The sequence below is a fragment of the Leptinotarsa decemlineata genome, unplaced genomic scaffold (assembly GCF_025532065.1).
Source record: "Leptinotarsa decemlineata unplaced genomic scaffold, Ldec_3_MD MMD2_tig00001719_RagTag_RagTag, whole genome shotgun sequence".
NCBI lineage: Eukaryota > Metazoa > Arthropoda > Insecta > Coleoptera > Chrysomelidae > Leptinotarsa > Leptinotarsa decemlineata.
In genome coordinates this window covers 11,868,731-12,157,088 of record NW_027412569.1, presented here as the reverse complement: position 1 = coordinate 12,157,088, position 288,358 = coordinate 11,868,731, and the positions used below count along the sequence as shown (strand labels likewise).

At 36.1% G+C, this 288,358-nt stretch overlaps 7 protein-coding genes and 1 long non-coding RNA gene across 10 annotated transcripts; 4 read left to right on the top strand and 4 right to left on the bottom strand.

Moving 5' to 3' along the window:
* The first annotated feature begins 49,370 nt into the window (after positions 1-49,370).
* Positions 49,371-109,826, top strand: Galk (N-acetylgalactosamine kinase). The gene is made up of 7 exons (XM_074176526.1): positions 49,371-49,653; positions 52,697-52,864; positions 53,578-53,779; positions 67,477-67,585; positions 90,449-90,606; positions 102,874-103,129; positions 109,360-109,826. Exons 1-7 carry the CDS (start codon positions 49,523-49,525, stop codon positions 109,713-109,715), a joined length of 1,380 nt encoding a protein of 459 aa, XP_074032627.1. The 5' UTR covers positions 49,371-49,522; the 3' UTR covers positions 109,716-109,826.
* LOC141482737 (uncharacterized) lies at positions 69,127-80,631 on the bottom strand. 3 transcript variants are annotated; one of them, XM_074176527.1, is made up of 4 exons: positions 78,474-80,631; positions 73,991-74,108; positions 73,799-73,869; positions 69,127-69,322 (listed from the first exon to the last, which is right to left on the bottom strand). In XM_074176527.1, the coding sequence occupies exons 2-4, from the start codon at positions 74,086-74,088 to the stop codon at positions 69,189-69,191; spliced, it is 303 nt and encodes a 100-aa protein (XP_074032628.1). In that variant the 5' UTR covers positions 74,089-74,108; positions 78,474-80,631; the 3' UTR covers positions 69,127-69,188. The 3 variants fall into 3 exon arrangements, 2 of the variants coding, with proteins under 2 accessions (XP_074032628.1, XP_074032629.1); XM_074176528.1 differs by lacking the exon at positions 78,474-80,631 and having other exon boundaries at positions 73,991-74,900; XR_012465694.1 differs by lacking the exons at positions 73,799-73,869; positions 73,991-74,108; positions 78,474-80,631 and adding an exon at positions 72,108-72,707.
* Positions 82,926-84,930, top strand: LOC141482738 (tenecin-1-like). The gene is made up of 2 exons (XM_074176530.1): positions 82,926-83,141; positions 84,715-84,930. Exons 1-2 carry the CDS (start codon positions 83,039-83,041, stop codon positions 84,882-84,884), a joined length of 273 nt encoding a protein of 90 aa, XP_074032631.1. The 5' UTR covers positions 82,926-83,038; the 3' UTR covers positions 84,885-84,930.
* A 9,822-nt stretch (positions 109,827-119,648) lies between the features above and the next one.
* LOC111515154 (uncharacterized) lies at positions 119,649-254,498 on the top strand. Its single transcript, XM_074176525.1, has 10 exons — positions 119,649-119,807; positions 140,992-141,162; positions 142,480-142,718; positions 238,476-238,593; positions 241,523-241,608; positions 241,751-241,846; positions 248,630-248,692; positions 248,797-248,880; positions 249,147-249,261; positions 250,804-254,498. The coding sequence occupies exons 3-10, from the start codon at positions 142,644-142,646 to the stop codon at positions 251,040-251,042; spliced, it is 876 nt and encodes a 291-aa protein (XP_074032626.1). The 5' UTR covers positions 119,649-119,807; positions 140,992-141,162; positions 142,480-142,643; the 3' UTR covers positions 251,043-254,498.
* Positions 227,486-228,663, bottom strand: LOC141482736 (uncharacterized). The gene is made up of 3 exons (XR_012465693.1): positions 228,332-228,663; positions 228,149-228,229; positions 227,486-228,034 (listed from the first exon to the last, which is right to left on the bottom strand). It is a non-coding gene; the product is annotated as an uncharacterized lncRNA (long non-coding RNA).
* LOC111515165 (protein twisted gastrulation) lies at positions 253,935-260,044 on the bottom strand. Its single transcript, XM_023171403.2, has 4 exons — positions 259,691-260,044; positions 257,299-257,478; positions 256,368-256,560; positions 253,935-254,729 (listed from the first exon to the last, which is right to left on the bottom strand). The coding sequence occupies exons 1-4, from the start codon at positions 259,896-259,898 to the stop codon at positions 254,645-254,647; spliced, it is 666 nt and encodes a 221-aa protein (XP_023027171.1). The 5' UTR covers positions 259,899-260,044; the 3' UTR covers positions 253,935-254,644.
* A 4,129-nt stretch (positions 260,045-264,173) lies between these two features.
* On the bottom strand, positions 264,174-287,796 carry LOC111515202 (uncharacterized). The gene is made up of 6 exons (XM_023171435.2): positions 287,549-287,796; positions 287,120-287,320; positions 286,560-286,862; positions 267,510-267,656; positions 265,856-266,056; positions 264,174-264,508 (listed from the first exon to the last, which is right to left on the bottom strand). The coding sequence occupies exons 1-6, from the start codon at positions 287,687-287,689 to the stop codon at positions 264,197-264,199; spliced, it is 1,305 nt and encodes a 434-aa protein (XP_023027203.2). The 5' UTR covers positions 287,690-287,796; the 3' UTR covers positions 264,174-264,196.
* LOC111515176 (glutathione S-transferase D7) lies at positions 275,943-283,284 on the top strand. The gene is made up of 4 exons (XM_023171412.2): positions 275,943-276,173; positions 276,885-277,085; positions 278,982-279,285; positions 283,107-283,284. The coding sequence occupies exons 1-4, from the start codon at positions 275,964-275,966 to the stop codon at positions 283,133-283,135; spliced, it is 744 nt and encodes a 247-aa protein (XP_023027180.1). The 5' UTR covers positions 275,943-275,963; the 3' UTR covers positions 283,136-283,284.
* Positions 287,797-288,358: the final 562 nt, after the last annotated feature.

Sequence of the window (288,358 nt, the reverse complement as noted above, 5' to 3'; positions counted from 1 at the left end):
CATTTTATTCAGGTGTCCTCTGAGCGGAAAATGACCGGTAATTATTCTGAGCCGATCCCTATTATATTGAAATAGTTCTTCAGTTCTTTTCTCGGACGGTTCCCTAATGAAGGTTCTAGTGTGTTTGTTGCCAGTTACTTTTGTCCAGTACTCTGTGTGCTTCTATTGGTCCATGCCCTAATCTGGTTTCGTACCAATGATTTCGGTACCCCCAGAGCTGGTTCAGGACCTATTTATGAAGTTGATGAACCGTGTCTAGCGCATTCATCAGCTTTATCATTACCTGTGATTCCTGAATACCATGGTACCCAGTACAAAGTTAATTTGTTTCAGTTTGCAAGTTCATTCAGTTATTCATGGCATTCCCAGACCAGTTTTGATGTCACCTTCGGGTTCGTCAGAGCCCCTTTTTGCCTGAAAGACGGATATGTATAGTCCTAGCGGATAGCTCCGCATTGACCTACTGAAGCAACCTCATTATAAAGGGATTGATAAGTGCCCTTCAATTAGTCATCACTCTATTACCTTCTTTATCAAGAAATTTCTCCAAAGTCTACACCATGAATAGTCAATCATCCATCAAACTCATATTAGTCCATCTCAAACTGCAAACAATGGTGATGAACTGGGAGTTTCATGGCCTAGAAAGCTCTCACGAATCTCTTTACCGCTGTGGAGTCGAAAGCAATCCACACATTTATGAAAACAATATCACCAACAACTGGCAGTCTCAATTGAACTGATCTCCTTCCAAACTTACTGAATTGGCAAAATTGGCCACACTCAGGTGATATATAGACCACATCAAGAGCAGGAACCGGACTGATCACATGGTGCTCATTCCTGAATGTTTATTCTGTTGCAGATTTCTTTTAATGCGACGGAATTCTCCATTATGACTCCTATAAATATCGCATGAATTGAAAACCAGATCAACCAAGGTCCCCTACATTTCTGTCTTAGTCGACTGATGAATATGTGATCCATAATTCAAGCCCTGATTGGTGAGAGTTTATTTCTTGTAGATCGGACCAGAAACAACGAAACATTCTCAATTTCTCCTCCTATTGATTTCTGTTCAAAATTTTAAGCTGTTATAGGAAGGCATCTAGTTCCAAAGTATATACGTAGTTGTTGAACTATATCTCGTGTGTTTTAGTTATTAGAAATTCAGAGTGGATTATTTTTTCTGTGATATTGCAGTATATTGAACGATATATTTCGATCATTTTATAATTGAAATACACATTAAATTCTGTAAGGTTTTCAGAGAGAAAAATGGTGTTGATCGAGTATCTTTTTTGCTTAGAAGATTGGAGCAAAAATGAGAACCGAATATCAAACTTCTTCTTGAAGAAACATCAATCACTTCTTTGATACAATCATGTCCGGCCATTTCTCAAATTTCTAAACTTTGCTGATAATCGTGCCTGGACTAATATGCGCCATTTCGTATCACAAAAACGTTGAACAGCACTAAATGTTCCGACAGAGTGTATACAAATTTCGAGGATCTTATGTTAGGAACAACCTGAGCATGTTGCTGAACTCCCTCAAAGAGTGCCTCGTTAATATACAACCGTAGGCTATTTGTTACAGCGAAGCCCTTGATGCTTCTCTTTAACGTCGTTAGCGTTTTGTTCATGGGTGGATTAGAATTGATATTGTTGAACTTATTCTAGAGACTCATTGTGAAAACTGTGCGTTAATTGCTCGGGATCGGGGATCTGAATGAACTCTCATTCGCATATACAGACTTTTGGAGGGAAATGTTGGTAAATAACATATTCTCCGAATGTGATGTTCTTCTGATCGCATATTTCACACTGTTCCATAGTTACGTACAAAGTCTATAATGAGATAAATGTTCAAATTCCGCAGGTTACGTACACTAGATTACCGATTTTATATGTTGATACACTCGTCTCGACCATATGTTCATAGTTTCAGCTGATTAGCATGCTCAGTTTGTTGGTGAGAGGCATAAAAGCTAGAAGTTTTTTGCATGCTCATCGATTTTTCGAAATCAAAAAATGGATTGAATAGTTTTCATTGAATTTTGTGTAGAAAATTAAATTGGATGATCAAAAACACTCGAAATTTTGACAGTGGCATATAGTGATTGTACTCTGAAGATGTGGATGACCCCGACTTTTCTCGTCCGGTCCCACCTCGTCCCGTTTTGTCCCGCCCGGTCCCGTCTCGACCATTCCCATCCCATCCCGTTCCTACCTGTCTCGTCCGTTCCCATCCAGTCCTGTTTCGACCCGCCTCGTCCTGACTCGTCCCATAGCATCTTTTCCCATTCCTTCCCATCACGTCTCGTCAGATCTCGTCTCATGTCATCTCGTCCGATCCCGTCCCACTTCATGTCGTTCCGTTCCGTCCCGTCCTGTCTCGTCCAACTCCATCTCCATCTCGTCCGATAATGCCCCGTACAGACCCGTCCAGTCCTGGCCCATCCTCTTCCTTAACGTTCTGTCCAGTCCCGTCCCGTTTCTTCCTGTCTCATCCCATCCCATCCCATCCCTTTCCATCCCATCCCTCTACTCTACTCTACTCTACTCTACTCTACTCTTCCATCCTCTACTCCACTCTACTCTACTCTACTCTACTCTACTCTACTCTACTCTACTCTACTCTACTCTACTCTACTCTACTCTACTCTACTCTACTCTACTCTACTCTACTCTACTCTACTCTACTCTACTCTACTCTACTCTACTCTACTCTACTCTACTCTACTCTACTCTACTCTACTCTACTCTACTCTACTCTACTCTACTCTACTCCACTCCACTCCACTCCACTCCACTCCACTCCACTCCACTCCACTCCACTCCACTCCACTCCACTCCACTCCACTCCACTCCACTCCACTCCACTCCACTCCACTCCACTCCACTCCACTCCACTCCACTCCACTCCACTCCACTCCACTCCACTCCACTCCACTCCACTCCACTCCACTCCACTCCACTCCACTCCACTCCACTCCACTCCACTCCACTCCACTCCACTCCACTCCACTCCACTCCACTCCACTCCACTCCACTCCACTCCACTCCACTCCACTCCACTCCACTCCACTCCACTCCACTCCACTCCACTCCACTCCACTCCACTCCACTCCACTCCACTCCACTCCACTCCACTCCACTCCACTCCACTCCACTCCACTCCACTCCACTCCACTCCACTCCACTCCACTCCACTCTTCTCTACTCTACTCTACTCTACTCTACTCTACTCTACTCTACTCTACTCTACTCTACTCTACTCTACTCTACTCTTATATACTCCACTCTATTCTACTCTACTCTACTCTACTCTACTCTTATATACTCCACTCTATTCTATTCTATTAGACATAATCGTTTTCCGAATGTAGTAGCATCACACTTCACACCACAAAGATCCGTCATAAAATATCCAGTTGCACATTTTCCCATCATATAGTGAGTATCTTGAATATTTCCATTAAACTTGATCGCCAACTTCTATCTAATTATGCACCTGTCCAGTTTCTTCGACATATAAATAATTATCTAAAACCGGTAGCGAAACATATTTTTATCCTAAATTAGCAAATTATTTAAATCAACCAACTAATTGGCTGTGTCTTTCTTGTAATTTTTCCATTCTCTTAACTTTATCATAATTTATTGACATATGAAATATATTTTGATGGAAGTCGGTTCATTAGGCCTCATTTATTTTATTAGTGTTTTCAGTTCTGTTACGGGCAGTGGTGAACTCACCTGGTTAATTGAATAAAAAATAATGTGGATATCTGGGCAATAAGAGCAGTTTTAATAAGAACGTCGTCAGGTTGATACCGTCCACTACAGTTTCAATACAGTAAAAATATCATGAAAATCAATATTTATATGTAAGGTTAATGATTAATCACTATTACTCTTCAATTATCAAATTGGTACTGATAATAGTTACATAGCTTTTGTTTCAACAATATTGGTCACGAGATATCGGAAAATATTTTGAAATACTACCTCTGGCCTTACAGAAAATGCACTAAAGATGTCAACCGCAGTATCAGACGAAATATTTGGCGAGTTATCTGAGTAAACTACGACGATTTTTTTTTCAAACCGATTATTTACTTTTTCACTAATTTCAGTCACAGAAAATGTTCGATTTCATGAAAAATATATTGATAGGAAATTCAACTCAGCTGCGGCTACTTGTGAAATTATTAAATTATGATTCAGTAGAAGACACGGATATATTATAACAGTTGGCCTGGAAAAATAGATGGAATGCGATTCAATTATTCAATTTATTTGCCTTCAAGGGCGATACAATGATAATAACGGTTATACAATTTTTTGATGCCATTTTTATAGTACGATTTGCTTTCACCCTCAAAATAAGCCTCATTTTCGACTAAAACCTCTTCATCGGAGCCAAGTTTTTTTCCAGCGGGCATTCTCTTGAGGTCTGAGAACAGGAAAAGTCGATGGGGACAAATCTGGAGAATATGGTGGATGCAGAGAAATCCGAAGCCCAGCTCATGCAATTTTGCCATCGTTTTCATTGATTTGAGACCCTCATTTCTCAAATGGGTCCTTTTTTATGCGTTTCGTCCTTCAAACGCCCCAATGATGCCATGTAACAGTCGCTGTTGATGCTTCTTCTTTTTTCAACAATAGTTGCTACATTCAGATTGTTCTATCTCATAAAATGAGCTGAGAAATTCGTACACATATCTTTTGAAGATTATGGTTAATTATTATTGCATTTTTCGACGTTTAGGAAGTTGAAATTCTCAACTTGCTTCTTGATTAATATAACTTTTTTGGACCATGCTTTTCCAAAAACTCCTCGCTTTTACTAACCCAAAAGTGATGAACCTCTCTATCTCATTCGTGGTTCAATCGAATGTGAAATTGAGGCTAGTTAACGATGTCCGACATCAGGCAGACTGACTTGCAGGAACAGTTGTGTAAAACTAATTGGGTGGCAGGAGAAATACAACTTTTTATCGGAGATAAATGCTTCGTAAAGAATACAATTAAAGCAGTTAGTGATGAAAACACACTCAACATAATTTAAACTGTTTTGGTATGCGGGCAAATGAATAAAACAATCATTTTACAGCTACTCATGTTTCAAGAGATTTTTCTTATGTTACAGCTATTGGCACATGTATCTGATTGTCCTTATATAACGACAATCATTGACACTCTGAAACATCTACGAGGCCAACGAAAATGTTGCGAGTTATATTCGTGGAAAATAACCATATTTTCTATATTATGTCTGATGAGGTATTGACTCTACATCCTCACTTGCAAAACCAATAACTCGACTTTTCAGTAACAAATTTGGAAAACCGAATAATTGCAAAAAATTGATAAGCATCCAGTTGAAGAGTTTATTGCATTATATCATGAATATTTCCATCAGACTTTCGAATAACTGATTTCTGTTTTTACCTCAACAGAGTAACGTCTAAATTGATAGCAAATTACCAAAAACGACTCTCCTCAATAGGAAGCCTGCTCCAAAGCGTTCAAATGCTTTGGAGCAGGCTAACCCTGGTGACTTCCCTCCGGAATTTCTTGTGGCAGTACAGGTATTCAGTGATTCTTCAATGATTGTTTGGCAAAACCCAAGGCGGTGCCAATGACAGATTCTGGTCTGATGAATCTGTTTGAAGCACCTTTCCTGCGAAAGAGTCAGCAGTATCGTTCATATCACTTTGTGGAGGAATCCAAACCACAGACAGTTCCTTAGATCTTTCTAATGGGGGGAACTTTTAAGCGGTTTGAAATAAACTTTGACTTTGGTCATTGAGAGCTGACTTCTTCAGAGCCGCTTGGCTACTCGATAATATTTTTATTGACCTATGTTTTAGGTTGGTTTTTGCCAGTCTCTCGACGATTAAATTCATAGCGTGTTTGCCCCAAATTCGTTAGCATTGGAGCTTAGACACGTTGATATCTCTGTCCTGAGTCTGCGGTTGAATACACCTCCACCAGAATATGAAGGTGATTTGATACATCTATCAACCAAAAGCTACGTGCAATCTCAGACTGAGATATGATGGGTGCATTTGGAATCTTTCTCCTAGCTGCTCTGATATCTTTAATGCACAAAAAACTGATTCCAATTATTAGTAGCACAAGTCTCCATTTTGACTGTTGACTTGTGGTTGTCTGTTTTTGAGAATTGTATTCGTTTTTGGTAATTGTAAATAAGTGTGAACATAATATCGATACAAGGCGAAAAATAATGTTTTTGTGCCATTTGCATAAACCAAATTAGCTTTTGAATCACCCAGATGCCTATAATTTGCTGCCAGATTTGATAAAAAATTCAAAAAACATGCATATCTTCAGAAATAAACTCAAAGATTTTTTGTTGATAACTGGTAATTACCGTTATGAAGAATTCCTGTGTATGAGTAGATAGTTTTCAATATCTTCCTTCAGGAGCATCTAGTCTCCGATTTCTTTTTTTGACGATTCCTATACAAAAAGGAAAATAAAGAATTATTATCAGTGTTACCTCCTGTAGAACGATGCAGTCCTCTTCACTTTGGATTAGGTGGAAATTCAGTCTGAGGTCATCCCCAGAATTAAATGACTTTCAAAGTCATCGAATAGTCCGCTATATGCTCCACAGAGATCTGTTTTTTGCAATCGACAGTGTGCACAATCCTGTTTGTTTCCCATCCAGCCTCTCTTTCCAGAAAGATATGCAGAGTAGGTAGGTCTAGAAGCGTTTCTATGGCTGCTGACGGTGTGATACAGATGACACAAGAAAAAATCCTTCTCAAGAAGCTTAGCTTATCAGCTATTAACGCTGTTTTTAAAGTGGAATAATTTTTAAAAGTATAGTTTGAGGTATATTGTTCAACTTTGAAGTTATGAGCAACATTTTTTGTCACATAGGTGTTTCACCTAATCAAGGTTGCTTGTGATGGATCTCCAGTAGATTCTAGCTCTCCAGGATATGCCTGGCAACAAACTTAGCTACTGATAGTTGTGGAACTATGGACAGCTGCTTCCGGTTCCTGAGAAGGATTCGAACGAAGATGATGTGACAAATCATATAATCAAAATTCAATAAATGCAACAGCTCCAAACTCTCTTTGTTTTTATAAACTGCTGTTTCAAATGTGAACTCTCCAGTTCATCTTTTCGGTACTTCTTCTTCTGGAGAAAAGGAGTTTCATTACTGCCATATCACAAAAACATCTCACCCAACGAAAGTTTCCTCCACTGCTTGGTTTGTTCCCAATTCCTCAAACCCTACTGGCAAATTATCAAGTCGCTCCTCGAGCGGTGCCTATACGGAAGTAAGGATTTACATTGGATCTGAATCGCTAGCGATAAAATCTATTTGGGAAAACTTTCTCAAGGCGTTTATTCCACATAAAAGCAGTTCTACAAATCACCGGAATCTTCAAACTTGATGAAATTTTTGATTTACTTTTGAATTTTACTGATTCATAACATAGATGTGAAGCTATTTTGTCAGGTATTTCTTTGAACTTGACGTGCTCTGCAAATTTTTCCTTCAGAGATGGAATGGAATGGTATGGGATAGGATTGTTCCTTTTCCACAGCTTTTAAATATGTTGATCACAACACTGTAGTTGTGATAAATATTTGGGACAAGGTATTTTCCAATCTTGATCTGTTCTTCAATCTCTACATGCCACAAAAAATCGCAAATACTTTTCAGGGTGAATTCCTGATTTCAGTCACGTCTGCAGTTGCTGAAGGGAAAGAAAATCCTCTTGCAAACACTGAGTTTCGGGAATAAGGCAGAAATATTAGGCCAGTCAATTTCGTTCATCATACATTTCAAGGGAGGTCATGAGACAGAGCCTTATTCCAATTGTAACGTCATATAAAGTCATAGAAAGAAACTGATGTGGATATATTTCTGAAAGACTGAAGCAGAAATGGCCAGCCATGGAATTTCAGACACTCGCATATAAGCTTTGCCTGTTATTGTCAACCATAATGAAAGGGATTGACAAATAATGCGTCTTCCCTCATCCATTGGCTTCATCGTGACAAAAAATAATCGCCAACATTATTGGAAATGAACGTAGGTAGTGAAACCAAGCTTTGTAGCACAATATACTGTATTAGAAGAAGATCACAAACACTACTCAGTATGTTTGGGTTGGTTTCCATGTTTTGCCGTAGTTTTCTATGATTACAATCTCCAAGCGATATAACTGTAACTGCGTCATTTATCTTTCAGTTGATACATCAAGAAGAGTTGACTACGCTACTGAAGATGATCGCCGCAGTTGCAGTTGAAACGTTTGAAGATTGTAACTGAAGAAGACCACAAACCAGAAAACAACCGAAACATTGACACCAGCAGTGAAAGCCAACATTCGTCTACTAGTAACTGCCTATAAAGCTTGCTTCGGCAGAATGTCGTTGGTAGGCAGTTGGTAGCGGTAGATGCTGATGCACGAAATAATTCACGTCGCTTGGAGCTATGAAAAGAATCGGGATAACAAATATTTAAGCTCCCCTGCAGTCACCCAGCGTTTATCAAGGTGACCTGCTGAAGCCAATGGTTTTTGGCGAGAGTGAAATCTTAACATCGGAATTGTTTGAAAACATTTCGTTCGTAGGTATTCATCATCCGTAGAGTACCAATGATCGCGTCAAGATGATTCACAAACAAAATGAATAGAATTGGACCCAAGATCGATCCCTGTGGACCGCCTATTTTCAGCTCACCATCGATCTATGGAAGGAAGATTCACGAAACTACAAAAAAGCTGGTTGAACAACTAGGAAAGGAATTATATGATTCTAGGTCAAGAAGATACTTGATAATATCTGTTTCCTGTTTTTTGATCGTCATCAACGATATTTCATCCATTTGAATATGCTACAAATCCTCATAGCAGAATATTTACCAGATCCACAATGTCTTCAAGCAACACTGCCACGACAAAGAAGAGCATATACACTTGAAAACTCAATTCCGCTTTTCGAAAACAGGAGCCAACGGTAGAGTAGTAGTGAAAAAGGATTTGGAATCTGTAAACATTCCTCCTACGATAATTTTGGAAGCTCTAGTTGTATCTATACCAGCTCCGATGAATTGAAATAAATGTTTGATTTGGAAACCTGGATGAGAAAAAAGTATCATCTCTGAATTTACAAACACCATCTTCACGTGTTATATCAGGTGATCTAAATACTCATATTCATTTGTTTATTTGTTTATTTGTTTAATTTATTCATTATCATAATGCATCTAACAGGCTGAGGCCCAATAAAAGGAGTATACTTTAATAGAGCGGGTAACTATTTCTAGATAAATGTAAGTGTGAATGAACATTTTGGTATTCAGTTAGGAACTGATCTTCACAAACTATTTCTAACTATTTCTTTGGCACATAGAGGTTACTAGACTGTAGAAATGCTGCTGAGAATTAGGTACATTAATGCGGGATGTAATATTTGATCTGAACGGCTATCAAGGGACATTAAACTTGATTTGGGACAATACAGTTGGTGAGTCTATAACATCATAAGCGGGTTGGCTATCTCCGTTCATCTTTTACTGCCTGATCCACTGTGCATGCTGTTTTTGACGAGTGCATTGGCTTGGGATATGGGAATTGAGCAAACCGGTCATTGGATGCCTGCGTCCACGTGGCAGAACAAACCTCCCATGAGCAGGTTAGCAAACGTTTGCTCAAGTCATGATTCATCAAAACTAGAGGCGGAAAAGCCCTACACGGTTGAATCTAAGGCATCGTCAGGTTTAGCTGACGTGCAAAAACCCTCACATGGGAAGGTTGTCGTGGGTATCAAGGTGAGAATCTTGCACCTTGACTATCCGACTACTTCATTAACGATGAAACAGCGGAGCATATACCTTGTGCTTGCCCCGCTGGGGACCACCTGTTAAAGCACTCACCATACAAACTAATCGGCTTTGTTAAGAAGCTGTGTTTATTTGGTCGAGTGTAAATAGGTGTGAGCCACAATAAACCCTTGCGAGTTGCGGTGGAGGGTCGAATAGACCCACTAGTTTTAGACCTAACCTAACCTAACCTAGTCATAACACCATTGATCAGTTTATAGATGAAAATAAGATCTGCAATTTCTCGTTTTTTTTTCTCAATGTTACGTAATGAAATTCATTAAGGGGACAAGTGTATTCATAATTTCTAACCGGATAGTTTCCATGTTTCCTGTAATGAATTAACTTGAGGAATTTCTTCTGAACACCTTCCAAAGCAATAATGTTTTTTATTTAGATATATAGATAGACATATACTTACTTTATTGTCCAAAAAAATACAATCTTATTGACGAAGCTTGTTGAAAAAACTAGTATATATAGAACTTCAAAGAATGAAAGAAAAGAAACAATTCAAAAACACAAATACACAGAAACACAATTTGAGCAAAACTAAGTTCACATATCTAATAGATGAAATATAACAATAGAAAATAAAATTTTACAAAATGTAGACAAAATAGTTTGTATAGTCCCTTTCAAAAGATGGAATGGGAATGATATACCATTTTTATTGTGGATAAACTCAGTTCATTTGAAAATATTCGAATTGCATAACATCCTGATGCCAATTTTTTATTCAAAGCTGAAATATGTTGATCAAATTTCAATTTGTTATCCATGAAGATTCCCAGAAATTTGGATTGCTTTTTATTCTCAAGAATTTGTCTTTTCATGTATAAATTGTTAATATTACAGCTGAAGGTGAGTAGGTTTGTTTTTTTAATATTAAAGCACACGTAGTTTGCGTTACACCATTTTTTCACAACTTCTAAATCACAAGAGATAGTTTCTTTCATATTAGAAGTATTTTTTCCATGCCAAAGGAGCGTGGAGTCATCCGCAAAGATCTTAAAAATTCCTTGACTTGAGAGAGTAACAAGGTCATTTACATAAATGAGGAGAAGAATCGGGCCTAGTACTGATCCTTGTGGTACGCCCCATAAGATAGCCTTAGTGTGTGATAGTTTTTCGTTTGATTTCACAAACTGTTTTCTATCACTCAAGTAAGACCTGAACCAGGATTCCAGGCAGAACTACAATTCTCTAGTTCCTAGTTTCCTACATGGTGATCCACGGAACCCTGGGGTTCCCTAGAAGGGTATAACAGGGGTTACGCGGGCTCTGTCATAGATTTAGCAGTTCTGCTTCCATTTGTGATGACTTACCAATGCATGCCGTTGTGATGAACTTCGAAAATTAAAAATTGATGACATGGAAGATCATGGATCATGGACTACCCGATACTAAAACCAAGGTTCCTAGAAATTTCACAGTTACAGAAGAATTCTACCAAATTTACAAAAAATGTGAAGCTTCGACCATGCACAAATGAAACACGTTTTTTTTTCATTTACAAAAATAGCAAATGTACGAAACAGCCTGTAGGGATAAATGAATTTGGCACCATGACGAAATAAACAGCGAAATTTTTGTAATTGCCAAACCCTGAATTATATACTGGCCACTGTTTCCGAAGGTCAATGTGACTATTTCAGTTAATACAGAGGCAGATCTTTCAACTTCAAAACGCCCTGAGGTTCCCTAGAAGGGTTTAACAGGGGTTACGCCTGCTCTGTCATAGATTTAGCAGTTCTGCTTCCATTTGTGATGACTTACCAATGCAAGACTGGATTTCAGCCTACGCTTTCGTAAAAAATAAATATAAAAAAATAGATGTAGCTTCGGATATCCGGATATAAAGCCTGATTTTAGTTCTGTTATAAGAAAATATGTGAACCAATCATTATTCATATTGAATACCTAGTTGTTACATTATAAAATTCATTTTTTATTCATAATTTTTCCTTTTTTTCAGTTGTAACATGAGAATATTCAAACTACTACTTCAGTTATCGAAATAACCAACTGGGTTTCCGTCAAAAAATGTATGCTCGATTAGGATTTTATGGCCAATTGAAATCGGGAAACTCTGCTCTAGTTTACAACGTAGCAAACTATAGTAAACCTACCTAATACTTTCGAACAAACTGAATTCTCTACAGTTTTTTATCTTTCATATGTGGGGCTCAGGCATAACCAACCAAAGGGATTGCTATCAAAGTACATTTCGCTCTATTATAGCCAAAATCGAATTGATTGGCCTATCGCCTCCTTTTCGAGAACCGTACCCAGCAGGAGAGTATTGAGAAGCAACCACTTCATCCTGAGAACGGCGAGAGCTGTTACTTACATGCAGATGCTGATGTCCGTAGGCCTCGCTGGAAGGGTTCTCTTCTCCTAATGTGCTTTCCGTGTCGCAGCGACACCTCAACACGTGTCGCACCCCCGCCCCCTGCTGGGCCGTGTATTCCTGCTAGGGCCGTGTATTATCGATGTATCGCCGTGTTCTACGACGAGCTCTTTCGTAGGACGTGGGGATTTGCAGCAGCCAACCGCGAAGTGTGACATGGCGTTCCTTTCAGAGAATTTTCATTCGGTGTGGATGCGATGTAGCCCTTTTGTAGGAACTAAGTGTGTGGCGGCGGGGTCTTAAGTTCACGAGAAAGAGGGTGAAGGATTTTTATATCTTTGATTCAAATTCTGCGATGTACGCTGGTCGGATGAATGCCTCAGCTGACTGTTTTTTTTCTGTGAATTGAGCACAGAGTACTTACAATTGAATGATTATGATTTTTCCTGGAATACAAAGTTGATATTCAGAATGGTAGAGTGGAATGTATGATCCTGAGCCCACTCTCTGTCATTAATGGGACCTTGGAGCATAGCATAGCCCATCTTCCTCTCACATACACCAAAATCCTCCGAAGACCACTCAGTCTTGTGAGAATGCGTAGATTACGAATCCGAAAGAAAAAAGCGGCGCCCTTCTTTATTTACAAAGTTACGGCCCTTCAAAGTTCAGAATAGGGGGACTATTCAGCCTTCTTTTTCACAAAACAAACTATTTTAAAACACAAGCATTCATTCACTAGGTCACCTTTACCCCTTATTCCTCCTTTTTTGACACTTTTCACTTCGATAATCAACATTTTTCCAATAAAAGTTTTAAAAAATGTACGGAGCTGCTTTTTGGTTACATATCTCTGTATTTTACATTTTTAAGGTTCAAATTATCAAAGAACAATTCGTTCAGGCCAGTCTCAACTCCCTACACAGTAGTTTAATGGAATGACACTTATCAGAAAACAACTACTCCCCTGGCTAATACCACGAAGGGCGTTGGATTATATCCGATAAGTGTCAGTGCAGGATTCTTCAGAGAAGTTATTCCTGCATATGCTGTTGGCCATACAACTGTCGCATTAGATTTTCAATTATTGGAACACACTTGCAGACCGGTTTCGAGCTGTTTGGCCACTCGTCAGTGCAAGGTAGTGTATATCATCAACATAAAGTCGATGATTTCCGATAATTGAAAATCGAATTCCGTCAGAGTATCATTCCTCGAAGTGAGGATTTTTCCAGCAAAAGATTTACAAACACAAGACAAGATGGGCTGTACGGAATCATTCAGTCCAGAGCGGTCAGGAGTATTGATTTTGCTATTGTTTTGCTCACGAAGAGTATTCAACAAGAACCCCAGGAAATGGGTTGGAGGAACTGCAGCTGCATGAACAGGTGTTCGATTTGGTAAATAAGTAGGGAATATTCTCGTTCTCGTTCATCATTTAAACTTCGTTCTTGAAATTCTTCGTCGTGAACAACACTTGTGAAATGCTATGCATGTAGCAAGTGTTTCCTAAAGTATCCAATCCAATTTTCTTCTTTTCAGGACAACTCTCAAGCTGCGATCGATCCTTCCAAGTGAAGAAGAGAGATCGATTCCACTCTTGCTTCATGAAGCTTTTCCACTGAAAGGAAACCAGTTCTACGAGGACTGCAACTCATATTTGGGGGGGCAAGAATGACCTGAGTCCACTGACCGTAATAAAAAAGAAGAAGGTGGATCAATTACTTGTGAATTAACCTTGATAGGAGACTGATGAATATCCACAAATCTCGGCTTGTTTCGAAGAGGTTTCAGTTCCGTACTGAAATTAGAGCAATGCATAATCTCATCAAAATTATGTGGAGGAGGAATAGTTCCAAAGACTGAAGCAGCATTGCCACGTTGAATAGCAATACTAATTGTTTCCATCAAAAAAAGAGGTAGAACTGTGATCTTTCGTTGCTTGACCTATTCTCCTTCCGAGTTCCTGAACGAATAACAGAGACTCCGGGTCATAAACACCAAAAGTTTCAACCGCTACTGGATGAAACAGATAGTTGTTTCCAAGATTTTGGTATTATTGATGTTTCTGTATCAACGACGATGACTTGTCGTTTCAGTAAATCCCTCCGCGGTTAATATCGATCAGCGGGGTTGTTTTTTCGGGGCAGCAAGAAATGCATTAGCCAATTTCGGCGAAAGGGCGCAACAAATGAAGTCGCCACGCGTCCAAAAAGTAAACCTAACGCCCTCCCATTCACTTCACCGCTCGCAGCTATATTCATTACTGTCACGTGCTGCCGACTCCGCTCAACACTATTATTGTTTGTTGTGTCACGAACGAAATTTTATTGCATCCTTAATCCTCGACACTTGTCCCATATTTTGTTAAGTATGCCTTTCTCGCTGGATGCTTTTAATGAATGTCATGGTTTTACTGGGTTGTCGTGGGATGTTTGATTCTCCATTATAGCTGCGCTTTTTTTTCTATCCGCTAGATCGATACAAACCTTAGGGAGTATTATACTACATCCTTGTAGCAGCCCCAATTTTTTAAAAATTGTGTTACGGTTCCATGTAAAATACCAACAAACGTTTATTATTCCACTAAATTTATTCTAATATTCCACAAAATATTAAACAATAAATGAAGTGTATTCAATACTAGAAATAAATACGATATCTCTGTACAATAAATTCATAGCCACCACCCTGTATAATTACTCATTGCTTCAGTTGATCAATTCTTGTTGTCACATTCCATGTCCTTCAGGGTAATCAGATAAGCTCGACCCTGGAACAAAAAACCAAATCTTCAAAGGATAAAAAGAAATTCACGTTTGATTCTTACCAAGCAGAAGTTTTGGTTATCTTTTCCTGAGCGGAACAGATTTCTGGACCTGAATAAAACACACAGAAATGAATATACCTAAACAGACAAAATAACACACTGGGCATTGTTACTATAAAAATGTGACCGAACCAATCATCGAACAACTAACATACAAATGGTTCAACTCCAAGACAACTCCACCCAGAGAAAAAAGGATTGACAACAAGACCAAATCATTGCTACTATCACCAACAAAAACACGATCATAGACTCAACCATTACTTCAAATGATTGTAGAAGATATCATAGAGCATATATGAAACGGATGTGAAGGTTAAGCCTGAACAGATTACACAGAAAGACATTACAGCGTATCAAAAATTATACACCCGGAAATAGCAATGAATCACAATATAATGATAGAAGAATAACCTTTCAAAAATATTACACGCAGCAACTTCAAGAAGATGGAGAAATGGAACTTTGCTGGGACAGAACACTCCACAAAGACGAAACAATAGCACACAACAGACAAGAATTTACATACATACACAAACAACAGAAAATCACATAGCTATTCCAGAAAGAACAAAAAAGCCATAGAGATGAGAGATATATGGATACAAGAACGAGTAGCAATAATACCAATCATCATGTCACCCACAGAAATTACAACTCAATAGTTTACTATCAACCTACAAAAAGTAAACATCTACTCATCTATACATATACAAAAGGCAGTGATAATTGAAAATTGTAACACAATCCGTAAATTTTCAGAACCCCCAACATAAAAAACAATAACCCTTCCTTCTCCTTGGATCATCACGATGATAAAGAGAACTAGCAGTTTGTAACATTACCATTTGGGTTGTGTAATTCCCCAGATACTTTACAAAGGCTAATGGACATCTGAGAATCCTGATGAAGTAATCACGAAGATAAGTATTTCCCAGTTCTCAATGTACTCTAAGAAAGCAACATATAAAATCACTCATGAAATTCTTCTGCTGATACTGATTTAGTTATTGCTAGAATTAGGAGAATCGGTTCACCATTTGCACATTTAGCTTATTTTTCCTGGCACACCGCTTATGATGTGATCTTCCTCCCTGCAATAACTTCGATCTTGCTTATCTGACCATCAGAGTGTGTCAATTACGCAGCGAACACGTTTCAGCAAGTTACAACAAGAATTCGGAATATATCAGGTATTCCTATAAATCGCCGGACAAAGTGCACTTGAATATTATCTGATAAGGAGGCATTGTACGTTTTCCGCAGATATGCATTCCAGAAGAGAGAATCCCGCGAATAAGATGTAACACAGTGCCGGTTACACGCAGATCTTGGAAGGATAGGAGTTCACATACCGGTGTTGATTTATACCGGATTGATAATGCATCTGCGACACTACAATGTGAATTACAATAGGTCGCTGCTGTAAATATGGGTTGCTGATGGTCCCCAATGTTCCTGCGGCGGAGGCTTATGGATTCCAGGTGCGAACTTGATTTTTCACTTCTTACATGGTGGCTCAAATAAAGTCATATGGTTTGGGTGTTCTCAACAGATTACGTTCAACACTGCCTTGTATACGAAAAGCATAATACTGCGTGCATCCACTTAAGATGATCTGAAAACAGAGATTTCCCGAGTATAGTGATGTATGTCTTCCAGATCGCCGTAGACTATATTCTTTTAGAAAAACGTTCCGAAGAATAGTATTCCACCAGAGTCTCCTTTCTCCAAAAATGAAAAAGTTTTCAGAAGTAGTCAGGATCTCCAACACTAATCGTAATAGATATATCTGTAGACGAGGGACATTTTTGATATTCAATACTATCAAGATTTTTTGTGATTTTGGAGTTTTCAATCAAGTGGATGAATCTTTCCTTGATCAAAAATAGCATCATTCAGAGAATATTTGGAGACAGTCTTGCAACAGTCAGGAAAAACTTTTGAAGGACATGTTGAAGACCTTCAAATCTGGTGCAAGTTTATTGAAGCACAATGATGAGTACTCCGTTTAAAGCGGAAGATTTGCGATATTCAAACATGAGATACTTTCGAAAAGTTATTTTCATAATTATGAATTGCTAAGTGTTAATAAACTAACTCTGGATAGAAATGCAAAGTATTCACCAAATGAATGAACTCGCATTTTTGCTGTTGGAGTTATCAAACCAAATGGTCTTGAGTGGTGAAATTTTAGACTCTGTCTGGAAATGAAAGTCACAACTTCAGCCACTGACCAGAAAAATCTTGAATCTTTGCCACTGGCAATGTTCGGCGTATGTGGATATGATATTTACAGGTAATCGACTCTGTTGAATCTCAGTAAGTATATATAATTGATTTTTCACAAACCCATCGGTCTAAGCAAGTTTCCAGGTCTGCCTTAGAGGTTATCCATTTTTTGGGTGTTTCTCTGAAACATAACCGAAGTATGGGATTCTCAGATCTCAATTTTTTTTTGCTGATGATCGGAACACCTTTCTTCATTGGACACATTATAACGTAAGTATTTTATCTTTCATTAACGCCTTATTTCAAAATGTCACTGAAATATTCGCTGGACGTTAACGTTCACTACTTTTGCTGATGCTTCCAGATCAGAGAGCGTCATAAGCTATGATATGTTGCTCAGCAAGTCCTCACCATCTCTTCCACATCTCTGTTTAGTGGTGATTCTGAAATATAAAATTTTATCATTAAGAAAATTAACATATTCTTGAGCTTTTGAATCAAGAGTTATAAATTAACTTTCCAGGATCTATATCAGTAGCATGACCTTTCCTCTGGAAATGAATGGAGATTGAATTACATTACTCTCATTATGTTTCAAAGGGTACATGAGAAAAATTTGTTTAGTTCCGTTTATAACTATGGCCCAATGAATTCCTACGAGTTTGAGAAAGTCATTGTCCAAATCTATGGAGCCTCCTGAGCTGATCACTCTGTTATCCAAATGGCTTCAATAACACTATCTGATAAGGCCAATTTTTCGTCAGTTTGATCTCCAAGGCTCCCTTCCAGGAATTCCATTTGTGATTTATCCTGGAGTTGAGTGTGAATACAATCAATTACAATTCTATTATATCCAAATTGTGCTGTTTATTTACCCTCAAAACGTCTTCATCACCTATTAACATGTGTTACAAACTTTCTTAATTGCAATTTTTTCTACCTGGAAAGAGTAACTACACCAATGGCTGTCCAAGACATTGTTTCGTGAATCAAGCCAGTGAATATACCTCTGAAACCTTCTATTTTGACGTTACGTGTACTAATGCTTTGCCATACTAGCCATACTGGCTTGGAAAGCAATGAGGCTGCTGACTTCTTTGCAAAAGGGGTTGCTGCAAGTAGCTTCATCGAACCAGAACCTGTCATTGGCATCGCTTTAGGCTTTGCCAAACAAAGATGGCACCTGGATGGCAAGAAGATTCAAGGACTCCTGGCAGAATCTTCTAGGAATGACTCACCCCAAGGCGTTTCAAAGCTTGATACCAAACAGTTGTTGGACTACAGTGGGGATGTACTAAGATGTCTAACAAGCCTTCCTACAGGTCACTGTCGAGGTCATATGCAGAGACTCGGACTGTCAGAGGACAGTGTGTGTTGCCTCTGTTTGGAAAATGATGAAACAGCAGAGCACATACTTCATGCCTGACCCGCTGGGGACCGAATCAGGTTTTTAGAGTTCGGCAGAGCCGTACTCTCAATATCTGATGTGAAAGACCACTCACCATTCAAACTAATCGGCTTCGTTAGGAAACTGGGTTTATTTGGTCGAGTGTGAATAGGTGCGAGCCACAATAAACCTATGCGGGTTGCGGTGGAGATCGAATAGACCCACTCACTTTGCACCTAACTTAACCTTATTTACTAATGCTTATGCTTTCTTCTTCATGTGAAGTGTTTGATAGTTTAATCCAAAGAAAATTTGTCCCGAAAAATACGGGCCTGCTGCCTGGTATTTATTCGGTCGAATTTGCAGCACCGCGTGTTATTAGTAGTTGTACACTGTATCGTCATCGGCCAGCCTTTGTGAACTTTCTTCTTCCCTTTTTTGCGATCTCCGATAAGCGTTCAGCTGAAGTCTGGAAATAAATGAGCAGACATCTAATAAATATTGAAACCGCCAAGTAAGGTTTGAAGAACCATGTCAATGTGACAGTCTGTGACATTGAGTGGACCACCCGTACGATACTTTTGCTATATATAGGCAGCACGATCGGAAAAAATAATGATTCATTGTGATTACGTACCAATGCGATCGGAATTCGCTTCTTGAGGAATTTATTCTAATGCTCGTAACGGGGCACCGAATAAACTGCATTGGTTGTCAGTGAGGCCGTTGAGCTCATCTCCCCTTGTATTTCATATGAAATTTCTTTCAGTTAATGGAGTAGTTTTCAAAATTGTCATATTTTTCAACGATGTAACTATGAAAAGTGTAGCAGTATGAAATTAGTAACCAAATTTCTGCGGCGGCTCGTCAGAGGAGGCAAGGGAGGCTTAGTCTCTCCATGAAATTTGAGGCTATTCATCGCAATAAATCGAAAGATATTGACAGATAATTACGATTATTTTTTTCCAAAAATGCTTGAGTGTCATTACTTTACCATTAATTTTCAATATAAATATATAATATGCCCGAAAAAACACTATCGCTCACTACGTAGTACGTACCACACTATATCCTGCATCAACAACCCTCAAATGCACCGCTCATGAACGAATAACGAATGAACCATTAACCCGAAATAATAAAGGCCATACGTTGCAAGGGAGCCAAGCCTCCGACCGTTTTGCAAAACACAAGCTTCGCGAGGCCGACCCGCCCAGCGACATACATACAGATTTGTACATTTAGTTGCAGGAATTATAGCGTCAGAGGAGGCTAGCCACCAGTTGATCTCCGTTAGTGTACAACTGCGTTTGTTTTTTATTCAATTATTCGGACGGGATGCCGTGACGGACCAGAACTGATAAATATTTCGGTAAATCGTTTTAGTGTTTCTTGATAATATTTGTTATTTGTGTATAAAACAGGCAGTATAATATTATAGCAGTGCTTTTTGGTAATAGTTTTAATGTGTTTTTGAAGTGTTTTCTTTTAATTTCAAGGTGTTTTCAGGTTTTCACTTTTCGGTAAGTTTTTTTTCATTTATTATGGATAAGTTGGACGGAATTGAAAAATCTGACGATATAGTCGATTTAGTTGCTGACAAATGATTTTAGGTCTTTATCTTATGATAATGAATTTTACATTATTAAAACTCTGGGAAGGCTTCAACCAAATTTGATTTCAATTAAAGCGTCAGATAAACGACAAAATCAGGATTTAATATTAGTTGGTACAATAAATGCGATTGATTAACCGGCTCCATTGAATGAGAAAAACTTTTCAGTTGGCCCTGTGTTTTAGTTTCCGTACAAATCGAATACCAAACGTGGTCTAAAATAGGATACTCCGATTTAAAAAAAAATCACCTCGTTCTATAGAAAAACATTTTGAATCCGAGGAGCATATATTTTCGTCTTGTAAATTAAAATTGTTTACCAAATAAAATATAGAAACAGCTTTAGACACAGCTCAATAAGAGGCCATAATTTCTTTTAATAATCAGGTTCGGGAAAATCGGTCGAATTCAAAAAGGCTTATCGATATTACGATTTATTTGGCTTCCACAAAATTAGCTTTTCGCGGACACGATGAAACCGACGATTCGATTAATCGCGACAATTACAAGGAACTTTTAATGATATGGGGCAAATATAATTAACAATATGGCACTTTTTTGAACGGTAGCGTTTTTTCAGGCACCTCAAAAAGCCATCCAAAATGAGCTTATAGACAGTGTGGCATACATTATTGAGGAAAATATAAGCAAGGAGATTGAAAGTGTTTCTTTTTTTGCAAGGGAAATTGATGAAACTACCGATATTACATGTACTTCTCAATTTTCAATCGTTTTTAGATATGTCAAAGATAAGCATAATCAAGTACTTGTCCTTATAAAATATTTGTAGCAATTTTCAACAAAACTGTTATATTAGAAGAGAGAAGTATTATTATTTATTGACTGAGAAGAGTTCATTTATATTGAATAACTCAAAGACCACCCTTTTTCCTTGTTTGTGTTTTTTAATGGTCAGTTTTATACGTTTAATTTTCCGCAATACATAATTGTTTGCATTTATGCAAATATTACGTATTTTGCTCCAAATAGGTGCGGTACCCCAAAAAAATTTCGCGCCTCCGGCGGGCTTTTCTGTGTATATATAGTCTTTATGTCTTTATGACAGCTCGTGCATTGATCTCCAATGCACGAGCCGTCACTGCCAAATTTGAATAAATTGTTGTATCGAGGAAGATATCAGTACTTTTTTGAGATGTTGCCCGTATATTTGAAAAAATACTCATGTCGCGACTATCGAGTGAGGCACAGCAACTTTTCTTATTGTAGTGTCAAAATTTCATCCACACAAAGAATTGATTTCAGTTTAGAACGCAGACGATATTACCACTTACTGTATCAGGCCCTTCAAACATATATAGTATCGGATAGATAAGGAGTTCATAAGTTGACTTGTGGTTCTTGATAAAAAATTTATATTGGACAAACAGGAAAATTTTTTTCACAAAGAATGAAAGATTCCATCTGAAAAACAAAACGTCTCACTGAAAGTTCAAATCATCCAAGTCATGGATGAAATACATAAATTGGTTGAAAAATCACAAGAGAAAAAAAGAGGATGTATTATTTTTTGGTCAAACGAAACTTTGCGAGAACATTATATTGAAACTGAGTAATATCCTATGGATAAAATAAAAAATATAAATTTTTTCTCCACTTCTTCTTTCGATGATAGAATTTTTTTTATTTCTGCTGATAAATTGACCATACAGTTTTCACAACAGTCTTCAAGATAACATCTTGATTTTCAGTTTTGAAAGTTTTCCACAAGTATTCTTGTCACACCCATCCACGGTATGGATATAACTTTAGATTTTCTACAATAAGCACTAGATTTTCAACACGACAAGAAGAAACGAGAAACATTGGTTTGCGTTTGTTTGAATATTTCACCAATGAATACAATTTCAAAAGCTTGCATTTCTCTAATTCGTAGTTGCCAGCTTTGTGGAAATTGATGTAATATCTATGTCGCCCTGTTCTACAAATGGAATAACATGGTCCAGCCACCAAACAACTTGGAAGAAAATGACCGGAATACACGGGTCATCAGACCTGTGGCGACAAATAAGAAATATACGCTTTGTCCCTTCGAGCGCCCCATTATCCAGCATCCGCCAGAAATCATCGGGGTAAAAGCGTTTCCTTCGCTTTCGAACATTTTAAATCGGAAGTAGCCATTTGCGGCCTGCTCTGACAAGTGTCACAGGCCGGAACCGCAATTTTGAATTATGTAATTTTTAATGTTATTCGCGAGTGGTTTAGGGCGTGTTTTCTACTTTTTGCGGCTGTAACTTATCGGCCTCCCTGATGAAAACCGTTGGTTTGGCAGCCAGCCAAGCGGAACGCAGGAGAAAAGAGCGTTCTGAGGTTTGAATTATAGTCTGGGAAAAGTGGACTCGAACTATTCGATTACTTTTTCTATAATACTATTCCAGAGTTGACAATGATCTAACAGCACATGGAAATATTATCTTTTGAAAACAATTTCCCACACCAGAACAAAAATACTATATTTGACAGTATTTGATGGGGCCTTCGATTGTGTGAACCATCAGAAATTGATGAAGATTTTGGAGAGTTATGGAATAAGAGCTATACTATTAAATTGGATTTCATCATTTTCAACAAAGAGAAAACAAATAGTAACACTCCAGTTTCAACATAATGGTCAAAATGAAACCATACGCTTGGACAGTAGGGAAATCAAAATGGGCGTTCCACAGAGATCGATCTGGGGTCCAACTCTATTCATTTTGTATGTGAGTTATCTTGATGCAATAATTGGTACCTACTGCTGATTATACTGCGTATGCTGACAACTTTTCATTGTTTCTGTTCTCTTCGAATAATGAATACCCACGAACGAAATGTTTTGGAACAATCCATAGTTTCATCTGTTTTCAATAGTAGGAAACTATTTTTCAACATTCAAAAAACTCAGATATTAAAATGTCACTGTCGCCAAAAAAATATTGATGATTTTGAAGTCAAAACTGGTGAAATTACAATGCAGAATGTTTTTGAAAAACACTTTTATTCGCAATTCGGATATTCATGGTTATGGAACAAGAAAAATGCAACATTTCCATGTGAATTTTGCAGAAAGAAAAATAAATTCATGTGCTCCCGATCATTTTGGTCTCAAAATATTCAACAATCTTCCGGAAGAATTAAAGTATATAAATAAATTGTCTTGATTTCTTGATTTAAACATTAGTTGAAGAACTTTTTGATGGAAAAATGTTTTTATAGTATATGTGATTACATGTGACATAATATGTGAAAACTATTACAGTGTTAGTGTAATTTCAACCTTTTCATTTTTATTGTTAGCCATATTAGCCATGTCAGTTCCTGGGTCAGTTGAATTTTGTACAGGTGCAGGCCCAAGTCACGACGCGAAATTCGCCAAGTTGTGGTCTGCGAAAAGACGAGTGAAATAGACCGCCTCGGATTTTCCTGCACACTCTCACAGACGGGGACAGCGGATCTTACGTTTCGTGTTGGTCAAATGTTTACTGTACCAGTGAACTCAAATTGCAACTGTTGTTGAATGATATATCCATCCATGGTGATTTTGCGAAATAGACTGAATATGAGACAATTGAATGTGGCCTCAATAAATGACTGACATCAATTGTCAAAGTACGAAAGCACCTGTCCCTGAAATGATGAAAATTTGTCATTGATTTTTTAATTTTCCCCTGGGTTAATTTACCCCTCAGAAGGCGTTAGAGCTCAACTTCATTTGGGATATTTCATAATAATAGGATCTACACAAAAAATTTCCCATGACGTTTCGTTTTGTGACAGTTTTGAAGCCTGTAACCATGGAATAGTTTTTTATTGGGCTGCAGTGGAGACACATTCTTTCCAAGTTTTCCTTCCAATCTGTATTCTATAAATGTGTCCCATATTCCTTGTTTTTTTTCTGCCTGACTTTGTCTATCGATTTGATTTCCAAGTATTTCCCGAATCTTGTCCTTTCTCCGCTTCCAATTCTTCTCAGCAAACGCATATCTGCAGCCTTGATTCTGCTTTTATCTCTTTCATGAAGTCATATGTTAATAATCTGACTTTTCTTCCACATCTACTTCCACAATCTTCGGTAATTTCATATTTCAATACATCGTGGCTCTGATAGAATTCAAAAGTTTTTCGACTTCTCCAATTCGGTTATTTATGGCTCTATCCAATTCTACTACTTCATATTATTGTTCTCAAGTAAATGTGAAGCGAATTCCCCTAAATTCTACATTCTATATATATTGTACATTCTACATAGTTGCTGTTTTGCTGATATCCTCGTTCTGTCTTGTCTGTAAGTATTTTTACTGTTATGTAGCATCCATCTCCATTCCTGGATAGTATTATTTTGGATCCTCACCGGCACATGTACCAAATGAGTAATCCAGATCTCAGCCAAGAATACTTCACATGTAAAGCTGACATTACAGGCATGGCAAAGGTCTCGAACCAGGACTCAAACCATACCTAGAAAATCCTTTTTTTCATTGACCGAGATATCTGAGGACTGCGTTTCTGACGTCCTACAGAACCATTTCCAAAAAAGTTTGGGCTATGGAGGGTGGAAGTTAGAGGAACCATCTCTGTTTATCAAAAAGTTTAACTCCAAAGCTACTAATTTTGGAGACTTCACTGTAGCAAGAGTGAATTTTCAGCTCTTTTCTCACGTAGTTTTCCCGGACTACAGGGGAAAGACTTGCTACCCCACGAATTACCCACAAAGTATCCTCATAGATCACAATATTACGCGCCACGATGATTTTTGGCACTATGCTATTTGCTTTCCCACCCTACTGATTTACAATCTAGTTAGGGATGCCCTGATGCTCTATTAACTGAGATAATTCATTGCAGTAACATAATCGTAAGGAAATTGCTGGTTTGTCTATTTATTGCAGGAATTTCCTATACAAGCGTCGTGGACTTGGACACCATTCTGGAAGTCTCCTAAAAACGATTAATCGATTTTATCCGAAAACCGTCGGGGAAGTACACACTTTCCGGATGATTTTTCTTCTAGGAAGCATATGTTAAGAAAATGTCTCTCATTGAAATGACATTGTACACGGTTGGCAAAAAAACAGTGTAAGCAAAACGTCTGAAAACAGTTTTCTTCAAAGTCAATATCCACTTCCTTGAAGTGGACACTACAAGACAAAAGTCTATGCTCTGAGAACGTGTATTCCAATCGAAATTTAAACGGAAAGTTTGCGTGTGCTCAAGCGAGAGAAGTGATTGCTAATGATTTTTTTTTGTGCAACAAGAAGCTGATAGTGGCATCCCAAACAGCAAAGTTGTTTTATAATTCCATGGTGTTGCAACAGTTTCATTGTATTAGTATTTTATAATTACTTCCAAAATGCTAATTGATTATATTAGAAGATCGGTGAACACAATACAGTTGTAGGCAATAAACGTGTTTTATAAATTTGTCATAGAAACGTTTATGAAATAAAATCAAAGAACCATTATAAAATAGTCAGGAAATTATCACAGAAACGTTTTTGCAACTAACTTATTAAACCCTTTTTTCCTATAAAAGTAAATTGTTATGAAACAGTTTTATAACACTTTTCTGCGAGATTTATATAATAGTTATAACACTATTTCAAGCTTATTTTATAACTGTTTCCTGTAGCTTTAATGAAATTATCTTATTAGAATGTTTTCAGATACTATTTTATTTTCATTGCCATATTGTCACTTCAATGATAATTTCCCAACTATTTTATAGTATGGTATATTAACTACAATTCAAAAACACTAATATAACTGTTATAAAATCAAATTGCTTTTGCTAATATATATTTGCTGCCACCAAGAATAAAATGCAGCATTTAAGAACAACCAGCTGACATCGATTTCTAATCACAGCTATGAAAAATTTTTCAAAATTTTAGTTATGTTTAGTAAGAATATTTTTGTTTAGTTATTCAAGTGGGACACCATCGATATCGTGGTGGGAATTAGTTCTCCAGCAACTTCTAAATATTTGATTTTTATTGAGTATAGGTACCCCATAAGTAAATTCAATATTTCCAATTCATCCCTAATTTTAGACAATATGATATGCATATATATGTGTATATATATGTTATACTTTCAATTTGATAATAATTCCATTGTGTGAATACTGTAGTGGATTTTTTAGTTCGTATCCCGAATATATAAATGAATATAAATAATAACTCAATGGCGGCCATTTTGAACATTTATTGGGGGGTATATAATAGTTTTAGATTCAGTTCAAGGTGCTTCAAATAGACGAAGAAATGACATGGTATTCCATAAAAAAACTTTCTGGAAGCTTTGAGTCGATCTATATATTGGAAATACTAAAAAAAACACTTTAAACTATCCCACCTAACCTAGTGCTTCAATTTTTTTGCGAAAAACAGAAAAAGGCTCTTCATTCAGCAATAGACAAAATTATTTAAAATATTCAAGTTGATAATATCAGTGATGATAGTGATAACTCTACAAGCGATTCTGATCTGTCTGTAGTTGATCCTCGGTGATTTTTTGATAATAACTTCAATTTTATTTTTATTTGGATTCATCCATCTCAATAAATATAATGTTTCCCAAGGAAATTTCATTCTGAAATTATTCCCCAACTCAAATGAATTACATTCTCAGAATAATTCTTCCTACCTTTCCTTAATAAACTCGGAATCAAATGCAATACAGACTGCTGAAAAACAAACTCATTTAAATTCAATTACGTAAATACCGCATTATCATACTGAACCAATAATTAACCATCGATTGAAAATGATCAAAACCATCATTCTTTGTTGCTACTTGCGGCGATAAATATCCTCTCAGGTCACTGCAGAACCCAAATAGGCGCACCAAATCGCACAGTAGATTTCATCCTTTTCTATTCTGATATGTACGTAAGTGGTGATATACAGTGTGTAACAACCAAAACTTAACAGAGCCGTTTTTGAATATAAAAAGTGAGATTTTTAAAAAAAGCTCGGACACGTCGATTTCAAATTAAAGGGGGACACCTTTCAGACTAATCAGATTTTTTGTAGTACGCACCCCCTCTGAGGGGTGCGTCTGACGACCCTTATTTAGATAGGGAAAGTAGGTCGAGTGGCACCTTGTTTTAAAGGTCTTTCGAATACCTTTGAAACTCTGTTGAAAGAGAATTTATTTAACGATTAGATTTTGAGATAATTTAAAGATTTAAAGGTATTTTTATTGAGTTCATCTCTTTTTAAAATAAATCAAATTGTTTTTAAGGTACAATTTACGTTCAGAACTTTCATAAAAAAAATAAATTTTTGCTTTTTATGACAACCTGCTAATACGTGTCCATTTGATATCTTAAAAAAGTAAAAATTATTTGTTTATTACGAGGAGATTTTTTCGGGGGATGGGGTTGGTTCCACCCTCACAGTTTAGGTAAATTGAGTAGCACCTCCTTATGAAGATTGCCTTTTGACGTGGATATTTTATGCTTCTGATACTAAAAACTTACCTACACAACGAATACAACCTGCTGATTTCCTTGAATGCTGATGACACAGAAAAGTTTAAAAAACTGTTTTAGGGTTGATAAATCCCAATAATTGTTTTTAAAGCACACACACAAAAAAGTAATACCTAATAAGGGTAACTCATATAGAAAATTTAGAGTAAATGTTCAAAATGTGCGCCATTTTGCTCCATGCAACAATAAATATTTCATTCGAATTTTGCTCTTACATTATTCAACATCTCAGGAGTTATAGCTCGGCATTCATCAATAATTCTAGGAAGTAATTCATCCAAATTGGCTGGCTGTGTAGCATAAACTTCAGACTTCAAATATCCCCACAAAAAGTAGTCCAGTGGTGTTGAATCTGGTGATCGTGCTGGCCATTCAAATGGACCTCTTCTGCCAATCCACTGTCCTTCAAAATGATTATTCAAAAAATTTCGAACCTGTTGGGCATAATGGGGTGGTGCACCGTCTTGTTGAAAATCGATAAATTCATCTTGACATCTTGGATCCTGTTCAATTATTTCAACTATACGAGGTTGTATTGCCTCTTCAAGAAGTTGTAAATAAGAATCACCGGTTAAATTTCCATCAATGAAAAATGGACATATATTATGACTGCCTAATATTCCGGCCCAGACATTCAACTACTGGGGATGTTGGGTATGTATTTCTGCGTATTGTCTTGGGTTTTCATCCGACCAATAACGGCAATTGTGACGGTTCACGCAACCATTTAAATAAAATGAGCTGTCGTCCAGATGTTATAAAGCAGCTCGGGATTTTGCATTAATCTCATACCCTCACAAAACTCCTATCTTCGGTGAAAATCATCCTCATTAAATTCATGAACAACTTTGATTTTGTAAGGATGTGATTTGTGGTTTTTAAGGATTCTCCATGCGCTCATATGGCTTATTCCGGCCATTGCTGATAAACCTCTGGTACTCAACCTGGGATTGGCGATGACTGGATCAATCACTCCAATCGCATTATCGTCATTCAATACTCCTCTCTGAACATTTCTTTTCTTAAACCGAACCTGTCTCCCTGAATTTTGTGACCATATCCAGAACGTGATTTCTGCTTAGGTGTTTACCAGGGTTTCGCTCGTTAAATAAAATTGATGTACTATGTACGATGTACTAATGAAAACTGGAAGAAGAGAAGTGGGTATTGATTTCAAAAAAGGAATTGTATTCAACAAAAAACTGATAAGAAGAACTGCTCGAAATTTTTTTTATTTAGGCATACAAGTTACCAAGTGGTCTGTTTAATGTATTATTAACATGGCAATTTTAACTTCAAATTATCTCGAAAACTAATGGTTACAAAAATTTTCTTTTAACAGAGTTGTAAAGGTATTCGAAAGACCTTTAAAACAAGGTGCTACTCGACCTACTTTCCCTATCTGAATAAGGGTCGTCGGACGCACCCCTCCAAAAGGGTGCGTACTACAAAAAATCTGATTAGTCTGAAAGGTGTCCCCCTTCAATTAGAAATCGACTTGTCCGAGCTTTTTTTTTAAATCTTACTTTTTATATTCAAAAACGGCTCTGTTAAGTTTTCGTTGTTACACACTGTATTACAAATCGCTTTCTAGATTTGACAAGCTAAAGCAAGTCAGTTACTTTATGTTCTGCATTTTCTCAAATGCAGAACCGTCAACAATTACCTTGACCACAAGTAAGCCCAACAATCTAGTCAACTCTTAGAACAATAACATTCTGATATCTCTATCCTCATCTCCTGCAAATTACACTTTTTAATCTTTTCCGTGCCTCTTGAGACATTCCCAGCAAGGATTAAAAGTATCGATTCGACTCCAACAAAATCCGAACAACTCTAAAACTCCGTAGTACTTTTAATTACTCCCGGAAAAACTCGAGCTGACAGAAGTATTAAAATTCAAATCCCTCCGAATAATTTTTATATCAAGCATCAAGAAACTGATAAAAGATTTGTTTGAGTTGTAGGAGTTAGACTGCTCGAAAACGACGATGGGTAATGTAAAATATCCATTAAAATTCTCTACAATTAACCAAATCCAATTAAAATTTGAGTGCTTTTTCATTTCGCACTTCTGGGAGATTGGAACCGCCATGATTTCGCTAATTAATGCAGCCGGCTTTGATATCTTGCCATTAATACGACTGTCCCATGAGTTATTCATGAAGAGTATGCAGGAAAAACCACACAAAATCAAATGGAAATGTTTCCGAATCCCAATAGAACAACCACAATATTAATTATCGGAACGGCTGCAATTCTATCTCTAAACGCATCACTCATATTGGTGGGAGAGAGCGGACGTATCGCGGTCTTTCTCATTTACGGAGATGGGAAAAGTCCATTTTGTACACCTTTTTACATTTATTATATTGTGTGAATGCCTGCCTCAGTTTTATATACAGTGCATTTCTTTAATATCCCCCCCCTTTTATTTTTTGAACGGCTCAACTCAAAAAATTTAAATTTGGGATAATGAAATTGATGAAGATGGCGAACTATCAATAATTGCCTGAGTACATTGACATTCGACTACACAATATGAGGTGATAAGTTTGAAGTCAGTTCAGAAGATGCTTGAAATGGTTGCCTTGAACTTCTTGACATAAAAACAGGCTATCCGATATTTCACGCCGAACATTTTCGAAGACAGTAACGTCAATATCTCTACAAACATTTATTTTTCTCTGCCGTTTATCCAATATTGAAACAGATTCAGTTTCGTACGCCTTCTGCTTAAGAAAGCCCCAACAAAAAGGTCCAAAGATGTCAAATCTGGCGAGCTGGCTGGGCATTCTGTAGGGCCTCGACGGCCAATCCAACGAACGGGAAAAGTAGTATCCAAATAGTTTCTTGCTCATCTGGGGTGATGTGGTGGTGCTCCATCTTGTTGGAATACAATATATACAGGGTGTAACTGAATAAGTGTAAAACATTCAAGGAGGTGATTCCTCATCGAAAATACGATAGGATCTCTCATATAAAGAAACTTTAGTGAAACATCCCTTGTTAAGATACAGCCCCTTAAAGGGGGTACATAAAATTTGTATAACAATTTTTTTCACAAGCACTGAAAAAGTTACAATATTAAAATTAACCTGACGTTTTGTACTACCAAAAAGACACTTAGCCAGTAATTTATTTGGTTTACCCCATGGTTGTAAGGGGTGGAAAACGCAACCTCTAAAATTATTTCCAATGTAACATTTTGTCTTATTATTTGTTTACCATTTAAAAATTTATTTCCGATAGCCTGTTTCATTCTAAACACAAAATGTCTCTTGGGTTTTTTGCCCAAAATGAACCAGTTCGCAGCAAAAAATTATTTTACGAACAACTACGGAGATACATCGTCATAAATGCGAACTGGAGTTATTGTTATTTTGTAGTTGATACCTGCATTAAACGATTGAAGGGTAATGAACAAAACTAATTGATTGATAACAAAACACACAACATGTACGAATCATAGTAAATGTTCACGTATTCGCTCAAATATTCCTGGAGTCTCTCTGATTATCCTGCACGCATCGATGATGCGGTTTCTCAAGTCCTCTACATCGCAAACAGGAGTATGACAAACCAAATGCTGTAAATGGCGCCAAATAGAGAAATCGAGGGGATTGAGATCCAAGGATCGAGCGGGCCAGTTCTGTGGTCCTCCTCGACCTATCCACTGATTTGCATGTGTTTCAGTTAAATGCTGACGTGCTACTTGACTAAAATGGGCGGGAGCCCCATCATTCATAAAAAACATATCCCTCCTGACACCCAAACGAATTTCCTCCAGCAGTACTGGATGCACTTCTCCCAAAAATTGAACGTATGCCTCACCCTTTAATCGAGGAGGTAGAAAATGAGGCCCTATTAAATCATCCCCAATAACGTTAGGAGAAAACTGTTCTTGATGGTTAGTTTCGACAATAGCGTGAGGGTTTTCATCAGTTTTGGGATCTGGATTATAGGTCCAGATCCCAAAACCGACATTATATTAAAAGTTTTGTTATGTTCATGGATTTTACAGGTATATGAAACGCAGGTACCGGGTATCAGGTATATCAAATCATTTATGATAGAATAAGCAAAATAGGTATAAATTATTCAGATTTAAATGTAATCAGTTAGTTTTGAAAATGATGTAATAGCCGAAACCGGTCAACAATAAAGAAATATAGTGGAAAATAGACAAAAGTGTGTTTTTTAGTGTATCCTCAGTGAACATGAATTTCCACAAAATAAACAAGTCGTCAATCGGGGAAGACAAAACGTCAGGTTAATTTCAATATTATAACTTTTTTAGTGCTTGTGAAAAAAATTGTTATATAAATTTTATGTACCCCCTTCAAGGGATGCTCCAATGAAATTTCTTTATATGAAAGATCCTATCTTCTTTTTGATATGGAATCACATCCCTGAATGTTTTACATTTATTTAGTCACACCCTGTATATCGAATTCATTAGGATTCGCTTCGAAGATTTCAGTGATGAGATAGTCAACAGTAGTTTCCAGCATATTCAAATACATTTTCCCTGTTGAATTTTGATCAATAAATAGAGGTCCTACAATATGGTTTCCCATGCAATATTTCTGCCCAAACGTTAATTTTTTCTGGATATTGGGTATGTGTTTCCAGGAAAACGTGAGGGTTGGTGTCACTCCAATAACGGCAATTTTGTCTGTGAACATTTAAAATTTAAATTCATCACTGAAACAAATATTGTGGTGATAGGTAGGATGCCTTGCAATGATTTCCGTCATGATTTCGCAGAATTCTGTTCTTCGATCAGGGTCATCTTCATTTAAGTAGTGTACCATTTTAATTTTGTTTGGGTAATACCTATTCCCCCTCAAAAGTCTCCACACAGCGTTTCATTTACGAATTATAGCAGAATTTCGTCAATTCTGCACCAATGATTTGACATTCATTAGTAGAGAAATTTATCAAGTTGTCTGGGAAGTAATGTCAAAAAAACAGCATAGTTTCTTCAGTTTTATTTCAAAAATGGTATAAATCTGAAACATCTCCACATAAACGTTTCTCATGCAGTCATAATTTTGGTTCAATTAGTTTTTATTGAAATCATCACTTTGACTAATACAAAACGACAGTTGACGATATCCAAAATTGAAATATCTGATGAATACTTTCATAATGCAGAATAGTGATATATTATTTATAATATGAATATTCAAACACGGACCACTCAACCCAACTTATAGAATTTTAATAATTATTTAATTAAATATAAATATGATAATGATTCTGAATGAGTTTCAAAATGAGACATGAATATTCATCAGAAAATCAGCATTTTGCTGGATGTAACAAAAGTAATGAAATGGTTATCCAAACCCACCATTACCGAAGCATTTGATATAGATATTGGATTTTAATAGGAAATTGTAATTATGTGATTAATACTACTTATCCACTGAGCATTCTCGTCAATCTAGGAATTTATGTCATCTGTTTATTGGCAATTATATCAAGTAAATATTACTATCGACTGTTACTTCGAAGATATTTGAATTCTTCAATAATTTCCGCTCTACTATTCAGGTTGAAGTAACAACAACAACAACTGGAATTCAAGCTGACATTAACTCATTCTCATTCACTCATTCACAATCTATCATCTGGTGAGCCAACGAAATGGCTGATTTGATCACAACAATTTAAGATAAATTTTGATTCAATCAGGACCCATATTTGTTACTTCTATGTTCTGAAAAAAATAGCATCTCGAAGATATCATCGAAAGGAAAAAAAGATGTTTCCTTGAACGACAAGAAATAATTTAAATCCTTTGTCCTTGCAGGACGAAACTGTAGTGACGTCAGTTACAAATACAGGTGGTATAAAAATAGGAAGTTACATTTTTCAATTTGAATCTTCTGAATCAAACTATAATTATTCATTCCTTCTGAAAAACATGAAACAATTGTAAACAACTCATAGAAATAATCAGTCGTAAAGCTGCGACACGAGAAAGCACATTGTGCGAAAGCTCCCAATTTACTGCCCAAGTTATGGTGTAAAGGCGGCACAGATATCTTATCAGTTAGCTGAACATGGCGTCGCCACGCCCAGGAAATGAGCTGCCTGACGAAAAACCTTCTACACGAAATATTATGTAGTAAAACTTCATTTCGCGTTGGTACTAATAATCGGGGCTCAAGAAAAGAGAGATAAGTTTTAGAATGTTTAAGTAGTTGACCCACTTCAGAGGTGACAGAGCTGGACTCCCTTGTTTTGAATGAACTTGTCTTGAGAATGAAAAAAAGAGAATTGAAACTCTCTTTATTTTTATCACTTCCATTTGTAACCAACTGTACTGCAGTTTCATCCTATAAGGACAATTTTAAACTTATTCATTAAACTTACAATGGTTGAATGAATGAAAATCGTATATTACAAATTATTTACAATTTTTACAATTTTTGTGTGTGTATGTGTTTGTGTAGGGCCCTGCTATAGGCTTATGCCTCTTCAGGGTGAGTGAGTTGTGTGTGTGTTTTGTGTTTTATGTTGGTGTTTCTGTTGTGTTGTTTTGTGTTCCAGTTTTCTTCGTTGGTTTTTATGTTGATCCATGTGGTAGTCCGGGTTCGTTGCGGTGGTCGGTGGTCCAGATGTTGTGATTCAGTACGGGTTTTTGGGCCGGGGTTGTGCGTGTTTTAGGATATCGGTACTTTCCGTGGCGCTGCTGTCAGGTATCCGCTATCTGTATCCCAGTGGAAAATCCTCTAGGATGTCCTGAATCGGCTCCGGTGGGTCTTCCATCGCTCCCAGGAGTCTGGCTGGGGGAAAGGGGAGCTTTTTCCTAGGTTTCCTTCGGGATCCTCCACGGGGGATCCATGGTGATGTGAGCGTGTGAGCATATCGTCCTCGGAGTTCCTGAAATCTTTGGTTGATTGGTGTAGTATTTATGAGGTTGTATAAGTGTAGGAAAGGGTATCGGTAGTGTAGGTTATGTATGTTGCGTACTATCCTTCTTTCGGTCGTAAGGATGCGGTGGGACAGTCTCGGAGGAAGCGTACAGTATATCATTGCTTTGTAGTCGAGGACTGGTCTTATAAAGGTATTATAGGTATGAAGCAGAGTTCTACTGTCGCATCCCCCAAGTTTTCCTCTCAGAGCTTTTAGAAGGTTAGCTTTCTTCCGGACTTTGTCCAGTGTCTCTCTCAGGTCGATTTCCCAGTTGAGGGTCCTCGTGAAGGTGACCCCCAAGTAGGAAACCAAGTCCTGGAGTATGAGGTTTTCCCCCAAAAGTCTGAGATTCAAGTTGTCCGGGTTTAGTTTGGGACGGGTAGAGGTGTTAGGATGTCGGAAGAGAATTGTTTGGGTTTTTATGGGGTTGATTTTGATACGCCATTTGTTGCACCACTGCTCGAAATGGTCGATCATATTTTGGGCTTGAATTTGCAAGCGGCGGGTGTTGGGGGCGGAGGAGTATAGGATGGTGTCGTCGGCGTATTGGAGGATTTTGTGGGTTGTGGGAACATCATGTGCATAGATGAGGAATAGGGAAGGGGCGAGGACTGATCCCAGGGGGACTCCGGCTTTTGGGGAGAAAGGGGTGGATAAAGCTTCACCGACTTTGACGCGGATAAGTCGGTTGGATAAATAGGATGCTACTAGTCGGATAAAGTGATGAGGCAGATTGATTTGGATAAGCTTCCAGATCAGGCCCGCGTGCCAGACCTTGTCGAAAGCCTTTTGAATGTCTAGGGAGATTGCAATGGTGCAAAAAGAAGCGTTGATCTTTTGGGATATGTGCGTGTAAAGTTCAACTAGTGCGTTCTGGGTAGAATGTTCGGTCCTGAAACCATGTTGATAGGGAGGGATAATGTTGTGGAGTGTGAGGAAGTCGTTCAAACGGTTAGTCATCAATCGTTCCAGCAGTTTTCCAAGGCAGCTGAGCAAGCTGATGGGTCTGTAGGAGTCGGGATTAGTAGGATCCTTGTGGGGTTTAGGGATTAGGATTGTGTTAGCCTGTTTCCAGGCGTTTGGAAAGTAGGCGTGTGCGAGACACGCATCTAGGATGTGTTTGATGAATGGGATTGCTGAGGCGGGGAGGTTTTTCAGAACACGGCGGTTAACCGAGTCTGGTCCAGGAGCGGTATTTCTACCACTGTGGATGGAGTTGAGGATGTCTTCCTCGCTGAATGGGGATCTTAAGGGACAGTTGGCGTCGAGGGGGGTTTGACCTGGGTGCCTGCCCAACTGCGCCGGCACCTGCTGGTGAATGAGGTTAAGAAATAGGTTATCGAAGTGTGGGTCTTTAGGAAGACGGAAGGTTTTTTCGAGATTTTCACGAAAGGCTTCGGCTTTGTCGGGAGGGGTGGAAATGATGTTTCCGTCAATTACAATGGTTGATTATATTAGCCCTTATATAGTACCAGTGTAGGTAATAATAGAGGTACATAGCTTGATTGAGTACCTGAATTTTGTTTACTAGTGACGATGTGGTTATGCTAATTTGAATACCAATGAATGAACTGAATCGATTTGATCACTTAACAGGTTGCATACGCAATGTTTATAGCAGGGGAGCCCACGATGCAAAATGGGGATTTACTCGAGCGTCATTGAGACATATTAGGTTGCAAAGCTTAGATGATAAGAAGAAAAAAATGTTGTATGACATATACCTTTTCATCGGTGGGGGAAGTAGATTTTTAAATATGTAAAAAATTACTGTTGCATACCGCATACTCGCGGCCATTATTATAATGTGCAAAAAAATTCGCGATATTGGAATACTCAAGCGCGTCAGATTAAGATATATATGGTTCATCTTTATGTTTTAGGACATGCTGTCTCATAATCTGACGATTATCTAGAGGGATTCGCTTAATCTGACAAAAACAATTTTTTTTTTAATTTTTCAATTCATTAAACTTAATCAATTGAAAAGCTCAGGAAATAGCATGCAAATAAATAAGGGCACGTTTTTCAACTAAAATACTTGTATTTGTAGGAAAATTATTTTAAAAAATGTTCAAAATATTCAATTTTTCATAATCAATTAATTAATTATTGAAAAAAAGAGAAATGAAACTTTCTATTATACATGTAATGACTCACCCTACCTTAATCTGACGCGCTCGAGGATGGATTTCTTATGTTCAATTTTTTTTTACTAATCTGATCCTACAAGGGTACAAGGTATCCCCCTGTATATTAATCTGCTGCGCTTTAGTAAATCCCGAAATCCCCTCTTGGGCTCCCCTATTATTATACTTCCTTGCTTAGTGCAAAATTTCCGTATCATCCAGATTCAGGAACTTGTGGTTACATGCTAAGGAATGGTTTGAAACCGTCGAATCATTTTTTCCTAGTCTGAAGGACCTTTCATGTTCAGCATACCGTTTTTGGAAATCTCGACGACATTGTTCCACATAAACACTATTACACTCCGGACACTTAAGCTTATAAACTCCAGATTTCTCCAACTTGTCCACTTCATCTTTAGCATTAAAAAGGACACCAGATAACCTGGCATATGTTCTGAATGCCAATTCCACATTGTTTTTTCGAAAGAAACCCGTTCTTTCACCAAAATATATTAGAGTTGCCCATTTCTTGATTAGTGATTGTTTGATCTGGATGTATATCAATCTGCAAGTGAATGTACGGCTTTGTGACTAACTTCTGGATTGTATCTGCGTTGAAACCATTATTATGGCCTGTCTGTGTAATTATATCAATTTCCCTAGCTAGATTGTTAGCAGAAAAAGGCAGTGAGAACGCTCTGTGCAACATTGAATTGTAGGCTGCTAATTTATGACTGTCTGGATCAAGAATCACTTGGGATAGTAGTCTCGTATAGCTAAGTTTTCTGAAAACATTGAACTCAAATTGAACTCAAGATTTAAATACAGAGAAGCAATTGGAAGCCTGCTTTACTTACCTTGCAAGACACGTCAAGATCTTAGTTTTGCAGTTAATTTTGAAAGCCGTTCCATGGAAAAACCAAAGAAACAAGATTACACAAACGTGAAGAGAACTATGAGATACTTTAAAGGAACGCCAGATGCTGGAATTTTTTACACCAGTGAACAACAATCTGCAGAGAACTAACATCTATATGCATTTTGTGATTTAGATTTTGCAGCAGATGTAAATCTAAGAGGGACAGATCAGACTAGATCTGGATTTAGAATCACTTGAGATAGTGATTCCGTATAGCTAGGTTTTCTGAAACATTGAATTCAAATTTATCTGATTTTGTGTAATGGTCAGGTCTAGGAAATTTATCTGTTTCTCGATCTCTGTTTCGATCTCTGAATGTTGCTATTGAGATTATTCATGAATGTCATAAATTGGTTCAACTGTCGTGTAGTACCTCTGAAACAGGCTGTTCATAAATATGTCTGCTAAAAGTGGACTGAGGGAAAACATAAGAAACCAAACCACGCCACATAATTCAATTTCAGTTTCATTCGATGTAAAGAGTATGTTCTCCAACATACCGTACACCGAATGTAAGTTCCTCATTTTAGATATATTAGACCAAGCCAAAGTAGAACATGTCACTTCCTTTGAAGTTTTAACAGCTTTCGATGTGTGCCTAAGTCAGAGTTACCTACAGTTCAATAACGAATTTTATAAACAGGATTCAGGTTTACCAATGGGCTCACCCCTTAGTACACTTTTAGCAGATATATTTATGAACAGATTGGAGACCACTACAGAAAATTCCGATCTGGGTGAAAAAATATTAATTTTTACTACAGATATGTAGAAGATATTCTCGCCTGTTCCACAAACCATTGACCATGTAGAAGAAAGCTCGAATTAGAGCAAAAATTCCAATTCATAGCCTACGAAGTAGGCTAGCCCAGGTACTTCTCAGTTGCCTGAAGAAACCCAGATACCTGCCTGAGAACCCCAAGCCCCTCAGAAAGACTACCGAGACACAGAGTGAGAACCTTGCCAGGAATCAACTACTACACAGGTACCTTGAAACAGGCTGTCAATTTCTCCGCCTATATCAGTTAGGCAGAAGGACAGTTGGACTGAGTTTCGACAGTTGTCAGCCCGGGAGAACGCTCGTTTTTCTAAAGCATACCGCAGATGGTATGAAAGTATTTACAACCAACCGATATCCTAAACTACAAGAAACTGTTTGCATTACTGGAATCGATGAAAACACATCACTATATGTAGAATATGGCAGAGGAAAGGACATTAGGAGTCGTGTTCCGTGGTGTTCCAGATTTCCTAGAAACGAAAGACATGAAAGATGACTTGACAGCAAGAGGTGACAATATCGCGCATGAAGAAAGCGAATAGCGAAGAGCGTCCTGTAGTGCTAGATTTATGAGGTGAAAGACATTCTGAACATCTAGGAAAATACCGTTGGATGAAGCCGAAAACAGTAATGAAAGACCGGCGTAAAAACTTTGCCAATCAGGGAAAACAAAGTGGCAATATTACGTTTATCTAGGAATCATTGACGATTGACGATTAGAACACAGTTTCAATCTCAGGATCAACCAATTCGATGGACGTCAGTTCATCCGGCAAAGTTTAGAGAAACATCATATAAAATACCAATTGTCTCTTTCATGGGATGTAGTTTTGGGAACTGAAATATAATGTTTGTCTTCAAATTGATATTCAAGTGATGATTCCAATGTAGCTGGGCTTCCATCAATGCAATGGCCAGTTGTTGGTCCAAATTTGAATCCCATTGATTATCTTTATATTCTTTGCCGGCCCTCACTAACTATGATTGACCGAAAAATCAGTTATTGAAAGAAACGACTGCAATAATGATATGCAGAGTAGGACATATCTGTCAGAACCTGACAACTTTGGTTTATTCAACTGCTGTGTTGATTTTTCAGACGATTATACAACAATTCTGTCAGAGCTATATTTTCTGTGATTTTTTTTCAGTTTTGTTCAATAACATTGTTCATGATTTATGTCAAACTTTGTTAGCAGTTTTTCCAAAAAGCTGATAAGGTCGTACAATCAACATAAAATACCAAATTAACATTAAAGAAGATATGAATTGTGTTGTCTGTTTTGCGAATACTAATTCTTCAACTCACAGATGAAGGAAAAAGTTTTTAACTTCCAAATGGAAAATTTGTATATCACACAGTGATTTTTGTCAGATACATACTGAAAAAAAAAGTTAGTTTAGAAATACTTGTCTTCAACTACTTTTCTGACAACTTTGGAGACATGAAAACAGTGAAGCGTTATTCTCCAGTGGGAAAAAGGGATAAATATGAAGGTACAAGTGGCTTGAATGTTTTATAAATTTTATACTCTTCCACATATTTGGAAAGGACGAAAACATATCAGGAAAATTGCATTTCTCAAATTTTTTTTTTTGGTTTCTTTCATCCCACGCATCCAATAAAAGTATTGCTTTGCTGACGAGAGCACACTTGTTTCGTCATTCCATCTAGATTCCATCTCGTCGATGAACGAATCACAAAATTTCTTTCCTCTGAGGAAGATTCAGTATATTTTTAGATCGAAATTTGAATCAAAAAACCCCAACCTCATCAATGTCTTCCAAAGATTTCAGGTAATTCGTAGTTCAAACGATTTGAACGATTTTTTCTAAATCAGAATAGCGTTCAGTGTGACAAACAGAAAACTTTCATTTCACAACTAGTTTCGAAAGAGTGAAATCACTGACTGCCTATAAATCTCAATACTTTTCGACACGGTGAATTCCTATTCCTGAATATCGACTCACCCCTAGCAACAAATATTTGTGTGCCTAGCCAAATTAATTCTTCCAGTGAGCTCTCTGGAAGAGGCGAACAATATAACTTCCAGCGGGTGAAACTTTTTAATTAAAACTAAGCCCAATATCGAGCTGCAAAAGTCCCAAAATTAAAACATCGATAGTAATTCCATTAACATCAATTTTTATCTTCGGAAGTAATCTACGGAATCAGCTAATAAAAAAGTTGTCTTCAATGCAATCCCGTCTGGGATCGTCTTGTTTAATGCGATTGAATTAAAGATTGAGTCTTAAATAGGCTTTTAATCAATGTCTCTAGTTCATTACGCTTTCGGATTGTCGATAAACTGGGAACTCTTTTCCGCTGTTTTCTTTAAGGGGTCCCCAAAGGCGGGGCCCTGCAGAATGAGATTCATTATCTACTGAATACAATATACAATATGATAAGTCACCAATTTCAAAGGTCAATCAAACGGTTTATTGGTATCAAAAAAAACATCGGGAAACCAAAACTATTGATAGTTGTTTTCTTGATTCAGAGCTCTCATTCATCAAAATGAAAAAATCATGTCTCTAACTGTTCCACAGACATTTTCAATTATTGTCATGAAATTTTTGAAAGGACGTTTCGTTCACAAATGGTCACTCTCAACTAATGGACTCGTTTGTTTGACGATAAGGGAAACGCCAGTGTTGTGATGTATACTGATCTCTACGAACACAAGATCGAAGAGGTGCTTCAGAAAAAAAAATACACGAAGATTGTGAAGGGACCCTACTGCATCAATTGAAAGGAGCAGGTGCAGAAAATGATACTAAGAGAAAATGATACGGTGAGACTAAGAGACCATTGAAAGTTCGCATTGCAGAGCACAAGAAACACACACAGCGAGGAGAAACCAGCAAATAAAGAATAGCAGAGCATCATAACATCAAGTGGGCTCAAGCAGAAATCATCCACAAGGAAGGACAGTGGTACACTTGGCTAAATACGCTTTCGATTGGATCTCTCATGACGTCCTCCTGGAAAAACTGAAATTTTATGGAATGAGAGGTCCTGCACTTTCTTTTATTCGTTTATATTTGACCGATATGTATCATCAAAGAGCGGCAAATCGGACATACAGGAAAATCCACATGGTGTCCCACGAGGATCTGTTTTGGGACAGGCTTCAAATCCTTCTTCTGAAATTTAATATTGAAATATATAAATATACATATATATATATATATATATAACTATCTATATCTATCTATCTATATCTATCTATCTATATCTATCTATATATCTATCTATGTTGTCCAACAACGCTTTTAGTCAAGCTACGCAAAATAGAGATACGCAAAATATGGACCTGATTTTGACTTCCATGCTTTGAATGTCGATGGTTTTCAGCAATGTGTAACAGATGGGCTGAAAAACCCGAGCCTGAAAAAACAAGCGTTTTTTTTTTTTTGGTAAAAAATTCATTCATCAACGTAATCTTCATCAAGAGCCACACTGTCAATCGAGACAATTCAATACCCCTTTTGGAAAACGATTCCTCTTTTGTCTCAAAATAGGCCTCAGTTCCAGCAATAACCTCTTCTGCGAACAGCCAGTGGTTGCTAGGAGCCAAATCTGGCGGATACGGTGGATGTACGAGCAATTTGATGTTCAATTCATGTAGTTTTACCATTGTTCCAAGGTCTAACCTTCAAATGTATGATCCTCAGCCCGTGGTTTCATAGTAAAAGTGTCCCGTTTCAATTAAAGACGTAGATATTTTTTCGTTACCATAAAATGGTGACTCAGTTAAAAATAATCGCCACTGTTGACTTTGTTCATCATAAAATCAGTAAATTTTACGTTTCAGTTGAGAAATGTTGATAATTAGTCAGACAAAAGCCTTTTTCGGTGATCATTTCATTCATAGGAAATATAATAATTTGTGTGGGAAACGAAAGCTCTTGGTAATTCTCGGAACTAAATGTGGCTATTATAAAATGCCAAGAATCAAAATGTGGCGTAACGAAGTTATAGTCATAATAAAAATGCGATTCCTGCATTACAGCGGTTCAAACCCCCCTTACACTGATAAAACCAGACCGAGGATTTGGAAAAGCCACTCGAAATCGGTTACACATTACCATAGGCGTAGGTACGTAGAATTAGGTACCTGATTTGTAATTTTCTGCAATAATTTGTATACCGTGGAAAATCAACCAACGATTGAAACTATTGAGGCAAAATTAATTCATTACACATCTCAAAAACTTTCATGAACCGATTTCAGTATAACCGAGCTCAGAATGAGGCCCAGTGTACAAAAATTATCACAACAAATTAATTAATGATAAAGTATGTAGTCAATTTCTACTTGTCCAACCCAAACAATACGTTCCGGACAAACTTTGAATGTAAAAAATATAGTTTTCTCCTGATTGCCATTGAACGGTAATTTCATTGACATATATCCATCATAGAAGTGACATTTCCAATGCGTAGGCATCAAAAATGATTTTTTCATTGCCTAGGCGTTGAAAAATAACTTTTTTTTTAAATCTTGCTCTGCATAAGCATCCGACAAAAATACTACAAAACAGAGCTACTATGAATATATTTTTGTGAAGATGATAATCGAAGGCAGATAATTATAAAAAGAACGACAAAATTCAGAATTTTATTATGATTTCAACTCTCACACTAATGATCAAATCAAAGCACAGAACATAACAAACATAACACAGAACATAACGAACATAAGACATAACATAACATCAATAAATTGATCGATGTAGCCATTACTACGTGGTAGGAAATCATAATGAAGAAAAGAGAATTGAAACTCTCTATGTTTTTTACCACTTTTATTTATAACTAACGTTACAATTCTCTTTTCTTCATTGACATAACATCAATATAAATAGAGGAAAGTCTACTATATTGATGATTGTTGTGGATATTTTGCAATGTGCAAACATTACTGAACTGAGTTCATGATTCTTTTTGCCATTCAGTCCGCCATTTTTGTGGATCCGCCATATTGGACTTGATTTTTTGTGATTCGTTGAGCTAAACGTACCAAAATCATGAGGGTGCATAAAAAACCAGTCCCCATCTTACCGCCATATTGGATTCAGAGTGACGTTATTCAATTTTTCACATTAGTCCCAGCAAATACTTTCATCTGATCTGTATCTGTAGAGTAGGGAGGGTAAATGTAAGCCCACAGCACTGAGGCCACATGTGACCCATCCTACATCCTCCCGAGAAGTTGTCCTCCTAGGTCACCGTCCATCCTGTCCTTTTCAGGAAGGTGGACAGATCAGTGGGAGACATCTCCTTTATATCGGCAGGTGTAGGCCAGGACTCGCCGAACACACACTCTCTTATTGACGATAACTCCGGGCACTCGCAAAGGTCATGCCTGACAGTCTCATCTTCCTGTTCACACATCCTGCATAAAGGTGTGTCCACCAGCCCCACATCATGGAGGTGTTTTCTTAGTTGAGAGTGGCTAGTCAGGAATCCTACTGTTAAGCGTCGATTTTTCCTGGTCATCTCCAGATATTTCTTCGGCACAAGCTTCCCAGGGTCACCCAAGGTGATCCTGGCAAGATGGCATCCTTTGAATCCATCCCATATCTCTAGAGATTGAGCATGGGTCTAACATTTGGCTAGTTCCGCAATTGTCGACGTCATCAGGCCGTAGGTCCTGAAATTCTTAGTCCAGCTGCTTCCTTGGCTAAAGAGTCAGCAATGCGAATACTTTTACTCCTGCCATGCCCTTTAACCCACCTCAGGATAATGTTATTATCTACCAAGGCTATGGCTAAATCTTGGTGACACTCAAGTACTAGCCCTGAGGTTATACGTTGTCTGTTCAAAGCTAATAGGGCTTGTCTGCTGCCAGTGCAGATTGTTATGTTTTTGCCAGAAATTCCTTTCCTGGTTTTTTCTTTTGTGGCGATTGAGATACCAGCCAGTTCTTCCCATTCCCCACGTAATCCTTAGGCTCAGTGATCTGGAGTACACTCCACATCCTGAGCCATCTTTGGTTTTTGAGCCGTCTGTATATATGCGTGACTCTGTGTTCTGTTCAATTTGTATTTTGTAGGGTTTATTGAACACAAACCTGGGTCCAATTGCATCACTGGTTGCCTGTAGCTTCCCGCCATAGGCCCAGCCTCAATAGACCCATTCCCACTTCGAGGTTTACACCAGCCGTGCGCAATCGTACCAAGGTCATTAACGCATCTGATATCATGAAGAGTATGAAAATAACTAGACCGCCATCTTGGGTGGACCACCATATTGGCTTCACAGTGATCTTATTATATATTCAGTATCGTGTTCGTAAAACCCTTTCATTTGCCAGAAATATCATGAAAATTCACAAAAAATACCTAGTCCACATTTTGGAAGGTCCGCCATATTGAAAAGTTAGTGACATTAATCTATTTTTCTCATTGTGTTCAACAAATCCTTTTATTCAATACCCATGTCATGAGAGTTCATAAAAAATGACTGGTCAGGCATTTTGGATTTTGACAGATGTCATTTCCTTTTTGCGTAATTTCTCAGCAAAGACTTTCTTTTGATGACCATATAGTGGAAGGGCATGAAAATTAATGTTCAGCTATCTTGGAAGCAGAATGACGTCACTCAGCTAACCCATACATTTTTTTACAAAATGAACGTTGAGGAACAACCATCACAAGATGAATATAGGTTTGCAACACATTCAGATATATTTTTCAACTAGTTGTTGCCCACAGGTGTAAAAGAGCCACAAACATTCATACATACGTCATCAGAAACTTTCTCATTCATAATATTGGTATAGATTCATCACTTGGTTTGAGTATTTAAGATGAATGGGCAGGGCATCTGAAAAGTTGATCATAGGAAGTTGAAATTTTTCAGTACCCCTGTTAATTACAGAACTGTTACGCCCCTGTACTGGATAGAGAAACAAGCGACCGAGCCGCTATATTTTCCGCGTGGCTACACGTTAATTTGCTTGCGATGTCATGGTCGTTTCGACCTTTCGTCCATCATCATTCACATGGAAGATGTAGGGATTTGGGCCGTACGCAGTTTAAAATTGGATTCAGCGACTGTACAAGGTAGGCGGCGGGAATGGCTGATTTTAAATGTGTGTTTGGGTTGGAATAAGCTCATTCCAGGAAGCTTTGGTTCGTTTTGAAGGTTCTAAAGAGAACTGGTGGATAGCACTTGAGTGGAATGGTAGAATTTCGTACTTTCATTGTCTGATTTGAAGTAAGAAGAGCAAAATCACCGGAATATTTGGGGTGACTTAGGAGTATTCGTACACCAAATGTAAAATTCCGATTATTATCATTAAAACCCGACTCTGAACTCCAAATTTCGTTGAATCCTACATCAAATTCGGAATATCGATAAACTCCAACTTCAAAAACCTAAAATTTTTACTTCTTCATCGTCTCAAACTATATACAAACAAAAACTGGATGTTTCTTGATGTTGTTCATTTTTATTACACGTTTTATATTAGCTTCTTCTGTATGTATGTATGTTTGTATGTATGTTTGTTTGTTTGTAACTCTCAAGCTCGGGATCTGTATAGACAGAATTATCGACATTATTGCTTGATCTATTCGCAGGCAAATGGCGCTCTACGTAACTATCGACGTTATTGCTTGATCTATTCTAGGGCAGATGGCGCTGTGCGCTCCTTAGATATTTAAATATTTTCAATTACCCATTATTTAGTACAGAAAAAAGTTTTTAACGAAACGAAAGATACATTTTAAAATCTACCTCGATTATTTGAAAGCAAACCAAAATACGGATTACAACAATACAGCGTGACTCACGGTCGATGGTAGGTTAGACGTTTCTGGAAAACGCAAAGCATGATTTTTCTGAAAATTTCACCTCTCATATTTCCTCACCTATTCTATCGATCTAAAATATTTTCAGCGTTGCGGCGTTGCCACTTCCATCAAAAAGTCCTAGCAATTATATTTTTTTAAATGGGACACCCCGTATATTAATACATTTTTGGAATCGCTTTAGTATTTTAATACTTTTTTGTTGATAATGTCCTATATCTATCTCTATCTGTTTTCGAGATAAAAAATAAATTGTGCTAAATATGGTCCAAAAGATAGCCTTAATTGAAATTAAGTACATCAGTACTCTCAATTCATGAAAAGTTGATATTTTGATGATAGTTTGGACAAACTCGAAATATTCAAATAACACCAAGAAATCGACTCCATATCATACAGGGCGTGCTAAAACTACTATTATTTACATTGTGCATAAAAGTAGTCAAAAGTTCATTTTTTTGAATGAAACCCCCTGTATATTACTCGGTAAATTGAAAGATGGTAAAAAATGCTTCAAGATGATATACCATGTCCATATACCTAAATCGTCAAGTTTTCTCAATAAAGTCGCTACTAGAAACATTATATTTTTTTAGAATTTGGATTTGGGTAGCAGTGGAATTATCAACCTTATAGCAGTTCGGTTACTTTTATAAGTAATTTACAAAGAGTTATCGACGGTGTTTCGAATCATCTTCCAAAATGAATGCAAATATCGATTATTCAAACGAAGTTCTTATGAAATTATTTATTATACACATGAACCAAGTGATCAAATCATTGTCAGAATGTGTAAAAAATTCAACCAAATGTATCCTGAATCAACACCAATGAACGAGTTTGTGAGGTTACAAAATAATTTCCTTAACTATGGCTCAAAGTTTCCAGGGATCAACTGCACCACTGTAAATGTATTAATATACGGAGTGTTCCATTTAAAAAAATTAAGTTGCTAGGACTTTTTGATGGAAGTAGCAACGCCGCAATGCTGAAAATATTTTAGATCGATAGAACAGGTAAGGAAATTTTCAAAAAAATCATGCTTTGCGTTTTCCAGAAACGTCTAACCTACCATCGACCGTGAGTCACGCTGTATAAACGTTATCGTAAATTGTACACCTAAAAAATTCAGTTGCTTAAATATTTCAAAAAATTGAAAAATTAAAGTAAGGTGTTCGAATATACATATCAAATCAAAAGATTGATTCAAAAAATAAAATTATTCACTGAAAAAATATTTCATGTCCATTAATATTTTGAATGAAACTTCAAATCGAAACATCAAGACTGAATTGTTTTTTGAAATTATTACTGCAATTTTTTCCTCACTTCGAAATAAATTTTACAACTGGCCGCCCTCTGTTGGAGACTTACTATACTACCTGCATCTCAGTATTACTATAGACCTCAAACTTCATTATGTTGTTTGAGAGGATTTTACATTCGTGCGCCGTTTGTTGAAGATTCATAATACTATTGACTACAACTTAAAAAATTATTTTTGACAATAAATCGGACTGAAAAGTGAAAAATAAATATTGTTTGAAAAAACTAAAAAAACGCTTTTATAGCGTGATATTGTTCGTAATTAATAATTCAGATACTCTCTTTGGACCTGTATGAGCCTCAGTTATGGCCAGAGTATTCGCGAAACTAAACTCTTATTTCGTTTCATAGACCAGAGGAGTCTATTGTCGCTCAACAGGCCTTAGAGAAAGCCACAGAAAAAGTGAGGAAAATTATAGAAGAAGATCTATGAACAGCGACACATACTCTCGTAGGTGATAATTACAGGTGAAGAATGCCGGAAGATTGGGTATCATGACAGGTGTAAAAGTAAACATTGGGAACAATACACGATAATAAGTTATTCTAAAAATCAATGTTTCGATAGCAATGCACCTATAAAGAGTCAATATTTTGGTGCGTTGATTTTATCGGACCTTGATGATTACTACAGCAACTACAGTGGCTTAAATTGGCCAAGAAAATAGCAGAAAACCAAAAAGGTCACTTTTTACTCAATATTTTGAGTTAAATTTGAGTCCTACAGTTGTATTTGTAGGGGCTTGTTAAAGTAGCTCACCCTGCCATCTAGATGTGAGAGACCAAACTATAAAAGCATTAGTAAATTTCGACAGAATACTACACTTGTTTCATGATAGTAACAAAAGATGTCACAAAGTAAATTTTCAGAATATTTGAATCTGTGAGGTAATGGGTAAATGTTTGGAATTTTTCTGATCTGAAATTTTCAAATTCTTCATTTTTTCAACTCATTGTTTCCTCTGGGATGTAGAGTATATCAGGCTGAACATTTTCTTATATATATATATACTTACATACATAAATGGAATTATAAGTAGTCAGAATGAATTACACTTTTTCCAAGTGTCTACAAACATATTGATTTTTTTTCCTGTCCAAATGAAACAAATTTTGTAAATAACTATTTGATACACTTCGTTTCCCGTTTCGGAATTCAAAGAAAGCTGTGAGTTTGCTTGCAAATGTTTTCTGTTCCGAAACTATCCCATAGTCTCACTGAATGTAACATGCATTATGATTTTAACATCTTTCGTTACCGAATATTGTAATAGATGAAAGGAGCAATCAATATGTTCTAGACTTTGACGTTCAAATCATTAGACCTAGACACTCCGCGTTCTTGACTTTTGATATTGGCCAAATCAATGAACAATATAGTCATCGTCTAACTAAATATTGATTGATCTGAACGTGAAACTCAAAGAATACATTGATTTTTGGTATAATGCTCACGCTTAACGTTTGTACTGTAAAATATAGATGTCACAAATACATATTTTCTATTTCGCCTTCTATTGTTCAGTATGTGAAGTTTTCCATAATCGTTTATAGAGTTGAGGATTGATTTTGAGAAGAATCCTATAATGCGATTCAATGTTAGATCCCACCATTAATATCAGCCTCCCGTCAACAGATGGCGAAAGCTACACCAGATCAAACATGTTCCAAAGCTAATCACACAGGTTTCGTAAATGTCGACGTGTGTAAACAACCGCCAAATAATCAGTGAAACATCTACAGGTATTTTCATTCATTAATCTAATCGTATATCGCACAGTTTCGTTGATCAGATCGCGTGTAGTCGAGTTTCGTGAATGAAATGTCGTCTTTGGAAACGGACTACATTCCTATCCGCAGTCTACCGGAAAATGACCGAACACGGAAACTACGTGAAGTGTTTGCCGCTCGCTATTCGAAGAAACCGGACTTCTATATTCGGGTACCTGGAAGGTAAGTGCCTCAAGGATCTGTTGCTGCCCCACCCAAATTATTTTCAGTTGCAAGAAATTTAAAAACAGGAAGTCGATGCGCGATAAAAGTTGAAGAGCTATTTTTCTATTAATTGATAATCCGATGTTTATCAGCACTCGGTGGCAGTGTTGCCGATTACCAGGAACACGCTTCTTCGTTGTTATTCTCTAACAAAAATGTTGGGTTCTGACAAAAATCTATTAATTTCAATCTGAGGGTGATTTGACAATGCATCATCAGCAACACTGCTTGGAAGTCTTCTTCTCTATCGCTGCATCCGGTAAAAACAAGTCATGAATTTTTTTTTGGGGTTATTAGCCCAGAAAATGGGTTGTATGAAAGTCGATTTGACTTTTCATCTCCCGGCACAAGCACTGCCAGACAATCTTTGAGACATTTCCAGAGCGGTGCCTATGTAGAAATGGCGATTTACATTGTAATGTTACTTTATCCCACAAAATCTCTGTTCTCCGAATGAGGCATGTCTTGGCATATAGTGTTAAACCTCTAAGCTCATTAGCAATACTCCTCTTTAAGTCAATTTAGCGAACTAGACATATGCAAGTGATATAGTTGTTTGATAGTCTTCAATGTGTATGCATTTTTTGTTTTCGTTTTTATATCGCTTCTTTAATGTATCTGAAGAATGTATCAATCATTCACTGTTTTCAAGTATCCCTCCAGAGACTTCTCTGGCAATTTGGACTACATCATACAGACATACATGTGGAGCTGAACGACCTTGGTATCTACCGTATAACCAAAGGGTATCAGACAGAATTGGAACACTCTTGGGGAAACACAACATAAAAACGGGTTTCAAACCTACCAACAAGATACAACTGGTCGGCCAAAGATGAAAGTGATCCACTATCAGCCATTATGAAAAGGTATACATCGCAACCACCAAAGGGTCCATAGGAATGAGACTGGAGGAGCATGGAAGAAACTCCAACCAGGGATATCATAGCCGACTGGCAATGAGATCCACAAAAACACGTATAAATTCAACAGAAAAAAAGGACCTGTGACCCTCAACTGAATCCTATTCTAAGAAGTTCAAGAACAGCAAACAGCATGAGGACAGGTAGAAAAGGATCGACCAATATCGACAATTCACCTAGTAAGGGTACAGGTATTATCACACTAGACTACCTGGGTCAACATAAACACGCTTCACGCAATTTCCCTAACCCAGGTACAGGTATTAGCACACCAAACTACCTGAGCCAACATAAAAACGCTTTATGCAGTCGTAATACCCAGTCATCAGAGATTTACTCAGGATTTCTGAACCTCTGAAGAAGCTAGTCACTCCCGTCACGTCAGAAAGGCATTTCAAAAATCTAAGGCTTTCAAACCTGAAAATAATAACACTGAAAACCTTAGCCATGAAAGTTTCAACCATTTTGTCACAGACATAAATTTGATACATACTTTGCAGTTGAAGTCTTAAAACGCGAAGAGTGGAAACACCTGGTATATGGAACGAAATCTGGCAATAACTGTGTTGGGCAATACTCATTCTCTCGCTCATTACATGCACAAGGAACATTGATTCGGGGTCTCAACGGAATGAGAAGGTCAATGTTTTCACAGACAGCCAGGGCTGCATTTAGGGCAATGATGGACCCAAAAATGTAGTCGGGACTGGTAGGCGAATGCCGTGAAGGAATGAAGAACCTGGCGGTCGGAAGTTGATTGACCCCAAACTGGTCACCAGGATTCCTGAGCTTGAGTGCTTCCTGATACAGATCATGAACCCATATACTGGCCTTAAGCCAGCTGTCGGGGTTAGGTTAGGTTAGAGTACAGTGTATTCGAGAGCAACAAAGCCATGAAACTGAAGGAGGAGGCGGCTCAGATGGTTACACACACCATAAAGCCATAGGGTCACAGATAGAATCGGAAAACTATTGGGGAAACACAACATGAAAACGGGTTTCAAACCTACCAAGAAGATACAACTGAGCCTCAGGTCGGCTGAAGATAAAAGAGACCTACTATCAGCCCTTATGGAAAGGTATACATCGCAACTACCAAAGGGTCCTTGGGAACAAGACTGGAGGAGCATGGAAGAAGCTCCAAACAGGGATATCATAGCCGACTGATGCGGGAGGCAATAGAAATCCACAAAAACACGTATAAATTCAATAGAAAAGAAGGACCTGTAGGTAGAAAAGGATCGACCAATGTCGACAATTCACCTAGTAAGGGTACAGGTATTATCACACTAGACTACCTGAGTGAACATAAACACGCTTCACGCAATTTTCCTAACCGAGGTACAGGTATTAGCTCACCAAACTACCTGAGCCAACATAAAAACGCTTTATGCAGAAAGACAAATCGTCTAAGAAAAAAAAAACTGCTTCAACAAAGCGGAGATCTGCTTGGGAGGATTATGAGGCTACTTTCTGGAAGAATAATCATTAGCCTACTTTCTGGTAACTATTAATTGTGAGGATACCTGTACAAAACGAGGGCAGCTCAACTGCAGGCAATGTAGGGGAAGAGGCAGCTTTTTATATTTTGTGTGAATGCGAGGTACTGGATCACACCTAAACAATTGATGAATAACACAAATTATCTTCTGCAAAACATGACAAACATCCAATAGAGGACCTGTACAAACCAGGGCAAGACGACAGTTGGAATTAGTGTAATTTTCCAGAGTTTCCGGAGAAATTGACAAGTCAGGCGGCTCTCAAGTAGCAGTAAAACAGTTTGGAACTGACTCCGAGACCTATGCTCAAGATTCAGCTGGAAAAGGTTTGGAAATGGTCTGGTAAATGTGTTCGTCTAGCAGATTTCTAGTGCCAAAATTATTTGATTCAATGTTGTTATTAGTAATGAGGCAATCAGTGTTGTTAGGGTTAGATGTTTACTGGAGCTGAATTGTTCATAGTTTTGTTACATTGCAATTCAAATTTTCTGGAAATCCAATGATTTGCTGATAGTTTTTTGACAGCTTTCTATCAACTTCTCTGATCTTTCATGAGAATTTGTTGAATTGTTGCAGAGTGAACCTTATTGGAGAACATGTGGATTACTGCGGATACTCGGTATGTCCAATGGCTTTGGAACAAGATATACTTTTAGCCGTGTCCATCGAAGATGATAAAATGCTGCACCTACAGAATTTGGATATGAAGTACAAAGATTTCTGTTGCGACATCAGCACCTTTGAGTAAGTATGAACATTTGATGATTCATTAGTTTCAGTAACAAGCCTATGGACAAGAGAGTCCATAGGCTTTTTAATCTGTTTTTTATTTCATACAGGGATATAGTCTATGAGGAATATATCTGAAACTACTTAAGCAATACACCACATTTTTTTACTTTGTTGGTGTGAACATTTTCCAGTCCTCTTACTCTCAGATGTTGTAAATGCTAAAATAATCTTAGATATGTACCTACTTGAAAATATTATTCATCTGGTCAATCATTATTCTTATTTGGAGAAGTTCTAGATTGTAGGTATTGATTCCAAGTTCCACAGTTTGATGAATCCCATAGAATATCAAATGAAATTATCTCAGCCATTGGTATTTACGTCGTTTTTTGTTTGGTACGCTACTGTGATCTGAAACAATTCCCAACTGCGAGTTAGTAAAGTGGCGTCATTAACTTGAACTTTTCAATTAATCCCTTGAATAAAATTGAGTTTAAATCTGCGATTGATCTCGCTTTCAAGAAATAGAAGACGACTCCATTAAATTTAAATGAAAATTGAAGCGTTTTGATTGCCCATTTCTTTAATGAATCGGGAAATGTTTGGACATTGTCAATCACCTTGAAAAAAACATTCATGTTGAATTCATAGCTGGATGTATAGACTAGATATATTCCACATCCCAAATTCACCCTTTGTATTCAAGTCAATTATTTCTCTTGCAGGATAACGTCTGGCGAAGGAGCTCCTCAATGGCATCAGTATTTCGTATGCGGTGTCAAAGGCGTTCTTGAGGTCCTTCCGAAGGACGTTCCACTGAAAGGCATGAGAATAGTCGTCAGCGGCACAATTCCCCAAAGCGCCGGTTTGTCGAGTAGCAGTGCTCTCGTCAGTGCTGCAGCTTTAGCCACTTCACACGCACACAAGGTAAGAAGCTTTTGAATCACGGAAAGCCATTAGTGCCAAGAGGTCTCAACATAACCCCGATTTAATTTACACGGCATGACGTAGACTCGTGTGAAACCACTTACGCGATGACGGGTCTTTCCATAGGTTCACAGTTGGATAGATGTATCATTAGAACTGGCAATTATCCTAAGTGAGATAGACTGATACGTCGTTAGGATTACGAAGTGTAAATGAGAAAAAATTCGAACCCAGAAGAGAACTCATCAGTTCCTACACATACAGTGTCATCCAGTTTGAACCAACAATACTGAAAAACTCAACTCCAGTTAGAGGGTAGCCCCTGCCCACTTTGTCTGTTCGTTCGTTCAATCTTTCTTTTCATTCCCAAATGTTCTGATAGTCATTCTGCTATGATATACAGTATACAGTGTTATCCACTTCAAATATTCTGATAGTCATTCTGCTGTGATATACAGTATACAGTCTCATCCAGTTTGAACCACCCAAACTGAAAAACTCAACTCCAGTTAGAGGTTAGCCCCTGCCCACTTTGTCTGTTCGTTCGTTCAATCTTTCTTTTCATTCCCAAATGTTCTGATAGTCATTCTGCTATGATATACAGTATACAGTGTTATCCACTTCGAATATTTTGATGGTCATTCTGCTGTGATATACAGTATACAGTCTCATCCAGTTTGAACCACCCAAACTGAAAAACTCAACTCCAGTTAGAGGTTAGCCCCTGCCCACTTTGTCTGTTCGTTCGTTCAATCTTTCTTTTCATTCCCAAATGTTCTGATAGTCATTCTGCTATGATATACAGTATACAGTGTCATCCACTTCGAATATTCTGATAGTCATTCTGCTGTGATATACAGTATACAGTCTCATCCAGTTTGAACCACCCAAACTGAAAAACTCAACTCCAGTTAGAGGTTAGCCCCTGCCCACTTTGTCTGTTCGTTCGTTCAATCTTTCTTTTCGTTCCCAAATGTTCTGATAGTCATTCTGCTATGATATACAGTATACAGTGTTATCCACTTCGAATATTCTGATAGTCATTCTGCTGTGATATACAGTATACAGTCTCATCCAGTTTGAACCACCCAAACTGAAAAACTCAACTCCAGTTAGAGGTTAGCCCCTGCCCACTTTGTCTGTTCGTTCGTTCAATCTTTCTTTTCATTCCCAAATGTTCTGATAGTCATTCTGCTATGATATACAGTATACAGTGTTATCCACTTCAAATATTCTGATAGTCATTCTGCTGTGATATACAGTATACAGTCTCATCCAGTTTGAACCAGCCAAACTGAAAAACTCAACTCCAGTTATAGGTTAGCCCCTGCCCACTTTGTCTGTTCGTTTGTTCAATCTTTCTTTTCATTCCCAAATGTTTTGATAGTCATTTTGCTGTGTTGGTTTGACCCGGTTGCAGAAAGTTTTAGTTAATCAGTACAGCCGCTGACCACCATAAAGTAACCATGGTCTTTTTTTGGTGGGTTTTCGCCTTTGGGAAGTACCTGTGAGGTCTATCGGTGACCAAGCACGGTTCTGAACGTCTCCTATTGGTAGAGGTTCCACTTTCCACCACACGTGACGGTTCTGTCCAAGAAAAGATCGTTTTGGTTGCGCAAAACCAAGGAAGAAAAGACCTCGAAACGTGACACTTTATTTCTATCGTTCTAATCGTGGGGCACTCACTTTTTAAGCTTTTCGACCTTTCCGATACGTTTCAAACAGACATCATTTGTGATGAGTTAGTCTCCACCAGGGTCCTCAAAACCTCGCTCTGGATTACTGGAGGTCGACTACTCCGTGGCTCAATTTCGAAGCTGAAATTTCCAGAACGAAATTTCGCAAATCAACGTTGAACAGTGCGTTCATCAACACTATCATTACCAATTGCCTGGTTGGTTCTTTCGGGCTGCTTCTGCAGCGCTTTGTTTCAATTTGAATTCGCAGAGGAAACTCGGCTAAATGAATAGCATAACTATGAAGAGTATAGTCATGTTACGATGACGAATAGAAATCGAAAATGCGGGGATGATTATCGTCGTCGTGTTCAGATCAGGAACTGTTTGCGATTTGAGTATTGAAGTTCGATATTGTTGCAGTTATAATTACTTAAAATTTTTGTTATATGTTCAAAATGTGGTGTCCTTAGCCAAATACTAATAGTAATAACGAATGTGATAACAACGCAGACTTTTTCCAGTGTAGTGATTCCAATAGCGATGGTGAACAATGCGAAAAAGAGATACCAGTGAATAAGATTCAGATGCATTTGAATATTGAAACACAGACAGTATGTTTTAATGTATATAAGAATCTACTTCTCAAGTTTGGTTTCGAGAGAAACAAACTATTACAAGCAACATCAGATTTGAGCGGAATCCCTTTCTCAACTGTACGTAAAATAGTCAAAAACAAACCTTATGAACGCAAGACGCGATGTGATACAGGATTACCAAAACATTTAGATATTCACCTAATAAAATCACTGAAAAATATACGACTGTTACAGAAGCAATGAGATTCCTCGTCCAAATTTTCTATTTGGACGAAACTTGGTATGACAATCACGACACAGTTACGAAAGGGTGGACTGATGGTTCCAGGATGTGTACGCCTAACATGCCTAATCATTGTGCATTGCGGAAGAAGTAAAGGAAGGGTTCCGAATTCTTTGAAATTATTTGGGAAAAACTTGAGGACTGCAATGTTGACTATCATGAGAATATAAAAGCTAATATTTTCTAGTAATGGTTTAAAAACACATTGATCCCAAATTTGGATGCAAATAGTGTGATAGTTCTTGACAACGCTTCCTATCATTCGCGACAGCTCATCAAAGTTACGAATAAAAATTCGAGGAAAGATGAAATGCAAAGTTTTCAATGGATAACAATTTGTATTTTAAAGATTAATATACCAAAAACCAACTACTAGAAGTTTAACAGACAAACATTTGCCACTTAATAGTAGCACGCTCATCAAGAATCACCATGTATAAGTGTTCATAGCCTCAAAACATTATCTTCGAGTAATATCCTGTTTGAAACATCTCATTACAACAATTCACAGGTGAATCCAATTTCGCACTGCAGCTCGTGCTCTTGTAGCAAAATTAGTTTCCGTTCAACCTACATTAGTTCTGTTTGCCATCAGACAGGACTCGTTAAACCATCTTGAATCTCATTATAACAGTAATCTGTGTGTTAAAACTCTGTTTTCCGTTAAACAGCTGTGGCTCCCTTCGAACGACAAGTCTCAAAAGTTGAAACTCCTGCGAGCTGAGGTCTAACGAGGTCTTAGCTTTTAACGTGTGATTCCTAACACGACATGGCTTGCCAGAAATTACGTTACAGTTAATTGAAATACCTCATATAGATTTTATCGACCTTCTGTGGATATTTTCAGCATCCACTCCGAAAATTTTCGATTTTCGATCGGCATGTTTTCTAGCTTTTATACTTTGATTGTTGTATCTCCTCATAGTTTCATCGTTTCTATTCTGCAGCATTTTCAGTCCAATTATACTACTTTAGTTCATTTCCTCTTGAGATCTCTAGTCTCGCCATTTTTCTTCCTTATTCTAGTTTTGGTTTCTATATTCTACGTTTTGGTCTCATCCTTTATGACATGTTCTATGTATGGGACTCAAACATGTTTCTATCTGTGCTATAGTTTGTTGCACTTTCTTCTTCGTGTTGATTTTCCATGATATAACTCATGTCTCTTCTTTTTTCTCTCTTCATCAGCTTTTTTCAAGAATTTTGAATTATTCTCCACCCAAAAACAATCTGAATTGTTGTCAGCCTCAGAGATGATACTATTAGTAGGTGCTAAGTTACTGATCTACTGCAAAATCAGTTCAGTAATTCCCTCGTGACTTGCACTTTCGAATGAAATATATTGAGCAATTTTTATATTCCGCAGTGAAGAGTGTTGCTCGCAAGTAAATAATATGTGAGTTAATTTGACTACTCTATTTTCAGAGGAACTATTCCATTTTTAGTTTCAAGAAGAAATTAAAAGTTCATTTGAGATTTTCTTAAACTGGAGAAACTTTTTTTTTATTCTCCTTACTGGTTATTGATTTCCTTTTAATATGACTCTTAGTCGAATGTTTTTTGTACACTATCTAATCAATGATTTTCATTCACTGTGATGTATTATACAGAGTGATCCAACGAAAAGTATGCACCTTGCTTTTCTCTTTTTTTCGTAACTTAACAAAAATGATCGGAAAGGTCAATTTTGCTTTTGAGGGGGACACATTTTAGATTATTCTTCTACCTGTGCCTTCAACCCCCTAGCGAGGGTGAGTAACAACCCTAAAATTTTAAATGAAAAGTGGGGTCGAGTGATATATCATTTGAAAGGGCACAAAATTATCTTTCCAATGATACCCAATTTGTTGTATTTCACTCAAACATGTAGGTATTATGAAGAAAAACAACTACAACCCAGTACTTTGAAATGTGTAATTGACTTAGTAGAATCCTACTTTAGCAAGTGCTGAAAATGCATTTGCTTCCATACAATAATACAGATTTTGTTCAAATCTATTCCTAACATTCTGTAGCATATCAGGTGTTATACTTCTGCACTCTGCTGTAATTCGTTGGCGAAGATCTTCTATGGACTCGGGCTGCGTAGCAAAACATTTATTTTTCAAGTGTCCCCAAAGGAAAAAGTCTAAAGGCGATAAATCAGGTGACCTGGCAGGCCATTCGATGGGGCCTCTCCTTCCAATCCACCGTCCAGGAAACCGGTCATCTAAAAACTCTCTTACTGGAGCAACATAGTGAGGAGGTGCTCCATCTTGCTGGAAATGAAGCCGATCATCATTATGATTTTGGTCATTTTCAATTATTTTTGTTATGAGAGAATCAATTGTATCTTCAAGCATGTTCACATGTTGTTCACATGTTCACCAGTTAAATTCCTAGGAATAAAAAGTGGCCCTACGATATGACTACCTAATATGCCACACCAGACATTGATTTTTTGAGGGTACTGGGTATAGACCTCTCGGAATAAGAGTGGGTTACTGTCATCCCAGTAACGGCAATTATGCCTATTCACAGCTCCATTAAAAAAAATGTACTCTAATCGGAAAAGCACGTGTTGAATGATAGGTGCGGATCATCAATTAGTAGCTAGCTCAGTTGTTCACAAAATTGTAGCCATCCATCAGGATCATCTTCACTGAGTTCCTGTACTGATTTGATTTTGTACGGATGAAATTTATAGGCTTTTAATATCCGTATTATGGACGAACGGGAGACACCTGAGGCTGCAGCAAGCTAACGGGTACTTTGAGTATGATTCAATTGAACATGTCCCAAAACAGCGACTTCCACTACTTAATTTCTGATCGGTTTCCGTGGCTGGTGTTTCACATTACAGACAGATCCGATATCGACAAACTTTTGTACTAACTTGGCAACGTACGAATCATTCACATTTTTCCCGGGATGACTGTTATTAAAGAGGCTAGCAGTAAGTCTAGCACAACTATTATGTTGATGATGAAGTTTAACAGTTTCAACTCGTTCAGGAATGGAATAAACCATTTTTCCAGTAAAGTTGAAATAATTTCAAAAGCAACCGAACTGAATCAATGAACGTTTGCCCAAATTCTTTTTGTACACTTATCTGCTGTTGTTATTTGAACCAAAAAACACACGAGAGAAATTGAGGAATGTAGTAGTCATGAAAATGCCGTTTTTCCGCATTTTCATTAACACCAAAAATATCGAGTAAATGTTCTTGCTTTTTTTATAACTATTCAAGTAAATACAACAAATTAGGTATCATTGGAAAGACAATTTTGTGCCCTTTCAAATGATATATCACTCGACCTCACTTTCCATTTAAAATTTTAGGGTTGTTACTCACCCTCTCTAGGGGGTTGAAGGTACAGGTAGAAAAATACATCTAAAATGTGTCCCCCTCAAAAGCAAAATTGACCTGTCCGAGCATTTTTGCGTTAAGTTACAAAGAAAGGAGAAAAGCAAGGTGCATACTTTTCGTTGGATATAGCAATATCCTTCAGAGCTAACTTCGCTTTTCATCGGCAATCGTGTAACTTGTTTACGGTGAATAAAAACCATTCATTATTAATGTTATTAACTTCATGAATTTCCATCAACCAACTGAAACCTAGATGTTCAATAATTGAAACAATACTACATGGGCTAAAAAGTCACATAGATAGCGCTAGTTACATACAGCGCCATCTGCCCGCGAATAGCAATAATGTCGATAATTCTGTCAAATACAAATCCCGAGCATTCAAACGAAAATGAATATGAAATGAAAAGGAGAGTTAACAAACAAACAAAAAAACATAAACGTGAAGTTAATAAAAGCGTGATAAAATAATGATAAAAATATACTTTGTTCAAATGAAAAAATACATGTGAAGTGAGTTCGAATTCTATCAAGGATGTTACTTACGGCGCCATCTGCCCGCGGATAGATCAAGCAATAATGTCGATAATTCTGGAGTTACAAACATACATACATACAGGTGACGCTGATAAAAGCGTGATAAAAACGCGTTTTCTCTCTCAGGCCCGGGACTTTCAGCCTAGGATAATTATATCTAGAATATCCCATCGATACATTCAATATGAATGACTCCACCATGAAGACAATCTAGCCCTCTACGATGACGCATCTCTAGTCTCCTGTTGGTGGCCATCATGCGTTTAATTAATTTTGTTCTTGATCCAATCAGTATTGATTATGAACGGATTGTTGCCTCGTCAATGCTTGCTATGACACGAGCATTCGTGACAGGCCCCTGAATAATATAGGCGATGTTATCTGTAGAATGGTGACCATACGGGGTCAAGACAAGGTCAGCTCACATGCATAAATTAATATTTTTTCATAACTCAAGGTTTTCCTGAAAATAAATTGTTGGAAATGTACCCAGTGTCAATCCCTGAATCAAAATAATATTGATGCTGAGGAGAAACTTCGTGCAATAGTACTTTTCTTGTGAAATGAGATGAAAAGTTATACAGTGAATTTCTTTAGGTTCCCCCCTTTTTATTTTTTGGACTGGTCAACTCAAAAAATTGAAATTTGGGACAATGGAATTAATGCATGAATACTGTATTTTGATGCGAAATTGACAGACGAAACTTTCAAGATGGCGACAGGGCGCCATCTGGAAAAAGAAATGAAATGGAAAGGGGGGTCTTGTGATACATCATTTTGAAGCTGCCGACGAATACTTCTCAACCCTAGAATTTGAAGACAATATCTTGACCTACTACGAAATGGCGGAACATTCAATAATTTCATGAAGACAAACACATCAATATCGATATTTCCTGAAATATTTCTTTGTATCTGCCATATGGCAATTCCAACAACCCGATAAGGTTTGTTAAGTTATTCTTTGTTAATGAAAACGACAAAAAATGTAAGTATGACAATGAACGTCATTGTTCAGTTAGAATATTCTCATTTAGTTTTTGGTTTCACTAGTAGAAAGGTACCACGTCAACAATCTTTAAAATGGTCAATTCTCGTCCATTGGAAGAAAAAATTGAAGCGGTTTTTATTTACGTAACGTAACTATATAAAACATCGGACAAACTGGAAGAACGTTTAAAACCCGCATAAAGGAACACAAATATAGTTTTCAGAACGGAAAAATAGATTCCACATATGCCAGTCATCTAATCTTGTAACGGTCTAAATTTACTTGTAAATATTGTAGATATTGTTCGTTTATTTACTATGGAATCGACAGAATTGTCATTTATTGATGACGAACTTTTCGTCACAGCTAGGGACACATCTGGTTTGTCAGTGTGCCCAACCTACATTTTCAAAGAAGTTGTTACGTTTCAATTTAGCACTAGATCAAACTGCTCTTATGTGACCTTTCAAAAACACTACCTTACCTTTTAAGATCTTTATTCAGAGGATATTAACAATGTAATTCAGTTACAAGTTGATTTTATTCATTTAACATCATATTAATGGGAATCTTCCGTTCCATAGAAAACCATACCTGAAATGTATAAGAATAAATGTATGCTCCCTGACTAACTGCTTTGACCAGTACTTACGCATTCTCCTATTGCCAATCGACGTTGGAGATCCGAAATTCCTCGCTAGGTTGAAATAGTTGTTATTGTTTGTTTCTCAGTTTACTTCGCCTATCATTTTTCAGCCGTTGCCTGCCTTATTCTCTATACCTTTCCGAGAATATTTCTTGCATAGATTGTTATTCATCACTTCCAGAAGGTTTACTGACATATTAGAGCCATATCGCCTGGAAAACAATATTAGTTAACTCTGGTTTCTGAATACTGTTTGATATTTTCGGTAAATAATCTGAATAATACGAATGCTCTAATATTTGTACTGAAAGGGAAGGATGTGGCGACTTACCTTGTATGTTTCTATTCCATCGCATGAATAAGGATTGGTAAATAGTTGAAAATAGGTTGGAACAATATATTTTGTAAATATTCGTAAACAAGGTTAAGAGACAGCTGTTGGTTGACATCTGCCGAACTTTCGTAGTATCGTTCCGTCGACTTACACCGAACTAGTTCTACAGTTGTTCACGGGTGGAGGATTTATCGGTTACTCAAGTTGTCAAGGGTTGTTTTAGGGTTGCATTGCTTTGAGAAGGAGTTTTGATGGGTTATGGACTTGTTGATATTGTCTCAAGTGGCTGTGGAGGAATTGATAGATGTATGATGTTGTGCACAGCGCCCCCTTGGTGCTTGTAGTGTAGATTGGATGCACTGTGGCAACAACTGGTTAGCTGTCAGATGTGGCAGTCGCTTAGTATTTGGAAGTTAGCCTTCGGTGAGCTTGGTTCGGAGTTCAAAGGGTACCATCAGACTGATTGTAGGATATATTTGGTTGTATTTGTGCCATCCTTCACGGGGATTATTTCTACAAGTCAGGATTGTATAGTGGAAGACTGATTGGTCATTTTGGTGTGGATATTTGCAGTCTGAAACTTAAGCTCTTTTGAGGATTTATGGTGGTTACCGAACTCGTGCCAGGTGGAAGGATTTCCGAAATTAGGTATATCTGAATCACTGTCGCATCTCTCATGTGATCTTAGCTATGATATCATTTCTTCAATTCTACAACCTTCGTTTCTCGTCTCTAGATTCATAAGAAACAGAAGGCCCTCAGTCACTCATCAAGTCCCAGTAGGACTTCCGTGCAGAGCACCGCACACGAAGAAACGTATAGAAAACCCCTTGGCCAGGGTAAGAATTTTACCATTAAATGTGTTTTTGATGATTTTAGTAATTTCTGGTTCCATCGTTATATCTCAACTGAATATTAGTATTGAAGAGAGGTTTCAACACTCATTCAATTTTCTTGATTTTTACGGGTCATATGGTTATACAGGGCACCCAAAAATATACTCTTGTTATCTTGCTACTTTGCTTAAATGAAAATATACCAGGGGTATTGATTAGTCAAATAGTCCTATTGAATGGGGGTTGAATCTCACCTTGTTTTTATCTGATTCTGATTGAGAATTTTCTTCCGTAGGGTTTTTCTTCCTGCTTTTTTTTGTCTTCGTTAAGGGTTCCTGTTTTCCTTTTTTTTTCCCCTATTTTCTTCTTGGGTCTTATTTGGTGATCCATTACTGGTCCAGCTTGTCGTGCCCTACAGGGTGATCTATCTTGGTGGTGCTACAGGGTGATCCATCTCCGCCGTACTACAGGGTGATCCACCGGTGCTACAGGGTGATCTATCTTGGTGGTGCTACAGGGTGATCCATCTCCGGTGCTACAGGGTGATCCATCTCCGCCATACTACAGGGTAGCCTAACACCATATACCGGGTGGCCCAAAAGGAGCACGCAAGTTATAATTGATTTAATTGAATATTTGTGATATACTGAGTTATTTGAATAATTGTTGCCCTTCTGTTTATTGATACCTGTTTGATATAGTGTTTGTTTATCGTTTATTGATTAAGAGTTTATTTATTGATACCTGATTGACATAGATATTTGTGAAACGGAAATTGAGGTATATTCTTCCTTTCACGATTGCTGATTGACACCGATGCGCCTACGCCTGAGCTCACGCGACGCAAACGAGTTTGTCTTACCATCCGATACTAGTATTTACGATTTCACCTACTCAATTTTCGTGGTAGTTTTACTCGACGTATTGTAGTTTTTTTGAGCGTCGTTACTACCGTAATTTATGGCTGATTGAATTCGTGGTTAGATACACCGCGCTCTGGTATGGACATTTGAACATCGCGTAGTAGTGTGAATATTGCATTGTTGTCTTAGAAGCGTTGTTGGTTAATCCATGTAAGTTAGGATTACTGAATAAATCATATTGGGGATTTTTATCTTTTATTTCCAATATTAATTGGTAAGTTATTGATATTGTGAGTTACTTAGGGTATCTGGAGGATTAAATTTACCTGGCGCCCATTAAGATCTATTTGAAATCTGCTAAGTTGTTTAACCCACTCCCGTCTCCACTGTTTAGCTTAGCCGCGGATACCCATCTGTCTTATTTGTTACCGACAGATGATTTAGTCCCCTCTTGTGGTTTGTGAGGTGACAATCTCAGAGGGACATGAGTTCGACAATGAATGAATACAAACCCCTCCATTTCCAGAAGAAAGGTTTGAAACTTAACCTGTTGGAGAGTATAGAAATAAATGGTTTCTTAAAAAATTTTCTTTGTTGTTGAAAAATGCGTTTGTTAATTAACAATCGTTTTTTGCAACTAAATATTAAAATTAAGGAACCGTTTTTTTTTAATCATAAATTATATTCTTTAAGGTTTTGAAAAAATTTTTTTTATTCTTTTTTTGATTGTTTATTTAAAAAAAATTGGACAGGGCTGAAAAATGTTACAAAACAAGTACATATGAACTAGACTAACCATTGCCAGGCATCCTACCTATCTGCACAATATTTGTTTTAGTGATGAATGTACTTTTTCTCAAACGGAAATGTTTACAGACAAAATTACCGTTATTGGAGTGACATCAACCCTCACGTTTCCCGGAAACACATCCCAATATCCAGAAAAAATCAACGTTTAGGCAGGACTATTGGGAAACCATATTGTAGGATCTCTATTTATCTGTTCTCTATCCTCTGTCCTCATCAAAATTTAACAGAGGAACTGTATTTGAATAAACTGGAAACTACTGTTGACCCTCTCATCACTGATGAAGCACCACCACATTACTCCAGACAACTAAGAAACTATTTGGATACTATTTTTCCCGTTCGTTGGATTCGCCGTCGAGGTCCTACAGAATGGCCAGCTCGCTCGCCAGATTTGACACCTTTGGACTTTTTTTATAGGGCTACTTGAATCAAAAGGTGTACGAAACTGAACCTGCCTCAATAATGAATATACGACAGAGAATAATAAATATTTGTAGAGATATTGACGTTACGGTGTTCGAAAATATTCGGCGTGAAATATCCGAAAGGCTGTTTATATGTCAAAAAGTTCAAGGCAACCATTTCGAGCTTCTTCTGAACTGATCTCAAGCTTATTATCTCATATTATGTAGTTAAATGTCAATGTATGCAGGCAATCATTAAAAGTTCCACCATTTAGTAGTAGTTGAAGATATTGACATTACTTTTATTCTAGGGTTGTGAAGCATTTGTCAGGAGCTTCAAAAAGATGGGTCACAAAATCCCCCTCTCCATTTATTTTTCTCCAGATGACGACCAGTCGCCATTTTGAAACTTTCATCTGTCAATTTCACTTCAAAATAAAGAACTCGTTTATTAATTTCATTATCACAAATTTCAATTCAAAAATCTCGAAATTTATTCATAAACATTCCAAAAGATTGAGTTTGAACTCTCACTTTTCTAATAGCAATAATTCATAGTCGTAGTTGAACAATGTGAATTATTACTTTCGCACAGGATCCTCTCTAAGAGCGGCTCAAGAACATCTTATAGTGCTTGTGTTTTGGTCTTAAATGATGCCCCTTTGTCGAAAGATGGTTCATAAATGTGGAAATGGTCTACATATTCAAGAAACCACCTCAATGTTCTTTTATGCTTTGAGAAAAGATTCTTCCTGTTTGACCAATATAAAGCTTTGGACAAGAACCACAAGTCAACCTATATGCCACTATACATATAGTTAGCTGAACGCCTCCAACCACCACCGACTGGTTGAACAGAAACGTCACATGATAATGATATAAATAATGTAAACCTAGAAATTTCACTGTATCCATTCAGGCAACTTTATACATAACCAACAGAATTACATTAATATTCCATTAATTTCAATCCTGCTCCATTATGGCGTCCTTTATCTTTTGTGGCTCGGAATTTCTAATTGTATTTCGTTGCGCCCATTTTCGGCATCTAAAAGCCAACCCGCTTCAAGTGTAAATAGACACTGCCAGGATCAGTGATTGAATGTACGAGGAGGATCCCAGGTGAGAGATAATGTCGAAAATAAAACCATTTCGTTGTTTCGTGTTCGAGCTTGGAGACAAAGGTGTCATCTTGTGGCTGTCCCAGTAATTGTTTTTCAAGTGGTGTTCAGTCAAGAGAAGATATAATTGGATGTTAATGAGGAAAATTATAAAACCGTTGTCGTAAAATATCATCTGCTCGCAAATTTTGGGAGACAAACAACAACGTGAATACACCTAATTTTTGAAGTGATACCACAACACCGTATCATAGACATATCTTTCCTGGAGACCATCTGGGGTATTTCATTCCAGAATCGGCAGTAAACATTTAAAAGAACTGCTTGAGAAGCGTGTTATAGACATATCTTAACTGGAGATCTTCTGGGGTCTTTCGATTTAGGACTCCGGTGTTACATATGTGATTTCTGACCCAATAAAGTTCTCCTATAGTTTCTTCTTCTGTTTCTATGCTAATAATCCTTTATGTCATACATTCGAATTGTGTACATCAGCTTGAAATGTAATCCTGTCATATAGTCTCATGATAAATACACTCAGAAGGTACCAACTTCCGGTTAACCACATTGAACCATTAAGTTCCTTACAACTTGTGTGTCTTTTATGCACTCCATGAATAAGACTGAGGTAGGAGTTCTGAATCTTTTGCAGTTTTTTATTGTTCCTACTTGTGAGACATTATCCGTAAAGTGTCTTTGCCTAGTTCAAAGATGAAAGAACTATCACTATTGCTATTGGCATCAAGTGCCAATAGCAAAATGTGGACAGTTTTTCAATATGTCTGCGAATGAAGAAGATATAGGCAAAAAAATAATTTGGGATTATTTGGTTTTTCCTGTAATCTCCAGAACCAAAAGAGCTAATTTCGATTCCTTTACATCATTGAATAGGTCTCTAAAATACACAACTTTGCCAAAATTTAACCGATATTCTATCTCTTATCTTTTACGAGATCCCCATGTACAGAAACGAATTTGAATAGCCCTGTATATAGTGCAAATTTGATAATGAAAGTTGGCGATTAATTCTATCAATCTATTTCAATCATTGATTTCTATCGTTTGTCAACTTATCAACTTATCGTTGATACACCCTGTATATAATTGTTTCCTGTCAAACTCGGTTTCGAATCCCCAAAAAATGCGAAAGAAATCAACTAACTTGAACCGGGAATGTAGATCGTCGAATTTTGAGCCGTTTCACATAAAACAATAAAAGTTATTCATAATCTCCTTCATCATTTGCAGAATCCGATGTCAAAGGAGAGGATGGCGAATTTGTGCGCAGGATGTGAACGCTACATTGGCACCCAAGGAGGCGGAATGGACCAAGCCATCGCTTTTTTGGCCAATGAGGGTGAGTATGTTCTTCTTACAGTAGCGAAATAATTACGGGGTATATTTTGGGTAGGAAAGGTGTGGGTGTTGTTGACGGAATCACAAATCTACTAGGATAATGTGATTGATAATGGAACAACGCCCATCTTTCATAGTTATCGTATAGATAAAACCAAATGGACCTGCAGATTTTTATTTTGAATGAAAACCCTGCCATTTCTAACATTGAAACCTCAATGTGAAATTGATGAAGATTTCAATCGAATGGTTTCAAAAAACATGATCTTGTTATCAATATATCTGAATTTTCCTGTTGTCTTGTTTGGTTTGGTACATAAAACATAAAAATGAAGGTAAATGCCAATAGATCTTTACAGTTGCTGCAAAAACAAACTATTAAATCAATATTACTCGTTAGTTCTATAAAAAATGTTGCATGCATCAAGAAGCAACACCTAAACTTTTCCATTTCGGAGGAAAATCGAAGTTTCAACAGTCAGAACAACAGGAATTCAGGAAAAAGAAGAGAATCCAATTATTGCCACGTTTATATCAAATGTTAGTGATGTCATGATCATCGTTTTCGATCGATTTTGAAAGAAGTACTGATGAAAAAATTTTATAATCATAAAACGGGAACTGTTATACATGTAATGTCTATCTATGCGGTTATCCCAATATCAGTGTGAAAATCTATTGGATGCATTAGAACTTTCTTATGTCAACTATTGTGATTATGTCTATGATATTTGGTGTTGGAGCATTTGATTAATTTCTAAGAATCCAATATAGGTGATAGATACGGATAAATTTTGCTTCAAAAAGATTCAGGTGGTAAAATTAACACAATTTCAAAACATAGTCTCTATTACATAGTATTATCTTCAATTGAACTTTTTCTTTTGTCGAAAATAATGATACAAAAAAAAATCAGAAGAGTTTTATCTTCTCGATCAACAGTGTACTATTTTGAGTTCCTGGTATACAAATATGTATGCTTGTTGGTATTCCGAAGTTACATGGGAATGTAAACAACTCAAAATTACGGTCTGTGTTATGTTAACTGTGTCTGTGTTTATTCTGATTATGCACCAAAACTGCGTATAATTTCTAATACGAATGGATAACAATAAGTTTCCATTATATATGATAAGTTTTACTGAAAATTACAAATCCAATTCGACTTCGTATAGTCTATACGAAGTCAATTCGAACCGGTAAATGGAATACTAATGTACCGGGTCTGATAAATTTACTAGTTAATACCATATAAAACCTCCCAAATGAAAATAATGATCAGATTTAGTATGAGGTCCACGCCGCCCATACCGTACAAAGAAACTGCCGCCATTCGGTAACTATTTAGTTTTCATGCCGTTCGACATGACTTGGTATATACTATATGAGTTCTCAGATGAAGTTCAATGAGTTTTTCTACAGACATTCGAGGTTTCGAGGAATAGGAGAATTATTATTATTATTATTATTATCATCATTAGATACTACTGCTTTCATTTTTGATCTTTGGTAGTCCAACCATGAATGAGAAGAAACTGAAGATTTCAATCATTGAGAATTTATATATTTTATCACTTAACAATATCATTTCCAATAATAGTGAATTAATGTGGTTTGCAGACACATATTCGTCTATGATTGCAGTGCCCCTTTCTTTTTCCTTGAATTCGACACAGGGTGTGGCATGTCGCGTCGCCAAATAAAGTTTCGCACGCCAAAGTCTTTGTTTGTGATTGACCTGAAAATAGAAATATACCTTGTGAGAAAAAAACAAGTAGTTCGATAGTTGGAAGGGGTATATTTTCAATAGGGATTAATCATTTGGAAAAAAGATTTTGGATTTCTACTTCTCCATCTTTATACAAGAGGCAATAAGGCGTGTTTTATTCCGAAACATCGATGTCCGCCATTGAGGATGACAGTTACTCAGCTATATGGCCTAGTTGTTCATGGCGACTGTGTGTGTCAAGATTGAGTTTTCACGTGGGAAATACCATGAGCTGAATTCTAGCCGGGCTTATTACGAGGCCATTTTGCCAGTTCAAAACAGAGATGTTGCATACATCGAGCTGGGTAGACATATGTTTTTTATCATTCGAATTTGCTAGCATGAATAATCCATGTGAATGATTGATAGAAGTGGTCCCAAGATAGTTCCCTGAGGAACTTCAATGGATGTGAATTGTGTTTCTGATGAATATGAGACGTAATATCTTTACATGCTAAAGCAGATTATGATTTATAGTATCAAACATCTCTCTGACATCATAGACACTTGCATATGTGAAGTTCGAATTGGAAATAATACACTAAACTTCCACTGTAACACCCTTATATTTGAATATTTGAAACAGCAACCGACTAATGCAACAAACATTCATGAAAGAATATTCATTTCTATTTTCCTATCGCTACCCCTCATACCTTACATAACTCATAAATACTCAAACTATCGAAAGAAACAATGTGTCATCGAATTCCTTTTCACAGCCATCATTTGCCTCCATCATTGCCGTCGATAATTACGGAGTGGTCCATCCACTTCTTGAAGCAAATGAGGATATTGTGAAAATATTGTGTTGTTCACACACACAGAGACTATCTAAAGTGGAGTCCAGGTTATTTGAGTCAATCAATGCAGTTGAAGAATTTCTATTCTGAAAATGGATGGCTCAGCATTCAGAACGGTGATAGGACCTTGTCCTGATAAAAGAATAATGTGATGGACCTTGTTCTATACCGATACTATTTACTATATACCTATACTATACATCGGAAAAGTCTAGGGATATTTTTAAAAATGGCAATAATTTTTTTTTTAGATCGCTTTAGGGAAAAAAAAGTTGACGGGTGATTATTAAACGAATGTAACTCACAACAAAATTTATTAAATGGTCAAAAATACTGAGTGCGCATATAAGCAAAACTAAAAAAAAATATGGCTCTTCTTTGGCACCCCGAAAAAAATCATAATACAAAAACAATTGGAATCAGTACAAAGTATGCCCTCCACGCTGGTTAATTACGGCCCTACATCTATCGTGCATCGACAAAATGAGATTGTCAATGTCTTGTTGAGGTACATTTGCCTATTCAGCGATTAAAAGCTCTCTCAATTGAAACGTTGTGTGAATGTTCCCCATATGCGGAGTAATTCTTCGTTGAAGCATGTCCCACACATGCTCGATGGGATTCAGGTCCGGTGATTGTGCTGGCCATGGCAATACATCAACTCCTTCGTTGGTGAGCCAGTCAGTCACTACACGCGCGACATGTGGACGAGCATTATCGTGCATTAGGTGGAAGTTTTCACCAACAGCACCAGCAAACGGACGGACGATAGGTAGAAGAATGGTGTCGAGGTACTGTCGAGCTGTGAGGGAGCGATTTGGAAAAACGAGATCGGTTCTGCCGCCAATCATGATTCCGCCCCATAGCATTACTGTATCACCTCTGTATGTGTGGACTTCCTGGACGTGTCTCAAACGTTCATTATTTCCAGGTCGTCTCCACAGTCTTACTCGACGAGAATCTGGATGAAATCCAAATCTGGATTCGTCTGTAAACAAAACTGTGGCCCAATCATTTGCATCCCAGTTTTGATGTTCTTGACACCACTCTAATCTTCTACCGCGATTGCCTCTCGACAAAGGTGGACATCTAAGTGGCCTTCTGTTGTGGAGATCTGCTTCATGCAGTCGATTTCTGACAGTATCACGACCAATGGTTACCTGGTGCGTCTGCTGCAACACGTTAACCAACTCAGGTGCTGTGATTGTCGGTTGTCTTCTTGCGGTTAAGACCAAAAATCGGTCTCGAACTGCAGTTGTAGCGCGTCCTCGCCCTGGATGTTGTTCGACTGGACTGCCAGTTTCATGGAAACGCCGCCACAATCGACTGATAACACTTTGGGAGACCCCCAAACGAAGAGCTACATCATTTTGTCGCATGCCACCTTGAAGAAGCCAATGGTAAGTAATGGCGTTCCATGTTAAAGCACAATATTTCCAGTTCAATTGCTGAGCAAGAACTGCATAGAATGTACAAACTCGACACTTTCAGATTATTCATTTCAGCCGAAAACCTACAGTTTGTAAAAAACTTGATAAAAGATTAGTTACCGTTTTTGCAGGCTTTGTTCAACCCATAGAAATCTACAGGGTGGTCGAGTGTACTAATTTAATCGAAATTAAACGACCTCGTGCATATATTTTTATGATATTTAGTATGTTATAAAAATATCCCTAGACTTTTCCGATGTGTGTATATATCTATACCTATACTATGTATCTATACACTGTCCTATACCTTGTCCTATGCCTTGTCCTGCTGAAAGAACAATGTCCTGCTAAAATAATAATGCCTCTCATCTCACTTTTCCTGAATGGATTCGAAATTATCGAATGATTATGGGAGACACTGACAAGATGAATGATTTTTTTTCTTATGTATACGATGGAAGCCCGGAATAATTAATTATTTTCGAATGTGGAAATAATACCGGATATTTGATCAATACTAACCCTCCGCTATCTGGATATCTTCTGCTTCGTCTTTTTCACTCTCTGGTTTGCAGATAACTTTCACTAAGAAGCAGCATATTATTAAACAACATACAGTAGCGAATTTCATGATTTACGAGACACAATTTGCATACACTTTCGAATCAACTACTCTCACGAGAGTTATATACTTGAATGATCGGGCATTTCAGAGAAAACGAAGGAAATTCAGGTATTCCTTCATCTCATATTGGGACATCGCATAATTTGTTATAGACCAGTCGACGAGCTTTGGTTTTCGTATTCGAATAATTCATAACAAGAAAAAGTTGACACTATGAAATGAAAAATACGCAAGATGTTACTGTGGAAACAACAATCCTTTCATCTACAGTAGAGGGTGTCTATTTGAAAACGTACTTTCTTCTATATTTCGTGATGTAAAAATAATCAAAAACACGTCAAATTCATTTTCAAGGAGACATTTTTAGGAATGACAATCTCACTAAATGTTGGAAATGTTATTCGTTTTTCTTAAACCTTGTCAAAATCCCCCTTAACATTCAAACCAACTTCTGCCCGAAGTTCTCTGCACGCAGCTGTCAATCTTACCTTCGAATCTTCCAAATCGGGAGATCCTGTTGGCCATTCTATTGCCCTTCTTGGACCAATCCATCTGCCATAAAAACTGTTGTAAATGGGATGAATTCTCATTATTCAATCGTTTTAAAAATAGGTTTTGACTTTTCTCGTAATGACTTTTATTGATATTTCAACAACTGAACAACTGGATACTTGCAGTAAATGCTTTTCGCCAGAGGCTCAGCCTCAGGTCCAATAAAAGTATTCCCAAGAATACCAGCCCAAACGTTCACTTCTTCTCGATACTTTTCACGACTTTCCCTGAAAAGTCGCGGGTTTTTGTCACTCCAGTAGCGACAATTTTGTTTGTTAACTTGCCACTTGAGTGAAAACGTACATTCATCCGTAAATCGTTTATGAAATCCATCATTGTGTCACAAAATTTGAAAGAGCCGTTGAAGAATGTTCACTGTACACGGTCGGAATTAATTCAACGTTGGTTCTTTCCCTACTGATTCGTGAGACATTGCTATTTGGCGTGCTACAGTGCGAAGGGACAGTAAAGGTGCTTGAAACTTCCATTGGCACTGTTTCATCCAAAACACAAAATCTGTTGGTTTATTCAACACAGACCATCGAAAAATGCATTGACCTCCTAATTTATCACATTAAAAAAATCGTAAATTTGGTCTTGGAAGCTGGTGTATTTCCAGAAATATTGAAAATCGCTGTGGTGAAACGAATATTAGTAAAATAATAGAAGAAATTATAAAAAAACGAATTTTCAGTTTTGTACAAAAGTACAATTTAATTTCTGATAGTCAATTTGGTTTTATGGAGGGTAAATCAACACTAGATGCAATGGCCGATTTAATCAAAAAGATGTACGCAGCGGTACACTAAGGAACCGGCCATCTGTGTCTTCATTGATTTGGCAAAAGCCTTCGATAACATAGGATTTAGGGAAAAATCATTGGATTCAATAAATAGCTATTTGAATAATCGGCAACAATGTGTACAAATAGATAACACCCGGAGTAACAATAAAGCTATTCGTTATGGAGTTCCACAGGGCACTGTTTCAGGACCTATTCTTTTCATACTTCATATCAATGAGATGTTTAACCTACCCATTCCTGGAGATATAACTGGCTTTGCTGATGATACGGTTGTTTTTTTCAAAGATCGAGACTGGAACACTCTGAAAGAGAAAATCCAAAATGCACTACCAGTTTTATTCAAGTTCTTCAATAGTAAACTTCTGACAGTAAATGTTGGAAAAATAGTATACTTACCACTGACCAATTATGAACCAAACTTACCCGATTTCGACCGAATTGAAGTTATAATTGAAAACCAATCTATGCTTCAGATGGAGAACAGAACTGTTAAATATCTCGGTATCACAGTAGATAGTCATTTGAGATGGGATGCTCACATCTGTAACATGATAAAAAAACTCCGATTCTTTTTGAGTAAATTCAAATATTTAATTTTTTTTTGATATACATCACCTTCACATCATGTATTATACACTTGTTCAAACACACATCAATTATGGAATTATTGCTTGGGGTGGAGTAACTAACAACTACCTGAAAAATCTCGAAACACTACAGAAATGAATTGAAGGGGTTATATTTTTAGGAGTGATTAATTTTTGGGAAAGAAAGTTTTTGGCTTTCTACTACTCCATCTGATACAGAAATGGCTCATAAAAATTATACTCAGTAAAAAACGTGACCGTTCTAGTAATGATCTTTATAGGAAATCAGGGTTTCTTGATATTCACCAAACTTTTTTACTCACACTCTTAGTATACCAAAGAAAACGTATTTCATCAAGCAAACACGTACATCATATATACAACACCCGATATATGAAAGAAGCCTTGAAAGTACCTCAGATGACTAAAACTATTGGACAGAGATGTTATGTTTTTCTTGCTCCCAAACTATTCAATAAAATTCCAACTGAAATTAAGAATCTCAATTTACTGTCCCTATTTAAGCGGGAAGCCAAGAAATGGATCAAAATGAAACCAAGAAATGAGATAACACTGTTTGATAGACCTCAAAAATGCAAATTGAAATGTATCCATGTTCTAAAATCGTATCTACTTGTGTATCATTTGATAAATTATAAATTCCATTCAGCATATCAATTATATATATGTATGTAATTAGTATTATCGATTTTCTTCATTATTTCCTCATTAGTATTTTGATATTATGTGATTGTGTTTGTGTTTGTTTACTATCGTGAAATTATTTCATATATTTTATTTATTTATTTAATTGCTTTCCGATTTTTTAACCAATATTTTATAAATTTACTATACAGGGTGTCCCTGGACTTCCTCTTTTCCTCTCGGGAATGTATAGATGGGGTCAAAATATCACCAGTACTTCATATAACTTTTTTTCCTAAAAGTCTTCGTAACCAAGTTACGGGCCCTCGAAGTTACAAAATGAAAAATGTTTTTCTTTGATAACTTTTCAAGTGAATATTCAAAATCATCCAAATTTTGGTAATTGACTAAACAAATGAATTCCTTCGATGAGCTTTCATGCAGGAGTCAGTTGTTTTGCTACAAAGTCAGGAACGGACTACCCCCGATGGTCCACACCCCAAAACTTTGAAATGACAGATATTTTTCAATATTTTTCAACAAAATAAGGTTACTTGGACAATTTTATGAATAAAAGTACTCGTGTGGAAAGTCGATCGGAGCAACGAGTCTTGATAAAAATGTAGTTCTACTCGACGACATCAAACCCGCTCGTCCACCATTATTTGAAATGAATAATTATCAAAGCAGAAATAATAATGATAAGGTAAATTCAACAACATTTATAACAGGAATAATACAAAGTATGCTAAAATGAAGTCGTAAACAAAAAGTACAGTACCTATATGGAAGTTTAAGTCACAATTGTGATAGCAGATATTTTTTCAAAAGAAATATCAAGTTCTGTAGATTCGTGGTGTTTTTAAACTAACAAGCTACTCTACTATGAAATATCGAATTCATTCCATATTTTGTATGTACATAATACGTGTGGAATAATCACGTTTCGTGTTGATCAGTTATCTGAATCTCATGAAACTCAACATTCGAATGTTTCAAATTCTTCTTCACAGCTAAACTGTTGAGAAGTTTCACTGATAATTATAATTTTATGGGAGAAATTCTTTAACACGAATCTAAATTTAGCTGAAAAAACGCACATCGGAAAAAATATTTACTATACTAATAAAAAGCAAACGAATGAAATACAAAAACGGCTGCACATGATCAGGTGAAAAATATCCAGGGAATAATTATGTTCCATTTCTTTCACAGATGTTGACAAAAAAACCTTTTAGAAAGTTTTGATAAAAAATGAGAAACTGGAATGCGATTTTGTTTTGTTGAGTGGTGCGTTGTCATATGACTATCATTGTATTGTCAATATTCTATAGGATATTTTGAATTTTTTTGATATGGCCGAACAGTTTACATTCAATGAATATGCAGATATGCATGTATTTTATGGACGAACATTTTGTAATGCTGCAGAAGCTCGTCGTCTGTATTCCGAGCATTTTCCCAATCGAACGGTACCGTCAAGAGAAACATTCGAGCGTGTCGATCGCAGCTTGAGGGAGACAGGTATGTAATAATTGATAATTAATTTGAGCACGTTGTTTTATTTCGATATTATTGTAGGTACAGTTTTGCCAAAACGAGGTGGTGAGGGCGCTCCTAGGACTGTACGCACCGTTGTATTGGAGGAAAATATTTTGGAAGCCGTCGCTGATGATCTTTCAATGAGCATCAGAAATCTATCAGAACAGTTCCATACATCCAAGTCCACTATTCATAGAATAATTAGGGAACAACTGCTCCACCCATTTCACATCCAGAAGGTACATGCCATGACACCTCAAGATTTTCCAGCACGACTGGAATATGCCAATTGGTTCATGGATAGGCAAAGAGAGGATATGACTTTTATTAATCGAGTTTTATTCACTGATGAAGTGGGTTTCAGTAGAGATGGAGTTATCAACTCTCATAATCTCCATATATGGGCCGAAGAAAATCCCCATGGGATATTGCAAACCAAACACCAACGGAAATTCAACGTGAATGTTTGGGCTGGTATCATAGGAAACCATCTTAAAGGACCATTTGTTCTACAGGACCGATTGAATGGAGAACGTTATTTGGAGTTCATTCAGAACGATTTGAATGGACTTTTGGAACATGTTCCATTGCAAACCCGAAGAGATATGTGGTTTATGCATGATGGCACTCCTCCTCATTTTAGTTTGATTGTGCGTGACCATCTGAACCATATTTTCCACAATAGATGGATTGGTAGAGGTGGGCCATATTCATGGCCATCGCGGTCTCCGGATTTAAATCCATTGGATTTCTTTCTGTGGGGGCATCTAGAAAGCCTTGTTTACGCCACACCTATTCACACAAGAGATGCATTGTTGAATAGAATAACATTACATTGTGAAGCCATACGAAACGACCCTGGAATGCTATTTCAAGTACAGAGAGGGTGTCTTCGCAGACTAAGAAAATGTATAGAGAGAGAAGGTGGTCATATCGAGCAGTTTCTGTAGCGGATTTTTCATTTCTGTTTGCTCTTGAGGCTCTTGAGTTTCGTTAGTTAAACGTGTTTGCATTATAAAAATTCGTTATGAACATTTTACCTATCATTTCCATTTTCCTCAAAAACTAATATTTTCGAATAATGGTAGACATCTTAGGATAAATGTTGTTGAATTAACGTTATCATTATTATTTCTGCTTTGATAATTATTCATTTCAAATAATGGTGGACGAGCGGGTTTGATGTCGTCGAGTGAAACTACATTTTTATCAAGACTCGTTGCTCCGATCGACTTTCCACACGAGTACTTTTATTCATAAAATTGTCCAAGTAACCTTAATTTGTTGAAAAATATTGAAAAATATCTGTCATTTCAAAGTTTTGGGGTGTGGACCATCGGGGGTAGTCCGTTCCTGACTTTGTAGCAAAACAACTGACTCCTGCATGAAAGCTCATCGAAGGAATTCATTTGTTTAGTCAATTACCAAAATTTGGATGATTTTGAATATTCACTTGAAAAGTTATCAAAGAAAAACATTTTTCATTTTGTAACTTCGAGGGCCCGTTACTTGGTAACGAAGGATTTTAGGAAAAAAAGTTATATGAAGTACTGGTGATATTTTGACCCCATCTATACAGTCCCGAGAGGAAAAGAGGAAGTCCAGGGACACCCTGTATATTTAAAAATAACTAGTTACTTATTTTAGAATTCATTGTATAATAACCTCAGTGATCCACGCGCAGGTTAGCCTTTGTGAATTTTCTCTGTATTTGTTTACTTGCATTCTTCAATAATGAATAGAAAGTGTAAGTTTTGATTCTTTGGCAAATAAATATTATTATTATAATTATTATATTTCAATTACTGTTGGGATACCTGTCATTGAACATTGTTGCCGTTCTTCTTACGCATCTTTGACAGTCCCTATAAATGAGTTTTGTGTTGGAGTCTGAACACTATTGTTGAAAACAATTCAATGAAAACTGTAACTTGAATAAGTCATTGATTATCATCAAAATTCAGTAAGCTCCATCGAGAATGAGGTTGATGTGCCCCTCATAATAGATCACACTGTATGAACAATCTCATTTTGCAATTGAAAAGTCATTCATCACTCATTCACAATGTTTGTTTAACAATTCTCCATTATCTAATGAGTGCCAGATAATATTTTGAATAACTTATACTTACCGATTGTGTAAACACTTTTTCGAAATGCAATATAGCCCAATAGTTCAGGGAAAATTGTGTTGCGACAATTGATTTCATGTCAAATTCAATACATCCATCTGTTATAGAAACGGAACTAATTTTTTTCATATCGCGAACTGGGCCAGTTAATTTTTGACAACCAGGTCAATATTATTAAGGGAAACGTAGTAAATGTTACAGGTTATCCGGCAACTGCTTTCGAGCTATAAATATATTTATGAAAGGTCAAGGAAAGATTCTGATTGCTAATAAAAATAAGAGTGTCCGCTTGGTTCAAAAGTTCATTGCATCTTGATGGTAAATTGACTGGAAGTTTCAGATTGTTCTAAAATTTTTGTTCGTTTTTATGAATAAATTCCGTCAGCATAAAAATTGTGCGCTCGAGAGAAGGCTCTACCGGTGAAAAAGTCATGGCAGTGCTTGAAAATATGATGGTCGATTGGAGAGGAGAAGAACATACTTCCAAACGTGACAATTTCTGTCGATGACTCAAATCGTGAGATACCAACATTTCGAATTTTTTTACCTTTCCAATACGTTTTGAACTATCAAAAACCGCATGGGAGCTGACGCCCAGTCCTTCCGTCATCCCACACACCATACATGTGTTTTCTATGCCGATGACACAATTATTGTCTGCTCAGACAAAAATTGCAACAATTGACTGAAAATCTCTGAACTTGCTGAAATCCAAGCTGAAAAATGGTTCAATGCGAATCTTCTCAAATTTAATATGGAAAAAACCCAGAGACTGATATTTTCTTCCAATAACCTACTTTTGGAAGGATAATTTCTAATGCGGAATATCGGGACACATGTCGTCCGTTGTTCAAAAAATTGGGAATCATGACTCTTCCATCGATTTTCATTTTTCAGTCACTGCTGGAGGTACCTGAAATTAAGGGCCATCTTTTAACTAACTCCCACTTTCATAACTATGAAACACGTGGTGCTAATGTTATACGACCTGCTAAATTCAATCTATAGAAATCTTTCAAGAATTCCTTAGATGTTACCTTTACAATATCTTGTCAAGAACTTATCACAGACACGTTTTAAAAAGGGCATGAAAAAATTTCTCATTGATCAAGGCATTTATAGTATAGATGAATATATGACTGCTTCCATGGTAATGGAACGGATTCATCTTAAACGAGAGTGCGTGTAATAATTTCTTTCAAAAATGTTATTGTATTTTGTTATACAGTGCTGCTTGTAATAATGTATTTTAAAAGTTATTGTATCCCTTTGGGGTGCCTTGTGTTTTCATCATACTGTAGTGTTAATGTTTTCATTTTATTTAGGTAGTAGTCAATTTTAAATGTTTGATTCATCACCTGACTTGCTACAAATGTTTCATACATATACGTAGTCAAATAAACTATCTATCTATCACAGAATGACAGCCTTTTGCATCTGTCCGGCTAGGCTTTCTGCCTTAGTGCGGCAGAACGGTATGATTTTAAGTTTCGAGAGTATAGAGGGCACCATTCCACCAAGGACTCCAATCATCAGAACAACCATCTTGACAGAGAGTGGTTTGGATAGAGTCTGCGGAGTTCGAAGAGAAAATCTCGATATTTTATCCGTTTTTCCTCCTCTTTTCGGACGATATTCGTCTCGCCAGGAGCTGAAAACTACACGACGAAAATCGTCTTGCTCTGGTGGTCGAGAAGGACTACATCAGGCTTATTAGCTTGTATGAGCCAGAGGGTGGGGAACGAATAGTTCCAATAAATTTGGTACTTCTCGTTAACTTTTGAAATTTTAAATTTCAGTTTCAATTATTGAAATTGAGGTTTCCTTTGTATTATTGAGGAAAAAAGACCTTGAAAATCTAGGAACATTTTATTGATAAACTATATCTGATAACCGTGATAGTTAGCTTTGAAAGTCAAACCTGTTTTCTGGTTATGATAGTTATTTGACTTCCTTTTCAGTCGGGTGGCAATTTGAAAGTTAATTTATTCAATTGAAACTATTCGTCTTAGGTATTGCATTACCAGTCATCTACAGTCGTACAATGCCATTGGCAAACAAAAAATCAGTAAGTTATCGGTCATAGATAAACGTAACGAAAATTTGTATCATCATCAATTGAATTATAACATATCAACAACAACTGAGGCGAATCATTTTCTACAATTGCAAACTCTTCGATTATCGCACCATCCCCCTCGTTTCCCCAAAAACAGACAGTGGATCCCACAAGCAGCATCATTCAGTTTGACTCCTTTAGCTTCTACGCTCAACACGTCACAAGTAAATCTTTTCACCCTCACATGTTCTGAAAAAAAAAACAAATTTAGGTTTTTACTTTGAAAATAGAGTAACTGAAAAAATATGCCAACTGCATTACGTAATGAATAGCTTCGAGAATTGGATTATGTTCGCAAAACTATCACAACCGTCAACGACATCTGCCCTCACGCGTCTGCCCGCGTTCGGGTCGCTTTTCGGCGACGGCGCTTCATTGCTTAGCCCTTCTAATCCGCGCATCGTCCCCCGTCGTCTTACAGTAGAAGCGACGCGTAATGGCTTACTGCGTTGCGTCAAATTAATATTATCGCGATAACTTTTAAATGATTCGTCCAAATTACTCAGTGTACAAGACAGACTTCATCTACATGAAATACTTAAAACGACAATTATATTAATTTTTACAGAATTAATGTTCTGCATTTTTTTATTTTCATCTCATTTATCGGTTGGAATAATATTAGGAAGAACCAATACTGTTGTTTATTTCAAAATCAATCAGAGTTTTCATGAATCTTAGAGAATTTTCACCTTTCTCAATCTGAAATAAATAAAAAGTGATGATGAACTTTTCACAGGTGTCAAAAAAACAATTCTAGTTCACCCTGGTAAGTTACTGGCTACATTCAATAGACTTTTCGGAAAGGAAAATATGCCCAAGGGAGCTAGAAATTCCTTAGATAACTCATCTTAAAGTCTCGGGTCCAAAAACTCGAATCCAGATTTGAGAAACTAATTATATCTTGCCTTTTTTCTGTCCAGAATTCAAATCAGTTCCAAGTCTCTTTGAGAGATAAAATATGTCAGAGTTGTTAACTTCATTGAATCTCAGTTATCTTCCGCTGATCTCGATCAAATTTATTGAGTATCAAGTGAGATATTACAGTTCAAAGTAGACTCGTAGAAACGGACAGAACTTTTGAAACAACTTAATACAAAGTAAAAAAATCTCACCTTCTTGCGGTTGGCTATATTCAACATCCTCTGTCGGAACTGGATTACAAAATGTAGTAGCAATAATAGTCACTAAGAAAAAACAAATGATAACTGCACCCTTCATTGTGTTTGTAAAGCACGTCCGCTCGTCGAAAGTTCAAATGAGATGTTTAGTGAGCTATTAACTTTTCGGTCGTTATATATATTAGTTTGACTGATAATTCCTATGAAATGGGGATTTACTTTTGACCAGTACAGATGTGAAGAACAGTTGTCATTAATTTTGACCTCGGAAATGACCACATTTACTTTTATACAGGGCGTTCCAACAAAAACTTGACCCCCTGTATGTCAGAAACGGACGTGAAATAGAAAATTTCAAAGAACACGTCAATTTTCATTTCTACGGAGACTAATTCTGATATGGAAACAAAAAATCTTTCAATATTATACAACTCCCTGGTCGAATCAGTTATTAGATATTGCATAACTTTAACGGCTGTCCGTTGCATAGAGGAGATATTGGAACCTCATGTCGTCCAATTTGCCCAAAATATGTTGGGTTCATTTTACAACAAGATAATGCCAGGCCAAACTTAGCCAGGGTCGTGAGAAATTTCCTACAGGAGCACAATATTAATATCATGAGATGGCCAGCTAATAGTCCGGATTTAAATCCTATTGAGCAGCTCTGGGAAGAACTGGAAAGACGGTTGAAGGATCATCAACCCTTCCAAAATCTGAACCAAGTTGCAGATGCTCTTTTGACGATTTACGAGCAGTTACCACAACAAATAATTAGAAATTCAGTGGAAAGCATGCCTCGTCGTTGTGTAGTTTAATTATCTACAGTATGTTCAAATCAGGAAATTATTGAAATGAATATTGAAAACTGCTGCCCATTACTAACTGTTCATCTAACTAACTGTTCATCATCCAGCGTTCTGTTGAAATGAGCTTTTACGACTTTTGCGTTTTTCATCATCAACCAATATAGATGTTGAACGGTCTGTCTCGGTATGAAGTGCAGGAAGGGCCTTCCTTCTATATATGAATAAGTATGAGGATTGAAAGATTTATGGCAATTGGGTTGACTGATTTCTTGTTTGTGAAACGATAAATGAACTTTAACAACGAGATAACATATTTGCGACTCAATATAATAATGTGATGAATAATTTCCAATATTGGAACACAAAATGAAATATTTATCAGTTAGTTATGAGCAAGAGTTTATGTTCTACGAAATTGAATAATCCCCATTGGAGTGCTATATAAACAACGCAATATTCTTCAAAGACAATTTGTGTTTATTGTGTCTGTGGAGATTCTGCATTTTCCGAAACAACATGACGAGTATTGCAATTTTTGGTTTGATCTTCTCCTGCTTAGTGTTTGGATCTTTCTGTTTGCCCATCACCCCTGATGGAGTTGAGAACCCTGATCATCATGGTAAGTTATATTAAATACCTTTTTTTTTTTGTTTTCTTTTCCAAATGATGGAAACAGGTTGTTCTTCACGTTGCATTACTAAATAGATTTCAATTTATTCAAAATAGATCACATTTGTGTAGCAGATATTGTTATTGTTTTGTAAATAACATAATGGAGGAGAAAAACAACGAATTTTCAAAAATCCATTCTCAAACTCAGAATACCGCAGGAAAAAATTGTAGAAATAAATAAACGAAATAATGTACACAAAAAAATGCGGATTAGTTCTAAGAAACCTTCAACAGATTGAAAAAACTGGTATTGCTTCAAAAAACGATTCCTGGTTTTTTATAATTATGAAAAAACTCATATATCAATGACAATCGATCGTCAAAAACTACATTCTTAGTAAATTTTTCATCGTCAGTCATGTTTCTTCAAAGCAAACCATATTTTCGAATTGAAACTAGTTAGTTTTATTAATTAAAATTCAGATCTAAAAAAGATTCACAACAGAAAAATTTGTCACGAAAATAGCTGAAAAAAATATAGTTGAATAGTTATCAATCGAAATTATAACTTTTTTTTTGATATTTTCTGTCGTGAAAGGAACGTGAAAGGGACAAAAATATTGGTTCTATCTACATGAAAATTTGAAATCACGATTATAGAGGTCATACAATTGTTCTATTCCTCAAAATAATAGTCCTACGACTGTGAAATTTGTATACGTGTCTTTTTAAGGTTAGGTTTAACTAAAAATCATATGGATTCAATACTAGTAGCTCCACCTGTGACGTAAGCCTATGAACTTCTGATTCCATAAGTAAAACCAAAAATCTACTGAATATTTGATTGAAACACAATTATCCTTGTCGTTCTCAATTATCTAACCTGAACATATATTTGAATGTATGTAATTGAAAACTTTTAAAAAATTAGGTCGAAATAACAAAATTCTACCCGTTTTTCTAATTTTTATTGAGCAAATTAATATCATTTTTTGTGTAATCACAACTAAATATAATACAAAAATACAAAGTGACTTGTGAAAAACCAAATTTTAGTGGGATGAAAAGAATTACATAAATAATACTTAATTTCGAGTAGACACGGTTTACATACTTTCTGTGACCAAAAGCGAATCCTCGATTTTGAATATATGCGGTACTTTTCCGTTTCAGTTGGTCTCAACTAAATTTTGTTATGATGATTTCAAAAACACCTTTATGAAGAAAAATCTAATACGTTCCTTAATAGTCAAATGAAAAATTTCTGAATTACAAATACTCGGTCAGCGTAATCATAATCCAATTTGAATATTTCAGTTGATCCCTGTTATCAATTCAGAATGTGTCTTTGAATTCAAAAGCCTGAAGTTTCCAAAAGAATCGTAGCTACTTTGACGAATGGAGTGCATTTTCAGAATTATCAGTTCTCGATTGCTATAGTAACAAGTAAACTAATATTGATAGAAGCAACATAATCAGTAAACTTTTCTTCGAACAACCAGCGACAGCTGACTGATATGAATGTGGCACTGATCATTAGTAGTTCGTCATCTAATAGTGATAATTAATTTTTTTTGCAGAGAATGTTCGTGTGAAGAGATTCATTTGCGATACATTAAGCGTCGACATTGATGGAATTAACGATGCTGCTTGCTCTTCCCATTGTCTTATGCTGTTGAAACCTGGAGGATATTGTAACAGTCATCAGGTCTGCGTCTGCAAAGAATGGAAGAAAATAAGCATTTTTTGACTGTAGTGAGAAAAGAAATTTATCAGAATAAATTATTTTGTATTTATTCACCGTATTATTGTTTACTATTCTTGAAGTCATTCAAATCAGCTCTAATTACGATTTGTTTTGTAATGGTATGGAGGATAAGTAATCAATAGTAGTCACAATTTCGTTTTTTTTTACGCAACAATGGTTGAAAATATGAAATTTGAATAATCATTACCTGTACTTAAGTATATTTATTTTGTAGTAGAAATACTCGCAATGACCAGTTATTTCTGTCTACGACAGAACAAAGATTATGAAAACCCTGCGCTTCATCCCTCGTACAAAGCACTGGTGTAATCCAAGCAAAATGCGAAAGGTAAAGGTGGTCCAATTTGTATGTGTGCCACATTCAACCCTTCTAAGCACGCAGAATCCACACAAAGCCAGCATACGAGCGAACCGCAGACGAAACATACTAATTGAAACGTCCCGTAATTTTTCGTAATTAAAACAGTATGGTATCAAGCGTGATAAGCATTCAGATCAACCCTTTTCCGTTTGAAGACATTGAAATTGAGACTCTCCAAGGGTGGAATTTATCTAATTTTTATTTTGTGAACTGAATCAATTTGTTTAAAAATACGGTGAAAAGACAATAACAAGTGGAGGGGTTCTCTAAGTCACATATTGACGGAAATTTGGAGGTTGACACCTCCAAATTTCCGTCAATATTGTATAAAATATTCTTCAGAACACAGAAGGATTTAAATAAATAGTTGTAGGGTATTCTATTGAAAATTCAGATTTGGGATTGAGGTTATAATGGGTAATTGTTTTAGTAATAAAGTCTTCTATGGTAACAAACCAGTGGTTCATTTCTTTTGCTGATTTTATCTATAAACACATTTCTATTTATTTTGATTTCTTTAATTATTGTATTGTCAAATCTAGTAGCTTTGTTACGTAAGCAATAACTGATATACTGATAATATATTATTCCATATTTGTTTTAGAATCACTACCACCACGAGTGTATAAATTTTTCTCTTGCAAGTTTTTTTTAATTATTGACCTGATTCTTTGTTGATTTATAATTTTGCAGAGCATTTTCATCATCAATATGATGTTTTTAGAACAGAAGATATGGTTGTACATTCCACAATAATTTCAAGATCACTGAAATTTTTGCAATATTAGGATTTTGTTGTTGAAACTATCATTTCCAGAAAAACTTTTTTCAGATTGAAACAACGATAATGAAACTGAAATATATATTTTAAACTTGAAAATAAATTATTAAAATTCTATAAAACACTCTGATTCAAGATAACACAAGAAAATAAAACACTATAAAATAAAATATCTAAATGAAATTACTTCAGTTTATGGGCCATCGAACAGGTGAACCAGGAGTTCAGACAGAGAAGACTTCTAGCTGATTCAGCATTCAGTCTGTTTCTATGTTTCCTTATAGTAAGGCCAGCTTTTGAGAAAAGTCTCTCTGCAGGCACACTTGTTGCTGGAATTGCCAGTAAGTCTCTAGCCATTTTTGCCAGTCGTGGATATTCAATCTCATGTTCTTTCCACCAGTGCAAAAGATTGGTTTTTTGTGGTGATCGTGACAAATCTAAATATCTATTAATTTCCGTTCTCTCTCCCTCTCTTTGAGACTGTTGTCAATGGAGCCATAAAATGAGTTCAGATCCTGAAAGTCTCCATTTTCCGAAGGCTCTTCTAAATTTTCCTCAGAAACGACTATTTCCGGTGGCTGAGCATTTTTATGCGCAAGATAGTTGCCTTTGAAAATTCTTTCAAAATTCTCAACAGAACTTTCTTTCATTTCTCTCCCCCAGCTTGTTCTAGAAAATGTAGCTACTTTGTGCCGGGGATCCAATATTAACGCAGCACAATAAATCCAGTTAGTATTTTTGTAATGTTTGAGCATCTTATCCCTACTTGATTTGAATGCACAAATAATTAATTCATCTGATTCTGTTCTATTTTGTTTCGAATCGAGTTCAAACATAAGTTTTTCTATATTATCTATCAGAATATTGAAGCCAACAATTACCGATGGTAGAGTTGGATAATGATCTCCACATAAGATGGTTGAAAGATCTTCGAAATATCTCAGAAAACTATTTACGAAGGTAAGAGTGTTCCATTCGTCATCTCGAATTTTGAAATTTTTCAAACATTCATTGTGGTCGCATAAAGGGTTGATGGCATTTTTCATTGAGAGCAAGTGAAATCATGTTAGAGGTTGAATAATCAAGTATCCGAAACTGTTTTGTCAGAAAGTTTTCGATTAAATAATGCCTGATATACTTATACCAGAATAATTCGAAGTTATTCACAATTAGTATACAACTGACATCACTGTTAAACGGACGAATCCAGTGCAGCGTTCAAGTACCCAAATAACCACTAAGTTTCCGTTTACTGCAAATTCTGAATACCAAGGACGTTCTCTCGCCAAGAGAAGTCGAGACAAGACAAGACAAGACAAGAGAGTGCCTGAAAAACAGGTCTCTTGTCAAGACGAGAGACCATTTTCTCTCGACTTAGTCAAGACAAGACGAGAGAAATCATTTTCTTGTCTTGTCTCGACAAGAGGCATCACTACCACTCCTGATATTAAATTCCTCTCGCAGAAGTCCACTGTTTAATAACTCAGATAGTTATTGCGAAGAACGAATGGCCAACAATTTGTCATTGTGGTGTTACGTCAGCTACGCTACTCAGAGACCAATTAATCAAATGGGTATTTCAATTTTTTCTTCATCGAATTGATGGGCAGAAATTAATGATGATCAGTGAAGGTCATAGAGGAAAGATCGATCGCTAGTGGAAATGAAAAAAATTCTGCTGAAAATCACTGTAGTTTCTTTTGGTTGATTTCTGGTCATCTCACACGATCTGAGGACAGTTTCACATGGATCTTTCTGGAAATCGTCACTTTCCACAATCTGAAAATGATAAAAACTGTGATCAAGAACTTAAAACAGGTGTAAGAAAGCAAAACTTACACAATAAACTCCAGCCAGTTTATTGTATAAGTTTGAGAATGTCCATATAGAGGGCATTTGAAACTGTTAACCGCTCTTTACTTATTAGAAAACTAGAAAGCTTTGGTATTATTGGTGATGCTTTAAAATGGATGATGGAATATTTAGATAATAGAAAACAGAAATTAAAATTAAATAACATTTTATCTTCAGAAATTATAAACGAGTGTGGTGTACCGCAAGGTAGCGTGTTAGGTCCTCTTCTATTTTTATTGTATATCGATGATATTTCATTTATAATTGATAGATGCTTTGTTCATCTGTTTGTAGATGATACTTTAATATATTATGCATCAAATGATCTGCTTGATATAATTAATGTAATAAATGAGACACTAAAATCTGTATATAACTGGTGCTGCTTCAACTCGTTAAAAATTAATAAAAATAAAACAAAATTCATGATTATAGGAAATGACAAGCAGTACCATGACTTCAAAAAATATAATTACAATATTAAAATATCAAATGATAAAATTGAGTTAGTAAGAAAAATTAAATATTTGGGTGTAATTGTAGATAATAGAATGTTTTTTAAGGAACATGCTTCATATATTATTAAAACAATAACATTCAAAATTAATTACTTAAGTAGGCAATCTAAGCACTTAAACCAATGGTCGCTTTTACTTTTGTATAATAGCTTGATTTTACCTCATTTTACTTATTGTGGAACCATCTTGTACTTACCAAACCAAAATGAAATTGGAAGACTTCAGAAACTTCAAAATAGAGGAATGAGAGTAATATTATCTTGTGATAGAAGAACACATATAACATTAATGTTGAATACATTAAAATGGTTATCAGTAAAAAATTACTTTCGTTATTTAGCATTAATATTTATTTTTAAAATTAAAACTGGTGATGTTCCTGTATATCTACATGACAAATTAAAGTATAACTTTGAACATCATGAATACAATACAAGAAGTCGCAATAACTTTCATATACGTCAGACTAGTATTGTCAATTCAAATAATACAGTTTTCATTAAAGGAGTTCAAGCATTCAACGAACTACCGGAGGATATTAAGAATGCTACCTCTCTAAATATATTTAAAAGAAAATTAAAAGTGCACCTTTTAGACCTACAAAGTGTTTAGTATAGGAACCTGCTAATACAGTTTTTTTTCTTCTTTTTATTTTATTTATTGTGCTGTTTTTATTTATATGTTTCAATTCACATGATTTTAAATTTCAAATTTTAATTGTGACATTTGAATTTTTAACCTAGATTAAGACTAATATTGTAACTGCATTAGCTTGTGCTAAATAAACGATACATATATATAGGACGAAACTGCAGTAACTGCAGAAATATTATCGTCCATTTTTATGCTTAATTCGTGGATTCGAGCAATCTTATTATTTTATATTTATTTGTTTGCTGCCTTTATTCTTAAAATAATGGATGACGAATTACAGAAAATTTCAATTGATTGTTCATTTTCTCAGGAAAATGGAGGACCCATATCACAATTTATTGGTTTATTCAGCACTGAAAATGTATGTCATATCGGATCCATTCTGCTTATTTTTGCAACATTGCGTTTCATCTTTTTCTTAGCTGACAGCTAAGTGTACTGATTTTAGATATATAACTTATTTTCAAATATGATATTTCGTGTACATTTTATTCCATGTGGAGAATTTTTCATTAATTGAAACGTTGACGGGTTTATATACACTTTCATAATTAAATTGATAATTATAGGCTCAGTAAATTTTACGATTTGGTAATGTTGATTATTTCTATTGTTCCTAATGATCAATCAATCAACAAGAAGCGAGAATGGGGCCGTGTCGTCACCACCCTACCACATTCGATTTTTTAATAATTAATTACAGGAAAACTACGGTATTTAGAGAGATGAAACAAAGTGCACTGTTTTTCAATTTAAAATTTCTATCAAGTGAACTATAAACCAGAAATCATGAAACAAGCCCAATAAACCCGGTCATTTTCACCCCAAGTGTGCTGTCGTCTGCAAAGCAATATATTGGATTCTTGTTTTTTCCCATATACAATAGAAAGGAAGTTGGAGATGGATAACTGGGGAATTCCAGCGTTGACGGTAGAAGTATCCGAAAGATATCCATCTTGATGGATATAAGCAGGCCCCAGTGGGAGGAAATTTGTCATAATACGAGAAACAATCTGACCGAAATTATTATAACGCTGATTTGTGAAGGAAAAACATAATTGTAGTCACAATTTTTTGACCACAATACTTCCATCGGACTTGAGTATTTCCAAAAATATTTTCTTTCATAAGTTTTTGAATAGATTACAAATCTCTTCAAATGAACGTCCAAACTTTCAACATTCTTCAATGAACAATGTTAACCAATTACAAACACCCTATATAACGCTGATACTGATCGCAGATCAAATACTCTTTACGTTACTCCGCTTCAAATACGTCTCATTGTTGATATAAATCATTTCCCACCGCTGAGCAAATTCAACAAAACAGTTCCAATTCAATTTCCGCTGTAACATCATTTTCCGCCTTTTTTCAGGTTGCGCCAAACTCATCGAGTTTTCTCCCTTGAGATCCACCGACATCAACCTTCCCTCGGGGGCGGTTTTCGTCATAGCCCACAGCTTGACGAATTTGAACAAGGCCGCCACCACCGATTTCAACTGCAGGGTGATCGAATGCCGTCTAGCAGCGCAGGTGAGAGTTAATTTTTTTCGAAAATCGATTCCAAAACTACGTTTTTCTCTGTGGTCAGGAGAATAATGATGGAGTGCTCCGTTATAGATTCGGTCCCGGAAAATTAATTTGTTTGGTCCTTCGAGCCGGATCCAAATAATCTTTGATATGAAGTATTTCTAATATTTGAAGCAGGCTTTTTTTGAAAAAATACTCGAAATGAAAATATGTCCTGAAGGTTTTGATTTTCCTACTGTGATGAAATAACAAGCCTGAAATAATGATACACTGATGATAGTGAATTTCTTTCTTGAAAATCGGTAAATCAGGAGCTGTGTAAATTTAGGAGTCTCTCACCCAAAAGTTTACGACTCGAGAAACTATGATTATTGCTTTCATTTGTGACGAAATGAAAGATATAGTAGACCATAATAAATAATTGCATTGGACCTCGTACATAACCTCAATTTCTTTATACAGTATAAATACTCAATTGTAATGTCTTCTAGTGGATAATTACTTGTTTCGCTGTGCAATAGCTTCCTCAGGCATATTTAAACCAACTGAAGTCTACCAAATTGTGCTTTATATGACAACAATTTGAAAACCAACAAAAATAGCAACTCATTGAAAGTACCTACATGTTATAAACTAATTCCAATTTTCACATTAGAAAATAGATTTAAGAGGGGGGAAGATCATAATTCTATTTGGTCATGAAGTTCTCAAATTTATTAATTGACGGGCACACCAAAAGATTGAGTTTCGAAAAGTCCACGTTCGAAAAAGTACTCCTATGGTCTTTCATTCTTTGGGAAAAGGCTCTTTCAGTTTGACCAATGTAAATTTTGGGCAATAACGACAAGTTAACGTATACACTCCTGATTTATCCGACACTGAAGTTTGCCCAAATTATTTTCTGTTTGGTTAGAACAAAAACGAACGATGTTATTGGTGGGTTCACATTTTTGTAGTTGGCGAATTTGAGGAAATAATTCATTCTGAAATTTCCAACCTATATCATCTTCATTCATATTATAAATGATTAAAATAAGTAAATGTGTGCACTATCACTGTAGAATACTTAAATAAAGTAAATAATCATATTCAACGTTCCCAAACTGAAATTATCATCATTTTCTCAACTTTTTTTTCATTTTCTCAAACACGAAAGTACCAACAGTAATATTCGTGTTGAATCCCACTGCGCTCATGTACATTTCAAAAGACTAATATCGTTTTATCAGCGGAATCATGGAAATATGTGCCATCCTCATTCGTTTTTAAAGTTAATTGGCAATTTCGTGCATATGGCTTTTTTTTCAGCGACTTCTATATTCATATTGTACTGGCGAACACTCGACTGTGGAATATTTTCCCTTGAGGAAATCGTATACAGTGTGTAACAACAAAAACTTAACAGAGCCGTTTTTGAATATAAAAAGTAAGATTTTTGAAAAAGCTCGGACACGTCGATTTCTAATTAAAGGGGGACACCTTTCAGACTAATCAGATTTTTTTTAGTACGCACCCCCCTCGGAGGGGTGCGTACTAATTGTTTATTTTTAAAAATTTGTTATAAACAAATACTTTGTTCTATAATAAAAGTAACTATGTGTTTTCAATATGTTTTTTTTAATAGATAGCGATCAATAATCAAATAAATAATAGGACTACAACTTTAGTAAAAGGCTTAAATTGTTAATAAATTCATAATGAACAAAAAATACTTGAAGCATATTTATCATAACTGAAAGTTATTATAATGAGCGAATGAAAAAGACAAGTATCAAGGTATCACAATATTAAAAGTTTTATAAAAAATAGAATAAATTAAAAAAAAAAACAAATAGTTACTTTTATTATAGAACAAAGTATTGAAAAAAAATGTTTATAACAAAAATTTGTTTAAATAAACAATTAAAAAAAAATAAAAAAAAAGTTTTTTCAAAACCTTAGAGAACAATAGAATTTATGATTTAAAAAAAAACGGTTCCTTAATTTTAATATTCAGTTGCAAAAAACGATTGTTAATTAACAAACGCATTTTTTAGCAACAAAGAATTTTTTTAAGAAACCATTTTTTCACTAAAAATCATGATTTTTCTCAATTAACATAATGCAAAAAAAAAATTTTGAATTGCTTATAAACAATGTATTTGTTTATAATAAATTCATTATCAATAGCTGTTTAAAAAAATTAAAAAAATTAATAATTAGTTTTTAGCCATGAGACATTGAATCAATAAAAAATTTTCAATTGTCAATAAAAAAATAGAAAATAACAATTTTTTCATTTTGGCAACGGTAATCTATTTTTTTGCTTATTAAGGATAACTTCACCAAAGGAAAAAAATGCCAGGGTTTCAGTTTAATAATTATAGGGAGTTTTATATTAACTTTCAATTCAGAAAAAGTTATTAATTAACAAATTTACAATTAACGTTAAATTGGGATAAACATTTTTTGACTGCGGATTATTATTTATTGATGTATCCCAACATCACATGAATTTTTTCATTCCTTAGTATTTACATTTAATATGTTTAAATGATTTTTTTTGTTTTTATGTCTCTATTTTCAGGGCTCTGTAAAAATTATAAATAATCGAGATACAGTTTCGGGAGTCGGGACTTTTTTTACGCATATTCAATGATCTTTTCAATTTTTTTTTAATTTCCAAAATTTCGAAAATCTACCGAGATATTGAGAAAAAACTAAAACCTAATTTTTTTCTTCACTTAATTGTTTATAACTTTTGTAATTTTCATCGGCGCGTTTTCGGACCTTTCCTTAAACTTTCTAGGCAAAAATACGAATCGAATGACACCTTGGTCGTAATTTTTCCACAGGGCTGAAAAATGTTACAAAAAAAGTACATGTGAACTAGACTATACAATCTCCTCGCTGATCGAGAAAAGACTTAGTGTTAGTTCCTTGAGGTTACCCTGTAATTTTCTTTCCCGTGTTTTGTTTGTCATTGTGTCAATAAATTTTATCGTGAATACGCTGTATAATAATTCACCTATCCCCAGTCTCGACATTTTTCATAAAATATATATTTTTTCATCAATTTCTCTTAGCGATTCGGTTTTAATCTCCTTAATCATCGCCGTCCTTTCATGGATCTCTTCAATCTTGAGAACAGGAAAAAGTCGCAAGGGCAAAATCTGGTGAATACGGTGACTATAGCATGATTACGGTGGTGTTTTTGGTCAGAAAATTATGAAAAAGCAATGATGGGTGAGCAGGTGCATACGTTATGAATTGTTTTTTCACAATACTGGGCGTTTTTTTTTCGTAAGGCTTCTCGCAAGTGGGACATCGTTTGTTGTCCATACGACCATGTTTCATGAATTTTTGATGCACTATGCAACGGTAATTGGAAAAACAGTCAACTTGATATTTAATGGAACTTGGCGTGCTTTTTTTGTCTTGGATCTCTTGGGCTCTCCCATTGGAAAGATGTCATACCCATGTACTTGTACCCTGTACGATACACTTATCATTCCGAATAATTTATACTCAGGGTGAATACTTTCTGTTTTTGGGGGTTTTCCACATTTTTATAAAATGATGTAGAAGTGAAGAGCCAACAATCTTTCCAGTGTTTTCGAACTTGATAATAATAATAATAAAAGTTGTTTTTATTGATAGGTAAAAAAAATAAATGAAATACAACGTATGGAATACAATATATAGAATCCACCCACGTACCTATCAAAAGGCAATATTCATTTTCTGATCTTGTCACTGAAGACCCAATCAAAAGTTGCTCTTCCATTCAACCTCGAAAATAAAAATAAATAAATAAAAAATATTGTACATGCACAACATACGTGAATCCTAGATATATTTCAGAGCCAAATGCACCACAATCATTTCTGTTAGTACTGACAACAACAAAAAACAATGAAAATCAAACTGTATGAAATGCTCATTTCCATAAAAATTATTTTATTGACAGAGGAGTTGAGGCAATTTGTGTTCCAGTAAGTAAATATTGAGTTTATTTCTATAATCTAGCACGAAGACTGATTTTAGTGAATTGGGAATTCGATTTTAAAAAGCCAGAATTATATGATGGAATCGGCCGATACTTGATGAAAATCCATAACTAACGTATTCCAAAAACACTTTATTGTGAGATTTTCACTAAATTGTTTTACAAAAACGCAACACGTGTTTCGCCATACAATGGCTTCATCTGGCGTGTCTTTCAACCGAGTTGAAAGACACGCCAGATGAAGCCATTGTATGGCGAAACACGTGTTGCGTTTTTGTAAAACAATTTAGTGAAAATCTCACAATAAAGTGTTTTTGGAATACGTTAAAGCCAGAATTGGTTCTGTGGCGGGGTGTAGTTAGTTGATTTATGAATCTCAGACTCAAATTAATGTCTGTTCTATATCTATATAATCATTCAAATAAAACAACGATAAAAATAAAAACAACAATGGAAATTAATTGGCGCTCTGGGGCGACTTCATTGATTCCAGTGGCGCATTTGATTTTTCAGCTGCAGGAAAACCCGGAAAATTCTGCAGCACAACATCATCTGAAGATCTTGATCTACCGATGTCCTCTCTCTTATAAAACAAAATGTAGGGTGTCTCCAGAGGCTCCAATAGATTCAATGCTCCACCAGAACATTTCGTGACACGACTATCGTCAAACTTAAACCAGTCCGTTTCGTCTTTGACCAAGGCGTAATAATGACCAAATTCAATGCCAGAACCGCAGTGAACAATGACTGCATGAATATTATAATAGTGGTCTGCTAGGTTGAAATGTTCATCTATTTCGAACCTACCAAAGAGTTTCTTGCGTCCGTCAGGAGTTAAGCCTTGTTTGGATACAAGCATAAAATATGCGTCGAGCTTCCATTTTCAGCCATCCTAGTCTATCCAAATGATGAGACACGTGTTGTCCCCTCCTGGTTCCTGTAATGAGTCTGAGATATGTGTTTTGTAGGGTCTGTATTTTTTTCATCGGATAAACGTTTTATAATTTGGGAGACATGAGAGTTGAGCTCAAGGGATTAGTCAATTATGAGACCAAGTTTTTTCGTAGATTCTGTCAAATGCAATTGATGCTCGTCCAATCAATATTTCTCTCTCATCTTTTTCTCATTGCTGTTCGACCAAATAGCTTTACTACTGTTTTGGAGGGATTGATTGTCAGGCAGTACTTCTTTGAGGTTGTGAGTGTGGATTTCAAATCTGCTTTCATTTGCTCACAAGCAAGTGCTACAGAAGATTCTGAAAATCGATTGTATCATCTGCGTAGCTATAAATTTCGATGTGATGGAGACACTTTGGAAATTGGGATGCGTAGATTTCGAAAAGCGTAGGACCTAGAATTGAACCTTGAAGTACACCTGCAGATATATTCAAGACATAGTTTCATCCAAAGTTACGCTTCGAAACCTTCCATTCAAATAGTTCAGTCAGTGTACACTCTCAGAAAAAATGATCTTTCTCTGGATCTAAAATGTAGGGACGATAAAATTAGTTGTTTGTTCCAATTGGTACTTCGATGTGTGAAATTGATTCCATTGTAAATCGTCTATAATGTTTTATGTAATTATTGAAATATACGGTATGTAATAATAAGTGAAAGATTCCTATGCTGAATTTTTGGATCTCATGCATCGACTGCTTTGACTATAATCCCCGTATTGTGTATGGATTTTCTTGCTGAATTCGTGAATTAAACTAGCATTAGTTTATCTATTCCAGTGCCAGAATCAATCTTGGATTCGAATCTTCTTCAAATCACCTAACGCGTCTATTTTTCCACCATCTCCCTGACTCCAACCTTGATCAAGAAACTGGTGTTACGGAAATTCTTGCTGAATCCAGGGCGGATGTGGCATCTTCCAGTAGAATATTTCCTCTCTGTTCGAATTGTCTATTTTCATCAACTTCATAAAATTACTGAATTCTGTTCAAAGTGAAACGTCAGGCGAATATTCATTAAAGAAGACGTCGGTTTTGCTCCTTCGTCTCGTTTTCTGTCTGTAGGCTGATTGTTTGTCGTTCACGCTTCGAATCGTTCCTCAACTCGTTTATTGCTTTGTGTTTATATTGACGCCAGTCCACTTGATATTGAAATGGGGAATCTGTAATGATTGAATGGTCCCATTATTTACATCGTTTCGTAATTGGGAGACGATACTATAAATATCCACGGTAGAACATTGAAGATTGGTGGGAGTAGAAATGGTGTCCTAGAATGAAACAAGTTCATCTACTCTAATCAACTGAAAGAACAATCTGTTCAGGCCAGTCTCGACTTACCTGCACTGTTGGTTGATGGACTGACACCTATCATAAAACAACTATTCCGCTGGCTAATACTCCTACTATCATTTATAAAAAGACTATTACAAGTTTTCCGCAATTGTTTGTATGGAAAATAAATCAAAAAAGCATTTTCCACCCAAAAACTGATCCGCCCTTAAAATATACTGCTTTCAATTTGGATGATGATTTTCTCGACTATATTGCAGAATTCATTAATTTTCATCATTCGTCGTTTTGACGATGTGTTGGCGTATTTCTCATGCTTGATCAATCTATCGACATTTTTCCAGGTGTTGAATGATCTACACGTTTCCAGCCAATAGTTTTCTCAGTGCGGAAAAAAACACCAATATTCATCTTTGATTTACGATAATTTCATTTCTACTTATCGAATTTCCAAAATATCAACATTCCAAAGAAGAGATGTTTATTTTCATGGGTTCATTAGCTTTATTCATGGAACAATAATTGACCATAACCCATTCTTGAATTTGGTAAGATATTCAAGATTGTGCCAAATAACAAAACATACCAAGATATTTTTTGTTCAGAAAATCTCTGAAATAGTTAATTCACTATAACTTATCGTATTGAATGTTTCATTCATAGCTCTTACTTTAAATTTCGACCCAAGATATTTTAAATTTCTGCGTTTAGTATTCTATTCGAAAACATTTTGGAAATCAAGCTCGGTTTCTTGTTTGAGATTTTTCCAAGAACCGTGTCATCTGCAAAACTGACCTTCACAATTCGTATCTAGAGAAAAGAATGAAAGTACTGCCCCAAACTGATCCTTGAGATGTTCTATATGACGCAGTTCTAGCAGTTGTCTCAAACAATTTGACAATAACTCAATCACTTTTTTCCATTGGCCAACGCGAGTGATATCCCTCTCTTGCTCACAAGAACTCCTAAAGGCAGTTAATACGATAAAACGTATAACACTGGAAGTTGCTTCAAATATGGACACGCAGTCCACAAGCACACAATTCAGCAGCCTTGCGAAAACTAAATCAGTAAACTCCAATTTCTACTCCAAAAACTGCATTTTTCGAATGCCTTGTGAATGCGTCAACTTCTTTATTTTTCACATGTGAATGCGTCAAGTTCAATATCTTCAACTTGTGAATGCGTCAAGTTTCATCTCTTCAAGATATAGATGCGCCAAATCAAATATCTTTAACTTGTGAATACTTCAAATTCCATATCTTCATGTGAATGCGTTAAGTCCTATATATTCAATTCGTGAATGAGTCAAGTCCTATATCTTCAACTTGTGAATGCGTCAAGTTCTATATCTTCAACTTGTGAAGGCGTCTAGTTCTATATCTTCAACATTTGAATGTGACGAGTTCTATATCTCCAGCATATGTATGCGTTAAGTCATATATCTTCAACTTGTGAATGCGTCAACTTCCATATATTCAAAATGTTAATGCGTCAGGTACTATATTTTCAACATGTTAATGCGTCAAGTCCTACTTATTCAACATGTGAACGCTTCAAGTCATATATCTTCAGCATTTGAATGCGTCAAGTCCTACATGTTTACATGTGTATGCGTCAAGTTTCATAACTTCACATTTGAATGCGTCAAGTTTCATATCTTCAACGTGTGAATGCGTCAAATTCTATATCTTCAAGATTTTAATGCGTCAAGTGTTATTGTTTCGATTCCTACATCATCAACATCCAAGAATTACTGAAGGTTGCGGAAATGGAGATAAGTAAGCTAACCCTGAGATTATTCAGGGTGAGAAACAATGGTTCGAAAGTGTTGGGATAACAAGGATGAAAGACCAGTCAAGACTAGTTCACTCGTACATACAATGATATATTTGTAGTCGGAAACTGAAGTGAGTTATGAAAGAGAATTGCATGTATGGAGACCGAATAAAAACTGTTTTTTCGAATCATTTCTCTTCTGCGCATTCTAATTTTCCATCCTACTCATGAATTTTGAATCTGTACTCCTCCATTTGGATTATCATAGCGTCGGATCATTTTCATCTGACCACAGAAACGTTTTTACTTACTCAATTTGGAATCATTTTCTCCTTTTTTTATATTACTTACTCTTCCTCTCCGAATATTATCAGTTTCTTAATCGTCAATGACATTCATATGTTCAAAATAATTTTTTCTCTTCTCAAATCCATTGGTTTCGTTGATTTCTTGACACACCGCGTACTGTCCCTTGATGATAGATACGTTCAGCCCTTCCAATATCGAAACTGTTCAAATATTTGTTTTGGGAAAGATTATTAGTTTCCTCGGGCGTTCGTGGAAATCGGAACATTAGAATTTATTGGTTCATTACTTTTTCATTTCGGAAGTAGAAGAATCCAACGACATTAAATTACACCATCAACGCAATCTCGAATAATGAAATTTCAATGTTATGCCCCGTTTAACTCCTCCAACAACGCTGTGCCAAATATCCAATGAGTTGTAAACTGAAAATATCGGACTTTGGAAAGGCCATTATAGTATAGTACAGTCTGGCTGAAGTGAGAACTTCAGCAAGAGAAATTCCTAGTGTTCCATTTATTCGAGGTTGTGCTGCAAATGATGTAGTAGAAATCTCTCTGAAGCATTCGACAGTATTCATTGCTTATAAAACACAAAGTAGGTCTTACTGAAGAACTATGTGAGATTTCCCAAAAGTGATTTGAAGTGAAAACGAGGATGATCTATGCACTGGCATAATTTGGTATAACTAAAATGATTTAAACACATCGAGTCAACTTCAAGGCAGTAACTTTCTTATCACGTGTAAATTAAAACCCTGTTCGCCATTGACCTGATGATTCACCTCAATAACCTCACAAAATTTCATATGGTTACATTCATTAGGTTTCATATGATACAAATTTTATTGATGAAGCTCCTCATGAATTCCGCAAAATCCCTATCAACAAGTGGAAACATAGGCAAAGAAAAATCATCTAATGTTAAATGTGAGTGGGAAAGCTGTAATAAGACTCAGTTTGAGTGGTATCCAAGAGAATTTCACTATATATGAGAATGCAAAATCATATGCCGAATTTGGTACTACAAGCAAAGCCGTGCAGTGAGTTGAGAAATGATTCTATTGAATAGAGATGCATGGCAAGTGACTGTGATAGGAAATCTCTGTTGATTCTGTGCTACGCTACTTCACAAGTGGACTCAGCTAGGCTGGAGGCAGTCATGCAGAGATGCATTTGAAAAATTTGGATTACGCACTGTAGCCAGTCTTCATTTTCATAAACTGTGTGTCCACTTGCATGAAAACAGAAGCATACTCTTCTTCAGTCAGTCTGTTCGATGTTTCTTTCTCAGTTTTGGAACTTCGTTCACAAGATGTCCCTTCAGTGGTCCTATCAACTCATGTTCCTGTCATGTATTTCCGTCATGTCCATGTCATGTCCCTATCATGTCATGTATTGTCATGACATGTCACGTTCCTCTCATGTTCGGATCATATCCATGTCATTTCCCTAAAATGTCGTGTCATGTCCTGTCATGACATGTCATGTCCCTGTTATGTTCCAGTTATATCCATGAAACTTCCTAGTCATGTCTATGTCATGTCCCCCTCATGTCATGTCATGTCCCTACCATGTCATGTCCCTGTCATTTTCTATCATGATACGCCATATCCTTAGAACTGGTTGGTATCTCAATCGCCACAAAAGAAATGACCAGGAAAGGAATTCCTGGCAAAAACAACAATCTGCATTGACAGCAGACAAGCCCTATCAACCTTGAACAGACAACGTGTAACCTCAGGGCTAGTGCTAGAGTTCCACCAAGAATTTGGCAAAGCCTTGGTAGATAATAACATTACCCTGAGATGGGTTAAAGGGCACGACAGGAGTAAAGGTAATCGCATTGCCGACTCTTTAGCCAAGGAATCGGCTGGACCCAGTGGCATCTACGTCCTGATGACTTCGGCAATTGCGGAACTAGCCAAATGTTACACCCATGCTCCATCCCTAAAGAGATGGAATGGAATCAAAGGATGAAATCTTGCCAGAATCTCCTTGGGCGATCCTGGGTAGCTGGCGCCAAAGAAATAACTGGCGATGACCACGAAAACTCTACGCTCAACAGTAGAATTCCTAACTGACCACTGTCAACTAAGAAAACACCTCCATAATATGGGGCTCCACAGATACAGGTGCCATAACCTTCAACCAGCTCAAATATTCTGCATTTCCCAACCCGTCAATAAACGTCCAAATACAATAACATGTTCTGACATGTTTCTACATGTTCTGTCATTTCCTACTACGTTCTCTCATTTCCTACCATGTCTTGTCACTTCCTACAATGTCCTGTCATGTCCCTTCAATGTCCCTATTATGTCATATCATGTTCTGTCATGACATGTTATGTCCCTGTCATGTCTTGGTCATGTCCCTATCATGTTATGTTCCTGTCATATCCTGATCATGTCCATATCATTTCCTGTCATGATATGTCATATCATTGAACCAGGTCAAATAGTCTGCATTTCTCAATTCGTTATCATACGTCGGAATACACATAACATGACATGACATATTCTGTCATGTTCCTGAAAGTTCTGTCATTTTCTGCCATGTCCTGTCATGTCCCTTCAATGTCCTTATCATGTCATGTCCTCTTTTGTCATGTTTCTCTCATATCCCTGTCATGTCTTGCTCATGTCCCTATTATGTCCTGTCATGTCCCTGTCATGTCCCAATCACGACCGTGCAATAAACTTCTGTGAAAAGTGTTTTCACCAGCGTTTTCACCAGCCAAGTTGACTAGTTTGTGGTGGCTGTTTTTGTTTTGGATTTGTGAAATAATTGAAATATGCTCAACTTCTTCAGAGTCAGTTAAGGCTGTTGAAAAAATGTCATCTTCAATATATGAAATGGACATATTTGGTATTCTTGGACTAACTCTATAAATTGGTTTTTATACAGGTTGATTCAAAAGTACCTTGACAAGTAACTTGACAAACTTCGGTTGCTTATAGCGACTAGTAACAAGGGTAGCTTATTTACGTAGATATGATAGAGAAATCGATTTTTTCACTGAAAAATGTGCTAGAAGTAGGCCCAAAAAAGTTATGAATCTTTAAAAAAGAAAAAGACGTGTAGGTGGCGCCCCCTACGAGTAAGAGCAAAAAGAACATCAGGTTCGAATTCGACACCTCAAAAACCTCCTATTACAAAGTTTCGTTCAATTAAGTTCAGTATTTCAAAAGTTATTTGAAAAAATCGAAAATAAAAATAAAACTTCAACATCCTGTATCTTGGAAACGAAACGTTTCCGGACATTTATTTATTTGAACAATTCATATTAAAATATTGTGAGGAATCACCTCCTGAAGTTTGTCAAAGTATTTTTGAATCACCCTGTACAAGACGTATACAAAAATTTCTTTGAATTGGCAGCTTGCGCGAGAAACCCATCAAAATGTATCAGTGTCATGGATCACAAAAAGGTAAGACCTCGTTATTCCTTAGCTCGGACAAGTTTCGACTTCTGAGGGTTGTCATTCGTAGGGGTGCGACAGCTGGTTAGAAAAAACATATTTTAACACAGACATAATTCAAGAACCTTTTCAAATTTGAAGTTTATTCAGTTCTTCACCGAAAAACTGATTGCAAAATTTAAAATTTAATATAAATACAGATTCCTCTGAATGAATAATCAGAATCCATCAGTTTAAGTTAATGGTTTATATTTTTCTGATGACGAAATACATATGTTTTCTTTTTCTCCAGTAATCATCTATTATATGACCAGGTTGATACCATCCGAAACCAATCAATTGATATTGAACCAGTGTGTAATAGATAATTTGTTTGATAAATTCAATGTAATGAATGGAAGGAAATATAGTTCTTCTTGGAATCATTCTGCTGATATAAAATTGCGTTGTGTCTGACAAAGAAATATGTTCAGTCATTACTATCATTTCTGCTGCTCAGTAACCCATTTCTATTGTACAATCTAGGTAATGGCCAAGAAAAGAGGACTGGAATGGGCAAAAATAAAGCGATTAGGAGAACTACAAAAAGCTCTTCGCGTCGATCTACAGGCTATGATTTCGCTAGTAGAGGAAACTTTGCACGATCCGCCTTACATGAAAGAGGAAGTCATAAAGGAACTGGAAACTACCTCTGAATGCTTGGCAGAAACTTCACTGACGCAGAATACGAAACACATCCAGAGCTTCAAACTGAAACAACGTGCCCTACATGTGTTTCGAGGTTAGTATCCGTATTTTATCGATAGTGTGGGTGGAATATAAAGGACAGAGAGAGAGAGAGAGAGGCGGAGATTTACTGTATTTTTTCGAGGGTAGGAATTCAAGATTAATAGTGGAATACGAAATAATTATTCTTTCATTGCAGTGCTATTTCGTTGTACGAGGTCAACATTGTTTGGGGTCCAATATTATTTTGAAGGCATTTTTTGTCAAGTTCACAATGTCAAAGGAACACTAATGAAAATATAGTTGAATTTCCATATTTCCGGAACCTTTTTACAATTTTCTCCATTTTTTTCAATGAAAAGAGATACTTAATCCTGACTCTTGGCTGATTTTGATATTGTACATTGTTCAAGAGATATCTGAAGTAAAATACTTCAAATGTTACAAAAATGGCCCCAAATGAAGCCAGTTGTTCAAAATATCTGAGTTGGATTTATACAATTTAATGTACTCAGGACATAAGAATGTTTTTTGATATGTCAAATCTTATATAGCATATGAAGCTATATCATAGCATATTATGCAATGTCCTGTCAGGTCTCTGTCATGTCCATATCATGTTCCTATCATGCCGTGTCCTGTCATGTACCTATCATGTCAGGACATGTCATGTCCTATCATATCCTTGTTATAGCCTTGTCATGTTCTGTTATTTCCTGTCATCTCAAGCCAAGTCCTTACCATATCCCTGTCACGTCTCATATCGCTGTTAAATCCTGTCATGTCCATGCCATATCTCTGTCATGTCCTTGTCATATCCTGTCATGCTCTGTCATATCCTGTCATGCCCTGTCATTTCATGTCCCTGTCATGTCATGTCATGCCTTGTTATTCTCTACCCCCATATTTCTGCTGTGTCCTTGTGTTGTCATGTTATATTTTGTCCAGACCTGTCATTTCTTGTCATGTCCATGTCATGTCATCGCATGTTATATCCCAATCCTTTTCCCCCAATAACTCAGTGTGATATGAATATTCACTAAATTACTACCCTGTAGGAAGCAAAGCTACTGTTTGTACCAATTAACATCGGTTTGGCACAGTTTCGAAATTTTTTCTCACATCAAGCATGTCTGTATTATCAGCTCAGAATTGGATTAGTCCAATTTGATGTATTCAGGACATATAAACGTTTTTGACATGCCATGCCATGTCATGACACGACATACTCGTATGGTATGTTTTGTTCTTATGTCATGTCGTGTTATATCGTGTCATGTCGTGGCATAATGCATCATATCGTGTCGTGCTATGTCGTGTCGTATCATACCGTGTCGGGTCATGCCGTGTTGTCATATCCTGTCGAGTCGTATCATGTCATATGATGTCGTGTCAGGACGTGTCATGTCAGGCTGTGTTATGTCGTGTCGTGTCATATCGTGACATTTTGTATCATATAGTGTCGTCATGTGTAACGTCTTATCTTATCGTATCATGTCGTGTCATGTCATGTTGTATCATGTCATGTGTTACGTCTGTAATGTCTTGTTGTGTCATGTCGTGTCATATCCTGTCGAGTCGTATCATGTCATGTGATATCGTGTCAGGACGTGTCATGTCAGGCTGTATTGTCGTGTCGTGTCATATCGTGGCATGTTGTATCATATAATGTCGTCATGTGTAACGTCTTATCTTATCGAAGCATGTCGTGTCATGTCATGTTGTATCATGCCATGTGTTACGTCTGGCATGTCTTGTTGTGTCTTGTCTTGTCATGTCGTGTCATGAAGTGTTATGTCATAATATGTCGTGACATGTCTTATTTATCATGTCATGTCATGTCATGATATAAACTTCCGGAGATTCCATGAATCACAGTCATATTGGGTGGTGAAGTCATCACAACTTCAATTCAAATCACACCTTTGTTCAACTTAAATGCAACACGAATGGAAATAATCAAAACTTTTTCAAAACTCCCGGACTATTTCAAAAGTCTACGGCGACCTGAAGCTTTTCACTTTCACGGACGAGTATTATGAGCCCTCACCGTGTTCAACCCCCCACCGTCCTCTTGCCGTATCATCCAAAGGGTTAATAGGAATTTCCTTTCGTGTTGGAGAGTTTTACCTGCCGAGTTATGGAACACGACAAAAAATGTGATCAGACGAAAAAGAATTTCCTCTGGTACACTCCCTTATATCGACAACTAGCGTGTCTGGGGCTAGAAAGTTCGGGATTGTGAGTCTGAAAAGGTCAGGACCTGGATTTCAAGGGTTGTTTTTTTCGTTTCTCTGAATATCTGAATAATTCATTAATTCATTCCGTACCTATATACAGTGTGTAACAACGAAAACCTAACAGAGCCGTTTTTGAATATAAAAAGTAAGATTTTTAAAAAAAGCTCAGACACGTCGATTTCTAATTAAAGGGGGACACCTTTCAGACTCATCAGATTTTTTATAGTACGCACCCCCTCGGAGGGGTACGTCCGACGACCCTTATTTAGATAGGGAAAGTAGGTCGAGTGGCACCTTGTTTTAAAGGTCTCTCGAATACCTTTACATCTCTGTTAAAAGAAAATTTTTGTACCGATTAGTTTTCGAGATAATTTGAAGATTTAAAGGTATTTTTATTGAGTTCAACTCTTTTTAAAATAAATCAAATTGTTTTTAAGGTACAATTTATGTTCAGAACTTTCATAAAAAAATTAATTTTTGCTTTTTATGACAACCTGCTAATACGTGTCCATTTGATTTCGTAAAAAAGTAAGAATCATTTGTTTATTACGAGATTTTTTCGGGGGATGGGGTTGGTTACCACCCTTACATTTTAGGTGAATTGAGTGGCACCTCCTCATGAAGGTTGCCTTTTGACGTGGATATTTTATGCTTCTAATAAAAAAGTGAATCATACTATAAACTTACCCACACAACGAATACAACCTGCTGATTTCCTTGAATGCTGATGACACAGAAAAGTTTAAAAAACTGTTTTAGGGTTGATAAATCCCAATAAATGTTTTTAAAGCACACACAAAAAAAGTAACACCTAATAAGGGTAACGCACATAGGAAATTTAGAGTACCTAAATGTTCAAAATGTGCGCCATTTTGCTCAATGCAACAATAAAGATTTTGTTCGAATTTTGCTCTTACATTATTCAACATCTCAGGAGTTATAGCTCGGCATTCATCAATATACCTACGACGTAATTCATCCAAATTGGCTGGCTGTGTAGCATGAACTTTAGAATTTAAATATCTCCACAAAAAGTAGTCCAGTGGTGTTAAATCTGGTGATCGTGCTGGCCATTCAATTGGACCTCTTCTGCCAATCCATTGTCCTTCAAAATGATTATTCAAAAAATTTTGAACCTTCTGGGCATAATGGAGTGGTGCATAGTCTTGTTGAAAATGTATAAATCCATCTTGACATCTTGGATCCTGTTCAATTATTTCAACTATACGAGGTTGTATTGCCTCTTCAAGAAGTTGTAAATAAGAATCACCGGTTAAATTTCCATTAATGAAAAATGGACCTATAATATTCCGGCCCAGACATTCAACTTTTGGGGATGTTGGGTATGTATTTCTGCGTATTGTCTTGGGTTTTCATCCAACCAATAACGGCAATTGTGACGGTTCACGCAACCATTTAAATAAAATGAGCTTTCGTCCGAAACACAGATGTTATAAAGCAGCTCGGGATTTTGCATTAATCTCTCACTCATGCCCTCACAAAACTCCTGTCTTCGGTCAAAATCATCCTCAATGAGTTCATCAACAAGTTTAATTTTGTAAGGATGGAATTTGTGGTTTTTAAGGATTCTCCATGCGCTCATATGGCTAATTCCGGCCATTGCTGATAAACCTCTGGTACTTAACCTGGGATTGATGATGACTTGATCAATCATTACCCTTCTCTGAACATTTCTTTTCTTATTTGAAACCGAACCTGTCTCCCTGAATTTTGTGACCAAATCCAGAACGTGATTTCTGCTTAGGTTAAATAAAATTGATGTTCTATTAGCATTTTGGTCGTTGCCAAAAAATAAAGCAATAACTGAAACCCTTTCAGCAGTAGTATAAGGCATTTTTAAACAAATAACAATACACGACCCGTTTAAACAAAACAATCGAACGATGTACTAATGACAACTGGAAGAAAAGGAGTGGGTATTGATTTTAAAAAAGAGATTTCATTTAACAAAAAACTGATAAGAAGAACTGCTCAAAATTTTTTTTATTTAGGCATACAAGTTACCGAGTGGTCTGTCTAATGTATTATTAACATGACAATTTTGACTTCAAATTATCTCGAAAACTAATCTTTACAAAAATTTTCTTTTAACATACTTGTAAAGGTTTTCGAAAGGCCTTTAAAACACGGTGCCACTCGACCTACTTTCCGTATCTAAATAAGGGTTTTTTGTAGTACGCACCCCCCTCCGAGGGGGTGCGTACTACAAAAAATCAGATTAGTCTGAAAGGTGTCCCCCTTTGATTAGAAATCGACGTGTCCGAGCTTTTTTTAAAAATCTGACTTTTTATATTCAAAAACGGCTCTGTTGAGTTTTCGTTGTTACACACTATATTCAAAGTTGAACATTCACATTCGAAGGAGGCGATATTTTGGATGAGGGAATGTAAATTTGTGATGAATAACTACCAGGAGCGTTCGGATGTTGTGATATTACAAATTTATTGATCATATATTCTGTATTCATTGATACATTTCCTTCAAGAATATTGATATTTGAAATAAAGTTTCTAGCAATTTTCAAGATAATTCTAATGTATGTCTTCGAGTTTCAGATACTTGTGAACCTTACCATTTCCCAGATATCATTAATGGGATAACCTAAAACATGGTCTGTCTGAAATTGTACAAATATTGTTTATCAAATTGAGTAGTAGCCATCATGATCAAAGCCGACAGTCTTGATTTCTAAAACATCAAACACCGGAGATCTGCGATGAAGAGGCGTATATTAAGGAAACTTATTTTCTGCCCGTAATCCATTAGACGGTTATTTCAATAATCGTGCTTGCTGAAATATTTACACTTCAGATCCTGGATCTACTTTCTATCTGAAAACTAAGACGATGTCTGTTGGCGAGGGTCTTAATAGAGCACCCAAAGCAATTCAATAAAACTAACCCATCTCCGGCTTTCGCATGAAAATTATAGTCGCTTTTGCTCGAGATTAGATTATCATTGTGTTATACGAGTTCACGACGGAACTCGTGGAAACTGCGGTTTCTTTGAGTTGCGAAAAATACTTTATCCATGATAGTAATTACAGAATTTTCACAATAATAATAATGATTGGTTTCATTGATGGTTTCATGAAATTACAACCAATGAAATGGCAGGGTTCAATATCTACGCATAAATCATTGCAGAGATTGCTCTTCCATCCAACCGTGAGAAGGAAAGAAAAAAAAAGTTTGTTATCATGAACAGTGCAAACAGTATATACAGCGAAGCAAAAAAAAATAGATTAGACACCTAATTCTATATGCTGATGATACCACTTTAGCAACGGAAGTAGAAACGTCTGAAGAGCATATGATGAATGATGATGAATATACTGGCAAAGGAATTCACCAAGTGGTGTGACAGAAATACTCTGACGGTAAATTCTGCTAAAACAGACCCTCGAAACTCATTAGGCCTCCTAAACATGGAACTACTCTGTATGAGAGAAGCCCAATATACAGAGAAATTCAATTTCTAAATCATCTGCCTGCCTGTGTAAGACTGAAAGACAACGTCAATGCTTTCAAAAGGAAACTTGAAAACTTTATATTTAACGAATGTTACTATGACATATCAGAATTCATGAGCAAAAAGATAAAGTGAGATTGACACTCGGATGCCCAGGTTATTATTATAAACTTCAAAACTTTCAATATTGTCATTTCATCTGATCTATGTCTGTGACTCTTCCAATATCATGTAAATATGACCTGACTGGAATAAAAATTATTATTGTACCTATCGGTTGAAATCGTAGGAAACAATTTTCCACCCTCAATATTACACCATTTCAACGCCCATACTCTGGGTCGATTTCGATTCATTTCTTCATAATATTCGTTCACGCTTTCATTTATTCCTTCTTCTTCAAAAATTGTTTCGCTTCATCCAATGACGAAACAGATTTTTCATAAAGAACAGATACTATACGATTTTCTTCTAATTTCCCAATAAATCTCCATCTCTCCCATTCGCATTCATTGTCACTTCCCCATCATCAAACGATCGTTTTCTCTTTCAGAGGCACTCAGAGTGGAAAAGTTCGTCGAAGCATGTTCCGGGCCTCCCGGGACCAAAACTTTGGACATTCTAGGCCAACTTATGAACGAGAGCCATGAGAGCCTACGAGACCTCTACGAATGTAGCCACCCCCAGCTAGACAGGTTAGTCGAAATATCTGGAGGTTACACGCTGGGCACGAGATTAACGGGGGCGGGGTGGGGCGGCTGCACGGTGTCCCTTTTGTCGCCAGAGAAAGTGGGGGAGTATGTTGACTTTCTCAAAGAGCAGTTTTACAAACCACTCGGAGTTTCCGACGGCTTCGAATCCGTTGTGTTTGCTACTTCACCCAGAGGGGGTGCTTGTATCTATGTTTGATTTATTTTTCTGTTAATGGTGTTTGCTTGGCGACTGTTCGCTTTTCTCGTGAGAAAATGTCGCGTAGACGTAACAGTTTTGGAGAAGTTTGTAATAAATTGGAAAAGCAGATGATTTTTTTTCTTTTTCCCGCATCACTTGCTGTGAAATAAACGAAATAATGTAGAAAGTTGTTTGTTTTTATGGCTAAAAAGATGTTTCTACCGAGGAGCACAAAACAATTCTCTTGAAAAGTCTAATGAAAAATGTATCGTCAAGTTACAAAGATACATTCAGCACTACTGATAGTGAATACGATAAACAGAACCCGTCACATGTGCAGTTTCAACTAATCCAAGCTTTATTTCGTTATAGAAAATTGACCTGAAAAGCTCAAAAGAGGCAGAAACTTTAAATTTTGAAAAAAAATTAATAGCACCAATGTATGAGGTACAAAATTCACACAAAACACATGACAAAACTCTCGAACAACCTAATAAAATGAGCTGTCCAGTGATCTCAAAAGCGAGAAAACAATCTAAAAGAATTTTGAAAAAAGTTGAGGTTCCTAAAAGTTCCTAAAAGGTTTCTGTATTATTATCATCTGAAAATAAATTAAAAAGATTAACCGAAAATAACAACTTTATTCAACAAAAAACTGCAATTACAAAGAAATAACATACAAGCAACAACCAAAAAAATTGAATATTGAAATATTAATAAAAGCTGAAAATAAAAAAATTGAAAATATTATAAATAAAACTAGGATGCTGTGTACGAAACCTCTACTTCCAACTGAAGGACAAATTTTTTACGCAAGATGAGGGACTGTCAATGGTATATATATATATATATATATATATATATATATATATATATATATATATATATATATATATATATATATATATATATATATATATATTAATATATGGAGTGGTTTGAAACTCTGGCCGTTGAAGAAGCCCACAAGAAGCCTCGAGTGTGGTTGAGCTACGTAGACGACACCTTCATAATATGGAAGCATGGGAATGCAGAACTAGACACTTTCCTGAAGCACATCAACAACGTAAGTCCTTCCATCACTTTCACAATGGAGAAGGAAGTCCACAACGAATTGCATTTCTTAGACGTTTTGGTGAAGAGGACCGACACTGAATTGGAAACATCTGTATATCGAAAACCCAGTCACACAGGACAGTATTTGAACCAGAAATCCAACCACCATCAATCGACTAACAGAGGAACCATCAAGACCCTACTAGACCGTGTTTTCGAGCTTTGTAATACAAAGGAAGGTCTCGAAAAGGAACTGGGCATCATCAAAAATGACCTCCAACGAAATGGTTACTCCAGCGTGATGGTAGAACAGGCTTTAGCTAAAAAACAGCAAGAGCTCCACAAGAAAGAGAAGCCGCCACAACCAGTACTTGTACTTCCCTACATCAGAGGATTATCGGAAAGGATAAGAAGGATTGGGTCCAAGTATAACATCAAGTGCTTCAGATCTGGGAACACTATACGTAGCAGCCTCATGAAAACCAGGCCACCAAACGCGGACTGCGAATCCAAGAATTGCATTTACCGGACACCCTGCGAGTGCGGAGAATCATACTTCGGTGAAACTAAAAGACCATTGAAAGTTCTCACTAAAAGGCCATTTAAAGTTCGCATTGCTGAGCACAAGAAACACACACAGCGAGTAGAAACCAGCAAATCCGGAATAGCAGAGCATGTTTGGACTTATCAACATAACATCAAGTGGGCTCAAGCTGAAATCATCCACAAAGAGGAACACTGGTTTAGGAGAAAATCCAAAGAAGCTGCGTATATGTTGTCCAACAACGCATTTAGTCAAGCTAGCGTAGAGACACGTAACATATGGAAACCTCTAATCAAGCGAAAAACGACCAACTCCCGCAAAACGGTCATCTCCTGTTGAAACCAATTAAGTCAGATTTCGGAGGAGTAAGTCCAGTTATCACTCGATGACGATTGTGGATACTAACAATCGAAACGTCGTGACTTAACTTGGTTTGAAATCTTTTTAATTTTAATTTTTCATTTTTTGGTAATACTTTTTTTTTTATTTTTTCATTTCCAGCTAAAAGGTTGTCTAGATTTCCGAGGTGAAAATCAATAATGAAAAATATATTCACACAAATGAATTCAAGAGATGTGCAGGCTGTTTACAGTTTTCAGCAACACGTAATCTCAGTCTGATTCTAGAACATTTCCCTACAATTATCAGTGTGAAAAATCTCCTCAAAGCTCTACACTTTCTTTCTTTCATATTTTCTGTAGAAGCGGGAGAGATTTCATACTCAATCCGTCAAACGTATCTCCATAGAAAAAACTCGCAAACTCTTCAAAAGCATTCATTGCAATAATTTTTCAGGTGTTTTCACTGGGAGCAATAATGGGTTCCTTTATTCGTGGCTGAAATGATCGCTTCTCTCCGTACAACTATTCTCTGCAAATGACCGCTTGCAGGATATAATACAGAACATCGTTTGTGATAATCTGATCTAGACACGGAATGGAAACAATCGTGAAGAACAAGTACAAATACAAAATGAAATCGATACACACGATACACATTTAAGTGCTTCTTCGAATTGGCTCTGCTTTCAGTTAATTGAAACTTCCAAAAGATAGATCACATGTCTGTAAACTAGCAGTTTATTTCTAAAGCATGTCTGGATGTGTTCTTGGTGTTGTTTCTCACGTGAAACTACCCTTGAATTGGGATATAAAACACAATGTGGGGGACATACAACAAAGTTATGTCTTTAGTGGGGTCATGCGGTATATAAAGGTCGGGCAGAATGTTCAATCTGAAAATAAAAGACTGCCACTTGTAATTTGACTACATGGTGGCCGAACTGAACCGAAACAGAGGAAGGGTCCTTTTCTACGGTAGTTTTGACTGCGTCACTTCCATCCCCAAGCGAGTAGGACAGTCACCTCAAAATAGGTCACTCAAATAGCATAGGCGTTGGGTAATGTATCAATTCAAAACTCTTCAAATTTTCTCAATGAGATGAATGTTCGAATTCCACCCGACAGGTAAGTAAAATTTACATTTGGAAATTTGAATTTGTTCAGGTGGTCAATTGGATACACAACACAACAAAAAAATATTTTTTGAATGTTTCCTACACTAAATTAGTCAATTTCTACTAATTTTGGGGTGATAAAAACGAAAATAACAATGGAAAATTTTTATTAGCTCTGGTTTTTGAGATACACAGTACTTAATCTTAAAGAGTAGTTATACTATACGTGAAAAGTGAAAGTACATAAAACAATATTGTTATGTTTCTTTTAGAATATTTTAAGAACAAAATTAATAAAAAAAACATTATTCTCAGTGTTTTGACAAATAAAAGAAGTTTGTACCACCAAATTTCAATTAAGTCCATCCGATTCATTGTAAGATCGCTGTCGTTTAGCTTGTCTTTTATAAAACACTTCTGGAGCATCCCTACACACAGACCAGCAGTAGTCTGCAAGCATTGCTTCATTCCAACGGCCCTGATATCTCTGTTCCATTAAGGCAATGTCTTGATGGAATCTTTCTCCATGTTCGTCACTCACAGCTCCACAGTTTTGTGGGAAGAAATTAAGATGAGAGTGAAGAAAATGAATTTTTAAGGACATGTTGCATCCAAGTTGTTGGTAAGCTTGAAGAAGCTCTTTAACCAATGCTGTGAAGTTATCATCTCTTTTGTTACCTAAAAACCCATGTACAACCCCCTTAAAGGCTTCCCAGGCTCTTTTTTCATTTCCTGTTAAAATCATGTCAAAAGCAGGATCATTTACGATTTCACGGATTTGAGGCCCAATAAAGATGCCTTCCTTGACTTCAGCATCACTCAACCTGGGAAACTTTGCTCTCAAGTACTTAAACGCTTGTCCTTCCTGGTCCATGGCCTTCACAAAGTTTTTCATCAGTCCCAACTTAATATGTAATGGGGGAAGGAGGACATCCTCAGGATCTACAAGAGGCTCGTAAACTACATTTTTCTCATTAGGGTTTAGGTCTCGTGTAGGCCAGTTCATTTTTTTATAGTGAGATTTTCTATCCCGACTGTCCCACAGACACAAAAAACAACAGTACTTGGTGAACCCTAATTGCATTCCTAGGAGTATAGCAATGACTTTCAGATCACCACAGATGTGCCACTTGTGTTGTTCATATTTGATTGATTGGAGAAGTGTTTTCATATTTATATACGTTTCCTTCATGTGAACAGCATGACCTATAGGAATAGAGGGTAGCTGATTTCCATTATGCAGAAGTACAGCTTTTAAGCTTAGTTTTGAAGAGTCTATAAACAGTCTCCATTCAGATGGAGTGTGATCCAAATTCAAGCAGTCCATCAAACCATTAACATCAGAACAAACCACGAGGTTTTCTTTTTTCTCAAAAAAAGGAAGCAAATCTTTTTGACGCTGTCTGTACTGAGATATTTTCACATCATGTTTTAGAAGATTCCACTGTTGTAGTCTTGACCCTAACAGCTCAGCCTTTTCCTTAGACAAGTGAAGATCTCTTATAAGGTCACTCAACTCTGCTTGACTAATTCTGTGCGGATCACTAGACCTATCGCTTACCTCAAAATCAGGGTCATAGGATGTAGATGGGTTGCTCCTTCTAAACAGTCTTCATCACCTTCCTCTAAAATTTCATAGTTTTGGGGTGGAGAAGGGACTGGAAAATTGTCTGAGTGTGGTACAGGCCGAAGAGCAGATGGGAGATTAGGGTATTTAACCGTTCCTCTTTTCTTCATAGATAAACCTTGCTTAATGGGAGGAGTTAAGCAGAAGTAACAGTCGTCTGTATGATTGGTAGGCTCACGCCAAACCATAGGTACTGCAAAAGCCATTGCCCGGTTTTTATTTTTCAGCCACTCTCGCAATATGATGGAACAAGAATTACAACAAATATGAGGAGCCCATGATTTATCTTGGTCCCCAACTTTCACACCAAAATAATGTTCATAGGCTGTCTTAACGATAGGTGTCATTTTACGTTTCTGAGCCTTAAATGTTATTTCACCACATATATAGCAAAAGCTATCGACAGAATTCACACACTTTCGAGGCATTTCAGATCAGCACTTAAATTAATTTAAAAATCAACTTCACACGATAATTTCAATAGCAACCACGTGCGTACAATTGACAAACTCACATAGGTTATGTTTACTACTTAAGAACAGCTGATGAGAGGGGTGTTATGTAAACAAACATGTGTACCAACTGTTGGTGATGAAATATTTCATTTGTTGAAAACTCAATATACATATATATAATATAATGATACTATATCTTGAAAACAAGAGCTAATATATAATTGTTATGGTCACTTTCGGTTTTAACACGTGGAAATATATTAAAATCATCTAATTTCAACCCCGAAACAAAAACTTTGTTGTGTTGTGAAGCTTCACTTCACACTTAGACAGTGTCCAAGCACTGAGTGATTCTTCAAACAACTCTGATTGTTCACTTCTCGAGTGAGTTTTGAAGCTATTGGATCACCTAGAAAAGGTATATACTGGATCTATGCCATGCTGGTAAACAGAACTGCAACTACGACTCTTCAAGCCGAGGACATTAGGTTCTGGGTCACCAGGGGCTACTCTCAAGGTGGGGCTACTCTATCTCTTCTTCTGTGGTCGCTCCTGATGAATAGTCTGCTTGATGCCCTCGACAGAAAAAAGTAGATCTGCAAGCTTATACAGATTACCTTGTCATCTTCGCAAGGTCCACATCGGAAAGGGTAGCTTGTAATATCCTCCAAAAGTTGTTCACAGTTGTTGCTTGAGGAAGCAGATGTCTGTCAATCCCAGCAATCAATTCCCTTCACCAGGAGAAGAACATTGGAAGATCTAACGCCACTTTACCTCAATGGTGAGGTCATTCCATTTGGAACGGAGGTGGAATATCTTGGCTTGTCCTTGAATAAAGACTCACTTGGAACGCTCACTTGAAAAAAGTTTTATACAAAGCCAGACTGTCCCTATGGACATGTCGAAGGATATGTGGTGAAACTTGGGGTTTAGGTCGAAAATAAATTCATTGGGTTTATGTGATGATTGTCAGGCCAATGATCACTTATGGTGCAATTGCCTAATGGCCGAAATGTTCACAGAAAACGGCCCAGGTGAAGCGCTCTGGCCTACAGAGACAGGCTTGTCTGGCATTCAGTGGTGTCATCAGTACTACACCGTCAGCGGCCATGAAGATCCTTCTAGATCTACCTTCTTTCGACATTTTTCTGGAGAGAGAGGCTAGATGGACTGCATATAGCCTTGTACACATTGCCAATTACATAAATCAATTCAATGCAGACGGTTGTGGTGGAGCGTCTAATAGACCTACTCACTTTGGAACTAACTTAACCACCTGAGTTTTGAAGAAATGAAGAACCTGGTAACTTTGGAAGCCACTTATGTCACCTGTTCCTCCAATCCAGAAATGCAGACGAAGATTTGAAGCATAATGCACCGTCCTGTTGAAACATCGAATGACCTTGATGATATTCTTGATTCAGTTCAACTAGAGAAAAGGCAGCTCCAAACGGTCTCTGTAGCCATCAGATCTGTTGCCACTTGATTTCTTGGTGTGGATTCCTGAAGGGTGAAATCTGTTGTGGATTTGGACTGAAGAAAAGATCCCAAAGAATTTATATCCATATGTAAATGACATAATCGATGTTTTCGATACAAACGAGAGTGATTTGTAACTAATATAGTGTGTAATAAATAAACCAACCTTCCTGCTGTGGAGGTGAAAGATTGCTATTCACTTGTGGATGACAGATCTGACAAGCAGATTCTGTAATAGAGTCTCCGCATACCTGAACATCACGTGAATAGTAATAGAATTATTGGAGTATACATAACGAAGACTTGGGACGTGGCTATCACTTCAATTATTCAAATTGAGTTTATACCGTCTGGATTTCCACTTGAAATGGATGTGATGGTTATGAGAAAAGAATCCAAAGATTTCAATTGCATTACCAGACGTCTGGATCCCACATTAAATCTGATTGGAAATTTAATAAATTAAGAGAAGGTGAAATACTTGGAATATTTCGTCGTTTTACAAAAATGATATTACTCATGTCAGTTGCTTTTCTTTATGAGGGTTAACATCATCATTTACATCATCAATTATTGTTTTGGTGAAAATATTATCAAATGCATTTGAATAGACTTCAATATTATATTTCAACGCAATTTTTCACAAAAACTACCAAATCAACTAATATATCAATCAACATTTCACCCGTCACTATTTTTTTAAATAATTTCTTGATATCGTGAATGAATTTGAATGTAGAAGGATACATATTTAAACTTGCAACCTAATATTTCGTACTCATTACTCACAAAGCTAAATTAATTCGAGAATCCTGCGTTCTCCAATATGGCGCAAAACTTGGTCCAGCCGAACCGCGTTTCAAAGTTTTTCTTTCCGAATCTAGATGACTGATTATTATTCCATAAGCAGATTATTACCAATCCGACCAATGGCTATCATTCGCCCTAATCATAGACAACTGAAACTCATCAGGAGTTCATAGAACCCAACTCATTTTGAACGATAATACATGTTTTGTTAATCAGTTCTAGTTTATTTATTTAGAATAAGAAGCTTAATGGTCATCAAGCTAATAGGTGCATTCCAATCCTTATTGAATGTTTTGTAGTGGAGGAAATCCCGAAATTATCCTGATGATGAGCTTCCCAAAATCAGTTGGTATATGAGAGTCTGACTGAATTGCTACAGGGGTCTGAAAATGGAATAAACGTAATATTCAATATAATTCAGAATTATGAATGTTTTGTAGATATTTTGGTTTAGTTTAATGACCTTTGATGAAATACTCCACTGTATAATATTCAAGGAAAAATAGTTTCAGGAAACATCAGATTTTTCGAAATTGAACTGTTCCATCATTCGTGTAATGAAAGTTTTCCAAAACTAATGTCTAGCTTTGGGGGTTTGTGGAGAGGTTAGAGCTTTTTCTCCAAAGTCAACTGTAGAAGTGAATGGGAATGTCCATCGCTGATATTGTTATTGATCTATACTCTTGCGTTGATGGTAAAATTGTGACCTTTGTCTTCAGTTGGTAATCACCAAGATCTAGAGTTACTGAAACTAGAGAAGAAAGTATACCCTTCCTAGTGTATACAACAAAATCAAACTGAATGACTTGAACATAAAGGTGAATAAGTGTTTTCTCTATTAGCCGGCATACACAAAGCCAGATCTCATTCTTATCATTCCTGACTTTTTGCCTTCCAGCTGCAGTCTAAAGAGACAGATAACTAGCTCTTTTGAAATGAAACGATACTCAAATAAAAATATTCATTATCGTTTCGTTAGTAGAAAGGAAAAAAATGTATTAATCAGGTAGTCTAACATCTGTATGGTAACTTGGAATGCCTTGGAATGGTCAATTCCAATAGATTTTGCCAGAAGTCTGGAACTCTTTCCACAGTCCAGGTGATCAGTTTTTGTTTACCACTCCCTAAAGCGAAGTCAATGATAGTTTCTGGTCTGAAGAGATTGCTTGTAGCTACCTTCTCACCGTCTAGGCCAGTATGGCCGGGAATCCAAACCATATATTTAATGAGGAGAGTAGCAGTTCACTATAAAATAGCAACCTTCTGTACTTCTTTGGCCAACATTAGTACAATTTTGGGATAAGATGGTGGTTTGAGGTTTAAGAGTAGGAAATATCAGAACCATCAGAACACAGACTGTGATATCATTCGATTTTCGTCCGCTTTTTGAGAGATATTCGCTCCTCCTGGAGTGGAAAATTCTACGACAAATATCATCTTACTTTGATATTATGTAGGAGAACTAAATCAGGATGAGAAATTGCTAGTTGCAACGAATTCGACAAGACTCCTCAAATGATATCAATCTAGCAGACCACTATTATAATATTCATGCAGTCATTGTTCACTGTGGTTCTGGCGTTGAATTTGGTCATTATTGCGCCTTGATCAAAGACGAAACGGACTGGTTCAAGTTTGACGATAGTCGTGTCACGAAGTGTTTTGGCGATGCATTGAATTTATTGGAGCCTCTGGAGATACCCTAGAATTTGTTTTATAAAAGAGAGGACATTGTTAGATCAAGATCTTCAGATGATGTGGTACTGCAGGTTTTTCCGGGTTTTCCTGCAGCTGAAAAAGCAAATGCGCCATTGAAATCAATGAAGTATTGTTGTTTTTATATAATTTAATGTCAATGTCAATGTCCCCCTTTCCATTTAATTTTTTTTCCAGATGGCGCCCAGTCACTATCTTGAAAGTTCCATCTATCAATTTCACTCCAAAATAAAGTATTCTTTCATGCATTAATTTTATTATCCCAAATTTCAGTTTTTTGAGTTGACTCATTCAAAAAATAAAAGAGGAGGGGCATTGAAGAAATGTGTCTTCGACAACCAGATGATGTAGGATGGGGTACATTCTCCCCGTAACTGAAATGAAAACTCCATAGCGTTTAGCATAGCATATGTTTCTAAACATAACAGAAGCAGAAACAAGAAATAAAATCCACGTTTTTCTCTGTAGAAGCGAACGTGATACATTTTATGCATTTCCACAGATAGTAAATTCCCCTGAGTTTGTAATTTCCTTTAAATTCAACTGGTTTCATACCTCCAATAGCTCAGTATCTCTTAAAAAAACCCAACCTCTCTTACTTTCACAAATACACCCATTGACACTGAGTCAAATATTTCAATTATTTCCTCCGATAGCCGCACAACAATTAGTGCGGCTGCCTCAAATTCGAAACCAGTAATTTTCTCCTGAGAACGATGAGGGATGAAGCGTTTTCCAACCACCTGAAGCCGGAGCATGCGCCACATATGCCTATCCCCAAAGATCCGATGCCTTTGGAAGTTTCAACAGACAGTCGCTCACGCAAAGCTTTTCTGCTGAAGTTTCTGGCATCGAGTAAGTTGAATCACGTGCGAAAACACACGCTCGGGATCTGTAGGTCGCGTTTTTTTTTCTCGGTGTTGACTGAAAAAAGTTCGTTCGCGATGGTGTGAAGAGATTTTGCCATGTAAGATTTTTTGTTGTCTATTGCTGGTTAGATTGAATCTCAGAAAAAAAACTATTGTATTCATTAGTTATGTTGATTGATTATTTTCAAGATAGAAATATCTGAATTTGTTTGAACTGAGGATCAAAGAGATTTGATGAACTCATTTCAATAATATTAATAATAATATCGTTTATTATGCATAAAAATACATTCATACATAAAAATAAAAGGGGAAAGGGAAAAGGGTTAGCCAAAGGCTATCTTCCTCCCCTCCCGAAAATCATACAGTGAGTATAAGAAAATAACTATTAACATACTCATTTACTATTATAACAATGAATATTACTGTTTCGACGCGCGTTTCGCCAACAAAGTTAGCATCCTCAAGAGAAGAAAATTCATCCATTTTCTTCTCCTAAGGATGCTAACTTTGTTGGCGAAACGCGCGTCGAGTCCAAAAATATCAGTTTGGTGTTAGGGCAATTGATCTCGAAAAAAGTTATTCTAAAGAAATCATCTTGATATTTATATTGTCAATACCTGAAGCATTAGATTTTATGTCTTTGATAGCAGTCAAAATATCATCATCACATATATGTATATATTGAAAATTCAGAAAGCTACTGAAATTTGCTTTCTTTCTATGTATATCATACCTTTACCTAACTAGTCAAGTTTCGGACTTATGAACATTTATTTGTGAAAATGTCCCTTCAGAATGGTATTTCCATTCGGTATTTGGTAAGCAGGCCATGATTACTATTTGACAGTAGCGTTGTGACATTCTCCTAATAATATCGACATTTTCGTCACTTCAGAAGTTGCAAATACCTTCAAAACGATGGAACAAAACTATTCAAATGAAGTTCTTATGAATTTGTTTATTATTTTTGGACAGTGTGACAGAATTATCAGCAGAACATGTAGAAAGTTCAATGAAATGTATCCGAATCTACCGCCAATGAACCTCAAGAAATTTATACGAATTCAGAACAATTTCAATGCATTTGGATTAACTTCAAAAGCACCAAGAAACTTGCCTCGGCCCGTAACTTTCGAAGACAACCAGATTAATGTCTTAGCATATTTTCATGCATTTCCCGAGTCATCGATAAGAAGTGCTGAAGAAGATTTGGGTATAAAATATTCATCGGTTCAAAGAATCTTGCGAAGACATAAAATGCATGATTATAAATTCACCAAAATTCAAGCAATGAAGCCTCAAGATCCTCAACAGAGAGTAGAGTTTTGTGAAATGTTGTTGACACGCATTCAAGAAGATCCACTTTTTTTAAATAAAATTATTTGGACTGATGAATGGAAATTTTCGAGAAAAGGGATTTTCAATAGAAAAAATCGTCATTATTGGTCCGGTGAAAATCCTCACGTCACAAAAGAAGCCGGATTTCAAGAAAAATTTAGTTTTAATGTCTTCAGCATGTTGATGGACAACAAATTGAGGTACGTGATATACGAGGAGTCATTAACATCCAGAAGCTACCTGAATATTTTGGAGAATACTGTAGACAGTTTCGTGGATAATCTGCCACTCGAAGATTATCGAAACTGTTGGTACCAACTAGACGGAGCTCCTGCACATTGCACAAGAGAAGTGAGCGCAGAACTGGATAGACTATTTGACGATCGGTGGATGAGGCGCTTGGGACCATGGAATTGGCCAGCGAGATCACCCGATCTTAATCCATTAGATTTTTATTTGTGGGGAATGTTTGAAGAAAAAGTTTACAAAATACCCGTGCGTTCGAGAGATGAATTGTTAGAAAGGATTGCCCAAACATTTGAAGATTTGGATCCCAATGAAATCAGATCTGCCACCACGAAAGCAGTCATCACCCACATTTTAAAGTGCTTGGAAATGAACGGCCAGCGATTCGAACATATTTTGAAATATTCCACATGATTGTTTCACTTTTTTATAATTATTCATATCAATATTTCCAATTTCAAGTTTCTTGGTGCTTTTTTAAAGTTTATCCAAACATATTGAAATTGTTCTGAATTCGTATAAATTTCTTGAGGTTCATTGGCGGTAGATTCGGATACATTTCATTGAACTTTCTACATGTTCTGCTGATAATTTTGTCACACTGTCCAAAAATAATAAACAAATTTATAAGAACTTCGTTTGAATAGTTTTGTTCCATCGTTTTGAAGGTATTTGCAACTTCTGAAGTGACGAAAATGTCGATATTATTAGGAGAATGTCACAACGCTACTGTCAAATAGTAATCATGGCCTGCTTACCAAATACCGAATGGAAATACCATTCTGAAGAGACATTTTCACAAATAAATGTTCATAAGTCCGAAACTTGACTAGTTAGGTATAGGTATGATATGCATAGAAAGAAAGCAAATGTCAGCAGCTTTCCGAATTTTCAATAATATACAGGGTGTTCCATTTAAAATAATCAAATTTCATCAACTTTTTCAAGCAAACGAAAAAACTGTATTTTTTTACCACCCTGTATTGAAGTAACGGAGATTAGGCTGACGTGTGGGAAGTGTCCAAGTATCGCCTAACTCCAAACGAAATTTCGATATCATAGTACTTCTTAACTAAAAGATATCGGCATTTTTCGAAGTCATGATATTCGAAGAAAAAAATTGAAATTAATTTTTATTTCGAAAACGGTAACAGATAGGTATAGGGAAATATCAAGAAAAGTTGTCGGGCAATTGTTGGAGATTCCAAAAATAATATTATATACAGAGTGTTCCATTTGAAAAATCAAAGTTTCTACTGCTTTCTAATAGAAGCGGCAACACCGCATTGTCGAAAATTTTTTAGTTGGCTAGAGAATGTCCGAATATGCCCTCCATTAAATTTTCAAAGTGATCCGTTGTCTGGTTCACCAGAAACGTCTAATGTGCCATCCACCGTGAATCAGCCTGTATGCTGTTTTTTCACGTTTTACTACGTCATTGACGTAGTTGCGTAAAGTTACATAGTACTGTCTAGCGGCTGCTGTCTTTTCTTTAAGATATTTGGCATGATCTCTATCACGGGTTTCCATCATCAATTTGATATAAGTTATATATGGGGATGCTTTATGTTTCTGTTTACAGTGCAAGTTGGATCATATTTGTCAAAAAGCATAATAATGCATTTACTTTGTAATTATTATCTTGCATAGTCACAATATCACCCCATGGTGAGTTAGCAGCAGCTTGAGAAAAAATTTCATGATTGAAATTCTTGAAATTTCTATAAAAAATCAAGTTATCATAAGTATCTCCGCTTTCGAAATCAATAACGCAAAATACCATCAGTTGCTCAGTTATACCATTCATATCAAGTGTATTAGAATTTCCTACCATTACTTCCTTACTAATGCAAATGACATCAATCAGAGATTCAGAAGTTGTTGTTATCCGAGTAGAATTTTCCAGAGAAAATTTGGAAATTGATAATTAATACAAAAATTCAACTACACATTTCAGTTACTGCGAAGTAACGGTTACCCTACAACATTTTTGAATGGAATGGTATTTGTGATCTAGTTGGTTTCAAAGTTATTTTCCATATCAAGATGCTCAGTTCAGTCACCCAGAAAATTGAACACAATGTTCAAAAAGATATGCTAGCTAGTGAAATCTGATATGCCGTGAAAATTATGTGATTTTGAATGTTTTGTTGAATTTATATCAGTTATAATAGGTCACTATCACACTTCATGGTCTCTTTTTATACCCTTTTTTGGAGTTTTCCTCATTGTTGGCCTGTATTGGAGAATTTCGAAATGTAAGATAAATGAAAAATCAAAGTGATCATATTATCTATCTCAAAAAGCATTTGTTTTCTTGCCAAAGTTTCGAATTCAATTAAAGTCTTCATCAGGGCTCGAAAAGTAATTTCTTCGTGTTGATAATGTTACTATTTTGACAACCATCAGGCAAATTAGATACATATTGAAAAAAGTATAAAAACATTGCAACAATTAACGATTCATTCAATCTCCTGGTAATTAAACCTTGACCATTATCAAGTGGAGTCTAATCGGAAGAACAAGCTGGCCACTCTATTGTACTGTTTCTGTCAATTCACTTAATAAATGTAGTTTTCTCAGAAAAACCAGATTGAGATCACTATAACTCCCAATGATTTGGTTATCAACAATTTCTGTCCAAACATTGGTATTGAGCATAGGTGTATATCATCCAATGAGAATGACTGATGACTCATGATTAATAATGTGGAATTGCATATATTATATGCATTGATCAATATAAATAACCTACAAGTGTCCCTGAAAGAACAACTTTTCATTATTATTTTTCTAGATGCAAATTTATTTTTTTATTTCAAATTGCAATTTATTCGTGATTCCAAAAATCCACACAGAATAATTGAACATAGTTCATCATCGGCTTTTTTGTTGATTTGACTTTGTTAGATAATTCCAAAGCATTTGACGTGATGCATCGTACGGATTTGAATGCTGGTACATTTTCTAAGGTTTGGTGAAGCATTCACAATCATGCTTTTTTCATATCTCAATAAGAAGCCACAATTTGTTGAAATTGGCATCCCCACCATGGCAAGTGAAATCTGGAGTACCTCAGGAAAGTATCCTAGGTCCTTCATTATGTACCCTTCATCCTTTTGATTTCACTGATTTTTTGCAATTTTGCAAACATCACTTTGATGCAGACAATACACAGTTGTATATTCCATCCTGCTTTAGTATTATTTATGATCCGGAGTACCCTAGGAAAGTTCCTTAGGTCCTTCATTACGTACACCTTATACTTTGAGCTTCACTGATGTATTGCCATTTTGCGAACATTATTTTCATGCAGACAATACACAGTTGTATATTTCATGCAGCTTCAGTAATAATGATGATCTGGAGTATCTCAGGGAAGTATCTTAGGACCTTCATTATGTACACTTTATACTTTCGACTTCACTGATTTTTGCAATGGTGCAAACATCATTTATATGCAGACAATAGACAGTTTTATATTCCCTTCAGCTTCAGGATTGATAATGATCTTAATGCATTACTCAATACGACAGTACGATCTTTCGTTTCAAGAGACCAATTACTTGATGTTATACATATATTTACATATAAAATTATCCAATGAGAAATTAACTTCAAATCTGAATGTAAGAACGTTATGTGGCTTCTTTATCCCCTCACATTACACTCTGTGATCTAGTATATAGTCGTTACTTGGATAATATGAATTGCAAGTGTATATATACAGTGAAAACATGTTGCGGCGGACGTAGAAAACGACAAACATTGAAGATCGAAGAGATGTACTATTTGAACATAAATAATCGTCGCACTCTCCATAAGGCGTCTTTCTCATGAAATAATTATTTTTAAAATACCTTGCTATATATAATCCGTAAGCTTTATTCTAGCATTATTTGTAGGGATGAACTACGATGTCACTGTCATTTGAATCATCAGATACCCCGGCTGTCGGAAGACAATGTGTGTCGCCTCTGTTTCGATAATAATGAAACAGCAGAGCACATACTTTATGCCTGCCCCGCTGGGAACCGAATCAGGTTTTTAGAGTTCGGCAGAGCCGTACTCTTACCAAGTGACCTGAAGCTAATCAGCTTCATCAAGAAGCTTGGTTCATTTTATCGAGTGTGAATAGGCGTGAGCCACAATAAATCCTTGCGGGTTGCAGTGGAGGGTCGAATAGAGCCACTCACTTTAGACCCAATCTTACCTACTCTATCTGTATCTGCCTTCAATTTTCTTCATGTCTCCCCCTTTTCCTTCCTATTTCCTATCGTATTTCAATCGTTTGTGGACTCTGGCGAATGAAGAAAATGAAATTGCATTTCACTTCTGAACCAACAGCCGTTCATTGGTCCTGGTAAATTGATAAAAGTTTCGTTATTATTTCAAGTTGGAAAGTAAAAATTTGCAGAAAAGTCTATAAAAAATCTCATTTTCTCCACAAAATAACCTTATAATTTACATCATGAATTTAAGCTACGTCACGTCTGAATTTTCTGTAAACCTGTGTTTCAATTTTCCCAGGAGGCATTTTGATATGGTGCAGAACAAAGTCTATGCAGATCCTTATTTAGTAGGTATTGCCGCACTTAACGCAAACACCCAATTAGCCTTGTATATTTCATAAAATAAGGAAGAGCTTAAAAGCTGAAGCCGGTTTACATATCATAAATTTGGCGGTTTCACGTGGAAGCATCTGGACTGTTTTCCTCGGAAAATCTGAGTACAATGCAATGTATCATGCAGAATTAATGTTCCTTGCTGTGAGGGAATAATAAAGTCAGTAACACACGAGGTCTGTTGAAAAATTATAGTGCAATTCAATTTTTCTCGAAAAGTATAAATTTATTCATCACTATCTATTTTGTCCCCTCCAAAGTTGTCCCCCTCAGATGTAATATATTTGTGACAGTTTTTTCTTCAATCTTCAAAGCAGTTCCGACACGCACTTCCTGTATGTCCTTGTCCTTGAGCTCCTCAATCGTCGCAGTACGCCGTCCTTTTGTGGGTCTCTCCAATCTTGGTAACAGGAAAAGTCGCAAGTGGCCAAATCTGGTAAATACAATGGCTGAGGGGTGATTACAGGTCTTGGTTTGGTAAAAAAATTACGAACAAGCAATGACGAGTGAGCAGGTGAATAATCGTGATGCGAAAGCCATGAATTGTTTTTCCACAATACCGCACGTTTTCTTTGTATTGTTTTTTGCAAGCGGCGCATAGTTTTTAAATAATACTCCTTATTGGCAGTAGATATAGATATAAATATAGATACAGATATAGATACAAAAAATAGGGGCAAACCGCGGACACGTGTTTCTGGCTATTGGCCTCATCAGCGCGGTACAGCCAAGTGTAAAGATGGGCAACGCTTGTTTGCCGAAAGCAGGAAACAACACATTCCCACGGAGTCAACAACAGAAGCCAACCGCACATTTGTGGTTCCAGTTAAAAGACCTAGAATTCCTAGGCTACATCTAACATGACCACGTAGGCAGCTATAGCTAGCTGCGTGACATCCGGGTCCAGGATATAAATACAGATAGAGATTTTATCGAATGTGTATGATACAAATCAAGAATGAAATAATTCGTGGACACAACACTCAAAAAATAGGGGCAAACCGCGGACACGTGTTTCTGGCTATTCTAACTGGAACCACAAATGTGCGGTTGGCTTCTGTTGTTGACTCCGTGCGTATGTGTTGTTTCCTGCTTTCGGCAAACAAGTGTTGCCCATCTTTACACTTGGCTGCACCGCGCTGATGAGGCCAATAGCCAGAAACACGAATTATTTCATTCTTGATTTATATATATATATATATATATATATATATATATATATATATATATATATATATAGATGTGGATGTAGATGTAAATGTAGATGTAGATATAGATATAGTAATAGATATATTTTATTGGTCCTTTGAAATAACTTTTCCAAGTTATGGTCACGAAGTCACCAAGTCACGAAACAACTCATATAAGTAAAAAGAAACAAATTTGTCGCTTTAACAGATTCAAAACATAATAAATACACACATATATACATATACACACATATATTGCACACTTAAGAATTTGAACACATCAAAACGACTCTGTTTAAAAAAAATTGTGAGCTCATCAATATTGTATGGACTCATATCTAACATAAGCACCTTGATGTTATATTCAAAATCTTCCAACTTGGTACATCTTTCATATTCATCAGGTGATATATTATACAGCCTAAGGCCCATTATTCAATAAGATTTTTGACACTATGTTGTACGATTTCTTGGAATATGTAGATCATTGTTTATTCATGTATTGTAATGATGTACCGATTAATTTTTCATGAACTTTTCTAAATATTTGTGTATATACAATATCAATAGTTCAACGATAAATAAACCATAAACCGTAAGAATATTATACTCTCTGAATAATCTCCGACAGGAAGTTCTTGAAGATACGTTAACAATGTTTCTCATTATTCTTTTTTGTGTAATGAAAATAGCTTTCATAGTTACACCAAATCAAAATGCCATATATCAATCTTGACTGAATTTTACCAAAAAATAATAATATTGATGCTTGTTTATCCAGAACATTTCTCAAAACTCTAATTTGATAACACTTGCTATTCAGATATTTCATGAGATTTACGCAATGAGTGGTGAAAGAGAGATTAGAATCAATATCTATTCCTAAAAGTTTCACACATTTTGTTTGTTCTACTGATTTATTATTTATATTTATATCTATTTCGGTGGTACTATTACGATGACGATTTTGGAAAGAAATATTGAGTTTTACATGGGTTTAGGAATAAAGAATTGCTGGATAACCTGACATGTATCCTGTAGAATACACTCACGAAACAAAATTGTTGTGTCGTCAGCATATAAACAATAGAAGGCTTTTGGTGCAATCACAGGTAAATCATTAATATAAAGCACAAACAAAATCGGACCCAGAACAGAGCCCTGGGGTACTTCCGTTTCATTGGTGTCGATACAAACTGATTTTGTATGTTTTCTATTTTATGATTCATTTTGACACTTTGAGTACGACAGTGCCCTGTCACTGTCATTTGAATCATCATTCCTACTGTAGTCCAAACAACTGTTTGGTATCAACTTCGAAGGGTGAATAAATAGGACGCTGATAACAGATATTTTGTATCTTATATATTTTTCAGTGATTTCATAAAATGATACAACTAATTCCATTTCTAAATTGTCAAATGTAACAGTTTTTGTTGAATGAAAAGTCAATTATTTACCGTCCTCACTTATTTTGTGTAGCGATCATTACGGTAATTGAAGTTGAAACGAATCAACAAACTTTGCTCAAATGTGTAGATTGGGCTGAATATCAGTCAGATTTACAATACAAATATTTGTAGCAAGTCAAAACATAAAAATTTATAAATATGACGTCATATATACAAATAAAACTATCACAATTAATGCCTGTATAACAGAACAGTGTACATAAAATAATAAAAACAATCAATCAACTAATGTTGAATATGAAAACAATTGTTAGTCACTCAAAGTCACATGAATTATCTATGTTGTATAATATGTATTCATCTGTAGAATAAAAACAGTGATTAAAAAAATTATTTCAGTTTTTGCTTGAAAAGTTGTCTTATGTGACATGCTAACTTATTATAGAATTTCAAATTCAATGAATTATATTGTGAGGTGCTCAGTCTGAATCTCTCAGTTCTTATGAGATTTCCTGATCTTGTAGGATATTCATGTTGTTGCGATTGTTAAATGTATTTTGATTCATTTTTATGAATTTCAATCAATGTTTCATATACAAAAGCTGTAGGAAACGGCATGATTTTGAGATAAATAAAGAGTGGGCGACAATGATTTTTCAAGTTGGCATTAGATATTATTCGTATAACTCTTTTTTGCAATATATTTTTTTTTTGGAATGACAAGAATCCCCTCTCAACACTATGCCATATACCATGTGACTATGAGAGAGTCCGAAGTACGGAATTGACCGCTCTGATACCGGCGAATTCTTTCAGTCTACGAATCATAAATATTACACTTGATAATTTCTTGGCCAGTTTGTCAACATGACATGACCAGTTCAATCTGTCGTCTATATGAACCTCCAGTAGCTTAACACTTTCATCCGAGGTTATAAAAGTATTTGTGGAAATTATAAGTAATGCATTACTTCATTATTGAATCATAGTTTCCTAAATCTAATAGGATAATTGCATGATCTACACATTCATGTATAGAGTTATTGATTTTCAAATTGATTATTTCCTTCCTTTCTTTGGAAGATTCCCTCATTCTTTTTTTATCAAGATGGACTAGTAGAAAGCCAAAAACTTTCTTTTCCAAAAATTAGTCTCTCCTAAAAATATAAACCCTTCAATTCAAATATATTATTCATCTAATACTGATTATGTATCCGAGAATTTTATTAGAAAAACAGTGAATTTGGCAATGTGGGCATTCATTCAACATACTGAATATGGCTGTGAAATAATCCAACAAAGAATCGGAAACCTCTCATCATCGCCAGAATTTCTAACATTTACTGCGGCAGATTCACATTACCAGTTCCGCAAGTCCGTACAAAAGTTTTGTGCACAGAGTATCCCTGCTATTCCATTGGATACAAAGAAGTTGGAAAGTTTCAAACGCTTCCTCTGCTCTGCGCTACATTGAAAATATATTCATTTCTACGTACCTCAAATTATTAAAAGTCTATTGAACTGAAAATTAAAAGCCTTTTCATGCTTGTATTAGAAACGGTCCATTGAAATGCTGGGATTCTTTCAAAGTTGTTAAAATATTTCTCAAAAGAATATTGAACTTTCAATAGAACAGCTTTATGTGGAGAACATTCTGAAGGAGAAGAGAAAGGGTTTTTTATTTGCGCTCCTTAGTGAAGGATGTTCCTTTGAACCAGGGCGTTTATTAATACAACGTACACAGAAAAACAACAATTTTCCTCAAGCAAACTTAAATAATTACCAAATCTATAGTACAATATTTGTCTCAATTCAAGTATATCTCATGGCAGCAGCATAGTCAGAGACATTCTCGCTATACAGTCGAATTCTGTGGGACAAAAAAAGGAATGCAAAATATTAATTCTCAATTGCCTCCCATGCCATAAAATTAATGAATCAGTTATCTGGAGAGTACTTAGGTAGATGTTGGACGCTGCTTCTAACATTTTGATGTTTGAGTATTGAAGATGAAAGGCAGTCGTCTAAAAAAAAAAGAGAATATTCCGATATACATTGTGTCCGCAAATTATGGAATAAATTCTATATTTCCAAAACCAAAGGTCGTTTTACAAAAACCCGAAACACGTCGATTTTTAATTTCAATACTTGACAACAAAATTTTATCACACAGGGTGATCCATATTAATGTGATGACGTAATCTGTAATTTTTTTAAATGCAACACCCTGTATTGGGTGTCAGTTTTAGATAATCCGTAACGAGCTGATTCCGAAAAGGTATGATACTTGGGGTCTAACGGAAAGAATTTGAAAGATGTGCACTCAGAAAATAAATTTTATTGATATCTAATAAAAGTAGAAATTAATTATTTCATATTTATTTCTGATGATCAATTTAACAATGGGAAAGTAATCCAGTAATAAATACATGACTTTATTAAAAATGTTCGAACTGTAGTCCATATTGTATTTGACAGTAACCTAAACGTTGAATAAATTCTTATTGAACCTTGTTTATGGTTTCTTGAGAAATATTGTTTATTTCTGTTCGAATTCTCTCTTTTAATTCTTGAATATTTGCTGATTTCGTTTTATAAACAACTTTCTTCAGATTGCCCCACAAAGTAATCCAACGAATTTAAGTCTGGTGATCTCGCTAGCCATTCAATATGTCCACGTCTACCAATCCATCGGTTCGTAAACATTTGGTCGAGATACCTTCGAACCTCTGCAGCATAATGTGGAGGCTCACCATCCTATTGAAACCATAAATTATGATCAAAACTTACAGGATTAATTCTACTGGTGAATAAATTAATTAAAGTAGGTACAAGATATCCCCTTAAAAACTGAAGGTATGTTGGCCCGTCTGAAGTATCGTCGAAAAAGTAGGGTCCGATGATCCTGTTTCTTACAATGTCAGCCCATACATTTACTTTTTGCGGGTATTGTGAATGATGCTCACGCATCCAGTTGAGGTTTTCTTTGGCCCAGTATCTACAATTCTGACGGTTGACCACACCATTTGATGTTGAAGTGGCTTCATCAGAAAAAATTATATTTTTTACGAGGAGACGGTCTCGGTGACAGTTATCCATCATGGCTTCACAAAATTATATTCTTCTACCTGAATAATCCCCGTTTGATTCCTGTAGAAGATTTTAAAAGGTTGCCACTTTTCCAATTTTAATACTTTGTATACAGTTTTTTTACTGACATCGAAATCATGACTAACCTTACGGACAGAAGTGTGCACATCTTCTTCAAAAGCAAGTAGAATATGTAGTTTTGTATCATCATTTACAGAAGGACGACCTGATGTTCGTGCATTTTCAACTGTACCAGTTGTTCGAAATTTCTTTTCAATCTTACTTACTGCTGACTGCGTTATGCGTCTTTCTGGATATTTTTCATTGAGTAAGTTACACACTTCCATGTGAGTTCGCGATCTGTCTCCATAGCCAGTCATCATAAGTATTTCAATTCTTTGCATTACTACTTGAAATTAATTCGAAGCAATACTACAGAAAATTCACGAATTAATATAACAACTACTGTCCTATTTAACAGTTACTGAACGTCAAACGAAATGATGACATTCCGCAATAAAAAAAAACTAGCCGCCTAGTTTTTTGAAATTAATAAGAAATACTTGTTACCACGGTTACTGTCAACTACAGCAAAGACTACAGTTCGAACATTTAAAATGAAGTCATGTATTTATTACTGGATTATTTTCCCATTGTTGAATTGATCATTATAAAAAAATATAAATTGATTAATTAATTTCTACTTTCATTAGATATCAATGAAATTTATTTTCTAAGCGGACATCTTTTAATCCTGTCCGTTAGACACCAAGTATCATACCTTTTCGGAATCAGCTCGTTACGGACCATCTAAAAGTGACACCAAATACAGGGTGTTGCATTTAAAAAAATTACCGATGACGTCATCACATTAATATGGATTACCCTGTATAATGAAATGTTTTTGTAAAATGTAGAATATTGAAATTAAAATCAACGTGTTTCAGGTTTTTGGAAAATGACCTTTGATTTTGGAAATATCGAATTTATTCCATACTTTGCTTGATACCGAAATTCTCATTTGATCTGGGAATAATTTTAGACAGCAATGCTATTTATCGATTTTAATTGCAAGAGAAACATAATTTTATAAATATAACGTTTTACAAAAACCTATATAAACTGGTACACAAAATGACAATTCAAAGAATGAAATTTTGGGTTTCAATTAGGTACTTTTCGAAAAAACTTCGCAACTCCAAAATCTTAAACAATTTTGGTAAATGTGGACATACGCTATCTGTTATAAAAATGAGGAGAATTTAAATTTTCCTCGAAAACTATTCATTTATCATTTCGACCCCTTCTGCAGCGTTTTTTGGCATCCTCGAAGCAGGTATCATATGCATTTTTGGGTATGTCTTTGAGCTCTCGTAACGTATCGATTTGTATCTCCTTAATCGTCGCAAAACGCCGTCCTATCATGGGTATCTTCAATTTCGGAAACAGGAAAAAGTCACAGGGGGCGAATTCTGGTAAATACAGTGGCTGCTTGGCATGATAAAGGTGTTGTTTTTGAGCAAAAAGCAGTGAACACTGAACAGGTGCTTTATCCTGATACAAAAGACATGACTTGTTTCCCCACAATACTGGACATTTTTTTCATATAGCTTTCCACAGGCGGCGCATAACTTCAAGATAAAACTCCTCAACAATCATGTGGCAAGAACTCCTGATGCACTACTCCATAGAAATCGAAGGAAACAGTGAACAAAACATTGACGTTCGATCGTACTTGGCGTGCTCTTTTGGTTCTTGGCTTTCTTGGGCTCTTCAACTGGGACGATTGGACTTTTCTTTCGATGTCATAAACATATACCTATGATCGTTACCAGTTATGACCCTTTTGAGCAAATCTGGAACGCTGTTGAGGTTATTCAACAACTCCTGGATGATACTCATGATACGGTTTTCTGTTGAAAATTCAGAAATTTTGGAACGGCCTTCAGGGGGCGTCCATAAATTACGTGAGGTGTATAATGGGGGTAGGGGGTCGAGTCAAATCTCATCTAATCTTACGTTAGAGAGAGGGGGGTCCCGGCGAATATCACGTATTTTTTTTCTGATTGAAACAAAAAAAATTATACTATTTTGGTCCAGTTAATCCAGATTGTACATGCTTAAGATTGGCTAGATCAGAACGAAATTGAAGGAGCAGATGATTTTACTGAAAATCATATGGACATGTTGGTTCCAATAGTCTCTGTTGAGACCGCGCATGATTCTCCATGGACTGAATTAGAGTAGATATTCTTTTTTTAATCACAGTAGTTACGATTTGAGTATTCTATTGTTCATAATTAAACTCTCAGCAATATTGATTACTAGTCTTAACTAGTCGTAAATAAAAGCACGAAGCAATTTTTTTCTTTCTACAATAACCATCCAACGTGTTTATGTAAGAAACCCACATTTTGAAAAATATCACGTGAGATTGGGGGATGGCGGAGGGGGTTGAGTAAAATATCTCACGATATCTCACCAGGGGGAGGATAGAGGGACAGAAAATTAAAAAAAACACCTCACGTAATTTATGGACGCCCCTTCACTGCCACACATTTCATGTCCAAAACATGTTAAACAGCTGAAACTGTAAATATATATTCGAGACGAGTGTATCAACATGAAGAAATTAAAAAATCGCTAATGGAATGTACGGAGCACGCAAAATTCGAACATTAACCTTATTTTTTGAACAGTCCCGAGGTATTTTTACCTCAGCAACAAAGTTGTATTGAAGGAAAAGCCGTTTTCGTGGTAGAGAGAAACGTTGAGCGTAAACAAGCCTTTGATATTGGAGATTCCACGAGAACGCTTGAACATCAAAGAGTAATCAGTAACAGTTACACCAGTCAATCAAAGCGGTTGTTGAATATCACATGCATTCCAACATGATTATGCAAGTTTACTTCAAAGTCATTTCCATGAATATTATTTCATTCGAAATGATACTGTTTATGGAATCCCAGAATTCATGTAATAAATGATTATGGAGAGAACTATTAATCCTCTGCAAAATATAGTTTTATTCTATGCAAGACTTGGTGTATTTCATTAATTCAGACTTCCATTATCTAATTTGATATGAATTGATTTGAAATCCCTGAAACAATCTGTAAAAATTAAAAAGATTCACCGGAAAATAACTGACTGAAATCACAAATAAATAACATACAAGCAACAAACAAAAAATAATAAAAATTGAAATATTAATACAAGCTGAAAATTAAAAAATTAAAAATAGTATCAACAAGAAATGAAAAATTAAAAATCAAAAGTTACGTCACGACGTTTCGATTTTAGTATCCACAATCGTCTTCACAATCTGACTATTGATCATTCGAGTGCTTTAACCTATCCCCTCTTCCCTCCCCCCGCTTCATTGGTTTTAGCGGGAGATGACCGTTTGACAGGAGTTGGTCGTTTTTCTCTTGATTAGAGGTTTCCATATGTAACATATGGAAACCTCTCCTGCCCAACGGTCATCTCCCACCAAAACCAATGGAGCGGAAAGAGGGGATGGGTGAAAGCACTCGAATGACCTATAAATAGTCAGATCTCGGAGGAGTAAGTCCAGTTATCACCCGAAGACGATTGTGGATATTAACAATCGAAACGTTGTGACATAACTTGGTTTTCTTTCATTTTTTGTTTATGATATTTTTAATTTTTTCAATTTTTTCAGCTTTAATAATTCAATTTTTATTCGTTTGGTTATTGTTGTATGTTATTTCTTTGTAGTTTCAGTTTTTTGTTTATTAAAATTATTATTTACGGTTAATCTTTTTAATTTTTTTCAGGGTTATCAGATCAATTTACATTATATTAGACAATGGAAGTCCGAACAGATGAAATGAATTTAACCTCTAGCAATTGAATCCAACGTAAATCGCTACTTTCGCATAGGCACCGATCTCAAAGTGCCTTGAGGTGTTTTTGTTTTGCCCTTGAAAAATACAGAGTTTACCACGAACTCAAGACAAACTGGTAACTCAAATCATGGACTGATTCAACGTAAATGCTTCATTCTCGGTACTAGCTTGAATTTCGGAAAAGAGGTTGCTTTCATATCAACTGCAAGCTAAATAATGATCAGCAACTCACCAAGTAAGCAAACTGCCTCAACTGGTTCCAAATGACCTGGGCTAGATGCATTTTGTTGAGTACTAGTTTCCAAAATTGGATCACATTTGGAGAAATTATTTTATAAAGGGTCATCTTTTCACTTTGAAGTTTTCGGAAAAGATCTATCATACATGCTTTTGAGTAAACAGATTTTCCTTCACTCACATTTTGGATCAACGGATTGACAAAAAATTTCGACTACAACCGGTATATCAATACTAAGTTCACTCCATTTTTCATCAACAAAATTTTTCAAGTTGCTCAATTTCCATTTCAGTTGCTGGATATAAATGAATACTTTGATGAGCAGATGACATATAATTGATATTTTCAGTGTCCGGTTTGGATATGGTACTACTGACAGTTGAAAAATAATCACTGAAAAGGATGCATGTAGCAAAATTATCAGAAAGAATGTCATCACCTTCAGCATTGATATACATATAGCAAAAAGACAAGTGGTTGCCTTGAGAGACACCTAGGTTCATGCCATACATATATGTTAACCAAGAGCAGTCCAAGAACTGTTCCATGTGGAACACCATCAGTACCAATTTGTGAAAATTGCTCTCAGTTTGACTATTCGTTTTCTGATTGTTGAGTAGCTCGTAATTAACTGATGACATCATATAAATGTGTATCGTATCAAAGGCTTTAAATAAAAAACTGATCCAATATCGGCGTCAGCATATTGCAACATAACTCTTTTTATTCATTGGACTACCAAGCTGTTGTCGGTGTTTTTACAGGTTCAATAGCCACCGGCAGTTTTATTTCCATTCCATGGGATATGAAAACGCGATTAACTCGAATTTTTGGCACGCCTGACAATAAAAGTCGTTTGTTCGCAGCCATTGCCGCTGATGAAGTTTACGGCGTGTATACATTATGACCGCGGGAGATGTATACCAACCCATACACATTCCCCCACGTACATTCAATTAACTTTTTGTTCATTTAGGGTGATCGATTAGTTCGTTACATGAAAGGAAAATATTTTTCAGTGTCTGTTTTCTCTACATGTCTGTTTTTGCATTAACAATTGCAGTAATTGGTTATTCGTTATTGGTTATTTAAAAAAAGGTTGTTAATTTTGTCATTTATAAGGTTATTCAGAACCTCAAATGAACTCAAGGGCCTTCAAATAACTTTCCAATTCAATTCAGAAATCAGGAAACGTGAAATTTAGTGTCACTGAAGTATAATGAAATGAAGAATATGAAATTGATGAACTTTTTATAAAAAATCTCCATAACTGTTATGAAATTTTATGGCCACATTTTGAAAATTTGTTAACTACAAATGTCAATCACAAATGAATCTAATAGTGAAATTAAATTTATTGATTTATTTAGAGTATCATCTGTTTTTTTTTTTGGTTCACCTATGAAATATTTCATCTGAATTATCGTTAGGAATAGCGAACTATAATAATAACGTCATAATAATAACGTAAGACAGTCTAGAAAATTACCGACCAATATGCATCCCTCCCAGTTTTTCAAAATAATTCGAACTAGCAATGCCAAAGAGAATTATATACTTTATGAGTCAATGCAACTTATTTAGTAGGCTTCAACATAAATACTTACAGGGTAGGTCAACATAAACGGCCATATATTAATTTACACAAAATATAACGAACATGATGGAAGAAAATTTGATAGCTGTCGGGATATTTTCAGATCTATTCAAAGCATATGACTGCTTGAATCATCAATCAATGTTAATACAATTAGAAATTATATGGAATAAGAGGGTAATCGCTAAAGTGGGTTGAATCCCACCTGTCAGATCAGCTTCAATCCGTAGAAATAAAACGAAATAGAAGAGTCTATACATCCAAAACCCTTCCCACCGCCATGGGAATTCCGCAGGGAAGCATTGCCGGCCCTCTTGTTCATCATTTATTTGAACGACTTATGTAATTTGAACCTGTTACCGACTTTTTGCAATAAAAGTTTGTAATCTACTCTGAAATAATGCTGTTTATTACTATTATTATTATTATTTTGACCGAACTGAGTGCTTTATATTATATTGTTCTACGGATTGGTGCTGATGAGGCAATAAGGCAAGTCTCTCATACTGAAACATCGGATTTTTGCCATTGAGGATGACAGTGTTCCATGTAAGTGAAATTTGTCCTCTTTCATGTAATATATTTTGTAGCAATCCTGTGAATGATATCTGATTCAATTCCGTCACAAATGTTTGGAGTAAAAACTGAATAGAAAAGAGTGTTTTTGTGTTCATATGAAAGAAGTTGTTTTTCGAAAGTTTTTTTGTCTAATTGTTTGGAAAAGCTTTTTCCATCCAGTTTTCTTCCAGTTTCAAATTTCCAAATTTTTGATAAAACTTTTCGCAATTTGCATTGTTATCAGAGAGCTGATTATTTCACAAAGGGGAAAACATATCAAAAGACTTTCATTAATTGATACTTGATGGAAATCCATATTGAAAAACTAATCGATAGAGTTTATTGTATGATTTTCACTATAAGGGTTTTACAAAAACCGCGACACGTGTTTCGCTATACAATAGTTTTTTTCAAGCAGTTATGCTTGTAAGAATATATTTATTGGAATACACCATATGATATAAAACATATTACTAACATTATAGAAACTGTAAATGGGTATGAAAAATAAAAATGTAGATGATTTGAAAGGGTTATATTTTTAGGAGTGATTAATTTTTGGGAAAGAAAGTTTTTGGCTTTCTACTACTCCATCTGATACAAAAAAATGGATGAGAGAATCTTCCAAAGAAAGGAAGGAAGTAATCAATTTGAAAATTGAATAATCCATTTTTTTGTATCAGATGGAGTAGTAGAAAGCCAAAAACTTTCATTCCCAAAAAAAAAATGTAGATATAGTTCAATATTTAAAATTGAAAATTTATAATTTTTAGTTTGGAAAATGCCGACAGATTTATTGAAATAGGTAACTCTAATATACCACATGATATAAAACATATCATTAACATTATAGAAATAGTAAATAATCTTGAGAAATGAAAATGTAGATGTAGTTCAATATGAAAAATTCATAATTTCCAGATTGGAAAATCAAATTTATTTAAATAGGTAACTCTAATATACCATGTGATATGAAACATATAACTAACGTTATAGAAATTGAATATGATTATAAAAAATAAAAATGTAGATATAGTTCAATAATAAAAATAAAAAAATTAAAAAAATTATATTTTTTGATTGGAAAATTACGACCGACACACATATACTATTGAAAAATACATTACAATATAGGTGCAGCTCCAATACAATGATAAATAGAAGAAAATGACATATAAATACCATATTTATTGATATTATCTTGCTAAGTATTATTTTGCTAGCATTTTGGATGGATTCCAGTGAAAATTTTTCGAAAATATTTAATGATGGACTAGATTCAACAATGTTTGGCAATTTATTGTATGCATCAAATGCTTTGGAAAAAAAACAGATTCATGGCACTTCTGGAACATAGCAAGTCTCAGTTTGAATGATCAGTAATGTAAATCGAAATCTCCTCTTTTGCACTGCTTTGTCTCACTTGAACTCCAGACTCAACTCCATCAAACTTCATTATAGTACCATGTCAATAGTAAAACCTATCAAAGTCAGCTATTGATAGCTGAGTTATTCGCAATTATGAGAGACAACTTTGAGTCAAAGTAGAAATAATAATACAAGCTGAAAATTAAAAAATTAAAAATATTATCAACAAGAAATGGAGCACATCAACAACATAAGTCCTTCCATCACTTTCACAATGGGGAGGTAAGACCACAACGAATTGCCATTCTTAGACTTATTGATGAAGAGGACCGACGCTTAAGTGGCAAACATCTGTATAACGAAAACTCACTCACCAGGAACAGTTTCTGAATCAAGAATCCAACCACCATCATTCTACCAAAAAAAGAATCATCAAGACTCTAGTAGATCGTGCCTTCGGGCTCTATAATACGAAGGAAGGTTTCGAAAAAGAACTAGTCATCATCAAAAATGACCTTCAACGGAATGGTTACTCCAGAGCGATGGAAGAACATGCTTTAGTTAGAAGACAGCAAGAGCTCCACAAGGAAGAGAAACGCCACAACCAGTACTTGTACTTCCCTACATTAGAGGATTATCGGAAAGGATAAGAAGTATTGGGTCCAAATATAACAGATTGGACCCAATCTGTCTTATCCTTTCCGATAATCCTCTGATGTAGTAGTACTGTAGTAGTAGTACTGTAGTAGTAGTACTGGTTGTGGCAGCTTCTATTCCTTGTGGAGTTCTTGCTGTCTTCTAGCTGAGACCTGTTCTACCATCACTTTGGAGTAACCATTCCGTTGAAGGTAATTTTTGATGATGCTACAGGTAAAGATGTACATCTACAGCCGATGTCTTGGAATCTAAATGGAATGACGAGACAAGTGTGCTGTCGTCAGCAAAGAAATACATCGAATTCTCGTTTTTTCCAATGAATCCAATGAGGAAGCCATACACAAAAATGATCTGATAAGACATAGCACCGAAGTTTAGCCAGCATACGGTCAAACGCCTCAGAAATATCAAGCGCGACAGCTCTCGACTCTACGTTTCTCGATTTCATTATTAATACTTTGGATAAGCACAAGTCTATTTTCTGTTTCAAGTCACCAATATCTTCAAAAAACTGAAATGAATAAGTTCATTTGTGGAAAATTTCACAACAAAAATTCAACGTCTCTGCATTTCATCAATTAGTTTCAGATATTTTCTTTTCCAGCTCAGCTGATTATTTTCCACACTTTCGAAGATATTTTTACGGAAATATTTTTATAAGTGTTGTTTCTACATCATCGATGTAAGATCCTGAGAGCCAATTTTATCTTTGACTTGAGGAGTTGAAGATTGAGAAGAAAAAGTTTGAGGATCAAAAATTATATATCTTTTTCGATTTATGAATTAGTTGCCTACTCTTCGATCCTCATGGAAAGGTGAAAATATGAATCGAAAACAGAAAAATTCATGTTTATCCAGAAATCGGTTCCTTCGGGAAGACACTTTCATCAGATTTGGAAATAATTGATTCTCAGTCAATGATTTCATCAATAATTCTGCCCTAAATTATTTATTCTTGTACTTACTGATCTTTTAAGACCTAATACCAGGCACGCATTTAAATGATTATATTTCCCAATATTTTCAAATAAAACTAATCAGTTCAAAAACTAATTGGATATTTCCTCATTATTCTTTTCTCGTTCCAGGGCTTCATCTCACACAGACGTGCCGTAGAATCTGCGTTATAAGACAAACGGAAAAAAAGGAAATCCGTAAATCAGCACTCTTGAGGATAAATGCCTGCAATTATTCTCACTCCTTAATGAGGACATCAGCGAGCTCCAAAAGTCCACACTGGTGGGAGTGACTATTGCTGGGTATATTCGGTTTTCTTGCATACAGGGCGTGCCTGAAGGCTACGTTTTCTTAACCCTTTTATATATTGAAAGGAGTATATGTTTAGGAGAAATCAATTTTTGAGAAAGGAAGGTTTTGGCTTTCTAGAATGTCGTGGAATGCTTCGAAATGCTCCCCAACATTCTGAACTCAGACTAAGAAATGCGTTATTATCATAAAAGTTTAGGTTTTGTTGACAAAGCAGGCTTGAGAACGAAAACAATCTGAAACATTAACATAAAGGTCAAGAATCAAAACAAGTGTGCTCAAGCACACTTCAAAAAATCTATGCTGAAAGTTATGATAAAAAATTTCATGAGTTGCAGTTATAAGTTGCGAAGTCATCCGAAAGAAATTTCTCAATACTATAATAAGCTTTACATAGCAGAAGTTTTTAACTGTTTTTTCGAAACTGCTAGTACCATGTTAACTTTCTGATTGAAAAGGGGAGATATTTTTTGCTAGTATAAAGGATCGAATTTTCAATTTGTGCTGTTGACGGAATAGGAAGAGGAATATTGAAAGTGAGACGAGTGGCATAAATTTGAGTTGAGTTCGAGATGTTATTTTTGTGATTTTTGTGCATTAGGCAGACTGTTAAAGACACAGTAGACTGTTAAGATGGTATGAGTTAAAAAAAGGGGCTTACAGGAATCTTGGACTCTAGCTCTGGTAATGAATTGTGAAATCATGACTCATTGAGTTTTGACAGCTGCTCCCCCAGAAACAAACTCCGTACCGCAAATGGGATTCGAAAAGTGCAAAGTATGCTTTTCTAGCAGAGTCATAGTCCAAAGAGTTAAAGATAGACCTTATAACAACTCAAGGATGCAACTTATAACAACTCATTTTGCATAGTATACTACTATGCGTTCCAAATTTAAAATTGTTGTCTATATTGAGGCCTAAAAATGTGTTCTCTAGTTTATGATCAATGATGTGTCCTTCAAGAATTATATAGTCCAGGTTACATTTGAAGGACATTATATTAGTCTTTGATATATTGAAAGATAATAAATGGCATCACACCATTGTTTAACTTTGCCTATATCATGCTCTTCCCTAATTTTTAGTGTATCAGTGCTTTTTCCATGCCAAATTATAGACGTGTCATCAGCAAAACTTGTGAATTTGCCTTATGACAGATCATTTATATATAATAAACAGCAAAGGGCCTAGGACAGATCCTTGAGGTACTGTTCTAGAAGTTTCTAGAGTACAAAACTTCCAGCTATTATATCTTTGAAAGCACTTCCTCAAGATGAAAAAACTAATGCCATTTTTGTGTTTTTCGACAGTCCCGAATTTTTTCCCATCAGTAAGACGAACAATGCCTATTCCAGTGAGGCAAATATTGGGTATACACATGCTTAGAGCAATAGTCACTCTCATGAGTAATAAATGAGGAGATGTTCTGAAGATGGTTTTCGAAACTCATGAAATCGATAGACAGGTGTGAAAAATGACTATTCTACATTCTTGCTGCTGTTGGAGATCGGTGCGGAAAGGGAGTTACGCTTGCGGAATCTATACAGCGGTGAGTTTTCCGTTTTCATTGTTAACACATTTATTCTGACACTATTTCATGGTTTTCAATTGGCAACATTCGCGAGAGGATACACTCAAATTTTCTATATATTTTTGAAATACGTTTTCTTCAATCCTATTGATCAAATTATCAAAAACAATTCTCGGATCTGAGAAAAACTGTCAAAACTGAAATAAAAGCAGCATATTGTCACTTCACAAACTTAGCTGAAAATTATTTTTTATCTGACAGTTCGACTTTCTAGTCTTTCATACACAGTAAAAAAGGTCATTCGCATATACCGAGTATAATGAAACTTTCTCTAAAATCGATATTGTTACTGCTTCAAAAGAATTAAGGAATAAACACCGCAGGCGTTGACAATGTTCCTAGTCTTGTGATAAAGGACTGTGTCGACGTTCTCTCTAAACCTCTAATATGCATATTCAACTCAATTTTATCAACTTGTACTTTTTCTGAGCAGTGGGAAGCGGCTCGAATTTGTCCGATATTAAAAAAAAGCGACTCTAGCGATATCACAAACTACAGGGCAATTTCAATTTAATGTAACTTTTCTAAACTGAATTGAAGGGGTTATATTTTAAGGAGTGATTAATTTTTCGGAAAGACAGTTTTTGACTTTCTACTACTCCATCTGTTGTAGACGATTATTATTACACCAAAGATTGATTACATCTAATTCATTTCACTAGTTCGGACTTCCATTGTCTACTATATAAAATGATTTGAAATCCCTGAAACAAGTAAAAAAGAATAGTTGAAAATAACAATTATATTAAGCACCAATAAACCTGAAATGAAATGATAGTGAAATAACCTACAAGTAAAAATATAATAATTGAATAAATAAAAATTAAAGGAATGCAAAAAAGAAAATAATAAAAAATAAAAAAGTGTAGAGATTCCAAGTCGCGTTAGTTCACGACGTTTCGATTGTTCGATTGTTGGTATCTACAATCGTCTTCGGGTGATGACGATGATCACCCGAAACAACCCGAAACATTGTCAATCACCTTCAAACATCTAATTCATGTTGCACACGTTGGCAGTCAGTAATGTCGTCGATTTTATAATATAGTGGTCTGCATCTAGTAGGCTAGGAATATTCAAAGAGGTTGCCAAATCATAATCAAAAATTAGAAATAAAAAAGGTACAAGATTAGAACCCTGTGGCAGTCAGTAATGTCGTCGATTTTATAATATAGTCGCCTGCATGTAGTAGGCTAGGAATATTCAGAGACGTTGCCAAATCATAATCAAAAATTAGAAATAAAAAAGGTACAAGATTGGAACCCTGTGGTACCTCAGATGTAACTACGTGCATTTTGCACACGTATCTCGAAGAGATACGTGTGCAAAATGTTATGTACTCCCATATTCAAGGAGCTATTTCTCCCACTCAGCATGGTTTCATACAACAAATATCATGTATGACAAATCTTCCACGCTTGAATCAAAGTCTCTGTACGTACCTGGACAAGCAAAAACAAGTCGATGTTGTTTATTTAGACTTTCAAAACGCCTTCGATCAAATAGATCAATATACCAATGTACCAAGTGTGGCTTCTGTGAGACAAACAGTGCGATCCTCAACGTCTTATGCCATATGGGCAAGTGACATTTCCGCTCCACATTACAGCCAGTTGAAGAACACTAGCTTTCTCAGCTGGACTACAGCCTCCGTTCTTGTTGAACTGTATATCTGCCTTTTCTAGGAAAAATAGTAGGGGTTTCAATTAAGCACAACAAAGTGAGACAACATCAAAGATGATTGTCAATTAGTATTCCCAAGTCGATCCCTAACACTCCTCTCTTGTACCGTCTCCTGATTGGTCAGTTTCCATTTTAAATAAATTTGCAATCCACCTGTTCAAATATGGTCAGATTTCGCGGCAACAAAGCTAATTACAAAAACTCGTAGCTTGAATTTTCGCGTTTCCAGTATTATAACTCATCAACAGGATATGCACACATTTTGCACATTTTGCACACGTATCTCTTCGAGATACGTGTGCAAAATGTTATGTACTCCCATATCCAAAAAGTTATTTCTCCCACTCAGCATGGTTTCGTACAACAAATATCATGTATGACAAATCTTGCATGCTTGAATCAAAGTCTCTGTATGTACCTGGACAAGCAAAAACAAGTCGATGTTGTTTATTTAGACTTTCAAAACGCCTTCGATCAAATAGATCAATATACCAATGTACCAAGTGTGGCTTCTGTGAGACAAACAGTGCGATCCTCAACGTCTAATGCCATATGGGCAAGTGACATTTCCGCTCCACATTACAGCCAGTTGGAGAACACTAGCTTTCTCAGCTGGACTACAGCCTCCGTTCTTGTTGAACTGTATATCTGCCTTTTCTAGGAAAAAGAGTAGGGGTTTCAATCAAGCACAACAAAGTGAGACAACATCAAAGATGATTGTCAATTAGTATTCCCAAGTCGATCCCTAACACTCCTCTCTTGATAGATAAATATACTTTATTGTCCAAGAATAAATTCTCATTGACAAAGTGTGATGAAAATATAAATATATGTGTATATATATACATATAAAAATATAAATAAATAAAACAGCAAATTAAAAAGTATGCAAAACATATTTGTCAAAACAAAACAAACCTTGCATTTTCATTATAAATGCAATTGTATCACAATTCAATTTACACATACACATATTAATGTGGAATAAAACAAGACTATATGTATAATAGTAATAATGATAATGATAAAAACTTGATCGTTAATACATAATATTGTTTAGCTTATCTTGGCAGAACACTGAGAATATTTACAATTTGTCATCATAATATTCCTGCAGGCTATAATAAGCTTTCATGAGCAGTATATTTTTGACCGACTCCCTGAAACGTCTCTGCTCTACTATATCCCTAACTACCTGTGGTAAATGGTTGAACATTTTTTTCCCTTCGTACATGTTAGAGTGTTTTGTTAGAGTCAATCTGGGTATTGGCAGATGTAAATTATTACTACTGTTCTGTCTTGTGTTGTGGATTCTATGTGTATCTGGAGAATCAGTGTTATATCTTTTATGAATCAGGCAAACAACTTCAAGAATGAAGATGCTGAATAGAGAGAGGATTCTGTATTTAACGAAAAGTTGTCTACAACTATCCCTATGGTTTGCCCCACATAAAAACCGCAAAGATCTCTTTTACATCACGAAGACCTGGTTCAATAGTTGTTTACTACAGAATCCCCAAAATGCAATGCCATACCTTAGATGAGACTCTACTAGGGCAAAGTAAGTCGATCTAGCAGTGAATATATCAAGTTCATTGGAGACAATTCTGACAGCAAATGATCCTGAAGCCAATTTTGTGCATAAAGATGTGATATGTTCTTTAAATTTTAATTTATTGACAATATGCAGACCAAGAAATTTTGTGCAAGTCGTTTCTTCTATCTTCCTACCATCTAATAGCAAGTTGTCATAGCTAAATTTGAAGTTTAAAATTTTGGTCTTGTCTACGTTGAAGGAGAGTAAATTAGAATCACACCACTGTTTGACTTTTTCTAAATCTAATGATATCATTTGCTTCAAATTGTTAGTATTTTTTTCATGCCATAACAATGTGGTGTCATCGGCAAAAACTGTGAATGACCCTTCAATATCAACTGTAGCAAGATCGTTGATGTATAATAGGAATAAAATGGGCCCTGGAACAGATCCTTGAGGTACCCCGCAATCAATAGCCGAAATGTCCGAATACACATTATTGACTTTCGTCAGCTGGGATCTACCTTTTAGGTACGATTTGAACCATTCAAGACTTCTTCCTCTTATGCCATAACAGTACATTTTTTTTATAAGTATATCATGATTGACACAGTCGAAGGCTTTCGAAAAATCGCAGAAAACTGCCGAAATTGCTTCTCCCTCATTCATATTCAAGTATATTTTTTCCAAAAATGAGAAGATTGCATCATTAGTGTTTTTACAGCTTTGGAAGCCAAATTGACATTCATTCAATATTTTTCCATTTGATAAAAATCTCAACAATCTTTTCTTCACTAGCTTTTCGATTAATTTCGAGATAGTTGATAATAACGAGATGGGTCTGAAGTTTGAGGGGTTGGTGACCTCTCCACCTTTATAGAGAGGTAGAACAACTGATGTCTTCAACCCTGAGGGAAATACTCCTGTCACAAAAGATTTGTTAATCACCTCGGTTAGTGCAAATAGAGCTTCTATCGGTAGGTTCTCAAGGAGTCTTCTAGTTATGCCATCCAACCCCGCGGACTTATCATTTTTTATTTCCTTGAGAGTTTGTTTCATCTCGTAAACATTTGTAGGTGTTAAGTTGAAATTATCATGACATTGAAATTGATCAAGATAACTTAAAGGGTTGATTTGAGGTACTATAGTGGATGTTATTTGTTCGGCAATAGAGCAGTAAAAATTATTCAAAGAATTCGGGTCAATGTTGATCACTGTTGATGAGATACGTGTGCGAAATGTTATGTACTCCCATATTCAAAAAGTTATTTCCCCCACTCAGCATGGTTTCGTACAACAAATATTATGTATGACAAATCTTGCATGCTTGAATCAAAGTCTCTGTACGTACCTGGACAAGCAAAAACAAGTCGATGTTGTTTATTTAGACTTTCGAAACGCCTTCGATCAAATAGATCAATATGATCTTCTCAGCAAATTGACAAAACTGGGACTCTCTAACCAACTGCTTACTATAATTGAATCATATCTTAGTTAACAGAAAACAATTCGTCGAATATGAATCTTTCAAATCGGCTCAGCACGTAGTTACATCTGAGGTACCACAGGGTTCTACTCTTGTACCTTTTTATTTTTAATTTTTATTAATGATTTGGCAACCTCTTTGAATATTCCTAGCCTACTATTTGCAGACGACAATATTATAAAATCGACGACATTGACTGCCAACATGTGCAACATGAATTAGATGTAATCAATCTTTGGTGTGATAATAATCGTCTACAACAGACCGTATCCAAATGTAAAATAATATCATTTACAACAAAAAAACGAACTTTGATGTACGATTATTTAATCAACCATACTACAATCAACCGCGTATATAAAATAAAGATAAAAGATCTTGGTATAACATACGATAGTAAATTAACATTGACAACACATATAAGGAATATGACTGCTGGTGCAAATAGGATGCTTGAATTCATTTACAGAAATGGGAAAAACTTCAAAAGTATTGCCACCTTGAAATTGCTATATTTTACGTATGCCAGATCTAAGTTACAGTATGGCTCTGTGTTATGCAATCCACTTTACGACTACCAAAAAACATCAATTAAGAGTGTGCAAAGGAAGTTCCTGAAATACTAATGTCTAAAAGTTGATTGACAATACCCCATGAGAGGCATCGATCATAACATTTTGTTGACACGATTTTATATGACATCTTCGGCAAATAGGAGAGTTATCCTTGGTATAAAATTCCTGCATAAATTACTAAATAACAATATTGACAGTACGGTTTTTTTCCACAAAATCAATTTCTTAGTACCAAGAAGTGAAGGTCGACATGTTCTGAAATTCTATTGCGAAGCATCACGCACAAATGTTATGCTACAATTACCATCTCCTCTGTAGACTCAGCGTCAGAAAAAAAATTAAGTTTACTCTGTTCATAAAAGTCCCACGAGTAGCTAGGGAAAGAATGTCAATCATGGCAGAGCCCCGCATTACCGTGACAAGGCGATGCTACGACGAGAATCTCATTGAATAAACCGAGTAAATGGATTTGACTAAGATCTGTTGGTATTTCCAAGAATATCATTTTGTGAAACATCCGTTCAGTTAGTTGCTTCCACTTCTTGGATGATCCGCATCATCCACGGGCTCGACAAAGGACCGCTCATTTTAATTGGTCGCCCTATCACACGCTGGGACAGATCCACAGCGCTGACCATCGGTTCTTTGTGAACCAGGCCTCATTGTGTTGATAATTTTGTTTTTATCAGGTTTTCCAAAAATTTCCAATCACTCTTTACGACATTCTCCATCATTTTTCTTGGAAATGACCTCGTAAAAAGTGACATAAAACCCAGTACGCACCAACTTGAATATTGCAGGAATAAAAGCAGGAATAAATATCTGATTTCACAAACTACACTTAAACGATTTGATCTCCACTAACTTTATTGAAAATAATCATAACATGTTTCGCTAAAACATTAGCTTTTTCAAATGATTAATCATTTGAAAAAGCTAATGTTTTAGCGAAACATGTTATGATTATTTTCAATAAAGTTAGTGGAGATCAAATCGTTTAAGTGTAGTTTGTGAAATTACTATGGATCTTCATCAAGTAACGGCCGAATCAATCAGAAAATAAATATCTGATTTCTCTCACGTCGATCAAAGTGAAATGAAACACCACTCCGGGGAACTAGCCCGATATCGAGAAAAAGCTATAAAGCTTATTTTCACCCCGTAAACTACCCGGAGAAGTTATTGTTCAGGGTTTCTGACCGTAATTGAAAACAGAAGAAAACTGTTCGGGTTTGTAGCTTTTCCTCTCCAACAGCAACGCTTGAGTAATTGATAGTTATCCTCGGGTTGGATTCAACAAAGGGATCTTTTCCACCAGAGACAATTTAGATTTATGTCTGGAATGCATCTGCATCTATTACGTAGATATTGCGAGATAGAGAGCTAATGAAAATATACAGGAAGATTCATTTCATTCACTCGACATACTTTCAAACATCCTTCATGTACAAGAATTTGATACGTACAGGATAACATCACAAACTTCAACCTTATCCCCTTTAATATACCCTCCTTCACTCTTCCACTGTATCAAACCTGATTCTTTCAAAGCTTCTTTCGGGGAACATAAAGAAGTCACACTGTTCTAGATCTGGTGAGTAAAGTAGATGTTCCAGTGAAGGTGTTATAACTGCCATTGCGATAGTAACGTAACGTATTATTTTATTCATAAAGATTGAACTCGGTTATCCAGTTTTGGGTATCGATACTTTTCCAACAGATTAAGCGTTGTTTTCAATTTATGACCGTTGAACTTTGGCGGCATCATGGAGGATATGTTACGTTCACACTAGACTAAACAAACATATCCTGTTGATGAGTTATAATACTGGGAACGCGAAAATGCAAGCTACGAGTTTTTGTAAATCAGCTACGTTGACGCGAAATCTGACCATATTTGAACAAGTGGACCGAAAATTTATTTAAAATGAAAACTGACCAATGACTTCGATGAAAAGAAGATATGGGTCTTGAGGAGAAAGGATTATGAAAAAAATCAGGAATAATAAACATATCAGATCAATCAGGGGACGGTACAAGGAAGGAGTGTTAGGGATCGACTTGGGAATACTAATTGAGGATCATCTTTGATGTTGTCTCACTTCGTTGTGCTCAATTGAAACCCCTACTATTTTTCCTACAAAAGGCAGATATATAGTTCAAAAAGAGCGGAAGCTGTGGTCCAGCTGAGGAAGCTAGTGTTCTTCAACTGGCTGTAATGTGGAGCAGAAATGCCACTTGCCCATATGGCATTAGAAGTTGAGGGTCGCACTATTTGTCTCACAGAAGCTTCTAGAGTCGAAAAACGCTTCAAACAAAATCTATCAGTACTGTGTTGAAGCACAACACACGTGTTTAAATGAAAAGTTAGTAAGTAGATGAAGTATGATTGTTGATTTATTTCATCAGCCTCTCTTTTCGTGAGGTGGAAACCACAGAGCTAAACCACAGAAATGTCAACACAAAAAAGTCGGTTGAAAGTCAAGAATAAACACACAAAGAATAAGAAATCGAAGACGATGACATTTGACCCCTAAGCATCAAAAAGTACTTTGAGATCTGCAAATTTTAACGTGGTGTTATGCTGAGCTACAAAATTCTTCACATCCGCCCATATTAACTCGATGGGATCGAGCTCGCAGTGGTATGGAGGCAGGCGAAGGACAATTTTGTTTCGGCCTGCTGCCATCTCATCGACTGTATATTTTTGGTATTCAAGCTTGCGCTCCTTGAAAATTTTCAGTAGCTGTACTCTTAGCATTGAGTCTTCAAAGCTAATATTCTTTGATCGCAGCCAATTTTGGATTTCAACCTTCTTTGAAGACATTGTCGGAATCTTCTCTAACCGTCGCGAATGATAAGGTGCATTGTTCATTACAATCACAGCATTATCCTCCAGATGGGGTAGAACCACTGTTCGAAAGATTCACCGTTCATTTTTTCGTGATAATATCCAGTTTTCTTCGACTCGAAATACCACAGCCCTTCAGCAACAAGCCCATTCTCATTGCCGATGTGACAAATAATAAGCCGTTTTCCTTTACCTGAAATTATGAAGAGGTATGTAAGTAAATAAAAAAACACGAGGGTTACTTTTTATATATTGAGATTGAGGCAGGTCTTAATATAAATATAAGTTTACCTGATGGATTTGTTAATCCGGTGGATAGTCCATCTAGAAAGGCCCTCCTAGATGAGGTCACAGTTTTATCGACCCATACTTTAGGGGTAGTATGACCAGCATTAACCCAGGTTTCATCCATATAATAAATTGTCCTCTGTTGTTCCCTATAATATTTAATTTTGGTGAAATACTCTCTTCTCCATGCCACAATTTCCTCTCTATCCAATAATAAACTACTGCGCCTTGGTTTTTTCCATACAAAATTCAAATGTTTCAATACTTTATGGAATGTTGACCGCTTAAAACTTGGCAATGAAACATCTTCATTTATTTCTGTGAGTACTTTGTCTATCGTGGGTATTTCATTTCTGAAAAAGTACTCATGCACTTTCCTCCTGATTACATGTTTATCAGCATCATCTATTTATTTTATAATGGTTTGACGATTCTGATTTGTATTCGATTTGGAAAATGTATGATTTTGTTTATATTCCCGTAAAACATTGTGAATCGAAGCGCAACACACTCCAATTTTATCGGAAACTTTCGATACGACTTCGTCGACAGTCAATGTCTCAATTTCTTCCATCTCTTTCTTGAACACATTTAAAATCACTTCTTCCATCTCAACACTCAAATGTTTTTTTTATCGTTTCCTGGCTGGACTCAGAGGATAGCTCACAATGTCATCAGCAGTGTCTGTACTGGACATCTTGGAAAACAATTTTAAACAATATACTATAACTCACGCCATACAAACACGCAAACGACTGATTACAACCCTGTGCTGGTACCGAACTCGTACCAAGAAGGCGAATTCACCAATGAACGCTGCCCTTTCCATCTGACACTGGGTGATCACGTGAACATCACGCTTTGGTTTTGTTTTGTTTTACTCTATCTTGGATTTGGATAGACTTTAGTTATTTCATGAGCGGGAAAGTCTAATTTATTCACCGACTTTTCAAGCCTACATAATAATTAATGACGAAACTTCATCATTATAGCAAGTATGACGCGTATATTTTTATTAGACCACAGGTTATTGAGATTTTAATGAAAACAAAGGAATAGAGGGTCTTTATTACTCATTTGCGAGGCCATTATTCTTGATGAACTTATTTTTAATGGAAATTAGTTTGGTAACTTCAGGCGAACGTGAAATATAACGATGATATAAAATGTAAATTCACTTCGGTATACGGGAGGCCTTTTCCAAAGGGAAATGTTGAACCAAAAACTTTTTCACGTTCTCTGTAAAACTGGTAACATCATCTGGAAATGGTAATTATATGTGTGTTTGTAAGTATGTCTATACATTGATGAAATAGGAAGATTGCGCCTCAAAAATTTTCATATAGTGCTTACGTTCTATTTGAAAAAAACTATAGATGAAGTGTATGAATAGTCTATAATGACGTCTTCCTCATCTGTTTTCTCTAAACAACATAGCTATTTTTCATCGTGAAGTAGGTCACCTATTTATACTTGAAACTCCTTAGGCAATCTTTCAGCCAGTCATCTGCTTTGTGTATTTTCCACAACCCCAATATATTTTCCTTGGCCGGGAATGAAATATATTGTTTGCCCCGGAAGTCAGAAACGAATTATAAAAAACGTTTCATCTCGTAGTAGATTCAGCGACGATGTTTTTGCCCAAGCCGACCCTTTTTTGTCAAGCAAACAACAAATGTTGTCGTTTGATTCTGCATGTGAAAGAAACGAGGAGTTGAGTAAACGATTGTTCACAATCAGGTCAGTGGGGAATATCTCCACAGTTTCCATGAATTCATACGGAAGGATATCTTCAAAACACATGTGTTCTGAAAAAAATGTAAAAACACGTCGATTTTTAATCCAAGGGGGACATCTTTCTATCATAACCTCAACTATCATACCTCTTCCTCCACCCCACGATAACTATCACCCAAACAATTTGAATAGGGAAAGTAGTAAGTGTGACACATCGTTTGAAAGGTAATTTCATAAGGACTTCAGCCAATTTTAGCTACCTAACTTTCGATTTTGGCGCCTTCTTGCGGTAAAAAAACTGTTCCATATTCCAAATTATGATACTTCATTCGCAAGGTAATTTGACATAAATTCGGTTACAATGCATTATTGAGTTTTTCTATTTCATCAGTTCGGACTTCCATTGTCTAATATAATATATACTGATTTGATCGAGAACCAGTTCCAACTTCTAACATCAGCAATGGAGATTGAAGATGAACGGGCTACGTAGAGACACACCATCAAGATCTTACCTGCAGATAAGGGAAACGCTTCTGTTGTGATGGATACTGATCTCTACGAACAGATGCCATTGTATAAAATATTAATTTATCAATCAGGCGATGTCCTGATATCCTGGAAACCCAGTGAAATGACGAGACAAATATGCTGTCGTCAACAAACTTTGCTTCGAGAATGTAAGGTTATGTAATGAGGACATGTAAATATTTTGTTGGAACTATTGATTCTTGTCTGTCATTAATCTGTCTCCAGTAAACCGAACTTTGCTTGTGTAGTTTGGTGCCTTCAGAATATGTTAGTATAATATAACTACGATTACCACCGTGATATCTATAACGCCTGTAAATATTTCGACTTGACATCCCTACGAGTAACATCAGAAATCTTATTTTTACATAGAGGTGTCAATGACGTACATATTAATGAGAAAGGAAGGTTTTAGCTTTTCACGTCTCCATCTTCATGAACATATTTTTTTGATTCAATGATTTATTACTACAGAACCCATACCTTTTGCACATCCCCATTGAAGGTCAAATACGGCTGTACTGTATGTTCGACACCCCGTATAGTTCTATTTGTAGGATCTTCAAAAACAGTTCTCTCCATGACAATAAAATTCATACGAACGATCAAGCTCCTCAAAACTACAATACAGTACAAACAACACAAGATCCCATTGTTTGAAAGGTATTTCTGCAAATGTAAGCCAGTACAATATACGCTTCCCCCAAAACTGTCAGCTGTCATCACAGTCTGGTGGTCATTCAATAAACAATAGGTAATTTACATGGAAATTACCACACATGGTGATAACCCCTTGGCGAGACGGGGATCAGAATGTGTACAGCAAACCTTTGGCCTGACGCGTAATGCAGAGTGATGTTTTAATTGAATCTGAAGTTTGAAGATGGAATCAATTAAGGTTTGTCCATTCCAGAGTGGAATCGGAGCTGATAACATTGATGAACTTGTTTACGATGTTCTCTGGCTGCTGAATTGTATATCTGGAAAGATAATTCGACCTACTTTGATACTTTTTTAAGGACAAAACACAGGATCTACAGGAAAATCCGTAAGGCTCACTCAGAGCTGTGCTTGTACGAAAGTAGCGATTCACATTCAATCGCTAGGGATGAAATCCATTTGGAAAATTGTTCTCAGGAAGTTTATTCCACATAAACGCAGTTCTACAGATGAAAGAGTTCTCAAACAGTGAAGTTTGAGGTGTACTGAGTTGAACCTTAAAACAATGGGCAGCCACAGCCAGTCTCGTTTTTCTGATATGTACCGCTTTTGGTGGAATCAAATGTGCCAAGTCACTCGAACATATGTTCCAGGCTATCTAGGTTGCATGTGAGGTTCGCGTATCCAATCAGACGAATGGCTCTTTTCTGGATGTAATCCAGCAACTGCAGAGTATATTTGGGGGCTCCATACATGAGAGCAATACTCCAAAGAAGGTTCGATCCGAGCTTTAAAAAGCATCAAAAGTTGCTGAGGCGTCTCTGGTTCGGGACCAGAGCCGCAGTGCGGCGAATAGCCGCACTGCAGCTATCTATCCATCACACTTTGAGTCAAGGCATACTGCTGACCACCAAACAGCACTGCCTTGATATGATACGAATGCTAATGTCTGCTAAGAAGTCACTAGTGAGGCGAGCGAGAATTATCGCGGAAAACCTTAGGTTCCGCAAGAATCCTTCCCGCTTATTCCAAGAGCCTCCACGTGTTGTGGACAATCCGCCGACCGCTGATCAGGTGGAATCCTTCTGGAAGGGTATCTATGAACACCCGCAGCCACTCAACTTAGACACTCCAGCCCTAACGCAGTTCGAAGCTTTCAACAGGGAGCTTCGACAGCCTGAGCTCAATGAACTGCGCAACCCGATAACCCCGGATGACGTTCGAAGAGCCCTTGTGGGTTCCAAGAACTTTGCTGCTCCAGGCCCAGATGGAATGGCCACTTATTGGTGGAAAAAACTACCAAGCACCCACCGCCATCTGGCCAGAGTTTTCAACTCATGGCTGGACGGAGAGCAGTCGATTCCGGATTGGTTTGTCGAGGGGCAGACCGTTCTCATCCCCAAAAGCGGAGATTTGTCGATTCCTAAGAATTACAGACCGATAACATGCTTGAATTCGTGTTATAAGTTGTTTACAAGCATCTTATACACACGAATACTCACCGCAGTTGACCGAGTGTTCGAACGGATATATGAGCAGAGAGGGTCGAAGAGAGGAGTCGCTGGATGTAAAGAGAACCTGCTCATCGATAGATGTGTAACGCAGGACTCGATACAATATAAGCGTAACCTCTCTATGGCCTGGATCGATTACCGTAAGGCATTTGATTCAATTTCGCATGAGCTCATCTTGCATTTGCTCAGATGCTTTGCGGTACCCGACAAAATAGTGAGATGCATTGAACAACTGATACCACTTTGGCGAACTCGCTTTACCATAACATCTGGTCAAGCAAGAGTCCAAACAGGGTGGGTCACTTTCAGAAGGGGTGTATTTCAGGGTGATTCCCTCAGTCTCCTTCTCTTCTGCATCTCACTATTACCATTATCCGTTGCGCTCAGAAACACTCGAGGGTATAACTGTGGCACCCCTGGAAACCGGAGGCACAAGGTCACCCATTTGTTTTATATGGATGATCTTAAACTTCATGCCTCTGGAGAGAAGGATCTCCATCAGTCCTTGAGGGTGGTGGAAGAGTACACGCATGCTATCGGTATGAAATTCGGGATAAACAAATGTGCAATGGTCCATCTCAAAAGAGGACGATGCGAGGACTACGGAGAGAATGTGCAGCTCGTGGATGGAAGCATCTTACACCATCTGGATGCAGGAGAGACGTATACTTACCTCGGGGTGGAACAACTTCACTCACAAGAGGTAACAGTAGTGAAAAACTCTCTCCGCGGCAAGTATCAGCACAAACTTCGACAGATCTGGTCATCGGAACTGTTGGAAAAGAACAAAGTTGCTGCAACAAATATGCTTGCCGTTCCAATTTTACTCTACTCGTTTGGAGTAGTGAAGTGGACTCGGCAGGAGCTGTATCAATTCGACGTAAAGACCCGAAAAATGATGCATCTTTATAGGAGTTTGCATTCCAAATCGTCCGTTTCATGGTTGTACTCCCCCCGACAACAGGGAGGCCCGTGGACTTTTGAGTTTTGAGTGTTTACATGACAGAATGGTACTGGATACAGCCTGTGAAGTCGTCAGGAGTTCGGATCCCCTTCTCTGCATGGTCTGTGACCATGAGAGAGCAGGAATTGAAGCATTTCTCTTTAGGGCAGCTGCCCGAGCAGCTGATGAACTCGGTATAGTTTTCTACTCTGAACGAGGTGACCACAACTCTGTCACCGAGTTGGGACCCGTTCAGCAAAAAGCTCAGATAAAAACCGCAGAGATCACCTTACTTCTGCAGAGACACAAGGATAAGCCACAGCGTGTGATCTTTTTCAATAACATTGGAGACCTTGGCTTATCAAAGCGCCTGACGTTTGCTTTTCTCAGATCGAGTGGGCCGAAGTCGGAAACTGAGGGGTTCATCATAGCTTGCCAGGATGGTGTCTTCTCCTGCTGGTGTAGCATTATACTGCTACCCAGCAGGATCGAAGAACAGAAGATATGCTGCAAACTACGAATGTTCTGCCACCGTTTCTGAAGAGTGATCAATCAATACTGAATACTCAATACTTGCTTTTCGTGATCTTGACCCTCCTCAATATTTATAAAGACTCAAATGCCGAAGTTGCAACTTCGCTCGGGTCACCGTCCTGAGGTAGAATGCTTAATACGCATCCGCGCAACATTGCGTATTTGGAGATTGTTTTATATTTCTATATTCTGTAATCGTATCAATTGAAACATGGAATTCTGGATACTGAGTGTTTTTGTCTTAGAATATTGAAGTTGAGGTTGAAACACCTTTCAATTCATGTATTTACTTGAACGGGTTCGAATTATTTCATGATTATTTTCCATATTTCACAATATCCTTTTATTTTCAAAGAAATATCAAGGAACCGCTCACATTTTGATCTGAAAAGTAATCAGATTCTTCGACGATATGTCACACACACTTGGTTTCATTTGAATTTAAAGATGGGAAACGCCTGATGAAAGACCCTATGGAATAACAATATCAACAATTGATCTCCATTTACAGATTCAATTTTTAAAACTGAATTAGGAGGTGAAATTGAACTGGAACTAGTTTGTTCTCTTCTATAGATACTATAAGTCGTTGTTTCACGTTGTTTCCATTTCGAAATTGAATCACCTCAGCCCTCAAAGAATGAAATTCAAAAATAATGAATACATTAGATGAAAGGCAGCTTATTGAGTCAAGTTGGTTCTTTCCTTCGTTCTCCCGCCCATTTTCAATTTATAAACCATTAGCAAACGCGCGGTTCATAAAAAATGACAAAAGTTAACAATTCATCTGGTGGATTCAATGTGGTTACACGGCTTGATGAATAAAGTTGATGACAAAACTTTTTCAATCACTGTTCGACACCATTCCTCTGTCTTCCTCATCCCACTTCCCAAAATGGAAAATTCCAACAAAGCAATCCCGCAGTACAGCCTCTGGAGGTTAGAGTTTTCTACGGAACTGAAAATTGTTTACCAACGAAGCATCATTAGTTGAATGCTATACGTATCCGGAGAGTGGTTTTTAGTGATTCCAACTTACAACACCTTTTTTGAAAGTTTTGTTCCTGATGATATAGAATTGGGATACGGAATGGTTGTAAAACTAGCTGGTTATTACTGAGTAATCATTTCACATTTCAAAATGCGAATATCACCAGATTTTTTCAAATTTTGAAGACGGAGGCAGATTTTAGCTTCAGTGAAGTTGACATGAGAATCTGTATCATTTCTAACCATGCAAAATTATCGAATACGACGAGTTACTCTTAAATGAAAGATTTTCCTTTGTGAAAAATACTTTACGCAGTGAAAAAGTAACTTGTGGCGTACCCCAAGGAACGGTGTTGGGACCCACACTCTTCAACATATATGTAAATAATCTTTTTTTTATAAAAACCCACTCAAAAATCATCAGTTTTGCGGACGATACTGTAATTTTATGTAGTGACAATAATTGGTATAACTCAAAAATCAAACTTGAACAAGATATGTATGAAGTTGAAAAGTGGTTTGACTATATGCTACTATCAATCACTTGAAGTAATCCAAAAACGGTTCCTCAGATGTAGATATATTACGAAAAAACTATGACTACCCTAGTGACCTTTTATATAGAGACTCTAGAATTTTTGACCCTAGACTGCTCAACTTTATGAGTTCAGCTATTATACAATACAAGAACAAATCTAATTTGACCCTATCAATTCGCATTTGTGATACAAGAAACAATAAGAATATTATGATACCATTCAAGAAAATAACAACAGGACAAAAAAATCCAATTATTTAGGGCCTAACGTTCACTATCACATGAATAATTATCACAGGATATACATAATGAACCAATCTTTCATAAATTCAAAATTAAATTGAAAATATTGTAACTGAATACACCCCGTAAAGAAATATGGAATATTACTGAAAATGTATGACTTCACAATGTTTATATCGAACAATACGATTTGTTAATATATTATCATGTATCTCTCATACCATTGACCTTGTAATTGACTCTGCTAGTTTTTTATTTATTTTTAGTGCCTTGTATGTGTGTGTGTATACAGTGCGAGTCTCTAACATGGAACAAATTCACTAAATCAAAGGTGTTGTTTCTTTCGGAAATATGCTCGGACATGTCGATTAGTATTTCAAATTGCCTTTATTTTAATGCAAAAAAAAATCATAGAGTGTGTCTCAAATATGAGAAATGACGTCATCAATAATTTTTTTGAATGGCAACCCTATTTTTTTAATGACTTTTATTGAAGGGTTTAACAAGTTGCACATGCCTGCCAAATTTCAATTTCTTACTCCTTGTCCTTTAAAAGATATTTAACAAACATTATCTAATTCAAAAAATTAATTCAATTCAATAGTCTTTCTTTAACAAGTGTTCAAAATGTTGTCAATTCACTAACTGACAATACCCTAAACGTAACTGAAACTCGTTTTAAACATTTCTGATTACTTCGCCGGAAATTAGCCTACACTCCTGTCTTATTCGTTCTATCAAATCCTCAATATTTGCCGGTTTGGTCTTAAAAACTTTGCTCTTCAAGTAACCCCATAAGAAAAAGTCCAAAGGTGTTGAATCCGGAGACCTAGGTGGCAATTCATAGGGTCCTCTTCTACCAATCCATCTGCCTGGAAATACATCATTCTGGTACTCACGGACAGGTGTTGCAAAATGTGGAGGCGTGCCGTCCTGTTGAAACCAGATGTTTCTATTCGGGACGTCAGCTTCTATAGGATAAGGGAACAAAATAGCCAAATCAGGAACTAGGTCCTCCTGCAATAATTCTAAATATTTTGCTCCAGTAAGATTTTCGTGGAAGAAAATCGGTCATATAACTCGATCACCAACAATCCCTGCCCAAACATTGACTTTTTCTGGGTGTTGAGTGTAGCCTTCGCTCATCCAGTGTGGGTTTCTGTCTGCCCAATAACGACAATTTTGACGATTCACCACACCATTCAACATAAACGTTGATTCGTCAGAAAATAGAACGTTTTCTTAGGTACAATATTCCTGTCTAGTAGATACATCATTTGTTCGCAAAACTGGAGTCTTCTATCTGGATCATCTGCGGTGAGTTCCTGGAGGATTGTTATTTTATATGGGTGAAATTTTTCAGCTTTAAGAACTCTTGCCACTGAATACTGGCTAATTTCGAGTTCCCTAGCTATCTGCCTAGTGGAAACATGGAGATTTTCTTCGACAGAGAGAAGAACATTTATTTTGACCTCTTCACTGAGCGACGATGATTATAAATCATGATACTTCTCGCTGAATGAATGGGTAACTTCATTTTGTGTTCTTGTCCTATCTCCGTAGCCAATTTAAATCTTATGTGTTTCAGTTAGGTACGGCATTTTACTAATGGCAAACAACAAACTGTGAAACGACTAACAGTTTTTGTGCACAAATATGATTGGAATGACAATGTCACAGTCAGGTATTCCTGACATTTTAATCATTTATTGAAGGAAGACTATTGAATTGAATTCATTTTTTGAATAAGATAATGTTTGTTAAATAAAAGTAAAAAGTAAAAAATTGAAATTTGACAGGCATGTGCAACTTATTGGACCCTTTAATAAAAGTCATTAAAAAAACAGGGTTGTCATTTAAAAAAATTATCGATGAAGTCAAATCTCATATTTGAAACACACTGTATAATTTTTTTTGCGTGAAAATAAGGGCACTTTAAAATACTAATCGACGTGTCCAAGCATATTTCCGAAAGAAAAAACACCTTTCATTTAGTGAATTTGTTCCTATATCTTATATCTATTGTATCTATATCTGTGTACTACATAATGTGTTTTATTCTCTCTACATATATGTTTGTACATATACCTTATATGTCTGAAACTCTAATGCTTGTATGAAATTTACAGTTGCAATTTATTGCCTGTAACATTTATATGCTTTTCACAAGACTAAACCATTACTATTAATATTATGTTATGTAAATGCTCACTAGCAGGTGGAATTCCACCTCGTGAATTGAATCTCCACTTTTTCAACATATTATTATTATTATTAGACAACTCATCTGTTTTAAGTATTTGCATGTGAATAAATTGTTTGATTTGATTTGAACTTCGCGAAGTGAATTGAGAAGTTTGTCTTTTCTACACCTGTATAATGTTCCCTATTACAATTTGTATTCAGATTGTAGAAGTTGAAAATACCTAACATTTTTTTCATAAAATATAATGGAAAGATGGGTTTGACTAAATTTCAAATTTATTTTCTCGTTTTCAGAGCATGTAAATGAAAGTTTCAAAAATGTTCCACAAAAGACACCACGTACTACGTATTAGTCATCATATGAAAATGTGGAAATCTTTCAGAAAACCTTCTTCCTGGTACAACTTTCCACCCCTACTTCATAAATTCCTCCTGATACTCCAAGAAGTCGCGAAGACTCCACAATGCGTAAGAAATTTCCTTTCCGCGACCTATTTCCGATATCGACGTTTCGGACCTGATAATAAATTCCAGGCGAACATGGTGTTAGATAAAATAGATTTATTTGTTTACAGAAATGGGGTAATGGGAAAATGAATTATGGGTCAGGAAATAGCGGGGCGTGACGCGGATGTGGATTTATTAGGAGGGTTGTTTGTGTCAACGTGTGGTTTATAGTTGATTAATTGAATTCCATGAGTGGTTGCAAATACTGGAGTTTGATCGAGTTCGTGATCGGCAGTTTATTTTGGTAAAAATAAATGTGAGGGCGTTTTTATTAGCTGATTTCATGGATTAATGTTCGTATTAACGTAAGTCCTAAAACGCATTTTTTCCAAGATACGGGGTGTTATAGTTTACTAAAATATGTCTTTATTATATTATTACCTTATGTGAATATTCCTTATCCATGGTTTAGAAGCTTCTAGAAGATTTGCTGAAAAATATACTCAATGGCAGCATCTTTCACATAGAATATTTGCTCGACTTCATCAACGATTACGAGAATATGGTTCGTTCGACAAAAGAACGCAGGATTGTGGTCGCCATCGAGAAGTACGAACACCACAGCTTGAGGAAGCAGTACATGATTGAAAAACATCCTACTACCAGTACTAGAAAGATTGCTTTCCAGCTAAATGTTGATCATATGACGGTATTTCGAATTTTATTTATTATACCCTTACCATCTGCAACGAGTACAGGCACTGTAACCGCGAGACTTTCCGAACCGTCTAGAATTTTGAAATTGGATGCTGGAAATGATTAGAAGAAATTGTGACTTTCTGAAGACGATAAAATTCACAGACGAATGTAGTTTTCCTCGAATCAATATTACTAATTTTCATAATTACCACATATGGGCTGATGAAAACTCTCACGCTATTGTCGAAACTAACCAGCAAGAACAGTTTTCTCTTAACGTGTGGCTCGGAGTTATTAAAGATGATTTAATTGGGCCTCATTTTCTAACTCCTCGATTAAATGGTGAGGCATACGTTCAATTTCAAAGAGAAGTGCATCCAGTACTGCTGGAGGAAGTTCCTTTGGGCGTCAGAAGGGATATGTGTTTTATGCATGATGGGGCTCCCGCCCATTTTAGTCAAGAAGCACGTCAGCATTTAACTGAAACATATGCAAATCAGTGGATAGGTCGAGGAAGACCACAGAACTGGCCTGCTCGATACCCGGATCTCAATCCTCTCGATTTCTCTATTTGAGGCCATCTACACCATTTGGTTTATCGTACTCCTGTTCGCGATGTAGAGGACTCAAGTAACCGCATCATTGATGCGTGCAGGGTAATCAGAGAGACTCCAGGAATATTTGAGCGAATACGTGGCTCAATGCGCCGACGTTTAAACGCATGCGTAATGTCTGAAGATAGACATATTGAACATTTACTATGATTTCTACGTGTTGTGTGTTTTGTTATTGATAAATAAGTTTTATTCATCACCCTTTAATCGTTCAATGCAGGTAATAACTACTGAATAACAATAAATCCAGTTCGAATTTATGACGATGTATCTCTGTAGTTGTTCGTAATATAATTTTTTGCTGCGAACTTGTTCATTTTGGGGAAAAAACCCAGGAGACATTTTTTGTTTAGAATGGAACAGGCTATCGAAAATAAATTTTTAAATGGTAAACAAATAATAAGACAAAAAGTAACATTGGAAATAAATTTTAGGGGTTGCGTTTTCCACCTCTCACAACCATGGTGAAAATCAAATAAATCACTGGCCAAGTGTCTTTTTGATAGTACCAAACGTCAGGTCAATTTAGATATTGTAACTTTTTCAGTGCTTGTGAAAAAAATTGTTATACAAATTTTATGTACCCCCTTTAAGGGGCTGTATCTTAACAATGGATGCTCCAATGAAGTTTCTTTATATGAAAGATCCTATCTTTTTTTTGATGAGGAATCACCTCCTTGAATGTTTTACACTTATTCAGTTACACCCTGTATAGTCTGGGTTTTAAGTTTAGATTCGTGTTGAATGGACATAATTTAGTAAAATCAAGTTGAGAATTTGTTAATAACAAATTATTAGGTTAATAAATAATGAAATTATTGATAAAATTTTTTTTTTCTTTTTTTGTAGAGAACTGTTAATTATGATTTTAAAAAAGAAAAAAATGTCTCAACTGATAATTTAAACAGTAGATATATAAAAAACGATTATAAACAATTGAATATAATTATTGAGAAAATTTTAAGAAAACTGAGAACTGAGAACTGACAGTTCTCTATGAAGTTGTAAAAGTTTTTTTAATATTGAAAAAATTATGAAAAATTCATAACAAATGGAGATAATAATATTTTTTTCAATTTATAAATGTCTTTTATTGACATTTATAAATTGACATTGACAAATTTTTCGCCACATTATTGTGTTTTTCTTTTTTTGTTTACTTTAAAAATTATCATAAACAAAGTATTTAAATTTTCAGAACTTTCGTCATGCAATCTTCTTTTGTATGTATCTACGAAGGGCTCAACGAAGCAAAAGAAATTTACGGTAATTATTCCAAATATTCATTTTACTTTGAACGATAAAGAAGTTTTAGAAAACTTTGTTGATTAACAATTGTCTAGATTATTGAAAAATCAAACTTTTATGAAAAATTCCAACGGGAATCAGTTCTCTATGGTATTTAGATTATATCATACATTTTTTTTCTATCTACTTTAAGTACCTTAAAAAATTATTTTCAAGTCACGTACTCGCTTAGAGGCCATGCGCGCAACCTCAAAATAGCGCGCGGACGGCTATTTTCAACGTTAAATTGAAATTATAAATAATGGAGATTCGGGAGTCGAAACTTTTTTAAATGAATTTCCTCCTCTTCAATAATATTTTTTTCAAAATTCAAAAATATTTATAGTTCAGGAACTATCAAGAACAAAACCGAACACTACTTTCCAGGTTCTTCAATTGTTTATACCTTTTAGAATTTTTTATGAACTAATTTACTTTTTTTTTCACAATGTTCTAGACAATGTTCCGGATTGAATAAGCATAATCACTTAATTTTACTAAAAGTATGTCAATTTAACAGAAACCCAAACTTAAAGCCCAGACTAATAATTGAAAAAGATTGTTTGATCTAGATTATTCTGTGACATATTAAAAATCTTCTCGCCCAAGTCTGCCAATTTTATATCCCCGGTAAGCCTCTTACAGAATAACCTAGATCAAATAATGAAATAAATTAGTTTTCCATATGAAATAACATTATTACCGAAATGATATTGATTTGTGAAGTTACAAATTATTTCACCACGATTCACCCTAATTTTTGAGCACACAGCGTATAGGGAATGCTCATCTGACCCTTCCAGGCTCATGAACAAATAGATGGACAACTCCTTCACGTATTCACCTATCAACAACCCAGACTTCCGCCGCAGGTGAACAAACAATGCTTACGTTTAATCCAGAATCGTCAGAGAATCGCATTTAATCCATTCCATCCCTAAACTCACTTACCTATAATGAAGACCCCCAGACTGAATCCGGCCGAATCCCCTTTCATCCTTAATTTCATGCAACTTTTCTCTTTGAAAGCATCCTGATGGGCTTTCCGGCTTTTCAGGAACTGAAAACTAAATATGATAAATTCTCATACAATTTACTAGTTTCTGGATGAATTTAATGATGTGCCATGAACAGCGAATCCTTCGAACCAGAAATGATTGAAAAGTTTTCAACTACAGGCAGACTCATAAATGTACAAGACTGAGATGATGGTTCAGATTTACAGGTTCGCCCAAAATGGCCACACTCCATTTCTGGATATATCTCTGCCAAACAAAATTTCACAACTGAATTGAATTTTATACCGAATGTAAACTGATTCAAGCTCGGCCTCACATCCTTTTTTGTCTCTCCTGGTATCGACGTGTAAATTTGGTGGTTCGAATAGTAACACAGTTTGAACTACTTGTTCAAACATATTTTTTGTAGCGTTTCTACTTTCATAAGAGATCATCCCAACTGTGCAATTTGAAACGGAACACCCTGTACGTTTTCACTTTTTGGGACTCAACAGTTCATTTTCAATATAAATGTCAAATTTTCGTGGAAATATACTCACTGTGAGGTTTTTCTCTGTGGAAAATATTACATCTAGAAGTCTGCGATTACTGAAAAATAGTTGCTCTTCTCCCCTGATATTTTCTCTGAAGCCCTGAAAATCACAAAGAGAAGGTTACCATTACAGGCTCACGACTGGTTCAAACTCGTCTCACACATAAATACGTCATCAAACAAGTAATTAATCTACATGTGACGTGTGTGATACTGTCCTAGTTATTAAACATATTATTAAAGAGTAGGTTGGTTCGAAAATTTATAAGGTCAACATACAAAAACACATTTTTTTTTATAAAATTCGATTGTATTATTCAATATAGATTCCTTCGACTGCAGTACAATGATTATACCCATATGATTTTTTGATACCGTTTTTATATTACGATTTGACTCAAAAGAGGTCTCAGTTTCAACAATTACCGGCCCCGAAAGAGGCTGTTACCGACGCAAACATCAGAAAAGCTCACAATACTCATGAGGGACGAATGCTTCCATATCCTGCCTATGTATTGCGCAAGCCCAACCCATGTCTTGCGCATGCTCTGTCCATGTCCTGTCAATGTCCCGTCCATGTTTCGACAATGGTACGTCCATTTCCAGTCAATGTCCTGTCAAGAACCCGTCCATGTCCTGTCGATGTTCCGTCCATGTCCAGTCAATATCCCATCCACTTCCTGTCAATGTCCCGTTCATGTCCTCTCAATGTCCCGTCCATGTCTTGACAATGTCCTGTCAAGATCTCGTCCATGTCTTATCCATGTTCTGCCAATGTCCCATTCAAGTCCTGACAATTTTCCGTCCATGTCCTGTCAGTATACTGCCAATGCCAATGTCCTGTCAATTGCCAATATCTATGCTCTGTCCATATCCTGTTAATGTTTTGACAATGACCAGTCCGTATCCCTCCCTTGTCCTCTCCATATATCGTCAATGTCCTGCCAATGTCCCGTCTTTGTCCTGTCTATGCCCTGTTCATGTACTGACAATGTCCCATCCATGTTCTGCCAATGTTCCGTGAATGTCCTGTTGATGTCTCGTCTATGTTCTGTCAATGTCCTATCAATGTCCGGACAATGTAGCAATGTCTTGTCCATGTCCTATCGATGTCTTGTTCATGTCCTGTCAATACCTTTTTGGCTCGACCACGGCGTGCATCGTTCTCAGTGATTCTTTCACCTAGTTTAAACTTAGCGAAACATTTCTCAACGGTTGATTTTCCTGGTGAAAAGTCCGAATAATGTTTATCAAGCCAGTAGCTGAAGGATAAATAAAAAAAATCAAGTCAGTTACTATATAATCTGACGGACATAACTGTCGTCAATTATATATAATTATTCATTTATATTTACTGATTCAGTTTGTGTTGTCACCATTAAAGTGCGCACCATATGGAAAACTTTTTTTTCGAAAAGTTTCAATGAAGTTTAACTTCGGCACTTGTTTGTGCTTTAAATTTAACTTGAAATGATGCGGCCAACTGCGACCCACTGACGTTCAGTGTTAGTCAAATTCAACTTATTTTTGAAAAAAATTGAAAAATTGCATTTCTATATCGAATTTAACAAAAAATTACATGAAAAAGTTGTGTCTACGGCAATTTTATATCCATATGCCAAATTTTATGCAACTTGGATAAAGTTAACGTTTTGCTTATTTTTGACAGATATCCCCTTTATTTTAAAAAACAAGTTCGGTTACTTGTCATCACTAACTAGGGCGATGAGTGGGCCCAAGAAAATCCCAATTTCACAGTTGAATGTGGTGATCAGTACTCCTTTAAAACTAATGTATGGTGTGGGATACTTAACGACCAAATAATTGGACCATTTTTCTTTAAGGAAAATTCATCATCCGTCGGTTATCTCAACCTTTCAAATAATGAGGTTAGAGAAGTTTTAGATAATATGCCTTTAAATATTAAATACGACCTAAGGTATCAGCTTGATGGCTCACCAATACATCACACGGTTGCTGTAAAACAGTCCCTCCAATGAATGTCCAGAGGCAAAGTTATTGGACGTAACTGGGAACATTATTGGCCACCTAGATCACCCGACTTGACGCCTTTAGACTTTTTCTTGTGGGGTCACCTGAAACAAAAAATGTACTGAAGTAGACCATTAACTGACATATAACATCTGGAAAATACCATTCGCGAGTGCTGTGCAAATATAAATCCCCGATTTATTAAAAATGCAGTTACAAATGTCAGTAGAAGGACCATAATTTGTATTGAACGTGGAGGACGACATACTGAAATGTAGGCTATAAGTGTTTGACAACCTCATTTAGATCAATAAGTAATTTTTTGTACCCTTTTGTATTTTCTATAATATTATTGTTGTTTAAATTTATAATAATAAGAATAGTTCTATCGAAATTATTTGCATTTTTTTTAGTTGCCCTGCTTTTTCGAAATCAAAGGTTTGTTTGAGAAAATAGCCAAGTGATTGAAACTTTGCACCAGTCATGTTAAAATTTTCATAGCACATTTTCAATTTCTCTCTAAAAATGTCCGTATAAGTGAAAATGTATCAGAAAAGTTAAACTCCATGATGAGTTTGTTATGTATACATGAATTGATGACAATTAACCGAACTTGTTTTCTAAAATAAAGGGGATATCTGTCAAAAATAAGCAAAACGTTAACTTTATCCTAGTTGCATAAAATTTGGCATAAATATGGATATAAAATTGCCGTAGACACTACTTTTTCAAGTAACTTTTTTTAAATTCTATCAAGAAATGCACTTTTTCAATTTTTTTCAAAAAAAAAGTTGAATTTGACAAACACTGAACGTCAGTGGGTCGCAGTTGGCCGCATCATTTAAAGTTAAATTTGAAGTACAAACAAGTGCCAAAGTTAAACTTCATTGAAACTTTTCGAAAAAAAAGTTTCCCATATGGTGCGCACTTTAATGGTGACACTGTATATTTGCTGATAACCATGTGGTTGCAACGACTTTAAGCAGTGAAAGAAAATAAGTATGGTAGCTATCTTAAGCAAGTCATAAACATTATAATTTTATGCTACCCCATACAGTTTGAATTGATATCTCAGTAGTTATCACAAAATTATCACATGCCTAGGAAACGTTATCATTGAAAAATGAATAAGACTTGAAAAACAGCACCGCTTGAAATTAAAGCCTTGGTTTTTGTTGCGGGCATTATCCTTCAAAAAACTCCATTCCTTCACTCAAGTGGATGTTGGAAAACTGCCATTATTTCCACTTCATTTCCATATCTTTCCAAATTTCATGCTGTTTATAGTCTTTAGCCGTCGGGTATTCGTACGCTAGAGATATGATATGTATACATCGTGAAAACAAAAAATATATTCCATTGCTCGCGATTTATATTTCCAGGGAGAGATTTGTAGAGCTTGCTGCGAATGTTTCCATTACAGTTCTCCGTCTGGAGTTGCTGACAGAATAAATTTATTGGAATTGAACAATAATTCTATTTTCCACTATAACGTATACGTGTTTGAGACAAATATTTCCATATACCACTTTCATAAAATTCTACGAATAATTTCATTTTGAAGTGAAAAATGATTCCTGAAAGTCCCACTGTCAAGTCAATAAGACACTACAATTCATATTTTATTATTTCTGAAACGTCCTATTTGCAATGTATTCTATTCAGGAAATTCTCATCTCAGTTTTCATATTCTTTTGCTTTCCTAGTCTTGAAAGTATCCTGAAGAAACTCAATTTCAATGGAAAAGAGTTTGTTGTGTTGTCTAAGAGTGATGGTTATTATGAATCAATCCATCAATATAGACTAGTCCATTCCGGAGCCTTCAGAAACGATTGCTACTCTAGTGAGTTGGGGAACATTGCCCCGAGATTGATTACACTGTTGGCATGATCAATCAATGAATGGTATGACACCTCATTAGTTTCTTTTTGTTGATATTTTTGAGATTTGTCTGCGCAAATTCAATACTATCAATCTACATTCCTACTAAGCTCAATGACACAATTGTTGCGATAATGATCGGTACGCGAGACATTTACTCAGATTGTCATCATTATCAGTTATAACTGTATCGTCAATAATATCGCCAGAGAAATGTATTTCAAGTGACCTTCTCAAGTACAGTGTTATTTTATGGCATTCGCAGAAATGGTTTCCATTTAAACTGCATCATGGTATTGTTAACAACATGAACTTCCAAATAACTGTTTATATGCTAATTTTATATTGGTTGGTACTGATGTGTAGAGATTTCTGCTTGATATGTGAAGCTGAAATTTATTATACAGTCATGCAAATACTTCAATATCAAACCGAATCAAATTTGCCTTTTGGAAAACATGATACATGAATTGAAAAAACCTATTCACATTAGGTTCATGCGAGTATATTGTAGGATCCACAATTTTCGTATTGTCTTTGTCATATTGATTTATTTCCAAATTGAATCAAGGATTTGTCTCTATGTCGGAACGCATAATTATGGTTTCGTTCAAAAGACTCATTTTCTTTCCCCCAAATAATTTTTCAGTGAAATATCGTGAATTTTCATCCAATATTATTTTCAGAAATTTTCAATTCGACTTTGAGTGACTTCAGATACGTTTTCAGAACTCTTCTTCATTCTTCTAAATAATAGGTGATGTGGCTCTACTACGTACTCTATTTTTGAGTGACTATCGTCACTCAAAAATAGAGAGTGCTAATAAGCAGTCGATATTGAGAAATAGTTTTTCATAATCAAAGTATTCTTTTGTGAATACTAGACCTGATTAACGGAAAAACAGATTTTGAACAGATTTTTATTTCATGCACTGCGTCAGTGAAGCTACTCATTTCTACAACAATTTCATTCAAAAATGAACCTTTTACATTAATACATAACAGAATGGGTCACATAAATGTTCCTCGTGGTACACCACATTCAATCTGTTCCAGTTACTGAGCACATTATTGATCTTCATCAATATTATTGTGTTTCATCTTTCAGTAACGATATTATCAACTTGAGAACGTTTTTCTAATTCCTAAATTATCTAATGCTGTTCAGATTTCAGACTTCAATACGAGAGTTATCCCAGAAACATGTCAAATATACTCAACCGTTGACTCCATCTAGAAATCCAAATTATATATCAGAAATCAACTGCTGTTTTTAAAAACAAATGTTTCAGAACTTTTTTGACAATTTTTTGATATATCTGTTTTATGAGAGACTAGATTTTCTGCACATCAAAGGTGTAAAAACTACTTTCAAAACAAATTAGGCATGCATATTGAGAATAACAAAGCCCGCATGAAGGAACATAAATATAGTTTCCACAATGGATAAATAAATTCCACATATGCCACTCATTTAATCTCAGAGGGACATGAGTTCAACCATGAATACAAGCCCCTCCATTTCCAGAAAAAAGGTTTGAAATATAACCCGTTGGAGATTATGGAAATAAACAAATTCAAAAACTTTCAACATCTTATGAACGATCAAACTGAATTGAATGATTCGCCATTATTGAATCTGTTCATTTGCAGGTAAAAATAGTTAGGTATATTTACAGGTATACTTTCGAAAAATGTATTGATACAGTTAATGAACCTTTTTACTTTTTTAGGTTTATTCATCCATTAGACAGACGAGTAGGTAATAGGTTAGAGTATAAAATGGTTGTAATTTAGAAGTAGCTTTCAGTTTGTGCATGAGAAAGGTGTTGCATAGCTAAACACGTGTCGCTGTTTTTGTAAAACTCTTTTATAGTGAAAACCATACAATAAACTGTATTAATTAGTTTTTAAATATGAATTTTCATAAATTATTGGCCAGTTCTATCCACTTTTGATTTCCTTGAACTCTTTCAATCTTTAGTGAATTCAAAAACAAGGTTGTGAAACAATTCAAAGGATTGTTATTGTCTAAGTAAACCATTTCAAAATCGAAACTTTCAAAACAAAATCTTAATTTTGGAAAATCCATGTAAACAGCCCTGCAACTGACAGCAATTAATTCTGTCAGGTACTCGTATGTTGTTGACAAAGTTTTCTGAGCGTATGAAGTTTCCGTGGAGGCTTTGTAAGAGTTTTCCTTTGAATTCACGTAGGGGCGTGTTTCGAAGGGAAGGCTTGTAACTAGTTAAATAAGGGTGCCTTGAATTGTAACACATATTGGGAATAGTTTGGCTGGGTGACATTTCCTACATACTGAATTAACGAAGGTGTCTTTTTGAGCAGGTTTTCAGGTTTTTGTTTGCAGTTTTTAGAATAAACTCATAGTCGTATCCATCCCATCATCATTGATATAAACATGATGCATACGATAATTCATACTTCTACTTGTCAGCTCACTACTTTGTTTTAATCCTCACAACACATTTATCTATATAATTAATGTTGATATAGCTGAAAAAAATATGTATTTTTTGAGCGTATCATGTAACTATATAATAAGCTTAGTGATGACATTAAGTCCTCAAACATCAATGTCTTTAAAAGGCAGCTCAAGGTTTTTCTATTGCAGAAAGCATACTACTCTGTGGATGAGTTTCTCCTTGAATCATCATAAGTTGATTGAAGCTTAGTAATTTTATTTAAGTTATGCTTTGTATTTGTTTTTTTATAATAGTTTGACCTGTTGTATTGTCACGCCTTGTATTTATCGTTGACTGATCAAGTCAATTTGTAAACGATTTCTCGTTGTTCCACAACTTGGCGTGAGAGTGGAAACTAGGGATTAGAGAGAGCATAGCTCCCAGGGTAGGCCGCCAGCTTTTAAACAGTGAAGAAGGGCGTGGGTAAGATGGAGGGTAGAGCGCCACCCGCTTTATCAACCCTGGAGCTTATATAGCATACAAGACAAAAACGGGAAATTGAATCAAACTCAAATCCAGTTGAAATATCTATAGTTCTTTTCCCTAACATCTACATCTTCCTCAGTTGGTTCCAAACTTGTTAACAAATCTCCTGATTTATCTGTCAGTTCATAAATTTTATCAACCTTTTATCAAGCGTTATTATAGGACTCCACCTACAATACTGGCAGAAAGCCTTGAGCTCCTGAGGCCACAAAGTGTCAAATATGGGAAGATATTACTTTTTGATTGTAAAAAATACCAAAATGTTTATAAGATATAAATTATATTACACATATAGCACAAATGTTTAAATTCTAAGGGGGCTGAATGAACCCAGGCTCCCCAAAGAAAATAAGGAGGATGTCTCTTCAATACTTGAGTCGTTTTGCTGCTGTTTTAAAGTTATACTTCACCTTAGATATAGCTATATCGCCAGCTTACAGTAGGTTGAGGAAATGCATTCATCTACATAGGCATAAAAGAATATACCCTACACTAATATGTTTTCCCCTTTTAGGCAGGTTTGAGGAACATACATCTTTGTTGAGATAATAAATCAAGCATCAAAAAATCTAGTCACTGTTGAGTTCTTTGTCCCTATCTTATTAACTAAGCTTATCTGTGTGTGTCTCCCATGAGGTGGCTGGAAGAATAAGAATGGTTTTAGAGTTTCAAACTTAGATCTGCCGTGTTCTGTCGGTACAACAATTGTGATCGGTTCAACAGCGGGTAACTACTAACTACTGCTACTGTTGTATTAAGCATTCATGCAAGGATGTCTAGTCTTACAGCAATACTGTTCACGAGGAAATGGTATCCAGATAAAAGAAGGCCTTTGGTGTCGTGTGGCCTATAGGTTTACTTTTGCCCCAAGAAGCCAAGATTCAAATCAGTAAGATTCCGTTCTTCATAAGAAATTGAATCCAACAAGTGAGTTGAATGTTTTACCAGCATCCAAATGCCAAGAATAAAACAGTTCCCTATTCTTATAAAAGATGATCATTGTGAATCATTTGTGATTTCTAATCACGTATCGAATTTGCTCAATGGCTTCAAAGAAAAGTTGAACAGTATCCGCAAATTTAATCGAAAATCCTCTTCACAGATGAGACAAAGTCATTTCCAAGACAGGTTCTCTTTTAATATATGGGTAGGCATGATTGGTGATTATTCAATTGTGCCCTATTTTCTCCCCTTACGTTTGAATGGAGATGCTTACCTACATCTTTTGGAACACGAGCTTCCCCAACTCATGTAAGATATTCCCATTGGTCTCCGAAATCACTTTTGGTTTATGCACGATGGAGCTCCTGCTCATTTTATGTAATAGCAAGTAATCTTTCAGGCGTAGCGTATCCCCAACGATGGATAGGAAGAGGAGGCACTGAGCATTGGCCCCCGAGGTCACCGGACCTCAATCCCGTCGATGTTTCCTTTTGGGGACACCTAAAATCACTAGTTTATGCTAGCCCCATTGAAAACAAGGAAAAGTTGAGGGATCGCATCATAGCTTGCTGCGAAACGATAAGAAACACTCCAGGCATTTTTCAACGGGTGCGGAATTCTTTGATGAGGAGAGCAGAAGCTTGTATTACTGTTGAGAGTCGTCACTTTGAACAGTTGTTGTAATAGTTGTTTCGTTCAATTTTTATATGGTTATTTTTCTAATAAATAACATAGTACTTCTCCGAATTGTTTTTTTACAGACTACGAAATGTAGCACTTTCTAATTGAATAATTGAACCTGACAATTTTTTTTAATTTGAATTGAATAAGCAAGTTGATAATGCTCAATTTAGAAGTCTGTACGGGTATAGTGCGTATAAAATTTGATAAAAATAACTAAAATTGCAAAAAACTTATAACAAAAACCTACCATGTTTTGAAAAATTTCAACAATCTGTATTTCGAAAGCGAATCATTCTTCTTTGAACATTTTATGGGAAAAAGTTGTTTATTTTGACGAAATCCACCACATACTTAATTTTGTAATGTTCTCAGCAACTTCACTTAGCGCTTTAGGAGCTGAGTAATATGCATCGATATAGAAAATTGTAAATATCTCTAAAACGATCACGTCCAGCATTGTCGAGGCAATTTGAAATAAATAATGACAGCGTACGCAGCGCTCTCTAGATGTTACATGAAAATTGATACAAAATTATGATTTCTCACGTCAAAAAAATCCCGGGTACTGAATTTCGTGCAAATAACTTATTTTTTGCAAGAGTTATTTTCAAAAAGCGAACAAAAAAAATTCGATTTCAATACCCCGTATCTCGGGAATGAATCATTTTCGGAATCAATAATAATAACTTATTTTTTGCAAGAGTTATTTTCAAAAAGCGAACAAAAAAAATTCGATTTCAACACCCCGTATCTCGGGAATGAATCATTTTCGGAATCAAGTTCATAAAGACTTTTTTTCTTAAAATTGTTTCAGGAATACGTGACTTGAATATTTTAACGTACTTATGTTACACTCTGTATATATTGGCTATGACTGGTGAAAGTGGCGATTCCATTAGCAGTCCCTCGTCTTGTGTCCTTCAGTTGGAAATAATAGTTTCGTACACAGCATCCTAGTAATTCCATAATTACTTCTATAGGTAAATTCGTTCTATCTTCCAGGTTCCGTCTTCGGATAGTCAATCACCTTCAAACAAACTGACAAATATAGTAAAGGTATCTTAAAAGATGATTAGAGTACTAACTTCTCAGACCCTCAACATACAAGACTGATAACATATTAGGAAGAGACATAGAAAACAACAAATCCGGTGTCTTCAAGATAAAATATGGCTCGGGCCCAGAAGTTTATATTGGAAAAGCATCTAGAGATTTCAGAACCAGAATCTCCGAACACAAAAGAAGTTTTGAATTGAAGAAAACTAATCCAACTTATGCTGTCATCTGCTGGAATATAACTACGGCTTTGACAAAAACTACGACGTACTACATACAAAAAATAAAGGTCAAAAATCAAAGAAGAAGTAAAGAAGCAACTTCAAACTAAAGAAGTGAGAATTATGCTAGTTCAGAGTCACAAAATAGTTTTATATAATGATAAGAAGTCAGCTTGATGATATTCGTGTTTGTCCAATAAATGTAGTGTTGAAGACTGAACAAGTATACATTTTTTTCAGGTAATTCTCTTAACTAGTTGTCTGAACGGAAATAAAGTGATAAAGATTCTTTCTGCTACACCCCTTTCATTACTGATACCCTGTCGAAGGATATTTATGTCAAAAAAGTTCAGAAAGACTTATCAAATGTGAGCTCATGTGAAAAAACGTCGAAAACATGATGGAAAGAGGGTAAACACAAGGTAATGGAAATATCTCTCATGCATACACAAAAATAACAGGTCCTTCCCTCAATTCTGCACCTTTCTTGATAGTATTTATGAATGTAATACAACTATTAGGTCGTTTAAAGGGTTTGGCTCTACTTCAAAGTGTATTATCTCAGTAAATACTCATTCAGTTCATTAGAAATAGGCGTCATTTGGATTAGTGCTGTTTTTCCAATGGTACACAAGTCGGTTAATTCCGTCAGTATGATAATTGGGTACTCGGGATTGGATGAAGTAGACGAAGGACGGTTTTGTCTGATCCTCGTCAATAAATAAAAAGTACACCCCGATATACGCATTTCACATGGTGTTTTTCAAGATGTTTTCATGTTCACGTTTGAAAAACGTGCAAAAAAACTAAGACAAATCGCGAATGAGCTGAAACATGAAACTTAGAGCCACTGGAAACCGGATAAACTTCGAAATTAAGTGTTCTGGAGTAATAAAGTGCCGAACTTGGGAAAACGTGTTCCAGTTAACTACAATGACTTCATAGTAGCCGCGATGTTTTCCAATTTACTGCCCATTTTGAATGAAGTAGGGCATTATCGCAGGAGTTTACTGATCTCCACCAACCCATTTTGTGAACAGATCGATCAGAATTTAGTGGACGGATTGAAATAAGATGAATCGATGGAGCCATAGTGAACTGGAATTTTATGTTCGTTATAGTTTTATGTTCACGAACAGGCAGTATGAGGCCATTAAATATATCGAAGTACTATTTTGATGGGTACATTTATTCGAGCACGAGAAAATCTGAAAATTTCAATATGAAAGTGGTGACAACTGAAAAAAGTTTTCGTTGATAGTATTTTCCACAACACTTTCTCAGTGTCTTCAAAACATTTATAGGATGACCATCGTGAACATACAAGATGATACTGCCACAATTTCCACTTTTTGCGAAACCCATGCTTGGTTTTTCATGAAGAGAACTAACTTTCAATCTAAAACCATTGAAAAACCTTCAAACCTCTCAGCACAGGTGATTTTTAATCATCCGGAGCGGCTCTGCATTTGAAAATACCTCCATTCACTTAGAAGATATGGGGCTTTGGGATGTCAAAGTTACTCTCGTCAAAGAATGCTTTGCCAATGCGATATGTGGAGTGCGTAACACTCAGTTCTTCATACGTCCATATGGTACATCTGATAGACCCAAGTTGAGTAGCAATGGTGTCCCGTCCTCTTATCCAGCGGCCTCGAAACCTGTTGTTTGAGTTATGCTTACTCCAACATGATCCACAGACTCATTGGTGTCACTATGACAACAGAGAATCTCAATAATGAACCGAATTTGATGAAACAGATGACGGTAAATGACAACTGACATAGAATAACATCTTTGGCAGACATGTGATAAGCAAGGAACCCAACATCAACAAGGACAACAAATTGGGTGTTTACAAGCTGAAATGTGGGTGGTCGGAGTGGTAGACCTGCAGTTATCCAGACTGGTGGAGACTTACGAATATGGAAAAGTTATCTATACTCAATTTTACTTGCTTCAGTTTTTTACCCGCAAGAATAACAGAATTACAGGGAAAATACTCGCCAACGTCTACTATCACAAAATTAATTCCACAGACTTAATGGCTCTCGCTTTGGGTGACTTGTTAGTCTCAAAGTGAGAAATTGGAAGAATCCAACCTCATACACAAGTCAATAAAAACATTCTTGGACAGTCAGGGGGCGTTGGAAGTTTTTGGCTCCTACCTAGCAACGTCTAAATTGGTAGCAAATTGCCAAAAAACAACTCTCCTTGATAGGAAGACTTAACAGATTGTCTTCAGTCTGGATTCCTGGCCATACTAGCTTGGAGGGCGATGAAGCTGCTGACTCCCTTGCAAAGGAGGGTGCTGCAAGCAAATACATCGGACCAGAACCTGTCATTGGCATCGCTTTAGTCTTTACTAAACAAAGATTGAACACCTGTATGGCACCTGTATAGACTTCTGGCAGAATCTTCCAGGAATGGCCCACTCCAAGACGTTTATTCACCCGTCGAATCTTGATACCAAATAGTTGCTGGACTATAGTAGGGACTGCCGGAAAACAGTGTGTGTCTCCTCTGTTCGGAAAATGATGAAACAGGAGAGCACATACTCTGTGCCTGCCACGCTGGAGACCAAATCAGGTTTTTAGGGCTCAGCAGAGTCGTACTCTTACCATCTGAGCTGAAAGACCACTCACCATACAAACTCATCGGCTTCGTTAAGAAGCTGGGTTTATTTGTTCGAGTGTAAATAGGTGTGAGCCAATATAAACCTTCGCGGGTTGCGGTGGAGGGTCGAATAGACCCACTCACTTTGGAGCTTGTCTCAAAGTTATGACTTCAAAACCATCACCTGATCACCGATACCAAATATCAGTTGAAACAGAAAAACTTTCATATGAACGGACTACGTGTCAACACATTCTTGGAAATATCGTTCTTACATTGGAAAAATACAGTAAATTCATTCTGTATTTTTTTCTTGGGTCATTTCGCATATGATAACTAGGTTTCCTTTGATGCTATGAATATTTTCTACCTCGAATGATCAAAGTTAGAAATTATTCCACTGCTTCACTTTCCTTGCTGTCACTGATGAGTGAAAACTGAAACTGATTTCTCTCCGCAACTCCACGTAACTGAATACTCTCAAGTATTCATTTTTATCGCAAGTGTGCATGAATATGGAATTACAAACACATGCCGTACAGCCATATTGGGACAACGTTATTGTGGAACAATTCCAGCGGATTCCTGGATAATTATCAATGTTCCAAAAGCACTCGAGGCTCATTGAATTATTGTGTTCGCTCGCATTCCCCCTCTCCAGATATCATCAAATGATATCAGCGTTTAGTAACAGAGCAGATGTTCCACGGATCCTTACAGGACTATTAAATCAAATTAAAGTGTAATTGGGAACATCCAGAAAGTGAAAGCTTCCGTAGCAGCCAGTACTATTGACTCCGTTTTTAGGGCCCTTCAGAAAAGGGGCAGCTCTAATGAAAACAGCTTTCTAGGCTTTTAACCCACTTGTGTAAATACGCGCTGCAAACTGAAAGCTCAAATTCCATCGCAGAGTGCTTGATAATGGAAGGATTTCGTTCGGGGAGAGTGAGACGTTTTTGGCGTGTACTCGATATACTTTTCTTTCGTCAATCTCCATTAAAACATGGAATACAAGAGGAATATTAATGAGATATTTGCTTGAATCGGATGTTTCGCCTGTTTCAATGTGGTGTACTCTATATATTGAGGTTGTTCATATTTTTTGACCCTCTTCAGCTCATTACTGTATGGCGTCGTTGAGCGATTTGATAAACATATTGACTATATTTCTAAAAAAATAGGTGAAAAAATTGGATTCATGAGACGTATAACTCAGTCTAGTCGGATAACAGTGTACAATACTATGATATTGCCTCATTTCAACTATTGCAGTTCTATAATTTACACGAACATATCTAATTATGACAGACTGCAAATTCTACAAAATAAAGCAATGCGTATCATCCTTAGTTGCAACAGGTACACGAATATAAAATAGATGTAAGATATCCTCAACTGGCTTAATGTGAAACAAAATCATTATATTCAAACAATGACTTTCATTTTCAAAATGATAAATAATTTACTACCCAATTATTTACAGTGTCAATTGGTTGCTGTGAACAATATCCATGATCGAGCAACAAGAACTGCAAGTAATATGAATTTCTATGTAGAACCAACCTCTAAAGCTAGTTCAATGAAATCTGTCTTTTTCGAAGGTATTGTTGAATTCAATCTACTTTCTCGTGAAATCAAAGAATCTGCGTCCATAAAAGTGTTTAAAACAAAATTGAAAGAATATGTGACAAATAGAACACTATAAATGTGTATGTATATGTTTATATGTATGTATATGTTTATATATGTATAAAATAGGTGGTTCCTGATGTGGGTTCTTCATGATATTATTTTTGTGTTTGCAGGTATATATCTGTGTGTGTATATTTATGTATATGTTAATGTATATGTACATATACAGTGTCACACATAAAGTCCGCATCAAATGGGATTTTTTTTGTTCATCTCTTCAAGCAACTTTTGATATCTCCATTAGGTTGTGCTTTGAAAATGATGCCAAATGACATGCATATGACCGATCAAGTGATTTTTCTTCCCTGTCAAATTTGACATTTTTTCCAAAAAATGTCCAGAAAAGCAGTTATTGCTCGAAATTTCGAAAATCGGTAAAGAGAAAAGATGATTGTTTTTTCATTTTTCACCAGTACAAATTTAGTTTTTTTACAGTTTTTCGAAAATTTGACATTTGCCGATTTCTCAAATTTAGCCAAACCTCAACAAAGTTAGTGCTTTATGCCTAACTTATCTTTCCAACGCATTTTTATCACCAATTGCATTTCTAAATACAACTTATTTCGCAAAAATTTAAAACTCCAGAAAAAATTATGCCAAAAATGATGCAAAGTTGATACAGTTTTTAAAAACAGATGAATATTTCACTTTATTTCTACTTTTTGCGGAATAGCTTGATACATGAGCATAATTAAAAAACAATATCAATGAAAAGTCAATAATTTATTCTTAACTGCACTTTTCAAACAGTTAAACTTTGATTTACTAATTACGAAAAATTACAACGAAATTAAACTAAGGGTACTGTGGAAACAATTGAACTGAACTGAATAAGCAAAATATTTTATTGTCAAATGACATTTGTTGAATAACTCAAAATAGTGTTTATATGTTTTAGATTTAAAATAGTTTATTCGTTGTCTAGTGTGTTGTTAAAAATGCTGAATCTTCAAGAGAAAATTGAAATTGTTTTAATATGCGGCGAGAATACCGGTCACCGACAAGTAGCTGATATTTTCAATGCCAGACATCCTGCAAGAAATATTCATCAGTCAACAGTTAGTAGGATAATAGCTAAGTTTAAATCTACTGGGGAAGTCTCAATATGGTGTGTCCATACTTTTCAGCAATACTCTCAAGGGCATACACTTTTTCAAATGTTTTTGTTTGTAAAACTTCAAGTAGTTGGTTTTTGGTATAGTTATCTTCAAAATACAAATTGTTGTTCGTTACTTTGATGAGCTGTCGCAAATGATAGGAAGCGTTGTCAAAAATTATTACACTATTCGCATCCAAATTTGGGATCAATGTGTTTTCAAACCATTCCTCAAAAATATTAGCTTTCATGTTCTCATGAACATTGCAGTTCTTAAGTTTTTTTCCACATAATTTCAAAGAATTCCGAACCCATCCTTCACTTCCTCCTCAATGCACAATGATTAGTTGCGATCCTTTGTTTGCAGGCATGTTAGACGTACACATTTTTGAACCATCAGTCCACCATTTCGTAACTGTGTCGTGAGTGTCATACCAAGTTTCGTCCAAATGAAAAGTTTGTTCGTTCTTGTCTACATTTAGTTATTTGTTCTAAGTATTTGTTACGCAGTTCCACTATTCTTCTGCTTTCCATAACTGCTTGACGTTTGTCCATTACTTCAAATCTAAATCTCAGTTTCTTTATCCAATTCTGAAGGGTTTTGTCACAGCAACTCACGTTATGGCAGGAAGTATTCAATTTCTTCCTTATGATTTCAGTTGTAGGAATCTCATTGCTTTTGGAACAGTCTTATACTGTTTTTTTCAATGATTTTATTAAATTAACATCTAAAGGTTTTGGTAATCCTGTGTCACATCGCGTCTTGCGTTCATAATGTTTGTTTTTGACTATTTTACGTACAGCTGAGGAAGGAATTTCGGTCAAATCTGATGTTGCTTGAAATAGTTTGTTTCCCTTGAAACCAAACTTGAGATATATTTGTATTTTTGGCCTTTGAGTGTGCCGCCAACTTTAAATGTTCACAATATCGTTTACTTCGACTATATGTCCAAAATTTCGAAGCAAAACAAATTCCGCTTTATTCGTTTCATGCACAGACAGATCTGAAGTTCAGTGAACTTTTTTTGCGCCCCACTACGAATTTTCTTCTCTACTTTGAGCCTCTACATAATTGTTGTAGGATTCGAACTTCCCTATTCAGTTTCTCTCTCTCTAATCTTTCCATCCGTAACTATTACCTACCTGCCAAACAAAATATCCCAATTAGAGAAGATTGAACGAGCTCTGCGGAAAGTTTATTTGCCTTCTGGCTTCTATCGTTTGCCTTCAAATTGGAGTTATATTATTCGGGACTGCTCAGCAAAATCGACGTAAGCATTATTCAGAGAGTTCGGATCCGTTATAAATTGGGAACCGCAGTAGTGTGAGGTTATGAAGTTGGTAGGAAAGTTCAGTTGAGAAATCAATATTGAATTATGCGGAGTAGGGGGAAGTTGGATATTTTAATGATATTCACCAACAATTTGGTTTACGAGTTTCAGTTTAATGCTTTGAGAAATTCTTAGAATTCACCAAATTTCAAAAGTTGCTTCGTTCACCCAGATCCTCCGTACAGAATTTTGAAGCAAAACATATGAAAAATCTACAGTAAGTAACAGAAGTTCAAGTGTTTGGTGTAGGTGCTACAGACCAAAATTCCAATTTTTAAAATAGAACGCCCTGTATATCATTACATATTCAGATGCTACGTTAAATTCTGATATCATTTCATGTATGGTTTTTGAAATTCGGTTACGGCGTTGTTGAGTTATTGCTTAAAATGTAAAGTCTTGAGAACGACTATTATTTTTAAAAATATCTCGTACAATTATTCTCTCTGCATCAGATCACATGAAAATTAGTCAAAATTTTGGGTGTTCGAAGTAATGGTTTCAATTTTGAGTTGTGGAATTCAGTCAGGAATCATTTTGAATATGAAACAATTGCGAAATTGAAAGAGGTGTATTCGAAAACAAATCTTTAATTAATAACAATGTGAATAATATAACTTGATAAATCATTTCATTGAAAAAGTAAGGTCCTATGATGCGGCCATTGAACAATCCACACCATACATTAATACCCCAAGTAGTTTGAAAATTACTTTCGCGGACCCAGTGGGGATTTTCTTGAGACCAATAGTGACTGTTATGTCGATTCACAACTCCATTATTGTGGAATCGCGATTCATCGCTCCACAAAATTTGACTGAATATGTTAGGACTTTCATGTAATATTACCTGAATACAAGCAATGAATTCAAGTCGTCGTTCAAAGTCCGTGGGTTTCAAACCTTGTACCAACTGAATTTTGAATGGGTGGTATTTATTTTCTTTCAGAATTCTCTGTACATTAGATTTACTCACACCGACTTCTTCTACAAGAGTACGGATAGAAACATGTGGATGAATAATAATATAAGCCAACACATTGATCTCTAAATCTTCAGTTCTAACAGATCTCGTATGATGACGATGCTTTATAGTAGAAGGAAATGACCCAGTTCGCAATTTTTCTACAACTCTCGAAAAAGTCATTCGTGACGGAATGGGTCTGTCTGGAAAACGTTCTTGGTATAGACGTTGTGCTTGACGGCAGTTTTTCTGACATTCCCCAAAAATTAATAACATATCAATGCAATCACTTGGACTAAACGCGAAAGGCATACTGGAGTTTTCGCACAAAGAACACAGTTACTGTTTTGCAAAGAATCACTGAATCGAACTGACAAGTAGATACAATTCAACAACATTTGTTACTATGGCATCAACAAGCATAAGCTACTTGATGAAATTGTGCAATATAAAGCAATTCACCCTCAAGTTAGTCACATTCTCAAGAATTTCAATATTATATTCAACTGATATCGATATCGTATCGTAGAGGTGAGAATAATGGTTTGTATTCAGTAGTAGTCTAGTTCAATTTAATAAAAGATATAGACTGGATTGGTGTACGAGTAAATAAGTTTTTTTGAAACTTTATATTTAAGGAAAAGTGCAATAACTCAACAACGCCGTAACCGAATTTCAAAAACCAAACATGAAATGATATCAGAATTTAACGTAGCATCTGAATATGTAATGATATACAGGGCGTTCTATTTTAAAAAATGGAATTTTGGTCTGTAGCACCTACACCAAACACCCTGTATATTTAAAAATTATATCAAAATATAGCTCTCAAACGAGATATTGCCTGTCACATAAAATGTGGGATATATATATATATATATATATATATATATATATATATATATATATATATATATATATATATATATATATATATATATATATATATATATATATATATATATATATATATATATATATATATAGCATGGAGTCTTTCTCCATGCGTGTTTCTGGCTATTGGCCTCATCAGCGCGGTGCAGCCAAGTGTAAAGATGAGCAACACTTGTTTGCCGAAATCAGGAAACAACACAAACGCACGGCGTCAACAACAGGAGCCAACCGCACATTGGTCGTCTAACTGGAACCACAAGATTTTTCTTATCCTCTTTTTTACATCTGTTCTGACATCCTAATGTTCACCATTCTACAATTATGTTAGGTTATGTTTCACACGATAGAACTTAACAGGTACAAAAAAAATCAAAATCAAAATCAAAATAATCTTTATTGACTATTCTCCATACAATTGTAAGGTTTCATAAAATATATACAAAAAAAAAATATATACAAATATACAAAATGTACCCAAGGGTTTCCCCTATGGAGTGGGACAGTGGGAAGAATTGGGATGGGTAGTGAATGGGTTAGAGAGAGTGGCAGGAAAAGACCCCGATACATTTGCGCTCTCAAGAATTCCGCACGGAAGAGAAAAGCGCCTCCACACAGTCCCCCGATGGGGCAGTGGGAGACGCCCCCGCTGGTGTTGACGGTTGGCTCTCCACTCAAAAAAACGCCTTATATCAGCCTCATCTATAGTTTTCCGCTTCCAGCCGAGGCTTACGCGAAAGTTGTCATTCTGTCGCGTTTTGGTACTTCTCAGAGAATCATTCGTCTATTTGTTGGTAGCAGTTGTCGATAACCCTCTAGAAAAAGTTCATTTAAAAAACAGATAAGAGTATTTCTGCTGTCACGTCATCATGTGTGCATGAATACTCTTATCCAATTTTTCCATGAACTAAGCGCGATCGCATTCGCGCCGTTCACGGTATATCTCCAGTTCTTCATAGACCAGCTCGTGCTTACGGCGCTGTCCATGATAGCTTCTAACTGCCGTGACGTCCCTCGTCAGCGAGCTCTTCGGTAGAAAGAACTTGAAGAATTTCTGAGGCAGTCTCCTGATATAGTCGGTGACTGACTCCACTTCTACCAGATCTAACAGATTGTTCAATGAAATGTATCTGTCACTGTTAGTGCAAATGCGGAGCACCTTATTCTGTATTCTCTCGAGTCTCATTAAAGAGGACTTCTTGAGACTGCAGGACTCGCGTACAACATACATTTGGCCAGTTAAATTTAAGCAACTGTTAACAACATTAACTGCAAGATTTACATTGGTGAAAGTCAATTATTTCTAACCGATCGTTATGTACCGCGCCATCTGCCCGCGAATGGATCAAGCAATAATACCGATAATTTTGCCAATACAGATCTAGAGCTTGACAGTTACAAACAAACAAACAAACATACATACATACATACAGGTGAAGCTAATATAAAGCGTGTAAAATAATAAAAAGACGGCCTGTAAGTAGTTTCATTATGCTAGTTTGAAAATGTCTGTCTAGGACGAAACTGCAATAACGATAGTTTCAAATACAAGTGATAAAGCACATAAAGAGTCTCATTTCTCATTTTTCATGATTACAAATATTTTTAAGCACTCAATCTAGTTTCAGCTACCTATTGTAGACACCCCAATAGCAATACACGGCACCAATTTTAGAAATGTCTCTGGTAAATGAATAGGTGTATTTTTTCACTACCATGAAAATGCTCTGTTCTTGATTTGGTTCATATTTTTTTATGTTTGAGTTTTTTTTCTACTTCATTTTTCAGTTAGTTCGCCTATACTGTTCACTGTGTAGCGATTTAAATGCAATGTAATACCCACTATAAGAATTATCCTTTTAAAAAAAATCATAGTTGCAAAATCGACCGTTTATCATAAATCATAAATCTCCCCGTGGATTTGTTCAGTCCCCAATAAATTCAATTTATTCATTCTTTTCTTGCAATGAATCTGACAGCATTTCCAATATTATTCCAATCTTTCCCGCTGCTTTTGAGTGTTCTCGAAGTACCTTTTTCCTATTCCCATTCCAAAGAGTAATATCACATATTCTTTGTCAGTTGGGATGCCACTTACGGATTTCAAACGAGACGAATCCTTCTATAAATCACGTTGAATTTATTCGGAGCTGTGTACGATCCCGACGTGGAAAAGTTCAGATATATTGCTGGTTTACGAAACAATAAGAATAGGGTGGTATTTCGGAGTTATTTTCAAGACGTAACTTTGCAGAAGTGACTGGAATTTGTTTGTATTTGTGATGACTTGGATAACCATATATCTCACGTCAGTTACCCAGTTTCATTTTTGAGAAAGTTGTTGGGATATTCTAAATAACCAGGTATTTTTATTTCCTGCCACAGACATGTTTCTGCATTTCTTTAGTGTCAACCTCTTTTATTTTTTGAACGGCTCAACTCAAAAAATTGAAATTTGGGATAATGAAATCAATGCATTAATACTTCATTATGAAGTGAAATTGACAGATGAAACTTTCAAAATGGCGACTGGGCGCCATTTTGGAAAAAAATCAAATAGAAAGAGGGGTCTGGTGATAGATATTTTCGAAGCTCCTGATGAATACTTCACAACCCTGGAATATGGAGTCGATATTTTCACCTACTTCGAAATGGCAGAACATTTAATAATTTCCTGAAGACAAACACATTAATATAGATATTTCTAGAAATATTCCTTTTCATCTGCCATATGGCAATTCCATCAAACCGATAAGTATTGTTGTCATTTTTTTTATAAAAACGACAAAGAACGTCAGTACGCCAATGAACTTCATTGTTCAGTAAGAATATTCTCATTTAGTTTTTGGTTTTACCAGTAGAAAGGTACCACGTCAATAATCTATCAATATTGGGAATCCATATTGTAGGACCTCTATTTATTGATCAAAATTTACCAGGGGAACTATATTTGAGTATGCTGGAAACTACTGTTGACCCTCTCATCACTGAAATCGTCAAAGCGAATCGTAATGAATTCGATATGGATATTGTATTCCAACAAGATGGAGTATTACACCAGACAAGTAGGAAACTATTTGGATACTACTTTTCCTGGTCGTTGGATTGGCCGTCGAGGTCCTACAGAATGACCCGCACGCTAGCCAGATTTGACACCTTTTTTTATCTGGCTATTTGGAGCAAAAGGTGTAGGAAACTGAACCTGCTTCAGTATTGGATCTACGGCAGAAAATAATAAATATTTGTAGAGATATTGACGTTACTGTGTTCAAAAATGTTCATATGTCAAGAAATTCAAGGCAATCATTTCGAACATCTTCTGAACTGACCTCAAGCTTTTGTAGTAGTTGAAAATATTGGCACTATATTCAGGACCTTCAAAAAGATGTCACAAGACCCCCTTTTCCATTCAATTTTCCCAGATGGCACCCAGTCGCCATTTCAAAAGTTCCATCTGTTAATTTCACTTCAAAATGAAGTGCTCATGCATTGATTTTATTATCACAAATTTCAGTTTTTTTAGTTGACCCGTTCAAAAAATATAAGGGGGGGACATTAAAGAAATGCACTGTATATGGAATGTCTGATGACGTTTAATTCAAGTGTGAGTTCATTATTTTGTCCATCAGTAACAATAATTCCTGTCGGTTTCTTTGTCTGATTCAGATTGTAATAAAAAATCCGTATAAAGTCTAAGTTACGTTTCAAATGTTTTCTTGTCGCCTTCGCCAAAAGTTATAACCGATGTAACGCTTGATTCGGAAATTCAAATGAGTCATCGTAGTCCAAATTTAGGAAACTTTTAATTGGATTATGGAAATTTTTTTCTGTTCATTGAGATGAATTGCAGTTATATTACGCTCGTGAAGCACAATGAGGTTTTCGTTGAAGCTCAATTTAGAATTGAAACCAAAAGAAGCACTACAATAGACATTTTTCACGAATATTTCTTTTGATTTGATTAAAAAAATTGACAAATCACATAGAACTTACTTATCATGACAGAAAGCATTTCTTCAAATGATATGTGTTTCAATTAAGTTACGAACTTTATGAAAAATGAACTCTTTAACGATGACCAACCAAACATTCTATGATTCATTAGAAAATCATTTTGCAAACTATCAATACTTATATTCAACCAAGATTTCTGCCAAACACATTGAACGGTAGCAAAATTGGTTTTCAATAGAATTATTGCAATAGTAATTTTCCCAACAAATTTTCGACGTTATTTTTTCTCTGGACTGTTTTAGCAAATTATTTCGTAGTTCTCATTGAAAAAATACAAAAATACAAAACCAAATGTATTTTTCAACGCCGAACGACTTTCCATATCAACATTTCCTAAACCTTCTCAAAATAAGAGTACTTTATTCTTACCCAAAAATAAAGTTTGTAAAAGCCCGTATATCACGTGTTTCACTATATTTTGTTGATGCCTGGTTAGGTTAGGTTAGGTTAGGTTAGGTTAGGTTAGGTTAGGTTAGGTTCATGGTTAGTTTCAGAGATGTTCATATGCACAAGAATAATCCAAACAATATATTCGATAATTGGAACTGGAATATAATCGATTGGAGCATGGTATATTTCCAAAATTAATTGTATCATATCCAGACCACTTTATGACTATTACAGGTACCTCATACGTATGAATTCTGGAACCAAAATCCATTTCAATATTTGACTGTTGCTTTCTTCCCATTCTGATAGCAGCGTTCCATAATACAATCACAAAAGTATAATTGAAATCGACATAAAACGGAACGTAATTTAAAATAACGAAAGTTTACATTTTTGATGGACACACTTCCCAATATTAAAACAACTTTGTTCATTTCAATTTAGTCTACGGCAAATAAAGCCTAAACAAATTTGGATCATGTCAATAATGTGTATGTTCATTTCAAAATTCATCAATGAATATTCGCTTGTATTCCAATTATGGAAATAAAAGTTTGGAAACTGACTTACTCATTAGTCGGTGAGCTATGCTTGAAAACTGACAGTAAACAAATCTAAAGAAATGAACTTTAAACGTTCAAGCCAGTCTCGGATATTCTTTCATTTCTTTAGATTTGGAAACTGAGTTTTTCATTAACCAGCTGTCGTTCTCTAGCAAACAATTCTCTGAAAATGTATTTTCAAAAGATAAAGACTAACGAGGTCTTATCTTTCGAAGTGTGGTTTCTAGCACGATTGAAAAGGTCAGTGTAAAAGACTCACAATATGTTTTATTCATCTCAATTTATTGTATCACTTCCAAAGTAGGCCTCTTTCAAAAAAAATCACTCACGTGAATTTACAATACATTTTTTAAAATGCAGTTTTTGGAATCAACTTCAGTACTTGCTGTGGATTCTCTTTCATATCATATATCCACTGGAAATGGGTACCCCGAAGTGGTATTCAGGATTTGAGAAAACAAAAAATCGACCGGAGCCATCTCAGGTGAATACGGTGGCTCGAACCATAAGGTTCGATCTTCATTCTCTTCATCCTCTTCATTCTCTATTATAAATCGAATTGCTCGATACGTAATGTTCCAGCTCTCTTCTTCAACAATGAGTTTCCCCATTATACTCTCTGGTACTCCTGCAAGCTTAATAAATTCCCGTCGAATATCTTCTCACCTGACACAGTAGAGCAACTTATGATCTACGACATTCTGGAGGCCATAATACAAGCATTCATCGGATTCCACTTTCCCACAGACATATATGTACTTGCTGAAACACCCGTGTTCTGATATCGCCTGCGTAAGATAGTAATCCACCTCTCCATATGTTTTCCACCCTACCATAACTGCCGTTGTCCGATTTGGCTGGCCATCTAGTTGCTGGACTTCTGTTGGTTATGCTTCAAGCTGTTCCCAGGTACTTCTCCCAGCTATCACTCCAGCTATCACCCCCGTCGGTTCAGCTGATACAGTTCTGTAAGCACAGCAAATTTTCCAGGTTTTCCTTCGCAGACTCATGAGGCAGTATATTTTTGTTCTCCACAACTGTATGCCAAGCAGGTGCTGCATATGGAATCTAAGAATGTGCCACACCCCGTTTCAGGAGGTACATGGTCCGTCTATATTCATAAGGAGACGTGGAAGAACTGTTACCGTTTGTTCTACTACACAAATAACTCTGTTCGTATGCTCGTCAAAGATAAGCTTTGTATCAAGCCATACGCGTAAGTATTTATTGCTCTTTTGTAGGGTAACTACAACATTTTGGACTTCAAAGACCGCAGGACTACTAGATAAGACAGAGGCTATCTTATCTGGTGCCAGTTCCAGCCCTTCATGCGCTAACCAGTTCGATATGCGCTCAAGAGCTATGTTTGCTTTATTAGCTAACTTTCCTTCACCTTTGGCAACCACGACAACAGCGTCAACATCTGCGTAGCCTATTACCGTTACTCCTGCTGGTTGTTCCACCCTGAATAGTACATCATATGGCCAAGTGTAGGACCTAATCCTGACCCCTGTGATACTCCGCTGTTAATTATCCTTGTTCTAGAGATAGAGCAATACCATGGTGTAGGACCCAATACTGACCCCTGTGGTACTCCGCTGTTTATTATTCTTGTTCTAGAGATATATATGAATGTGAAGTTTGAACTGACTCTTTCTAACATGTCTTCAACGGCTTCCACACGATTGAGTTCTTGCAGAAAATCCAGGTCTTTTGGTACAAGTGGAGCAACAACGCGTTTCAAACCCAGAAATTCGTTGAAAATAGTACGAACTGATTCGTGAGACATTTCAATGGCTACACACTTCACTTTAGCGATGTTGAGTTCAGTTGAAGACGCTGATGGCCGACAAGAACGCGGCAAATCTTCCACCACATCACAAGCTATAAACATAATTTGGACAATCCTTTCACGCGGGCTTTTTGAATGATCAATTCTCGGCAGTTTTTTGACAGAATGATCGTCAGTTATCTGAGTTGTCAATTATTGCAAACATGCAATATTCCCTTTTACCTGTTTTTTTGGAGGCTATTCAAACAGATCTAACTTCCATTACTATTTCATATCTACAAACACCAATGTCACTTGTAGGAAAATGAAACTCTGGAATATTCCTTTTCACCGAAAGAGTTTCCGGGAAATATCCGAACTCATAAGCCGTTTTCCCAGCATCAAGCACTTTGAGAAGAATCTCCGACACCGTTATTCCTCCATATCGTTTCTCAGATCACGTAATAAGTGTCCTTTTGTACTTTAAGAGAACAATAGTTCCAGACAGACGCATAAAGCGAAGAAAGTGTGCGATATTGTGACATGAACAGATGATTTGTAAGACACTGGGATACTCCAATATCAGCACCATTTTGTATTACGATCACACTTTGCTTTGCAAGGTTTACTTCGTTTTTCACAAAGAATGAAAATCTCTTTTTGAAGACTGGATCTCTTTTATTGTCTGGCTGAAGGATTTGATTTCTCTTTGAACAGATGTGGGTGGTTTTGTGTTAGATAGGAAAGAGGCGTGGATATGAGTTCTACACAACTGAACTGTTGATAATTTCAACGAGAACATCAAACCTCGCCAAAATACTAGAAAAAATTTTGAAAACAAGATTGAGCAAATTTATTAACAAATATGGATTACTTTCAACAACACAATACGGTTTTAGGGAGGGAAAATCTACCCAGGACGCAATTCAGGTCTTAACTGGAGACATATACAATGCATTAGATAAAGGTATTCTATCAATAGCAGTATTTATAGATCTCACGAAGGCTTTCGATACCGTTGACCATTCCATTCTTCTACGAAAACTTGAGGACATAGGTATAAGAGGTTCATCATATGAATTATTAAAGAATTATCTAACAGACCGAGGGCAAATATTGAAATTCAAAGGGAAAACGAGTCGGAAAAAATCCATTACATGTGGAGTACCCCAAGGAACGGTACTGGGACCAATATTATTCACAATATACCTCAACGACCTACTATGTGCGGAAAAAAGTGGAAAAATCACAAGCTTTGCTGATGATACTGTCCTTTTTTATACAGACAACAACTGGTATGACCTGAACAATAAAATTCAAACAGACCTCAATAAATTGAAAATGTGGTTCGACTATAACCTCTTATCAATAAATTTCGAAAAGACACACTACCTACCATTTAACTGTCAAGATGCATTTCTTCCTACGTTTGATATTACTCTAACAAAATGTGCAATAAAACCAAAAGAAAAAATTAAATATTTAGGAATCATCATAGATTCACATCTTGCGATGCATCTTATATAGATTCAAGTATGTGACGGAGTACTTGGACCAAGATCAGAAAATCATTTTGTACAAAAGTCTTGTCGAACCGCACTTGAAATACGGCATTCTCGGATGGGGCGGGGTGTCAAGAACACACCTTGATGCATTGGAAGTATCCCAAAGAAGATTTTTGAAAATTATCCTGAATAAAAATAGTAGATACTCCAGTGATCAAGTATATAAAGAGACAAAAACGTTTGATCTGAGACAAATATACTTTGAACAGCTGAATATTGCAGTATTCCAAAAAAAAATTGACCTTGTCAATCTGGATCATACGTATCTTACCAGAGGAAGAAACAAATTTGTCCAACCGATAATAAGCAAGTCAGTAGGCCAGAAAAGTCATCAATTTTTGGGTCCAAGGGCTTTCAACACTCTTCCTGATGAAATAAAAATTCAACAATCAATATCAAAATTCAAAAGAGAGTTGAAAACATATGTATATCAGAGGAACCGGAAAGCGATCCACCAAATAATTGAAAAAATTGAAAAATAACATTTTACAGCAAAATTAGTACACAAATATATAGAATATTTTCTATGTACCCCGGTTTCATTCGTTCTGTTCGACTGTTGATTCTTTTGTAAAAGTTTCAGTTTGGATCTAATCACACCTTCTCCATCAAATTTGATTATTAAAAACATATTAATAGATATTTCAATACATTTTATTTCATGACTGAGATATTTCAATGTCATTGTGAAAATGTAATATTTCAATTATTATTATTATTTATGTGTTATTTATAATGTTATCATCTGTCATATTTATGTGATCACGCACAAGTCACTTCTGTGACTTTTGTGATATTGTCTGTTTGTTCAACTAAATTCTCTATCAAATGTATATAATGATATATCTGTGAATAAACATTATTATTATTATTATTATCAGTGAATCCTTCGGGAGCTCCAAACCGCTGATACACTACAGTAGGGACCTCATAAATTCAGAATATCTTTTCGAATAAAAAAATTAAAGACTTGATAGCTTTTGGGACGAGTACCTCAAGAGAGGTACTCAGACAACAGTATTTCAATCAGAAATCTACGCCATTGATTAGTGTGTTGAGAAACTGGTGAAAGACAAGCTCACACCTGAGGAGTAGGAAGTACTTAGCTCTCAAAAAAGACCCTTCTGGAGTTAGACTAAACAATTCATCACTGTTCTGGATTTCTGGCCACACTGATTTGAAAAGTACTGAAACTGCTGAACTTGTAAGGGAGTCTTATAATTGACACTGCTTCAGGTTTTCCTGAAAACAGTTCATCAAGAAGATTTTCAGACTTCTGGAAAATCATAGCAGGATTGACCCATTCCAAAGCAATTATACGTCCATTAGCAACGTTTTCTTGCAGGCACACTTATAGGCGACTGACATCTGGACAATACTGCATTGTCGTTTTTCGCCATCTATCCTACTCAGTTTCATAGCTTTGATAATAATATTTCAAAAATTAAGGGTGACGGCTGGGTTGCTGGGTTTTGATTCATTGCGCTCTTCTACCGAAAACTAAATTTTCGTTTCAACTTCCTGAGTTGCTATTATCTTGATAGTTATATTTTGATCATTCCCATATTGATTTCAATTTGAGAGCCACCGATAGTCAGCTGTTTCAGCCTATTGGGCATCGTTAGTACCGGGCAGGCGGTCCTCGATTCCTCGATTGAAGACAAAATGAGAAAAACCAAGAAAGTACTTGATAAAAATAGCTGCGTAAATGCAAGCGAAACATAAGTGGAACCCCCTATTGGTGTGACATCCAAGTCAACTTGCCAAGTTTTTATGTCAGTGTTGGTGGTTTGAACAATCAACCGACAACTGCGGTAACAGAAATTTGGGAAGCTAACCTGAAATGCCATCAGAAAACAAATCCATATGTTTCTAGAAATGATATGAAATCTAGAAAGGTTAATGCAGTCAAGCTGCTGGAAAATAATTCCATGAAAATCAAAAAATAAATAGATAAGTACTCTTTGATCATTCCCATATTGATTTCAATTTAAGAGCCACCGGTAGATAGCTGTTTCAGCCTATTGGGCATCGTCAGTACCGGGCAGGCGGTCCTCGATTGAAGACAAAATGAGAAAAACCAAGAAAGTACTTGATAAAAATAACTGCGTAAACGCAAGCGAAACATAAGTGGAACCACCTATTGGTGTAACACCCAAGTCAACCAATCAATTCACAACTGCACCTTAGATGAGACTCTACTAGGGCAAAGTATGTCGATCTAGCAGTGAATATATCAAGTTCATTAGAGACAATTCTGATAGCAAATGATCCTGAAGCCAATTTTGTGCATGGAGATGTGATATGTTCTTTAAATTATAACTAATTGTCAATATGCAGACCAAGAAATTTAGTGCAAGTTGTTTCTTCTATCTTCCTACCATTAAAAAACAAGTTGTCATAGCTAAATTTGAAGTTTACAAATTTGGTCGTGTCTACGTTGAAGGAGAGTAAATTGGAATCACACCACTGGTTAACATTATCTAAATCTAATGATATAATTTGTTTCAAGTTGGTTAGTATTTTTTTACATGCCATAAAAATGTGGTATCATCGGCAAAAATTGTGAATGACCCTTCAATATCGATTGTAGCAAGATCGTTGATGTATAATAGGAATAAATTGAGCCCCAGAACAGATGCCTGAGACACTCCGCAATCTATAGCCGATCTTAGGTACGATCTGAACTATTCAAGACATGTCCCTCTTATGCCATAACAGTAATTTTTTTTATAAGTTCAAATAATGATTGACAGTCGTAGGCTTTCGAAAAATCGCAGGAAACTGCCGAAATTGCTTCCCCCTCATTCATTCAATGACATTCATTCAATATTTTTCCATTTGATAAAAATTTCACTAGCTTTTCGATTAATTTTGAGATAGATAATAACGAAATGGGTCTGAAGTTCGAGGGGTTGGTGACGTCTCCACCTTTATAGATTCTTGGACTGATGGTGATTCAAATATAGAACACATTTTCGCACTTTGAATGCGTTGGTCTATACAAGGGATGATTGTTCAATTGAAGTCATCTTTTTCTCGCTTTGCACTTATTGCAGTTGATAAATGAAGAATTAACCAAAAATTGTTCCTCTGAACGACTTCGTGACCAGAAAATGTAGCAATCTTCTTTTACTTCAAGATTCATCTTGTTGGTTGTGATCAGAGTCATATGGAACTATGATTAGAGTTTTGTTGTTGAAGATTTTTTCATAAACCTTTGAATGGGATCCAATCAATTCAATACTGCAATCCACAAGAACTTATTGTGGTCCATACCTATTCAAATTCGATCAAATGACTCCAGCTTCCCCAATGAGCCGATTGCTTGATTTGGTGATTGAGCTTTCGAATCAGTTGGCAAGAGTGGGGATCTACTAAACACTGAAAACCTGATCTATCCCACGGCGAAGCAGGCACGTGGGCTACTACCAGAGCCCAAGTTTCCTAGTGAAAAATAGTCTCCTCCAAGATTTCAGATTATGGTACATTTTCTCAAATCTTGTGAGTTCCTGCTCAGCAGTCAGTCTGTGACTACCTTCCCAAGCAAGACAAATGTGTGGATAGGGAAGTAGATCCACTGTGTGATGTTCTCCAATAACTGCAGCCTCTACATTTGTTCGAGAATTGCAAACTGGCTAGTTCTGATGTTGAGTCAGTTGATCCTTTGTTACAGAAATGACAGTTAGGATTGTTTGATCAAAAGGTCTATCTCCTCTCTAATCAACGGTTGTCTTCTCTGCAGGCTCCATTTCTTCACAAAAACTACACATGAGAATATTGTTTTCTTCCATGATGCAGCTTCTGATACTTGAGAATATGGTGCAAGGCGGATACATGAGACATCTTGCTCTTGGAAAGGCCGTGAGTGACTTCCTGGCTGCACCAAGTAGCCTCCTGGGTTTATTGAAGGGTTGGAGAATTGAAAAGCTTCCACTCTTGATTCGTTTAGGCTCAGATGTTACTCCACCAGGCTAGGAACACAGAATTCCAGAGATTTCTGCTTGATTGCTTCACTAGATCGTTTACCACTCCTTTTCTTCGATAATAGATTTTGTGGTGTCTAAAAACATCAAATATCTAAAGAGTTTGGTTGAGAAATTAGCAAAGCCATCGAAATAAGCGACGAGAAGCTCATACCTTTTTTGAAACAAAATCATTTGAGCTTCATAAATATTTCTAGAAGCTGTGGTTACTGTTCCGAAGAGAAATTTCACTGACTATCCAAATTGTGATTCACCATGCGTTAATGCACTTCAGTCACTGACCCATATATCCGCAACTGAGCTGCCAATTTGTCATTGATTTGTATTCGTTATGGGTTCGCTATCTGCTCCAGGCATTTCCTCTGCACCTACAATACAGAATCGAATGTGAATCTATGCCAATTAGTGCATGTGCTTCGTGGCTCGTAAACTTGATTCGAGTTCGATACGCGAATTTGAATTTATTGGACATATATTCCGATTCGCTATTCAACCTCAAGATCACGTAACGTCAGCCGCAAGGTTTGCTTCGTTACCGATATCTGCGAGTTGTCTGAGGATATGACAAGTTACAAACTCTGATTAAGGGAACTTATATGAGACTGGATACGATGGAGGGTTCAGAGAATCAGATGATATTCGAGGAATTATTGTGGTTTGTATCGTTTTGAGTTCATGGCGATAGTACAGTTGATTTTTGATCAGTTTACTATACAAGTAAACAGTTTATTTACAAGTTAGCAGCATTCGTCTCAAGGATTCTTCAATGAATGAGACCATTTCATGGTTTCTATGGAAAATAAAACTTTATTCAGATCCATTCTTTCATTTCTGAGCAACTTTCTTCTTGGTGTGATATTGTGGCAGAAAGTGTGGTTGAATAATTTTGAAGCGGTGTATGAAATAGGGACGCGGTTCACCACTGAGATAAATAAAATAATTGATGAAAACGGTGACATTCTCACCGATAACAAACAGATGGCTAATGAATTCAATAATTTCTTCTCAAGTATAGGACAAAAAATGGCAGAAGCAATAAAACAACATGATAATATACATCCACAGGTTCTAAATCAATCGATGAACTCATTTTTTCTAGGGGAGACAAATGATGATGAAATATATGGATACATTGATAAATTGAAAAAAAAGAAAGTTATTTGATCTTCGACAACTATATTTTCTATCAGTAGTAATGCGACAGCATACTCACAGAAATCACAGAAAATCATAACCACAGTACACGTCTCAAAATCAATTCTTCTGTAATACCGAGACCAGAAAAAAACACCCTTCAAAGAAGTTATGTCTACTTGGGACCCAAATTATGTAGCTTGATCCCTCATGAAATGAAAGAATATAATTCCCATCATTTATCCAAAGCAAAAATTGAGGAATATATAAGCGCCCAGTCACGCCTTTCCATCCATCAATACATATATGTTGGCTATGACTGGTGAAAGTGGCGATCCCCTTGGGAGTCCCTCATCTTGTTTAAAGAATTCGTCCTTCAGTTGGAAATAACAGTTTCGTTCTCATCATCCTAGTAATTCCATAATTACTTCTATAGGTAGATTCGTTCTCTCTTTCAGGTTCCCGTTTTCGGATACCTTTCTCTGTATGATTTGTAGTGCTTCTTCGACCGGAACGTTGGTGTAAAGGCTTTCCACGTCGAAGCTAATCAGTTGATCTTCCTGTGTGACTTCAATTGACCCTAGTAGTTCGACAAAATGCCTTGAATTCTTCACAAAAAACGATGTTTTACCTTGTAATGGTTGTATTATGGAAAGTAAAAATCTAGAAGAGTTTTGAGTAGCCGAATCTCTGGAGCTGATGATCAGTCTAAGCGGAACGTCCTTCTTGTGGATTTAGGTAATCCATAGAAGTGAGGGGGCTCACTGTGGTACAGTGTTAGCGATGATCTTTCCTTGTCCGAAAAATAGACTTGGTGTTTTTTCAAAATCTGGTACAACTTCCTTTCAATTGATGCAGTAGGGACCCGTACGATCTTTGTGTATCGTCCCTTCTGAAGAACCTCTTCGATCTTCTGTTCGTAGAGAGCAGTATCCATCACCACAGTAGCGTTTCCTTCATCTGCGGATAGGATCTTGATGGTGTTGTCTCTACGTGAGCCGTTCAGAGCTCTACGTTCTTCATTGTTGATATTAGATGTTGGAGCTGGTTCTCGATCCAGCTGTTCTCTGATTTTCCATCTGAATTCTTCTGCCTCGGTCTGGTCAATAAGGGAACTGGTGGATTCTACTGCCGTAATTATCTCCAAAGTGGGCACAGATGTTGGTGCAATGGAGAAATTTAGGCCTTTCCTCAACAAGGATTCCTCTATTCCCGTGAGCGGGCGGAAACTCATGCTGATGACGTTGGTGGCTTCATAGTTGTCCTGTTTTCGGTCTGTGTTTGGGCATTGTTTCCTCACTAACTTCCCCCACTTTCTGTTGTGGGTATTCTCCATGTATTGGCGGATCTTCAAGCACGTGCTTTCAATCTTGACAAAGATTGGTCCATGATCATTTTTCAATGTCTCTCTTCTTATTTCTTCAAATCGTTCCGTGGCATCCTGCAACAAAGTTGACCTCTTCCAACGGTGCTGATTGATTTGAGACATTATCAGTGCTCACTTCTGAGAGTTGACGTTCGTATGGGGGCGACAGCTGATTAACGGAAAAACAGATTTCAAACACAAAACAAACAGCCCCATTGCTGGAGATGAGGCCCATTTCTGGATGAAAATTAGGGTCAGTTGCCAACTGCTTCAGTGCTCATTCATCTAACACACGTTGTTGTCCATGGTCGTTTATCAACAGTTTCTGAGTCAGTTGAATATTGTATGGGTGCAAGCACAAGTCACGTCACAAAATTCGACAAGTTGTAGTCTGTGAAAGGCCGAGTTCTTGTGTGCCACACGAAATTGACTGCCTAGGATTCTTCTGCACACTCTCACAGACAGCGGCGATGTTTTCGGGAGATCTTGCCTTTCATCTACGGTTGGATGTTGGTCGATTGTATACATCCACGTCATTGCGAATAAACTCTCGATACCATTCTCACGTCTGTTCACAAGGACATACAAAAAGGGTATTGTCCCTTTGATTTCTCATTTCATTGTGAATTGGATTTTTGTCGTCGAAAGGTTTAGAAATAATAGAAAATCGTTCAGAGTGTTTTTACCATCTTGACATCTTGGAAGAGGCAATGAACATTAATAAAATATGGATACGTGACTTTTATTATACACAAATAAAGTCAGGTAATCTAGTAAAGAGAAATGAAGCCACGTTCACCTATGAAAATATAAAACCGAAGTCAAATTCCAAGTGATTCATTGGTCTTCTCTTCAATTGGTGTCAATCGAACTGATATATTTCTAATCAAAACTGTTGCCCTTCGAAAAAAAAATAATTGAAATGAAACGATATCTCTTCAACTCCAATTCCCTGAGATGGAAACCGCTATAAAATATAATTCCGCAAATTCCCTAGGTCTCTCTTCTAGAGTTTCATGGGCGCAGACACTAGATTGATTTTCTGAGGCGTGTTATAATAACGGTGATATTTTCAATTAGAGTTTAGGAGCAGCTGTCTCAAGTTTGTTGTTGACAAAGTTCTGGCAGATCTCTCTACGTTATTGAAGCCCAGGGATTGAGCGAAGCCCTCAAATCAGTTTCTGTCAAAACGAGATTCCATGACTGGATTCTTAGGAGACGAAACTGGTATATTCAGTTGTACATTCATAACAGATTTCAGTTTTTGGGTGAGCGAAAATCAGGTTTCAACAAGGCGATGCAATCTTCTCTTTTCTGGAAGGTGCTTTGAATAATAAAGAATCTATTGGGGCAGTATTCTGTGATTTCTCAAAAGCGTTCGACTGCGTGAACCATGAAACACTATTATTCAAACTTCAGTGCTATGGCTTTAGGGGATTGTCATATAACTGGCTTTACAGTTATCTAACAGGCAGGAAGCAGTTGGTAAAACTCCAAGAAAATACTTGGCATATTGAGAATAACACTTCAGGTGTACCACAAGGTTCGGTTCTGGGTCCTATCCTTTTTCTGCTTTATCTGAATCATCTGGTAATCATTGACATCAAAGGAAAGTTCACACTTTTATGCGAATGACACCACGATCCTTTGGCGTGGGACAAATGAAGATAATATCAGAGATATCATAACTCTGGATCTCTATAGGGTTAAACAGTGGTGCGATTCAAACTGCTTATGTTTCAATTCAAGTAAAACGAACATAGTTTGCTTCAAACTCAATTTTGACGACTTGTTTACAGAAAATCACGGTATAGTCAATAAAACTCACACAAAATTTTTAGGGATATTTATAGATGATAAATTAAAATTTGATAAGCATAAAACAAAAAAATAGCATCTGGCTGCTATGCAGTTCTAGTTGCTTCTAACGACCTCTATCAATCCCCAGCCAGAACTGTGTATTTTTCCTTGATAGAGTCGCGCTTGAGATTTGGAATTGCCTTTTGAGGATTTTGAGTCAGCAACTACTAAATTCAGTATTCATTCCACAAAAAAGGGGTGTCAGATACATATGTAGGGCAAAATCACAAGACCACTGCAAACCACTTTCTATCAGCCAGAAAATTCCCACTATACCTTGTTTATTCCTTTAAGAAACTGTTTGCCTAATTCACAAAAAACACTCCAACCCAGCAGCAAATAATTATAGACGTTACCACACGAGAGTAAGTCGGAATTTGCCATTGCCAATTCCAAAATCAGCAATTACAAAATTCGATATACGAGAGCAAGAAAATATACAACCACCTTTCAACGTTCTACGCTAATTTTAAAAAATCAGAAAATTAGTCAAAAAAGTACTTCTACAAAAAGCCTACTATGTCTTAAAGAAATATAACGATGATGTATTTTAACTCTCAGTATTTCAGATGCTTACATATCTGTAATGATATATTTATTTCTTACCTGTAATGGTTTATATATTGTTTTATTTATGTGTATTCGTATATGTACATTTTTCAACCTTATAATGATTGTTCACTGTATATCATAATTTTAATATGTTTCTGAAAACTTCAACATTGTTGACTGCATAAAGTTTCACTAGCTTTGTCAATAAGGACTTCTTGTACAACAAAGCAAAATTGATTAATTTGTTGACTTGTGTCTGACTCTCAATACAGTTCATGTAATCAATATTGGAATTTTTCAAAATAAATTGCTACTGGCTAGTTTTGTATTGTGCTAAGTAAATACAAACTGTTTCTGTTATCTTTTTCTGTCCTATTTTGCTACATATACATATATTCAGATCTACTTGAAAATATATATTATCTTTATAGTTTTATATGACTGAGTAGCAATAGCTAATATGTGTAATTTTAACCAAGCTTCGCCAATGAGATATGAATCTTCAGACAATGAAGCATATTTTGACTTTGACTTCATACTTATACTCAGCCTGATACCACTTCATTAATTCATTTCTGAAATGTATTATTATAGTGTCAAAGCTATTTGACACTATAATATGCCTGACATTTTGTCTACTACTGCGGTAGAAAGTATCAAAGGTCGATTTGCTCGAGTTGTTATTTTCAAAAACTACAATAATTTCAAATTGACGCATTGATTGAATGACCCACTCTATGCTCAAGGTTTTCTGAAATCGAACCCAACTTCAATCAAATATCTGTCTCGAAAGAACCCATTTGGTTGAAGCTGGACTGATTCTTATACGAATAACTATAATATTCGAGTTATTTATTGACAAAGTATTTCCCAAAAAGCGAGACTTATAACACTAGTGGTAAATGAAATAGGTGCAAAAAACAAAAAAGTTGAAGTGATAAAAGAAAACTCATCATGTAGACTTGTAGGAAATACCTGGATTTATTGGTATCTGTGAAAAACCGACCTGAACGAAGCTCAATCACTTGTCAAGAAATCATATTGAGTGACGTTCAACGTATTTCAGATATTTTCAAAAGTTTTGTGCATGACAGAAATCAGAATAGTAAACTTTTATTGAAACACCGGAAAATTATTCGGAAATTTGTTCTTTGCTATTAAAATAGTGTTTGATAAAACAACTACTGTACCGACACCTGTCGAATAAAACCCAACGCCCTTCATGGTATGAGCCAGTGGAGTAGTTGTTTTCTGATTAGTGTCAGTCCAGTAACCTACAGTGTAGGTAATGTGAGACAAATAAATGAATTATGTTCAGAAATATTGTCGTAGGTAGTTCTGTTTTGACAAGAGAGAAGATAAAAATACATCTCTGCAAAGCTGTCTAGGTCAACAACTCCTATCCAGAGCTGAAAATATCCAACTGAATATCGACCAGTTCGCTCACTTTGAGAATTGTTTGGATTCATTATCTTATTTCTGTTACAAAAGAGATACGAAACCCAGAGGCTTTGTGGGAATTTTGTATCTAAGAAATGAAATCTGCTATCTATTCATCAATGGAAAACATTTCTCTGGAAAACGACTGAAAGTATGAGTGCACGATAGCGAATTTTAACAAAATATTGAACAAACGCTGCACAAGCTTCACGTTTTGTTTCCAATTAAAGAACATTTTGGAAAATATTTCAATCATTCCATTGATTATGTTCTTTGAACCGATGAAATGGTTAAGAAATTGAAGGACACCAAAACATAGCAAGGAAAGGCTTCTTTTCAACAAAGCAAATAAACCTGCTGCTATAAAATTAACACGTAGGTGCCATTATTCGTGAATCATATGTGACTCTCAGAGCGTAGTTATATAATAATAATGGTAATGATGATATATCTCCATTCATCATGACAAATCAAATGAATATGGGGTCATAAAAAATTAAACTTTCTATGTTTTTACCACTTCTATTTGTGACTAACGTTACTGCAGTTTCGTCCTGTAAGGACATTTTCCAACTGATACATGAAACTAAAAATGGTTGATTACATTAGCCCATATAACACCCCTGTAGGTAATAATAGAGGTACTTAGCTCAATTGAGTACCTGAATTTTGTCCACTTATTTATCTATTTATTTATTCATTTCATACACTATTCTACAGGATGAACCCAATTACAGAATAGGAAGTAACAGTGGCATTTACAAATATGTGCTTACATAATATAATTTGTGAATTTACATGTAAAAAAAAATAAAAACAGACCTGTCAGTTAGCTGAGAAATGTCTTTTGATTTGTATCATCTGGCAGTTTAATATATCTTGGACATGACTAACAGAATCACATTCACAGCTTTCCTGAAGCATTGTAAAGATTTTATTTCTGTTATATTCTTTGGCAAATGGTTGAACATTTTGCAACCATTATAGATAACGGAATCTCTTATGAGTGATGTCCTATGTATTGGCAACTTAATGTTGTTGGATTGTCTTGTCACATGATGGGTTGATGGGTTGATGAAGATTGAAATGTGTTCGAATATTTTTTAATTAAACAAACTATTTCCATTATAAAGATAGAAATCACTGTTAAAATTCCATGAGTGTTGAAGAGTAATCTACAAGAGTCTGTACGTTTCAATTTGCACATATATCTCAAGGCTCGTTTTTGCCAAACTAAAATATTTTGAAGTAGATAACCACTTCATACTCCCCAAAATGGAATTCCATATCTCAAGTGAGAAAAATAAACAGTCTTAGCTGCTGTTAAACCAAGTTCATTTGCAACTACTCTGACTGCATAACATTCAGAGGATATTTTGTTACACAAGGCATAAATATGTTCTTTGAATTTTAGTTTACTATCGATATGTACTCCTAAAAGTTTTAGGCTACTTTTGTTCTCAATGATGTTACTCCCAATGGGTATATTGTCAAGTTTGCATCTGAAAGTTACTATATTAGTTTTCGAAATATTTAGAGAAAGACGATTTGAATCACACCAATTTTTCACTGTCATCATATCGTTGGATATGATTTTAGTTAAATCGTTTGCATTGTCCGATTGCCAAACAATGGTAGTATCGCAAATAGTGTGAATTTCCCTGAGATATTTATACTTGTCGAATCGTTGACGTAGATGAGAACAATGTTGGCCCTAGTATTGAACCCTGAGGTTCACCCTAATGTATTTTTCCAATTTCTGAGGGGTGGTTTGTTTCCACCATCTGGCTATGACCTGACAAATATGAGCTGAACCAGCTCAGTATCACTCCTCTGAAACCGTAATAAGGAAGCTTCCTCAGCAGTATTTCGTGATCCACACAGTCGAAAGCCTTCGAGAAATCGTAAAATACTGCAGCAGCAACCTCGCCACTATTGATTCCAGTATAAACTTTTTCTATGAGTGAGAAAATTGCATCATTAGTGACTCTACCACTTTGAAAGCCAAACTATTCTTCATCCTTTTTTGAAAATTATGACAATATGAGTACGCTAAATTGAATACCGGTGAGTAATCTCGATCGATTTGATCATTTAACAGGTTGCACCCGCAATGTTGATGCTTGTGAATTTCCAGAATTCCAAATAATTGAGTTTGCAACCCTTCCTTGCATAGTGCAGAATTTCCGGATCGCTTAGATTCGGAAACTTGTAGTTGCATCCCACGTAAACACTATTACACCCCGGACACTTAAGTTCATAAACTCCAGATTTCTCTAACTTGTCCACTTTGTCTTTGGTATTGAAAAAGGAATCAAATAACCTGACATATGGTCTGGATGCCACTTCCACATTATTTTTTATGAAGAAACCCGCAATTATCTCTGTTGTTTTACCAAAATATGTTAGGGTTACCCTTCTCTTGATTTCTGATTTTTTAATCTGGATTGCATCTGCGTTCAAACCATTATTATGACCTATCTGTGTAATTATATCAATTTCCCCAGCTAGATTGTTAGCAGACAAAGGCAGTGATAATGCTCTGTGCAACATTGAATTGTTGGCTGCTAATTTATGACTGGTAATATCTCTATAGCTAGGTGTTCAATGTGTTTCTCCATATCTCAATGAGTATTAAGTTTAATGTGTCATGGTAGACGCTGATTCGTAGAGAATTCTGTACTCTATACATTGACACAGTGAACCATCAAGTCCAGTTCCATACCTGACTCATTCCCGAATTTTGAACATTTCCAAAAGGATAACTTTACCAATTTCAGATCCATCATAAAATTCATGAAATGTTTGCCATCGCTTTGTATCACACCACTCCCTAGACGATCCATATAGAAGTGAATATATCGAAATTATCGATGTAAAAGCATCAAAGGAGCAGAGGAAAGAGAAGCCAAAGGCAAAAGGATGATTTATCGTTTTTCCGCAAGTTAGCATTTCTCAATTCTCTCTGGAGGCGTAGCTGTAGGTTACATCAGTTCGATCTAAATTCAGAGCCGGATTTGTCATCCTTTTGGGGTTTCAGATATATTTTCTCGTTTACATCAACTTCACTCCAATAATTCCTTCAACAGAGCGGTCTATTTCTACCCATTTCAGTGTCAACCCAAACATTTTTCATTTCAATGGTATAGTTCACATATACATAATGTAAAAGAACGAGTAGAAGTTATTATTGATAATAATAAATATACTTTTCTGAAGAAAAAAACCTGTTGACAAAGCCAGTGAACAAAGATAAAACGGGATCTATGGATATAACTTATATTTATCAAACATAAAGGTTGCTTCAAAAATTTTGACGTAACCAAACTGTAATATCTGGGTAAATATTTATGCAGTTTCATAGTAATAGGCGATATTTGAATCAATGCACTTTTGTCAACGTAACAGAAGTCAAATAATTTCCTCAGTATGAAAATTTGGTGCTCGGGATTCGAAGAAGCCGAAGAAGGTCGTTTCTGCCTGGTCCTGATTGGTGGTAAGAAATGTATCGAAGTTTTTGAAAGGATGGTATTCGGTTGGGGAGAGGCTGGGGACTGCAGTGAGTACACCACAACCCGCAAGGATTTATTGTGGCTCACACTTATTCACACTCCACCAAATAAACCTAGCCTTTTAACGAAGCCGATTAGTTTGTATGGCGAGTAGTCGTTCAACCTGATTCGGTCCCCAGCGGGGCAGGCATAAATTATGTGCGATGCTGTTTATTCATTTTCCAAACAGAGGCGATACACACTGTCTTCCGACAGTTCGAGTCTCTGCATATATGATGATTCAAATGACAGTGACCTGTAAAAAGGCCTGTTAGACATCGTAGTTTATCCCTACTGTAGTCCAAAAACTGTTTGGTATCAAGCTTCGACGGGTGAATGAACGATTTTCATCAGTTTGGACTTTAATTGTCTGATATAATATAAATTGATTTGAAAACCCTGAAAAAAATTAAAAAGATTAACCGAAAATAACAATTTTATTAAACAAAACTGAAATCACAAAAAAATAACATACAAGCAACAACCAAACAAATATAAAAAATAAAAAATTTAAATATTAATTAAAGCTGAAAAATAAAAATTAAAAAAAATAAAAAATATTATTAACAAAAAATGAAAAAAAATACAAATTATAAGATTTTAAACCTAGTTATATCACGACGTTTCGATTGTTAGTATCCACAATCGTCTTCGGGTGATAACTGGGCTTATTCCTCCGAGATCTGACTATTTATAGATCATTCGAGTGCTTTCACCTATGTGAGTGCCTTCACTCTTTCCGCTTCATTGGTTTTAGCGAGAGATGACCGTTTGGCTGGAATTGGTCGTTTTTCGCTTGATTAGAGGTTTCCATATGTTACGTATCTCTACGCTAGCTTGACTAAAGGCGTTGTTGGACAACATATACGCGGCTTATTTGAATTTTCTCCTAAACCAGTGTTCCTCTTTGTGGCTGATTTCAGCTTGATGTTATGTTAATGAGTCCAAACATGCTCTGTTATTCTGGATTTGCTGGTTCCCCCTCGCTGTGTGTATTTGTTGTGCTTAGTAATGCGAACTTTCAATGGCCTCTTAGTTTCACCGATGTAAGATTCTCCGCACTCGCAGGGTATCCAGTAAATGCAATTTTTGGAATTGCAGTCCGCGTTTGGTGGCCTGGTTTTCGTGAGGCTGCTTCGGATAGTGTTCCCAGATCTGAAGCAGGTCCTGATGTTATACTTAGATCCAATCCTTCTTATCCTTTCCGATAATCCTCTGATGTAGGAAAGTACAAGTACTGGTTGTGGCGGCTTCTCTTCCTTATGGAGTTCTTGCTGTCTTCTAGCTAATGCCTGTTCTACCACCACTCTGGGGTAACCATTTCGTTGTAGGCCATTTTTGATGATGCCTAGTTCCTTTTCGAGACCTTCCTTTGTATTACAGAGCCCAACAGCACGGTCTAGTAGAGTCTTGATGATTCCTCTCTTAGTCGATTGATAATGGTTGGATTTCTGGTTCAGATACTGTCCTGTGTGAGTGGCTTTTCGATATACAGATGTTTCTCATTTAGTGTTGGTCCTCTTCACTAATACGTCTAAGAAAGGCAATTCGTTGTGGACTTCCTTCTCCATTGTGAAAGTCATGGAAGGACTTACGTTGTTGATGTGCTTCAGAAAAGTGTCTAGTTCTGCATTCCCATGTTTCCATATTATGAAAGTGTCGTCTACGCTACGTATCTCAACCAGACTCGGGGCTTCTTCAATGGCCAGAGTTTCAAACCACTCCATTTATATATTGGCTATAACAGGTGAAAGTGGCGATCCCATTAGCAGTCCCTCATCTTGCGTAAAGAATTCGTCCTTCAATTGAAAGTAGCAGTTTCGTACACAGCATCCTAGTAATTCCATGATTACTTGTATCGGTAAGTTTGTTCTATCTTTCAGGTCCCCATCTTCGGATAGCTACTTCTGTATGATTTGAAATGCTTCTTCGACAGGAACGTTGGTGTAGAGGCTTTCCACGTCGAAACTGATCAGTTGATCCTGCTATTATATAAAAGGAGTTTTTTTGTGATTTCATCAGCCTGAAATGTTGGGGTCTCATAAAATTGCTGTTACGTGTATCATGATTATGTAAACTGGACTCATAATTTCATGAGTGAGGAATGATTCACGGCAAGAATCCCTAAAACCGATTCCAGCAAGAATTCTCAGAGCTTTCTTCTGTAATATAAAAATGCATTGGGCATCACTACAATTTACCCAAAGTAGAATACCGTAAGAAATGTGAGACTGTATGAACGAGCAAAATACTATTTTCAACGTAGTGAAATTTGTTATTGGTTTCAGCTGTCTAAGTAAAAATAAGGCAATCGATAGCTCACTTTTCAAACTTGAAATGTGGCTTGACCAATTAAGCCTATTGTCCAGAGTGGAACCCAATAATTTGACACATTGGAATACAGGTAATGGCAGAGCCATAGAAACAATCATGTTTTGTGATTTTTCCCCATTGATCATGAGTTTGTTGACACTGAACCAGTGTTCCACTTTTTCTTGTATTTCCATAGACTTATCAACAAAAGCTGAATAATTCATAGAAGGGTATATCAAGGATGTATCGTTAACAAATAGTACACTGTGAAATAGCTCCATATAGTTGTAAAAATCATTGATGTAAATAACGAACAAAAGCGGGCCCAAAACCGATCCCTGCAGTACACCTAGGTCAATCGGCCTCAGCTCAGAAAATGTATTATTATAGAAAACTCTCTGGAAACGATTATTCAGGGTAGGTTTCAATCAAACCCAAAGGAACCCCTCTTACACCATAATATGACAGTTTTTCGAATAAAATACTATGGGAAACACAGTCAAAGGCCTTTGACAGGTCCAATAGTGTGACCGTCATAACCTTCCTGGTCTCAAGTCCCTCAATTATGCCTCTAACAACACTCATAGTAGCATCGGTGGCAGAGCAGTTTTCGCGAAAACCAAATTGATAACTGCAAAAAAAATTGTTGATTTCGAAACATTTGGTGAGTCTTTTCTCAATTAATTTTTCAATGATTGTTGAAAAAATACTTATAATAGAAATAGGTCTGTGGTTATCGACAATCTCTTTGTTACCTTTCTTGTGGAGAATCCAGGAATCCAAACCAGAGACAATCCGCTTGACTATTCGAGAATATTTTATTGACTTGTGATTGAGGTTTGATTCCTCCAATCTCTCCTCACACAATTCAATAGGGTAAATTTCCACTTGAAATACAGTCGCATAGATTCCTATGCAGGTGGATACCTCTATCCTGGGTCTGATACTGAAACAACCTGCACCAGAACCGGAAAGTGTTTTTGATCCATCTTTGAACCAACAACTATCTGCTCCTAATATTTTTTCTCCCGAAGGATCCAGTTCTCTCTACTCGGGGAACTTATTTAAACTTATATAAGACGAAACGAAACTTCTCAACATGATGTATGACCCAACCTCAATGACTTTCAACCTATAATGCAAAGCCGGGGAATAATTTTTAAACTCATTTTGTATTGTGAGCTGCGAAGGTTTGGTAATGTTAATTAGCAGGTTGATAACGGTTGAAAAAAGGATTGTTTGTAATTCATGGATGATAATAATTCCCAGTCGTTCCAGTTCATAATGGTTGCCAGTTTTTTTGTTTATAATTTTTGGCAGTATCATCTGCGAAACTTATGATTTCTATACAGCTCTTCGCTGAAAATAGGTCATTGATATATATTGAGAAGAGAATTGGTCCCAGAAACGTTCCCTGTGGTACGCCATACTTCATTACTTCCAATCTCTTGAATACGTTTCTGATAGCGTGATTCACAGATTGGTCGATGTTCCTCTATCAATCGATTGTATTGAATAATTAATTTTGGTAATCATAATTGAGGATGGATATTTGGTAGTTCAATTACTGCATATCTGCAGTTTGGTTTCATAGAACTGCATAGATGTACTAACACACAGTATCTTCTCGTTATTCACAGTTTCTGGAACAGCAAGAAAATTTTTTCACAAACAAAACAATATGATTCACGATAATTTCAGGAGAATCTTGAAATTCTATAGATTTGTAACACTACCTCCTCATTTGTCATCCGAATAATTGGGCTAATTCTGAACCCTGTGGAACCTACATACCTTTACATTGTCTCGAACAACTCTGAAATGAACATTATTATTATTATTCGATCCACCACTCATTCATTATCTATATTGATCGTTTTCACAAAGCTGGAATAGCTATTTGAGTCTCCAATCAGAACGTAATGGGTGATTATCTAGCATATCCGCAAAGTGCTACACGTGTGGCCAAAGTCGATAAACGTCCGTCACATTCGTTTTCAGTATCAGGCGGTAGTCAATGCCGGTGCCAAACCAAAATCCAATATCGTTCCCCATGATTCGTCCCCCATATCTACCGTCGACCATGGCCGCGTATTAAAAAAACGAAATTTCCTCTCAGAGTTTTTGAATTTGTCATTAACCTGTCAGTCACCGTTAATCCATAGGCTGCTGGTTTTTTATCCATCGTATTCAGTCGGCTTGCTTGATGTTTGCGTCACTTTATATTATGATGAAAACATTTTCGAAAATATAGAGGCTCATCAGAAGTAAAGGGTACCGATTAAGAGCCAGCAACGGAAATTGAAAATGATAAAATGTTGCGAGAAAGAACTCTCTGCGATGATAATAATATAATTATAATATTTATTTGCCAAATCTTCTTAGAAATATTACATAACAGTCAGTATATTTAATGCTTGAATATTCAAGATATTGAACAACGGTTAAAATAAAAACAACAATAAAAATTAATTGGCGTTCCGGGGCGATTCCATTGATTCCAGTGGCGCATTTGATTTTCCAGCTGCAGGGAAACCCGGAAAAACCAGCAGCACCACATCATCTGAAGATCTTGATCTGCCAATGTTCTCTCTCTCATGAAACAAAATGTAGGGTGTCTCCAGAGGCTTCTATAGATTCAATACATCGCCAGAACACTTCGTGACACGACTATCGTCAAACTTAAACCAGTCCGTTCCGTCTTTGACCAAGGCGTAATAATGACCAAATTCAACGCCAGAACCACAGTGAACAATGACTGCATGAATATTATAATAGTGATCTGCTAGATTGAAATGTTCATCTATTTTGAACCTTCGAAAGAGTTCCTCTGACGGAAGCAAGATCATCAGTGTAGATCATCAGTTTATTACTAGATTGACTGGTGCCTCAGCTGTACTTGTTTCCTTATAACAGTCACTTAGTTTGGCGCATGTTTGGCGATAGAGTTGATCATCACACTTTGAAAGTTCTATTTTCAGATGATTGAACAATAACCTTTGCACGGACTGGTTATTAGTCATATTAGGAAACGCTAGATGAAGTTCAAGAAATTCTCATAAATTTAGCAGTGTTTCGTAAATTATCCAATCCAATTTTTTTCTCTAGATTTTCAGGACAACTATCTACTGATTCGTAAGGAAGAACATGTTTCACAGAATCTCCATAAGGACCATTTCTCAAGCTGTCATCGATCCTTCCAAGTAAAGAGAGGTTTCGCAGAGGGATCTATTCGGCACTTGCTTCATGAACCTCTTCCACTGAAAGGAAACCAGTTCTACGAGGACTGCAACTCCTATTTGGGGGGCAAGAATGACCTGAGTCCACTGACCGTACTGAAAAAGAAGAAGGTGGATCAATCATTTGTGAATTAACCTTGATAGGAGACTGATGAATATCCACATATCTCGGCTTGTTTCGAAGGGATTTAAGCTTCGTACTGAAATCAGGGCAATGCATGATCTCATCAAAATTATGTGAACGAGGAATAGTTCCAAGAAACAAAGCAGCATTGCCACGTTGAATAGCAATACTAATTATTTCCATCAAAAAAGAGGTAGAACTGTGATCTTTCGTTGCTTGGTCTATTCCCCTTCCGAGTTCATGAACGAATAACAGAGACTCCGAGCCATAAACACCAACATTGATAGCATAGAGATATCCTAGTTACATTTATAGATAGTGAACAATTAAAAACGATCACCACTCAGGTTCACATGGAACCTGTCTGTGGAAACAGATGTTTTTCTTTGATTCGTCTTAGGAGAATCATGTTTCTTCTACCTCATCAATTTACAACCTGCTATTGCGGAAAAAACTAATTTTTAAATTCTCTAATGAGCTTGAGAAAGGAATCAAAACTAATCAAAGAAAAAAATTATAAATATGACTCAATTTGGTGGGTCTACAGTGTTTTGACGAATTGTCTAGTTTGTTCAAGAATATTATTGAGTATTTTTTCAACACACTTTTATCCACACCATCAACGAAATATCTCATTTGGTGAACGACGTTGTGGAATGAACTCATTGAGGTTTCTCCAAATGGAGTCCCATTTGGTTCAAATCCAACACGAACCACTACTTTTTTACAAGCACTTGTCTCAGAGCATTTGAAGGGTTATTTTTCGGCAAGGCTTATGCAAAACTAATTTCAATAATTCCGTTTCATCACAGCCGATGCTGATTATCTCTTTATTTTTAAACTCAGTAAAATTGTGAAAATCAATTTCCGAATTTTGCGACAGTGTTATAATGCCATCTTACTGATTTGTTCAGCTAATAGCCATAGAGAATTTTTCTGAGTTCCTACTGGAACAAAAGGCTTCCAGATGTCGTGTACTGATTCAAGCTGTATCCTTAGACATGTTGATATTTGGACTGGGCCATACCACCTGCCAAAACGTGAATCTATTCTTCATCATCTTTCGGTTTTCTAAAGCAATGTTCTGTCTTCAATGGCCAGTCCATATTTATCATTAAGTCGCTGCCTGTAGTTGCTGGATTCCGTTCAAAGTATTTTTCCATTTGAGCATCTGATTGTAATTGATTTGAATGTGAATTTTACCAGATTTCCCAGATTTAATTGAATAAAATATTCACCCAGTCACTAATTGGTGGTTCATTATCCTTTCAAAATATTTTTCTACCGTATTCCATGTTGATTCCAAATACAATTATTTTTTTTCAACCCATCGCAACTGAAATTCGAGAGAAGAATATCTAGTCTACCTTATGACGCTTAAGGAAAAAAACTCATTGAATTTCAAATGATACCACCTCATTCCAAATCACAAAGAAAACTAATACCCAATTACTTAGGAGACCACCTGATTTCTCCTGGATAGAAAACCTTCATTACAATATTCTGCTTTCACATTACAGAAAAATCGTCAACAAAAGAACAAAACATGCCGAGAATATCTTTCAGCGTACATATGGAGAGCAGGTATTGTATCAGAAACGTGAAAGAGATAAGAATTTGAATCAAGGGAAGGGAGAGAGAGTGTGTTTAACGAGATGAATCCGGCTCTTCCCACGGCAGAATCTTTGAAGGAATTCATTTGTATGACGTTAATTCCCGTTGCTTTATTTTCGATTTGTAGAAAAATATCTTTGGCGATATTGTTTATTTTTTTTCTTTTTTGGGAAAGAAAGTTTTTGGCTTTCTGCTACTCCATCTGATACAAAAAAAAGGGATGAGAGAATCTTCCAAAGAAAGGAAGGAAGTAATCAATTTGAAACTCTATACATGAATGTGTAGATCATGCAAAGAAGTAACTTTCAGACACAAACTGAAAGAAAGTCCTCCTGAAACAGCTACTTTCATATAAACATTGAATTACACGAAAGAAAATAATTCTTTCGAAACAAATACTTCTATATGAACACTGAATTGTACAGAAGATACTTTCCTCTACTCAGTTTGTATTTCAAACATTTGTTGTGGAATAAGAATCAGATATCATTCACATGAGTTCTACTTTGAATGAATGGTAATAAATTGTACTCACATAGAACACTGTCACCCTCACTGGTATACACCGATGTTTCGCCTTAAGACACTTGCCCTAAGGCTCTTCAGTACCAAATTGGATAACGTTATAGAAAATACACACACTTCATTCATGAATTACGATTTTGAATGTCACGGAATAAGCTTGATCTGCTTATGTCATCGATGTTCATTCTTGTTTTCAGTGCTGATTGATTGAATGGTAATTTTAATCTCGGTTCCATTTTTATTTCATGACCTAAGACCTACGAAGCGTCTATATACAAAATTTCAGCTTACTAGAACTCACCAGTATAGAGAAACGGAGATGATAATGTGTTATGTTAGTGACTTTCGCATTTATAACTGAAGATTCATAGAAAACACTTCAGTAGCTTAGACAAGCTGCATTGTGCTGTGAAAAAACAGTTTTTCATAGTGTGCCATGGTTCTGACGACTAAGCTATGGCTGTAACATTACTAATAATGTTTGGTAGTTAGAAGTATCCAGAGATATGTTCTATTATAATTAAATCATGTTGAAATCCTAATGTATTGCGTTTTAAGCATGATCGAAGACTTCATGATGAATTAGAAATCAATGCCTGATTTTATACATATTTTTTTGTCTTAAAATTACTCGTGTGATAATATTGATTATGTATGTAAAGCTTTGATTTGTTATTCAGTTGTTATTTATTACTGATATGTTCCACAGTCTCGGAGTTTATACAAGGTGTAACTAAATAAGTGTAAAACATTTAAAAAGGTGATTCTCATCGTGTCTTTTTGGTAGTACAAAACGTCAAGTTAATTTCAATATTGTAACTTTTTTAGTGCTTGTGAAAAAAACTGTTATACAAATTTTATGTACCCTCTTTAAGGGGCTGTATCTTAACAAGGGATGCTCCAATGAAATTTCTTTATATGAAAGATCCTATCTTTTTTTCGATGAGGAATCACCTCCATAAAATGTTTTACACTCATTCATTTACACCCTGTATATGTACATTATATGTAACCGGAGCAAATAAAGATCCATCTATCTCTCTATATATCTATCTATCACTCAAAATAATTGTTCAGTGTTCTTATAGAAGTTGTCCTCTGTTCCTCTTTCTCAAATCTGAAGAATGAATCACTTATATAGGAAGAACAAGAAAACCAATAGCCCCAGCACTGAATATTGCGCTGCTCCAACGTCAACTGTGGATTTACTCCTCCTCACTATCTATTCCTACAAAAAGTTGTCTAGTTGATAAAAATGAAATGATCCAGTCAAAAATGTTGCTTTTGATCACTATTCAACCAGCTACCCTCTTTTCGAAAGAGAACCCTCAAAAGTCCAAACTCGTGCAAGCTAGGGATTAACGAGATCTTGCCTTCCAACGTACGATTCCTAATACGTTGAAAAGTGATACCAATATGAAAGCCACACGAACTTTGTCAATACGATCAAAAGCATCAGAAAAATCAGAGAAGATTGAAATACTAAGCCATAATATTTATAGGATATGATTCGTTAAAATCATTTCATCTAAATTGTGTAGTTTATTTTGTTCATTGTGTCAATTCATCAAGGTAAATACATTTTGACAGATTGAAAAACCATTTTTCACAATCTATCCCTAGAAGAGGAAAACAACTTCTATACTTGTTTATCTTTCAGGTGGGATGAAACTCTACATTGAGACCGGTTTTGAACAAGAGAAATCGTGTTTTCGCTAGACAATAATATACGAGATATCTCCTCGAGTTTTCCATTCTATTTTCATCAAGCTGAGATTTGTCGGGGTTGAAATCCCAGAGATAATGCCAGAGACCAGACCGTATGTGCAGATTCCATTCCCAGGATCAAGATAAACCAGTTGAAAATGATATGCTCTTTTCAGTATTTCATTCTCGTGCTTGCAAAATCTCACATCATGCACCATTTTTATATTTTGCAAGTAGATGGCGCAGTATCTCTCATTGGCCAATGTAGTACTTCATTTTCATGTCACATTTTTGAATCGTGACTTATTTAAACAGATAAGTTTCTTCTCATTTCGGTTGGTCTTGTGTATATCATATGCTTTGAAAGTCGTATATTATATGTTATTATTTCTCCGTAGTCTTCGATTCGATATATCATTCCTGCAGAAGAAAGTATTGAGTAGTATGGCCAGTTCGAAGGTATATACAGGGTATGTTCAAAAATTTTCAGATTTCTCGGGTTTGTAAAGTCCAATCATCAATTTCTTTATGTTGATATACATACCCCTGAAATGTGACGAATCTTTAGCTGTATTCATTGTTTACTTTGTCTGGGGCAGACGCCAAATTTAGATATGTTCTGAGGAGTTCGGCGATTTTTGTTTGTCAAAACAAATGGATCAATGATTTTGTATCAAATCTTGTGTGAAAATTGAAATAAAGTGTAACAAAGTATGTGAAATGTTAAAGAAGGCATATGTTTAGTCTGTTGTCAGTAAAACAAGATTATAGTGGTAAAAGTTTTTTGAAGATGGTCGTGAATTGATGATGACGAACGTCCCTGGACGCCCCAACACGTGGAAAAAGTAAAAGAAATGGCTATGAACGATCGCCAAATCACGATCAGGAACGTCGCTCATATCATGAAATTTTTTGACATATCGTTGGCTCAATCCATGACATTGTTTCGAATGTTTTCGTTATGGAAAGCGTGACAGCAAAATATTGCTGAAATTGTTGAATTTTGAAGAAAAACAGCGAGGAATGAAAGTCGCTCGGGAGTTACCAAATGTCGAAACTGAGGTTCGATCAACGTAGTGGAGTATCTGTATCTGTAGAGTAGAGAAGGTGAGTGTAGATCCATAGCACTTAGACCACATGTGACCCATTGTACATCCTCCCGAAGAGTTGTCCTCCTAGGTCAGTTCATGTAGTAGTAGTAATATAGCTGCAAGAATTTTGGCTCATTCCTTATGGAATAACACGTGCAAATTTGAGCAGGTCCATTCTGGACCTTTTTGGACCTCCAACCGGAACCTTGTGGAACACCCAACTCAAGGTAAGTGTGTCCTAGTCGTCCTCACTCCTCCACTTTCCGTCATCACCCACTCGACCAATAAGAAGCTACCGCGCATACAGCGGGAAATTCAAACCAGTAGATGAACAACATCGATTCTGGCCCACTTCAAGGTCGTGTGTCGATTACGTCACACGTTTCTCTCTTCCACGTGTGTCGATTACGTCACACGTTTCTCTCTTCCACTCCCTAAAGTTTCTCTATGAAACACCAGCAAAGCACGACCTTGAAGTGGGCCAAAATTGGTGTTGTTCATCTACTGGTTTGAATTTCCCGCTGTATGCGCGGTAGCTTCTGATTGGTCGACTGAGTAATGATGGAAAGTGGAGGAGTGAGGACGACTACGTCACACCTACCTCGAGTTGGGTGTTCCACAAGGTTCCGATTGGAGATCTAAATAGGTCAAATTGTCATGTGTTTTTCCATAAGGAATGAGCCATCCTGCATAGAGGTGTGTCCACTAACCCCATGATATGGAGGTATTTCCTTAGTTGACAGCTACCAGTCACAAATCCTACTGTTGAGCGTAGGTTTTTCCTGGTCATCGCCAGATATTTCTTCAGCGCCAGCTTCCCAGGGTCGCCCAGGGTGATCATGGCAAGACTGCATCCGTTGATTCCATCCGATCTCTCTAGGGATTGAGCACAGGTGTGACGTTTAGCTAGTTCCACAATTATCGAAGTCATCAGGACGTAGGTGTCACTGGGTCCGTAGTGGAGTGGTTCGCCAAGACCAAAAAAAGCTTGCCCAGGACGGTTAAACGCAAACGTTTGGCACAGTGCATCATGAATTTTCGCTTAGAGATCAAACAGTCGATAAGAGTACTATCTACAAATTCCATGCCGTTTGCGTAGAGAGATCCAAAGAAACCGGCCAAATTCAAGAGGCTTTGGTACCAAAATGATGCACCTGTCGACACTTCATTGCTTGCTCCTGACTTTTTGGCCAACAACAATACTGTATCGAAGCTCCAGCCTCCATTTCCACCCGACACGGCTCCATGTGACTTTCTTACGTTTCACAAGCATAATTGACATCAAAAGAGTGTCTTTGAAAGAGCTGGAAGCTAGCCCGAAGATCGAGTTTGAGAAGTGATTCGAGGATTGGAAAAAGCGCTGGCACATCTACATACATTATTTATATGAAAATTCACTTGACTTAGAGTGTGAATTATTACCGAAATCTTGTCGTTAATGAGGCCATTGATAACACAGATGAATACAGTGTTTTTATCCATCTTCCTGCAAACCTAAATAAGCTACGGATGAAGAACTTCCCCAAATCAAAATTGGAAGTATATTTTGAACCGTTGTTTTGGTGTGTCGAGAATATTCACTCCCGTCATTATCTTCTTTTGGTAAAAACTATCGCAAATATATCTGAAAGTACTAGTATTTCAAATGATGCCATCCAAATTCATCCTAAATGCGTTTCTTCTTAACTTTATCAATGTAATTTTGTCACACCATCCATGATCTGAGAAAGAAAAGCATTCAGAAGCTGCTAAAATTCAACGAACAACAATCCAAATTCATGCTAAATGCGTTTCTTTTTAATTTCATCAATGTAATTTTGTCACATCATCCATGATCTGAAAAAGAAAAGCATTCAGAAGCTGCTAAAATTCAACGAACAACAATCCAAATTCATGCTAAATGCGTTTCTTTTTCATTTCATCAATGTAATTTTGTCACATCATTCATGATTTGAAAGAGAAAAGCATTCAAAAACTGCTAAAATTCAACGAACAACGATAAAGTACATGAAATTATTCCCTGCCGAATACTGATTTCAAGAAAATGTTCCATTATCATATTTCATAAACGTCAATATCAAAAACATCTTTTGTCATCGCAAAAATTTTCAATACTGACGTTAGTTATAAATTTAGAAAGGAATACTTCAGAATGAAAATATTTGGCCTTTTCATTTCGCGAATACTTTGTGGATGATAAAACGACGGATCCGGGAATTCAATATTGTAGCCAAGTGTCTCAGAATTGTTTTTACGAGATCTCATAGCTTCTTGAATATTATCAAGAATTTTAAAGTTCCGTAAAGTCTCGCGGGAAAATATTTTCTCTCCATAAATTCTTTTTATTAGTCTTTTCCACTGCGTTCATGAATAAAATACCCGTAAATTAAGGGTATATTGAGTTTATCAATTATTCTTCATTTTATCAGAAATAAACACTCGAAGTAAGGCGATATTCCAGAAATATTGAACTTTGATGTCATAAAAAATCTCGAAGGTGTAATTGGTACCTCTAGAGTGGAATCAATGTTGAAAAACAATTATCCCACACCAGAGCAACCAAGTTAGCACATTGAGTTTGGCCTTTTATATGCACCAGACATTTTTTGTGGAGAAGTCAATGTTTTTCACTCTTTTCATCAATGTTCCACCTTTCACAATCTGAAAAATGTTATCTAATAGCTATTAGGGTCTATAGAATCGAATAAAGGAAATATGTTCTCTGTAACGGGTTATTACAGTCCGCTCAGTTTGACCGACATACTTTATGTCGCAATCCTCACAGCTTAGTCAGTCTTCCGGTTTTCTCAGTTCTTGTGTTCCTACATATCCATTGGTGATTTTTTTTCTTTTGGAAGAACAATTTCCTTTGGGTTTTCGTCTTTCTGAAAAGATGAAACACTGTCAAAATTTTAGTTTCGCAATTAAGTCATCAACTTTCTTTGAAAAATATACGTTACTTGCAGCTCTTTGATAACTATTTCCTCGAGATCATATCTTCCTTTACTCAAAGGGGCCATGACCAGCCCATGGACAAGAAGATAAAGTATTGAACAACAGTGATATCTGAAAGTTCTGGTATTCATCTTACATACATCAAATTCTAAACCCCCACTGACATTTCTCATAACTAGAACATCGAGATCCGGGCTTCAACATCATGTGTGCACTTTATACTCAGAAAATGATGAATGGAACTAAGTAAGACGAATATCAACAAAGTACGTGAAAAGTAACCTAACTTTTCTCTCGCTTTCAAATCTGCCCATGAATAGATTCATCATGAACGGATACTGCAAGTTCCCTATTGCCGTACCACCTTGCTATTGGTAGAAGCACTTAGTGAACATTCTATTCCATGCAAATTTCAACTTCTCCACATAGCTCAATAATCCCTGCTTCATCGATCTCTGGCTCATTGATATCTAGCTCATTAATCCCTAGCTCATCGATCTCTACCTCATTGATTCATGGCTGATTAATATCTAGCTAACTGATCTTCAGCTCATAAGTCTCTCGCTCATTGATCTGTGGCTCATTGATCTCTAGCTTATTGATCTCCAGCTCAATAATCTCTACTCCATTGATCTCTGGTTCAATGATCTCTATCTCATTATTGTCCAATATCTAGCTCATTGATCTATAACTCATCGATTTCCAACTCATTCACCTACAGCTTAATAATCCCCAGTTCATTGATCCCTGGCTCATCAATCTCCAGCTCATCAGTCTCTAGATCATTGATCTATGACACATTGATCTTTGGCTCATTGATCTCTAGCTTATTAAGCAACAGCTCAACAGGCTTGTGTTCATTTCTCTATAGTTCATTGATCTTTAGCTCATTGATCTCCAGTTCAATAATCTACAGTTCATTGATCTCTGGCTCATTGATCTCTAGCTCAATGATCTCTAGCTTATCAGTCTCCACCTCATTGATCCCCAGCTCATTAATCTCCAGCTCATCAATATCTAGCGCATTAGTCTCTAGAAAATTCTTCATATATCTGTTGGCTTTTTTAATCTCTGAAAGTCCTTCATATATTTTAGTGTTTTTCTCATTGAAGTATCACTTGGAAATGATAAAGATAGGAGAGAAGATAGTAAAATCTCACCATCTCAAAACCTAACATCTTTGAATTCTTGATTCTCGTTGAAGATTGAATCTGTGGAAAAACGTTGTCATAAAGTTTATTCCACATAAACAAAGTTCTCCAAATGAAAGATTTCTTGAACAGTGAAACTCGAGGTATACTGAGTTGAACCTCAAAACGATGAGCAGACACAGCCCGTCGCGTAGTTCTGATATGTACCGCTCTTGGTGGAAACATACAGTCATCATGTTTTTTCAATTCATATAATCCATAGCATCGTTTTGACTCTCATTTTTTCAACAAAATATTATTTTCGCCTGAAATGAATCAACTTCACTCAGGATAATTTACGGTATAATCGAAAGATTTACATTACGCAAAGATAACAGCGGGAAACCTATGACTCTTGAAAGCATGGCAACAGAACCATCAATCTCAATGAGAAGGAAAGGAAGAGGAAAGTGATGAAAAATCGCCACATCACGAAATTTGGGCTATGTTCGTTCTAGAGAGTTCCACTCTCTCAGTAAGAGCGTCTCTACGACCAAATGTAGAGGAATTGCAACTGGAAAATTCACCTCAGTTTTGCCTCGATGACATTGAATTGAATGAAGAAAAATGATGAGAAAATGTATATTATTCTAAATTCAACCCACGATTGATGGGGTATATCCCATTTCATATCAGAATTGAATAACGAAATGTTGAATAATTCAAGTTAATATACCTTCCAAGACCCAGAATCCACTCATCCCAAAGATATTTTCTGACTTAATGAAATAATCCATCCTAAATATGTAAATTACGTCTCACGAATATATTCAGGTGCGAACGTGGAGTTCAGAAACGTGGATGATCCATTTTCAATGTTCTCTGAAGTCATCTTAGCTATGAATAGTAATTATGGATTTTCTCCAAGATCGATGAAGCCAGTTTTGGAGTAGATTATCATATTCCTGGTGTCATGAATAGATATACTACAAAACACCATTTTCAAATTCTGTGAATTTCAGTGAAAGGGATGACTTTTGACGTAGTGAAACTCCGACTTAGTAGTATTCCGACGTAGTAAAAATTCGACGTAGTGGAACGTTCCTATTTTATCATATTCCATAACCTCACAAATTCCGTCAGGCTTCTTTCATTGAAAAATATTATCTCAACCCACTTCCTTTCGCTCACATTCATTCCTCAACACAGTGCAGGAAACTAAATAGAGCGGAATTGGCTATAGATGTATTAATTGCTTGTCACATGGTGTATCGAACAACTTGTGGGACATGCAATGCACATGAGCAACTAATAACGATCTATATTTGCTATCATCACCGCCAGTGCAATTCCATTAAAGACGATATATACGGACCATGTAATTCAATTGATAGGAAACGATTGATCTATTAACGTTTATGAAGGTTACTCGTTTCAATGTTTTATTTTTTTAATTGAAAAACAGAGGGTGATGACAAGAACGGAATACCATGGAGTGAGTCGGGGTAAATGATATCAATGGAATAATCTCTTTTGGTGAAGAAAACTCTGGAAATTACTGGATATTTTTTTCATATTGAGTGTTAAAATTTTGGAATGAGTATTGAATGGTCTGTATCGACTCTCCTGTGATCAAATATTCCAAAGAAAACGTTGATTCGATTCAAGGAATTCTAAATTTGCACATCATTCTCAAATGATATTTGGGTATCTATAATAATGAATGCGAAAGTCTAGTTATCTCACTCATTCACCTCTGTTTTTCCATACTGGTGAGCCCTAGGAAGCTAAAATTTGGCATATAGGTGCAGCTTAGGTATGTTCCTCCAAACTGCTATAGACCAATCCAGCGACCTGTCAAAACGAATGCAATATGGCGGCGTAGGGCAAACATTGTACACAGTAAAAATTATTCATTTAAAAGAAGATCATAGGTTGCTTTGAACTATTTTGAATCAAGAAAATATAATATCATCTCAAAATCCACCACCTATTTGAAGGGAAAAATGAACTGTTTCAAATGGAGAGCAATATCAACTTGATCTGAACACATAGCGTTTGTTTGAATTCAATACTGTATTCCTTTCAAATAACTCAATTCGTTTATAACAAGAGTTTTGTGAATCTACATACAAAACTATATTATGATCGACTGAAAATAACAGGAATTTTGTATAGAATGAACAGGGTTTCTTTTAAAGAAGTATTTCAGTCATTTCAGTATGAAAAAACCTATGGTGCTCTGGTCTTTCTATGACCGTCTCAAGTGAGAGGGGAGCGGGGAATTCCGTTGTAAGCATCGCTTACGCGCCAGTATGTGTTGGAAAGTGATGTTGGTGTGTTGCGATTTTGAGGAGGAGGTGTTTTATGTGTCTGTGAGAGTGCAATTTTTTTCCAATTATTTTGTATCTACCATAATGGAACAGATTTTACAATACTGGGGTCTTGCACAGTTGAAAGATATTTTCATGGGTAAGTGTTATAATTGGATACAACTCCGCTATATCAGTTAGTACCGCGTTGTGTACGTAGTACCGAAGAGAAAGTGATAAACTTTCACGGCAACTCTTAATTTTGCCTTCATTTTGCGAAAATTATACAATGCTCCGTAATTTTTCACACATGCATTATTACATTTGCCAAGCTCTGCAATTGTATATTAATTTAAACTGAAAAATCCTCCACGTTGATTCAAATTTGCCAATCTCTTGTTTTGCACATACATTTTATCTTGTTTCAAATAAGAGCATTTTCTCTAAATAAAATTTGATTTTCTCTTAGACCGAATTCATTTTTCATTGAAAGATAGAGGTACTTATAGTTTCGACAATAAATTATAATACAAAAAATACCAAAATAGGCACCAGTTGGTATAAAAAGCTTCTATATGTGACAGCCACTTTCTGATTTCAACATGTAAATATTTGTTGAATTCCGAAACGTCTTTGCTTCATTTAATCACTTCAGAAATGTTCTTATGTTATTCATTGGGAACAAATTGAATATACCCTACTCGTCTGGAAATTATTTGATAGATTTCCTTTAGGAATGTAAGAAATAGGTAGAAATATTACCAAACTAACTAGAGATGAAATATGAATTTCCAAAAACGTGAATATAGGTTTGTTTTATATTGTAGATGTGCAATTAGAAAATATTTTCGAATATTACAGCTGAAACGCCTCCAGTGGGTGTGAAAAAGGTGCGTTCATATATGGAAATTACCTTTTCATCGCTGTTTCTACGTACCGCCATATTTTCGAAGGCTGAATTTTTGAAAGTATGTTTGTTTTATGTTGTAGATATGCAATAAGAAAAGATTTTCAAATATTCCAACCTGTGCTCTAGTCGTGGGTGAAAAAGGGGCGTCCATAAAACGAAATTATCTTTCCATCACTATTTCTCAATGCCCATTAATTACTGGTGGCTAAATTTATATTCAGTATAAGCATTGCACCCGTGTGGAGCCGGGGCAGGTAACTAGGACCGGTTACCACCCGGTATAATAGTTTTTGTGTTATGGACTTCATTCTCGACTTCCTCCTACTGATAAAAAAGTAATTTTCTTCACATTCCGTCCTAAATTGAGATATTCAAATCGCTGTATATCTTTGAACGACTTCTACTAATTGAATATTTCTCATTAATATGCAGATCACCCGAAATAAAAGAATTAAACTCTCCCCAGTATCATTGCTCTGCTCTACTTTCATTTAATTATTCCACAATGTCCATGCTATAAAGAAGTGAATCCATGCATGAAATCATTTATTTCAACTCCAGTTTTTCGCTGAAAAAAATTTGAATTCATGATTTATGTTAGCACATATTTCATTTCCGTTAAAGATAATGTGAATGAAATGTTTTTTCGCGTGAGTGATTTATGGAACGTCGAGATTTTTAATGTTACCTTCATAGTTTCCGAGTATAATAAAATTCAGATTTTCCAGCTTGCTGAATATATTTTCCATGCAGATTTCACATGTATTCATTAAGGCGCCTAAATAAACATCCTCGTAGAAAAATGTTCCACAGTCTTGACTATAAATAATGTTTATCCTTCTTCTATCTACTCCCTACCAGATCACAGACTCATGATATATTATTGCAGTAACTATAATTTACATTAGGCCCCAAGCAGTTGTTCGTCCGTTGAAGCCCTCCGTGTGGTGAAACAATATCCATTTCTATTTTGTAGTTGGTGGTGTAGTTTCCGTGGGAATTGAAACGTGGAAAAGCAGTGTTTACCTGGGAGTTTTCGATGGTGGAACTCCACAATCACAATCCTTGTGTAGAGATCCTACCGACTGTGCCAGTTTCGTTAGGCCGCAAATCTTTGTTGGTCTGTTGAAGCCCATCCGTGTGGTGGAAGAATATCGAGTCATATTCTGGTACACTGTGGTTGGTGGTGGACTTTCCATGGTAATAAAAACGTGAAAAAACAATGTTCAACTTGGATTCCTTGATGGTGGAACTTCGTGCGTTGCTCACAATGCTTCTTTTGTGATCGTTAGGCCCCAAGCAGTTGTTGGTCCGTTGGTGTGGTGAAAGAATATCCAGTCTTATTCTGGTACACTGTGGTAGGTGATGGATTTTCTATGGGAAGCAAACTGTGAAAAAGTAGTGTTCACCTTGGTGATGGAACTCCATGTGTGTTGCTGTAAATTCTTGTGTCGTGATCCTAACGACTCCACTAGTTTAGTTAGGCCTCAAATCGCTGTTGGTTCGTTGAAGACCCTCCGTGTGGTGAAACAATATCTGGTCCCATTCTGTGCTTGATGATAGAGTTTCCGTAGGAATCAGAATGTGATAGAGCAATATTCCCCTCACACTTCTTGATGATGGAACTTAATGTGTGTTGCTTACAATGCTTGTACTGTGATCCTACCGACTACGCAAGTTTCGTTAGGCTCCAAGCAGTTGTTGATCCGTTGCAGCCCCTCCGTGTGGTGGCAGAATATCCAGTCCTATTCTAGTACACTGTGGTTGGTGGTGTTTCCTTGCAAAATTTGCCAAAGCAGTGTTCACGTTGAATTCCTTAATGGTGGAACTTCGTGTGAGTTGCTCACAACGCTTCGGTTTAGATCCTACCCACTGCGCCAGTTTCGTAAGGCCTCAGTTCCAAATACTTGTAACTTTGCTATCGGGTGTCTATTAAATGGAACAACACATGGTGAGAATTGAATATTCCTCATTTGTGAGTATTATTGATGATACATGAACTGTTTAACCAGCTTTCACCACATGAACAGGCTCCAATGACCAACGTAACTAATAGCTGAGAATAATCAAATAATGCTTATTTTAACATCATTCAAAATACAATATATTTCTAACATTCATTATCGAATCTAAAGTCAATATAAAATGTAGTTACTCGATTTATTTTGAAATTTCTGTGACAAAATAAACTCCGGTTTTATCAAAGTTTACCGAATACTATAAGTTGGTTCACTCCAAGGAATTCGTTTGTCGGTACGGCTCAGGATTGCATTTTTTGCGATTTCCATAAATCATATCGCCGACAGACGATGTCTGGAAGCCGCCGGCCGCATGACAGTTATACGAGGGCAGTTCCTATTCGCGATATCTACAGGGGACGTTCCGAAGTTGAAACTTCGCTTGCTCGGTTGTATCAGACAGATAAACAAAGATACGAAAGTAGTTGTTTGTCGATCAACTTCTAGAAACATGATAGATAAACTCATGAATAAATGATCTAAGAAACAGATCAGAGTGATTTACTGATGAAATGATAAACATACATTCAGAAAAACATGTTTTATTAACAAAAATAATACAATTATATAATGTTATATGTTTATAAATGATTTAAAATATTCAATTTTACATTGCATGATTTATGTTTCCTAACAATCTTCATGTCCTGGTTCATGAATTTTAAAGTAAAGTATATCCGAACTCTTGTATATAAAGATATATAATAATCGAAGAGGAATTTTTGACATGGATGTGAGAAAAGAATTTTCGAATATTTTGTTTTCAAATACTGTCCAATTCCCTTCTCACTGCCGATTTTATCAAAATTTTCAATGAATATGTTTTCCATCTCTATTACATGGTCAACAATATCTCTTGATGGGAACTTGGGAAGCCAACGTGACTTTCATTTTTTGAAAATTATTTCGATAAATGTGGTCATTATTAAGTTTAAGAGCCAATTTATATTGTTTAGTTCTATCATAATTATACATTGTTTCTATGTAATGTTTTCTTGTTTCTCCACCCTGAAGTAAAAACTGATAGGAAAACAAATTGTTTCGTGTCGACTTCAGCAAGTGCGGGATATCAAACAAATATACAAGTTTATGATCGTCTATCAGAAATATGGGATTTTCGTCTGTAACATTCAAAGTTTTCACCAACTTCTGAAAATTTGAACCCTGATCGGAAACCACCCCATGACATTTAGGCCTATACTTTTGCATCTTCGTACCGTTTTGAACAAAATATCTTTCAAATCATCAGAAGTTGCTGATGTCTTATAGAAAAAGTATGCAAGTGGTATTTTCCAATTGCTTGCCAAACCTCTGAACATTACTGTTAGAGCACTACTTACTTTGTCAGTAGAGGTCCCATTCAAACTTGTTTGGAAACCTACTATTTTGTCTCTGGAAATATCATAATAAAGATGAGATTTCAAAGATATTTCGTCTAGGCATAAAATACAATATCTTTCATTCTCCTTCATGAGCCCAATCCTGAATTCAATAACACGAAAAATAAAATCGTTGAAGCCTGGTTCAACAATCCAATTTTTCGTGAAACGATGAAGTGTACTTTTTGACGGTAATCTACAAATTGTTGAAAATTTTTTGTATGCTTTCGGACCAAGAAAATAAAGAGTCAATGCAAACTGTTTGAATTCGTCACTATACCTGGACCCTTTTGGTGCTTTATTTATCAAAGAAAGCTGTGCTTTCAAGAGCTTACAATATTGCTCAGGATATTTTCGATCCAGAAACTTGAAAACATCATCCAGAGTAATTCCGGTTTCGTCCAGTGCTCTTTTTGATGTTGAAGCTACTGTTTTCTCTAGTGATACAATTTTTTTTCGTAATGCCACTTTTCTTGGAGTTCCCGAAGAGAGTTTAGCAGATGTTTGGCTGCATTCATCTAAAAGAAAGATGTACGTACTTTCAATAATTGTTTTCTTGTCATCGTTTTTTTTTTCCAAAGCATATAAAAATAGATCAGGTAAGTATATAATATAACGAAAAGATATTTCACCTCGTGATCCTAATTGATCCGTTTGAACCTGAGCATCAATGTAAATAAAATCCTTGCTAGTACCGGCAATGGCATCATCATCTGGAAGGTTTAAACAACAAAATTGATATTGTAAATTTCATATGTTAAAAAGTGGAATAAGATTTTTTCATCATTTGAATCTATAAACTTCACTGAACCAACCTTTCTGAGAACCATCTTGAGGCAGACGCAATGAAGGAACATCATAGCTATGAATACGAGAATTCACAATATCATCGGCTCTAAAATGTAAGCTGCAAATTTTAATTCTATTGTGACTCTGCTCTGGGGTAAGAGTAGCATATCTATGATTTCCAATGAAGCCTAATACATTTTTCCAACGTTGACACCTAAAAAAAAATTCAAGTATATCAATCGATAAACTGAACATTTTGAAAAAAGATTGAAATGAGTTTGGATTGGCAAATGCCGGCGGTATATTTCGTTATGAATAATTTTATACAACAAAACCATAAAAGGTATAGATAGCTAAAATAAAAATTAATGGTGAATATATTGAATGCATACCTTTCACTGTACTTTGGGCAGCGGAAAAAACGAAATACCTGGGCTTCCCACCTTACTCAGACAACCATCCACTGAGCAATACGTCGACATTTTCACAAAATAAATATTTCGAACTCCGAACGAACACAACACTATCACAATACCAAAGTTTACCGATTCTGTAGTCTTTGACAATACCAAACAATACGGACGAATCACGAATCAATCAAATATTATATTCTCACAATATCTGATAAAAATACAACCTGCAAAAAAAAGTTCCTATGAGCTGGAAGTAAAATTAGTAGTGTTTCTAACGTTATTTCTCAAAACTGGATTGGATCTTTACCTTTCTATGAGTTTCTGAATTATCAACAGTTCAATTCTTCTTCTGTTTCTTTCCGTTTATTTTTAATGAAGATTCTAACGGTAGTTTAATATTAATATTCAGAAATCGAAAGTTTCACTGGTTACTTTCATAGTCTGTTATTTACAGAACGAGAAAGCGTCGCTGTCTAAAGAAGCGTTCCAGCCAAGCAATCTAAGAAAACAACTCGCAATTACTGAGACAGGAAAGATAATTGAAAACAAACTCTCCCCTAAATAACTCAATTATTATAATCAAATCGAGTCTACTTGATGGAAGTGGATGTGACCTGATGGCTCCGAAAACATTTAACAGGAATATTTTTGTGAGGAATCTGGCTCTGGGAAACTTCCTGTTTGTGTGTAGTGGCTTGAGCAATATGGGAAGTTTACTATACTGTCAATAGGTCACTTGTGAGTTTGCCGGGGAAGAACGGAAACTGAACAATTCCAACTTTTATTGTCTTAGCCTTCTTTTCCTTGTATGAGTTAACGGAAAACAAATTTCTTGTTGACCGAGTATGAACTGAATACCAGATAAACGGGTTTGTGGACAAATAGATGCATTTGTTTCCTTTTTAAATAACAGATTTCCATCGATACAATTCATGTATGAGTTAGAAAATAAAGGAGAACTTCCATTTCTTGACGTTTTGGTAATGAGGAGCCAATATGGAGGGCTAGAATACGATGTATTTAGAAAAGAAACAAGCACGTACAGGTATATTCCTGACAGTTCACATCATTGTAGACAGCACAAACGTGCTGGACACTAACGGTTTCTCAGGGGGTATTGTAGATGTAATAATAAGTAAGAAAGAGTTAAGGTTAAGAATGAATGAAATTTCGACTTTTGAAAACGACAAAAACCAAGATAAATATATCTCGGTTCCATACCACCAATACACGAAGAACTTGGGCAAGATTTTCAAGAAACTAGGTGTGAAGGTGGTATTTTAAACGAGTCATACACTACAGAGACTTTTAGAAAATCCAAAAGACAAAATCGAGAATTCGGAAAAGTCTGGAATTAGATATGAGGAACACTTTAGCACATTTAAAATATGAAAGACCTAAAAAATCAGCAGTCGTCCATCATATTTTGCAACAAAATGGTTCTGTAGATTTCATAGATAAGCATCTAGATGCCTATGAGAGGGTAGAAATGAGTAAACATAATAATATTATGAATAACGATGGTGGGCCTAAACCCAATAGCTTGTTGAAATAATAATTTGATTCTTAGATTTACTTGTTACATAAGGACACTAGTAGGTAAGGCAATATTGTGAAATTAATTTAAGACAATTAAGACACAGGTACCTTCAAGAGGCATCTATGGTATAAATAAGGATAACTTTGTGAGTATGACTAGTTTGATCTTCCTCTTGAAGATGATCACTTGGTCATCGAAACACGTGTCAAGGTGTTGAAATAACGGTTTGGTGTTGGGAAAAAACTCCAGTGATATACATTTTTAAATACAAAGTGGTTTCAAAGTGTTCCGCTTTTCCTTCTTTTTGATTAGTTTTGGGTCTTGGCTGTCTTGATTCTATTTCCGAGGGTAACCACCTGGTGGTCATACTATTAACCAGAATCATTTCACACATGTCGGCAACAAAAAAGCTGTATGGATGTTTTCAACTGATTTATATGTATTTAGGGGTTCTGAAAACTGAAAAAAATATTCAAAAATTTCCAGAATGTCAGGTTATTTTGCGAAACGCAAAATTGTATAACAAAAAGGGGTTTTTGTGCTAACTTGAAGTCATAAATAAATAGCTACACTTCTATTTTTATTACTGTTCCTAAATAGATACAAGCCTTAACTATCTTTATCTTGGCATCAACACATAGATCTTTTCGCAAATAAACTATCTAGTGCAATATTTATCCTTCGTCAACTGCAAAACATCACAAGTGGTGAGATTCTAAAAATGACGTACTTTGCATTATTCTCTCCTCTCCTGGTTCGATGAGAATTTCCAAACTACAGAAAAAAACTGTGAGAATACTGGCAAGTGCAGGTTTCCGGGAGCACTGTAGACCATTTTTCAAAAAATTACGTATCATGACGTTGCCAACATTATTTATCTATTAGACGCTAATGGAAATCAGAAAAAATGCTCAGTATCACGAAATTCAAAAGAGCCATCAAGGAAATGCTACTCAACCAATGTTTTTACTCAGTCTCGGAATACTACAATCATTTTAGGACAGTTCACGTCAGCCATGTCTACTCGAGATGAAACATACTCACCGGTATCGATTATACTGTGGTAGTTTGTAAATACCCCTATTATCATTGGTGAATTTTTATTTGTTTATATATGTACGTAGGCAACCCCAGCGTTGCTGTATATTTTTGCATTTTTACAATTTACTTCTTTGTTTTATATGTTTATTTGAGAAAACCTATACACTTGACTTGCTACAAACATGAAAATGTAACGTAGTCAATACACTATACTATTCTATTCTATTCTATTCTATTCTATTCTATTCTATTCTATTCTATTCTATTCCATTCCATTCCATTCCATTCCATTCCATTCCATTCCATTCCAATCCATTCCATTCCATTCCATTCCATTCCATTCCATTCTACTCTACTCTACTCTACTCTACTCTACTCCGCTCCGCTCCACTCCACTCCAATCCACTCCACTACACTACACTCCACTCCACTCCACTACACTCCACTCCACTCCACTCTACTCTATTCTATTCTATTCTATTCTATTCCACTCTACTCTACTCTACTCTACTCTACTCTACTCTACTCTACTCTACTCTTCTCCACTCTACTCTACTCTACTCTACTCTACTCTACTCTACTCTACTCTACTCTACTCTATTCTATTCTATTCTATTCTATTACATTCCTTTCCTTTCCTTTCCTTTCCTTTCCTTTCCTTTCCTTTCCTTTCCTTTCCTTTCCTTTCCTTTCCTTTCCTTTCCTTTCCTTTCCATTCCATTCCATTCCAATCCATTCCATTCTATTCTATTCTATTCTATTATTACTTTCTAAAAATACAAAACGCCCTGTGCCCTAAAGGACACCCGAAAGAACGAGTTTGTTTATTGTACCAATATTGAAGGTTTGATGAGTTATATTCCATATAACTCAACACAGTGGTGTATTTTCATAAAAGCAAAAAGGCCTTAAGTCAATGGCGGTTTCTATGCCTCTATTATTGTCGCCGTACACCTCAACGAAACCTACCAAAACCTGGAATTGATTCTTTGATACACACATCGGAAAAGTCTAGGGATATTTTTAAAAATGGCAATAATTTTTTTTTAGATCGCTTCAGGGAAAAAAGTTGACGGGTGATTATTAAACGAATGTAACTTACAACAAAATTATTAAATGGTCAAAAATACTGAGTGCGCATATAAGCAAAACTAAAAAATATATGGCTCTTCTTTGGCACCCTGAAAAAAAATCATAATACAAAAAAAATTGGAATCATTCAAAGTATGGGCTCCACGCTGGTTTATTACGGCCCTACATCTATCGTGCATCGACAAAATGATATTGTCAATGTCTTGTTGAGGTACATTTGCCCATTCAGCGATTAAAAGCTCTCTCAATTGAAACGTTGTGTGAATGTTCCCCATATGTGGAGTAATTCTTCGTTGAAGCATGTCCCACATATGCTTGATGGGATTCAGGTCCGGTGATCGTGCTGGCCATGGCAATACATCAACTCCTTCGTTGGTGAGCCAGTCAGTCACTAGACGCGCGACATGTGGACGAGCATTATCGTGCATTAGGTGGAAGTTTTCACCAACAGCACCAGCAAACGGACGGACGATAGGTAGAAGAATGGTGTCGAGGTACTGTCGAGCTGTGAGGGAGCGATTTGGAAAAACGAGATCGGTTCTGCCGCTGATCATGATTCCGCCCCATAGCATTACTGTACCACCCCTGTATGTGTGGACTTCCTGGACGTGTCTCAAACGTTCATTATTTCCAGGTCGTCTCCACAGTCTTACTCGACGAGAATCTGGATGAAATCCAAATCTGGATTCGTCTGTACACAAAACTGTGGCTCAATCATTTGCATCCCAGTTTTGATGTTCTTGACACCACTCTAATCTTCTACCGCGATTGCCTCTCGACAAAGGTGGACATCTAAGTGGCCTTCTGTTGTGGAGATCTGCTTCATGCAGTCGATTTCTGACAGTATTACGACCAATAGTTACCTGGTGCGTCTGCTGCAACACGTTAACCAACTCAGGTGCTGTGATTGTCGGTTGTCTTCTTGCGGTTAAGACCAAAAATCGGTCGTGAACTGCAGTTGTAGCGCGTCCTCGCCCTGGATGTTGTTCGGCTGGACTGCCAGTTTCACGGAGGCTCCGCCACAATCGACTGACAACACTTTGGGAGACCCCCAAACGAAGAGCTACATCATTTTGTCGCATGCCACCTTGAAGAAGCCCTACAGCTCTATTCATCTCGGCCAATGGTAAGTGATGGCGTTCCATGTTAAAGCACAATATTTCCAGTTTAATTGCTGAGCAAGAACTGCATAGAATGTACAAACTCGACACTTTCAGATTATTCATTTTAGCCGAAAACTTGATAAAAGATTAGTTACCGTTCAACCCATAGAAATCTACAGAGTGGTCGAGTGTACCAATTTAATCGAAATTAAACGACCTCATGCATTCATTTTTATGATATTTAGTATGTTATAAAAATATCCCTAGACTTTTCCGATGTGTGTATATTATAAGGACCATGGTTGCTTGGACAACAATCTGGGTTCACCAGATTTCCTTGTTCTTTGGGTCTGTGGGATAATAAGGATCGAGCAAATCACGAGACCAAAAAGATTTGGTCTCCAAAGTAGCTTAACTTTGGCTTAATGAACGTCCTGCATAAAACTTCGGAGCCTCCTCATAAAGTTTTTCTACCTCCACTTCACATAAAGCTGAGATGGATGAAGCAATATTTGTAGAGTCACTTCTGGAATATGAAAATTGCTTCAAATACTCAATATCAAAGTTTTCATGCCTCTCAGAGGCAAAGTTGAAAGGAAGTATTTTCGTTGGACCAGATATTAGTCGGCCCATGGATGACCCACAATGCATCACAATCATGACAAATCCTCAAAAAGAAGGGTGGATTTTCTTTGAAGAGCTCATAGACAAATTTTTAGGCTATACAAAAGACCCTAACTACGAACAAATCGTCGAAAAAATGTCAAGATTTAGGTTATCTGATGAGTTTGAAAGTACATCTTCTTCATCCCTTTGTCGACTACTTTCCACAAAATTCAGTGGAGTGAGTGAAGAGCAAGGTGAACGATTCCAGTGAAATATTAAGGAGATGGAAAAGAGATACCAGGGAAGACAGAGCGTCTCAATGACGGTAGACTACTGTTGGACGCTTTAGAGATACTGCTGGTTCTTAGTCAGCATCATCATTCACCAAAAGTCTGTATCTAGGATGATCATTATCAACAAGAGGTTTCACTGAATCATCTTCCAAATCTGCAGGCTCGCAATTCATTGATTTACATTCCAATTCAGTTATGAATATGTCGAAGGGACCTCCCAACTCAAAGTTGTAAATAATTCCAATGAGAATTTGCTCTAGTTGTATAGTTGTTTTTCCCCTGATCAATTCAGTCTATGAGTTTCGATCCGGTCTTTCCAGATTGAAGAGTTGAATCCTCAGACGTATTTTGTCCTCTTTGGATTGATCCAGTTGAAATCTGCTTGCCTATACAGCCTACTAATTGAATCACCAGAACTCAACCTCCAACTACAAGTCAATACTTTTCCATCCCCAATGGAGTAACATCATATTAATTAGGTGTAAACTGCGAACTACACTTCCTCACAGTTAATCAAGTTACAATTCACAGACTGATTGTAGTAGAAGTTCTCAAGTTTTCCATCTTTGTTGGTGATAATTAATTTAGTAGAAGGGAGCCGAACGCTGGTAATTATGACCTTTCATGTCCTGGGTTGGCACACGGGGTATACGCCCAAGCTGATCCTCCACAATTTGAAATGAAATTGAGATGAGAAGTGACGTTTTGAAAGCGTGGGTGTTTGTCACAGCTGTTGGCAAAGTCATAACATTTATTAATAGCTATAGTTACTCTCATATTCAGAATGAGGGATGATATATTTTTGCTCGAGACCAGAAAAAGTAAATTTTTCTCATAATATATCCAGTATTTTCATATAGTTACTCAACATGTAAAAAACAATGAATTGAAGTACTAATTGTCTCAAGAGTCTGATTCAATTTGAAGTGCCTTCTGTTGAGTTTTATTGAATCCTTATTTTATTCCTTGTTCATTTCTTGAGTTGTCTTTGAGAACCGTTGTGGTTTCTGCATATTCCCTTACACCTGCGACTTGACAAAATCTCACAAGAAAAAGTCTTAGTTAGTTTTGTCTCAAGTTATTTGGCACGTTGTATAAAACCTGTAATGCAATTAACTTTTTGGCAATGATTTTCTGTAGACAATGTTGTGATTACAATTGTATTGCATAAGCTCTCTCAAAAAACCTATAGCAGACAGATTTTCCAGACAACTGCAAAATTTTTCCGCATTGCACAATTGCACGGGATGTTATATAACCAAATATTTCGTTGTTTCTTTTTTGAAGGCACTTGATTTTTCAAACAAATTCAAAATCATAGCTAATTCACCTTGTTCTGAAACCTTATTCTACAGGGAAATCTTTTTGGGAGGGAATATCTCCTCTTATTCGAATTTTTTACAAAATTAGGAAATGTATCCCTTTGAAATTTTCAAAAAATATATATTTCAGTCCTATTTATTCACGTTTGCACTATCTTATTTCTGTTTGGGGAACAGCTAGTAAATGCATAATCAAACCTCTGAAAACCCTACAAAACAAAATAATAAGAAGCATTGATAAATTAGCATATCCGGAACCAACATTGAACTTATATAAACCAAACTTTTTATTGGTCTTGAATTCACTCTATAAACTTAAAATTAGCTGCTTCATTCATTCTTTTGAGAATAAAACAGAAACTTAAATTTCATTCCAAATGGACATATTCACAATCATGCCACAAGACAAATAAATTACTTGTGATGAACTGTTTTGACCCTTTGGTGTAGAATAGAGTTCATTCACAAACCGTTATTTCAACACCTCGACACGTGTTTCGATCACCAAGTGATCTTCTTCAAGAGGAAAATCAAACTGTTCGATCGTTCTCGATATATCTCGAAAAGGTCTTTGCTTATACACCTTTTGTTTTAAGTAACCCCACAAGAAGAAATCTAGTGGGGTTATATCAGGAGATCTAGGCGGCCAGAAGTGTCCCATATTGCGACTGTTTACTTTGCCCCTAAATATTTCCAAAAGACGCTCTTTACCCACCCTTGTAGTATGAATAGGTGCACCATCACACTGATACCACACAACATTTCTCACTTGAAGGGGCATATTATCCAAAACTTCAGATAGTTCGGTATTCACAAAGTGTAGGTAGTCCGCAGAATTTAAATTATGTCTAAAAAAGTATGGTCCTATAATTTGATCGTTTAATATGCCACACCATACATTCGTCTTAAACGAATATTGATCTCGATATTCGATTACGAAATGTGGGTTTTCTTTTGCCCACCACCTGCAGTTTTGCGAGCTCACAACGCCATTTGAAGAGAAGTTGGCTTCCTCTGTCCATAAAATTTGATAAGGAAAATGATAATTCTCTTCTTTTTTCCCTTGAAACCAAAAAGAAAAATACAAGTGCATATCGAAGTCCCTTTCTTTAAATGTATTGATAAATTTCGGTTTATAAGGCGTACATTTATTTTTGTCGTAATACGTCGTACACTCTCTCGGTTAACATCTGTTCTATCTGCAATATCTTGAATACTTGTTTTTTTATGTTCTACGACATCCAAACATATTTCAAATTCCACTTCTTCAGTATGTCTAGAAGGCTGATGTGCTTTTCTAAAATTACTCTCAACCGAGCCAGTAGATTTAAACTTAGCTATTATCCTACTAACTGTTGACTGATGAATATTTCTTGCAGGATGCCTGGCATTGAAAATATCAGCTACTTGTCGGTGACCGGTATTCTCGCCGCATATTAAAACAATTTCAATTTACTCTTGAAGATTCAGCATTTTTAACAACACACTAGACAACGAATAAACTATTTTAAATCTAAAACTGATAAACACTATTTTGAGTTATTCAATAAATGTCATATGACAATAAAATATTTTGCTTATTCAGTTCAGTTCAATTGTTTCCACAGTACCCTTAGTTTAATTTCGTTGTAATTTTTCGTAATTAGTAAATCAAAGTTTAACTGTTTGAAAAGTGCAGTAAAGAATAATTTATTGACTTTTCATTGATATTGTTTTTTAATTATGCTTATGTATCAAGCTATTTCGCAAAAAGTAGAAATAAAGTGAAATATTTATCTGTTTTTAAAAACTGTATCAACTTTGCATCATTTTTGGCATAATTTTTTCTGGTGTTTTAAATTTTTGCGAAATAAGTTGTATTTAGAATTGCAATTGGTAATAAAAATGCGTTGGAAAGATAAGTTAGGCATGAAGCACTAACTTTGTTGAGGTTTGGCTAAATTTGAGAAATCGGCAAATGTCAAATTTTCGAAAAACTGTAAAAAAACCAAATTTATACTAGAGAGCTGAAAATTGGTATATGGGTAAAAAATGAAAAATCAATCATCTTTTCTCCTTACCGATTTTCGAAATTTAGCTTTTCTGAACATTTTTTGGAAAAAATATCAAATTGGACAGGGAAGGAAAATCACTTGATCGGTCATATGCATGTCATTTGGCATCATTTTTAAAGCACAACCTAATGGAGATATCAAAAGTTGCTTGGAGAGATGAACAAAAAAAAATCCCATTTGATGTGTGACACTGTATATAATTCAATTCCAGAAAATATCAAGAAGTATTATTCCATTACCAAATTTGAGTATCAATTGATAAAAATCTAATCAAAGGAATTTCATAGTTTGCATTCCATTTCTATTACAGTTGAATACGTTTTCAACATATACTTTCTATAACTAGTTTCATTATTTGACTACATTTCATTGTTTTTCTTTTCAGATATAATACGTGTTCATTGTTAATTATAATATTTCTGTTATTTTATTTATACTTTGTAGTTAGTTAGAGTCCCTAATTATACGCAATCATTGTTTCTTGGGACAATAAACTGAATTGAATTATATGCCTTTGCCTCATTCCTCATTTGCAATCATTACTTGAAACATATTAGTTATCGGATACACCTAACCATTCAGTGTTGGGGATTTTGGCGATCTATTTTTTCAAGTAATCATTTGTAGTATAATTGTAACTTCTCAAGGTCTAATTTTCACGTCAACTTCGATGATAATTTGTACAATGTACTATTTTTTTTTTCAGTTCTACTACACAATGAATGCAGCCCATTCTTCTTTTCTACTCCATGAAGAACTGACCTTCTTTCGAAACAGCAGTGAGGCAGAAGATTCTCTCATTGACCATGACACAACCTCGGAAAGTGAGTATTTCAACAGTCCCTTCAAGCTAAAAAAAACCTAGAATCTCACCCACCAAATAGCCGTGATAATGTGTTAAACACTAAACCTATTGAAGTGCTTGACAAATAAACAGTGGGGCGCAGATGGTAGGACATTATTGACTCTGTATAGAACTTCAATAAGGTCAAAATTAGACTACTGCTGCATATGCTACTGGCCTGCTTCCGCGAGCACCCGCAAAGCTCTGGATACAATACATAACAACGCACTCAGAATCATCTCTGGAGCATTTATTACAAGCTCGGTTGACAGCCTACTCTGTGAACTTGGAGAGTTACCTTTAAAGCTTAGAAGACATGAACTGACACTAGACCATCATACTCGACAACCCTTCATCGTCCCAGTCACTCCCACTGCAAAAGCAAATATTCCATTTCATGAACAACCCTCAACCTCAACCTCATACAGATGCAAGAATTTCCACAAATCCAATCCAAACTTTCAAAAAGAACTCCTCCATGGCCTATTCCCTTACCGAATATAAATACTCAGCTACTATCCATGAGCAAAGCAACCACAAATCCCCAGCTTATCCAAGCTGATTACCAAACTGTAATATTTGAATACCCACTTGACCAGAAAATCTCCACTGATGCCTCAAAAACAACTCGTGGTGTAGGATGTGCATTCGTAACGAACGAGACCGCCTGTAAATTTTCTTTACATGAATCTGCCACTATTCTCACTGGAGAACTTTATGCCATCTATAAAGCCCTTTCCTTCATTGAAATGACACCTGGTAAAGAGTTTTTGATGATTACGGACTCTCTCAACTCCCTTATTTTTTTGTCGAAAGTATATACCCATCAGGTACTGGTAAATATGATTAAAGAGGAGATGAAACAACTAGATAAGAGGACAGTAACCCTCCTATGGGTTCCTTCACATACTGGGATTTCTGGAAACGATATAGCCGATAAACTTGCCAGAGAAGCTGTAGAACATCCAGCATGTAATATCAGTATGAAAGCATTGCCGATAGATCTCAAATCCTATTTACATTGCAAAATTGTAGAAATGTGGAATCACCAATAGTCTCAAAAACCTTCCAAACTTAAGGAAATCAAGGCTACATTATATCCTTGGAACAACAAAGCAACAAACCGCTTCCATCAAGTCATAATTACCAGATTGAGACTGGGCCACACTCGCCTTACGCATGAACATCTATTGAGGAAAGAACCGCCACCAAAATGTTTCGCGTGTGAAGTGCTAGTGACTGTTAAGCATGTTCTGGTAGAGTGCACGCTCTTCACAGTTTAGAGACTGAACAATAAAATTCCCTCCAAACTAAGTGAAATTTTCCAAAATACCAATACCAACAATATTGTTGAATTTCTCAAGAAATTCAACAATTCAAATTTTATTTAAACTGTAATGTAAACAACTGCATGTTTCAGATATATTTTATATGTTTGCCGCTAATAGCTACGGCTGATGCGAATTTTTCTAAATAAAAAAAAGTCTCCGTGGTATAATTATCATGACGTATTCTTCTAGATGCGATTATTTTTGTTTCGAACTTCAGTAGGGTGAACCTGAGAACACCTCTTAGACCCTTGGAAATGTTCTTTCCTCATTTGCTATCTCTGTCGTATTTCACATTGATCTTTATCCACACTCGCGAAACCTCAAATGACCGGCAGAAGTTTGCAGAATATCTTCCAACTCCATGCTTTTGGAACCTCCTTTTTTCCTCTCTCTATTCCACCAAAATGGGGATAGGGAATCATAGTATGTCAGGAGTAATCATGCCTCAGCCACCGCTTCCACCAGATTTGCCCCCCTGGGACATTCTATTTGCAGCAGACAGAATGGGTTCAATGTGTGGTACGAAGGAAAGTTTTGTGTCGAAGGTAACACCTAGATCGGTGAATGTGAGAGGCCGTTGAAGTGGAATATTGTTTATTAAATATTGATATGGAAACGGGCGAGTTTTTAATGTGTACGTCATTACTTGCGAAGATTATTGCGAAAACACCATTATTCAACACGTTTCAGATTGAGGGAGAGTTTAAGACAGTCCTCGATGCTATTGATCTCACAATATAATTTCAGGTCATCCGCGTATATCAAACAGTTGATGTCAATGACCTCGTTTATGAAGGCGTTAAAGAGAAGTGGGCCTAGGTTACTTCCTTGTGGAACACCCGAGGTAGCTGCATATTCCACGGACTTGAAGCCATTGAATATAACATACTGACTCCTACCAGTGAAGTATGATATTGACATATCTCATGTTGTAAGAACAACCTAAAGAGACAAATATATTATCTATCTATCTATCTAGGAAGTTGGATCAGGATCAGAGAAAAGCCGTATCTGTACAATTTCGATATCAGTAATCCATGATTAAGTCTGTCAACGCCTCAGAGAAGTCCGTATATTTGACATCAGTTTGGGATATCCTATCAATGGTTTCAGAAATATATTGGGTAACATTGAAACGGTTGGTGATTGTTGAGCAACCTTTCATAAACCATGTTGAAGCGATGTAATTTGATTGTTCGAATGAGGATATAACCTGCTATAGATGAGGATTTCAAACACTTTGGCGAAGTTGCATATTATTATAACTACCGACATCAAACTTCCCCCCTTTTTTATAAATTGGCCGAACTTTACATAATTTCCATAGAGCTAGGATGATACCAGTTTTGATGCAGATATTTATTAATATTGTCAAAGGACGAGTCAAAAAATATGCACAATCTCTGACAATCAGTGCTAGTGATATATGATTTTAAGGAAAAATCAGCAAAGCTATTGAAAATATTTAAACATACCTTGTAATTTTTTTGAATCATCCAGAAATATGTTTCTCTGCAATTTTTCGGGAATCAATATTAAACACAATTTTCAGTCATTCAAAGTATTTTTTCGTTTCAGCTTCCATGGCTTTCACAATTGTGCTCCTTACATTATCATCGATGGGTATTTTTACGACATTTCTCTTACTTTTTGGATTGTACAAGGTGAGTTTTTCAGATTCATGTTAAAGTGGCGATGTAAAAATTATGAAAGTTAAACAAAGGATTGTTTCAATATCATAGGATAAAATCAAATTTTCTATTTCAAACTTTGTGACACTGTGAATGTCAACATTTTTTTTTTCAGGACTGCAAAATTCTGTTGATACCTTGGATCTTCAATATTATCATTTTCATATTAGCTGACATGTCGTATGTAATCTACAGTTTGATTGTACATGCGGTGAGTATTCTTCAAATTCAGTTTACAAAATGGAAAGTATGAACATTCAAAAGCTTGAGATGATAATTTCATATTCTTCCCAAAAATGGAAACCAGCAAAAACTTTCTTGATTTTCCCAGACCGTTGATTTGGAAAAAAATGTATTTGATTATACAGTGCATTTCTTGAATGTCCCCCCTTTTATTTTTTGAATGTGTCAACTCAAAAAATTGATATTTGGGATAATGGAATTAATGCATAAATACTTTATTTTGAAGTGGAATCGACAGATTAAACTTTCAAGATGGCGACTGGGCGCTATCTGGGAGAAAAAAATTTAAAGAAACGGGGGTCTTCTGATACATATTTTTGAAGCTCCTGACAAATGCTTCACAACCCTGAAGTATGATGTCAATATTTTCAACTACTACAAAAATAATTGCCTTAATACATTGACATTTAACTACATAATAATAAGCTTGAGGTCACTTCAGAAAGTGCTCGAAATGGTTGCCTTGCACTTCTTGACATATGAACAGCCTATTCGATATTTCACGCTGAATATTTCCGAACACAGTAACGTCAATATCTCTACAAATATTTATTATCATCCTCTGCCGTATATCCAATATTGAAGCAGGTTCAGTTTCGTACACCTTCTGCTTCAAATAGCCCTATAAAAAAGTCCAAAGGTGTCAAATCTAGCGAGCGGGCTGGTCATTCTGTAGGACCTCGACGGCCGGGAAAAGTAGTATCCAAATAGTTTCTTACTTGTATTGATAATAATAATCTTCATTGAAATAGGAAACCTAATATACATATCTATGAGTGTAATAATAACACTAGCACAATGAAATATAAAAAATATGTAAAAAAATTATATTTAAACAATTTGAGATTTAAACTAGCATGTAGCCAGACAGTCAACATTACATATAAAGATTTTAGTATCATATGTTAAGTAACTTTTAAATAGCTAATGAAATATAGGTACATATATACATTAAATTATTATTAAAACAGTGATATTTGGTTTCATTACAGATACAAATACCCTAGTGAACAATTAAAAACAATTAAAAACAATAAATGAAAAAACAATAAATGATAGTCAATAATGTCCCAAATAATTCCACATAACTATACCCCTATGTAATTTTGATTGATAAATAGAGGTCCTACAAATTGGTTTCCCAATATTCCTGCCCAAACTTTGTTTTTGTATGAATATTGGGTATGTGTTTCTCGGAAAACATGAGCGTTGGTGTCACTCCAATAACGGCAATTCTGTCTGTGAACATTGCCGTTGAAAAAATGTACATTCGTCACTGAAACGAATATTGTGGAGATGGGTAGGATGCCTTGCAATGGTTTCCATCATGATTTCGGAGAATTCTGTTTTTCGATCAGAGTCATCTCAGTTGAACGGTATATCATTTTATCTCCAAAAGTCTCCTCACAGTAGAAGGAGACACCTCATAAACATTCGTGACGGAATAAGTAGACTGTTCAGGATTTACTACCATCTCATCAATTATTTGCACTTGCTGTTTATTCTTCCGGAATGGACGGATGACCTGGAAGATTTTTGTTATGTACACCACCGGTAGTTGTGAATTTAGGTAAAAGTTTCCTCAAATATTCTCTACAGATAGGACGATTCGGAAAATGTTCATTGAAAATCCTTTCGGTCTCGTGAAAGTTACGCGTCGCACCGTAAATAAAAATCGCTTCAATTTTTTCTTCCAATGGACGAGAATTGACCAGTTTAGAGATTGTTGACGTGGTACCTTTCTACTAGTAAAACCGAAAACTAAATGAGAATATTCTAACTGAACAATGATGTTCATTGTCGTACAGACATTTCATTTTTTGTCGTTTTTATAAACAAAAAATAACTTAACAAACCTTATCGGGTTGTTGGAATTGCCATATGGCAGATAAAGAAAAATATTTCTAGTAATATCGATATTAATGTGTTTGTCTTCAGGAAATTATTAAATGTTTCGCCATTTTGTAGTAGATGAAGATATTGACTTCATATTCTAGGATTGTGGATTATTCGTCAGGAGCTTCAAAATGATGTGTCATGAGATCCCGGTTTTCATTCAATTTTTTTTTTCGCAGATGGCGTCAAGTCTCCATCTTGAAAGTTTCATATGTCAATTTAACTTCAAAATAAATTATTCATACATTAATTTCATTATCCCAAATTCAAATTCTTTGAGTTGATCCGTTCAAAAGATAAAAGGGGGGGGACACTGTATAATTATTAGTACTGAATACCAATCGAAAATTTAACATACAATGGAACTTTTGCGCTGTCCATTCATAGTAAAGCTGGAAAATAATACGATGCTTCGTTTTCTCAAAACATGATTGAGTAAATAAAGTTGGTGACAATTCGAAGTTCAATTTTTGAATATTTTTCCTTGAAAATCTCTTCGAAAAGTCTGTTCAAGTTGAAAATGTTAGCCCAGTAGTAAACTATTTCTATGCAGAGTTACTATCAGAGAGTTCAGTGTATTTTGGAAATTATTTCCATATCAAAGTTATATCCTTTCTGTGAATGTCGCAGAAAAAATAATACGTATCGAGAAATAATGAAGTATTATTTTCATTTAAAAATCAAACTTGTCAGAATCATTTCAGGAGTTTGAATTGAGCGAGGCAAAAGAATTCAACAACGCCAACAAATTGAATTTATAATCTAGTCAAATATTTGTAAGCCTGCATGTTACATACATCCAATAAATATTTTTAACTCCCATTCCATTAGTTTTCACTCAATATGTGAAGTAAACAACATTGTTTACTTTCACGTGTCTATCTCCTATAATCCATTCCATTTTATATTAATCCACGTGGTATACGCAGTTGAAAAAACAAATAATTCATATAAGCCTGGTGAAAAATGTTTGTATTTTAAAGTTGTCCACAAGTATTCTGGTTTAACGATGACTCTGCCCAAAAATCGCATGTTGCCATGCTAACACCCCGTGAATTTACTTCTATTTACTCGAACACCCCCTAAAAATAGCTTCGTCCTACTACCATGACTTTCCTCAACTGAAAAAATGTCTAGAAGATATTGATTTTATAGATAGACCAATCATGACTCTGGACACCCATTTTGATAAAACAGTTTCATTATTTCCACGTGTTGTTGAAAGATGTAGCTGTCCCTGATGATTTGGCAAAACAGTCTGAATATGTGACGTATGACAACTAATTTGACAGATGTAGCTTCAACAAGATTGCTGAAGAATGCTGTCAAAGTTCGGAAGTCCTTGCTACAAGACCCTATATATTAATAAATGAGCTTGATGATAAATGGCCTTCATTCATTGACATATTAGGCTAAAATTATTTAAATACATCCTTGTACTCAATAATTGTAAATGCTGCTGCCTCGACATGTCGTTTGATTTTCACGCAGCATCAAATCGCATCTTTATGTGAGCTTCCTCAACTTCCTTCTAAATATAATCATTTGGATTCCGTCGCTATCGAACGACTTTCCGGCAATTTCTCGATACGATATCATGGTGACATAATTTCGTTGCAAACGCCGAAGAATTGAGATTTTTATGCGGCATTACACAAATGTATCACTTCAAACTCATTTCCATATATTTACTTGTCCCGCATATCGCATTCTGAGAGATTAGCGATCAATGAAGTAAAGTGGGTAATTTCAGGAGGAAAATAGATTGGAGAATTTGGTCGGAAAATTGGTTTTCTGCGGGACTCTATGTATTTGAATAATTTGAATAGTTCCCGTAAATTCCAACGGGTCATTAGGTATGCGGTTAGTTAGATTATCACAGGAAAATTTACATACTACTCGCTTGATAATAATAATAATAATAACGTCTTCATTCGCCTAATATAACAACATAAAGAAACAATATACAAAAAAATATTGAGGTGAATGGCCGGAGTGGAAAGTCAAAAAAAATTCTGGCTAGCGAAAAAAGGTATTTTCATCTTCCGCAATCTGAAGAAGACATTATTTTGATGTTCTTAGAGAAAAATACACTGAGAACTATATTCGCACATACAAAATCCAAAAACACAGAGAAAGAACAGAAATTCAAGAATTGCATTCATAAGATACCTTCTTTTTGTGGTAAACGTAATATTGGTGAAGCTTCAAGGCATTGAAAGTGTGTGAGAATGAACATCGAGATCATATCAGAAATAGTGAATAACAGGATTGAAATTGTCAGAACACATTTTGAAATCAGATGGTGAACATAGAGTTGAATGGAACAAGAAAAAAATGATTGCAAATGGACCCCCATCTGAGGGACGTGAGCTCGAAAAATCATTTATGTATTCCACATTGAAAAACTACATGGACATGTTTTGAGGACAACAGCGACATCTCAGTCAACGAACGACAGAACACATCAACTAAAACCCTTTGGTCATTGTCGATCAATCAATGATGTACGAGAACTATCATGGGAGACGTACAAGAAGTGTTGCTACTGTTAACTATGCATGTGCCCATCACATTAGGGTTGGAAATTAGGGCCCCTCTGATTGACCACATTCATTAACGACAGCAGCGACATCTGTCATTAACGGCAGAACACATGAACTGAAAACCCTTTGGTCATTGTCAACAACTCAATTACAAGACATGACCTACAAATGATCTCTAAGACCTTCTGATTCAGCTTTGGATGGCATGGCGGATGGTATGTGTCTATCATGATCTAGAACCGTGCTAGATCAACTACTGCGAACCAAAGAGAAAAACTGCAAGTACCATTAGATTTTTCCGAGTTCTGAAGACCATGACAGATTATAACATTCGAAACGTTGAGATAAATATCTGTATATTTTCTTAGCTTCGTTTTGTTAGGAAAAATGATTAAATACGACAAGTTACTGATGGAACCTTTGTGAAAAAACAAAAAGTTTTTCCTGATTATGGCAGATGAGAATACTCGAATAGGTCAACGAAAAATTGATTGAAAAATTAATTTTCTGTTATATATGGCCTACTTTCACCTGAAATTAGGCAAATTGAGTGGAGTATGGCAATGTAGCCAATGTTACAGTTCTTGATAATGGCTTCAAAGCAACGCTGAAACTTCTAACGACTGAAACTTTCAGAAACAGTTCAACTAGGGGTCAAAAATACACCCCTACAAAATGAAAAGAAACAGTCGGTGGTGTAATTAATGTTCCAGAGATCCCAATCCCTTGAACAATGTTTTCACGTCACAGACACTCACCCTTTTAGATGTCTTCATCAAAAAAAAAAATATTCACAAAGGAATCCAGTTTATTCACAACTAAGCCATGGATATGAAAAAATTCAACGGTGTTTCATAAATCACCCCTCATATAAAAGCCTGAAAGACCCCACGCTGTGCTGATACATTCAGGCGATACAAATTAAATTTAGTACGAGTCGGCAGGTCGACAAAGGCCCTGTAAAAAATCTGCAGCCTACCCAACATTGAGGATTATAACACTGCGAATTAATTTCGTTACGTTGGAGCAGGACTTATCAATAACTCTACCAGTTTCGGAAAAAAAATATAATTAACCTGCAAAGATTTCTACGGCGGTGAAAGAGAATGCGAGGGAGGAGAATTTGGGATTGGAGGAATTGGGGAGCTCGGCGACGGTTTCTAATGAACAGAAAAACAGAAAAATCATTGGCACATTGATTCCAGTGAGGTCTGTCTCAAACTCTTTTTCAATTATACCTCAACTTTCCATTGAAACATACCACAGACACAACCCCGTTCAGTTTTTTCTGGAGAGAGAAATTAGAAACTTGGAACGAACGTACAGGTTTTTGGAACCGATATTTTTGAAGAATAAACATTGAATTGGTTAGAACGGCAGATAATTTCTCCTGAGTTCAGATATAAACCAACTGAATATTCAAATATTATAAAAAAATCATCAACTCGTTGTATGGACATCTGATAAACTGATTACCAATTTTCACATTGGAATTAGGAAAAAAAATACTATTCTATTCGGTCATTCAGCAAATGTTCAGAATCCTTAAATTTATCTCTTGAATCTATCAATTTCCAATAATTTCGAATGATTGAGTTTGAAACATGGAATATTTCAAATGAAATATTTCATAGTTGTTGTTGAACTTGTGCCCCTCTGCCACAGCATGGTCTGCAAATATGAAATTGGATTTCACATTCAAGAAACCACTATGAACTATGTTCCTTCATTCTTTGGGAAAGGCTCTTCTTGTTTGGCCAATATAAAGTTCTTGGTAAGAAGCAAAAGTCGAGTATATTTCTGATATATCCAATCCATCATTGTTTTCGATAAATTTGCTTACATTATTATTCGTTCTGTAATCTACGTTCAAGCCTTTTCAAAAAACAAGCGATTTTTGTGGAAGGTTAACCAAAACATGTCAATGTGACTTACTATCGGTTCTTGAAGTGAAAAAGACCTTGTATATGACTTGTTTTTGTAGCTTTTCGAAAAGAATCTAGTCGATAATATCTACCTTGTAACCGTTGTCGACAACAATTTGTTTACTAAAGATCTTTTTTTTTCGAAAATAACTTTCTCACATCGGAATATTCTATAGTATATAAAGCATGCTCTGACGAGTGCAGAAAATGTTTGAAGTGATTAAATCCCGAGAAATAGGCTTATAAAATATATCAGTCTTCCCAATATATGATTTGGATTTTCATTCTTCCAATATCTGTCAGTCAAAATGAGAACAACTTGTAATTTATTTTAGTATGTCTCAAATGGAACTTTTTTTGTGTTCACACTATTTTTTGTTTCAGCTCCAGTGGAATCCTACTGCAGCAATAATAATAACTATAGACTTCTTTTTGAATTCCTTACATGTAAGCAAAAATGAATTGTGTTTCATAAATGTATCGACAAACGCAAAACGTTTATATGATCAGTAGACTAACATTTAAGTGATATTCGCCGTTTTTTGTTTCAGGTTTACAGTTTGCTTTGTGTGATATCGCAATACCAAGAATTGAAGGCAGGAAGAGGTAGAACTTTAGATGACCAATTATACAGGGTAATATTCAATGTTATATTCCTTTTTCAACAATGCCACTTGATGAAATAATAGATCCTCCATTGACAAGCTTTTCAATTAAAAATCAAATGAAAGTTCAATTGAATATATTTCAGAAATATGGAAGAGATTTGTGGAAATTATAACCCACATCCAGGCTCAAAGTTATATTTCAAAACAATAATAATTTATTGAATTCTTCAAGATCACCTTGTGATCACTGATACTTTATTTAAATCATGATAATTCATTCAATATCTTTTCAGGTACCAAATGTGCATTATAGTTCTCAACCAACAGCGACCAGTTTCATGAGTTCCAGAAAACCTGTCACCTACTACGAAACAAAACCTACGCCAACCCAAAGTCCTACGGGGCCAGGTAAGTTTTCATAGTACCAATCAATCGAATCACCATTGGTGCAGGGGGAGTATTAGTACATACACTACAAATGTGATATTCTACTTCTTCAATTGTAACATGTTCTATCTGTATCATTATTGGAAAGCGCATTCATCTATATTTCATGGAATAATGGTCCAAAGTCAACATTTCGTCAAAACAAATTCATTCATACACTCGTGATGGAACACGTCATTAAATCGGTTTGGAACATATTCATAACATTAATTAATATCGGTTCATTACTATTGCCAGTCTATAAATGTAATGAAGCATTTTGTCAGTGATATTTGTACTATTATTTCACCAATTTCAATGGCTTTCCACGAAATTTATGATTCCACATATCAATTTATACTTCATAATAACCAAAAGTGAAAGTTATTGCAATTTTATTTTCAAAACTGAAAATAAAATTTCCAACAATCGACAATACCCATGTAAATTTGTATAGGACAAGCTGAAATCATAATAGCCTCTTTGTTGTATGAAATGAAGTTTCTCTAGTCAGTTCTGATTACTTTCCTATAGTTGAGAAGAACGCTACTGCTGAATTCCACATTTCAATTTCAGACTTACATTCACCATTTTGTTGATATTTATATTTTTGAATTCATCACCAAAAAATATCTCAGAAAAACATTCTCTATAGATGAAAATAAGATGGTTGTTTATTGTTTAGCTTTAATAATGTTAGATTCAAGTTAGAGGTTGGATAATCAGAGTTGAAGCTGGGTTAGATTAGCTTTTAGTTTCATGCTGGGTATTCAAAGTTTGAGGTTAAACTAGGTGAGGTTCAAGTTTGAGATTGGATGATTAGGGTTTATGTTAGATTTTAGTTGATGTTGAATGATTAGGGTTTATGTTAGATGAGGTTAGGTTCAAGTTCAAGATTCGATGTTTAGGGTTTAGGTTAGATTAGGTCAGATTTGACTTTGAGGTTGAATGATTATGGTTTAGATTAGATAAGGTTGCATTTAAGTTCGAGGCTGGATGATTAGGGCTTAGGTTAGATTAGGTTAGATATAAGTTTGAGGTTGAATTATCAATATCGAGGTTAGATTTAAGTTTGAGGTTGGATGATTAGGGTTTGTGTTTGCTTTAAGTTCGAGGTTAGATCAGGTTAGGCTTGAGTTTGAGTTCAATTCAGCTCAACGATTTTGATCAATTATATTCTGTAGATTCCTGAGGTTAACATTGGTTACAGTAGGTTTGACTTGAATTTAGCTTAGGTAAGTTTTCTTCTCAGGGTGTTAGTTGTCCTCACAACTCCGATTATTTCTATTTTCGAATTCTAAGGCATGCAAGTTTCAATATTTCATATTTTAACTCTATGGAAGAGTACGAATGAAATGGGTGATTGAGGTTGAGGTTAGGTTAGGGGTATTTCATCTCAGCGAAAAATTTTGATCAATTGTTGTAGAGATGATTATGGTTCAGGTTGGGTTGTGTTGGGTTTCACCTGAAGTCAGTACATGAATAAATGACTAGAAACATGAATAACCTTTGATAAAATTTCAGCACCATCCCCATCGATCATCATCCCCGACATCCTGTCACCCAACATCGGCAGTACAAGAAGAGGATCCAGGAAGTCCGTGAAATTCGGTGACAGTAATACTCTGCCACACCACAACGGTTCCCAACTTCTGGATCCGTGGTCTATAGAGTCCAAATCGCCGATACTAGTGAAGAGAGTGATGGACACTGCACCATTAATCAATTCGGGAGGTGTTAATGTGACGCAGCTGAGTGTGTAGTAATGGGTCGAAACTGTATAGTCAGAACTAGCAGCCAAAAACTTCTTGAGGGACTGTGGAGGTTATTCGTGAAGGGTATATTCAGTTTTGATCAATTTGAAATTGAAATTGTAATACTCATGAGCTTGCACTAGTTCTCTTAGTTTTCAGTCGCAGTTTTCAAACACTGATTTCCCAAAAATAATCCAACAACTCCTGAAAGTTTTCACAGAGATCAACAAACTCCAGCTGGTCATCAGAATATTCATTCTAAACATTACATCCACTGCAATAACCAACAGCTCAAGAGACACGTTCACGCAATTTCGAATGAGAAATAACGGACTAGTGAATCTAAAATTGACAGTTTTGGGAAGGTTTACATTTATTTTGTTGGTATAAAGCATTTATACAGATACCCCCAGTATGACACGATATACTTCTTTATCAGACTGTAAAATATTAGTATTACATATAACATAGTCAAGTTTTGTTGCATTCACAGTATTTCTTGGCAAGATTCAAATTTAGTGAGGTTATGTGAAGTTACAGGTTAGGTTGAGTTTGAGGCTATCATATTCTCAATGAATTGGCAGAAAATGAACAGCCAACAGAAATTTTGGAAAACTTCAATGAATCAAAATCAGAAAATAAGAATCGAAATAGAAGAAAGCCGGAACAATTTTTTCATATCCGAAATTGAGAGTCTAGAGAAAGAGTCTAGAGTCTATTTGACCCCTTGATCCACTAGCGCGTTTCCTTTAATTCCGCAGTGGCTGGAAACCCACACAAATTTTTTCGGGAAAACATTGGTCGAAGCTTGAACCAATGTAAAGTATTCAACAATGATGAGATCTTCATTTCTTAACAAACCATCAATATGCTCTGCCCATGACATTTTTCTATAGAAGCGGTGCAGAATTTTCAAAATCGATTTCCTGATTTTCCATCATCTTCCATCATCTTGAATGTTCATGTATTGATCTCAGTCTTCGATAATGAACACAGTAAATTGTGTATTGCAATACATCAAATTACATTAAATGAACTTTTGAGAATAGTCAGAGGTTTTTTGCTTTTGTTTGACACTTTATGTACGGTGGTTTTCAGATTTTCATTCAATGTGACATTCAGGCGGTAAAGTTATAGACTATCTAACAACTGCAAAAATAGAGTTCATCATAGAGTCTAAACTTTTTATCCATGCCCATCATGTTTCTACTGGAAATCCCTGTATCTGAGATAACCTATACGTAGAGGTTTTTCTTCTAAAACTTCATATCCATGTTTCCTCTGTAATACCCTGGATCTAAGATGATCTATACCTTCTATAACTTCATATCCATGCTTTTACATGTTTCTACTGAAAAACCCTGGAACTGAAATAACCTTTATCTAGGGGTTCTTCTTCTAAAACTTCATATCCATACTCTTCCATGTTTCCACTGGAAAATCCTGGATCTATGATAACCTTCACGTAGGGGTTATCCTTCTTGAACTCGACATCCATGCTTCTCCATGTGTCCACTGGAAAATCCTGGATGTAAGATAACCTATACGCAGGGGTTTTCCTTCTGAAATACTTTTCTGTGTATTGCCTATCTGTTTCCACTGGAAAGCTCTGAATCTAAGATGACCTCTACGCAGGGGTTATTTTTCTAAAACTCCATATCCGTATTTTTCCATGTTTCCACTGGAAAAACCTAGATCTAACATAACCCTTTCGTAGGTGTTATTCTTCTTAAACTCCATATTCATGCTTCACCTTGTTTCTACGGGAAAACCCACGATCTTAGATAACCTATACTTAGGAGTTATTCTTCTTGAACTTCATATCCACGCTATTCCATGTTTCTACTGGAAAACCCTGGATCTGAGATAACCTTTACGTAGGGGTTCTTCTTCCCAAACTTCATATCCATGATTTCCCAAGTTTCTACTAGAAAACCCTGGATCTGAGATGACCTCTACTTAGGGGTTAGTCTTCTCAAATTAAATATCCATGCTTTTCCATGTTTTACTGGAAAATCCTGGATCTAAGATGACCTTTACGTAGGGGTTCTTCTTCTCAAACTTCATATCCATGCTTTCCCAAGTTTCTACTAGAAAACCCTGGATCTGAGATGACCTCTACTTAGGGGTTATTCTTCTGAAATTGAATATCCATGCTTTTCCATGTTTCTGCTGGAAAACTCTGGATCTGAGATAACCTTCACGTGGGGGTTCTTTTTCTCAAACTCCATATCTATACTTTCCCATGTTTCTACTAGAAAATCCTGGATCTGAAATGATCTCTTCTCAGGGGTTATTCTTCTAAAATTCCATATCCATGCTTTTCCAAGTTTCTACCAGAAAATCCTATATGTAGGAGTTATCCTCTTCGAATGATAAATGAAAAAAAATGTTTCGATTCTGCTATTGCGAGGTTAACAGTCCAGTAAAAAAATTTCTGGGAAGTTTAGACATATTTTTCAAAATAACCCTTTCAGTCGGGTACCACTACCAGAGTGTGAGTTGTAATTCTAGGACTATATTGGTGAATTATGTACCTACAGGGCGTTTATGAAAATATGCTTGAAAAATTGTACGAGTATAAACCAAAACAAGACACACCTCAAGAAAAGTATTTCAAATATTCATCATCATATTGTTTTGAAAACTTTTACTCACATCGATCTGACGTAGGATAGAAAATATTTAAAACGTATTAGAACCTTATGAGTTTTGAACAATCATTCTGCTGTTCTTTCATGAGAGTGTTTCATTTTCAAGTTTGCATTGATTTCGAAACTTTTCTCCACGCTGAAAAAATATTGGTACCATAAACCTTACTCAAATTGTTGGAAATTGAATATATCTTCCTCCGCTGAACTGAAAAAAGTTTTATGTTGGAGTTTTATGAATTCAACACTATTTAAAGAAAAATATATATTTGTTATAACAACAAATTATTTATAAATCTACGAGTGAATGGAAATTACAATGTAAAAATTACATACGAACTTGTGTAATGATTTTATACTATAAATTTTAATGAAACCTCGTTTATATTGTACAGAGAAAGGTCAATTATTGAATAGTATACTATATGTTTTTACTCAAAAGATTGCAGTTTGACTATCGATATATAATCAATTTCCAAAGTGTGATCTGAATGTTGTGAGATTTTTGTGATACTATTGATGTTAATCGTAGTCTGTTGATATTCAAATTGCAATCGTAATGAGCCCAATTGTGAAAACATGTTACAGTATACTATATTGTTTATGAATGTATATATAATAAACTATTTTGTACATAAAGGAATTCAATTATTTTTCCTAGGCCCCTGATTACAAACCAACTGAGAGTTTCAAAAACAGCTCCTCATTTATTCATATCAAAGAATGAACGTCTAATATAAAACTTCACGAAATTTTTGGGAGAAGAAAATGTTTTTGGCTTTTCACTTCTCCAGCAATTTTTCCCTAGAAACTATTCTCTTCTAAAAACTATATCCTCTTTAATTCACCTATGAAATTTGTACTTCGTTCATTCATTTTTTGACTATATTACTTCAGTTGGTAGTCATTTCCAGAGCTTCCTTTTATTTAAAGGAAAATGCACTTCTAACATTCTTTTTTTCATTCTTCATAATCTTCTTCTCCATAATCTAGATCATTTTCGTCAACAGTCAGAGGCTCATCGTCTATGGAGCACTTCTGACATCTGCAAATTGAACAATTCATTCATTTCTTCGCAAAATAAAACAACCTCAAATTACATTCACGTGAAAAATTATGAGAACTATTTGAATATATGTAAAGTGAGACATATGAAAATATTGCGTAACAAAATCCCATAACAAAAATGAAATGAATTTTCTATTTCTTTTTCCATATTCAGTTATCCAATTTTCTTATTTGTCTTTGTGTGTTCGTCCAAAAGATCGTGTGTTAAGTTTTTTTTTTTGTAATTATGTTCAACATTTCCATTTCCGTCAGTCATTTCAGAAACCAGTTTGTAGATAATTAATTTTTTTTTGAACGATGCTACTAATTTTCCTTTATTTTCAGTATTTTAATAACATATGTCACAAAAAGGATTTGAAACTTCATAACTCATATTTATTATGCGGTCAGAACGCCTTAGTGCACATACCGCAGGTACTGTAGGTAAATTTACCTGAATTTGGGTTACATCAGGTAATATCCTTTGTGTTGGATCTTCTCTAGGCTTACTGTTTCTAGAAGTGTCTATTGTTTTGTGTAGATCATATATTCATATATTAAAACATAACATTCAATATACTACACAAAACAATACACACTCCTAGAAACAGTAAACCTAGAGAAGATCCAACACAAAGGATTATTACCTGATGTAACTCAAATACAGGCAAATTTACCTACAGTACCTGCAGTATCTGCACTAAGGCGTTCTAACCGCATAAAAGAACAAACAAGAGGATGAAATGTTCAGTTTGTTCAAGTTGGTTAAGTTGGCTTGGGGTTAGGTTAGGCTAGCCTAGGCTAGGTAAGGTTTGGGTCACATTAGGTAAGATTGGAGTTAAGTTAGATTATATTATATTAGGTTAAGTTAAGTTAGGTTAGGATAGGCTGGGCTAGGTTAGGATTATGATAGATTAGATTGGAGTAAGGTTAGGTTAGATTAGGTTAAGTCCGGGTAGGGTAGGCTAGGTTAGGGTGAGGGTGAGGTAAGGCTACATTGAGGTTAGGTTAGGTTAAGTAAGGTAAGGACAGGCTGGACTAGGTTGAGGTTAGGTTAGGTTGCATTGGGGTTGTGTTAGGTAAGGTTAGGTTGGGCTAGGCTGGGCTAGGTTATGTTTAGGTTAGATTTGATTGGAGTTAGGTTAGGTTGAGTTGGGTGAGGCTAGGCTAGACTAGGTTAGGTACGGTTAGATTGGGATTAGGTTAGGTTGAGTGAGGTTAGGCTAGGCTAAGTTAGGGTTAGGTTCGGTTAGATTGGGGCTAGGTTAGGGTCAGATTAAAATATTGAGTTTCATAATTCGAATAGTTTTTTAAATGATTATTTTCTCCAAAATCCTTACCAATATTTTCCTCTCAAACCCCTTTTGATTGATATACCGCAGTCTTTTGTAGGTATGATCGCAGTAACTGGCAAATACAGACAAATTCACCTACAGTACCTACAGTACCTGCACTAAGGCGTTCTGAGCGCATAAAAGAACAAACAAGAGGATGAAACGTCCAGTTTGAGTAAAGTCTCAAAGATGATAGCATGACCAGCTGTCGAAAGCGCTCGCATATAATAAATAGAAGTTATAAAGCTTCAAATCCTTTTTGTGACATATGTTAATATTGAAGTAATTGAATATATACGTACTTGCTTTCGCTAATACCATAATTGATACAGGTACTACCAACACACTCGCAACAGCCATGGTGAAAAAATCTGAAACTGGATGCTCCCATTGAGATACAGGCATCTCTGCATTTCTTGTAACTCATACAGTTCATCCAGTAGGCCACTGAACAATTCACAGAAACCATTTGGTGTTCAATACCTCCGTCTCCATCTGTAAAGAAAAAGATAATTATAACGAAGAGAATGCTAAACGAACTCTTCTCAAGAAGACAGAGAAAAAATGGATTCAAGCAACATTCTGTCGAGTCAGCAATTTGAATAATATGACCTTTTGCGTTACTGTAGCAACTAATTTCCACTTTCCGCATGAGAAGAAAGATTTAGCTGTATTCATTAATCTAGGGAATTTTCAGAATTTTTGAATCTATTGTCTTCCTAATGGTTTGCAAGTGAGGTCTCAACTTTCGAAAAACTACAACTATGATCTTTCATTCTTTGGGATAATGTTCTGCCCTTTTGGCCAATATAAACTCTTCAGTGGGAACCACAAGTCAAGTTCTGATCTATCCTATTATTATTTTCGATAGATTTGCTCAAATTATTATTTGTTATGTGAGCTACGTCCTAATATTCATTTTTCAAAAATGAGCAAAGGTATTTTTTTAAATTTCGCGGTCTACGTACCTACATTTGTACAGGGCTCACGAAAAACCCACTTTTCGAGCACTGAAGATGAATTTAATCAAATTCGAAACGAAGGCAAGAAAACAATTGTGTTTTCTTCAAGAAAAAATGGGACATTTCAAATAGTATTAACTCAAAAGTAAATTTTTCAGAAATTGTTTATGAAATATTCAACTTTTCCATGATTCATTCTGAAGGAGTGTTCAAAAACAATAAATTCCAACTTTGTTATACATATTATTCAAAAGCAATACAGCCAACTCACCTAGTTGATTATTCTTCCGTATACTAAACTGAACCTGAATTTTTTCACTTGTCCAGGTATGAAGGGGGTCTGATGTTTCGACTAAAGCTTCAAAAAGTTGGGGAACCGGTTCTACTATATCCTCAACATTTGACGCCTTGTTCACTACTGCCAAATCATCTGCTGTTTTTGGACACATGTCTGTAACAGGAAGAAAATAAGCTGTCATTTTCGATAAATTTCCACCAACCATACAGCGTTGCGGTGTCAATCAGAAACGAATACCGAAAAGCAAAGTCTGTGTCCCATTTTTGAGTAGAATCCACTACCTATCCCACGACACTTTCAGGTATGTACAGGCATTGGTTGGTGTTGAATTACAAATCCATATAGTTGCCTTGCAGTAAAATCTGCATTGAAAGACAGGAGACGAATTCATTATGGCGATCGATGTCGAAACATGGCTTTGGAACTGATCGTCTTTGAGTTAGGTTAGGTTATGTTAGGTTAGGTAATGGTGGGTTAGGTTAGGCTAGGCTAAGTTAGGGTTAGGTTAAGTTGGATTTTGGTTAGGTTAGGTAAGGTTAGGCTGGGATAGGTTGGGGTTAGGTTAGATTGGGGTCGAGTGAGGGTAGATTGGGGTTGAATAAGATTAGGTAAGGATAGGCTAGATTGAGGTAAGGTTGGGTTAGGTGAGGTTGGTTTGGGTATAAGGAATACTAGGTTAGGCTAGGCTAGGCCAGGTGAGGGTTCGGTTAGGTTAGATTGTGGTTAGGTTAGGTAAGACTAGACTAGGCTAGGTTGGGGTTGTATTACATTAGGGTCAAGTAAAGTTAGATTGAGGTTGAGTTACATTTGGTTAGGCTAGGGTAGGTTAGGGTTGAGTTGACTTGGGTTGGCTTGAGGTTATTTTAGGTTAGGCTAGGTTAGATTGGACTTAGATTAGGTTAGGTTAGGGTATGGTAGGGTAGGCTAGGATAGGTTATATTAGATTAGATTGGAGTTGGGTTAGGTTAGGTTGGGGTAGGCCAGGCTAAGTTAGAGTAGGCTAGGTTAGTGTTAGGATCAGATAAGGTTAGATTAGGGTTAGGGTAGGTTGAGTAAGGTAACACTATGCTAGACTAGATAAAGGTGAGGTTGGGTTAGGTTAGGGTTGGGTTAGGTTGAGCTAGGCTGGACTAGGTTACGTTAAGGTTAGGTAAGATTGAAGATAGGTAAGATTGGGGTTAGATTAGGTTAGGGTGAGTGAGGTGAAGCTAGGCTAAGATAGGTTAGGGTTAGGTTGGGTTAGGTTAGGTTGGGGTTAGGGAATATTCTTTCAAATAATTATTTCCTCCAAAATCCTTTCCAATCTGTTCCTTTCAAAACCTCTTTCGATTGATATATCGCAATCCTCTGTGGGCATGATCGCTGCACTAAAGTACAGCCCAAAATTATGTTCGAAACAACTGTCACCCGCTCGGGGTAATAGAAGGAAATAACAATAAATATAGAAAAATTCCAAACAGGTGAAACTATAGTCAATTGGATGGGATTGGATTGGATTGGATATTGTCGTGACTGTGAATAATACAGTGCGACGGTATTATGGTACTAAGGGTTGAAACTTCATTACAGGAATGCTAGATGACGTTAATGTAGCTGAATTTTGAGATTTTTTTGACAAACAATTTTTTTTATCCCAGATAAAAAATTATTTATTTTTTTTAAGTATCCTATGTTACTTCTAATACCTCTAAGAGCATGTGTAAACAATTTCATGATGATTGGTTGAGTAGTTATCGCGTGAAACCGTGACAAACAAACTTACATTCGTATTTATAATATTAGTAGGGATAGAGGGATCAAACATATATAACGTTATGAAATACTAAAGTTGATAATACATAAAGTAATATTATTATGTATTAAATCCATCTGATTTTCATTCGAACGAATCAGTCCACTTCTTATAATTTTATAATTCTTAAGGAAAGCAAAAAAAGAAAATTTTAGATTTTCTTATTAAAACAAAGTGATTTGATAGCCTTAGTATCAGTGACTTTGACCTGGGTTTCCATACGACGACCTAGACATGATGTATTTTTCACTTTTAAGTTGTTTTTATATTTTATTATTTAATGTTCCAAAAGCGTTCTTAAATGTAAAGTTTTTCAAAAGTTTCTTCACGAAAAAAAAATGTTCAATTCCAAGTGTTTTTCATTCTTTGAACACTTCTTTTTGCACCATCAGAGGGCTTCGCGAAATGTACCTTGCCCACATTAAATTTAGGTCTTGCGCCGCCACTGATCCTCAATTAAGTATTTCCATTAGAAAGCATTTTATTTCGTAAATGCTAGTCTGCCTGTCACAAAACTTTTACAGATTAAGAGCTCAGCTTTGCGAGTACAGGTATAAAAGTCGGCAAACTTACCCAAACAATTGCAACACTCCGTATATAAACTCCCGAGGCAAGTGAAGCACTGCGCCGTACAGGTACGATTATTCTTCAAATCGCACTGACACGATTGTATCAACAAACACTTGCTCACAACAGGACCACAAACAGCTTCATTACAACTGTGAACCGTGAGAAATGTGCCCAAAAACGCAGTTAGAAAAATGACCCACTTCGGCACCATTTTCAATCGAGCACGGAAAAAATTACGAGACACATGCGATCTGTAGCTCGATAAAAACTATTTATTTTGCTAATGACATTCTCAGGTGTATTTAAATAAGTTAAAAACGTGTTTGGATTCAAGATTCAACAATATACATAAATTATGCCGAGTTACTTTCAACGCAAATTGTATACAGAGTCGGTTAGAAGTTGCGGTTTACCGTGAAGGTTTCTTAGAACATGGTAATTTTCCCGATAGACTGAGTCAAGTGTCGAACGATCATTGAAAGTATTCAGATGACAAGTGGGTATTATGAATTGCCTGCAGGTAGAAGATTAGTTACTCGGAAGAAATGGTTATACTCCTAATTCCCTGTAATACTATTGTTTTCTACGGGGACGGCTCTCTAAAGGCGGATTTACACCAGACGGACAAAAACACAACAAACTTGAGCTGTCAAAACAAGAAAAAAATTTGTCGCAGGCGACTGTTTTTTTAACAACGAAGTGTCCCGTCAGCAGGCGGAAAGATCAAGAGGTTTCGGTGTCCCAGCACATTCAACAAGTTCTCAAATTCGTGATTGAGCTTTCTTAGAAAAATAAAAAACAATGATCTCAGTTCCATTCATTCCTATATTCAATCATATTCAATCATCAAATCTGATATAATTTTATTTCTTTCATTGACAACTTGTTTATTTAGTGGAAATTCACTGAGGATACACTATAAAAACTATAAAAACACACGATAGTTTTATATTTGTTGACACATTCACGGATTGCACAATACCTTTAGACTCTTTTAACTCGATTTTTCACAATACCCCTTTCTAATCAAAACCTCCGAAGTGAATACGCAATAATTAAACAAATAGCAGTTGATAACATAATACCTATTACTCTACTTAACATCATTATAATGAAATATCAATAAGAATCAGTAATGAAAGAACTTTATTAAATTTTCACAAGACCAGAACACAAATATGTTAATATCAATTATACCGATAGAATCTCCGAGAATATTTAAAAATTATCTTTCAAAATTCAAACTAAAAACATCCTACACATCCACCGGAAATTTAGAAAACAGATTATTTATTGCCAAACCTAAATTAGACAAAGGAAAGAGATCTGGTATATATCAACTAGAATGCCCCGCCATATATACAGGCTAAACTGCTAGAAATTTTGATATAAGATACCACGAACATGTCATTTCGGATAAAAAATCATTAATATACGAACATTTTCAAAATTCTAAATATAAAATAGATAAAAATAATTTAAACATTTTCCACACATGCGAAAAAGGGGAAATGATGAATCTGTTGGAATCTATGGAAATGAACAAGTCAAAGAAAAATCCCAATTCTATTGTCCTCAACGAACAGCTTGATCTAAACAATAGTCCCCTTCTGAACCAATAACCCAGTTCCCAAAACCTCCATTTCATCAAAAAAAAATTTTTTTTGTTGAGGTTATCCCAGATATAGACAATGTAGGTACCAAACTACACACATCGGAAAAGTCTAGGGATATTTTTAAAAATGGCAATAATTTTTTTTTAAATCGCTTTAGGGAAAAAAAAGTTGACGGGTGATTATTAAACGAATGTAACTTACAACAAAATTTATTAAATGGTCAAAAATACTGAGTGCGCATATCTACATCTATCGTGCATCGACAAAATGAGATTGTCAATGTCTTGTTGAGGTACATTTGCCCATTCAGCGATTAAAAGCTCTGTCAATTGAAACGTTGTATGAATGTTCCCCATATGCGGAGTAATTCTTCGTTGAAGCATGTCCCACACATGCTCGATGGGATTCAGGTCCGGTGATTGTGCTGGCCATGGCAATACATCAACTCCTTCGTTGGTGAGCCAGTCAGTCACTAGACGCGCGACATGTGGACGAGCATTATCGTGCATTAGGTGAAAGTTTTCACCAACAGCACCAGCAAACGGACGGACGATAGGTAGAAGAATGGTGTCGAGGTACTGTCGAGCTTTGAGGGAGCGATTTGGAAAAACGAGATCGATTCTGCCGCCGATCATGATTCCGCCCCATAGCATTAATGTACCACCTCTGTATGTGTGGACTTCCTGGACGTGTCTCAAACGTTCATTATTTCCAGGTCGTCTCCACAGTCTTACTCGACGAGAATCTGGATGAAATCCAAATCTGGATTCGTCTGTAAACAAAACTGTGGCCCAATCATTTGCATCTTAGTTTTGATGTTCTTGACACCACTCTAATCTTCTACCGCGATTGCCTCTCGACAAAGGTGGACATCTAAGTGGCCTTCTGTTGTGGAGATCTGCTTCATGCAGTCGATTTCTGACAGTATCACGACCAATGGTTACCTGGTGCGTCTGCTGCAACACGTTAACCAACTCAGGTGCTGTGATTGTCGGTTGTCTTCTTGCGGTTAAGACCAAAAATCGGTCTTGAACTGCAGTTGTAGCGCGTCCTCGCCCCGGATGTTGTTCGGCTGGACTGCCAGTTTCACGGAAAAGCCGCCACAATCGACTGATAACACTTTGGGAGACCCCCAAACGAAGAGCTACATCATTTTGTCGCATGCCAGCTTGAAGAAGCCCTACAGCTCTATTTATCTCAGCCAATGGTATGTGATGGCGTTCCATGTTGAAGCACAATATTTCCAGTTTAATTGCTGAGCAAGAACTGCATAGAATGTACAAACTCGACACTTTCAGATTATTCATTTTAGCCGAAAACCTACAGTTTGTAAAAAACTTGATAAAAGATTAGTTACCGTTTTTGTAGGCTTTGTTCAACCCATAGAAATCTACAGGGTGGTCGAGTGTACCAATTTAATCGAAATTAAACGACCTCATGCATTTATTTTTATGATATTTAGTATGTTATAAAAATATCCCTAGACTTTTCCGATGTGTGTATTTATGATAGGACAGGCAATGTAGGTATAAATTGAATGTAATCTAGTTAGTTTTGAAAATGGTGTAATGACCGAAACTAGTCAACAAATATAAAACTATTGTAAAAAATAGACAAATGTGTGTTTTTATAGTGTATCTTCAATATCGTTTTATCCGTTTCATAATCTATTCGTCTTCTTAACACTGATCTGATTCCAGTATCTTGGTTCTTTTCGCTTTCTCTTCTTTCGCTCAAAAGATCAGTTTGTACAAAAATCACAGCTCATTATAAAAACATAGTCTACAGAAGTTGTGATAAAAATCGGATTTGTTTCCGGAAAGAAACTAGTCGCAAGCGACTCCGTTTGGTGGATATCCACCTTGAAGAAGACAAAAATAATTGAAAGAGGAATATATCTTGTCCCAAAATAAGATATCGATCACGATCTAGCTGAAGTGATGTAGGATACGGGAAAACTATGAAAGACTTGTGAATTCTATACCTTGACCTTCAAATTCGAATCAAATTTTTTTTTATTGTTTCTCTTAAATCATGACTGTTTGTCGAGATGCTACATTTTTTCTACTATAGAATGAAAAAAATACTGAAAAAAAAACTTATGTTCCTTAGTATTATCTTAAAAAAATGAGGGTTATGTATCACACACAGATTGAGGGAAAAATTCATATGAAACGGCAGTAGATTTTTTTTCAAAGTTTAATCAAAGAATATGTAGTACTATTCATTTGTTATATGTTACTAATTACTGAAAAAATAGTAATTACTTGTAATGTGAATTCACATGTTTGTCGCATGTTTGTAGAATTTTCCGAAAGTTTGAAAGAAGCCGAATTTTTGAAAATTATTTGCTTTGTTGTTTTTCGATATTTTTTTTGTCATTTCCTCTAGCATGCGAGGAAAACTGGTAGAAGAAATAAAAAACCTCAGCAAATCCAATTTAAATTTTGGAGAGAATGACTGTATCTTGTACGACTTTGATCTCTCTTGTAATTCAACAGGTATAATTAATAAAATCCCCACAGATGTAACTTGAAACGTGTACATAAACCGCCAACCTACTTGAAAGACTTTATTTGTAATAATGATTTTACTTATAGTGACTGATTGTATTAACTGTAACTGATCTAGTTGAAATAAGTGTTACTTTAAGAAAAAAATTAGAAAAATGAAAAAAAAAATTAATAAACGTGTTGTATGTTGTATCATTTATTTTGTGTTCTATGTTTTTTTGACAGTACATTGTCATCTTGATGAATAAAGTTGTGTCCTGATTAAATCATTAAACATCATGAAAACTAGTATGTCTTATTGACTCAGGATCCCTGGAGAATATAACATGCCTATTGTACAGAACCATAATTCGACATTTACAGAACCATAATTCGACATTTTATGATTTTGCTAGCGAGGATTCCACAAGGTCCCTAAATAGTCCTCCTCCAACAGCATTCAATTCTTGATATGGAAGGGTCCCCATCAGTTTCATCCAAGCCGTTATGTTGGGGTAAATTTTCTCATCGATAGGAACGAAACAAGACGCATTCGTCATCGTAGTCCATATGCTAAAATCGGCAATGGTCATAGCGTCTCCAGCAACATATTTTCCTCTTTCCAGGAAAGCTTCCAGAAAACCGTAAGCTTCGCTAAGAGCTTTCGCGTTCTTTTCTGGAATTTGCTTGACTCCTCCGAATATAATCATACCCTAAAAATAGGACTCAATAATTTTCAATGCAAGGCAAAAATTATTGCTGGAAAATCATGTATTTTGTGATTCTACTAATATTATAAATAGTCGCTCCTGATGGATAATCTGCTTGATGCCCTTGACAGAAGGTCAAGGTCCACGTCGGGAAGGGTAGCTTGTAATATCCTCCAAATCACGTTGGACGTCACAGTTGGCGCCTGAGGGAGCAGATGTCTGTCAACCCCAGCAAAACTGTGTTAATCCCCTTCACCAAGAGGAGAAAATTGGACGATCTAACGCCAATTTCCCTCAATGGTGGGGTCATTGCGTTTGGAATGGAGGTGGAATATCTTGGCATTGTCCTTGATAAAAGACTCATCTGGAACGCTGACTTGGAAAGAGTTTTACACAAAGCCAGACTGTCTCTATGGACATGTCGTAGGATTTGTGGTAAAAATTGGGTCTTAGGTCCCAAAAAGCCTCCAACTGTCAACTACGAACTGCCTTATAAAGTACTATTTCCGAGTAGAGAGGACTGGATCCTCCGAGAGATGGAAATATCAAGAGCAGATAGTTGTTGGTTCACAGATGGATCAAAAACACCTTCCGGTTCTGGTGCAGGTGTTTTTAGTCGCAGACCCAGGACAGATATCTACCTGCCTAGATATGCGACTGTATTTCAAGCGGAAATGTACGCTATTGAATTATGTGCGGAGAGATTGGATAAATCCAAACTCACACACAAGTCAATAAAAATATTCTCCGGCAGTCAAGCGGCGTTGAAAGCTCTTGGCTCCTACTGAGCCAAGAAGACTTAACAGATTGTCTCTGGTCTGGGTTCCTGGCCATACTGGCCTGGAAGGCAATGAAGCTGCTGACTCTCTTGTGAAGGAGGGTGCTGCAAGCAGCTTCATTGAACCAGCATCGCTTCAGGCTTTGCCAAACAAACATTGAACACCTGGATGGCAAGAAGATGGACTTCTGGCAGAATCTTCCAGGATTCCTAACCTGACCTAACCTAATATTATAAATGTGAAAATTTGTATGTTTCTATATCCGTCGAACAATCACGCAAAAACGGCTGAATAGGTTTTGATGAAAATCAGATCCAGAGAGAAAACAAATATATGTAAGGGATGAAAAAACTATTACTGGCACGTCATATTACTTTGCGCTTGGTTCAATGTAATGAAAACACCTGTAGTTCCGCATGTAAGGAAATAGATCTTAAGTATGGTAGAATATTCTTGATTCAAACATCGAAACAAGAATTTTTGTCTGGTAATTTTTGTGCTTCTCTACCCTTCCATTCTGAATCATAACACAGAATGTTGATGCTTCCATTATCAATTCAACTATACTTACGGCAATGGGAGTAGACTTGGAAAACAAATCTCCTGAATCGAAGAACAGTCTCTGGTTTATTATGGCTCTCTTACTAGGATCAGAAGGATACAGGGGATTTTCTTTGCCGTATTTCTCTGCGAGATAAATCATTATAGCGTGACTGTCCCAAACAACTACCCCATCGTCTACCAAAGTTGGGACAGTATGTTGCGGATTCAGCTGAAAATTAAAACACAGTATAAATAAAAAGGTAAAAATCATTAGATCATCATCAGGTATGAAGGAACATTTCAGACATCGAAGAAATTTACTATGCCATCTCTGACCAAAAAGAGCTACATTTGAAAAAGTAGGTAAAGGATGTCCATTAAAAAATATTTTCCTGCCATTCGGTTATTTCAAAATCACCAAATAGTTCAATCTTTCTCTTGAAGATGATCACTTGGTGATCGAAACACGTGTCGAGGTGTTGAAAATAACGATTTGGTGTTGGAAAAAACTCCAGTAATATTCATTACTTCACCAAAGGTTCCAAACAGTGCATTATAAGTAGATAATAACTTAACAAACCTTATCAGGTTGTTAGAATTGCCATATGGCAGATAAGAAGAAATATTTCTAGAAATATCGATTTTATTGTGTTTGTCTTCAGGAAATTATTAAATGTTCCGCCATTTTGTAGTAGGTGAAGATATTGACTTCATATTCTAGGGTTGTGAACTATTCGTCAGGAGCTTCAAAATGATGTGTCGTAAGACTCCCCTGTCCATTTATTTTTTTTTTCCAGATAACGCTCAGTCGCCATCTTGAAAATTTCATCTGTCAATTTCACTTCAACATAAAGTATTCATGCATCAAGTTCATTTTCAAAAATTTCTATTTTTTGAGTTGCCTCGTTCAAAAAATAAAAAGGGGTGGGACATTAAAGAATTTCACTATATAGAGCAACTACAGTAGAAACTTAAATTTCAGAACTGGTTTAAATATCATTCTTGTAAATTTCGGTGGTTTCTTTATAGAAATATACGAGTATATGTATGATACTTTTTTATTCATTTCCCTGTCTGTTGAACCCCCAAAAGTCGGAACTTGTGCGAGCTAAAGATTAACGAGGTCTTACCTTCCAACGTGCAATGTCTGGAACGGTTATATGGTGCAACATTCAGATTATTCACGTATTTTAAGTACTCAATTTTGCAATTCGTTCTTGAGAAACCATTTTTTGCAAGTTTAACAAACAACAGTTGCGAAGTTATTTCTGTTGTTGTACATTTTGGATTATCTCTTTCAGATTTTTTATGCTACCATGTAGTTAACGACAGAAACATCAAAATGTCAACTTATACTACTGGACTATTATTTAGCAAACGATGAAAAGTGCCTGAGAATATTGAGGATTATAGGGTAGTTCTTATCTGGTTAAGTTATGTACCACAACCCTCCATTTTTGGAAGTATGTATATAGGGATCACAGTATAATAGGCCAGTGAAAGGGTGCAGGAGCATAGGACTATATACTGCTTTATGTTCCACTTGCTAACTTATATATGGGTATCATAACAAAAAAAATCAAAAGCATAACAAGTGATACTTCAATAGATGATATATTAGAACGAGTTGTTCAGGAATAGCAACTTCACAGTCGTTATTATGAGAGAAAAATCTACCATACCTTCAGAAATTCGTTTTTGAGCTGGTCCCCGTTGACCACATCGACCTCAACAATCTCCAATTCGACCCCCAAAGCCTTTGCACAGAGTAAAACAGCCCTCACACAGGGACTGAGGATGGTAGAGTATAACTTTGGAGCCATAACTAACTAATTTTTTATTAACTATGATATATCAGCAAGAATCGATGTTCAGATGAAACGAGGAGGTTGATGAACTCTTATTTATGCTCTTCTTGGTTGGCATATATGGAAATAGGATGGATTTTGTAATATATATCGACAAACAAATCGGGAGTGATAACCTCAGGGTCTTTTATAAACACAAACAGATAATAATCATTAGGTTGCTTTGAAAGTTTTGTCTGTTTAAATGTAATATAATCTAAAGAAATAAACTTTAAATGTTCAAGACCGTCTCGGATATATCTACACAGTAGGTTGAATGGACTGACACATATCAGAAAACAACTACTTCACTGGCTAGTACCACGAATGGCGTTGGATTATATCCAACAGGCGTCAGTGCAGGAATCTTCACAGAAAATTTTCTGCATATGCAATTGGCAATACAACTGAAAGAGTCGACCCTCAATTTTGGACGAACACACTTGCCTGTAATCGCAAGCGTTATTCGTTCTTTTGAGTCAGTCAAATCTGAAGGTTTACTTTTGTTCACATTGCTCTTTACATATCCCTATAAAAAGAAACCTAATGATAAATGATCAGGTGATCGCGCTGGCCATTCAATCGATCCTCGCCTCTCAATCCCCCGATTAGAAAATGTTGTATCGAGGTATTGCCGGACAATAATTTGGTAATGTGGTGGTGCTCCATCCTGCTGAAACAATATCGTATTCACTTTCCATTCAAAAACTTGGGAGTTATACCTGTTATTCGACGGGGATTGAAGGTAGGGATAGCATTTTTCCGTTGAAGAATGTCAAATTATAATTTAAATGTTTAAATTATGTTGAATTACGAACCATAACCGAAATAATGAATTTATTACATTCGGCTTGTATACTGTATATTATATTCTCAGTCGATTTGAGAAGCTCGTTGGTCGATGAATTTTTTTAACAATTGCAGTTAACAGTAAATGAAGATAGCTATTATTATGATTTTTAGATGAATTCATGTCACAACTTAACAATGTATATTTCAGGATAGTTATGCAAAAGTGGCATATTTCGTTTCGAAGCCTTCATGCGAGTCTACAATTTCAAACTAGTGCGTCCCTGTCTACATTTTCATGCCGTATTCCTTTTTTGTTGGGGGAGACACTCAATCAAAAACCAGTGAATTTTTCAGTGTCCTAAATAATAGTTCAGTGTCGACTGTTTCAAGTGTTTCTTTGTCTTTTATATCGTAATTTTCAAAAAACCATGCTTCAAATATTCGTAATGTTCGTAAGTCCTTGTAGCAGAGCTGTTATGATTTGTGCAAGAACTTTGGGTCTGAACATCGATGTGATACACGTAGATATAGAGCCTGACAGAGAAAAGGAATTTTTGGCGGTGAGGGTGTTTATGAAATACTTTCATTGATCTCTATATAATTACTCTTTTGGAAAATGTTCCTGTGTTCAAAATTGAAGTGAAATACAACGCCATTCAATGGTATTCCTCAAGGATCGGTACTGAGACCGATCATGTTCATGATAAATAATAATAAGATGTCGTGTTTACATACATATGTCTTCAATCGACGAACAGGCAGCGGTCCTCGGTTGAAGACAAAATGGGAATAACCAAGAAAAGTACTTCATAGAAACAACTGCGTGAATAGGCCTTTTCATCACGAATTTTTTGTGCGTACTGTTTTTTGTAAACAACCATGTTAAAGAGCCTGCAACTCATGTTTTAAATTGAAAATATAAATTGAAGTTCATCAATTATAACAAAGAGTGAAAAAAAAAATAAAGGAGTGAGTTAAAATAATCAGAAAAAAATTTTTATACTCCATTATAATTATGTTATCTGTACGAAAGGGAACAACAAAACAAATAATTTATTTGTTTGTAGAGATAATATTCTTGGCCCAGCCATTATTGATTAAAACAGTACGGATGTTTTGAATTGCCGCCATTTCAATATGACGGCTACGCTTGCGCTCGTCTTATGATGAATATGATGAATACAACCATATAAAAGATTAAAATTCACTGATACTCATGTTAACAGTAATTTCAAATTCGATAAAATAGTAGTAATAAACTCAGTAACAATTTGATTCCATATTGTTATTTATTGAGACCCTTGAAGCACGTTTCGAATGACTCAACACAATCTAGACTAACTCATGGCCCCATTATAATTCCACTGCTTTTCGAAGTTTTCATTGATGCAAAGAAAAATCATGTTCAAGTTCAATCCAGAATTGAATCTGGAAGATGAAAAAAAACGTCAGCGCCTAGTTGTTTCGCTACAATGAAAGGTGTCATATACAGTGTCATCCCCAAACTATGCACCAAAGTATGCACCACCAACTTATTTATTAAGGATTTTTCGACAAAAAGTTGTTCTTGATAAAAGTTTGTGCATCCCCTAAAACTAAACATGCACTAACGAACTACAGTACAACACACGTAATATGCGAGGAATTTTCAAATATTTGATTTTGAGACAGGAGTAAAGTACTCTTATTTTGAAAAATCCCGGGAAATATTATTTGAAAAAATTGTTCAGCATTGAAAAATACATCTAGATTTGGAGTTATGGCCATCTAAGTGAAGTTTTATTTTTTTACTCATTTTTTGAATGGGTACTACAAAAAAAATTGCTTAAACGATACATAGACAGAATCCTGTATACGATGGATCATTTTAAAAGCCTGTAATATCACAAATTATACAACTATGGTGTTAACCACGGTCAATTGTTTTAAAAAGTAAATTAATTTCCAAACTTTTTGGTGCAAAGTTATTTTTACTTTTTGTTAATACCGAAAATTACCCAACATTATACAGTATTGTACAAGAACTCAATATTCAATAATATCAAATCACAAAACATCAAAATAAAATAGACATTTCGGAACAAACTCATTGATTTTCTGGAGATTCAACTTAAGACACTCATTTTGGACAAGAAAATCTCCAGGATTTGATTTAATAATATTGAATATTGATTTTTTGTTACAGTTCTGTATAATTTTGCGTAATTTTCGGTGATAACAAAAAATAAAAATAACTTTGCACTAAAAACTTTGAAAATTAATTTACTTTTCATGGTTAACACGACAGTTGTGTAATTTGTAATATTACAGGCTTTTAAAATGAACTCTCGTATACAGGGTGCTGTCTATTTATCGTTCAAGCAATTTTTTTTTCTTAGTCCCCATTTAACAAAAAAAGGGTGAAAAATAAAACTTTACTTAGATGGCCATGACTTCAAATATAGATGTATTTTTTTAATGCTCAATAACTTATCTAAACAACATTTCTCAAGATTTTTCAAAATAAGAGTACTTTACTCATGTCACAAAATCAAATATTTGAAGATTCCTCGTATATTACGTGTGTTGTACTATATTTTGTTAGTTCATGTTCAGTTTTAGGGGATGCACAAACTTTTATCAGGAATAACCCTTAATAAAGAAGTTTCCCTTATGGTGCATACTTTGGGGATGACACTGCACACTGCCTAGATTAAAAATTACCATCCACAACTCCAATACACTTTATAATTATTGAATAATGAATTTTTCAATTTTCAGGTGAGTCCAAACCGCATTATTCCAGTTATAAATGATGATGGTTTCATACTCATGAACGTTCACGCTATTTTACCTTATCTGGTAACTAAATACGCGAATGGCAACCCCTTGTATCCTAGCGACATTTTCCAAAAAGCCTTGATAGATCAAAGACTTCATTTCAATAGTGGTGTTTTATTGGCTTCTCATTCTAGATTATGTGTGAGTATTGAGTGTAGCAAATTTTTTTCGAAAAAAAACATATGATTCAACACATAATTGAGGTTTATGCATGCCCCATCGAATTTGATTGACATGTTCAAAAATGTCTAATAAAACTGTTATAATAATAATAATCCATTTATTTCGCTTGTTAAAAAGTACATAACAGTGGACAATTCTATATAAAAATATATATACAGTGTGTCCAAGATAAGGATCCTAAGCATGGGAATCTCAGTACCTGTTGGAGATACAGCTTAGGTTAAATTAGGAAAAAGTTGTGTTCTTTAAAGCTTATTTACATGCCGTTTAGAAACTTGAAGAATTTTCATGGCCTGCTGAGTTATTTGGGAAAAACGAGAATTTGACAATATCAATTTTATTTTATTCTGACTTTATTTGAAAAGATATCAAAAAACGAATAACACTTTTTCATTGGCACTTTCAAGGTACTACACGATGGTATTTTTAGTTTTTATATCCGACGTTTCGTTTTCAAAAAACCATCATCAACTTTATTTTTTTAAATAGCCCGAAAAAAAAGTACACCCTGTATCTGATTCCATTTTTTATTAGGAGTTCAACGATGTAACACATGCCATTGTTTTCTTTTTAGTTTAAGGGAAAATTGCATTTTTTCTATTTTTGAAATGTATTTTTAAGTAGGTTAATAATGATTTTTTTAAAGTAATGAAAACAACAAAGAAATTAACGCATTTTTTATTTAATTCAAAGAAGGTGTTCAAACAGGTTTCCGTTATTTTCCAAACATAAGTATGATCTTCTAACTGTAGAACTTAAAACATCACGTAACATCTCTGGTGTAATACTGTTAAATGCGACAGTTACACATTCTCGTAACTGCTGTTCAGTTTCAAAAGAATGTTGGTAAACCCGGTTTTTAACAAAACCCCATATGAAGAAGTCCAGAGGAGTTAAGTCAGGGGATCGCGCTGGCCAAGACACTTCACTAAAGGTTCCAATCCACCTTCCAGGAAATCACTGCGAAAGATACTCTCGAACTTGTCTAGAATTATGTGCAGGAGCACCGTCTTGTTGAAACCAACAGTTATTGACCTGTGCCAGAGTTAAATTATCTAAACAGTCTTCTACATAGTTTTGCAATAAATGATGGTATCGTTCAGCGGTCAAAGAATTATAGTAAAAAAGCGGACCTAGTATTTTAGTTCCTAAAATTAATATGTGGTATATTAAACCCAAAACGTTCTTGATGTCTTGATATTTTCTTAACACGCGGATTTTGCTGAGCCCAGTAATGCGTATTGCGGCGGTTGAAGATACCATTATTAGTGACCATACTTTCGTCGGACCATATTATTTTTGAAGGGAAATTATAATCTTCTTCACACGCGCGTGTATACCATTCGCAAAAATTTCGGCGCCGTTCGAAATCCCCTGGTTTAAGTCCTTGGCAAATCCTAAATTTATAGGGGTGATATCTATTTTTACGCAAAATAAATTGAGCTGTGGATTTGGCTACTCCTACATTATTTTCGATTTGCCTAGTTGATATTTCAGATTTCTCAACAACTGCTTGTGAAACATTATTTTGGGCTTCTTCTGAAGATTCCTTTCTTCGAGATAAAACAGGCTTTTTAAATGAACCATATTCTTTTAAATTTCGAGCCAGCTCTAAGAAAATGGACTTACATGGCTGCTTTCTTTCTGGATATGTATTGAGATATATTGCTGCTGTATTTACAGTATTTTTGTGGAACAAAATGTAGCACGTTAGCATGTCAAACTTTTCTTCATGGCTATAATGCTCACCCGGCATATTCGACGATAATAACACAATATTATCTATTCAACAATAAACAATAATAACGACAACAGTAACAATAACTCTAAAAACAACAACTCGACAAACAAACAAATTAAATAATATTTGACAGGCTCGGTGACAGGTATTTACGTCAAAGCATTTGTTTGCAACGCCTACTTAAAGATTTTTTAAAAAATAGAAAAAATGTAATTTTCCTTTAAACTAAAAAGAAAACAATGGCATGTGATACATCGTTGAATTCGTAATAAAAATGGAATCAGATACAGGGTGTACTTTTGTTTCGGGTCATATAAAAAAATAAAGTTGATGATGGTTTCTTGAAAACGAAACGTCGGATATAAAATCTAAAAATACTATCGTGTAGTACCTTAAAAGTGCCAATGAAAAAGTGTTATTCGTTTTTTGATATCTTTTCAAATAAAGTCAGAAAAAAATAAAATTGATATTGTCAAATTCTCGTTTTTCCCAAATATCTCAGCAGGCCATGAAAATTCTTCAAGTTTCTAAACGGTATGTAAATAAGCTTTAAAGATCACAACTTTTTCCTTATTTAACCTAAGCTGTATCTCCAACAGGTACTGAGATTCCTATGCTTAGGATCCTTATCTTGGACACACTGTATAGACACATAAAAGTAGTGGTTATAATTGAAAAGTTTAAAATAATGGTAATGTCGAATAGTGACAAGAACCTTGAAGAAGACAAAAAAAACACCTAACCTAAAATTTTTCAAGGGTGTAGCAATTTTTTTCTATGAGAACAGCTTTCAGTCATGATTTAAAAATATTGACATTTGGCACATTCTTTACCGAATCATCAAGCTTATTGTAAAATTTTGGTCCAAGAAAAAGGTGGCTTTTTTGGTATATGGTGGTTCGGTGCATATGAGGTATTTATAAGTTTTTAGAGCGGGTCGGGTATTTATGCTGATTAGATATAAAATTATGACCATTCTTGTACATGTATATGCATAATTCATAAGTATAAATACCCGCAACAGTGAGTATTTTGAGTTCTTTGAAAATGTTTCTACACGATTGCCTCCATCCTATACGAGCAATAGTTCTCTTAGCGCATAGCAATTTCTGCGGAGTTTGTCGCAAAGACTTTCAATGTGAGGGATCCAGCTGAGCTTGTAGTCAAGTGTAAGGCCAAGCATCTTTGTTGTAGAGCAACATTCAACATACAACTCCTCGTTCTCATAAATGCTAAAATCGCCATGAGCAGAATTCAGCGAGAATTTCACTAATGATGTTTTCGTTGATTTTTTTTCGCCCATGTTACTACCTGCTCATAGACATTGTCTATTTTCTCTGCAAGTGCTATTGCATTACTCTCCTTGATGGAGAAGTTGGTGTCGTTTGCATAAGCAACCACATGTATTTCCGTGAAACTATTCTTGCAACACAACAACCCACTGGTAAGAAGTTTCCTGTATTGGTATAGATATGTGGATAATATCCTGGTATGTTTCACAGGAACGAACAGACAGTTGACAAACTTTTTGAAGTTCATCAATTCTCTCCACCCTCCTATCACATTCACAGTGAAGATGAAACAGGACGAATATATACATTTTTTGAACTTGACAATAACAAAAGATAAGAACAGACATGATTTTTCAATTTATCGTAAACCGGCACATACAGATATTATCATTCATAATTCGTCCACTCACCAATACCAGCATAAGGTAGCAGCTTTCAACAGTATGATCGACAGGCTGATAAATGTATCCTTGTCAGAAGCGAATTTCAATGAAGAACTGAATATAATAAAGCAAATAGCCGTCAACAATGATTATGATAGTGGTCTGATACATTCTTTATTATCAAAAAAGTTATACAGTCAAGATTTGAAAGAAGTTTACCCAATTCAAAGAGAAGAGGATAAAAGTTATAGAACCTTAACCTACTTACGCCAACCCACTACAAATATTTCAGATTTTCTGCACAGCAAAGGTGTAAAGACTGCTTTCAAAACCAACAACAAATTTGGGCATGCACATTAAAAATAACAAAAATAAAAGTTAAGTTTCAGAAAAATCAGGAGTGTATAAATTATCGTGTGGGTCATGTCTGATGTTTTATATAGGTCAAACTGGAAGGACGTTCAATACCCGCATGAAGGAACACAAATATAGTTTTCAGAATGGAAAAACAAATTCCACATATGCCAGTCATTTAATCTCAAACTGAATTGAATAATTCGCCATTATTGAATCTGTTCATTCGCAGGTAAAAATAGTTAGGTATATTTACAGGTAGACTTTCGAAAAATGTATTTATACCTGTCTTTTTCAGGTAGATTTATTATTTAGGTACTACTAATATTATTCAGGTACTAGTTTATAGTATATGATGGTGTAATTTAGAAGTAACTCTCAGTTATGCTTGAAGAAGCAGTTTTTGTAAAACCCTTATAGTGAAAATCATACAATAAACACTATTGATTATTTTTTTAATATGGATTTCCATCAAGTATCGACCAGTTCTATTGAATTTTTCTCTTCTATGAAGCGGATTGTTCAACCACCTGAAAAATATTGAACATGTAACTACCACTAAACGAAATAATTCTGATTTTTTTTTGTAATAATCTGTCATATGGTTTTCCACAAACTATTTGTTGGCTACTCAGTCAAATGTGTACAAGTCCGGCCCTGTGACCATTCAAATCATATTTTCGTTTTTCTGAATTGTTTCGACAAAAACTTTTAACCTATTTGGATGTCCAGTGTTTCTCATCTAGTGACTTTTCGACAAATCCTGTTTTCGTTCCATTTATCACATGAAACTATGGCTATAAAACTTTTCATGACGGTAGTATGTCCCGGTTCTAGAGCGATTTTAGCTTGTGCAAGACTTTTAAACGTAGAAGTAGAAATGATGATGGTGGACATTGTTAATGGAGAAGTCACAACTCAGGAGTTCATCGCGGTAAGTGATAATTTTTGTATATTCACCAAGTACCTACGCTGTAGTAACTAAATATTAAGCTTGAGTTTCGGCTGATAGAGATGTCACGTTTGGAAATATATACAGAGTGGTCCAACGGAAAATATGCACCTTGCTTTTCTCCTTTTTTTGTAACTTAACGCAAAAATGCTCGGACAGGTCAATTTTGCTTTTGAGGGGGACACATTTTAGATGTATTTTTCTACCTGTGCCTTCAACCCCCTAGCGAGGGTGAGTAACAACCCTATTTCTATTTTGAACTGTTTTCGAGATAAACTGTTTCAAACGGAAACTGACGTGGTTTTCTTGCCCGTTTTTTTGAATTCATTACTTATTATGGACATTCAACATTTTTTTTTTATACTTAGTAATATTTTAGTAATATACAGTGGAATACAGTGGTTGATCCGTTGAATAGTTTACCAGAAACGGCTAACGCTCATTATGAAAAGCCCTGTATACAGGTGTAAAAAAATGGTGATGTTTTCAACTGAACGAAAAATGTATTAGAAAACTAGGAAGTGGCAGAATTGCCTTGAGCACGATGACTGCGCCCCCTCACGAAAACTCACGTCAACTGTGGATAAAGTTTGAGGGAAAGACAACTCTATCAGATTCGAAACTCGAGATTTATTGAGCAAGGGAATTTATGAATGTTCTGTATATCCTACCTGTCTCAGTCTTCCTTTTCAGGTGAGTCCGCATTACACAGTTCCAGTTCTAGATGACGATGGATTTTTGCTTTACGACAGTAACTCGATAATGGCATATCTAGTGACGAAATATAGTGAGAGCCGCTCTATGTACCCAGACAATGTTTATGAGAGAGCCATGGTAGATCAGAAACTATTTTTTGAATCAGGATTTTTATTCGCGACACATGTTAGAGTAGCTGTAAGTATAATTGTATTTTTATTTCTACTAAGGTAGAAATCTAGGATTGACCAATGCAGAAGACTACCGTTCGTGGCTTATTGCGTCTGGGCACATGTTTATCGGACCCAATGATCACCTACGTCACGGTGTATAGAGTGATCACGTCTTCCCAAATAAATCGGGACTTCGGGGACGGAGACTGACCAGCTCAACCTTCGGGGAAAATAATAATAATGATTCATATAGATACACTCCTAAAAACAATTAGATGGTCACTTCTTTATGAGCTTGTACTTTTTTGAAGTAAAAAAAAATTATTATATTTCATGTTATTTTGAAAGGAAATGCAAATGGCTACCAAATCCATGCTAAATTATTGAATCATTTCTTGTTGTGCTTTGGATTTATGTGACAAATTGAAGAAATACAAATATCAAAATGAACACCCTTTATAATAGGTGAGCCCAAACGGGAATTTCGGGATTTACTAAAGCGCGGCAGATTAATATACAGGGGGATACCTTGTACCCGGTTAAGTGATTCCAACAAATATGAGCCCCATATATAAGGCCGCCTGTGAGGGATGAAGGATCAGATTAGTAAAAAAAATTGATCATCAAAAATTCTCGAGCGCGTCAGATTAAGGTAGGGTGAGTTAATTACCTGCTAAAAAGTGTATATTCCAGTAATCTGACAATTTGAGAGTGACGTAAAGAAAGGGAAGGGCAGCAAAGTTGCAAAAAAATAACGTCATTTCGGCATTCTCGAGCGTAGCTAATTTTTTTTCATTCTGAGGGAAATAATTCATGGATAACGAAAAATATATAATCTGTCGATTTCCGCTAGCCGAAATAACAAAAATTCGTCGATGAAGTTTAATGCGTGCAGCTGTGTGATACCTATATTTCCCCCTCCAAGTTTCTATCCCTCTATTCTCTATTCACTTTTTCTCCATCAATTACCCTCTCACTCCGTCCCCACTCTGAATTCTACATCCAGCAATTAATTAATCAATTAATTGATGGATGTAGCCGTTACTACGTGGTAGGAAATCATAATGAAGAAAAGAGAAATCAAACTTTCTAGGTTTTTTACCACTTTTATTTGTAACTGCAGTTTCGTCCTATAGGGACATTTTCACACTTATATATTGTATAAGTTTGAAAATGTCCTTATAGGACGAAACTGCAGTAACGTTAGTTAAAAATAAATAATTAATCAATTGATTATAAAAGATTAAATTTTTTGAGCATTTTTAAAAATTGTTTTCTTATAAATACAGGTATTCTACTTAAAAAACATACACTCATTTATTTGCATGCTATGTCCTAAGCTTTTCAATAATTGAGTTCAATGAATTGAAAAGAAATTAAAAAAAAATATTGTTTTTGTCAGATTAAGCGAATCCCTCTAGATAATCGTCAGATTAAGAGACAGCACGTCTGAAACATAAAGATGAACAATATATATCTTAATCTGACGCGCTTGAGTATTTCAAAATGTCGAATTTTTTTGCACATCATAATAATGGCCGCACATTCGTTATTACTATTAGTACTTATCCAAGGACGCCACATTTCAACAGATAACAAACATTTTGAGTATTTATAACTGCAACAATATCGAATTTCAACACTCAAATCGCGATCAGTTCCTGAACTGAACATTGACGACACAACGGCGATACTCATCCACACATTCTATTCGTCACAGTAACATGACTTCAAATTTAATTTTATGCCGCTGCCAACTAGTTCACGTGGACTAGTTGGCAGCGGCATTGTACAGTATTGGTTTTTTTGGCCTTTGAGATGCCGATATTTTTAATTATTCACAATACAGGTTACTTCGACTATACTTGTTTTAATTTCGCTGGCCTGTCACCTGGACTACACTAATCGTTTTCTGTTTCAGATGTCAATATATTATAATCACGAGGATACCCTCTTAATTGAAAGACCGAGACTGATAGAAGCGTTCAACACTATTGAAGGCTTCCTCGAAAATCATTTATTCGTTGCTGGAAACCGTATGACAATCGCGGATATCAGCATTTACACAACCCTGTCGAATGTGATGACATACGAACAACTGAATCTTGATGAGTATCCAAATATTGCCAGTTGGCTGGAAAGGATGGACGACTTACCGATTCGGGAAGAAAATGATGAGGGACGTGAAATTTCAACGTCGCTGTTCAGCTATGAATATATTTCTGGTAGTTTTATATTTCTCAATTCAATATTCGGATTTGGTTAACAGTGCTTCTGTTTGTGGAAGGGAGCAATTTAAGAAAGAATATACACACATCGGAAAAGTCTGGGGATATTTTTATAACATACTAAATATCATAAAAATAAATGTATGAGGTCGTTTAATTTCGATTAAATTAGTACACTCGACCACCCTGTAGATTTCTATGGGTTGAACAAAGCCTGCAAAAACGGTAACTAATCTTTTATCAAGTTTTTTACAAACTGTAGGTTTTCGGCTAAAATGAATAATCTGAAAGTGTCGAGTTTGTACATTCTATGCAGTTCTTGCTCTGCAATTAAACTGGAAATATTGTGCTTTAACATGGAACGCCATCACTTACCATTGGCTGAGATGAATAGAGCTGTAGGGCTTCTTCAAGGTGGCATGCGACAAAATGATGTAGCTCTTCGTTTGGGAGTCTCCCAAAGTGTTATCAGTCGATTGTTGCGGCGTTTCCGTGAAACTGGCAGTCCAACCGAACAACATCCAGGGCGAGGACGCGCTACAACCGCAGTTCAAGACCGATTTTTGGTCTTAACCGCAAGAAGACAACCGACAATCACAGCACCTGAGTTGGTTAACGTGTTGCAGCAGACTCACCAGGTAACTATTGGTCGTGATACTGTCAGAAATCGACTGCATGAAGCAGATCTCCACAACAGAAGGCCACTTAGATGTCCACCTTTGTCGAGAGGCAATCGCGGTAGAAGATTAGAGTGGTGTCAAGAACATCGAAACTGGGATGCAAATGATTGGGCCACAGTTTTGTTTACAGACGAATCCAGATTTGGATTTCATCCAGATTCTCGTCGAGTAAGACGTTCATTATTTCCAGGACGTAGGAAATAATGAACGTTTGAGACACGTCCAGGAAGTCCACACATACAGAGGTGGTACAGTAATGCTATGGGGCGGAATCATGATCGGCGGCAAAACCGATCTCGTTTTTCCAAACCGCTCCCTCACAGCTCGATAGTACCTTGACACCATTCTTCTACCTATCGTCCGTCCGTTTGCTGGTGCTGTTGGTGAAAACTTCCACCTAATGCACGATAATGCTCGTCCATATGTCGCACGTCTAGTGACTGACTGGCTCACCAACGAAGGAGTTGATGTATTGCCATGGCCAGCACGATCACTGGACCTGAATCCCATCGAGCATGTGTGGGACATGCTTCAACGAAGAATTACTCCTCATATGGGGAACATTCACACAACGTTTCAATTGAGAGAGCTTTTAATCGCTGAATGGGCAAATGTACCTCAACAAGACATTGACAGACTCTGTAATATCAGGACATCAATTCCGTCAACTACATCGGTTTATTGGATGTCAAATTGAATAATTATAAGTCTTTGGAGAATCTCGTTACTGGAATGGAAAAGTCAGCTTCTTAGGAACTTGGAAAACACTGTGACACAACTCCAGCCACGGTTGATGCTTTTTTTACAAAGGTTGCCCCAATGTAAGGATCTCCACCTCTTCCCGAGGCTACACGATACTTTTACAGGAGGTGTTGGAAAGAAAAAATGTTGACTATTCAAAAATCCGAATATGAGTATATTTGAAGGCCGGTTTGTTTTTTAAGGAGAAAACACAAGCACTACAGGAAAGTCCTTGAGACGTTCTAAGAGCGCCTGTGCGAAAGTAGCCATTCACATTGGATCTGAATCGCTGGAGATTAAATCCATTTGGAAAAATGACCTCAGGAAGTTTATTCCACAAAAACGCGATTCTCCAAATGTAAGAGTTCTCAAACAGTGAAATTCGAGATGTACTGAGTTGAACCTCAAAACGATGAGCAGCCACAACCCTTCGCATAGTTCTGATATGTACCGCTCTTGGTGGAATCAACTGTACCAAGTCACTTGAACACTTGTGAAAGTATCTTCGATGTTCTAGACTATCAAGGTTGCACGTGATGTTAGGGTCTCCAATCAGGCGGATGCCTCTTTTCTGGATGGAATCCAGCAACTTCCAGTAGTAGATGTTTACAGCTGATTCTCGGCCTCCCCCCACCACTATGACGTATTTATTGCTTTTTTTGTTGTTGTTTAGTAACATCAAGGCGATGTGACCTTGAAGTGTCCGGTGCATGGATCGTTCAGAATGTTTTTTTTCATATGAGATTTTGTGTGTGTGTAGTGACGTAATTACATTTGGTTGGTGTGTGGGAATGCACGGTACAGGGTTTACATTTTTCATTTATGTTCATGACCTTGAACATGGAATTCAACTTTGAGATTAGGGAACTAGATTGCATACATGGTAAAGTCAGGGTTTTATATTGTCCTTCATGTGTACTCTGTACCTGTTTGTACAGAATAAACACACGTCTGAATACCACGAAGATCCATCGACTGATGAGCAGTCCTTCTTAACCAGTTTGGACGGTACCCATCGTGACAGAGAGCGTACACGTCTGCACTCCGTGAAGTTTCAACGACCACTGTTTGCTTGTATCGCCTTCTGTCAACACATCGAGTTGGAATTGGTGGTGGGGAGCGCCTGTGTTCGACGCATCGAGTTGGCTTCGACCTCAATCTACGTTACACCCTTAACGTACGTCACAAGGTAATAAGGATAAGGCGACTTTGAGGTAGTGTTTTGGGTTTGACTTTGAATGACTTTCAATCACACTTCATATTTTCATAGCTATTTCGAACAATGTTCAAAGTCGCATAACCTTGGGGGTTGACCTTGTGATTTCAGTCTGTCTCGGGTCACATTAACATCGAAATGACCTCTGCATACGTCACATGATCATGTGCTTGTCTATGTACAAACATACGTCTGCATACTTCAAAGATCCTCCAAGTAATGAATGTTCCATTGGTGTGAGCCCACCAAGTTAGTAGTGGTGTGACATCACAGCAGTAGCAACCGTTCAACGGTAAGAGAGCGAGATGTTCACTCCACGACGTGTCGCTGAGTAATGCGTATTCATCGGTGTGCCCTCACCTCTCTGGATGCGCGAAGGCTGTGACGTAACGCGTCGCTCTAGCCTCGCTATCGATGATGACACGCAGGCAGCCGAGAACTGTGTTACTCCCCCCACCACTATGACGTATTAATTGCTTTTTTTTTGTTGTTTAGTAACATCAAGGCGATGTGACCTTGAAGTGCCTGGTGCATGAATCATTCAAAATTTTTTCATATGAAATTTTGTGTGTGTTTGTGACATAATGACGTAATTACTTTTGGTTGGTTTGTGTGTGTGTGAATGCACGATATAGGGTTTCATCAAGTGCTTGTCCATGTACAAACATACGTCTGCATACTTCAAAGATCCACCAAGTAATGGTGGATCTTTGTGAAGCAACTTCAGGGTTTGTTTAGGGGCAGTGCCCCATTCATGAGAAAAATACTCCAAAGAAGGTCTGATCTGAGCTTTATGAAACATCAAAAGTTGCTGAGGTGAGTAGTTTTCTGGTCCGGAACAGTGTTCCAGGCTTTTGAGAAGCAGCCTTTGCAATTCCAGCGACATGATTGTGCCAACACATATCACCTAGTGTCAATTTAACCCTCCAACATACTTATCGAAGCTACAATGCTATTATTTTTTTCTTTATTACTGGTTTTTTGTGAGGCAATTTTGTTGTTTACTAGTTCTCTAAAAATGTACTATTACAAATTTCGTAAATAAAGTATTGTTTTATATTAATTGAGTTTAATATGCTCATCTTGATCATCGGGACTTCATGTAGCAAAAGAAAAACTATTCAAAACTTTCGTATTTTCCGCCATCTTTGAAATAGACATCACTTTTATTCATATTCCAGATAACTCGTTCGGGTCCAGCGATTGGTAAGGCTTGGGAAGAGTCTAGATTAGGCGCAGCTATAGATCAACTGGAACTGTTTCTTTTATCAAGTGCTTTTGTGGCTGGTGATAATGTAACAATCGCGGATATCTGTATTTGGACGACCTTAGCAAATGTTATGAGTTATCGTGTCATGAATCCCATCATGTATCCAAATATCACGAAGTGGCTTGGGAAGATGAATGCAATACCTTTTGCTGAAAATAACAGTTTGCGGTGAACTAATGATTGAAAATGATTCAAGGGTGAGAGAAGTATTAAATATATTTTTGTATGTTTTAATGTCATGTTTTTTGTAGCTCAATATCTCAATGAATATGTACAATACAATACAATACAATACTTTTTTCCTGAGCGGTGCAGCCAAGTGTAAAGATGGGCAACACTTGTTTGCCGAAATCAGCAAACAACACAAACGCACGGAGTCAACAACAGGAGCCAACCGGACATTTGCGGTTCCAGTTACAAGACCTAGAATTGCCAGGCTACATCTAACACGACCACGTAGGCACCGCGCTGATGAGGCCAATAGCCAGAAACACGTGTCCGCGGTTTGCCCCCCTTTTTGGAGTGTTATGTCCACGAATTGTTTCATTTTTGATTTATAGCATGCCCACTCGATGAAATCATCATTTGTATTTATATCCTGGACCCGGATGTCACGCAGGTAGCTATAGTTGCCTACGTGGTCGTGTTAGATGTAGCCTGGCAATTCTAGGTCTTCTAACTGGAACCACAAATGTGCGGTTGGCTCCTGTTGTTGACTCCGTGCGTTTGTGTTGTTTCCTGATTTCGGCGAACAAGTGTTGCCCATCTTTATACTTGGCTGCACCGCGCTGATGAGGCCAATAGCCAGAAACACGTGTCCGCGGTTTGCCCCCCTTTTTGGAGTGTTATGTCCACGAATTGTTTCATTTCATTTCAGTCAATATCTGCGCGCTATGGAAACACTATTTTTTGTTATTCAAGCTTTCGGAAAGTATATTGTTCTCCTTTATCAAGGATATCTACAAAATAAAGATCATGTGAAAATTATACAGCAATAGATATGTTACAAAAACTCACCAAAGTTAGTATAAAATATAAAAAAAATGCATATAAATCCAAACATGAAACGAAAAGTCAAATGAAAAATTTGACGTTGAAAATTTTGTTACAGCACCAGAGAAAATGTGATTATTGTAATATTAACACATACAGTGAGATTTAAATGTAAGTGTGAGTGAAAAATTATTAGTAATATGATATTGAAATTATTTGTTTGGGTATTTCAGATATTGATTGAAATACTCAAATTAAAAATAATTTATATATATATATATATCATTTCCATAATAATTTCAATTCAAGAGCCACCGGTAGACAGCTGTTTCAGTCTATTGGGCTTCGTCAGTACCGGGCAGGCGGTCCTCGATTGAAGACAATGAGAAAAACCAAGAAAGAACTTGATGAAAATAACTGCGTAATAAGTGGAACCACCTACTGGTGTGACACCCAAGTCAACTTGCCAAGTTTTTATGTTTCGCTTGCGTTTACGCAGTTATTTTCATCAAGTACTTTCTTGGTTTTTCTCATTTTGCCTTCAATCGAGGACCGCCTGCCCGGTACTGACGATGCCCAATAGGCTGAAACAGCTGTCTACCGATGGCTCTTAAATTGAAATCAATATGGGAATGATCAAAAAGTACTTTTCCGTAACTGTACTGTAACGTATCCCCCCACTACTGCCTCTTGCCCTTCTTTCCGTTCCAGTCTTTTCCTTTTTCCCCTTCAGTCCCCTATTTGTTTCTTTACACTCTTCTTCCTCCCTGTCAGTCAACTTCATTTGCATTATATAGATGTTGAACGAATATTTTCCATTCTTCTACAGTTATACTTTCAATAATGCCCATTCATTTATTTTTTTCAGGTTATCTATCATACAACGTAGAAACTCTGCTTATCCAATTTATTGCATCAAATCTTTTTTCATTAAAAATCAATACAATGAAATAAATGTGCTGTAGTGTAAATATAATCCAATTATTTTTGTTACTTTTAGATTTTGTATTCGTCCGTTTCGTCCTGATTATTTTTTATACAATATTCACTGTTTATTTATTCAAAAATGTTTTGTAAATTGTGAAGTTTTATATGTTAGCTCTAAGAACAATTATTCCATGAAAAACTTGATTAGAAAACTATACCTGCTCTTAGAAAATACATTACCTGTACTAGTAAGTCAAAATAAACATATACTTTTAGACAGTTAGTTTTTATCAACCATGAAACCAACTGACTCTTAAATACGATTTATTTTTTATTGTCTGTTTGAATTGCATATTTTTCAAATGTCGAAGCTGAAAAGTCATCAAACTGATTTGGTGAAAGATTTCAAATGTTCCCATTTCGACATATATATTAAATGATATAGATATAGAAATTAAATACTTTGTCTAATTTCCACTTACTCAATGTCAATTGATATTAATACGACCAAGGTTTCGGTTTTTACACTATTCTCAAGTATTCTAACACTACTGTAGTAGGTAATAAGATATATACCTACATTCATTAGTACCAACTGCATAAACTTCAAATAATCAATATCACAAATCAACATATATAAATAAATGTGCATTGAAATAGCAGCCATTATAGCTGTCATTGTTGAGAATATATGTCCTGTTGGGATATTAGTCACTTCCAGAAACAACGCGGGATGACAGATTATGTCAGGCGTCTCAATAATCAGTTGTCAGTTGCATTGAAAGTTCATTTAATGTTATATAGTAGTATTTTTTTCTTACTCGACACATCAAATCAACTTTCTATGCAATTGTCAACCAACTACTGGGGCACATCGCCTGTCGTCTCGCGTCGTTTCTGGGCGTGTCTAATATCCCTACTGAACGTACATTTAAAACAATTGTACTATAAATTCATTCCCAGTTTTCGCTTCATCTAGTTTGCTACTTCAATATACAATATACTTGTACAATAAAGACAGGTTCATCAGTTGATGATAATGATAGAATAATTTGCCCACCATATGCCAATTTGAGTCAATGTAAAAAAATTGCATGTCTTTCTTCCTATTTTTTTTAATATCATCGAAATATCTATATCTTCAACCGTCCTTCCACAGATGATTTTCAATACTTTGGGGTTAACAGCTAAAAGTTGGAAGATGTGGGCGCATGGTGCTTTTCTGCAATCAAATTTCAAAATGAGATTGCCAAAAATTATACTCAGGAAGGATTTTCCTAGGACTCAAAACTAAGGTGAACAATTTACGACAAAAAAAGTATTTCTCACAAGGTACTGGTTGCCCTTCTTTCAAATTCAACCGATAAAATGAATCGAGTGTGTTCGACAATGACTCACAACTGAAATTAATAGAAGCACTATTGATTTTCCAATATACTCTCTAAGACAGAATAGATTTGAATACATTTCTAATAAAATCTCCGCCAGATTTATTCAGATCATTATTTGGCGTTTCTTCCATTCGTTTCAACCAAGATGCGATGTGTGGGTACTTGTCTTCTTCGGCTGGCAAATAAGCAGAGGAATTCGTGATTGTTGTCCAGATGCTGAAGTCTGCGATAGTCAGATCATCACCAGCAACGTAGTTGCTGTTTTGAAGATACTCTTCCAAGACACCATAAGCCTCTGTCAAAGCTGTCAGTAAATCTGGAGATATGGTCTTGGCTCCTTTGTAAAGTATAGGAATCTGTAAAATTGATCAAATATTGAAAAATCAGATGGACGCTGAACTCAAATTCGTCAACGACACTGTCAACGACAGTTGACAGTGAAGAAAGCGAGCGAATAGGGATGGTGGAAGTGATCTATAAAGTATTAATTTCAGTAATGTCCGGAGTGTGTAATTAATGTAAAGATGTGTAGATGTTATTGAGTTGCTTTTTTGTATGGAAAGATGTAATACTTATTTCTGAAGGATCGTAGGAGTAATAATAGTATACTCACACAAACTCTAATATGGTTTGCAAACAAAGTTCCACTATCGAAATATAATCTTTGGTCCACCAAAGACCGCTGCTTGACATCTTCTGGATACAAAGAACTTCCCTTGCGGTAGTTTGACACCAGATATGTCATAATGGCATGACTGTCACTTACAATAAATCCATCGTCGTCTAATACTGGAACGGTATGCAACGGATTCATCTGAAAACAACAAACTACTGAAAAACTCGGAAAATCGGAGCCCAAAAATGAAGCATCGGTTTTCATGAGTGGTGCTAGGCTTTACTACCACGAATGCATTATTGGACACATGTGTTCTTCAAGAACAGGGAAGTAAAGCGAAGATTGTTGGCCAAACCACTTGAACAACGCATTGAAACGCATTTATAACCTAATTTGACCAAACTATACAGTCACTGCTTTTATTACCTTTAGAAATTCAGGTTTGAATTGCTCCTTGTTGAGTAAATCCACTTCAATCAAATCCAATTCAATTCCCAGTTGTTTCGCACAAAGAACTACTGCTCTTGCGGGGGGGCTAGCAAGGATCCAATACAATTTTGGAGCCATTTCTTCTAAATGATGATACACACTCGTCAACAACCTTTGGACCACTAACTAGCTAGCCGTACGAGCTACGAATTTGTTTTGTAAGCACTTCACAACAAATCGTCTAAAGCGAAGACAACTAAATTAAGGTCACGGAGTTATTCTCTGACCAGGCCAGTGGTGGGTATAGTTGCCGAGATAAACCAGTTGCGTAGACGGTAAGATACCGCGGGCTCCCACCCGGAAGGGGACTCCCGGTGAGAATGATGAGCTTTGAAGACTGAAATTAATAAAAACTCACCTTCGAGAATTTCTTTTCTACAAAAACTTAGCTGAACTTCCTAAATTCTGTATCTTTCTCGACCACAAAGTTAATATTATGGTGAGTTTCCACCATTCAGCAATCTTTTGAAAGTAACACTTGTGACAAATTATATCTGGGAACGTACTCACTATCACGATGAACTACTCCCACTTCTAGAGACTGATACATTTCCTCTAGCCCCGGACCGGTTTCTGGCGCTAGTACCGTCCTGTTTACTCGGCTGGTTGAAAAATGGATCATCAGTTACTGATGATGGTTAAATAATTCACCCACAATATGTAAATGGACCTTTAAGGAATTTCTATCCATAATCTGGAAAGAAAAATTGTAACGTAAAATTTTTTACATGTGTGGGCGAATTTCTC

Bases quoted from the DNA above. Each gene is read 5' to 3' on its own strand.
- Galk (XM_074176526.1), top strand. From the start codon at position 49,523: ATGTCGTCTTTGGAAACGGACTACATTCCTATCCGCAGTCTACCGGAA. The intron at 52,865-53,577 runs GTAAGTATGAAC...TTTCTCTTGCAG, and splicing joins TGCGACATCAGCACCTTTGA to GATAACGTCTGGCGAAGGAG. The intron at 53,780-67,476 runs GTAAGAAGCTTT...CATCATTTGCAG, and splicing joins CCACTTCACACGCACACAAG to AATCCGATGTCAAAGGAGAG.
- LOC141482737 (XM_074176527.1), bottom strand. From the start codon at position 74,088: ATGACTATCTACTGTGATACCGAGATATTTAACAGTTCTGTTCTCCAT. The intron at 73,870-73,990 runs GTAAGTTTGGTT...TTTCTCTTTCAG, and splicing joins TTCAATTCGGTCGAAATCGG to AGTGTTCCAGTCTCGATCTT. The intron at 69,323-73,798 runs GTAGGTTAAACA...TTCTATTTTCAG, and splicing joins AGTTATATCTCCAGGAATGG to GTCAATCACAAACAAAGACT.
- LOC141482738 (XM_074176530.1), top strand. From the start codon at position 83,039: ATGACGAGTATTGCAATTTTTGGTTTGATCTTCTCCTGCTTAGTGTTT. The intron at 83,142-84,714 runs GTAAGTTATATT...TTTTTTTTGCAG, and splicing joins TGAGAACCCTGATCATCATG to AGAATGTTCGTGTGAAGAGA.
- LOC111515154 (XM_074176525.1), top strand. From the start codon at position 142,644: ATGACTATTCTACATTCTTGCTGCTGTTGGAGATCGGTGCGGAAAGGG. The intron at 238,594-241,522 runs GTGAGTATTTCA...TTTTCGTTTCAG, and splicing joins CCATGACACAACCTCGGAAA to CTTCCATGGCTTTCACAATT. The intron at 241,609-241,750 runs GTGAGTTTTTCA...TTTTTTTTTCAG, and splicing joins TACTTTTTGGATTGTACAAG to GACTGCAAAATTCTGTTGAT.
- LOC111515165 (XM_023171403.2), bottom strand. From the start codon at position 259,898: ATGGTGCCGAAGTGGGTCATTTTTCTAACTGCGTTTTTGGGCACATTT. The intron at 256,561-257,298 runs GTGAGTTGGCTG...TTTTCTTTACAG, and splicing joins ACGGAAGAATAATCAACTAG to ATGGAGACGGAGGTATTGAA. The intron at 254,730-256,367 runs GTACGTATATAT...TTCAATTTGCAG, and splicing joins TATGGTATTAGCGAAAGCAA to ATGTCAGAAGTGCTCCATAG.
- LOC111515176 (XM_023171412.2), top strand. From the start codon at position 275,964: ATGTCCAGTGTTTCTCATCTAGTGACTTTTCGACAAATCCTGTTTTCG. The intron at 276,174-276,884 runs GTAAGTGATAAT...CTTCCTTTTCAG, and splicing joins CAACTCAGGAGTTCATCGCG to GTGAGTCCGCATTACACAGT. The intron at 277,086-278,981 runs GTAAGTATAATT...TTTCTGTTTCAG, and splicing joins CGACACATGTTAGAGTAGCT to ATGTCAATATATTATAATCA.
- LOC111515202 (XM_023171435.2), bottom strand. From the start codon at position 287,689: ATGGCTCCAAAATTGTATTGGATCCTTGCTAGCCCCCCCGCAAGAGCA. The intron at 266,057-267,509 runs GTATGGTAGATT...TTTAATTTTCAG, and splicing joins TCAAAAACGAATTTCTGAAG to CTGAATCCGCAACATACTGT. The intron at 264,509-265,855 runs GTAAGTATAGTT...TCCTATTTTTAG, and splicing joins CCAAGTCTACTCCCATTGCC to GGTATGATTATATTCGGAGG.